This window comes from Suncus etruscus, chromosome 4, assembly GCF_024139225.1.
Source record: "Suncus etruscus isolate mSunEtr1 chromosome 4, mSunEtr1.pri.cur, whole genome shotgun sequence".
NCBI classification, from domain to species: domain Eukaryota; kingdom Metazoa; phylum Chordata; class Mammalia; order Eulipotyphla; family Soricidae; genus Suncus; species Suncus etruscus.
The window spans coordinates 65,062,996-65,351,353 of NC_064851.1; the positions used below are offsets into that span (position 1 = coordinate 65,062,996).

The following is a 288,358-nucleotide window of genomic DNA, read 5'->3' on the forward strand; positions in this document are numbered from 1 at the left end:
CTGGGCTCCAGGCGTACCATTCTGTCCAATTCATGTCATTCTCCATGGTCCAGGTGAAACTTTTGCACACTTTAGCTGTTGTTGATATCAGGTTCCTATATTTTAAGATTCTGGATTCTATGCATTTCTTTCATCGAAGTCAGGCTGATGTGGAGCATCCTCTAGTTTCAGTATACCATTAGATGTGGAGCTATGTGTCCTGCAAGCAGGTTGTAACTGAGTTGTCTGGGTGTTGAGAACAGTCTTTGGAGTAAGACAACGCCAGAGCAGTGGTTGGTCTTCCCTGGTAGAGGTTTGGATCCTGGTAATGTTATAGACAATTGTGGGTTTTTTATCCATTGTTCAGGGGTGTATGGACATTGCCCATTCTTCTGAGGTGTAAGCTAAATCATTGTGCCAATGTTCAGGGTATAAGGCCTAACTGAATTACCAAATTTGTGTTCCCATATCTATTAGATAAGAACTTGTTTGCATATGTATTATTTTCCCATTTTAATGTGCCTTTGCAAAAGAGAAACATTGCCATAAGATATTGTTGGTGCATCTGGGGGCTGACAAATAAAGTTCAACATTCCCCGTAACTTGGTTCAAACATGAATCTATACAGAGATACTCTTCTATTATTTTTGCTTATAAAACAGATCTCAATGGGGGAAAACAAACAAACAATCAAATAAAAAACAGTGGACAAAATTGTCACTATTTAAAAGGATATTCAAAAAGAGTTATAGATGTTAAGGGAATATATCTGAGTTACACAAAGGAGATACATGTGTCCCTTTTGTGTTTTAGAAATAGTCAAGAGGGAGGCTATTGTTTCCAAGACACCACTTTGGTCTGTGATTTGGCCAAGCGAAAACCGCATGGAGCCATGTCATCCCCGTGTTGCCTGCTGAAGCTTCCGACTCCCCAAGAGGTGTTTGCTTCCTAATTGCTGAAAGCAAAAAATTCACCAGTTCCCTCCCCGACTCCTGCAGGAACGGGGAAGCCTGGGGTCTCCTTTAAACTGCTCCTCCCAGGAATCTCCACTTGCTGGGACCCTGAGCAGGCGGCCAAGGGTAGCCCTGGGGACCAAGAGGAAGGAGAGAGAAGGCTATTGGGGGCAGCTGAGACTGCATCTTCCCCTCAGTTTGGCCAGAAAGCCTACTGCCTGTAGCCATGTTTGTCCAGTGTTGCCTGCTGACGCTTCAGACTCCCCCCAAAACATTACTGTGAAAGATATGCAATCCACCTTGGTCAAAATAAAAATCATTAGTACAAAAATATGGTTAATTGTGTGGTAATAGGAGGTTGGAGTGAGGGAGTAAAGGAATAAAATGAGATTCTGGGCGGCGTTCTGAATATAACAGGTTTAGCACAATGATATCCAAATATTTGTCTATTATGTCTAGCACTCTCACGTGGTTTCACAATGGACAGGGTTAGTAAAGAAACAAGCCTGGGACTTCTTGAAGTCAGAACCTATTGTGCTGCCATTCCCCATGCTGGCAGAAACTCCTGGCTCCCAGGAAGGAAAGAGATCCTTCAAGAGCTGGAAGGCCGGAAGTTCAGGCTCCCACTAAAACCCTGCCTCCGGAGCTGGGTGGGAAATGGGGAAAGCCTAGGGTAACCCTTAAGCTCCTCATCGGGACCCACCTCAATGGCTTGCCCGGGCATGTGGCCAGGGGAGCCCTGGTGTTTCGAAGGAAGGAGGTAGAGGGGTGCTGGGGTGACCCAAATCTCGCACCCCTCCAACATAACACATTTTAAGTAGAGTAGCTATAGAGTTTTGAGGGTGTGGCAATAGTAGAAATTATATAGTTGTAATTACCAAGTATTGAGAAATTAGAATAACATTCACTTAAACATTAAATTATATCATTTTGGTCCAGTGATATGGCTCAGGGTAAAACATATGACTGGCAAGTGTGGAAGCATGGGTTATATACTTACCAACTAAGAAAGATCACATCCACTCAAAGATTCTTAGTTGAACTGGAGTTGAATTTCAAGGCTTAAAATATAATAGGAATACATATATATATATATATATATATATATACATTTATATAGAAACAAGTTGATCTGGAATACCTGATCAAATCTATTGCTATCATGGAAATTAAAATGGTAATCAAAATCTTCCCAAAAGTAAAAGTTCAAGCATAGATGTATTCACTAGAGAATTATTTCAAACCTTTAAAGAGGTCCTACTGTAAAACTTTAAAGGCTCTTCCAGCTTTAAACAAAAACCTGGCTGAAATGTTGCTTTGATGCTAACATCACCCTGACATCAAGAATTTATCAAGTATGTCATATATCATGACAAAGTAGGTTTTATTCCAGAGATGCAGGGATGGTTTAACATGTGGAGGTTAATCAATATAATATAGCACATCATATCAATAAAAGAAAAAATATCCTCAGAGAAATTGAAGGGAAAGTATTTGACAAGGTTTAGCATACATTTATTATAAAATCTTTCAACAAGACAGAAATTGAAGAAACCTTCCTCAATATAGACTAAGCCATTTACCATAAACTCATGTAAACATATACAATGGAGAAAATCTCAAAACCTTTCCTTTAAGATATTGCACAAGACAAGGTTGACCCTCTCACCACTCTATTCAATATAATAATGGAAGTAATTCTCATACTAATTAGGCAAGGAAAAATTATCAAAAAAAATTAAATAGAAAAGAAAGAGCTTAAGCTCTCATTGTTTGCAGATAACATGACACTATATTTAGAAAAATCCTAAAACCACAAAAAAAGCTTCTAGAAACAATGGATTTGTATAGTAAAGAGCCAGGCTACAAAATTAATTTGCAAACATTCATGGCTTTTCTTTATACTAATAAAGAGGAGACAAATTAAAAAACAATTCTACACAATTGTGTCTCCAAAAACGAAGTACTGTGGAGTCGACCTAACTAAAAAGGGGAAATTCCTACATACAAAGAAAATTAAAAATCACTGCATCTAGGGGCCGGAGCAGTGGCACAACAGTAGGGCGTTTGCCTTGCAAGTGGCTGACCTAGAACAGACTGCAGTTCAATCCCCTGGAGTCCCATATCGTCCCCAAGCCTGGAGCGATTTCTGAGTGCATAGCCAGGAGTAACCCCTGAGCATCAATGGGTGTGACCCAAAAACAAAACAAAACAATTATTGCATCTAGAAATAAAATAGGCCACAAGGAAATAGAAATCTGTTCATGGAATGGAGGATTAGCATAATTAAAATGGCAATACTTCCCCAAAATTGTACAGATTTAATGCAATTCCCGTAAGACCCTTGAGATTTTTCAAAGAAATGGATCAAATGGTCCTGAAAATTAATCGGTATGATGTCAATAATTAATAATTTTAATAATTATTATTAAATTAATTAATAATCATGAGTTAATATTATTTATAATATTAATGATTTAATATTTAATAAATACCTATGAATATTTAAAGCAATCCTTTGGGAAAAGAAGCTGGAAGGAATCACTTTCCCCCAACATTTTTGAGGGGGGTTTGGTTTTTGGGTCACACCTGGGAGCACTCAAGGGTTACTACTGGCTCTAAGCTCAGAAATCACTCTGGCAGGCTCAGGGACCACATGAGATGCCAGGATTTGAGCCAACATACTTCTGCATGCAAGTTAAACACCTACCTCCATGCTATCTCTCCAGCCCCACCCCCAAATTTATTTTTATTAATTAATTCATTAATTAATTTGGTTTTTAGGACACACCTGGCTGCACTCAGAGGTTACTCCTGACTCTGCTCTCAAAAATTGCCTTGGCAGATTCAAGGTACCATATGGGATGCCAGGAATCAAACAGAGGTCCGTCTCAGGTTGGACGCATGCAAGGCAAATATCCTACTGCTGTGCTTTAGCTTTGGTCCCACTTTTCCCAATTTTAAACTGTACTCTAGAGCAGTAGTCATTAAAACAGCATGGTGGGGCTGGAGAGAGAGCACAGTGGGAGGGCAATTGCCTTGCATGTGGCTGACCCAGGAGGGACCAGGTTCATCCCCAACATCTCATATGGGCCCTCAGCCAGCCAGGGAATATTTCTGAGTGCAGAGACAGGAGTAACCCCTGAGCACTTCTGGGTGTGGCCCCAAAACCAATCAACATATAAATAAAGTTTAAAATAAAAAAAAGTTAAAAAAAGTTTAAAAATAAAGAATCATTGAAAAATGAAACCAGCATGGTACTGGAATAAAGAGACCCAAATATATAAAGAGATTCCAAATTTATAGGAATATATTTAAAAATATTTGAATATTCGGGGACTGACCCCCAGGTATATAATAATTAATCTTGATAAAGGGGCAAGAAATAAAAAGTGGAGCAAGGATAGCCTCTTCAACAAGTGGTGTTCGGAAAACTGGTCAAAATACATGGAAAAAAATGAGCTTAGAACTCTCTGTAGCACCATGCACAAAGGTCAAATCAAAAATGATTAAATGATTTGATATCAGACCTGAGACCATAAGTTATGTAGAGGAAAATATACACAGAACACTCCATAACATTTAAACTAAAGCATTTTCAAGGAAAAAACACATTGGCCAAGCAAATGGAAGCAAAGATAAACAAATGAGACTACATTAAACTGAGAAGCTTTTGCACTTCAAATAAAGTAGTGACTAAGAAACAAAGAATACCCACAAAATGGGGTGTTATTTTATGTTGCAACATATGATGTTGTTATGATGTTGCAACATAAACTATATGCAAAATATAATATTTTACTTAATATTATAATGCGAATATGTCCTTATTTTCATAAATGCAACTCTAAAGTATCCTATAGAAAATAAATTATTTAAGATGTTTCAGAAACATCAAATTATTTTTACTCATTTATAATAATATTCAGTGAGATAAGTCCAGTGAGTGAGAAACTCATACCTACAACTTATATGAATATCACATTAAATTCTAATCACATAATTCTTTTATGCATCATTGGAAATTGACTAAATACATTTTATTGCAAGAAAATGGGTCACATGAAATATTTATTATTTTTAAAATCTTCAGAGGCAGCAGTTAAATTCTTGCAATTATTTTTTAAATTCAAACAGACCATAACTACAAAGCAATGCCAGAAAAAAATCACTTTTAGCACCAGGAGAAGTATAGCATTTGTAATATCATGAATACTTATTATTGGTGTTGTATGACTTCTAGAAGAAAAGCCTGTTAGGAAAACTTAAAGATACTGTGACTGCAACCCAAGGTGGTAGAAGAAGAAGGACTTTATTCACTAGGACCAAGAGTTTAGGTAACCCTGCCAAAACTCTGCACTGAACAAAGGGTTCACTTTGTTTTTATGTCTTTAAGCGTGAAAGCAAGCAAGCAAGTGGGTTCACACAAGCAAAATTGCAGTAAAGGTTGATATGGTTCTGAAAAACAAAGAATTTTGTACAGAAATAACTGTTTTCCTTCAGTTTCTACAAACTTGCAGCTCAAAATGCTTTGCTCTCAAAATTCTTCATCACCTTCCTTTACTCATCCTTATTTACCCATAAATCTATGTCAATTTCCTTGTAATCCCAGATTTTCATCAATTTTTCTCACACGTTCAAAGATACATATAGCTGGTAAATCTATTTCCTTAGGAAAGTGTCTTCCTTTTTTTTTAAGACATGGAGAATGAAATGAAGTGGCAGAGGGAGAATGAGGCTCCTTTAAATTATGAGTTTGTTGCCTTTGGGAGTCACTATCCTTATTTCAATAATTAGTAATTCAAATAAATATGACTAATATTGGTTAGAAATGTGTTGATTGTAATGTAATAAGAATCTAACATATTAGTGAAATCAAAGGCCTGAAGACAATGGTGAGATATAGTGAAAACATTCAATGAAATAAATGTCTCACATATAATATTTTACCCAGCCAAATTCTCTTTGAGAATTTAAGAAATGGTATACATCTTCATGGACAAACAACAGCTTAGAAAGTATAGACTGAAAAAATCAACATCTAAAAAAGAAATGAAGAGCAGGAGTGATAGCACAGTGGTAGGAGGTTTGCCTTCAAGCAGCCCATCTGAGATGAACCCGGGTTTGATCCCTAACATCCCATACGGTCCCCCAAGCCTGCAGGGTGCGATTTCTGAACATAAAATCAGGAGTATATCCTGAGCTCCACAGGGTGTGTCCCCTCCAAAAAAATAATTAGAGGGTACTTTAAGACAAGTCCCACAAACAACATAATTCTATAAAAAGATGGAATAAAAATCAATGAAAATAATCTTTCTCAATATTTCAATGGACAGGCTTACACAGATTCAGAGACAGAGTAGCAAAGATGTATTAGAAAATAGAATCAAATATTCTACTGCCTGAATGAAATATATTTTCTTCTTTGGTTTCTGGGATTACAATGATTCTTATGTTGTTTATATTGAGTTTATCGGACTTAAATTTTCATCTGTTCACATTCTTAGCGGACTTTTTTCAATTGTCTGATCATTTGCTTAAGGGAAATCTCTTCTGTTATATGGAACTGTTATGCATCTCATCTTCTAGCTCAGTCATTCAGTCCTCAGCTGCTGTCATTCTGTTGGAGAGGCTTACCAGTGAGGTTTTCATTTTGTCTACCAAGTTTTTCAGTCCCGTTTTTCCAGTTTGGAATTTTCTCATTTCTCTTTTCATATCCTCTTAAATCTTATTTGTGTTTTGTTCAACTTGAACCAGGGATTCTTTAATTTTTATATGGATACTCATGTTTATGCTCTAAAATTCTATTTTTTTTTCTTTTTGGACCACGCCCGATGACGCTCAGGGGTTACTCCTGGCTATATGCTCAGAAATGGCTCCTGGCTTGGGGGACCATATGGGACACGGGGGAGGTGGGCATTGAACCGTGATCCATCCTAGGTTAGCTCGTGCAAGGCAAACGCCACCTCTCTGGCCCCTATTCTCTAAATAGGTGGTTGGCACTCTTTGGGTCATCAGAGCTCCCATCTTCATTCTCCATTCATGGTGTTGGTCTGCATTTTTTTTCCCATTGTCACGCTTGTAAGGTGATGTTTTCTGTGTGTTGTGCTGAGGTTCATTGACTAGGAGATGTGCACAACTGCAGAGCAAAGCAGAGTGGCCAGGCTTCTCTGGCTTCACCCTTTGTGGGCAAGGACAGCTCACCTATGTTGGTGTAGTTTCCTCAGGCTCTTCTGTTTGGGGTTGGTCCCAGCACCGGCAACTGCGGGTCTTGGACAGCAGCCATGTTGAAAAGCGTACAGCCGGAATCAGCATCTAGTTTTCCATTTGTGTATAGAAATAAAACAGCTTTCTACATTTGTTTTGTAGCATGATATTTTGGTCTTTTGGTGTACAATGTTTACAGGTATTTTTAGAGCAATTAACAGGGTCTTTTATAAGTATTGCCATGCCATCTGCAGATAGTAAATGTTGACTTCTTTATATGTTTGAATCCATTAGTATTTATTTCTTGCATAATTTCTGTGGTACAGTCTCTCAGTAGTATATTTAATAGTAGTGGTAGAATTGGATCCATTAATATTTATTTCTTGCGTAATTTCTGTGTACAGTCTCTCAGTAGTATATTTAATAGTAGTGGTAGAATTAAACATCTTTGCCTCATATTTAATTACTAGGAGAAAGACTTTCAGTTTTTGCCACTGTGTGTGATGTTGTCTTTCGGTTTGTTGTAAATGGATACTACTATCTTGAGGACTAGTGCATCCATTTGTAGATGTTGCTTATGATAAATGATTATTTTCCTTTTATTCAAAGCTTTATCAATATTCACATATATAATAATAAGGTCTACATTTCTACTGTGAATTTGGTGCCTTACATTAATTTATTTGTATTATGGAGCCACCTTTGCATTCCTTGTATAAATCCAACTTGCTCATGATATAATATCATTTTGGTGGATTTTTTTCACTAAATCTTTGTTAGGATTTTCACATTAATTGAACATTTTAAATATATTATTTCTTATTTGTCCATTTTTTGTGTAAAATGTTTTTCTCAATTGCCCATTTTCCCTTTTAACTATTTATTCATAAAAACACCTGAAAATTATGGTTAATACTCTTATTTCATCTAAACTTAAAATGAATCTTTCTTTCTGCACTTGACTTTAACTTTGCTTACACTATATAACAAGACCTTATATTTTATGTGGTGTATTTTTCATATTTTCTTTATATATTGTGGATCTCATATTTTATTTAAGTGTTTTTATATATTATTTCTGAAAATATTAATTACTTTTACTCCTATATTCTAAATTCTTTAGATTTTAATTTGTTATTTTTCTATAGCCAGAGATCAAGGGCTCATTTTCTCTTAAGTTTGTTCCCTGGCTTTGTTGTTGTTTATGCTTACTTTATTTTTTGAATTTTGAACTATATATGAATTGTAAAGCTCTTGGCTTATTTTTGGTTCTGATCTCAGGGTTCACTCCTGGCAGTGCTCAGGAACCATATGCAGCATTGAACTGAAATTCACCACAGACAATATGATCACCATATACTTATACTATAGACTGTGGCCAAAATATCACAGATATGTGAGATTATTTATTATTAATTTTTATTTGTCTAACTCATTTCACTTAGTGTTTGCTCTAACTTCATGTCTTGTTTTTGCATTAAAACAAAGATTGTGGGGACAAGAGTGATAGCAAGCAGGGATGACTTTTGCTTTGCATGTTGCCTACCAGGGTTCAATTTCTGGCATCCATATGGTTCCCTGAGCCTGCCAGGAGCGATTTCTGAGTGCAGAGCTAGAAGTAACCCCTGAGCACTACCACCGCTGTAGCCCCCAAACCAACTAACAAACAAAACAAAAAACAAAGATTGCACCCCTTCTTATAGCTAAGTTGAATTTTATTTGTGTATATATTCAAAGTTTTGCTATTTAGTCATTTTTCTTATACTCTTGGATTATTTGTATATCTCAGCTACTGTTAATAGCATTACAATTAGTATAATTATGTGAATCTCTTTATAAAATATTCGTGTTTTTATTTTATGTTTAATGGGGGAGATTTGGATTATGCTTGGCTGTGTTCTGAGCTTACTCCAAGCTCTCTGCTCAGAGATCACTTCTAGTGGTGTCTGGAAAGATATTATGCCATGCTGGTATTTAAACTGGGTTCTGTTACACACAAGACTATATGCAAGACAATATGCAGTATTGGGATTCAAACTGGATTTTGCTGCATGGAACATCATCTTAACCTTTGTGCTATCTCTCCAGCTCTAGTTTCTCTGTGTTCAGATAGTATGAAAGCTGCCTAACAGTGTACTATTTTATTCATATTCCTATTACCATCTTTGTTCAAATCTTTTGCTATAATATTTACACTAGCTTTTATTTGCTTTTCTCTCCAATAATGTTGATTTGAGAATTTATGTTACTAAAGCCTTTGGTGAGTTTCCATGGTCTTATACTATTATATTTTGGACTAGATTATGATTTATGGATTCTAAAACAATATTAATTAATTTTTATATTTATATAAAATTATCTTTACTATATTTAATCTTTTTTTTTTATTTTGGGCCAGACCTGCCAGTCCTCAGGGGTTACTCCTGGCTCTGATCTTAGAAGTTGCTCCTGGCTCAGGAGATCATATGGGTTGCCAGGGATCAAACCCCTGTTCATCTCAGATTGGCAGTATGCAAGGCAAACGTCCTACCACTGTGCTACTACTCCAGCCCTTTTAATTATACTTAATGTAAAAACAATTCTAGAAATAGGAAAGAAAGTTATAAAGTTGTTGAAAATTGGGGAAACATATATAGAGATACATAAGAAGATTCAAGTTGTTTTAGGTAATAAGTTTTATTATTTAACTTTTCTGTAAATGCACAAGTATTTCCTCCTTATTATTCAGGCTATATAATAAGGGATTTATGTTTCATGTGATTTTTGTAACATTATAGTAAATGTTAAACCATTTTAGATGGTATTTTATAATTAAAGTTAGATGGAGAATTAAATTCCCACCAGATCTATGATTTTACCTTGTACTTGGTTTATTTATATATATGTAGTTACTTACTAAGTAAAATTATACATTAACATGATTTATGTGACCTATAAATTAATCCTGAGTTACATGGTTAAAATTAATAACAAATAATTGAATGGTCCCTCAATACTGTGGGTAAAGGTAGCTAATTAGTATATTTAAAGTCAGTAAAAAGTATCCACTTAACACAGATATATGTGAAAAGTCTAATTTTTCTATTTGCTATTTGCTACCAGTTTGCCTTTTTGTGCAGGTATCTTCAGATATCTTCCTCATTTTTGATGGACATGTTTGCATTCTTCTTAAATTTTGTTAATCTCTGCTTCTATTGGATATTTGTCATTTGTCAAAATTATAACATTTAAGTACTTTCTCAATTTAGTATATTTCTTCACCTTTATTATACCTTATGTTGTTAATTAGAAAACTTATGGAGAGAAAATTTAAAGTGAATTCCATTTCTAATACCATTTAGTGTTAAGATTTCATAAGAAATCTAAGCTAATACAAATTTTCATCCACTTAACACAAATATATAATCCAATTTGGAACTTTGAGTGAATCCTTATTGGTTTCTTGAGATGTAAACAGAATAATATTCAATTTCACCACCCTAATCTACATCAATAAATAAAAATCTAATTTTTCATGTTTCTGGAAAATATGAGTTTGGTCCTAAGGAAATAAAACAAAATTCAATATTAATAAGCATATACTGATAAATAATTTTAGACTGAATGTGCATCATTTGGAATAGTACTTCTAGCTTGATAGTTGGAAATTACAGATAAACATAATAAGGATGCAGACAAGTTGATTAGTAATTACAATGATGAACTAAAGTGTAAGATGTTGACACAGTCTGTGTGTTAAATGCCACAGAAAGTTTTCATTATAAGTTTTTTCCAATAATAACCCTTGGTAATGTTTATGTTTCTAATTCTCTACTTAAAGCAAATCTCTCCTGAAAGGGTTTTATACAACATAAAACTGAAATACAGACTCTAACTGTTCAAAAGGTTTCTGAATTTACACCTTACTGATTAATAGCTGTGTTAATTTGGACAAGTTACTTTTTTATTTATGCAATATCCTTACATGTTATATTATTTGGTTGCATATGTGAGGATTAAATAAGTGTATGAGATATTTTTCTCAGATATTTGTCACATATTTTATCTTTTAAATAGAGTGGTGTGAAAATGTGAAGCCCTTTTAATTATAAATCAAATTTTTTCACAGAAGAAAAGCACATGATTTTGAGATAAAATATAGTTCAAAAGAGTTTGGGGAGAGACTTTAATAAATTGAGAGATATATTAATTTTGAAATATTTAATAGCCATAATTATATTCCTTGTCATAGCTAAAAGCATCATAATCTACTTAGTTTCACATAATAGAAATTTGAAAATAAATTTTATCTCCTATATTGTAATAATATATGTGTATGAGATAATAGTTTATAGGCTACTGGCTTGATCTACATATTTAATATTCTAGTTTTCAATTAAATTCTCAGTCTCTGATTTGAACAATAACTATTTCCCATTTCTCTCAAATGTCTTTCCACAATCATAATTTTTCCATAAATTGTATCAAATTTTATCTACTACTTCTTATCCTACATTATCACATCCAAATATTATCATGTTACTTCTGTTATTAAATTAGAAGTTTTTACTATAAAGTTCAAATTTCTCACCTCTTTATTTCTGTACTTTTTGTTGTTTTGTTTTGGGGTCACATTCTGCAGTGCTCAGGGGTTACTCCTGGTTCTGTGCACAGGAACCACTCCTGGCAGGCTCAGGAAAATTTATCATATGCCAGGAATCCAACCTAGGTGTAAAGAAAAATGCCCTACCTGCTGTGCTATTACTCCATCCACCAAACTTATCACCTCTTTATAAATGTTAGTATAAGCGATTATATGAGAGATAATTAGTGATCACTAAGTCTGTTTTGAATTTTTATACCACAGTGCTCAGCATTATTTTTTATCTATTTCTTGTAGTATTTTTGTGCCTTATCTATTTAATTATGACCTTTTCTCCGCTACTTTGTATAAATGGCTCATTTCAAAGCACAATAATTCTTTAATAAAAAAAAGACACATAACAACAGCTCACATCAAAATACATTATGTGTCAGACACTATTGAAACACAGCTATTATCTCATTTATCCCTGATAGCAATAGAGTCTTTGTTACTAACCTCAGTTAATAGGTTAAATATTTGTTCAAGACCATTTGTGTGAAAGATATAGATTATGTTTTAAATATAATCAGAATCTGAGAACTGAAAGTATTAAAATTTGAATTGTAATACTTGTGTATGGAACATTGGATTAACATACAATCTACATAGCTCTCCTAAATTTTTTTCTCATTGAAATTAAAAATGTTATGTTTATTTTTTTAAAAATAGGGTTTTATATATCCTATTTTCAAACATTACACCACCACCTGAGTATTTGTTTCCTTCCTCCACTCTCATTGAACCACACCCCACTACCTTAGGAAGCTCAGTTCTCTAGACAAGTTATTACATTGTATTAATTTTATCCATTTGCTATTTTCTTATTATTGCCGTAGATAGGATTTTTAGTAAGTGCTATATTAAATAAAATTGGAGGGGGCTGGCGAGGTGGTGCTAGAGATAAGGTGTCTGCCTTGCAAGCGCTAGCCAAGGAAGGACTGGTTCTATCCCCCGGCGTCCCATATGGTCCCCCAAGCCAGGGGCAATTTCTGAGCGCTTAGCCAGGAATAACCCCTGAGCACCAAATAGGTGAGGCCCCAAAAAACAAAAATAAAAAAAAATAAAAAATAAATAAAATTGGAGACAGTGGGCATCCCTGAATTGTGCTTTAACTCAGAGGATATGGTTTCCTTTTTATCACCTTTAAGAATACTATGGATTTTTTTATAGGTGGCACTTAAAGTCTTGAGAAATGTTCTCTCTACTCCTATTTTATTGAGGGATATTTTTTGAATCATAAATTTATGTTGGGACTTGTCAAAAACTCTCTACATAAATTGATACGATCATATGGTTCTTATCTTTTATTTTATTAATGTGCTATATTATGTTAATTGATTTGCATATGTGAACCATCCCTGGGATGCATCCCACTTGACTGGAGTATATGATTTTTTTTTTTGAGGTGTTGTTGGATTCAGTTAGCTAATATTTTGTTAAAGATTTTGGCATCAATGTTAATCAGGGATATTGGTCTGAAATTTTCTTTTCTGGAAATGTCTCTGCTTTGGATATCTATTGCATTATATATATTTGCATATTATATATGTAATATAGTATATTAATATTTGTTATATTATCTACATAGTGGATGTTAGTCTTGTGTCTCCAATATTTTGGAAGAGCTTAACAAGTAAATGTAGCAAACCTTTTCTGAAGCTTTGATAAAATTATCAAAGACCAGTAAACCCATCTGGCTTGAACTTTTGTCTTGGGAAATTTCTTTTTTTGCTATTTTGATTTTTGGATCACACCTGGCAGCGCTCAGGGGTTATTCCTAGCTCTACACTCAGAAGTCTCTTCTGGCAGGCTCGGGGGACCATCTGGGATGCCGGGATTAGAACCACTGTCCTTCTGTATGCAAGACAAACGCCTTACCTCCATTCTATCTCTCTGGCCCCCAGGAAATTTCTTGATTATTGTTTTGATTTCCTTACTTGCAATTGGTCTGTTTAAGCTAATTACTTCTCCTTCAGCTTTGAGAGATTAAGGATCTATCTATTTCTTCTAGGTTCCAAAGCTTAAGGTCATAAAGTTGTTCATAATAACCTCTCATCACATTTTAAATTACTTAAGGGTCCATTGTAATTTTTTCTCATTCATCTCTGATCTGTTTTATTTAAACATTTTCTCTTTTTTTTTCTTGTGAGTCTAGCTAAAGGTTTATCTCTATTTTTTATTCTTTCAAAAAAACAACTCTGCTTCATTGACTCTTTAAATTGCTTTCTTAATTTCTATGTTGTTTAATTCTGCTCTTGTTTTTACTAGTTTTCTCTTCATACCTTTTGGATTGCTTTACTGTTCTTTATATTATCAAGATTTTTTAGATGTGTGTTTAGGTTGGTAATTTGAACTTTTTCTTCTTTTGTAATCTAGGACTGCAATGCTTTGAATTTCCAAAGTAGCACAGCTTTTACTAATTTTAACAGCTTGTATCTTCATTGTCATTAATCTTAAGAAATTTTTATTTCTTCCTTGTTTATCTATTCAATTTAATTTATTTTGAGCAGTTATTTGGTCAGTTTCCACTTGTTGGAAGTTTTCTCCATCTTTTTTCTTGGTTAATTACATATTTGATGGCATTATAGTCTGAGTAGTTAGTTACTTTGCAAATTCCTGTATTTGTAAATTAATATATTTTTGAGATTTGCCCTAAAATATCTTAGAGTATGTCCCATGTGCACTAAAGAAAAGTGTGTATTTTGTTTGGAAGAAGGTGAACCCTGAAAATGTCCTACAGTTCTATTTTTCTTTCACTTTCTTATTTAGGGCTTTTGTCTCTACTAATATTCCATCTGGTTGATGTACCTTGTGTGAAAGTGAAGTATTGAAGTCTCCCACTACTATTGTGTTTCCTTTAATGTATGTCTTTGTTTTGTTTGCAGAAGCTTTATGAACTTGGCTGCACCTTCATTCAGTGCTATAATAAATGTTTATGATAGTATTTCTTAATATTATGTAACTTTATTTATAGGTGATACCCATCACTATCTTTAATTACCTTCTTTCTATTGAATGCTATTTGGTCTGACATAAGTATGACTGCTCCATTTTTTTTCTGTTGACTTTTATGATTGTTTTTCATACTTTTAAACAGAATTTGGATTTATCCTTTAGGTTTAGGTGTTTTCTATAAATAACAGATGGATAGATTTACTTTACTGATCTATCGATCTACTTTGTGCCTTTTTACAGGTATTTAGGTCACTGACTTTGAGAGAGATTAATGATATATGGTGTGATGCCATCTTTGTGTGTGAAGAATCTAGCTGTTTTTGCAAGAGTGTGATTTAATAGGTTACTTTTCAGTAATTCTTGGAGTATTTGTTTAGTTGCTGCAAATGTTGGCTGTTCTTGTTTGTCCAAAAGGTTTCTTATCCCTCCCTCAATAGCTCAGCAGTGTAGTGAACTCTAAGCTGGAAAAAAATTATTATCACTTTGAATATTGCCTTTCACTGTTTCCTGGCTTGTAAGATATATGCAAAGACTGTTGATATTCTTACATTGTGTCCTTTCTTTTTGAGGGTTTTTTCAGCTCTTGATGCTTTAAGTAGTCTTTTGATTTTTATTATTTTAATTACTATGCATCATAATATTATTTTAGTTTAGTTTAGTTTAGTTTGTTACTCTTTGGGCATCTTGAATCTGTGCAGGAGCCTCTCTCCAGAGGTCAACAGAGTTCTCAGTTATTGTTTCTTTTCCTAGTTATCCATTTTTCCTCTTTTCCTTTTTCATCTCATATTGGTATTCATATGATTCAAAGATTATTCCTCTTGTTATTATCAATAATAAATAATATATTCTTTGACATTTGCTTATATATTTTTATCACTTAATTCTTATTGATGGTCAGTACTTTTTTTCAGTATCAATGATATGGTTCTACACATGTTGAATCCTGTTGTTATGGGTGGCTAATGTAATTCTTAACCTCTAAAATTATATTTGCATGGACTTTTGGGTTCTCTAAATCATTTTATCTTCAGTAGTTGAATTGTTCTTCCAATGATTATCTTATTCTCGTCTTCACTATATGGAGCATTGCTTTAAATTTCTTATTGATGTGGGTTGAGGTGTGGCTTGAGCTTGACTATTTGGCATGTTTAGTGCCCTAACCTACTAGAGCATTTTTTTGTTTCTTCATTGTTCATTGCTTTTTAAATTTGTGTGCTCTGTGGTTTGAAGTTTAGATTCTCAGTTGTCTGAGATCTGAGCTGTTTCTTTATAGTTCATCAAATGCTAAAGCTATATGAGCGTTATAAGCTTATAAGATGTTAATATAATGATGTTAGTGCCCTAACATGCTATTTCAGTATCATACGGGGAAAATAACTTGTGATCCTATTTGCCTAAAGGGCAGTTGTGGAAGAATTTGAAGAAAGATGTTAACCCAGAAATACTTGCAATTAGTGGTGTACTAGGACTGAAGCTATCGCATGGTCACTAATATAACATTCTGAATTGGGGTTCAAGAGGTGGGCAACAGAGCTGAAGCTTCCTAATGTAGGGAAATCAGGGAGAAGTAGCACACTGTGCATGAACTCTCGGGCAGATGGGGATTGGAGCCCTAGAAGTATCTAGATGATAAAAACAGCTGGCATCTGTATTATGGGTCTTCCTGGTATTTCCAGTGTTTATAGGTGAGGCAGCAGGACAAATAGCTTTTAAACTTTGTTTCCCATCAGAAGAATTCTGTAAAAACATTCCAAAGTATGTGACATTTGTGTGACCTATATATTATATGATTCTGCAATCATTCGTTAAAAACTCTTTAATATTTCTTATAATCTTTTACAATATTTTATGAGTGATGTTTTAATCAAGAGTGAATAATTATTTCTTCCCATAGTTTTCTGACATTTCCAACTAAATATAACTTCTAAAATACTTGACATTTTTATATATTGACATGTTCTCCATATTTTTACAATATCCATATTCATCTCTACTAACGGTACCATTTGAATAAATAAGATAGAAAAGAAAATTTTTAATTTATAATACAACCTAAAATAGACAAGATACTTATTTTAGATGGTAAAAAAGAGTGAAAACTATCTCCACCAAAATTCAAATTCATCAAAAGTAAATTGAGAAGATGGTATAGTGTTACAGCATGAGACAGCAAGTTTCACGTGATAATATACTACTTTCAATAGTGTGTTTTAGAGTAAATGGGTCAATATTGATGCATTATTATTAATTAAAGATAATAGTGTATTCATAATTTCATTTTATAGCTAATATCCTTTTCTGATGCATGGCTGTTCTCTGTGATACTAAATTATATTTAGTTGTCTAGATCCTTAGATTCTCTTTGGATATGGCAGTTTATCAGACTTTTGCTTTTGGTGATTTGAAGTACTTTGAAGAATGTGGAATGGGCATTCTGAAAGATGAATTTCTATTGGAATTTGTCTTATGATTAGACATGAAGTATAGGTTTGGTATAGAAAGGTCGCAAAGATAAAGTGCTGTTTTCATCACTCAAATAAAGAGTACAAGCAATCAATTTGAGTGATTGTTCTTGCATTGACCTTGGTCATCTGAAGGTAGTGATTGTCATTCTTTTTTCTACTGGAAAGTTTTTTTATTTTTTTTTAAATCTGTGCTCTTTGGAAAGAGGTTAAAACCTCAGCCTACACTAAACAGAAAAGTTTTTCCACTCTATATGTAAAGGCAGACTATATAAATTATTTGACATTTTTCTGAAGAGAAGATTGCTATTTTTTCCTATATATCAAGTTAGTAAATGATTTTGCCAGAATGCAATAAGTTATTTTATGTCGCATTTATTTTGTTGTTCAAATTGTTAGAAATTTTAACTTTAGAGTGAGTTTCATTTTGTTCCTGTGTACTTTTGATCACTGTGCACCTTTATAGATATAGGTTTTTTTAAATTTATTAACTAATTTATTACTTTCTGGTATTTCAAGATAACCTATGTTTTCTTACATATTTCTATTCCCAATCAAGGGTGCAGGTCTTTTTCCCTAGAAAGACTTAGTTGGCCATAGATGACATTAAAAATTCAAGTAATTAGGCATTCTAGTTACAGTGAAAGTGTCTTTGTATGTCAATTGACACAGCAGAGAAGTAATATGTGTACATCAGGTATGTAATGTAAATATGGAGTAGATCCTTATTATATGTTGCTTCTGCATCTCTGAGTTTTTAAACTTACTAACATTTATTTGTAGCTCTATATCAAGACATAGCATAATTGTTTATTATTATAAACATACTATTCCTGTCTTTTCAGATTGATGTTGTATGTTATTGGATTAGATGTCCAGGAGTGGAATGGCAGGTTGAAAAAACTCTACTTTTACTTATTTGAGAAATCTCCAAACTATGAAGCATTTTAAAAATAATATGTACATTCCCCAAAAGTAAGTTTATAGAGATGGAGATAAGACACACTCTAAGGCATTTGCTGGCCAATGGCTCTACAAAAGATCCCCAAGCACTGCCAGGTGTTATTACTGATAACATAAGCAGGAATATGACCCAAACTTAACTGATTGTGGCTAGAAAAGATATGTGATAATATTCCTTGCATATGATTCAGCAACTCCACTTGTTATCAACACTATGATAAAATTATTCATTCATAAAGAAATGTGCTCACCATTTATTGCAGAAATTAGTCCAATATATAGGATTCCTAATTAATCCAATGTCTAAAAGAAGATGAATGGATAATGGTGTATATATATACCAAATATATATATATATATATATATAATTAACAAATATGTGGTATGCAACAACAGAGGTAATATTCATATATACACAGCCATAAGGAATAATTAATTTGCACTATTTTGTGTATCTTGGATGCAACTGCAGAATATAATATTAAGTGATGTCAGAAAGACAAATACTGGATAGTCACACTTATATGTGATATATAATAACAGCAAGGGAATGGAAGGTATCAATGATGAGAAAAACCTTGGTTCTTGATTATTAATATGGAAGGATCAGCAAAGGAGAGAAATGAAGGAGAAAGTAAGAAGTATAGGGATAGCATAAAAAAGTCATTGATCTTGAACATGTTAGTGGTGTAGAGATGAAGTATCTGTGTATATCTAAAGCACTAAAGCCAATACTATTGTGAGCATGGGTTCCAAACTGTAATAATTGAACAAAAGAAATGTTGTGCTTCCTAGGTTACTAATTGGGGGAGTTGATGCTGGAAGAAACTCAAAGACATTGGTAAAGAAATGCTGATCCTGATGGTCTGAATGAAGTTGGCACATTACGTGGCTTAAATTCTATGATTATCAGCTTTGAATATCACAGTTCAAATATATATTTTAAAATAAAAGGTATAGTAAGAGGGCATCAGAATTCATTTTCTGGTGAGTGCTTGACTATTTCCCTTAGTACTTTATTCCTACACAGCCCACCAAAAAAGAGAACAATTTTAGGGGATAATGTTTTTTATTATGTTGTCTTGAACACTATAAATTTTTTCTTATTTCAACAACTCCAGGTAACATATACAGTTGTTTTTGTCTAACAGCTTTTATATAGATAAGTATGTCATAACTATACAATATAGTTTACTGTTACTAATGAGATTTCATAGAATCCAAGTTTTCATCAGCAATACAGTCGCTAATTATATTTTTCAATACTAATGTTTTTTGTTTTGGTTTTTGGTCTTTGGGCCACAAGTACAGTGTTCAGAATTTACTGCTGGCTGTAATTAATTCTTTTATTACTCAGAGGACTATACAAAGTAACAAAGTTTTAATTATTGTCAAATAATTAGATCAATTAGGCCAACAAAGGCCTTGATCTTTACTACCTCTCTAGTTCCAGAAACATAATTCTAAGAATTAATGTTCTCAAATTATTATTAATTCTAATGTCATGCAATTTTGAAAGGGACAATGCCTTAACATGTATAAAGGAAGAAAACGATTAATGATCTTTTTATCTTAGCTTTACTGTAACATAAAAATTAAGGACAAAAACGACGTGAGATAAGAAATACTAAATTTTTCAATGAAAACAATAGCTTAATGGTTTGTATCAGATAGTTATATATGTTGAGCTACATAATTATAATATATTGTCTAAAAGTCTAAAGTCAGGGGCCGGAGAGATAGCATGGAGGTAGAGCATTTGCCTTTCATGCAGAAGGTCATTGGTTCGATTCCCGGCATCCCATATGGTCTCCCAAGCCTGCCAGGAGCGATTTCTGAGGATTGCTAGATGTGAACCAAAACAATCAAACAAAAAAATAAAGTCTAATATCTTTTTCATTTACTATAGTCCAAATATTTTGAAAATTAAATGTACAGGCATTTCTTATTTCTTCTTTTTAAAATATGATTTCAAACTTTTCAAATCTTTCCAAATTTCTCAAATATTTACTTTCCACATTAGCACATGTGGAAAGAATTGTAAATTGTCTCTGATGATCAGATTATCTCAATTTTCATAAGTAGATTCAGTGGCTTTCTTCTTGTAAATAGAGGATAAGAATTAGAATGTCATTTTGAATAACAATCGACAAAAAAAAAATGTCTCTCACACATAAAAGAACTTTATGAAGAGTAGAGAAAGTTCAATGAATGGAAGATATGCTTTACATGAAAGAGGCTCTGTGCTTCATCCTCAAACATTATGTAAAGCTCCAGAGATCTCTAATACAGGCCTGGATATAGTACTGAGCACCATCGCTTCTGACAAAAAAAAAAAAAACTAAACAAAACTAAACAAAAACGATAGTTTCAGTTTTGCTGCTCATCTTGCTCACTGAAGATTTATTTGATCAGCAGCTAAAGTGTTTTCAGTAATATTGTAGAGATCATCAGCTAAAATATGAGAATTTTAGTAATATCTAGAAAAAATTTGAAATATTTGACAATTATGTTTCAGCGCAATAAACAACTGTTCCCAATAAGAATTTTGAATTTATGGGATCCAGAGAGATATTACAACAGGAAATACTTAGCCTTGCTGTGCTTCTTACTGATTTTCAATCCTTGAAAATCCACTATGGTCCCAGAGCCCTGCCAGAAGTGATCCCTGAGAGCAGAGCCAGGAATCAGCCCTACGCTGAGCTAGTATGACCTCAAAACAAAATAGAACAAAACAAGGACTTTGAATTAACTATAAACTATCCAATAATTTTATTAAGCTTATTGTGTTTGTTTGTTTGCTTTTGGGTTACTCCTGGCTCTGTGCTCAGAAATTGCTTCTGATAGGCATGGGGGGCTATTTGGGATGCAGGGATTCTAAACACCTTTCATCTGGATCGGCTGCATGCAAGGCAAACTTCCTACCACTCACAGTGCTATCTCTCCATCCCTTATAGGAAACTTTTTTTTGGTTTGTGGACCACACCTGGTGATGCTTAGAGGTTACTCCTGGCTCTGAGCTCGGAATCACCCCTGGCTTGGGGGAACATATGGGACGCCGAGGACAGAACCACAATTCATCCTAGGTTAGTGCGTGCAAGGCAAATGCCCTACCATTTGTGCCACCACTTTGGCCCCATAGGGAACTTTTTTAACAGGAAATGAATTACTCTCAGAACTATGAAATAAAATATTTAACAACTCCAAAAGTTTTGGAAATAATTTAAGTACCCATAGGTAGAAGATACAAGTAATAACCCCACATTATTTTTTGATATGAGTCTAAAAAAATTAAAAAAAAATTTTCACTTTATTTTAACAACCTGGTTTATAAACCTATTCAAAATATACCATATTTTTTGTTCTATAAGACTCCCCTAACCATAAGACTCACATAGTTTTGGATGAGGAAAACAGAAAGAAATATTCTAAAGCAAATGGTGCAACTTAGACATTATCAGGAGATGGCAGCTGGGAACAACCAGTCTGCAAGGCTGAAGTATATTTACAATATATTGGTCCACAACTGGTTGAACACATTTACAGAACTTTTTTTTTACATTATAAAATTAAATTTTTTTTATTTTTTTATTTTTTTTTATTTAAACACCTTGATTACATACATGATTGTGTTTGGGTTTCAGTCATGTAAAGAACACCACCCATCACCAAGTGCAACATTCCCATCACCAATGTCCCAAGTCTTCCTCCTCCCCACCCAACCCCCGCCTGTACTCTAAACAGGCTCTCCATTTCCCTCATACATTCTCATTATTAGGACAGTTCAAAATGTAGTTATTTCTCTAACTAAACTCATCACTCTTTGTGGTGAGCTTCCTGAGGTGAGCTGGAACCCCACATTTTGTAGGGAGCCCCTTAAGAACAGGCAGAAAATGCAGGGCTGAAATGCGGGGCCTTGTGACCGGCACAGAATTTTTGCTAAAAGCAGGCAGCTTTGAGAATAAATGTAAACTTTTAAGATTTAAGGCTTAAGGCACAGAACGACAACAAGCAGAGAGCTATGCTAAAAACAGGCAGTCTTAAGGAATAAATAAACATTTAAGATTTAAGGTTTATACAGAAACAAAGAAAACACAGAATTTTGGTCCTGGAAAACTGAGTCTAAATTATGAGTTCTGTCATCTGTACATTCTGACCTGCCTGAGATGGGTTCCATTATCAATATATCCCTGACCTGATGGAGACAGGTCCCATTAGCTGTACATTCCATCCTAATTGCTGATGGGTCCTGTTATCTGGACATTATTGTCTGTTCTATGTACATTTCCTATTTATAAGCAGAACTGTGCCCACACAAAAATGTATATAAGCCAGGCCTTGAGTTTCAATAAACGGAATTGGATTCGGATTTGGCTGGAATACTTTTCCCACTTTTGTCTGTCTTTGTCTGTCTGTCTTTGTCTTTGTGTTTGTGTGATCTCCCTCCAAGAAAGAATAACCACATCTTAATCAGTGTCCTTGTAGGAAGGGGCACCCACAATATTTTAATTTTTAAAGTGCAATAAACCACCGATTTTTTGAGACAAATTGACCTCCTGTGCTTATTCTACATATTGCAAGGAAGAGGCATGTCTCAATCATATCGAAATTTGAGCTTGCCACATTCGAGATATATATATATATATATATATATATATATTTGGTTTATATATTCCTTTATAACCTGAAATATTCAATGACCTACAATGGTATCTTTAACATTAAATTAATCAATATTTAAAAAATATAATGGCCAACTGGGATTAATTCAGAAATGCAACATGTGAAAAATAATTAATGCAAAGCACACAGTAACAAAGTGGGAAGATAAAAATGGCAGCATAATCTCAATAAATAGGTTTTACAAGATTCAATATATTTCTTGATATAAGCTCTCAAATAATAGGGGTCAAAATAACATAATTAAAAAAAATAAAAAATGAGGGACCGTAGTGATAGTGCAGCAGTAGAGCATTTGCCTGACAAGCAGCTGACCCAGGAAGGATCTAGGTCCAATCCCCAGCGTCCCATATGTTCCCCCAAGCAAGGAGTGATTTCTGAGTGAATAGCCAGAAATAACCGCTGAGCATCACTAGGTGTGCCCCCCCCAGATAAAATAAAAATGAATATAACAAACTTAACCTAGTATATTCAATGATGAAAATGAGCATCTCCTTTAAGTGCAGTCACAGAATAAATGTAATTATTCAACATAGTATATGATGGGAAAATCACAAAAATAAAAATTGGAAAAGAAATTAAGTTATAACTATCTGCAGATAACTTGATAATATGCACAGAAAAATATTGCACTAAATATTCATAGACACAATAAATCAGCATCAGAAATAGAAAGGTATAAATTTCTATTGCAAATCTAATGACAAACTATGAACCAAAAAGAAAGAAAACTAGACCAGTTTTAATTGCTTCAGAAAAAAGCAAGTAATAGGGAATCAACAAAGAACGTTAATGACTTACACAAAAAAACTGGAAATCACTTTAAGGAGACATTGAGGAAGAAACAAGAAGTGCAAAAGTAGTGGTATGTCCATGAATTGAAAGAATAAACCTGATTGACTAACCAATCTACTCAGAAGTATTCTACAGATTTGTTGCAATACCAAACAAAAGCAATTCATTCTTTTAGGACATATAAAAATTAATAAAATATATTATTTTGTGGGGGAAATAACACTCCCTAACAAAAACAGTAAAGTTGGTTTAGTCTATTGGGCGAACAGTTGAGGTCTTTTAAGTTATATTACATTTGTTGTTTTAGTATAAAATATAAAGTCTAATGTCCTAGTGTTGGGTGAGGCATTCCTCAGCATGGTGCCTCTAGGCTCTATTTCTGCAGGTCTGAAGATGCAGAATAATGGCAAAGAAATAATCACAAGCAATCAATTAGAGTTTCATTAGAGACACCTCAGTTTATTCTATGACCCTATTCACCATGTGCATTTCATCACTTGGATTCTATGCTAGGCCTTTTCCAAGCAGCTTCATCTTGCTGCTTCATCTCTGGCTCTCTGCCTCTTTCTTCCTTCCATTCCCCTAGCCAAACTCTATTATTTTTTATTCAAGATCCCCAGCCCATCACAGGTGTAGGTGGGTATGATCATAAACAGAAAACGTACGGCATTAGAAAAGGGATACCTACAAATATTGACACGTCTTTAACTTCTGTATTTCTATATTATATAGTATGTATTGATTTGTGCCCAGTCTTTTTCTATAACTTCTCATTAAATGAATTAACTGTTCTCACCTAGATTAGATAAGGAAAATGGTTTTGTGAATAAGCTTACAAATAATTCACAAAATCATTCACAAAGGTTTTTTTTTCTGTGCTGTTAATGTTATAAATTGCTTTCATAAACATGACTACTGTTTGAACTTCGACTAATTCTCCAATACTTCCTTTTTATATAAATAAATGCCTTGATAGACATCAATTTTTTCCTTTTATTAAATAATTTTTATTGAAACCATTGTGAACTACAAGTTTTTCATAGTTGGATTTCAGGCATACAGTGACAGTGAATTAGGGCCATTTCCACCACCAGTGTTGACCTTCCTCCACCAAAATTCCCTGCTTGCATTCTATACCACCACCCTTACCCCTTGGCCTGTCAGTTTAACAGGTCCACTTAAAGTATAGATTGTTATAGTTTGGGTCTCTTGCTTCTATTGTTGTTGACTTTGGCTTGGATATTTAGCTCTGTCCTTTTTTATTTTTACTAATGCACCTGAGACCACTTAGCCCTTGGTACCCATCCACTTTTTTTTCTCAATTTTGTAGAAAAATACATAAATATGGAGTAAGACAAAGTAATTCATTGCCCAGCATTCTGTGAGGAAGGCTGGAGCTCCTAACTAGAAAAATACGAATTAAATTTAAGAAAAAAAAAAAAAAAGAAAGGAAACTGATAGGGTTTTATGTTGGGTAATTTTTTTTTTGGTTAGTTGGTTTTTTGTTTGTTGGTTTATTTATTTGTTTTGCATAAATGCAGCAAACATTGAGAAAATTAGAAAGAAAATACCCTTGGCATAAAAAAAACAGGTGTTTTTTATGACATGAAGCATCCTGTCATAAGACTAATTACAGCTCAGGGCATACTGAGCATAATAGTCCACCCCCAAGGTCTTACTTCATGGTCCCACTCATAGTTTCCTCAATCATAGTTGTCTCAGTCAGGCTTCTGTAATTACAGATCTTGGTTTTTGCACAAATTCTATGTCAAAGCTGGGGTGTCACAATACATTTTCTTCTTTCATCTCACCATTAGGGAAACCTGTCCTGAAAGCAAGTTGTTGCTTTTTTCTAGTCTTCGGGGTATCAAATGAATTCAGCTGGAGCAAGTCAGTGGAGGTGGAAGTTTGATTCCTGGTGCTGGTGAAGAAATCTGTGCCAGTTCCTAGAATAGGATCCAAGGTTTGGGGTTGGGTGGTCAATATTTAACCAACTGAGGCCTAAGTCAAAACTCTGTGACAAGTGTTCAGGGTGAAATGTGCAACTGTACTATAAAATTTGAGTTCCTATACCCATTAGATAAGAACTTTTTTCTATATATAGATTTCCCCATTTTAATGTGCCTATGCAAAAAAAGAACAATGCCACATGATACTACTATTCTTCCTAGAGGTTATATACCAAGAAGGCTTTTATTATCAGCTCATATTCACTCCAGTTCTCATACTGATTGCTGCAAACATGATAGGATGCAACCATGATGTTCAATGAGAATCAAAAACCTATTTTTTTTTTTAGGTTTTGCTAGGTTAGACAAAACTGAGTCCTTCATTTATTTATTATGCATCTTCCTTTCCTCTCAGCAGCTATGACCATTTCAGTTAATGAACCCTTCTCATAACCAAGAACGACTTTTGCTTTCCAGAGTAAAACTTTCACTTTTAGAAATTATGTTTCTATAAATCTTTTTAGCTCTGTGGGGCTTATTATCTTTCTTTCTCCATATACTCGTTTTGTATTTCTGTCCAATCTTGAGTATTTTGTAATTTTGAATATGTACATGGATTTTTGGACATAAACATGGTTAATTTCCAGATTTTATAAAATAGATAAAAATTTTTTTTGATTCTTCATTATATTTGTTAGGTGGAGAACGTGAAATTTGATTATTTCTACCATCTTTCATACTTCATATTTTATACTTACATGCAGTACTAGTTGTATGTACTACATAGCATATACACATTCTTTAAGAATGATCTATAACCACAAAGACATTTGTTTTTTTTTGTATCTCTAATAACTCATACTATCAGATGTTTGTTTGTTTTTTTTGGTTTTTGCGCCATACCCAGTGATGCTCAGATATTACTCCTGACTATACATGTTCAGAAATTGCTCCTGGCTCCGGGGATCACATGAGACCACCAGGGATTAAACGCAGGTTCTTCCTGGGTCAGCTGAGTGCAAGGCAAATGCCCTACTGCTGCACTATTGCTCCAGCCCCAAGAGCTTTTTTGTTTTGTTTTGTTTTGTTTTCCTTTAAAAGATAAATGGCTCCTCGGGGGACCATATGGAATGCTGGGATTCGAACCACCATCCATCCTGGGTCGGCTGCTTACAAGGCAAATGCCCTACCACTGTGCTATCTCTTTCAAAAATAACTGTTATCTTTTTTTCCTACAGCATATGTTCTTGTAGCAATGAAGATATCCTTCTTTAGCTTATATTTTTCCTCTTTTCTTCAACGGATTGTATATGAACTGGTTAATAGGCTGGTGACAGTTCAGTGGTCAGAGCATATGACTTGTATGTTGGAGGTTCGAATTATCATTATCACCACTATTATTACCATCATATCTGCATAATCCCGTTGTCTGTCTCTTGAGCACTGCTTGAGTCACCGTAAGAAGTGAGTAATACTGAAAAACTATCATAACAATGTGAATGAATGAGGGAAAAAGAAAGCCTGTCTCGAGTACAGGTGTGGGTGGGGTGGGGAGTAGGTAGATCTGGGAAATTTGTGGTGGGAATCCTGCATTGGTGAAGGGGGGTGTTCTTTACATGACTGTAATCATACAACTACAATTATATTTGTAATCACTGTGTTTAAATAAAGATAATTAAAAAAGATAAAAAAAAAGATAGTATAGTAATAATATCCAGAGACAATAGAGATGAGGGCCAGGAGGACCAGTCCATTGAAGCTTCCCACAAATAGTGGGGGAGAGCAGTTAGAACAGAGGAGGGACCGCTATAACAATGATAGTTGGAAATAATCATTCTAGAAAAGAATTGGGTGCTGAAAGGAGGTAAATTGATAGGCATGATACCCCTCAACAAGAATATTGCAAACCACAGTGTCTAAAAGGGAGGGGGAAGAAAGGAAGAGAGAAAGAGAGACAGAAAGATGTCTGCCACAGAGGCTGTTGGGGAAGGGAAGGAGGGAAACTGGAGACATTAAGGGAAATGTGCAGGAATGGAGGGTGTTGTATATCATATGATGAAAACTCAACCATGATAACTTTTATCTGTAAAAAATAAACTGTATTATAAACAAAACAAAACGAAAAAGAAGTGAGTAATGAGTAAGAAATAGACCCTGAACAAAATATAAATAAATAAAAGTAAAAAGAAACAGGGGCCGGGAAGGTGGCGCTAGAGGTAAGGTGTCTGCCTTGCAAGTGCTAGCATAGGATGGACCATGGTTTGATCCCCCTGCGTCCCATATGATCCCCCCAAGCCAGGGGCGATTTCTGAGCGCATAGCCAGGAGTAACTCCTGAGCGTCAAACCGGTGTGGCCCAAAAACCAAAAATAAAAAAAAAAGAAAGAAAAGAAACAAAGAGAGGGAAGTGGTAGTAGAAGGTAAGAGGAAAAGGAGGGAACGAGTGGGTGGAGAGGGGAGGGGAGGTATAGAGAGAAATATGGGTCAAAAATCTGAAGCCATACTTCATCATCTCCTGCAGTTCTAAGTTTGGTCCTTGATAACACATTTTCCCATACATCATTGGGAGTGATCCCAGTATACCTCACTGGGAGTAGCTTTAAACAACACTACAAAATAAACAGTGAAAAAAAAAAAAAGAAAAGAAAACATGGTAGTAGTTACACCTAATATTATGTATTCCTCTGGTACTATTTGTAGGAATGGCTATAATTTAATCAGTATATCTTAGATTTAAGATTTGTCATATCACCACTATTATTTCTATCATATCATTTACCTTAGTAATAGACTACTTTGTTATGCTATTAGTCTCTTTTCAAGCTTCTATAGGGCATAATTATCAATTTGCTTCATGGTAGTTCCCCTTATGGAATGTGTTGAATAATTAAAAAAATAACCTGTGCATTACATATATTTTCAGTTAAGACTTCTTAAGTTTCTGATTCAAAAAAAAATTCAATGTAAAAATTTATTATCAGCTAAGTAAATCCAAAATTTCAGTATTTAAATAAATTTATTTGGCTCCAGACATTGTAATAATTTATAGTAATTTTAGTATTTTATAATAATACAATTATTTAATAATTAATAATACAATTTACAATAATTTATAGTAATGATTTATAGTACAACACTAATGGCTCTTAAAAGACAAAAAAATAGAAAGAGAAGAAAATGTTTTACTACCAGGGTTTGGAAGTTTTCATACACCAATTTCTGAGAATCTGGATATTTAAATTCAATTCTTCATAAAGAAAAAATGGAAGATCTTTCCATCTTTAATCACCCTATTTGTGTTTAATTTTTTGTATTCCAAGTGGTTGGACAGTACGTGCTTCAAAATTTGTTTTCCTCTAAATTTCTTAGTGTGTGTGGTTCTTTTTATTTTATTTCATTTTTTTTTTGGTTGGTTCTAAGTCATTTAAATTTACACTTTCCTTATCTTTTTTATTTTTTATTTTTATTTCGGGGGCCACACCCCCTGAAGCTCAGGGGCTATGCTCTCAGAAATAGCTTTTGGTTTGGGGGACCATATGGGACACCAGGGGATTGAACCGTGGCCTGTTCTGGATCAGCTACATGCAAAGCAAATGCCCTACCACATAGCCATAGCCCTGGCCTTTCCTTATCTTCTGTAACAAGGATGTGAAGATATGATATTGATGTTATAGTCCAAAATTAAAGTAGGAAGAAAATACTAAAAATTCTCAAAAAACTTTTTTTTTTTTTTTTTAGGAAGGGATAATAAGGGCTATGGAAAACAGGAATGGGAAGTGTAAATTTCAGTTATCTGTAACCACTTCCAGACTAAGTAGTCATTATTATTCGAAAACTTTACTGTTACCTTTAAAAAATAAATCAGCTGTATAATATAGACCATTAAGAAGACATTTCCAAATATGCAGTAGGTCTTTATAGTCACTGTCTTCTTAGGATCCTCTTTAGGTAAATAGGATATTGAGGATTTGCAGTGTTGAGTGCTAAAGTGATCTGTAGAAAGTAGTAATGCATGTATTTTCAAGAAGAGTTCAGTAATGCTCCTTTAATCAGGGTGTGTTTCTTTGACCCATATTACCAGGCCAATGTGAAATCAAGTATTTTCATTAGCTGATACATTCCATAAAAGGATTCTAGCAGTTGAGATGCCTACACCACTTAGTAATACTTAATTGCCAACTTTTTTTTCCCAGAAGAAGATACAAATGCAGAATTTGTCATTATTATTTAGTCATGCCTTTTGTATTTAAAATGTTTCCACAAACTGCATTTACAATTGAGAAGGCGCCTTATTTAATCTGGCAACTTTGTTACATAATACGTGAAATACAGCACACAACATCAAATGTCTAATTTATTTGGTTTAAAATGATCCCCCTGATTTCCAAAAAAAATTAGTCGTTAAGTACCAAAAATGAGTCTTAAGTGATAAAATTAGAGCAAACATTCCAAAGCCAAAAAAGAAATCAGAAACTCTTTTCCTCCAGGATTTTAATAAGGAGCAATTTCATCACATTATATGTCATATTTTTCAAGTGAAGTTTTTATTAGACTTGCGGGGAGCACGCGGAGAGAATCATATCTGCCGTGGTACAGCAGGCCTGAAGTTGTGATACCAGGAGGTTAATTAAGATGTAAGAGAGACATGCATGGGGAAAGGGCTCACAGCCTTCTGGACTGAGAGCTTTGACTATCCACCTAGGTCGGGTTATTGTTTTGGAATAATCAATCATAGGAAGGGCAGATGACAAACAAATTCCTAACTAAAGCTAACTAATCCTAAGGGGGGGGGGGCTAAATCTCCATAGGAGATGTGAGGAAAGAGGAAGCTAAGATTAAAAACAAAACAAAACAAAACAAAAAAAAACTCTGAAGATTGTCCTTCTGGAGAGGTGATAAGTAAAAGACTGAATACAGGACTCCTGCCCACAGGGCATTATTCCCTGCGGGGGCACAGGGAGAGTTCTAGTTCAGTTAATTTACATTAAGAGCCCTCAGATCTTTATCTGTACCTCCCTCAGACTATCAGACCTCTAAGTAAACTTGTTTATTTCTTGGATGTCTCCACAACCGACAAAATCTATTACATTATCTACTCGCTCCCTGCCTATCCTGAACTGCCTCGTAGAGATTTTGAAAGATTGTGGTTCAAGGAAATTCATCAATAAAGTTCCAATTGTATTAATATTTACTACATTGTGTATTCACACCATCCGCCCTAGATTTATTTTATGACTGGAGAGGAGATAAATGTGGTGTTTTTTTTTAAAGCCAGTTTTTGTAGTTTTTGATAAATTAAGCTGATGTGTGTGTGTTTGTGTGTTCTCCTGTGAGCGTGCGCGCGCATGCTTGGGGAGGGAGTTCACAATAGGTAAAGCAGAGCAACCCTGAGAACTGGGGTAAAGGGACAGCTCTGCAATAAAAACTGTACTGTTTCTCATAAACCTGTCAAGCCCTTCTTTTTTTTTTTAATTTAAATTTTCTTTTATTATTTTTACTAAATTGGGGGAAAGGGAGAAATAATACAAGACGGATCGACCCTGTGCCCTTCACGCACACAACCTTCCAATGGAAGGGACAAGGTCCCCCTACTCCCCCCGCAATGGATTGAAATACATCTCCCTTCCTCCAGCCTCTTAGCTGTTAAACACCAAAAGGCAAACCTTCACCAAGTCACCCCAGTCCAGGCAATTGGGGCCAAGAGACACATTCAGCCCTCTGCTGGAACCTTCTGGCCGATCTCCCTGTGCCAATGAGAACCCTGAGGACCCGGGAAAGCAGACAGCAAGAGAGGGAAGACATAGATGTCATGGATGCACATGCATGATCAGAATCTGACCAGAAAGGGGAGATAGATAAATAGGGGGAGAGAACGCTTGGGATCCGGGCCGGGAGCAGCCGCAATGGAGCAGGCGGTGTTGTGTGCGCGCACAGGTGCCTCGAGCCAGAAAGCTGGGGTCGCCCGGCCTCTCCCCAGCACCCGACTACGGGTCTGGGCAGCCTCCAGCTGGGGTCTGGGGTAGAGCCCAGAGGAAGGGCGCTAAGCGGGGAAAGGAGGCAGGCGGCGGGGGTGGGGGGGAGACGCGAAGACACCCCATCCCTCCCTTCCCTTTGAACGTCTCCTCCTCCATCTCTGGCGGTGGGAATCTTTGCCAGGCTGGGGAGCGCCTCCCTCCTCCTTTCGGGGGAGACCGTCGGCTCTTTCCCCCTCCCGGATCCTCCCCCAGCCTCCTCCCCCATCCCCACCGCGTGCCTCCTCCCCTCTCCGGCCTCCCGCCTCTCCGCCGCTGCGGCCGCAGCCCCCGCCGCTCGTAGCGGAGACCGCGATGGGCTTGGAGCGCGTGGCGCGCAGCAGCTCCCCATCCCGCGCCCACCCTCCTCGCCGCTCCCCGCGCTCCCGCCGCTTCGCTCTCGTTCTCGGGGTCCCTCGGCACTAGTCCCGCTCCTTGGACCGCGCAGCCTCCGCCACCGCCGCCCGGCCCAGCCGCCGTCAGCCCCGAGGCTAGCCCGGATGGCGCTCCCGGCTCGGATTTGGTGAGTACAGGGCGAGCGCGGGCAGACTCCGGCGCCCGGGCGCTGCATCCAGGGCACCCCTTCTCCTAGAGGAGGTCGCCGAATAAGCTGATGTGATTTCCAATCAATCCTCCAGGTAGTGGGAGGCTTTGAGGGGTGGACACGGGGTCCCCCGTGGGCTGGAGAATTGATTTCAACTCCACCTGCTGGCACTCTACCAGCCCTTGCTCTCAGTTAGCCAAGGCTGGTGCGCCCGCGTTTTTACCCTTCAGCCTTTGAGCTCCTACTCTAGCTACAGCGATCAGTGACCCCGTTTGTCACCCCAACAACCATCAGCTCTGTCCTCACCTTCCCTGCATTTTCTTCTGCTGATGTACCTCTTCTGCCAGCTCGCAAACAACTCCCTATATCTAGTGACACCAACCAAGTGTGCCGGGACCTTCCATCCCCAGCCAGGATCCCTGAGCCCCTGTCCCGTCTTATCTCTTCACCCCAGGAATGGTCCACTCAGGGAATTTGACCTCATTCCCTAGATGCGATGCTGACACCCTGGCTTCTTTTGACTATCTAGACAGGACATTGGCACAGACTTGCTGGGATCTGGCTTCTGCAGTTACTTAGTGTTTCTCTGCATCTGGGTTCTTCAGAATTTGATGAAGCTTTTGTGTGTGTGTGTGTGTGTGTGTGTGTGTGTGTGTGTGTGTGTGTGTGTGTGTGTGTGTGTGTGTGTGACAAAAATATCTTTTTCAACTAAAGTTTTTGTTTCTGTTCTTTGAAAGAGCTTAGCTGTTTTTTAGGGCTCAGATTCCTTCTATTCATTTGGAGGTGTCTCAACTGAGTACCTGGAACGCCCCTCTGTGACTTGTTCCCTTGAATCTGAGTCAATCTTAGCTCTAGGACCTTGCACATCGCTGGGTAAATCTCCTCCTGTAACAGGAATATACTGTGAAAAACTCAACAACTCTTCAAGATTAAAAAAAGAGAAAAAGCTTTATTCTGAAGGAAAGGATAGTAGCTCCAAACTCACCGACTAAAATCTTCTTGGTAGTTTTAATAATCTGGTGTCTTTATCTCTCTTTAGGTGGCTAAGAAAAAGGATAGAGAAGGATCAGAGAACGTTGTACCAAAAAGCTCCTGCACTAGCTATGGAGACTTAGATGTTGTGTAGTATCTTACCATACAGTCAATTTTTTTTTTTTTGTAGAAGTTTCCTTAGGTTAACAGCTTTCTCTGATGAAATTATGCTTGATATTTTAGTTATTTTTTGAGTTGCCTTGAGAGGGGATTTGCGTTCAATGATTATGGAAGGGAAAATATAAATGAGTGAGCACTATCAGTAACACTAAACATATTGAAATGTAGGCTCTCGAATTCCCTTGGTTTAGAAATAAATTAATTCCGGCTTAACTTATTCGATAGAACCCACGGCCACAATGCTGTGTCCTAAGCAATGCAGATAAAGAGTATTCAGAAATATAATGATGACCAGCTTTTAGGTACGAAGTGTGTAAATATAAATTTCCTGAACCTATTATTGTTTGAAATAGTTCTGAGGAAATAAGAAATCCACTGGCATTCTTGCTCTCATGTTGAGAGAGGAGACATGTTCTCTCACTTCACAGAACAAGTCTGCTAACACAGAAACAAAAGGGGAAAGTTGAACAATTGTTCAGAGAATTTGTATAGTCATGGTTTCTAAATTTTTGCTTTTTCAAATGGAAAGATTTTAAACTAATTTTTATTCCTTTTATAAAGTGAAACCTTAGCAGAAATTCAGTGAACAAGTCATTGGCTATTGATGGTTTTAAGAAAAAGTGAAGGGTTGCAATTAAAGTCAAGAGTGACAATAAAAAAAGTGTCAATGAAATTTAGTTGATTAAATTGTTTAAAAGTAGTCAAAATTATTCTTTAAAATTGAGTTAAAATAAGATTGAGTTTAAAGGAAATAAAATATTTGCAATCATATAAGATCTTATCAGGATAAGTAGTAGATATTTCAATTGCTGAATCAAAAATCTTTTCTTCTATAAATACTTATACTTTTTCATAGCTGTATGTATAATAATGAACTTTTGTTCTAAAATGTATCAACTGAACAAAAAGGGAATGTCAGGAGTAATGCTGGCTTTGATCAGTTATTTCTCATAATTTTACTAATGGTACATTCAGGACCATTATGTTAACATAATTCTCATTAATATAAAATTTTGACCTGCTAGAAATTTATACTCTTTGTGGGATGTATGCATAATTGCAATACATGTACTATTGAAATCTCATAATTGTTTCAAAGAATGCAGATAATTTGTGTCACAAGAAAAAATAGAACACATTTTTGTTTAAAACTCAGTGATCTGGAACTCCAGAAGAGATGCTTAAGTTTCACATCACTGACTATATTAAGGCTATAAAAACACTGTTAAATATAACACATAGGCAAGATATAAACTATGACTGACAGCTCTTTGGATATCATCAAGACTTATCTTATAATGTTCATAATTATGCCACCTAGAGGATAAGATGAATCTACATTAAATGTTTACAAGGGCAAGGAGAAATTAAAACCATCAAAATAATATGGATCATTTCACCAATAAAAGTCTATTGAATTTTCCAAACCATTTTTGACTTTGTAGGTAGGAGAATGATAGAGGAATTGAGTGAGGCAGGAGAAGCAGGTAAGATAGTGAAAGAAAATAAACCCAAGGATACTTACTTAAATTATTTATTTAAGGAAGCGTAACTATATACATTTTTGATTATTTTGGTATTTGGATTAGCAGTTGCTTTCTTATTTGTATTTTAAGAAAGGTTTCTTTAATTACAGCAATAAAATCACATTTTTAAGAAGAAATGGCTCATTTATTGTATTCAGTAAAACCCTAGGGATTATAGGCAAACCATTGTGCATAAGTAATTTGCATAATTATACATTTAGACATTCAAAAACAAGTTTTGAAAGAAAGAAAGAAAGCACTTACCTAAAGCTAAAGTCTTAAAGAATCAAGTAATCTATTGATTCATCAAGATAAAAATACGGTTAAGGGATAAATAAAATATACATTTATAGATATAGTAGTACATTTAAATGAATATATTTATTTACAAAATCATAGGGATTTTTATATTATAAAAGGTAGCTGTGTATATTTTTAAAAGAACACAAAAATTGTACTTTTAAGTATCAAGTATTGCATGTCTGCTTATAAATAGTTTTTTTGAAAATGCTTTTATATAAAGAAAAGATATCAAGAAGAAAGTAATCAGAGTGATACTTGAAAACTGGCAGGATGTTTGGGCTAAGGTTTTGCAAAAATATAGAAATTATACTCTCATAACATCAAGTATAATGCCAAGTTACAATTTCTACAGAAAAGAAGCATTTAGAATCTGTGGTTTTGCAAGTAAGATTATGTGAAATTAACTTTTATTTTTTTTGTTGCAAGTGTAATACTGGTACTGTTCGAAGAAGCACTCAAAGAATTTTGATAGGGATTAGAAGCTATAGTGGGAATTCCATTCTCATCATTTTATTAACAAGTTTCTTAAGTAGTTAATAAAAACAGAATTAACATTTTAGTCTCTTGCTATCTTATTTCTATAACATGATTTTAATTTTCTCCTTCTTTTAGGAAAGCAATAAGGGAGAAATCAGTTTTGATACTGAAGAAAACGGAAATAAAATAGTTTCCTTTGGGAAATGAAATGAATGTGTTTGCTCAGTGTATGACTGTTCCCATATCATTATAGTTCAAAGTAATGTATTGTCTTTTTTTTTTTTTTCTATTTCTTCTGATCGCTTTTCCCAAACTTCATCATGGGCATGCCCATTTTAACATTCAATAAAACTTTTTAATCTTTTACAACTTTCATTGAAAATTATTTCTAAATAAGAGATTTTGGTTTCCGTAAACCAAAACAATGGAAATAAAGTAAAACAATGGAAATAAAGTGAGTTTGTTATTGTTTCATCTCTTTGAATATACATTCTTGATTGTCATATTCATTCTTTTTATAAAATTAATTTAATGAATCACTGTGAATAGCAAAGGTACAAAGTTATTCATGATTGAGTTTTTAGGGGTAAAGTCTGACATCATTTCTTTACCAGAGTCCACTACCTTTCATCAATGCCCTCAATTTTCATCCAGCAACCCAGTTTCCTCCTGGACAAGCACTTTATTTTCTTTTATATCCCTTTTGGGTTTTATGGTTTACAGATTTTTTTCATTCTTTTCTTTATTTAAGCACCATGATTACATACATGATTGTAGTTGGGTTTCAGTCATAAAAAGAACACCTTCCTTCACAAGTGTAACATTCCCACCACCAATGCCCCCTATCTCCTTCCTTCCCTACCCCCTGCCTGTATTTGAGACAGACACTCTACTTCTCTCACTCTCATCTCCATACAATTTGTGACATCTTTCCACCCCCTTTTGTCATCATAACTTAGTAGCTCAGGTTATCATGAAAGATAAATTTGCATCACAAAATTCCTAGTTTACACAAGAAAATCTTGCAATTTTATATTTCTTTTCAGTGATAGCCAGAGATCAGTTAAAGAAAATGACCAAATTATAGGAAACCCTCATCATTATTAGCTAAAAGAATACATTTTTGTATGTATGCTTGGTAATTGTGGCTCATCGATGAAGGAGTAAACTCTTACTACAACTGATAGTTCATTAAATTATTTGAAATAATGTTGCATTTTCTAGAAGTATACCTGATTGTCAGAAAGTAGGGGCATGGATCTATAATTTCACACTTATGGGTAACTGGATGAAAATCCTAGGAAGAAACATTTTCTTAAAAAGTGGGCTTTTTTAAACTAATTAAGATGCAGCATTAACTGAAAGGCTAATTACATCTCTAAGGTTCCCATGACCTAATTACTTTAGAAATTCAGCCTCCTCTTTTCTGTTCCTGACAAGAATTGAAATGATGCTTATGGTTCTGAGCATGAATATGACAAAGTTTCAGATTACAAGCAGCTTACCATATTATTGAAAGACAGATACGAGTAAACAGTAAGGAGCAATGAAATAGCAGCCACTTTAACCTAGAGAGCTACCTTAACCAGCATGTTATTTAACAAGAGTATTTCAAGAAAATAAAGACTACAATTGGGTCACAGTGTGCCTTGTCAAATGAATTAAAGCTGAATCTTGGAAGCAAAAGAAACTTAAAATAAAAGATTTTATTGTTACCATTCTAATTCTAATTATAACAAAGTTGTTTGCATTTTTTTGGCCATGTAAGAAACAAATTATTATGAAAGTACCATGCTAAAGTACCCAGATGTTCATTCTACTTTTATATTAACTTTTAATAGAAAGTATATCTGATTGGTGAGGGTTTATTTTGACTTTTTAAATAAAATATTTAGTTGAATCACCGCGAGATATAGTTGCAAAGTTGTTCCTGTTTGAGTTTGTTACACAATGTCTAACACAAATCCCTTCAGAAAATTGCAACTCGGTATGGTATTTCAGTAGAGAGTAAAATTTAATACCCTTGTAACAGGCCAGATCTTTTTTTTTAATGATGTAAAACTGTATCTAAAGCTGAATGATGTCTAACAGTAGAATCAGATGAGCTGAGAGTTGAATATACCCTTTAATTCTGAGAAGATAGGCCTAAAGGACCTTTCTCCCATTGCTAGTCATTGAGTCTGAGTTGACCCACTCCAAAATGAAAATAGAAAGTTAAACAGTCACATCTTTATGGGCTAGAAGGTAATGGACAGGTGCTCAGCAATAACCAAATAAGTATTTTTCAAAAGAGATGTACCTGGTAGGTGTGAACTCTACATGATACGTAGATGAGGAGTGCAACCCCCTCCCCAAGGAAATTTTCAAGCAATAGCTGTATTTTCCATAGACACTAATGAAAAAGTTGTGATTCACAGAAATTTGTATCTAATATATTTAGTATGAATATGGGAATCTTCTTAGCCCTTATACTTTTATAAAGATTATGCCAGAACCTCTTGAACAGCTTCCAAAGAGCTCATTCACTCATCAGCTTTTCTAAAAACGTAAGTAAAGTAAACTTTTTTTTATAAAGTAAGCAGAACGGTCAAAAACAGGAATGGCTCAATATTTTCATCTAGCTGTTTACTCAGGGATTATGACTGACTGCATTTATGGACTATATGGGGTGCCAGGGACTGAAACTTGATCAAGAAGGTGTAAGGTGAATGCTTTAACTGCAGGACACTTCCTATTTTCCAGCCGAAGGGCATTTGCCTTGCAAGTGATTGACCCAGACAGCCCGGATTCAATACCAGGTATCTCATATGGTCCCCTGAGCCTGCCAAGGACCAATTTCTGAGCGCAGAACCAGAAATAACTCCTGAGTGCCACAGGAGTAGCCCAAAAACAAAGACAAAAAAAAATAACATATCCCTAATTCCATGTTGTATTCAAGCCTGTAATTAAGGCTGTGACTTTCTTTTCTCCTTCTGGGATTTTATCCTGCTTCTCTTGGACCATATATGAGGAAGATTGTAAGTGATTTACATATTCTATTAGCACTTCTCTACATGGAGCCTTTACCAAGTATAATAATCTTCTCGGGCATTTAATAAGTAGATGAAATTAATTCCTACTACAATTTAAGATATAATAACAACAAAAAATAAATGGGTCCAAAGACATTCATAGCAGCTCCCTTTCTTACTGTGAACTTGCTTAAAATTTCTTGGTTAGATGACACTTCAGGGGTCTCAAACTCTTGGCCCGCGCACCGCAAACTGCCCTCCATACAAAATTTTGTGGCCCTGTCCTAGAGGAATCTTTTTTTTGTTTTGTTTTATTTTAGTTGTTTGGGTCACACACCCCCAATGTTCAAGGCTTACTACTGACTTTGCAATCAAGGATCACCCCGACTTTGCCTCCTGTGGCCCCCAGGTAAATTGAGTTTGAGACCCCTAATTTAGATTTTAATCCTTTTTTCTTTTTACAATAAAAAATCAATTATGGGGGGCCAGAGTGACAATGCTGCTTAATGGAACCCAGTTTCAATTACCCGTAGCCCTTGTGACTGACTAGGAAGATCCCTGAGCAAAGAACCAGGAATAAGCATTGAGCACTACCAAATGTGGCTACAAAACAAGCAAAACATTAAAAAGACAGAAAGGAAATAAGAAACAAGATATAATTTCTCAGGGCTTAATCAAGGAACTTAGAATTTTGAGGATCCAGCCGCCCAATGGGATGGTCCCTGGCATCTCAGTGCAGAAGGGAAATGTATCATCCCGGTTTGGGGGGGTATGATATTGTTTTATAATATTATAGCATTTCCCTACGAAACATGAATTTATACTTTGAAAAAAAATTATTCCAACAGGAGATAAAATTTCTCAGAGTTTATATTCTATATTTCTGCCTTGGCAATACCTGGACTCAGAAATTACGTTTTGTCTTGCTAAAGCTATGGGGCTTATGACCTCTGACTGACTTAGTTACATAGAGGTGACCATCCTCAAGAAAAGAAAATCTTAATTTGGAGCAGTTCCTTCACATACATTCAACATCCAGGGTAAGGAAATTCTTAGGCAGCAGTTGTGATCTCAAAAATTTATATAGATTTACTTAGATCTCATCATCTAGATTCAACTTCATCACAATGCTCAATTCAATCATGGATTATCAAGCTTCCATGCTAGTTTATGTGAAAAACTATCAGAATTTCTGTTTTAGGAAAATCTCTACAAGAGAGTTAAAGCTCCTCAATAGCCGCCAGAACAAACTAAAAAAAGAAGCCTTCGATAGTTCACTGTCATTGTCAAGTGTATCTAAATTTGGAACTAGAGAATGAAGGAGAAATTTAATCATAGATAATCTACCACCTGACATTATTTCTTAATAAGCAGTATGTGTCTTCCTTTCCAGAGTGAGTAAAAAGTGTAATAATTCACCAGGTTTCTGATGACAGAGTTCCATTTTCACACTCCATATAAAATGTAGATCACCCCATAGTCTAAAATACTGTGTATTTTGAGTGTTATGTTCAAATCTGACTTGTAACTAGTGCTGCAAATCACAAGCTGGCCAGAAGCTTAAAAAATACACTTTGAAAGCAATCAGTAGATCTGAGACTCTCCTCCTTTTACAAAGAGAAAGTCACTTCTCTGGTTGAGCATCCCAACCGCATCACTAACAGTGTTAAAAACATTTAATTTGAAAAGTATGATATATGATATGTTTTTGAGCTGAGAAAAGAGTCAATTATGGGTTTAGGTAGAAGATATGGGTGCAGGTAGACTTCTAAAATAGAGATGGAGTATACTTTATTTTTCACGTAAGTAGCAATAACCCGAATATCCACAGTTCTTCACATTTGTTTCTACAAGGTACAAAACAGACAACAAAATATTACACAAATGAGACTCTGAACTTCAGAAATACAAATCTTTACATTAAATGGTAAACACTTCCTTTTGCCCGAGAATTATATACAATTTCAATTTTCACATTTTCTTTACAAACGTGAGTTGAAATAGTTCAGACAAAAAACTGCTAGTGCTTTAAAAAGGTGTGCAGAAGTTTGAAATATCAACCTGAAATTATCTCTCTACAATGACAAAATACTCAATAAGCTCTGTGTTTCTTAGGCTCCTTATCTCTATAGGATATATTTTCATCCTCATTTCATAATAATGGGGTACTTTAGGTTTGGGACAAACAAAAATGATAATATTCCCTCTCAGAGCAGAAAAAGCTTTGAAGAAAATATAATATATCTAAAGGATTATATTGGATTCTTAATGAGGCATTGATGACTACATACATTATAGGTTATCGCATATGAAGAAATTTAGAATTTCTGTGTCAGGAGTGAGAAATCTATATACTTATTTATATATTAGTTTGATTAGAGCTAATCCTGGTTCTTTTGTTTAGATTCACCTCTGGTTATCCTCTGGAATTATAAGTGGTTTTGTTATCTAACTGGTGATGGCCATGTGCAAGGTCAATGATAAGTTCCTTATTGTTTATACTATCTCTCTCCTCAGGAAAATAGAGAATTCAACCTAAGCTTATGTACTTCATAAAATAGTAAATAAAAACGTTAAATAAAAATTAGGGCTAGACAACCCCCCATCTTTTCAAAAGCCTGATATCAAAGTTGTTGATGACTGGGTTTCAGTGTTACAATGTACTCTCTCTCTTCTTTTCCCTCCCTCCCTCCATCCCTCCCTCCGTCCCTCTCTCTCTCTGTCTGTCTCCTCATTCTCTTTCCTTTTTAACACAGTGGTTTGCTCTGTTGTTAATGAAAGTGTACCATGCTTCCATGCTTATCACTTTATCCCTTTTCAGCTCCAATTCTTGTCCAGAGTGATCAGTTCCATAGTGGACCCTTTTCTACCTGAACTGCACTCACTGATTTATGTGGCAAGCTTCCTACCATGAACTGGTCCTCTGGCCTTTATCTCTATTGTCACTGGGTATAATTACCATACTATATTTTTTGTATTACAAAGATGAGTGAGATTATTCTGTCTATCCCTTTCCTTCTGACTCATTTCACTCAGCATAATACACTTCATATTCATTCATGCTTAATCAAATTTCATGACTTAATTTTACTAAATGGCTGCATAGTATTACATTTTATAGATGTACCACTGTTTCTTTAGTTACTCCTCAGTTATAGGGACTTGAGATGTTTTCATTTTATGGCTATTATAAATAGTGCTGTGATGAACGTAAGATTGCAGAGGCTTTTCTATATTGTATTTATGCTTCCTAACGTATATCCCTAAAAATGCTCTTGCTGGATTATTAGAAAGTTTAATTTCTAGTTCTTTAATAATCATAGTGTTTACCAAAAAGGCTAGAGCAATTCAGATTTCCACCAGCAGTGAATAGGGTTCCTTTCTCCATACATCCATGCAAGCACTGGATGTTCTTATTCTTTGCGATGTGTGCCAGTATCTGGTGTGAAATGATATCATAATGTTGTTATGATTTGATCTCCCTGAAGACTAATGATGTGGAGCATTTTTATGTGCCTTTTGGCCATTTGGATTTATTCTTTGCGGAAATATCTGTTCATTTCTTTTCCCCCTTTTTGGGTGGGGTTAGATTTTTTTTTATCTTTTTGGGTTCTACCAGTGCTTGTATATCTTAGATATTAATTCATTATAAGTTGGGTATTGGGGTGAATAGTTTCTCCCATTCGGCAAGTAATTTATTTTTCCTAGTCATCATTGATGTGCAGAAGTTTCTCAGTTCAATATATTCCCATTTGTTTATTTTTGCTTACACTTGTTTTATCCTTAAAGAGGCCTTTAGCTTCACAGTAATGGAATATTCTGTTTATGTTTTATTCTATGTACATGACAGTTTTAGATATGATATCAAGGTCATTAATTCATGTTGATATTTTAATATTTTGTGCATTAAATAGAGTTATGAATTCACTTTTTGCATGTACTTTAACCAATTTTTTCCAATACCACTTGTTGAAGAGGCTTTCTTTGTTGAACTTGTATTTCTTGCCCTTATATAAAAGATAAATTGCTCTTTTAACTGTGGTTTCGTCACAGAATATTCAAGTCTATTACATTGATCTGAGAGTACAGTACCATGTTGTTTTGAGAACTACTGCTAAATAATACAGTTTAAAGTTGGGGAATGTGATTCTAACATTTTCTTTTTCCCAAGGGTTGTATAGCCTATTCATGGATGTTCATTGTTTCATATGAATTTTAGGATTTTGGGATCAATTTCTTTGAAAACTGTCATAGATATTCCTATAGGGATTGCATTAAATCTGTACAATGTTTTAGGAAATATCGTCATTTTAATGATGTCAATTCTAATCTAATAGCAGGTATGTTTCCATTTTCTGTGCTCTCATTTATTTATTGAAGCAATGCTTTGTAGTTTCTCTGTATAAGTCTTTTAATTCTTTAGTAAAGTTGACTCCAAGGTACTTGATTTTCTGAGGAATAATTGTGAGTTTATTACTTTTAATATCTCATTCTTTTACTAATTGTACGCTTTGATTTTTAGTCATTAATTTTGTAGCCTGCGACTTTTCTCTTCAAATTTCTTGTTTCCAGAACTTATTGATAGAGTCTTTAGGAGTTTTTAGATATATTATCATGCCATCTGTAAACAGTAAAATATTGAATTTTTCCATTCTTATCTGAATGCCCTGGATATCTTTTTATTGCCTAATTGCTTTGACCAGTACTTCCAGTACTATATTGAATAGAAGTGGCAAGAAGAGACAAATTTTGTTTGGGCCAGACTTTTAGTTTCTCCCCATTGAATATATTTGCAAATGTTTGTGCTAAATGGCCTTGAATATATTGAGGAAAATTCCTTCAATTCTCATTTCATTGAGAATTTTTATCATTAAGCATTTCTCAAATTAGTCAAAAACTTTCTCTGCATCTATTGATATGACTATATAATATTTGGGTTTTTTATTGATATAATGTATTATATTGATTGACTTGCATATGTTAAACCATACATGCATTCCTGGGATGGATACTACTTGGTCATAGAGTATAACATTCTTGATGACATGTTAGATTCTATTTGCTAGCATTTTTTGTGAGTTTCTTTGCATTTTGTTTAGCAAAGATTTGGGCCTATGATTCTCTCCTTTTGTGGTGTCCCTGTCTGCTTTGGTTATGAAGGGATATTAGCTTCATATCCCTTCAGAACACTTTTTGGAGTGTTTATGAATCTTCAGTTTCCTGGAAGAGCCTGAAAAGGATAGGCAGTAGGTCCTTTTAAAGGTTAGAAAGAATTCACTAGTGAATCCATCTATGCCTAAGCTTTTGTTTTTGAGAAGCCTTTTTGTTAGCATTTCAATGTGTTTGTTTGTAATGTTGGTTTAGGTATTCCAGATCATCTGTGTTCAAACTTGGGTGGTTTTAAGAGTCCAAAAATTTACCCTTGTCTTCCAGGTTCTCTTGTTTTGTGGCATGAAGTGAAAGTGTTCTGGAGTACTGGGAATGCCACTCAAAGATACCATGACTTGAGACTCATGCAAAAGCAAGGGTTTTATTGTTCAAGCATATATGCAGGGGCAATCAGCATGGCCATAGGTAGAGGCTGAGAGCCCCGATCCTAAATTCAGCGAACCTTTTATAGCACGCTGGGTACAGTGGAAATTTACAGTCCATAGCATGACAGTTAATTCCTGGAAGTTTAGCGACATTTTCATTTATGGGAACATTAACCATAAACCAGTTTGAGCAACAGGATGTGCATTGAAGGGAAGCTCAGTCCTGGGTTATCTTTAATTTGGGTTATCTTTAACCTAGGGGGCATTTCCAAAGCTTCCAGATGTCTTTGAACATTTAACTCTTTCAAAAGACTCTCAGTGTAATCTCTGATTATCTTTGAATTTCTATAGTATCTGTAATGACTCTCCCTTTTCAATTAGAATTCTTATGATTCTTATTATTAATTTGCTCTCTCCATTTCTTTGTGAGTCTTGTTAATCCTTTATTGATCTTGTTTTTTTTTTTTTTTGTTAAAGTACCAACATTTTCTTCATTGATCTTTTGGTTTATTTTTTGGTTTCTAGTTCATAATTTCTGCTCTAAGCTTTTATTATTTCTTTCTGTCTGCCTGATTAGAGCTGATTTTGTTAGTCATTTTCAATTTTTTTTATATAGTGCAACTGCTTTATTTATGCAGGCCTTTCTTTCTTGCTGATGAATACCTGCAAAGCTATACATTTTCCTTTTAATACAGCTTTTGCTGTGTCCCACAAATTCTGATAATTCATGTCTTTATTCTCATTTGTTTTTAAGAATATTTTTGATTTACTCATAAATGTTCTCTGACCCCAGTGGTTGGTCATCAGTGAGCTGTTTAATTTCCAGGTGTTATAGTTGTTTCTTTATATCTGTTTGTAATTCACATTCATTTTAGTGCATCATGGTCTGAGAAGCTAATTGATACAACTTCTATCCTCTTGATTTTTTTGGAGGTATGTTTTATGAATCAGCATGTTATCTATCTTAAAGAATTTCCCATGAGCATTAGAGAAGAATTTGTATTCAGCTTCATGGGGATGAAAAATTCTATCATGGGGCCAGTGAGGTGGCGCTAGAGGTAAGGTGTCTGCCTTGCAAGCACTAGCCAAGGAAGGACCGAAGTTTGATCCCCCAGCGTCCCATATGGTCCCCCCTAGCCAGGGGCAATTTCTGAGTGCTTAGCCAGGAGTAACCCCTAGCATCAAATGGATGTGGCCTGAAAAACCAAAAAAAAAAAAAAAAAAAGAAAAGAAAAATTTTATCAATGTCTCCCTAGCTATTCTTTTTCATTTCTTCCTCCAGAACCAGTATAAACTTGTTAAGTATTAGCCTTGTTGATCTATTCAGAAGTGACAGGTCTAGAAGTCTCCAACCAGTATCATGTTTCTATTTATGTCTTTCTTTAGGTTTATTAGCAATTGTTTTAAGTATTTTTCTGGTTAGTCATTAGGTACATATATATTTAGAAGTGTGATTTTTTTTCTGGATGTACAATAAAGAAATTCTCACCTCTGTCTCATAACCTATATAAGCCTAAAATCTGTGTATTCTGATATTAACCTAAAAATCCTAGCCTTTTAAGGTTTATTTTTTTCACTTGAAATATTGTCTTCCAACCTTTTACTTTGAACCTATGTTTACTATGACTATTTTAATGTATTTCTTGTAGTCAGCAAAATGTTGGATTCAATTTTCTGTTTCATTTGTCACTGTATGCCTATTAATTTAGTGCATTTAGTCTATTGACAATGGGAGAGATGATTGTCATGGGAATTTGTGCCATAGTTTTGTAGTAGTTAGGTGTGTTTGTGGAGTCTTATTGCCTTAAAAGAGACACTTCAATTATTTATGGTTGGTTTTGAGTCTGTAATGTTCTTGAGCTGCTGTTTATCCATGCTGTGTATCCTTCCTTCACACCTGAATGAAAGTTCGGCTACAAATGAAAGTTTCTTTACTAGATGTCACTACTGCCTTTGTGCCTGAGGTTTGCTTTTGGTGAATTTGATGTAAATCTCAAGAAGAATTCTTTGTATGTAATTTTCCCTTTTGATCTTGCTGCTTTCAGTATTCTATCTCTATCTGTGGTTTTCAACATTGTGACTAGGATGTGCCTTGGAATTCTTTGATTTGTGTTTCTTTTAGCTCGTATTCTTCTGTTTCCCAGGCTATTGTGCAAGTACTCTTCAGTTTGGGAACTTCTCAACAATGATGTCTTTAATTGTTGCTTCTTCACAGTGGTTTTCTTCCTGTCTCCCTGTAACTCCTATGATTCTCCCCCCCCCCACACACTCCCTCCTATGATTCTTCTGGTATTCATGTTGAATTTATCACAGAATTCTATTTTATCTGGTCTTTTTTTTTTTTTTTTTTTTGAGAATTACTCTCATATTCTTTTAGTTTATTTTAAATTTCTTTTCCAGCTTCTGTTATATGGAGATTATGCTAATACCTTCCATCTCAATAATTTTGTCCTCAGCAGATGTTGAGTTTTTATTTCTAACACGTTTTTCATTTCTGTTTGAAGTTTTCTCATTTTTCTCTCCTATATCCTCCTTTTTTTTTTTTTCTAGTTTTTGGGTCACACACAGTGGTGCTCAGGGGTTACTCCTGGCTCTAAGGTCAGAAATCGCTCCTGGCAGGCAAGGGGGACCATATGGGATGCCAAGATTCAAACCACCATCCATCCTGGATTGGCCTCATCCCAGGAAAACTCCCAACCACTGTGCTCTCTCTCGGGCCCCTATCCTCTCAAATTGTATTGGCTGTTTTTTGGCTTCCTTGAGTTTTATGAACATTGTCCACATTTCCTCTATAAAGTCTTTATAAGAGAGGTTATATGGATAGCTAATTTTATTTGATTCCATAGATCTTCATTCAGTACATGTGGTGGGTTTTGCCTTCCTTTTCCATTGTGACCTTTGCAGTTTGGTGGTGTTTCTTATGCATTGTGTTGGGGGCTCCTGAGCTAGAAGAAATGTGCAGCCATGAAGTGAGACAAAGGTCGTACTTTTTTTCTTGGTGACTAGCCTCAGTTTAAAATAATTCTTTTGATTCCAAAAACTGTTTATTTCATTTCTTTCCTGTCTCAACACTAAGTTGTTGTTTTTGTCTGGGTACAGGAACCTTAGTTCAAAATGCAGGCTTGTCACAAAGCCGTGCCTGGGTAGCCAAAGATATTGGTCCTGGCTGGGTGAAATGAATCAGGCAAAGTGGCTCCTAGGCCTCACTGCCACTGCTGGCCATCTGTAGCCAGTCTCACTGCAATACTGCTGATGCCAGTAAGGTCAGATCATGGTGCCCCTTGCTTAAATGCAATCCCTCAAGTCCTTAATGCATTTCCATGTCTAGTGAGCTCAACCAGGTCAGGATATACAGACTCATTGCACCACCATTGTTTTTCTCCAGCAATCTCCTTAGGAGCTTGATTTTCTGTATGGTAATGGCTGCTATTTTGTCTGTCATCTTGTCACTGGGCTCAGAGATTTGGGGATTTTACAATCAGAAGCTCATAGGAATGGGCTACTCTTTGTGTCTCCAAATTCCCTTGTTGTGCTGCTGCTGCTGCTGTAACAACTGCTGCTGACTTTCTGCAATTTTTCCCCAAGTTGATAGACATGTTTTATATGTTACTAATATTTCTCCAAATTTTCCATTTTATAAGATGCCTAAATGTTCCTATATAATCAACGGAAAATGTTCCATTGCTGTTTTTATTACTTAATTTTAGACTGTTTCTTCAAGGTAAAATACATGGTCAACTTCTCTTACAGTAATCTGTTGTAACCCAGGCTGGGATATATGTCTTACCAAGTATTAACATGTTTGTATTAGTTTCAGTCTCAGACATATCTTTACCTATATTATGGCCTAATCATATTGGTTAGATGCATTTATATGTTTTTTTACACTGACTATTCTGAAACTGGAATTTTATTAATCTTTCAACTCCTCATGCTTAGCTTCACAACTGATTCCAAGTGTATATTCAAAAAGTGTTCATGGATGTGAAATTAAGAAAACTATTCCATTAGCACAGAATTTTCCTTCAACTACCTGAGAAAATTATGCTTACAAAATAATTGCATGAAAGATGCATTTTATTCTCTATATAATAATATTTATATTATAGAAATATAGCATACTTATGGCAACTAGGTGGATTGCAAAATTGGAAGAAAAAAGATATTTGATAATTAAAATATAAAAAAAATCACTGAGTGTTAGGATTAATGTTTTATTTCTTCTTTAACCTCATTAACTCCTTAGAAATTTCAAGGCATATGAGTTCTCTATATCCCCCCCTAAAAAAGGAGTAAGATTAGCACATTATTTACTTATCTACACAGATGATATTTTCTCACATATGTGTCTTTGTTTTTCCTTTCAGTTTGAAACATTTGCATCTTCTGAGAATCTGCCTTTGCAGTTTCTGTCACCATCCTACTACATCATTGCTGAAATAATCAGTTTTGCCAAACTGGAATTCTTTTTTCCCTGACTATCCAATTTCTTGTCTTTGCCATTTCTTACTACAAACATAAACTGAACAACTTTCTGGGAGGGGCAGCTTCCTTCTTTCACAATATTAAAGAGCTAGTTATACTATGAAGCTCTTTATTTCTTTATATGTTTTTGATTGTTCATTGGCTGATGCATATTTAACATAATGCCAATGACTAAGCTTTCTGGATTTATGTTGACTCATTTTAGCTGATTAAAAAATTCAGGATACTTAAATTTTAATTCATACTTTACTTTGTTTCTTTGGAATATACACAATCAGTTCTTAGCTCTTCAAGAATGTTCATAAAATAAATACTTTAAAATGGATGGGACATGTGTCATTCAGAACAATTAAAATGTTTAATTGAAAAAAGAAAAAAGTTTAACTGAATTCGCGTAAACCAGGTTAACTAGAAAGACTGAAAGTAAAGAAATGTACTTAACTTGTCTGAAGCTTGAAAGCAAACATTCACAATTATATAAAAAGAAGGTATTAGATAATAGGTAAGCATTAAACAGTATGAAAATAGGAGAGTGCATAGAAATGTATTATGCTTATAAAGACAAGTGATTACTTAAATTATCTTGGGTTCCATACAAAGATGTATTGTATAAAAGTATACATCTATGAAATCAGACATAATGTAACTTGTTTTCATCCTATTATATAGTAGTAAAAGTGCCAAAAACCATTATTTCTACCTCTAAAATTCTTGTTTCTGCACTATATTAAATGTTGTATGGCGGCTGGAGAGATAGCATGGAGGTAAGGCATTTGCCTTGCATGCAGAAGGACAGTGTTTCAATCCTGGCATCCCATTTGGTCCCCTTAGCCTGCCAGGAGCTATTTCTGAGTGAAGAGCCAGGAGTAACCACTGAGCACTGCTGGGTGTGACCCAAAAATCAAAAAAAAAAGTTTTATCATTCGTGTGAATATAAATCTAGATGATAGACAAATATCTATGACACGCACTAAGCAAAATGATAACTCAAAATGTTTTATTCATATTTGATACTTTGAAAGATGTAATTATTTTAAGCTATAAAATAGTTTAGTTGCTATTTAAATAAACAACAGGTAATATTTACTCTTTTAGACACTAACAAAATTTTGTGAAATTGTTTTGATAGAGAATATAGAAAGTAAAAGTCATTTCATATGATAAAACTAAGTCAATTTAAAATAAAAGTTTTTCTTAATTATTATTAGGTCTATGTGGTTTAAAAATTTCCTTCCTTATTAAACAGTCATAAAATCAGTGATTCATTTCCAATGCAAAATAAACAAAGCTTTTTCTAAAGAATATAAATGTCATCCTGTACATTTTAAGCAGTTTGGTAAACTACAAGTCCTAACTTTTCTTTAACCTATTGCATACTTGAAAGTCCTAGGGTAAACAAAAAATTATAAAATTAAATTTATGTGTAAATACCTATATAGAGAAATAAATCTTGAAGAGGGTAGTTATTACATATAGCATATATAAAAATTTTGCCTGTATACCATACATGCTATTATATTATTAAACTAAGCTCTTAATAAATAACATTTTGTCATGAAAAGGCAAGTCCCCCACATCGAGGTGTTTCAGCTTACTGATTCCTAGATGTTCATGAAATATATAGGAAGTTGGCATGCAGGTACAATGTACAGGATTGTCCCTTATATTAGGTAAATTACAAAATCTCACCCTTTCCACACTTAGTCCATATCCTTAACACAAGAAAACTCCAGGGGAAATAAGTTTTGGTACACTTTTGTGTCAACTCTTTTCTAAATTAGCTTATTATTTGTACTAATAATCCAATTAGTTGAAGATCCTATACTTGAGAAGATAAATCTTATTATTAGCATAAATAACTTTTATCATTCTTACCTATTCAGTGAATGGAGCACATACTTTACATGCAGGATACTTAGATTTGTTCCTCAGTATCACATGGTATTATAGAACCACTAGGAGCAACCACTGAGTTGACTAACTAGTGCTGAGTATCCTCTAAGTACTACCAAGTGTGATCCCCTGAATATATTTACATATTATATACATATTATATACTTATGTATAATATGCACTATGATATATTATAGTGCACATTATAGATACATAAGATATATTTTTAATGTATTATGTAATAAATACACTGTAAAAATGCAAAGAGATGGAAGGAGTTATAGTTCAGCAAATAGACTTATTACTATACATGGCTCACCTGGATTGATTCCCTGATACCGTATGGTCCCCTAAGCCAGGAGTATTTCTGGAGTGCAATGTTAGGAGTAACCCCTGTGCATCTACTCACCCATGAACACTACCAGGTGTGGCTTCCTTGGAATTTTAAATATGCAAAGAAAAAAAAAAAAGGAAGTGAGTAAAGGGAGGAGGAAGCTCGGACAGTCTTTGCCCCTATGTTTATAGCAGCAATACTATATTAAGTCAAATGAAACTCCAAGACCATAACAAAAATGAAATAACATTAACAAATAAATAAGAACAATACTGTCCATTTTTATAGTTAAGGAGTTTTATATGATTTTTCAGGGAGGGACTACAGAGCATGAAAACCGGCTAAGCTTTGCAAAAGCCGGCTCCCTGTGTGTGACACCAGGTGGGGAAAATCCGCGAAAGTACACCGGCCCAGTGGGGCCCAACTGTGAAAAACTGTGAGTGTGACCTGTCTATGTCTGTCTACTGTCCTCTTGCGTGAAACTCTTGCGAGTGGGGCAAAAAGAGGCTCCAGAAACCTCGCTCGCCCAGACGCCATTTTCAGGGAGGGACTACAGAGCATGAAAACCAGCTAAGCTTTGCAAAAGCCGGCTCCTTGTGTGTGACACCAGGCGGGGAAAATCCGCGAAAGTACACCGGCCCAGTGGGGCCCAACTGTGAAAAACTGTGAGTGTGACCTGTCTATGTCTGTCTACTGTCCTCTTGCGTGAAAATCTTGTGAGTGGGGCAAAAAGAGGCTCCAGAAACCTCGCTCGCCCAGACGCCATTTTCAGGGAGGGACTACAGAGCATGAAAACCGGCTAAGCTTTGCAAAAGCCAGCTCCCTGTGTGTGACACCAGGCGGGGAAAATCCACGAAAGTACACCGGCCCAGTGGGGCCCAACTGTGAAAAACTGTGAGTGTGACCTGTCTATGTCTGTCTACTGGCCTCTTGCGTGAAACTCTTGTGAGTGGGGCAAAAAGAGGCTCCAGAGGAGCACGGCCCTGGAGCACTCTTTCTAAGGAAAGAACTCCATTGAAACAAGAAGGAAAAATCACACTAAGAACGGCGCTATATCACAGAAGCAAACATTTCTCTCTGGACTGTCTTCTCTGTTGCATGCTCGGGCCTAAGATTTGACCCAGTGTGAGGCTTCATCCACAAGGACTCCCGTCCCTTAGAGGCAAGTCAGCCCATCCAGAAAGGGAGGAGCCAGAGGAGTGTGCTGCCTACATCATATAGACAATGAATACCACCACAACACGTAGAAAAACCCACAATACAAGTGTGACAATGGGGAAACAACGCAGGCCAGCATCAGACATAGAGAATGAAGATGACAATTCTGAGGACCAGATAATGACTGACCAACTAATCAACCTCTCAGATAAGGACTTTAGACTAGCAATATGGAAGATGCTCAACAGACTCCAAGAAACCATGGATCGAGTTGAACAGAACACTAATAAGAACCAAGAAAATATGAAGGCAGAAATCACAAAACTCCAAACTGAAATAACATGTCAACTAACAGGACTGAAAAAGTCAGTAAACGAAGTGAATGACAAAATGGATAAGCTATGGGACAGGGTATCAGAAGCTGAGAATAGACTTGGTGCTGTGGAAGATGAGATACATAACAATTCCATACAGCAGGAGAGATTGGACAAAAAACTTAAAGCAAATGAGCAGACAATGGAAAAATTAGTCAAAGAATGGGAACAGACGAAAATAGAAGTCTATGATAAGATCAACAGAAACAACTTAAGAATCATTGGAGTCCCAGAGACCCAGGAAGAAAATTTCCAGGAAGAATCAATGGTCAAGAACATCATTAAAGAGAAACTTCCAGAGCTAAAGAATATATGTGATCAAATCCTGCATGCCCGAAGAGTACCAACCAAAAGAGACCCCAGAAAAACCACCCCAAGACACATCCTAGTCACAATGACAAATCCCACAGATAGAGACAGAATTCTGAAAACAGCAAGATCAAAAGGGGAAATCACGTTCAAGCAAGCTTCCCTGAGATTTACAGCAGACCTGTCACCAGAAAAACTCAATGCCAGAAAGCAGTGGTGGGATATTGTGACAAGACTGAATGAAATGAATGCCTCACCCAGAATACTATACCCAGCAAAACTCACTTTCCGGTTTGATGGAAGAATACATGGTTTCACAGACAAAAAACAGCTCAGAAACTTCACAGACACAAAACCAGTCTTAAGAGAAAAACTGAAAGACCTAATCTAAGACAAGACTACCCAAAAGACACACCAAATTTTGAAATAAAGATGGCGTTAAATCCCAGGACAATTCTTTCTCTCAACGTCAATGGACTAAATGCACCAGTCAAGAGACACAGAGTGGCTAAATGGATCAAAAAACTCAATCCAACCTTCTGCTGCCTACAAGAAACGCACCTGAATAGTCAGAACAAACATAGACTCAAAATAAAAGGCTGGAGAAAAATTATCCAAGCAAACAACACCCATAAAAAAGCTGGAGTGGCCATACTAATATCAGATAATGCAAACTTTATACTCAGGAAGGTTGTAAGGGACAAAGATGGACATTTTATATTAATCAAGGGGTACGTAGAGCAGGATGAATTCACTCTCCTAAACATATATGCACCGAATGAGGGGCCAGCAAAATATTTAATACAACTGTTGACAAATCTGAAAAATAATATCAACAGCAACACAATAATTGTGGGGGACCTTAACACGGCTTTGTCAACACTGGATAGGTCAACCAGACTGAAACCCAACAAGAATATACTAGACCTGAGGAGAGAAATGGAAGAAAGAGGCCTAGTGGATATATATAGGACACTCCATCCCCAGAAACCTGGATACACATTCTTCTCCAATGTACATGGGACATTCTCCAGGATAGACTACATGCTGGCACATAAAGCATACCTCCATAAGATCAAGAGGATAGAAATTTTGCAGACTACCTTCGCTGACCACAAGGCTCTGAAATTATTTGTGAACTCCAAAGGGACTCAGAAGAAACACTTTAACACCTGGAAGTTAAACAGCCTCATGCTCAATAACCAGTGGGTCCGAGATGAAATCAAGGAGGAAATAAAAAGGTTCCTGTAAACAAATAACAATCAAGACACAAACTATCAGAACTTATGGGACACAGCAAAAGCAGTACTGAGAGGAAAATTTATAGCTTTGCAAGCACACATCAGGAAGGAAGAAGGAGCTTACCTGAGTAGCTTAATGACACAGCTAATAGAACTAGAAAATGCTCAACAAAAGGACCCAAGAATAGGAAGACAGAAGGAAATAACAAAGCTGAGAGCAGAAATCAACGAAGTGGAAACCCAAAAAACAGTCCGAAAGATCAACAAAAGCAGAAGTTGGTTCTTTGAAAAAATAAACAAGATTGATAGACCACTGGCAAACCTAACAAAGAAAGAGAGAGAGAGAAACTTGATAACTCGTATCAGGAATGAAAAAGGAGAGATCACTACTGATATGACAGAGATTCAAAGGGTAATCAGAAACTACTTTGAAAAACTCTACGCCACTAAAAATGAGAACCTGGAAGAAATGGATAAATTCTTGGACTCTTATAATCTTCCACGGTTGAAGGAAGAGGATGTAGCATATCTAAACACCCCCATCAGCATTGATGAAATTAAAACAGTAATCAAATGTCTGCCGAAAAACAAAAGCCCAGGTCCAGATGGATTCTCTAATGAATTCTATCAAACTTTCCAAGAGGAACTACTGCCAATCTTGGCAAGACTCTTTCATGAAATTGAACAAACAGAAACACTTCAAATTGCTTTTATGAAGCCAACATCACCTTGATACCTAAACCAGACAGAGACGCTACCAAAAAAGAAAATTACAGACCAATATCACTGATGAATGCAGATGCAAAGATCCTCAACAAAATCCTGGCAAATAGGATTCAATGCCTCGTTAAAAAGATCATCCACTACGATCAAGTAGGTTTCATCCCAGGAATGCAAGGCTGGTTTAACATCCGTAAATCTATCAACATAATACACAACATCAATAACAAGAAAAATAAAAACCACATAATCATATCAATAGATGCAGAGAAAGCATTTGATAAGGTCCAACACCCATTCTTGATCAAAACTCTCAGCAAGATGGGAATGGAGGGAACCTTTCTCAATATAGTGAAGGCCATCTACCACAAGCCAGTGGCAAATATTATCCTCAATGAAGAAAAACTGAAAGCCTTCCCTCTAAATTCTGGCACAAGACAAGGCTGTCCTCTCTCACCACTCCTATTCAACATAGCACTGGAAGTACTTGCTATAGCGATTAGGCAAGAAAAAGATATCAAGGGAATCCAGATAGGAAAGGAAGAAGTCAAGCTCTCACTGTTTGCAGATGACATGATACTCTACTTAGAAAACCCTAAAGACTCTACCAAAAAGCTTCTAGAAACAATAGACTCATATAGCAAGGTGGCAGGCTACAAAATTAACACACAAAAATCAATGGCCTTTCTATACACCAATAGTAATAAGGATGAAATGGACATTAAGAACACAACCCCATTCACAATAGTGCCACACAAACTCAAATATCTTGGAATCAACTTGACTAAATATGTGAAGGACCTATACAAGGAAAACTATAAAACTCTGCTCCAAGAAATAAGAGAGGACACACGGAAATGGAAACGCATACCCTGCTCATGGATTGGCAGGATTAACATCATCAAAATGGCAATACTCCCCAAGGCATTATACAGATTTAATGCCATCCCTCTAAATATACCCATAACATTCTTCAAAGAAGTGGATCAGACACTTTTGAAATTCATTTGGAACAAGAAACACCCTCGAATAGCTAAAGCAATCATTGGGAAAAAGAATATGGGAGGAATTACTTTCCCCAACTTTAAACTGTACTACAAAGCAACAGTTATCAAAACAGCATGGTATTGGAATAAGGATAGGTCCTCAGATCAGTGTAATAGGCTTGAATACTCAGAAAATGTTCCCCAGACATACAACCACCTGATTTTTGATAAAGGAGAAGGAAATCCTAAATGGAGCAGGGAAAGCGTCTTCAACAAGTGGTGTTGGCACAATTGGATAGCCACTTGCAAAAAATTGAACTTAGACCCCCAGCTAACATCATGTACGAAGGTAAAATCCAAATGGATTAAAGACCTCGATATCAGCCCCAAAACCATAAGATACATAGAACAACACATAGGCAAAACACTCCAGGACATTACAGGCATCTTCAAGGAGGAAACTGCACTCTCCAAGCAAGTGAAAGCAGAGATTAACTGATGGGAATATATTAAGCTGAGAAGCTTCTGCACCTCAAAGGAAATAGTGCCCAGGATACAAGAGCCACCCACTGAGTGGGAGAAACTATTCACCCAATACCCATCAGATAAGGGGCTAATCTTCAAAATATACAAGGCACTGACAGAACTTTACAAGAAAAAAACATCTAACCCCATCAAAAAATGGGGAGAAGAAATGAACAGACACTTTGACAAAGAAGAAATACACATGGCCAAAAGACACATGAAAAAATGTTCCACATCACTAATCATCAGGGAGATGCAAATCAAAACAACGATGAGATACCATCTCACACCCCAGAGAATGGCACACATCACAAAGAATGAGAATAAACAGTGTTGGTGGGGATGTGGAGAGAAAGGAACTCTTATCCACTGCTGGTGGGAATGCCATCTAGTTCAACCTTTATGGAAAGCCATATGGAGATTCCTCCAAAAACTGGAAATCGAGCTCCCATACGATCCAGCTATACCACTCCTAGGAATATACCCTAGGAACACAAAAATACAATACAAAAACCCCTTCCTTACACCTATATTCATTGCAGCACTATTTACCATAGCAAGACTCTGGAAACAACCAAGATGCCCTTCAACAGACGAATGGCTAAAGAAACGGTGGTACATATACACAATGGAATATTATGCAGCTGTCAGGAGAGATGAAGTCATGAAATTTTCCTATACATGGATGTACACGGAATCTATTATGCTGAGTGAATTAAGTCAGAGAGAGAGAAACGCAGAATGGTCTCACTCATCTGTGGGTTTTAAGAAAAATGAAAGACAGCCTTGTAATAATAATTTTCAGACACAAAAGAGAAAAGAGCTGGAAGTTCCAGCTCACCTTAGGAAGCTCACCACAAAGAGTGATGAGTTTAGTTAGGGAAATAACTACATTTTGAACTGTCCTAATAATGAGAATGTATGAGGAAAATGGAGAGCCTGTCTAGAGTACAGGCGGGGGTCAGGTGGGGCGAAGGGAGACTTGGGACATTGGTGATGGGAATGTTGCACTGGTGATGGGTGGTGTTCTTTACATGACTGAAACCCAAACACAATCATGTATGTAATTAAGGTGTTTAAATAAATTTTAAAAAAAGGATTTTTATACACACAATTTTATTTAAAGACTTCCGATTTCTGAAAATAAGTAGCAAAATAAGTTTAAACCAGTGAAGACTTAAGATACTTGGAAAACATTTTTAACAAATATTATAATCATAGAATATTTTACTTCCAGATAGTACAATATGAAAAAAAAAACTTGCAAAGCATCCATGATAATTCAGTGGTCAAAATTTAAATAACCTGTTGTTATTTTAAAAAAGCTGGAAAAAGTGTTCAGGCAGTGCAACACTTCAAATATGCATTGGTTCAAATATGCAGCATTCAAATATGCAACCATGATTGGAAGAAAATGCATGCTAAAATGATTATTTGGGTTAGAATGATATTCATAGTTAGATTGATGCAAATTAAAATCACAGTGAGAAACACTATGTATCTGTTAAAAAGGAAATCAGTAAGCAAGCCAAGAAACATGTACTGGTTATATTTCCAAATAATTTCTCTATATAATTAGACAATGCAAAATATAATAGCTATGAAAATAATGGAAGAGGTGGAGAGAATACAGAGAATAGGATACTTGCTTTGAATACATTTGACCTAAATTTATTGCCAGACATCACATAGTCCCTGAGACTACTAGAAGTGATCCTTGAGCATAGATGAGTATGGTTCAAAAACCAAAACCTAAGCAAAACAAACCAAATAATAGAAACTGGATAGTTCCCTATAAAGTTAAAAATTATATTATCATATAACCTAGCAACATAATTTATAAAAAGTAAAATAAGCATGTGTCTAAATAAAAATCTATTAACTCACATGTAGATTCACAATCACACCAAACGGGAAACATTGTGTAATAAGCAGTTAGTACTTTCACACAGTTATTTTATCTAACAATAATTAAGAGATATGCATATGAACCAATGTGAAATAATTATAGTTTTACATGTCCAATTAAAATAGGCATACTGGGCCGAAGTGGTGGCGCAAACAGTAAGGCCTCTTTCTTGCCCATGCTAGCATAGGACGGACCACGCTTTGATCCTCTAGCATCCCATATGGTCCACCAAGTCAGGATCGATTTCTGAGCACATAGCCAGGACCCCTGCGCATCACCACTGTGGCCAAAAAACCCAAAAAGAAATAAAAAAAAATAGGCATACTAATAAAGTTAAGCATCAGTTTGGGAAGATAGGATAGTTGTTCTGGCACTCATGTGTTAGACTGGGTTTCTAAAACCACATCAAATGTTTTCCAAAGCATCAATGGGTATGGTTTGTTTGTTTGTTTGTTTGTTTGTTTGTTTGTTTTGGGGCCATACCCGGTGACCCACAGGGATTACTCTTGGCTATGTGCTCAGAAATCGCACCTGGCTTGGGGAACCATATGGGACACTGAGGGATGGAACTGCGATCAATCCTAGGTCAGCTCTGTGCAAGGCAAATGCCTTACTGCTGCGCCACCTTTCCGACTCGACCCGTGGGTATGCTTTTTTTTTTTTTTTTTTTTTTGGTTTTTGGTTTTTGGTTTTTGGGCCACACCCGGCAGTGCTCAGGGGTTACTTCTGGCTATCTGCTCAGAAATAGCTCCAGGCAGGCACGGGGGACCATATGGGATACCGGGATTCGAATCAACCACCTTTGGTCCAGGATCGGCTGCTTGCAAGGCAAATGCCTCTGTGCTATCTCTCCGGGCCCGTGGGTATGCTTTTTTAAAGCCCCTGTTCACTACCACAATGATGACCTTGGTGGCTGCCAGCTTGCAGTCCCCTGGTAGTAGCACAGTTACATAACAACATTACATTCTTGGACCCTAGCAATAAAGGTGGCCTGTTTGTATTACTTTTACCATCAATGGCCCTTGAGCACAAATTAGAAGCACCTTGGGGAGAAAAAACCCAAAACATTTATATAGAGTCAGCACTATACATTTAAATGATATTTAAAAAATAATCAGTATTTAGTTTCAGAAAAAAGTTTCTATGCTTAGAATTTAAAAATTTGAAAATGTCCCTTAAGTGATTAAGTGAGTTTGGAAAGGATCTGTGCTTTATCTTATATATAATGATGAAAATGCAGAAAAGCCCTCTGCATTCTTACTTTCATCACAGCATTAGTCACCATAGCCAGAGTCTGTAAACAACCCAAGTGTTCAAGAACAAATACGTGACAAAAGAAACTAGTGCATATATACAATGGAATTTTACTTAGCTGTTAGGAAAAATGAAGTCACGAAATTTTCTTTTACATGGATGAATATGGGAGTATTAGGCTGGATAAATGGAGTTAGGGAGAGAGGGATAGACATAGAGTAATCACTCATTTATGGGATATTTAAAAATTATATGTAACCCTTTGTCCAACTTCCTTTTTACCTATTACTGAAGTTAAAGGATGTCATGATGAATACATTTTATCACTTTTTGTGTGTGTGTGTGTGTGGTTTTTGGGTCACACCCAGCAGTGCTCAGGGGTTATTCCTGGCTCCAGGCTCAGAAATTGCTCCTGGCAGGCACGGGGGACCATATGGGGTGCCGGGATTCGAACCATTGACCTCCTGCATGAAAGGCAAATGCCTTACCTCCATGCTATCTCTCCGGCCCCATTTTATCACTTTTTAACAGTGTTCTTTTATAATGATGATTAGTATGAATAATTCTTATATTCATTATTTTAGTGAAGCAAGGAAGTTTTCATTTGATGAAACAGAAAAGAAAATACATGCTCAAGAGAAAAAGTGAACTCCAGTATGGAAGAAGTTCCGAGAAAAGAGATATAAATATAAGCAAGCAAGATATGTGCTCAAAAAGATATCACAGCCTTTAAGGATCTCTTATATTAAATACTTTTAGAGAAATTAGGCTAATTTTGTCATTGATTATATTAAACTAGCAGCTCTTTTTAACATAATCTTCATTTTTATATAATTGAATTAATAGAAAGATACATTTATTATAAATTTTTATACGGTCAACTCAGTTTGATTGATTTTGCTCAATTGAATGTGACTACTTAATTTGGACATAGAAACAATCAGAAAGAAAGGCCATAGTGGAATGGAAGGAAATAAAATTAAATCAGTCAAATATGTTTGCAAATTGTATGTTAAATATTCATACATATCTGGTTTCTTTATTAAGTTGTATGTATATATATGTTTATATATATTTTTATATTTTGTGATATTGTACAAATAGATGGCATATTCAATATTAAAAATAAGTGTCAGAGGAGTGATTTGCTTTAATTGCCTGCATAAATTTGACAGCAAAATTTACCCTTTTCTGTGTGTTGAGGTTCTGTTTTTAATCTGATTCTGAAATCTGGGAGTCACGTTTCATCATTATCTTCATGTCTGTATGGCCTTACATTTTAGCTTCCTGATTTAAGCTGGGCCTTCTTTGCAGGCAGACTGTGTAACTAGAGAGATAACAGCATCCTACTGAGATAATACACTTTTATCCCTAATGGCAACCTGAGGAGTAGATGAACAGTTTATATTATTACAGCAATTGTAAGAAAACTTCAGGACAGATTTGCATCTTGTTCAATGTGCTGTGACAATTCCCAGAGAGAATTTTCTAGGCTGCTAACCAGGAAAAGAATCCAACTTATTAAGAACAATTACACATGTTTTTCACTTCTCTAAAGTGTGAATTGAAATTCTTCATAATTAATTTTTCACCTTAAGAAGGTAAAAAGAGGGCCGGAGAGATAGCATGGAGGTAAAGCGCTTGCCTTTCATGCAAAAGGTCATCAGTTCGAATCCCGGAGTCCCATATGGTCCCCGGTGCCTGCCAGGAGCAATTTCTGAGCATGGAGCCAGGAATAACCCCTGAGCACTGCTGGGTGTGACCCAAAAACCACAAAAAAAAAAAAAAGAAGGTAAAAAGAATAATTCCATAATCATTCTTGAGCTCTTTTCTAAGAATTTGAATATTTGAATGTTAAGAAAGTAAAAGTACTTGTAAAATTTTTATATTTGTTGACCTCAACTCTAAATGCAGAGGATTTTGATCATTGATTAAAGCTACTAAACTGTAGCAAACTTATATGAAATCAGTCATTTTCTTGGTTTGTGAAACATATCCACCACTAAATGGCATATGGTAAACTATAGATCATATAAAAAAATTTTTAAAGGGAGCTGGATACAGTGAGTAGGGTGTTTGCTGTGTACATGGACAGCTTGAGTTTGATCTCAGGCATTCCAGATGGTACCCCGAGACCGCCAGGAGTGATTCCCGAACAGAAACATAAATGCTTATAAAGTAAAATAACACCTCATTCAATTGAAATAACTGCCTAATGAAAACATATATTGGAGCCAGAGTGATAACACAGTGGTAGGACATTTGCTTTGTGTGCAGCTGATCCGGAAGTGAGCCTGGTTCAATCCCCAGCATCCCATATGGTCCCCCGAGCCAGCCATGAGCTATTTCTGAGCACAGCCAGGAGTAACCCCTGAACACTGGAAGGTGTGGCCCAAAAAACCATAGAAAAAAATGAAAAGAAAGGAAAATATAAACAATTGATTACCCACCCTTGACATAAGCTAACTCTCTGGAAAACTAAAGTCAACTTCATTCTTGAAAGTAATGTAAGCACACAAAATATGTATTGATACAGACTTGATATAAATTGTCAGAGATATATAGGAAAGTTCAGCTTTCAGTCAAATAATATGTAAGAAGCTCTGACTTTCTCTGTTCTTCTGACATACCAAAAGATACATAAATATATACTCAAATATATATAGGCCCTAAAAACATATATGTTTATATATTATGTGATGTGCGCAGAACACAAAACTCCAGGATATACACCTACAGATCTACTCATGCAAATGCAGTGATCCCTTTCTCTGCATAGTTCCACACAACTATAATATATAGAAACATATATACATTATCCTAAATTCAGGAAGTGTCATTTCATAATTTTCTTGAATGTGAAGGAAGATATTTATTATTGAAAGACATTTATTATACTTATCTGGCAGGGGAGATACCATGATCACGAAGGTGGTTTCCCCAGGGTGAGGCTCACCCATTGCACTCCGGGGTGTGCTGACCCCTAAGATTTTCCTAAATGGGGGAAACTCGACTGTATAATTTGTGGTAGTGGGGAACTTTAATTAAATAAATAAAAAAAGAAACAGATTTATTTTGAAAGAGTGATTAGAAAGAAAGGAATACATGTCCAAATAAAACTCAGTTTTCTTTAGTGTGGATCAATCAAGTTTTGGCGAGAAATAAAAAAATATGTGTTGATGAGAGAACATGGGCCTGAAAGAGCAAGAAAGTCCCTAAATTTTTATTCAAGAAACCAACATTTAACATAGGAGGAAATACCATAAAACAAAAAATGGCAGAAAGTTAGTCCCCCATAGATGTAAATGAGCAAAGTAAATCTGATTTTCATTTGTAATAATATTCTAGTTTTTTTCTCATTTCAACTTTAGGTCTTAAATTTTTTTTGGAGTTTTTCTGCCATTTAGCCCCCTTTTCTACATATCAGTTTGGCAGTCAAAACACGACAGGTTTAACAGAGGATCTTGCCTCTTTTTTTTTGGGGGGGGGGAGAGCACACCCGTTTGATGCTCAGGATTATTCCTGGCTATGCACTCAGAAATCGCCCCTGGCTTGGGGGGACCATATGGGACACCAGGGGATCGAACCGTGGTCCCTCTTATGATAGCACTTGCAAGGCAGACACCTTACCTCTAGCACCACCTTCCCGGCCCCTAGGATCTTTTGATCCTCTCCCGAGTAGATAGGTATAAATCACCATTATAACCCTTAGTAGAAAAATATATTATCATTGTAAATATTATTAAAAGGTTATTAAATGTGACATTAGAAATAGATACTATAAAGTCTTATTTACATTTATAATTCCAAAGTTGCTTAAAACATGATATCTAAAATGAAATATAATCTGCAGTGCCAACAAGCTAGGAAAAACAAATAATGAGTCAATATCTAAATGGTTGCAAAGTATGATTCAAGCAGATTAAGGAATCAGATGTTTTCTCATATTTACTTAAATTGCTGTATTTAATCAGCAAACATTATTAAAATAGTGGGTGAAAGTTTAATAGATGCAAGATAAAAATACTTTAAATTATCAAATGAAATGTAACATGAATAACTTGAAAACCAGTAGAACAAACCAGCTTGTTATGTATCACCTCTCACAGGAGTAATTTTATTCTCTGATAGAAAACCATCATCTTTTTTTACTTTGCTTTCCTGGATGCAAATCTTGTCATTTTGCACCTAGAAGGTTTATATAATTAAATGAAAAGAAAATTACCAAAACTCGTAGTTGATGATGAAAGAATAATTGGATCCTTTTCATAGTTATTCAACTTTCAAGTTTGTAAGAACAATTTTGAAAGCAATTGCATTATTATTCTCATAAAGAAGTATGAATAAAGTACTAGAAACTGGTACTAAGGAAGATAAGATTAGATCAAAGGAACAGTTATGAAGATGGGGCAAAAGAGCAGTTTCCTTTGTTGTTGTTTTTTTATATTAATAATTTTTATTTTGACCAAAGTGGATTACAAATCATTCACAGTAGTATTTCAGGTACATAGTGACATTGAATCAGGGGCATTTCCACCACTAATGTTGTCCTCCCTCCACCCCTGTTCCCAGCCTGCATTCCACATTGCCCCTCTTTTACCACCCCCCCCCCCCGGGCTAAGAGCAGTTTTCTTAAAGCTCTGATCACAGAACTACAATTAACTATCAACTTACTTAATTTATATAAGGTCATATAAAACTTTATTAAAAATAACTGATGCAATTAACTTCTGAAATATAAAATAGTCTTTGCCATTATAGGTAGTGGTATGAGTAAGGAGAACGAAAAAAGAAGGCAAAGAGAAAATATATTATAGAAAATGATTATTGAGTGGTTTCAACATGCAAGAACACTTTCCTCTATTTCTATTCTTGGTTATGTTAATGTCTGCATTTCTGCATGAATATTCATACAATAATTTGCCTTTTATCTTAAAACCTTTAAATTTAAATAAATAAAAATTTACTTTTTTCTTGGTTTCTTTAACTCAATACCTAAACTCTATCATAACTGGAATATATAAGAAGACTTTAATAACTGAAATACATTTAATATCTTAAATAAGATTTCATAGCTTTGCAGACTAATGTGATATATATACAAGAGAAATTAAAAGAAAAATTTACCTTAATTTTTAAAAGAAAAAATACCTTGGTTAAAGCTTATTTACAGACAATATTAAAGGCTTTAAATTTATATTTTAAATTTATTTATACTATTAAAACAATTTATATAAAACATTTTGAACTAATATTAACCCTAAATGGAAAAGGTTCTGATCAGATTTTTATTCTCTAAGAAAATCAAAATAATATAAATGAATCAATGAAATGCTATGATTTAAAAAAATCTACAGAAATCTTAATTTGAATATTGTTTATAAATTGCTCAATCACTTTTGAACTTCATAGCTATTAGGCATAAATGCTGCATGGCATAAATGACTATATTTAGAAATATATTTATATGGCCAAGTTAACTTTTTGAATTTTCCATTTTATTAGTGGTCTCGAATCATTGGTGGTGATAGCTTCTGGATAAAGCCAGTGTACTTAATCACAACCATTATCAGCACAAGCATAACAGAATGCAAAGAAATAAATATGGTAAGTTTCTTTCTGAACAGAAAATAGTGAACTGAAACTACCTTAGTTCACTCAGGAACCTAAATCCTAGATTAAAATGCTCTTTCTCTACTTTTGTCTAACTTGGAGAAAAAAATGAACCCAAAGAAAGAAAAACACTTAGAATGCATCAAATAATCAAATTATCAGCCTTTTAATAAAAGCTAAAAGTTTAGCTCTCAGATTTTAATGAACATAGCAATTATCTAAAATTAGAGTTAAAATAAAAATTTGAAGATTAGAAATCGAAGAATTGTTCTTCAAAGAGTAAAACTCTACAAAATGTAAGGCAAATACTTCAAAGAGTAAAACTCTACAAAATGTAAAGGCAAATACTGTCTAGTATTTTGCTCCTATCTATAAATTTAGGAAACTTCAAGCATCCACTTGCAGGTGTTAGTATTTCATTATTCTCAAGAAAGAATATGCCAAATGACCTGAGTATGCAGATAGAAGTGCCCCTAAGAGGGAATTTATAGTTATCAAGGTCTATAAGGAATCTATACCTAATTTAAGTGGCTACAATTCAAGAACATATAATTAAGCATCTTAAAATCTAAATTACATAAATTTGTATTACTAAATTACAAGTCTGGTTCACATAATTTGTTAAAGCTATACTTGTCACAATTTTGTTGCTAACTCGGGATTTAATGATATTAACTTGTTTTTATACTTTGATTAGAGAGATAAGGTTTATTAAATCAGTACATTAATGAAATAGTGAAGGAACAAAAAAACATGAATGTGAGCATATTCATGCAAGTAAGATGGAGTAGATATTCTAAGTGTTTTCTCATCTAAATTAGTATATTAAGGAAAAGCATATTAATCAAAATTGTAGGAGAAACTGCTAATACAAATTATGTTTAATAACATGATATATATAAGGGAAAAGGAGAGCAGATTCAGCAGACAGAATTTAAGGATGAGCACTTCAACTTTCTTTTATCTGGATAAAACTAAGCAAGCAATAAATCAGAGATGTGTAAACTTAATAAATTATTATATTAAGTATAATCCAAGATTGTAATATTCTTTCCAAAAATGTCACAAGGCATACTATATGTGTGTATATATGTATATATAAATATAATTACATGTACCTAATGGTAACTACAAAATGACAGAAGTACAGGTTATTTTTTTGTTCTTTTTTATGGTTTATGAGCTACACTGACAGTGTTCAAGTATTATTCTTGGCTTGTGCTCAAAGATCACCCCCTGGTGGTAACAGAGAACACATGTGATGCCAGGGATCAAACTTGGATTGGCTACATGTAAGGCAAGTGCCCTACTTGCTGTTGTCACTCTGGTCTCAGAAATATAATCTAATAATTATTCTCTCTGAAGTTGTGGGAGATATTATAGTGATATGTCACTTTCCTTGCATGCAGTCAATGTTGGTTTAATTCACTGTACTGCATGATCCCCTGAACACCACCAGAAGAACTTCCAAGCATATGACTGGAGTAGTTCCTGGCACCATTGTATGTGGCCCATCCCAAGATCCCCAAATAGAAGAATTATTCTCAGAGTGGGTGAAGTGATTATGACAACAGATTATATGATATTATTAGTGTAAACTGCCTGTCAAAATTAGACAATATTTTGTTACAATATGATTGGAGTATTAGAAACTTCCAGATAGGATTAAGTTTATACAGACTTTTGAAATATCCAACCTGCCCTGAAACTTCACTATGAATTTTGCTACTCTGAGCAGGAAGAGTAATCTGGCTTTTTCCACATGACCTGGGTTGAAAGTAAAATATTTAATATAACCATGGACATCCTCCTAGAAGATAAATCTATACATATACTCATAAAAGTCTTTCAGAAGGAGTGGGTTTCTATTTAATTTCTTAGTAACAAATCAGGTCAGAAGAGGAATAAATATTTTCAGAGTAAAGGTTGCAGAAGAGTTTCTCTATTGCCTTGAGTCAGATGAATTCACTGCTATCTTGATATCTAAGACATGAGTAATATTAGGAAACTGAGTGCATTTTAGCCTTCTGCTTCTAGAATTTCTGGTTTGGGAGGCTTAGTGCAAACTGAGTTCTCTTTCCTTGTTAATAAGCAACTAACATATAAGGTTAATATGAAAAAAAAATAATTTTAAAAACTATAAGGAATGGATGACTCTATAACTGTTTTGACTAAAAGGTATTCAAATACATTAAAAATAGGTTTTGTATTTATAGGATATTGTTTTTTTCCAGAATAGTAGCTTGAGAGAAAATATATCCATCCAGGAGTGATTTCTGAGTGCAGAGCCAGGAGTAAACATTGAGCACAGCCAGATGCCCCCCCCACCAAAGAAAAAAAATATGTTCAATCTGTTTCCATCAGCTGCCAGTGATCTATTTAAAAGGCATTAAAAAACAATAGGGCAAAGTATTCTCTCTTACTCCTATTTTACTATTATCCTATGGAGAATATGTGATTTGTAAGCTATGTGTAAGCTGTATAGGTCTTGTTTAAATTCAAAATAGAATGTAATCTTATTTGTAGTTTCTCAGTAGATAAATATATATGTATATATATGAGCCTATTTATATAAAATGGTTTTCCATATAGATTTTATCTATTGTCCTGTTCTAGATAAAAAATTAATGACAAGCTTATTATTGGCAAAGTTGAGATAGTTCATATTTAATGTGTCCATCTGATGTAAAACCATTTAGATTTTAAAAAAAGATATTTCCCAAATCTATTTGTCTTAAAAATATCAATCATGTCTGAAAAATGAAATAAAAATAGAGAAATAGGACTGGAGCAGTGGCATAAGCGGGTAGGGTGTCTGTTTTGCACATGCTAACGTGGGACAGACCATGGTTCCATCTTTCAGTGTCCCATATGGTTCTCCCAAGCCAGTAACGATTTCTGAGTGCTTAGCCAGGAGTAACCCCTGAGCATCACCGGGTGTAGCCTAAAAAAAAAACAAAAAATAGAGAAATAATAACAAGGTGAACAAATCTTATTTTCTTTTTTTTTTTTTTTTTGGTTTTTGGGTCACACCCGGCAGTGCTCAGGGGTTACTTTTTCTGCTCAGAAAAAGCTCCTGGCAGGCACTGAGGACCATATGGGACACCGGGATTCGAACCAACCACCTTTGGTCCTGGATCGGCTGCTTGCAAGGCAAACACCTCTGTGCTGTCTCTCCGGGCCCAATCTTATTTTCAAACTGTGTTTTGGATCAAACTTAACATAGTCATATTGCTTAACATTTGGATTGTCACAGGATGTCTATTTAAATGTATTAATGATAATATATATTAATAAAAGAAAACTTGGCTTATGTAACTAGACAATTGATCAGTTATTTCATTTTTTTATTTTTTATTTTTTAAAATATTTTAACAAATTAAAATTGATATTTAACAAATTTGTTTCCTTTTCCTAATGTAAGCTGAGCTAGAATCTCATTTTTTAGCACCAAAATTTATTTTTTATTTTTTTATATTTTATTTAAACACCTTGATTAAACATGATTGTGTTTGGGTTTCAGTCATGTAAAGAACACCACCCATCACCAGTGCAACATTCCCATCACCAGTGTCCCAAATCTCCCTCCTCCCCACCCGACCCCTGCCTGTACTCTAAACAGGCTTTCCATTTCCCTCATACATTCTCATTATTAGGACAGTTCAAAATGTAGTTATTTCTCTAACTAAACTCATCACTCTTTGTGGTGAGCTTCCTGAGGTGAGCTGGAACTTCCAGCTCTTTTCTCTTTTCTGTCTGAAAATTATTATTGCAAGAATGTCTTTCATTTTTCTTAAAACCCATAGATGAGTGAGACCATTCTGCGTTTTTCTTTCTCTCTCTCTCTGACTTATTTCACTCAGCATAATAGATTCCATGTACATTCATGTATAGGAAAAATTTCATGACTTCATCTCTCCTGACAGCTGCATAATATTCCATTGTGTATATGTACCACCGTTTCTTTAGCCATTCGTCTGTTGAAGGGCATCTTGGTTGTTTCCAGAGTCTTGCTATGGTAAATAGTGCTGCAATGAATATAGGTGTAAGGAAGGGGTTTTTGTATTGTATTTTTGTGTTCCTAGGGTATATTCCTAGGAGTGGTATAGCTGGATCGTATGGGAGCTCGATTTCCAGTTTTTGGAGGAATCTCCATATCACTTTCCATAAAGGTTGAACTAGATGGCATTCCCACCAGCAGTGGATAAGAGTTCCTTTCTCTCCACATCCCCGCCAACACTGTTTATTCTCATTCTTTGTGATGTGTGCCATTCTCTGTGGTGTGAGGTGGTATCTCATCATTGTTTTGATTTTCATCTCCCTGATGATTAGTGATGTGGAGCATTTTTTCATGTGTCTTTTGGCCATTTGTATTTCTTCTTTGTCAAAGTGTCTGTTCATTTTTCTCCCCATTTTTTGATGGGATTAGATGTTTTTTTCTTGTAAAGTTCTGTCAGTGCCTTGTATATTTTGGAGATTAGCCCCTTATCTGATGGGTATTGGGTGAATAGTTTCTCCCACTCAGAGGGTGGCTCTTGTAAGCACCAAAATTTATATTGTCTCCACTGGCGAAGGAAGACAGTTTGAATTGCATGGCATAAAAAGAGTGCATGAAAGGGTTGTGATGTGTCAGAATCTGGAGAATGAAGATCAGGACTTAAGGAGTTAGGTTTTATCTGTCAGCTGAGTAAGATTAGTCCAAATTGTTGACTGGCCATCCTAACCACGGAAGCAAAACTGTATAAAGGTCAATCTTGCTGCAACAATGTAAATGGAAGAATTATCAGCAGAGACTCAGTAACTAGAAGCAGTTAAGCATGTAATAAAGAAAATAGGCTTTGAGAGAAGTGATATCAAAATAAAAATAATAATAATAATAATAATAATACAGCAAAGCTATTAAGTGTTGTGCCAGTTTTGCATTAATTTTTTTACTCTATATGCAGACTGTATTCTTGTTTCTGAAACAGTTTTTGAATATGTACAACCATCCAATTCTTTTGATTCTTTACTTCATATTTTATATTATACTAGACACTATTAGGAACTGGATTTACCTAAGAGCCTCAATAACTGAGATATACACAATTACCATGAAACTAACAAATATTTTTAGATTTAGGTGAGACTTGAGGCAGAAAAGATTTAGGGATGGCAGGCATCAGACATATAGTTGTAATGTTCCTGCAGGTAGGGAAATGAATATTCAGTTATGACTAGTCAAGGACTGGGACATAGTGTGAAATCTTCCTCTCACTCTGATTAGGCCTCTCCTCTCACTGTCTACCTCACTCCGTCTCACTGTCACAAGGGATACCTCTTGTAGTTTGCTTCAGGTAGTTTAATAGAGACTAAGTTCCTTTAGAAGAATTGTCTATTTCTTATACATATATGTATATTAAATAGTCATCACCAGTGGTACTCATTTAACAGGGTGCCTTTCCTGATGATACTAGGCCAAGTGATCTGGGAATCCCATGAAGAGACAAGTAAGAATGGACGGAACTGCACCAGAAGGCATCTGAGGTTCATGTCTCTTCATTAACTCCAATCCACTTCTATCCTAGTTTTGTATATGATAAAACATTTTGTCTTTAAGGATGGTCACCAATTCTTTGTGATTATATCTTTAGGTCTCTAGCTACTACTGAAATTCTTCGTATGTGATACTATGAGATTTTAGGACTTAAGATTTTAAAATTTAATATTTTAAGATAAAAGATAAGGAAACATGTAATTAACAGTGATATATTAGACAATCAGAAGAACATAGAAGAAAAAAGTTTTTCTTCCCTACAACATATAACCCAGAAAGTAAATGCACCCTATCCATTTCTACTTGTTCAATACAATTCCCCTTAATGTTACACTGTTAGAATAAAAATTATTAAGAAATAATTTATTATTTAAAACACTAGCTATCAGGGCCAGAGCTATAGCACTACAAGTTGGGCATTTGCCTTTCACACGGTTCTATGTACGGCATCCCATATTGTTCCCTGAGCTTGCCAGGAGTAAACCCTGACTGCTGCTTTGTGACCCCCAAAACCAAAAAAAAAATAGCAGAACAAAACAAAAACACTAACTATAATTCAATCCTTAATAAGAAAAGTAAAATACAATATTTTTCTTCCTTTATAATTGTTTCATACACTTAAAAATTGTAGCTGCATTTGACACATTTACAAGGGTCATACTTTTAGAAGTCTTCTGAAGTCTTGAGACCTCACTGATATAACATAAAAATAAAATTTGAAATAACTGCTAAAGCTATTTATATATTCTAGACAATTTTCACAAGCTGCATTCTTTTTGTCTCTCAGTTTCTCACTAGAGTTCCATCTTCAAGTTTTAATTCACACATGTGGATAAGCTTCCAACTTCTACAAACATTCTTAAAATCTGTGAATTAAAGACATTTAAAATGAATTCACCAGAACCGCTGCTTCATCTGGTTTGATATTCTTCAGTGTTCTTGTCATTATGGGACTGTAACAGGGGCTGTAACTCATCTCTTGGTTTGAGCACTGCCAATGTGTCAAAAGCATCAGTCTCAGTTCTATCCTATCATGTCCCTCCTATTTGTCAGTAGGTAAAAACTTTTCCCATTCCCCAGAAGGCAGGACCTTTTGTGAATAGTTTCTTTAGACAAACATTCATTGTCTAGTGGGCTTGAGTCCTCACACAGCAAAAGCTATGGCATTATAAAGATTCCAGTTTCATTAATTTTTTTTTTTGAGCTTGAATTTTTCTAAAGCTAGAAAGGAATCCTCACTGTTGAGGCTGTCATGAAAGAAAAACTCCTTTCAGAGCCTCAGAAACAAGTGGATGAAGAGAGAGTAAAAGTGCAAAGACAGGGAACCTGGCCTTTGTCCAAGAAGTAGAAAAGGCCATGGTTAGAAGAAGTAATTGAACACTTTGAAAATCTCTTTGAAGACATAATGCACAAAACTTTTTAAATGAATAAAAGAAAAGTGTATAATTATTCCATGTATAAAAATAAAAGTCAATATTTGAAGTACAAATGAATTTATAAATGCTTAATATGGTGAGACCATGCAGTAGCACCCATTGGCACTGTGTGTTTAGTGTTTAGCTTCACAATATTGTTACTTAAGAGAAAAATAAATAAACTGAATTTATTTTATCCTTGTTATTCTGTTTTGAATGCTTTGTCAGGATCATGGTGATAATATTTTTGTCTTTAATAGTTTTTATTTAGTAGAATTTTATATACATGCAAATTAACTTTGAACACAAAACAACTAGTAAAATCGATTATAAAAATTCTCTCTAGCATATTGAGTAATCATATCTAAATAAATTTTATAAGTGAAATATTATAACTGTAGGAATAGATGGATTCCTGAAAAATAGATGTATGTATTTTATCACTTTGAGAGAAAAACACAGTATTATATTTTATTATCTTGCTACTTGTCTTGGGATAGACTCAAGGAACATTGGTGGGGGAGGCTGATACTGGTGTTGTGACTGATGCTGAAACGTTGTCTAAACTTAACTATGGGGCCAGAGAGATAGCACAGTGAAGAGCATTTCCCCGAACATGGCTGACCTGGGACAGACCCGAGATCGATTCCCAGAATTCCATATGGCCCCCTGAGCCTGCCAGGGAGCGATGTCTGAGCTCAGAGCCAGGAATAATCTCCTAGGATTGCTGAATATGGCCCTTAAACTAAAAACAAACAAACAACAACCACAACAACAAAAAAAAATCTACCAAGAAACTTAACTATGAATACCTTTGTAAATCACAGTGCTTTAAATAAAGGCTTAGAAATCATTGCTATTTGAGAAGTTTTTACATAAAACAATTATCAACAGAAATAATAGAAGTAGAACTAAAGTGCAAAAATGTAGAAAGAACATTTATCTAACTGAAGGGGATTTTGAATGTGTTTTCTGCTGAATATATAATATAATATATATTTAATAGGATCATATTCTGGTAATTTACTCGAAATATCTCAATAGTTTCTCCGGCAGATTTTTCTAACCTGAGCTGGTGATCATCTACTGGATGTCAGAAAATGTTAGGTCTGCATTTGCAAATACTAGCAGGCAAATGTCCTTACGTTCAGGAGGAAATTTCACTTTGATTGTGTAGAGATGGAAAGGAGTAATAAGCCCAATATAGAGGAGCATTATATAACAGAAAACAAGACAAGACAAGAAATCAAAACAATATTTAGAGTTGGAATTTATATTTAACACTATTTAAATCAAGTTTCGCTTTACACTTATCACTTTAAGGTTTATTTCTGACCAATATTCATAAGACCATTAATTTCCAATTCTTTCTTTGATTTTAGTTTGTATATTTGCTTTTCTTGTCTCACAATATCTTCTGTCCTGGAAAAAAATGTTACTATGTTTTTTTTTTTTGATTGTGTGTCATATGCACTATCTAAAAATAGTTCTTAAAGTTGCCAAGGTAGATTATGTGTAAACAATTTATGACTAGGGGCCAGTGACAGGTAGTACAGAGATTAGTACCCAGTATCCCATATTTCCCCTGAGTACCCTAAGAACCCCGGAGCTGTGAGAAGTATGTCTTGTACACTGCAAGATGTGCCTCAAATGACTTCCCTTTTCCCCAAAATCCCCTCAAACACAGTGCATCTGTTGTTCACTTGTAACAATAGTCTAATTTCTTTATATAAGATTTAATTTTGTGAAAGCAGAGTCTAGCATAATTTCATCTTTCTTCCACTCAATTATCTAAACACAACTAATGGCTCTGATCTGAATAAAATCTCTATTTAGCGTCAAGTTGAATAGATGAAAACTTACTTAAGGAGAGCTTTCCCTAGGAAATAAACTCTTTAATTCAATGACTGTCAAATCCCAGAATAAATCACACGATAAAAACACCTAGTTAAATTAATTTCAAGTACCAAGCAATATTCCAATAATAATAATAATGATATTATGACTTACATTTAATTAAACATAAAACATGTAAAGCCATTAAATACATAAAGGTTATATTGAATCTACTGTCTTAATATAATTAACATTATTATTTTAAATTATGAGACATATAAACTCTTATCCTATTTCTATGAGTAGTTATTCAGTATGTTCAAGACCCTCAGCATCTTAAGGTATTTTAGTAAGAAAACATTTCTTGCACCTAAACACCTAAATTTTAATATTAAATTAAAATCAAGCACTATTGATGAATTTAGAATGGAGAGTTTAAGGTAAATAGTGGTTATTGCTGCTTTTTTAGATTTGTCATTGCAAAAGTATTATAAAATGTTATAAGCATAGCATTTTGAGTATAAATTATGGTTAATTATCATGAACATTAAACAATGTTTTCTCATAATCTCACTTTATCATTGAGTTAAAAGGATGGGAGAAGATATCAGTTTTCATGTCTCCTTTTAAAATGAATTATAATAAATGTGTATTTAGAGTTATGATACTGAAACAGATTCTACACATTTCAATAAATTATTCTATTATTTAAACATATTTGCTATTAGGAGTGAAAATATATCATCTATTGTTATTCAATCATCTCATGAAAAATTTTGATTTTGAGTTTATCTCTAGAAATTATTAAATTTAATAATCATGTCATATATCATCCTCTTAAAAATCATTAAATCTTTTCTAAATATATTTATCATTCCAAGTTGATTGTAGATCTAGTTTTACAAATTCTTACACATTCTGGATTCCTTTTCATCTGGCTTTACCAGAGAAGTATCTAATTCTTAGAGTCATTTTCACATAACCATAGAATTTTGCATTGTCTTGTCAACCTTTGTTTTCTTCCTGTCTTTACTTTTTCTACTTTTGATTTGCTAAAGTGTCTTATTCTTATTCAGATATATTTTTATTTAAATAATAGAGCTATGTCTCTGGATCATGTGATCTGCATTCTAAAGGTGTTTAATATTGATATGGTCAATTAGGTGGATAATATTAATACTAGATTTAATATTTTTACATTATGTTTTATGTTCGGATGCAGACGATCAAATTATGTTAAAAAGTTAGGAAATCAAAATGTTTTAGTGTCCCTTTTAATTAGAAACATTTCTCTGAGAAAATTCTTTTTTGGCAAACTTTTAAAAAGAAACAATGAAATCATATTGCTATAGCCTTTTGGTGAACAGAAATTTACTTAAGATTATTTGGTAGCTAAAAAAAAGATTATTTGGTAGCTAGAAATTTTATTCTGCTTTAATAACTCCATATATAGAAGTTAATTGATCTTAATCATTGATAAAAATGAGTGAATCAATTTAATAAATTCACTTATAACTGTGGTCATTATAATAGATATTGTTCAAAGTGCCATCAGTTAAAGAATCTTTTGTGTCCAGAATGGATATTTCCTGGCATGCTGCTGACCCCTGTTCTATCCCAGGCATTACATATAATTTTTGAGTCTACCAGTAATGACTCTCTGAGTAACAGAGTCAAAAGTAAGCCCTGGGGCCAGAGAGATAGCAGCACTGTATGGCATTTGCCTTGTAAGCAGCTGATACAGGACAGAAGTTGGTTCAGATTCCATAGTCTGACTTGCCTGCCAGGAGCGATTTCTGAGCGCAGAGGCAGGAGTAACTCCTGAGTGCCACTGGTGTGACCCTCCAAAAAAAAAAAAAAAAAGGAAATCCTGGATACAACTGGGTGTAGCCCCCTAAAGCAAAACAAAAACTAAGCATCTTTTTTTTTAATGCTGTGGATGAGATTGATTTAAATCAGTTGGCCTTATATGATTCACCATTAACTTCTGTTTTGAGGAAGTTTTATTAATAATCCATTCACTCCAAAAAAAAAAAAAAGAAAGAAAGAAAATTGAGAAGTGCTCTGGGGAAATTCAAGGGTAATTCAAATGCTAGGCAATTCAGCCTGATCTCCTTGAAAAAATGCTGACAGTAGGATTCTTGGAAAGAGACCATACCTAAGGAATGCTCCTAGAGGGATGTTATTGCTTTAAGGTTGCTTAAGGCAAATAAATGCCAAATCTGTAGTCTTGTGGTGCATTAAAAGTATGATTGCTATTTAGAGTTTAAAATATAAATAGTTTCCAGCGTAAACAGATTTCTGCTGTTCAGGACAAGTAAAAGCAATGCTTTATTGTAGGTTACACATGGACAATGGTATGAATTTAGAAGATATACAAATTAGAGAGAAATAAGTTTACTTTTAGCCAGCCAATGCTACACTTAATGCACAAGGAAAATGTACTAAGTGCTCAGAATATTTCATTGAGATATAATAAAAGGTGAATGCACATTCATGCAGGCAAATAATTTGTGTGAAAAATTCCACAGAGATAAATAAAAATGTAAATGATCATTCTTTCACCTAAGCACACTGTAGAAGCCTCAGAATGGAACAACAGTATTATTTGAATGTATACATTTGTAAACTTCACGACATCTTCAGGATTACCTTTGTTTTTAAATAATGGCAAATTACTGCCGAAGTACACATAATGTTTGAGGTAAAAATACTGGTATCAAAGATGAAAATGCAAAGTAAGCATTTGTATTTACCAGTGAATCAAAAAGAAGGAAGGTAGTGCTTGCATTTTTGTATTTACTTTCATAAGAATTAATATTTTTATACTTCACAATTAATATCATCATTGTGGCCAGGGCATTTGTATAGATTTATAGCTTCGTGGGAAACAAGATATAAGCTTCATATTGCAGCAGAGACAGTCTTCTGGGAATGTGTACTGAGTGAAGGTTACAGAGAACACAAGACAGGTTCATTTGGAAAGTGAGGTATATTTCATTTTAACATTGATCATACCATATTAGCAACATTGAGCAAAGGTGTGACAAAAACAGCAATAAAAAAAATGAGAAGTCTAACCCATCTTTAGAAAAAGGAGCTCTTGATAGAGGCATTTACTTCTTCTGGGTGAAGTTGTCTAAGGACAACTACTTTAAATAAATTTCTTTGATATCAGCATGCATTTCTGTACAATTAAAATGCATATTAATTTAAAAATCTGGGTCTTGAATCAATTTGAATTACTTTTTATGGTATTCTTGGCTTGTGTCTGAGTAAGGTATTCCCAGAACAGCCTCATCTTTTTCGTATATGCATATGTATAGTTATATAATTCTTCCTCTTAAAAATATACTAGATATATTTATAGTTTTACCATTTTTTAATTATTGTTGTTTGGATGGTAGATCATACCCAGCAGAGATTTGGGGATATTTTTGATTCATTGCTCAGGGATGGTTTCTGGTAATGTTCAGGAGACCTTATGGAATATAGACATAGGAATTGGAAAAAAAGAAATCATATGGTGGGTATAACTGGAGTCAATTTCATGCAACAGCAGAGAGCCATCTTCTATATTATTTCTGTGGTCCCTAGATTTTTCTAAAATTTAATTATTAGGATTATTTTTGATTGAATTAAAATATAAAAATTAAATATTAATAATTATCTAATATTTAGTTATTACGAATTGCCTCTCTTGGGGCCAGAGTTGTAGCACAGCAGTGGGGCATTTTCCTTGAATGTGGCTGACCCAGGACAAACCTGAGTTCAATCCCTGGTGTCCCATATGGTCCCCCAAGCCAGGAGAGCTTTCTGAGCATCTAGCCAAAAGTAACCTCTGAGTGGCACCAGGTGTTCCTCCCCCCCAAAAAAAGAAGAAAAAAGAAAATGCCACTATTGAGAAAGATTATACTTATGAAGATATGAGATAAAGAATGAAATTTTTAAAACTACATTCTTAGATAAGTTACCTTTGATTTTCTTTTTTTTTTTTGGTTTTTGGGCCACACCCGGTGACGCTCAGGGGTTACTCCTGGCTATGCGCTCAGAAGTCGCTCCTGGCTTGGGGGACCATATGGGATGCCGGGGGATCGAACCGCGGTCCGTCTCCTAGGCTAGCGCAGGTAAGGCAGGCACCTTACCTCGAGCGCCACCGCCCGGCCCCCACCTTTGATTTTCTACGTAATAGAAACTTTCTAGTATTGAAATATGGAGTTCTGTAGACTTACCCAAGATCTGCAGTAGGGAATCTATAAATTTATGTTTAAGCAAGTGATATTTAATGATTAGTAAAAAATATGGAGTTAGGTGTTTCTGGAAGATTTATTACTGTCACATGAATACTTTCTCCTCCTTTTTATATCTATAACCTTGGGCAAGTTGTAAAAATGTTCAGAGTTTTAGTTTCCTTATCTAAAAAATAGGGAAATTCAATTGGATGGTCATGGATCACTAGTCCAGACATTATTGGTACAATTCATTGTCTAGTTCTTCAGTTTAATTGTTTCAAGATGAGCTATATGAACAAGCAGTTTTCTCCTAGATTATTGTCTCTTCAATTTTGCTGGTTCTAATGTACTCTGAGAGTCTGCTCTAGTTACAACAAAAATGCTTGGGGATGGTGAAATGTTTACTGAGGGGATTGCCACTTATAATGAATTTCTAGCAACTTTCTCAGTTCTCTAGAAATTAGCAGTATAGCTATTCCACCTTATACACTAAAATATGTTCAGCATACTAATGTGAAAACATTATCTCTGAATTAGACAATGAGTTCTCTTTGGAATTTAATAGTATTTAAGTTTTTGTAAGAGAACATGTCTAAAGTATTTGATTTGAAAGTTTTCCCTATATGCCACAAATTTTAAAATATTCAGCCTCTATAGTGAGGTGACAATAATTATGAGCTGAGAAATAAGAAAAGAATTAGATTGTTCCTATAAGATAATGGGTACTAGCTGTGAGATAAATGTCAAGGCAAAGTCATGGCAAAGCTGACCGTTCATCAAAAGTAAGCATTGAGGAAAAATAGGATAGATTTATCAAGTAACTGTTCTAGCCTAAAGTTTTATTTTTCCCATTCTAGCTGATATGTGATTTAGGTGCTGTCATTTCACTTGCCAGATGTTTGTGGAGCCAAATGACCGGGTCACCGCTACATTATTTAAAGCTAACACAACCTTGATTTTTGAGTGATGACTTTATTTAGTTCAGGAAGAAAATAATTAAGTTCATTGATTTTATTTTGTTTTAGTTACCTTTCTGTTTAGATTTTTTTTTTGGTGGGGGAGGGCAAAAGTAAAAATTTCCTTGATTTTTTTATGGTTTTGCACTTTAGAAATTTTAAGAAAATTTAGAAATTTTAAGTCCTTTACTTAGTTCTAAAAGAGGAAGGTTAAAAAAAATAAAAGGGGAAGGTTCACATTAGGATATATGCTAAGTAAACATAGGGTGATGATTTAAATTAAAAAGCTACAGAGAAGGAAGATTATAATAATAGTTTAAAATAGGATAATGGATCTGTCAGATATTGTGATTACTTCTACATTTTGCTCTTTACTATGTATGAATCATTCTAAAATAAATCACTCATAAATCATTACAAAACAGGCTACCATTCTAGTGTAGCATCTATATTACAATTATAATGGTGACTATGGACTTATTTTAACACATCCAAGCAGAAGTCATAAAACAATAAGCAACTATACAAATGGAGAGAAAGATATTACCAATTTATAATTTAGAGGAGTATGGTGAACTTCTTGTTATAACTTATATCAGTTATTTATTTAATAAACATATAAATATATATAAATAAATATATATAAAGAGAAATGATGGAAATCAGAAAAGAGTCTTTAAAATACTTTATGCCTGTATTGTTCTTGGAGGATGTCTAGAAAGAGGAAAAGTGATAATCCTATTGAATTTAGTAAATTCTTAATGGTATAAGTAGGTGATATTTAAACAGAAGTGAAATGTAAATCTATAAATCAAGAACAAATTTAGGTCACAAAAAATGAATTGATGATGATAAATAGTTGTGAATTATTATCTTGTGTACCAATGACAGCCAGAAAAGCTAGAGTTGGAAAGAACAGTGCAACTGGGGCTGGCGAGGTGGTGCTAGAGGTGAGGTGTCTGCCTTGCAAGCGCTAGCCAAGAAAGGACCACAGTTTGATCCCCGGTGTCCCATATGTTCCCCTCAAGCCAGGGGCAATTTCTGAGCGCTTAGCCAGGAGTAACCCCTTAGCATCAAACAGGTGTGGCCCGAAAAAAAACAAAACAAAAAACAACAACAACAAAACAAACAAAAAGAACAGTGCAAATATTAATTTTTAAAAATAGCTTATTTTTTTAATATTCTTTATTTGAAATGCATCACATAATTGAAATAGTTGATCACAAAACATTTGTTTCAGATAAAGGAAAGCAAAGTTATTGAGAAAATAGAATAAATTAAAAATGAAATGGAAGGGAATAAAAAAGAAATAAAACTAAAAAAGTAAAGTAGCAAGCACATTTGTAAAAAAATTACTGTATCAATGACATTTTTGTCATTTTTGATACAAAAATATCATTGATACAATGATAGACAGAAGGCTTAATAAGCTCTTGTTTTTAGCTATTCATTCTGTTAAATTGGGGTGTTCCTTTAGGGATGGTAGCTTCAAACATATAAAGTTGTCCAGAAATTCAAAGCACTGTTACTGATACTACAACTTTTAGGGTCACACAATCATCAAATTTAATGGGGACATGCCACAGAAGTACTCATGAATATGATTTCACAAATTGATTTATTGTTATGACAACAGAACAAGCATATAGTCACTTATGTTAAGTTCATATCAGCAAACCGAAACTAAATATTTAATTTACCTAATTCATAGTTTCTTCTAGTATTGGAATCTTTTTTGTTGTTGTTCTTGGGTCACACCCGGCAGCACTCAGGGGTTACTCCTGGCTCTATGCTGAGAAATCGCTCCTGGCAGTCTGGGGAACCATATGGGATGCCGGCATTTGAACCATCGTCCTTCTGCATGCAAGGCAAATGCCTGCTTCTAAGCTATCTCTCCAGCTCTAGGAAGAGAACAGTTTTCACAACAAAATATGCATTTATGCAAGTAAAATATGTTACAATATAAAATAAAAAAATTTTTTTTTGTTTTTTTTTTTTTGGGGGGGCCACACCCGGCGGTGCTCAGGGGTTACTCCTGGCTGTCTGCTCAGAAATAGCTCCTGGCAGGCACGGGGGACCATATGAGACACCGGGATTCGAACCAACCACCTTTGGTCCTGGATCGGCTGCTTGCAAGGCAAACGCCACTGTGCTATCTCTCCGGGCCCATAATTTTATTTTTTGATGACACATTTTCTATTACTAACAGAAATACATAAAATGTAATTATGTTTTGATGCACTTTCTCTGCTTTTAATGTAGTTTATTCTCTTTTTGTCTTACTGAAAAGGTATCTACTAGGAGTTATATAAATCATATAATTTACAGCTGATCACAGAGTGATCACATAACTCATCCAGATACAATCTATGGCACCACATATATGGTTTTCTGAGCAAATACAGAACAAAAATTAAGTCCTGATAATGGTTGGGTGTGCCCCCCAACCTCCCCCCAAAAGAAAAAAGGCAGATGTCAGCAGAAAGCTTCTGCAGTACATAAATTAGAAATTTAAGAAAGATGTTGATTGTTTTGGAGCTAGATTGAACATGGTAATGAAAAATTTAAAAATACAAAGATTATTTCATGTTCTCTTTAACTAGAGTCATTAACAACAGTTTCTGTTGTCAAGAAAAATTGAGAGATCATTAAATCTCTGAATTTTACTTTTTAGAATTTTGTAATTTGCTTCATAAGAAACTTATGGTAAATGATGGTAAAATTTTTTAGCATAAAATTGCATTTTTCTGTCATTTAAATATACCAGTTTTCTGATTTTCTCAAGTTTTGTATGATTTTTTTTGGTATTTAGTAATTCCTTTATGTTACTATATTTTGGAATAATAATGAATGGATACATTTATAATACCAGGATAATTTTGTAAAGTATCACAGTGTCTAAATACATCTAATGTAAATTAATTTACATTTTAAATCTTTGGACTTTAAAAATCTTTAATCTTAATCAATCTATTGTTTTATCAACTGATTTCAATAATATTCAAAGTTAATTAATTCTTTGAATTTTTATTGCAAAAAATTTGAATTTGAATTTGATGGTAGATCACTGAAAAAATTTCTGAGTTTTCAGAAGTTTTATATGTGCTTAAATTAAATAAGTGAATGATATTTCTTTTCTTTCCTAAATGTTTTGCAATAGATTTTAATATATGTTTATAGACCCAAAAAAGCCTGTTGTTGGTATAGCCCTTTTTAAATCAACCTCCTAAAGCATACCCGAAAAGGATACTAATACAAGCTTTGCTAGTCACACTATGTCTCAGGCCTATTATTTGCCAAAAATAAAAAAATTACTGAGCTTGTGGTCTGAAGAGAGCTGTGACTCAGGGTAGTCAGTTCCTTGGATAATACTTCTATGGACTTAAGAAATAACCTCACAGGACCTTTCATTAGGAGTTCAAATAAAAGTTTCATAAGCATTCTTTATTAAATGATTACTAACATTTTAGTAAAGGTATGAAGATATTTTCTCTTGATGAACTTGTTTAAGTAAAAAATGTTAATAAAAGTTATTAAGATATGCTTGGCAACTATCAAGAAGGCATGTTTACTTTAGTGTATACTTACCAGTAATCTGGAAATTATTTGCAGACGTTCAAGAAACTGTTGTGTTAATTTATTCTGTGATATGAATTTAAAGTAGTTTTCTTTTATTTAAAAAGACAAATACCAACAATTCAAAATATTTTCACCTTTACTTTTTAGGTGTTAAAATGATGTATTTATTGTTCTTATTGATTTCTCTTTGGATGCAGATGGCATCTACTTTTTAAATTAATTAATTAGTGAATTTTAAATTAAACTGCTTGAGACTAGATATATACTTAGCATTTGCTTTATAAGTATAAAATAAATGAAAAATTGTGATTTTTGTGTGTAAAATATACATAATTATGCATTGTTGACATTGTTTTTTTGTTTTTTTGTTTTGTTTTGTTTTGTTTTGTTTTGACATTGTTTTTTGTATGGAGGTTTTATTTCCGTGAAGGCAGCTGAAGTGCTTCTAATAGTAGTTATTTACTCTACTATTTACCACATGAAGGGCTCAGCAGCAAATATAGATGACCTTGGTGCATAAATTAGAACGCTTTTTGCCTGCTTTATGTTCATTAAAGTTAAAAGGCTACAATAAGAGGCACTTGATTATCATTTTACTGGCAGCTATCATATTTTTTTATTTTGATAATTTGTAAAAATTTTCTTTGCAATATACTAACAGTTTATAAAGATTAAATTGTTCAACAATTTTAATACAAAAATTATTTCCATATCTCATTTGCCTTTAGATTAGGTCCTTTAATACAAACACACTATCCTGAGCATAGTTCTGGCTGCAATGAATTACCTATATATTCAAGAGAGCCCACCGGAGTATAAACTGACCCCCCTGATTTTACTGTAAAAGTTGAGAAAACTTAGTGACTCAAGTTTAAGCTGAGGTGAAAATGTAGCAGCCACTGGTAAATTTCAAAAATAAAAATATATACCCAAAACAATTACAATAATTGAGGAATCAGTAGGTTGAAAGTTTTTCAATATTTATTGCTAAAGAAAAACTGTAAACTAGCAACAATAACTTGAAAATTTAAAGTGCAGAAAACCGTAGCTTCACAGGTAATCAAGCTAAATCACAAAGGTTAAAATCCCTCAAAACTGAATTCCTCTTCCTCCTCATCTGTATGTCCAAACAGAGCTTTAGCTGTATCTGATGTGAGGATATCAGCATAGACATTGTAATCATAACTGAGTTCACAGAAATCATAATCATTGCTGTCGGTCTCATACAAAGCGCAGAATATTGTGGATTAAATAGTTCAGTGGCATAGAGGTTCAGTTCAGCCGCCTAACTCTTCAGCTCAGCCAGGTTTGTGGACTGAGCTGAAGCACGGCCTGAAGCATGCACCAAATCAAATAACCTGTATGACCCAAGTATAAGCCGAGTTCGGGATTTTCAGCAAACATTTTGTGCCAGAAAAATTCAGCTTATACTTGAGTATATAGGTAAGTTATTCATGGTAGCATTTAGGAGTGGCTTGTTGTAAATGATATCAGGATTCCTTCTGGAGCCAGAGTATGGGCAGAACAGTATGGCGTTTGTCATGCTTGTGTTCCAATCTGATACCTAGCCTGGTTCGACCCCAGCATCCCATATGGTTCTTTGAATCTGCCAGGATTCTTTCAATCTGCATGCATGCAGACACACAAATCTACACCTCTTTTATCTCAACCTCCTAAACTAGTAACATTACTTGTTTTATGAAGATATTAATTACTAATCAAAATTTCTATTTTTCTTTTTTGTATATTTTAATGATTCTTGAGTTAATTGATTTATGTTAATTTGTACTTTTCCTAAGGAATGATTCCTAATTTTTTTTTAATTTAGCAAACTAAACATAAGACTATTACTTATTTTACAGTTTGGAGGCCAATCTCATTGATACGCAAAACTTATTCTGGCTCTGTGCTCAGAAATCACCCGGGTTTTGTTGGGAAACCATATGTGGAGCTGAGAGTCCAAATTTCATTTATTGTGCACAAAGCAAACTTCATACCCACTGTATTATCCCTCTGATTCAGAAAATCCTTTTAATATAATTATTTAAGATTAGAAATGATCAAGTTAGTGTCCAGGATATAAGAGCCACCCACCGAGTGGGAGAAACTATTCACCCAACACCCATCAGATAAGGGGCTAATATCCAAAATATACAGGGCACTGACAGAACTTTACAAAAAAAAATCTAATCTCATCAAAAAATGGGGAGAAGAAATGAACAGATGCTTTGAAAAAAAAAAAAAAGAAATACAAATGGCCAAAAGGCACATGAAAAAATGTTCCACATTACTAATCATCAGGGAGATGCAAATCAAAACAACCATGAGATACCATCTCACACCACAGAGATTGTCATACACCACAAAGAATGAGAACAATCAGTGCTGGCGGGGATGTGGAGAGAAAGGAACTCTTATCCACTGTTGGTGGGAATGCGGTCTAGTCCAACCTCTATGGAAAGCGATATGCAGATTCCTCCAAAAACTGGAAATTGAGCTCCCATTCGACCCAACTATTCCACTCCTAGGGATATACCCTAAGAACACAAGAATACAACACAAAAACCCCTTTCTCACACCTATATTTATTGCAGCACTATTCACAGCAGCCAGGCTCTGGAAACAACCAAGATGCCCTTCAACAGACGAATGGCTAAAGAAACTGTGGTACATATACACAATGGAATATTATGCAGCCATCAGAAGAGATGAAATCATGAAATTTTCTTATACATGGATATACATGGAATCTATCATGCTGAGTGAAATAAGTCAGAGGGAGAGAGAGATGCAGAATAGTCTCACTCATCTATGGGTTTTAAGAAAAATAAAAGTCATTTTTGCAACAATGCTCAGAGACAATGAGAGGAGGTCTGGAACTTCCAGCTCACTTCATGAAGCTCACCACAAAGAGTGGGTGAGTACAGCAATAGAAATAACTACACAGAGAACTACCATAATCATGTGAATGAGTGAGGGAACTGGAAAGCCTGTCTGGAGTACAGGTGGGGGTGGGGTGGAATGGAGGGAGATTTGGGACATTGGTGGTGGGAATGTTGCACTGGTGAAGGGGGATGTTCTTTCCATGACTGAAACCTAATCACAATCATATTTGTGATCAAGATATTTAAATAAAGAAAAAGAAAGAAAAGAGAAGAGAAAAGAAGAGAAAAGAAAAAAGAATGGGGAGGGGAGTGGGTGGAGTAAGGGAAAGGAAAGGAGAAAGAAGAAAGGAAGGAAGGAAGGAAGGAAGGAAGGAAGGAAGGAAGGAAGGAAGGAAGGAAGGAAGGAAGGAAGGAAGGAAGGAAGGAAGGAAGGAAGGAAGGAAGGAAGGAAGAGGAAGAAGAGATAGCCACAGAATAGTTTCACTCATCAAAAAAAAAAGAAACGATCAAGTTACCTATTCATTTAGGGGGGGTCTTTATTTTCTTCACATTCATTTATTAAATTGTATAAATCCTAGTAGTCAATATATTTTGAGAAGTTGACAATTGTACATTTTCCTCTGTCCTCTTTTATATGAGTTATAATCACAAAATACAACACTATATTTCTGTATTTATTCTCTGGAACTCAAAAATTTCAACTGGTGCACATTGTTGTTAATTATTTATTTATTTATTTATTTATTTATTTCAAACTTGCCAATGTATCCTTAATTATTTTATTGTTATTAAAAAGCCTTACAATTTAAAATGTAAAAAAATTAATTTAAAAAAGCTTAAAAGTAATTTCATTTTTTTCTATTCCTAAAATATTTTTGAATCAGATTTTAGCCCTTCAAAGTTTACTTTAAAAATATATGTCCCAATTTCATTTTTGTACATTATTATGAGTTTCCCACTGTTTGCTTTTAATCACTCTTTGGACAAAATAAAAATTCAAGAATTAACTAATGAAATAAATCAATAATCTTTGCAAATTTTTTATTGTTTATGGAATTTGTTGATATGATTATCACTTATTTATATCATTGACATGGGTTTACATAATTTTGTTTTATAAATAGTTTACTAAATTTGAGTTATTTGCTAACTTCAATTTCTCCTATATTACTTTAATATTAGAGGAAAACCAAATGCCTCATGATCTTCAGTTATGCATTTATATTTGCAGGTAAAGGCACCAAATATATTTGAATTTCTTAGTGTATGGAAATAATTTGCTTAGATCAAGGAACAACTGCTAAATTTAAAATGAACTATTAATGATATAATAGTCATGTGCCATTATAAAATTTCTAGATTTTATATTAAAATTATGACATACATACACTTTAATGACTCAGAACCAGCCTAAAGCCTTGATTTCTAAAAGCAAAAATAGATATATCTCTTGTATGTCAGAGAGACAATATAGTTGGCAAGATGCTTTCCTTGCACACTACTGACCCAGGTTTTATCAATGACATTACATACAGTTCTCAGCACTGCCAGAATTGATCCCTGAGTAAAAATATAAGTGCAAGCTCTGAGCACAGCCAGGTATGTTTCAAACTCTCTCCCAGGATAAAAAATATAACCAAAAGGCTGATGGTGATATTTTTAATCCTATAGTTATTTTAGTAAAGGGTCTATTTTCTCCTCCAAATTTAGGCTGCCATGTTAACGGCAGAAATAATGTGTCCTGACTTTCTAGTCTAGGTAATGATAGGCTACACAAATGCTGCTTAGTTCTATTGCCATCTTAGTGTGATCCATGTCATCATGTTTAGAGTTCCATTTTGAAGGCCCCATTGAGAAGCTCATAGAGAAAGAAAGCTAAGAACTGGCTGAGCACCGTGTTCATATCATTGCTTGTTATCAATGGAAGATCTAGCTTTGAGGAAGATTCACTTGAGCCAGTACTGCTGTAAGTGCTGCTCCTCTGTGAATGGAGCAAAGAGATCTTCCCTTCGAGACTGGCCCAAGTTGCAGACCAATAAGTCATTAATATCATGGGTAATTGCTATTCAGAATTAAAAAATCCAGAGCTCTGAATAAATAGTATATACTATTTTTTTATTATTCTTATAGCTTCTAACAGGGTTAAAAATATCAAAAAGAAAAAACAATAATAATTTGCATGCTGTGCTGGATTTAAAGTGGTTAATTTGAAGTTGTTTTTGATCTGTTTTGCTTTATTCTATTTTGGTGTTATATTAGGTTTACTCCTAAAAATCTACTCATGTAGGGCTCCTTACCTACAACAATATCTCTCTAGCACTAGAAATTGGCATTTTTATGAAATACATCAGTATATCTTCTAAAGACTTATCAATCTTCTTCCAGGAGATATTGTCACAGTGACCTTCCTTCCTGGGATCAAAAGATCCAGTATTATTCAAACTCTCAATTTTCTCTATATTTAGACCAAATTATAATTTTAACCCAGTATTTAGGACATTATGGTTCAAACTCTACAAACAAATATATGCTGATTTTTTCCCAATTAGCATTTTTATCACTTTATAAAAACTGGGACAATAGAATATAATAGATAACCCCCCATTCTTTCAGTTACATGTCAATTTATTAATTAATTTATTTATTTACTTGGGTTTGTTTTGTTTATTTTGGGGCCAAGCCTAGGTTCTGCATTCAGGAGTTACTCCTAGTGGGGTTACCACCATATTAATTGAATAATTATGATTGAATAACATCTGAGATCCAAAACCTGTTTCTTAAATAATGTGTCCCCAGTACCTAAGATAGTTTTTGCATGGTAAAAGGTCTTACCCAAAAATATAAAAATCATAAGTTAATTGAAAGTCACTTTCTGTAATTGTAACCATTAAAGTAATATGTACTTTATTTCTGTGAATTATTCTCTACTTATACTATTTTTTTCTGTATACTTTTTCTACTTTTATTTATGTTTTCTGTATGATTAGTGCAGTTGGCAGTGGTTTGGATTTTCTCTCTGAATAATATCGGTTGGATGCTTTAGTATTGTGGGTATTGAATGAAGCATTTCCCAGAAAAGTAAAATATATTTGATAATAACTAGTAGATTTAAATATAAGTTAAAAATACACTAAAGTGGCCAAATCAATAGCTTGCCTTGCACGCAGCTAATCCAGGCTCAATCCCCAACACCATATATAATCCCATAAAATCCTCCAGTAAAGATTCTTGAGAAAAGAGCCAAGAATAAGCCTTGAACATTGCCAGGTGTATCCTCATCAATGAACATTAGAAAACTAACTATATAAGTTGCATTGTATAATGCTATATGCAATATCATAAAGTTCTTATCAATAAACCCCAAGACTGAAATATGCCCTTTCATGTCTTTTATTTATGGACATATATTATTTCTTGATCAAACTGTAAAAATAACTTAAAAGATAATATGAGAAGTTTAACTCATAGAAATGAAAATTTCAAATCTTATTTTGCTACTTAAGTTTTATATAGTAGTTGGGGCCGGGCGGTGGCGCTGGAGGTAAGGTGCCTGCCTTGCCTGCGCTAGCCTAGGACGGACCGCGGTTCGATCCCCCGGCGTCCCATATGGTCCCCCAAGAAGCCAGGAGCAACTTCTGAGCGCATAGCCAGGAGTAACCCCTGAGCATCACAGGGTGTGGCCCAAAAAAAAAAAGTTTTATATAGTAGTTAAAGTCTGTGTAATAGTTCTTCAGAGAAAAATATCCATTAGTATGCCAGTGTTTACAAATAAATAAATTTGTATTTATTTAGGACAGAAGAGTTGTTAAAGAGTTTTGGAGCTAGTATGCTGTATAGCAGTTAGGGCACTTGCTTTGAATTGGTTGACCTAGATTCAGAGTTTGTCATACCTTATGTCCTCCTGAACTCAACATGAGTGATTACTGAATGCAGAGGCAGGGTAATCCCTGAACATCACCAGGTGTGACCAAAACAACAAAAAATTATATGTAGGTATATGGTGCCAGAATTAAAACTCAGATTTGTATGGCTTAAATCCCTATTTCAGTGCTCTACAATCCAGGTTATATAAAAGACTTGGTGCAGTTGAAACAGTATGTGTCTTTCTACTCTATGTGTTTGTCTTCTCAGCTGAATGCTGTGAAAGATTCCAGGGTCAAGCAAATTTTGGAAATTCTCCTTGCCATATTCTGAAAAGATTCTGAGAAAGTTGTAATTTCTTTTTCCCTGCCTAACTCAGCACTTCACAAAGGTACTCAAAAATGATTTAAAAATATTAAAGAAAAAAATGTTAGTGTAACATTCTGGGGAAACTATGCCAGGTAAGAAAGAATTCTGATGTTGTGTGTGTGTGCGTGTGTGCTTTTTATCCATGCAATTATGTAATTCAGGAAAGAACTTTTTGTGATTGATTTGGGGCCACACCAGGTGGTGCTATCAGCTTATTTTTGCCTCTGGTCAAGGATCACTCATGGCAGGAGTCAGGAGACTATATGAATTGCTGAAGATCGATCAAAGTTTGGCTTTGTGCAAGGCGAGAGCAAGACTAGCATTTTTGCTGGTATATATTATTGATGCTATTGTTTCAGCCTCCAGGAAAGAACTTTTAATAGTTACCTGGCCCTTCTCTCATCCTACTTTTTTTTCCACTGCTTAGTATATTGTGTCATTTTTGTGATATATTTTTACTTAAACATTACTTTAAAATGTACATTCCTTGATAGCCTTTCTTTCATGCCTCAAACATACAAAACACATAGAATAAGTACTAAGATTACATTTTAATTGATACTAAATATTAATTTTTGATTATTATAATTATATCTAATTTAACGCATCACACATTTAATTTAATGCTTAAAATGATTGGATTATTTATGCTTTCCTTCCCTTAAACTAACTTCCTTCCTTCCTTCTCTCTCTTTCTTTCTTTCTTTCTTTCTTTCTTTCTTTCTTTCTTTCTTTCTTTCTTTCTTTCTTTCTTTCTTTCTTTCTTTCTTTCTTTCTTTCTTTCTTCTTTCTTTCTCTCTCCTGCCTTCCTTCCTTCCTTCCTTCCTTCCTTCCTTCCTTCCTTCCTTCCTTTCTTTCTTTCTTTCTTTCTTTCTTTCTTTCTTTCTTTCTTTCTTTCTTTCTTTCTTTCTTTCTTTCTTTCTTTCTTTCTTTCTTTCTCCCTCCTTCCTTCCTTTCTTCCTTCCTTCCTTCTTACTATTTATTTTTTATTTTTTATTAATATTCTTATTTAAACACCTCAATTACAAATCTGATTGTACTTGGGTTACAGTCAGGTAAAGAACAACCCCTTCACCAGTGCAACATTCCCTCCACCCCACCCCATCCTCGCCTGTACTCTAAACAGGCTTTCTACTTCCCTCATTCATTCACTTTGTTATGATAGTTCTCAATGTAGTTATTTCTCTAACTGAACTCATCACTCTGTGATGAGCTTCATGCCATAAGCTGGACCTTCCAGACCTCCTCCCTTTGTCTCTGAGAATTATTGCAAAAATGTCTTTTATTTTTCCTAAAACCCATAGATGAGTGAGACTGTTCTGTGTCTATCTCTCCCTCTGACTTATTTCACTCAGCATAATAGATTCCATGTCCATCCATGTATAGGAAAATTTCATGACTTTGTCTCTCCTAACAGCTGCATAATATTCCATTATGTATATGTACAACAGTTTCTTTAGCTATTCATCTGTTGAAAGGCATCTTGGTTGTTTCCAGAGTCTGGCTATTGTAAATAGTGCTGCAATAAATATAGGTGTGAGGAAGGGGTTTTTGTATTGTATTTTTGTGTTCCTAGGGTATATTCCTAGGGGTGGTATAGCTGTATCGTATGGGAGCTCAATGTTCCAGTTTTTGGAGGAATCTCCATATCGCTTTCCATAAAGGTTGGACTAGACAGCATTCCCACCAGCAGTTAATGAGAGTTTCTTTCTCTCACATCCTCGCCAGCACTGCTTGTTCTCATTCTTGATGTGCGCCAATCTCTGTGGTGTGAGATGGTACCTCATAGTTGTTTTGATTTGCATCTCCCTGATGATTAGTAATGTGGAGCATTTTTTCATGTGCCTTTTGGCCATTTGTATTTCTTTTTTTATCAAAGTGTCTGTTCATTTCTTCTCCCCATTTTTAGATGAGATTAGATTTTTCTTCTTTGTAAAGTTCCATCAGTGTCTTATATATTTTGGATTAGCCACTTATCTGGGTGAATAGTTTCTCCTACTCAGTATCTTGTATCTTGTATCCTGGGCACTATTTCCTTTGAGGTGCAGAAGCTTCTCAGCTTAATATATTCTCATCTGTTTATCTCTGCTACAATATATTTTCTCACTTTTTTTACTTTAAACAAAATTGCATTGTACTTAATTCATGCCTCTTTTGTCAAATTGTTCTTCGTGAAATTTAGTATTGCATGGTCTTTTCAGGTTTTACTCATTTTTTAAATTGTTCATCTCCTAATTTATCAGCTCATCAAAGAGAGACATTTTTATTTATCCACTGTACTTTATCAAATGCCTGCAGAGTATATATTACACATGAAACTTTTTGCCAATAATTATAAAACAAATGGCTCCCCCCTTCCTATGATAGTGGAAGAAAATAAAACTCAAAAAAACATTATATAGTTAGATCATCTAAGTTTCATTGAAACCCTTTAAGGTTCAGCAACTGTATTAAAATGAGAAAATCACATCTAGAGAGAAGCTTGTAGCTAAGACAGTGCACCTGAGCAGGCGCAGGTCCCAAGAAAGCAGAGAATGTTGAGTAGCTCTGCATGCAACTCCTGGCTGCATAGAGAAGGAACTCTGCCATTGAACCCAGGTGAAGGCCCACACAAGGGTAAAGTCTTAAGCTAGTAGGGGGACCTGCACAGCTCTGCAGCTGCTGATTTCTCTAAAGAAGGAAGTCCTTCCTTGCACACAACTGAAGCCAAACCCAGTGGATCCTTTAGTCTGAATGGAAGGCCAATGACACAGCCAGTATCATCTTTGACTCAAATAAATACCCCTGATGTCCCCGGTAGTGGGAGGTCTGACAGTGACATGGGAAAGTAGCACCATGAGAATACAAAAGGAACCAGGGTAAAAGAGCACAAGCCTTCAAAATACGTGGTGTGTGAAGATGGAAATCCTGCAGCTCCAATTAAAACTGATACAATGTGTGAACTTTTTGAAATGGAGTTTATAAAGTGAAAATGCCTAGGATATTCAATGAGCTCAAAGGAACAATGGAACTGACAGCCAATAAAGCACAAGAGGATATGAGCAGAAATGAGAAAAACACAAACAAAATTCAGAATTGAAAAACTTGGTAAGAAAAATGAAAAACTTATTGGAAGGCCTGACCAGCAGTGTAAAAGCAATTTAGAACCAAATCAATGAGCTCAAAATTTGAAGTGAAGATAACAGAATATGAGGAAAATGTCAAAAAATAAAAATAAAAATTTAGGATAAAACCAACAACAACAAAAACTTAAGAATCATTGGGATCCAGGAGAACCATGAAAAATACTATAATATGGAATCAAATGTCAAAGACACCAGTGCTGAGAAGTTCAGAGCTAAAGAGTGTATGCATCCAAATCCTAGATGACAAAAAAGTACCAGGTAAAAGAGACCCAAAGAAAGACACTGCAAGGCACATCCTAGTCATAATGATGAGAAACATAGATCAAGATTGAATACAGAAAGCAGGAAGATCAAAATAGTTAATTATATACAAAGAAGCATCATTCATCATTAAGATTTAAAAGAGATTTTATCACAATCTACTATTCCCAAAGCTAACTGTGTGATATAGTGAAGACACTCAAGAAAATGAAAGACTCATCAAGAATATTTGACCCATCCAGATTCTAATTTTGGTTAGAAGAAAATATTCACTCCTGCATGAATAAACAACAACCGAGAAACTACAGAATAAAAACAACTTTAAAAGAATTAAAGGGGCTATTTAGGACAAGACAAATCCTACATACACACCACATTTCTATCGAAAGATGGCAAGAAAACCCTCTGTAGCAATCATCTTTCTCAATGTATGTAGAATAAACACAATGAGTAATAGATGTGGCAAAAACGAGTCAGAAAACTGAATCCAATGTTGTGCTGCCTACAAAAAACACACTTGAATGTCAGAAGAAACACAAACTCAAAGTCAAAGATTGGATGATAGTACTTCAAGCAAACCCTAGAAAGACTCTGGTGGATACATTATCACATGGCATAGACTTCAGCTTAAAATTCTTATAAGAGACAGAGGATGATTTCTTAATCTTCAAGGGGTATGTACATCAGGAAGAAGTAACACTACTAAACACCCAAGAAGGGGCAGAAAAATACTTAAACATTAGCTACTAAAGAAATTCAATAGCAACACAGTAGTAGTGAGTGACTTCAAGAGCTTTCTGTCATTTTATCGATCAACCAGGATAAAACTCAATAAGTCTTTTAAGGAAAAAAGACTATACACATAATATTTAATATTATAGGTAAGAAATTAGACTTTAAGATATTTTTAATATTTTGGCAATGTTTTATTAATATCTTTATTTAAACACCTTGATTGCAAATATAATAGTACTTGGGTTTCAGTCATATAAAAACACCCCCTCACCAGTGCAACATTCCCATGATCAACGTCCCGAATCTCCCTCCTCCCCACCCCATCCTCATCTGTACTCTAGACAGAAGAGAAGAGAAACACACAAAGCTGACAGGTCCCCTCAGTCTCTCCCAGTTGCCAATCTCACAGCAGTGCCAGACCCTTTCTGCCTGCCTTCACAGACAAAGGAGTGACCTCTCTGCCTGGCACCTTTGGTAGTCGGTTTTCACTCACTCAGTCTTTCTTGGCCTTTCGGCCTGACTGGTGCCAGGAGACAGTTATTGCTGAGAGCCTTCCTGGCCCTCTCAGGAGAACTTCAGGAGAGGAAAGAAGTGAAGAGAAACATGCAAAGCTGACAGGTCTCCTTGGTCTCTCCCTGTCGCCAATCTCACAGCAGGGCCAGACCCCTCTGGCCTGCTTTCACAGACAATGGAATCTATTTTGGCAATGTTGAGGTGAAAATAGTTATTAATAAACTTTATAAAACAATTTTTAAATAAAATTTTATTTAATTCTTTCACCAGTATACATTTCCATACGTAAATCTCCTTAATTCTCCTACCCTCTCTCATGCTGCCTTTATCAGACATTTTCACACTATCTCTTTTTTTTTATATCCCACAAAGGAGTGTAACCATTTATTGTCTATTCTATCTTTCTGATCCATTTTGTTCACCATAATACTCTCCATATTTATTCATGTAAAAGAAAAGTTTGTTTTTATTTTTTAACAACTGCATAATATTCCATTTTGTAGATGTACTACATTTTATTTTTGTTTAATAATATATTTACTTAAGCATCATTATTACAAACATGTTTGTATTTGGGTTTCAGTCATTAAAATGTACACTCCCCTTCACCAGTGCTACCTTCCTGCCAACACTAGCTCCCTCCTTTTCCTCAACCCCTTACCTATCTTTGGTACAGGCATTCTTTCACTCACTACTATTGTCATGATACTTGTTAGTGTAGTTTTCTAACTGCGCTCACCACTCTTTGTGTTAAACTTCATATTGTGGGCCAGTTTTTCCAATCCTCATCCCTATTGTCTCTGGTTATTAATACCATACTGTCTTTTATTTTGCTTAAATCTCACAGATGAGTAAAACTATTCTGTCTTTCTCTGACTTATTCTCTCTAACTTATTTCACTCAGAATAATAGTTTCCATGTACATCATGTATAGAAAAATTTCAGGATTACATTTTCTTGACAGCTGTATAGTATTCCATTCTATATACATACAACAGTTTCTTTAGGCACTCATCTGTTGTTAGGCCTCTGCATAGTTATCAAATTCTGGCTATTGTAAATAGCATTGCAATGAATAAAGGCATGCAGAGGGCATTTTTGTATTGTGTTTTTGTGTTCTGGGATATGTTCCTAGGAGTGGTATAGCTGGATCATATAGGAGCTCAATTTCCAGTTTTTTGTGTAATCTCAGAATTGTTTTTCAGAAAGGCAGGACTAGAACAATTTCCCACCACCAGTGAATGAGAGTTCCTTTCTCCCAACATTCTCATCAGAACTGATTGTTTTTATTTTCTGATTTTTGTTTTTTTGTGATGTGTGCCAATCTCTGTGGTGTGAAATTGTACCACATTATTGTTTCAATTTGAATCTCTCTGATCAGTGATGAGAAGTTTTTTTTTTATTTGACTTTTGGCCATTTGTAATTCTTCATTGAGAAAGTGTTTGTTCATTTTCCCCCTTTTTATCAGATATTTTCTTTTTCTTGTTTAGTTCTGTCTTTAACTTCTTTATTTTAGATATTAAACCTTTACCTGATAGTTATTGGATGAATAGTTTCTCCCATTCTGTGGTTGGTCTTTGTGTCATAGTCACTATTTCATTGATGTGCAAAAGCTTCTCAGTATAAGGTAGTCCCACTTTTTATCTCTGCTTCTACTTGCTTGAACAGTAGTGTTTCCTCCCTGAAGATGTCTTTGATCTCAATGACATGGAGTGCATCACCTAGATTTTCTTCAATATATCTTACATTTCTCGGTCTGATATCAAGGTCTTTAATCCATTTTTATTTGAATTTTGTGCATGGTGTTAGATGGAGGTTTGAGTTTGCTATTTTGCATGGTGCTGACCACTTGTCCCAATGCCATTTGTTGAGGAGTCTTTCCTTGCTTCATTTTGTGTATTGCCTTTATGAAAGATTAATTGAATGTCTGGAGAACTTTCTGTGAATACTCATGTATTTGATCAAGCTTTGATCTGAGTGTCTGTCTTTCTTACAATTCCAGACTCTTTTAATGACTATTGCTTTGTAATACAATTTCAAGTTGGGGAAAGTTATGCCTCCCATACACTTTTTCCTAAGGGTTGCTTTAGCAATTCATGGGCATGTATTGTTTCAAATAAATTTTAGAAGTATTTGATCTACTTTTTGAAGAATGTCATGGGTATCCTTAGAGGGATTGAATTAAATCTGTTCAATGCTTTGGGGATTATTGCCATTTTAATTATGTAATTCCTCCCAATCCATGAACAAGATATTTGTCTTCATTTTACTTGTAACCTGTTTTATTTCTTGAATCAGTGTTTTGAAATTTTCTTTGTATAGGACCTTTACCACTTTAGTTTAGCTGACTCCAAGGTATTTGAGTTTTTTTGCACTAATGTCAATGCAATTGTTTTTAATGTCCATTTAATTCTATCATTGTTTGTGTATAAAAAGGCCATGGATTTTTGCTTGTTGATTTTATAGCCTGCCAATTTGCTATACAAATCTGTTTCTAGAAACTTCTTGGTAGAGATTTTTGGGTTTTCTAAATATAGTACCATGTCATCTGCAAACAAATAGTGCTCTACTTTTAATTTCCCTTTTTTGATGCCTTTTCTATTTTTTTTTTTTTTTTGGCCTAATTGCTATGGTAAATACTTCAGGCACTATGTTTAATAGGAGTGGCTAGAGAAGGCAGCTTTTTCTTCTGCCACATTTTAGAAAAAAGGCTTTTAGTTTATCTCAATTCTATGTAACATTTGCATCAGTGGGTGGGGTAAATGCCTTAATTATATTGAGAAAAGTTCCTTCCATTCCCATCTTGAGAGGGTTTTTTTTTTTCTATCACAAATGGGTTTTTGGACCTTATCAATTGAATTCCTGCATCTATTTATATGATCAGACTATATGATATATTTGATATCTATGTTATATATACATATATAGTTACTATTTTACAGTTAAATATAAAAGCCTGACTGTTGTTTCTTCAGAGGATTTCCTTTCTGAGTCTCTGAAATTACAATGATTCTTATATTGTTTTTATTAAATTTATCTTAAAATTCTATTGCTGTATGTTCATTTATATTGAGGATTTTTTCCATATTTTCTTCATTTATCTTGAGGCCATTTTCCATTTTTTCTTGTTGTCTGAAGGTTTCATTTTTGATGTCACTGATTTGATCCTCAGCAGATATTCTTTGTTGGTGAGGGTACTTGTGAACTTTTTAATTTTTCTTATAAAATTTTTCAGTGTAATACATATCTGCTTATATATTTGTATTTCTACTCTCTTAGTCTCTTGCATTTTATGGGGCTAAGTTCCATTGTTCCTTTGAGCTCAATGAACATCCTTAATATTTCTACTCAAATAACATTTCAGAACACTAAAATAGGGGATTACTACTCATTGGGTCTGCTGGATTGCAGTCTTCTCCAGTAGCGCTTGGCCAAGTTTAGCATTGCTATATAATGGTTCCTTATGTAGTCTATAAGGCATTTCTTTTCTAAGTCATTCTCAAATTTCATATTACCTGGTAAGGCTCAGGAGAGTTTGTGTGGGTGAGAGATTATCTTGAGGTCATGGTAGTGAAAACCTGCTTTGGAGGCCACATCATGGGTTGGGGTCTCTATTTGTGTGTGAGTTGGGCAAAGTAAAACATTCCAGGGATATCAGTATAGCTACCACCACTAGCACTGATTTTGTGACAAAAGCAACACTTTTAAAATTAAAATGCTTGAGAAGTAACAAGAGTTCTATTTTCCACATAATGACAAAATTTATCTTAAGAACAGTATATTCAGCAACTATCTGAGCTGTCAGGGAGGAAAAACAGAGGACTTCCATTCTAAAGAGGGGAATCTAAGGACAGCCATTCATGTTAATTATAACACAAATAACTATGAAATAAATATTTCAATATAAATAAATGTGCTGATATTTAAAGATCTAAAGTTTAGTAGCTCTGTAGTTTTTCCCAATTATGTTATGTTACAAAATATATTCAGTTTGGGGATTTTACCTTTAAATATATGTGTGTGTGTGTGTGTGTGTGTGTGTGTGTGTGTGTGTGTGTGTGTGTGTGTATATGTATATGTTCTGTATAGATAAACATTTTCTAATTTTTATGTGTTACTGCAATAGTTCAGTCGACAGGGCATGTGGCCAATCTGAAAATTTTTTCTTTATTTTTTTCTGTTTATGTTTATTTTCATTTTTATTAGTTTATTGGCCAATGTGGCCTTTATCCCTTGTACCCCTATTGTTCTGAGCCTTATACGAAGTGATCTCTGAGCAGAGATCCACAAATAAGCCCTGAACATCACCCAAACAACAAGAATAATGACAATAATTCTTATTATAATTTATTTTTTCTGTAATCACCTCACTATAGATTTTCTTAAATAAAAAATCTTATAATTACCTTTTCACAGGACAGATTAAAAACTAAGGATGTGTAATTTAATTGGAGAATCTCAGGAATTGTTTTTTGTTTCTAAAATATTTCTTTTTTTTCAGGCATTTATTTGTCACATTGACACTTAAAATGAGAAGATTAAAAATAAATAACACTTGCAAATTGAACAAATGGGTGAAATAAATATTTTACATGCTTATTTTTATTTGCCAAACACATTTTAGGATTTTAGAGACATTTAAAGGTTGCTTGTTTGCAACCAACCTAGGTTTATCGTAGGCACTGCACATGACTTCCAAGTACTGCTATGAGTAATCCCTGAGCACAGACCCAGGAGTAAGCCCTGAACACTGCCAGATATAACTCAAAACAAATCAAAAATCAAAACATCTGTTTTGTCAAGTCTTTGCTTATAAAAAGCATGACTACCAAACCATAATTTTCAGTTCACAAGCATTTATAATATTAAATTCAATATTTTATTATAGTAAGTGAAATGAAGTGATCATAGTGTTTTCCTTGACATATATGCATATATATATATATATATATATATATATATATATATTTCTTCTTATATCCCATCAATGTTTCAAAGAAATTCACTATTACCTGTGGTCCACGATATTATTTCACTCAACTAAAACTTCAGGATTTTATATTTAACTGTAAAATTCTAAAATGTTTTACTCTATTTACTTATGCCTTTATTAGACAATTCTTTTAGAGGGGGAGGTAAGGAGTTAATTATACCAGGCTCTGTTGAGGTATAATTCCTGAACAAGGAGTGATCCCTGAGTTTAGAGTCAAGAGATACACCTAAAAAAGAGCCAGTGGTAAAACCTGTGCACAAGGATCAAATCCACCACAACCACCCCCACGAAAACAGTTTCTGATAGCTTAGGAAGGAGGAGAGTTCTGTATAAAGTTTAGAGTTTTATCTGGATTTGTTTTAGAATGAAAATGGTTAAAAATAACTCAATGTATAGGCGTAGACAAGACAGTATTCTCTTTGTTCATCATTTAAATTTCTTACTATTTTAAGTTTATGAACATATGGAGTATGTATCTTTGTTTTATACCAGAAGGTAATTTTATCTTTTGAAGCTAAAATTGTACACGCTATTGAAGTTATTTCTCATTTTTTCCTTTTACATTCCACCTTTTGTATTTTTGAGTAAATGTCAGAAACAGAATCTCATTAACACTATTCGGAGAATAGTTGCCAATGTTTCCATTCATAGACCTAATACTTGGAGTGCTTCTTTCAAAATCATATTAAAAAAAAACATAAAATTTAACATTACAGTGTCCTCTTTTATAAAATTTACATTGAGCTTTCTGTCTTCTACCTGAGCTTAATAGTTTTCTCATGTATTTGGAGGATAAAATAACATCTTCTGCCTGATTGTTATCTATGTGAGATATTCATTTCCAAAACTAATTAATAAAAGCAGATATTCATTTACAAAATATTATCTTCAGGGGTTGAGTAAATAGTATCTCCTATAGACTGTAAAACTCAATAGAAGTAAAAAAAAACTTGTTTTGTACATACAATTTTTATTAATTAAATTCTAAACTAGACTCAGATTTTTGCAGAGTCTGTACCAGAAAAGTAAGTGAAATACTGATATATCTTTTTGGATTTTCTTTTAGTTTCTTTAATGCTATAGTCGAGTGAAAAATTGGTTCAATTTATTTGTAATACAAAAACAAAAGACAAAAAGTAATTTTTTTACTTATCCATTTCATTTACATGGAAAACATTTCCAGGGAAAAACCAGGAAAGTTGGTTTTTTTTTTTTTGTTTTTGTTTTTTTTTTTTTTTTTGGGTCACACCCGGCAGCACTCAGGAATTACTCTTGGCTCTATGCTCAGAAATCGCTCCTGGCAGGCTCGGGGCACCATATGGGATGCCAGGATTTGACCTTATGCATGCAAGGCAAATGCCTTACCTCCATGCTATCTCTCCAGCCCCAGGAAAGTATTTTTATAGATAAAGTGCACAAAAGAAGTTAAACATCATTTCATATTCATCAAACATCATATTTTAATGATATAATTTTTCACAAACTTTGAGTTAGAAATAATAAAAATATCTATGTTAGGTAAATGCTATTAGTGTTTAAAGCAGTTTTCTTAACCCACAGTATGATACAGATAAAATACTAATCAACATTCTTTATCCTTTATACACCCATAGATTGGCATCTATACTGTATATTGATCCATGGCCTGACACTTAAAATGAAAGTGATTGATTAGTTGGTAGGCTGTTTGCAAGGCATATGCCCTATTCACTATGCTGACTTTCCAGTCTGATTATATTTTGTATGCAAACAAATAAGTAAAAGACAAATAAATATTTTAAAAATGCCATTTTCATTCATATCTGAAATGATTAAATTGTAGAATAGAATAGTGGTGGGCAAATATTTTTCCATTCTGTGGCATATACTTTTTATTTCGGCATTTAGTTCGGCATTTCTTGTGATGCAAAAGCTTCTTAATTTTGTGGTTATTTAATAATTAACATAACAAACAAACGGGTTTATATTTGCATCCATTTGTTTGGCTAATGACATTAAGTAACTAAGTTACCTCTACACTCTATCATAAAACTTTATGCATCATTTTACCCTCAGTATAATTTTTGAATTCATGCCTACTTTTTAGTTTTTTAATCCATCTTAAATAAACATTTTTGTATGCTTATTACGTGTGACTTACTAGATTCTAAATTTTATCAGGTTAAGAGACTTTCCTAAATTCTATTACATTATTTTAACTCCTTTGTAGAATATTAACTGTCCACATACTTGATGATGATCTGTCTCTGAGCTTTTATTTCTACCCCATTCATCTAAAAGTAGATTCTATTGTAGTTATTATAGTAAATACCATGCTCTCTTGCTTATTTATAGTTTCATAGTATAATTTTTAAGTTTGGATAAAGCCTCCCATATTCTATTTGCTAGTATTTCTTTGCTGGTTCTGGGAGGGAGATGAAGGAGATATACTATCTTGTATAAATTTCAAAGGATTTAGACTATTTCTTTAGAAATGCTATGGGTATTTTATAGTGACTTTATATATATCTACATATATATGTCATTCTTTGGAAAGGATTGTCATTCTGACAATATTAATTCTTCCAAAGCATAACATCAAAATTGTTATATCTTCTATCCCTTTCAGTAGTGATTTATAGCTTATTTTTGTGTAGCCAGCAATCTTTTATTAAACTCTACAGTAAAACAATTTGCAAAAGTGTAAAAATATAGGCATGAAATGTCATAAAATGTTATTTATATTGACATGGTTTTATTGTTATTGGTATCTTATATTATTTCAAGATAAATGATGATTGAAAATGCTTATCATCACCAATAAGGACTCTGGCCATCTCAGGTTGTATATGGCAATGTCAACAAATATTGTCAGTTCAAAATTTGTAATTTATTACTCAATACAGTGCAGTTACATATATCCAGATGAGGATTAGAAGTACTAGTACATAGTAGGTAGCATGCCACAAAGAGAAATGAATGCATTTAGGGTAGAAAAGGTTCCTTTGTGACAATAATGGAACTGATCATTCTGGAAAAACCCTAGGTACTGAAAAGAAATAATGTGATATGCATTTTACCTTTTCATTAATAATAGTGCAAACAATAATGGAGAGAGAGAAGTAAAATGCCTTCAAAGACTCTGGTGGGTAGGAAGAAAACTGGGGATATTGGTGGTTAGGAAGTGTATACTGAACTCAATCATGAACAATTTTGTAATTACTATGCTTACGTACAGTAATTATAACATTGAAATAGAAATCCACAGAAAAGATAGTTATCATATCCACTATAGAATGTACATGTATAGTCTATTCTATTTGCCACATGCCCTTATAAATGGTGCATGCCAATAACAGAGAATCATGGGTCTAAGTATTCTAAACACAAGAATATGAATTTTTGATTTGCTTTATCTTGAGAGCCTTCCATCAATTTAGTTCAAGGTCTTATACACCAATAAATACAGTAAATAGGTGTTAAACAAGAGAGACAGACATGACCAGAAAGCAAATGGATGGATGATAAACAAGGTGAAAAGGAACGGGCCAGAGCCAAAGTAGAGCACATAGGGAGTTTGCCTTGCATGTGACAAACCCAGTTTCAAATCCAGCATCTCCAATGGTGCCCAGAGCTGTCAGAAGTAAAGCCTGAGAACCAGGAATTAAATTTATATGAAGTAAATCCTGAGTATAACCAAGTAAGGTCCAAAAACTAAAATGAAGTGATGGAAGATAATGAATGTAGTAAAGTTTATAAATGTATCAAGATATTCAATTAGTCCAATCAAAAATTATGTCAAAAACAAGGAATACCAATAGTCATGCATCACTTATCATCAAGGATATCCAAATCCAAGCAACAATAAGCAATTGTTTCACACTTTTGAGACATTTCAGGAAGAACAGAAGCATTTGGTTGGCATGTCTGAATGTAAAAAGCCCTTATCAACTTGTACAAATATCAATTGGTTTAACCTTTTCAGAAAACAATCTGTATATTTACCAAAAATTAAGAATTTAAATTTTCTATTTTTTTAAGAATTTAAATTTTCTATGATTCAGCAATTTTGTGGCATGAACTTCAAAGGTCCCAAAATTATATTCCACCAAAAATATTTATATTCTGACATTATGTGCACTACTGTTCACAATAACCCAAATACAGACACAGCTGAAGTACTTAAGAGCAAATGATAGGATAAACAAACTATGGTGCATGTATACAGTGGAATATTACTCAGTAAAGATGAAATCATGCACTTTGCTGGTAGATAAATGGATCTAGAGATAATCTTGTTGAATAGGTAGGCAGAAGGAGTAGGACAGAAAAATTATAATTCTTTCTCATATATTCATTTTGAAGAGACTTTGCAATATAATAATATCAAACAGCATAAGGCAATCTATCCTGAGAATTGATCTAAGGAACTGAGATTATTGTAGAGGACTTCATGGGAAAATGCTAAGAAAATAGTGGAGGAAAAAAAATGCAGACACTCTGTTAGAGGGTTGTGGTTATGAAATATTGTATAAATACAATTCTATCATTATAAGTATTACAAATCACAGTACCTAAAATTAAAAAGGCACTAAAATGTTGGCTCAGAAGCAATAGTACAGCTTGTAGAGCACCACTTCGCACATGGCCAACCCAGATTTTATCCCTAGCATAAAATATGGTCTCCTATAGCCTCATTCTGAGTGATCCCTAAGTATAAATACAGGAGTAAGCCCTAAATACTTCCAAGTGTTACTTAAAAATTAAAAACTGCTTCTTTTTCATATATATATATATTTTTTGTTTGTTTTGTTTTGTTTTGTTTTTTGTTTTTTGGGTCACACCCGGCGGTGCTTAGGTGTTACTCCTGGCTGTCTGCTCAGAAATAGCTCCTGGCAGGCATGGGGGACCATATGGGACACCGGGATTCGAACCAACCACCTTTGGTCCTGGATCGGCTGCTTGCAAGGCAAACACCTCTGTGCTATCTCTCCGGGCCCCTTTTTCATATTTTTTAAAAGTGATTTTTATGGCCATATATTCTTTTACAATAAAAATACATAACTAAAATTTTAATTTGCTAATAAGCAGGAAAGATGAAAGCATTTTACACCAAATACTATGTCATTGTATATGTATTAGTAGAATAGTCAAGGAGAAGGGCCTATATTTCAATCTCATGGATTAAAAGGATTGACAAAATTAAAATATTCTCAAAAATAGACTTGATTAATAAATATTAATTAATAAATAAAATGAATAAATACCATTTAATATAATATATTATTAAAGATAAAATAGAATTAATATTAATATGAAAATACAAAAGAACATGAAAATCAGAGTAATAAAGGAGGAATATTACCACTCATTTTCAAACTGAATTGTGAATATGGTTATGAACAGTACGGCATTAGAATCAGAATATACATGTATGTTAATGGAGTGGAACTGAGTGCTTTTAATTAAATGTCACATATATAGTTAATTTATAACAAAAGAACCATTAGCATAAATATATAGTAAATTTATAACTAAAGAACTCTGAACTTAAAATGAAATAATGCTGCTGTGAAAGAATGATGAAAAAACTGGTACATGGAAAAGAATTAAACTGCTTTATTATCTCACATACTGTGTATAAAAGTCAAAGTAGATTAAATCTAAGGTATGGGATCCATTCATAAAATAAATTGAAGATAACAAAAAATCACTGCATAATATTTTTTCTTGGCACATAGGAATTCTTTCAAATGTTACTTAAAAACTAAAGAAAAATGTGATTATATAAACCTAAAAGGATATTATCAGCAAAGATAACTTACATTAACATGAAAAGAATACACTGAGAGGAGAAATATTTATATTTCATAAATCTGATAAGAAGGTAATCAAGCTATATAAAAACTCAGAAAACTCAACAAAAAAATAACAACCCTATCAATGAATGTGTAGACCTGAATAAACAGTTTATAGAAGATAGATGGATGACCATCAGGCCCATGAAAAAATATTTGTTGCCTTTACCCACAAAGATTTCTAAAAGTATTAAAGTAAATATGTCATATAATGTGGTGAATTCCTTTCTTGGAACCATTCAAAAAATACAGAAACACTACTTTTTAAAGACATATAAACACCTATTCATTGTAATACTATTTATAATAGTGAACCTCTGGAAACAAGTTAAGTTCTTGTATGCAATCAACTAAATAAGGTTTCATCCCAGGTACTGTATATGGTCACCCCTGCAATCAAGTATGATTCCTAAGCACAAAACTAGTAGTAATCTCTGAATATAGTTGGATTCTGTCCAAACTTCCTACCCCAAATGTAATATAATATATACTATTGAATGTACTTAGCTATAAGAAAAGATGAAGTCCATTGTGTCAACTTGAACAGAAATGGTAGAAATTAAGCTAAGTAAAATTATTTAGATGGAAAACGAATATCAATTTCCTCATATGCTAGAAAAAGACATACAAAAGGAGAGAACAGACAAAAGAAACCAAAAACTAATCATTAGGTTTGAACTCAGATCTGAGTTTGCTAGAGTGGGAGAAAAGTAGAGACTGAAATATGGAGGGATTCAATGAATTATACTGTGTCAGTATTTTGGTGGTTGGTGTATTATATATTTCATATTTATGATGTTGGACCCCCATATCATTTCCACTTTTGTAATAAACATAACCTTAGAAAACTTAAAAATATATAATACCTAAAATGTTACATATTGCATTAATATTTAACATGATCCATATATTATATTTGTTTTTTTAAATCCCCCTTTGCTAAGTTTCCTTATTGTTATTTAAGAATTCATAGCTGGCTGCTTCCCTGGTCTTATGCCATGGCTCCTTATTTCTACAATTTCCTGTTTTCTTCTTGGGAGATCTAGGAAGCTACAGGGAGCTATTTTACCGCAAGTTAAAAAAATGCAAAAATCCATAATGATATGTAGTTATAACACAAGTTATATTTCTGATTTTCTTTCCCTTTGCTAATATATTTACTATTATGGTCAATGTTTGATATTTTTGTTAAAGCTCCATAAATAATATAATTAGGCTTAATTTTTAATTCATAATGCAATTTATGTCTGTGTTGATAAGACATAGCTGTATATTACTTATATATATCTATAAATAAAAACATACAGTACAAACTTGTTCATACACGATAGTTTAATTGCTCCAAGAATTCCTTAAGTTGTATTAGTGAAGGAAAAAAGTATAAACTCTATTGATACAATAAAATAACTCAAAGTATTTTAGAAACTTCAGCATTTTTTAAAAGGTTTATTATGGTATAAATAATTCGGTAAAAGAAACTATGGTTTGGGGCCAGAGCGGTGGCGCTTACCTTAGACGACTGCCTTGTGCGCGATAGCCTAGGATGGATCTCATGGTCCCATATGGTCCCCCAAGCCAGGAGTGATTTCTGAGCAAATAGCCAGGAGTAATCCCTGAGCATCACCAGGTGTGGCCCAAAAATAAAAACAAACAAAAACTCTATGATTCATGGTTAATTCTGGGCTGTTATTTACTTCGCATTTAATTTTTGTGAATAGAGAATGTGACCTTTTCTTCATATATTGTTTATTTTCACATTGCTTTAGCATTTTTCAATAGTTGTAACTGAAACTCGTTAATGGATAAGTACAGGGGATAAATGATAATGAATAAGAGAGAATATTCTTGGCATTGTCTCTGGAGTACAAATGTTTAAAATATTTATCATCAAACTCTTCCATATATCAGTTTGATAAATCTGAATAAAGCATTACTAGTTTATTTTTAAAACTATTCAAACTATATTTTATAAAATTAATCCTCATGTACTTGTTAGATTATTTTCTGACACAAGTGCTCTTTGGGTTTATGTGTCTCTGCTGCACACATGTGTTGACTGAGTATATATTGCCCACATCTCTCCTGAGATAGATACTTTATACTTTAATGCTGACGAGTGTACTGACTCTAATCACTTTTGGAGAAACCCACATTCTCTCATGAATCTCTTCTTCTCTCTCTCCCTCCCCTTCCTAAGAATTTCTAAATAAAACCTGATTTACATAAAAAAGATCATGTTCTTCAAAGTACCAAGCATAAGATCTTTGAAGAAATCATATTTGGAAAAAAATGTCTTAATCAGTATAAGCACCTATCAGATACAAATCCAATAAGTGATGAGTGATGAGTGCCAGGAGAATCAGCCCATGGTATGAGGCTTGCCACAAAGAGCAGTGAGGAGTGTAGTTAGGACACTCACTCCGCTCGCAACTTTCATGACAATGAGAGAGAAAGAGAAAGAGAATGCCTGTACAGAAACAGGAAGTGGGTGAGAGGGAGGGAAGTGAGGACATTCGTGGTAGGAAAGTTGTACTGGTGAATGGCACATTTTATAACCGAAACTAGACAATGAATATTTCTGTAACAAAGCGTGCTTATATATATATATATATATATATATATATATATATATATATATATATATATATATAAGAGTTTACATATGTCAGGGCTGGCTCTATTTATATGATTTTACACTTTCCTCATGTTCAAAAAATTTATGTTCATTCATTTTAGAAACCTAGGTTAGAAAAATAAGATTAGTTCAAGTTGAATGCATAAATAAGAGGAAAGATAACCACATGGAAGAACTCAGATGATTAAAGAGATGTGACTCATCTAGCTCTGCTACAGGCAATTTCATTACAATTTTTGTTAAGATATGGACCAACTGAAATGACTTTTGTACCACAGTCCAGAATTTTTCACTCAATCAATGCTCAAAAATATAATTCTATGTATAATTGCATAAATTTGTGTTTTTAAGTATATGAGCTCTTCTTTTTTTGAGTACAGATACAGACAAACATTTAAAATTTTGGAAATAAGTTTTCACATATAATCTAAGTAAAATTTATAGCAAGATTACTTTTCTCACATTTGTGTGTTCCAGTGTGGAGATCTAGGATCAGTCTATCTGGATTACAGTCCAGCTGAGCCTTTTGTTCTCTGGTTGACCATACACTAATAGCTGAATCTTTTATTCTTCATAATCTTTTTTTTGAAAGTAGAATCAGATCCGATAGACTTGTTCATAGGATTGAATAAGGATACAAAGCTAAAACCCACAAAGTTGTTCTTGCTATTACTAGCAGTATTCTTAGTATCATTGAGTTGTAAATTTTCAGCATGACAAAAGGGCCCTTCAAAAACCCAGTCATACTTTCCCAACCTCCTGCACAGACTTTATTTCATTGACAATCTTCTGCTGCAGTGAAGTCAAATTGTAGTTCCGTTCTAAAATGTGCTAACTCAGTCTCCCTTATCTCTACTAGGGCTCTATAGCTTAGTTGGCATTTGTCATTCTCTTTAAACACAGCATCTTTTCTATTAAATGGAATGCTTTTACAGCTGTGCCTCTAAGCCATATCTTGTTCAAACTTAATTTCTCTTTCTTTACTTATTCTCCTAGATCTATTTTTCCCTGACTTTGGTCCTCTTCTAATTTTTGTTTCTTTTGTTTTGTTTTGTTTTGTTTTGTTTTGTTTTGTGGCCCCTTTGTCCTGAATTGAATTTCTAATCTTGGACCAGTGATTAACAGGTGAAAAAGATGTGTGTCTACTGATTCTGTCAGAGTTTGCACCTGAGATCTGGATTATCTCAGAGCCTCCTGAGTGGCATAATATTTCTCAGTGGAGAAGCATTGTTCAAAATTACAGACCTTCAAGGCATTAGAGTGTTTTAGTGACCTTTTTCAATCCATACATATGACAGTTGTTAACATAGAAAACATTAAAAATGTCACCTGAATTAAAGAATACTTAAAGACCCAATTGCATCATGCTGAAGTCATAACATTATTTTTGAAGCATAGCTACAGAATTGGCTCAGTGACCTCTTCTGGAAGCAAATCACATTTGTTACCACAAATTAAGTGTTTGTCTTTATTTGTTCAAAATTCAATGTTCTTTAATTACATCTAATGAACTGAATTATGAAACTTACTATTATTAGTGAAATTTAATTATAAAAATATCTGAGATGTTTCTAACATCACTCAGAATTCTCTTAAATTTTACGTACATGACCTGCTGTATTACCTGCTGTATTAAGCTACTTTGTCTTTTTCTATTTGTAAAAGTCCTATTGTATTGTTCTTATATTTATGATCTTTACTCAATAAGATGACCAATAATTTAAAATCATGATATTAAACAAGAATGCCTCTATAGTTCTCTTTTAATACAACATACTCTGTTGTATCAAAATATCTCATAAACAAACATCTACTTTTTCTTTCAAAGTGAAATTTTACTAGGAAAAACAAAAACTTCACTAAGATCACGATTCACAAATACATTAGAGCTTTCTTAGTACCCTGTGACCCTGCCAGGCTACCTCATATTGAGATTATTCAGTTCAATAATTGCTTAGTTCATAGAGAAAAATGCCCTAGAATTTCCTCAACTTAAGAAGGCCTTCAAAAATTGTTGCCCCTGGAGTATTGACCTCAAAAGGCTTGGAGGAGAACAAAGTCTCTCCACGACTTCTGGCACATTTTATCTCAGGAATAAACAAAGGCATCATTCTTTTCCTTGCTCTTTCTACATGTTTTGAATCTCCTTATTTCTTGTCACTCATATTTGCTGTCAAACAAGATGAAAAGTAAAAAAAAATATGTTAATGAAACATTCCTTGCTTCACTATTAAAGAGAAAGAGCTGGATCTTGACAGACTATCTAAAATCTACAAATAATAGATGAATCCACCATTCCTGGTTTTTCTCTACATCAAGAGACTGAATTTTTTTCTTAGCTAATACTGATTGAATTTAAATTTATTAGAAATATTAGGTAAATAATAGACATTGAATTCTCACCACATTTCTGCCTTATATTCAGCAAGTGTTTTGCTTGTCATAGGAGGAAGAGAATCATGTATCAAAGTATTAGAGAAAAATCTATTATAATCTGATCCACTCAATTCTAGACAATGAAAGAGAAAATTACTGTCCAACACACAATTGAAAAGGGAGGCTGTGGGTAAAAAACTATTTGAGAAACATTCATGATAAAATATGAGTAACTCAGTAACTAATGTTATTTATTCACTGTAGTAAATTATGATTTGAGAAACATGTACATGTACATACACATATGTATCAACACATTTGAGTTTCCAGTAGATGAAGAACTAGGGCACTTGCTATCCCTCATTAATTTCTCATTCTAGACAGAATTTTCAATGGTTCATTTTTCTGAGTTTCTAAAAATGTTCCTTCTAAATTTGTCAAATTAGATGCTGAGTAATTTAAAGAGTAAAAAAGATATTTTAAGCATTCAATATAAATATTCAAGCATTAATATTAAATTTAATGTTTAATATCAAATATTAAAAATTGGCAGGTGTTCAAAATCTTATTGATTGAAACCATTAGATGTAGGTGCTACTGAAGTATCTTTCTTTTACTTATTTTAAAAGGTTTTATGCCAAATCTTTTATGCCCATATATTGACATATAATTATATTACATTAATATTTTGTGGTTATATTTTAATAAACCTAAACACAAGATGTATATTCTCTTTTAACAAAAAACTCTATATTAGGAAATGTCTCTGTCATTCTTGATTATTTTTTGGTGGCCACACCTATCAGTGTTCAGGATAATTTCTAGCAGGGCTCAAGGGGGTCATATACTTGTCTTATTATTCCAGCCACATTATCTTTTTGATACATTAAAAATTAAAATAGAATCTAAAGTAAATTCCTAGTCTAACGATGTCTAGGGGACTCATAACTCATATATAAGGGAAGACTTTCAAATATTCACTTGGAAATTAAGGCTATATTTCACAACCACCCCATCCAACTTACATAAAAAAAATTTAACTTCTTTTGGGACTGGCAAACCTGTTAATACTCAGGGGTTGGTTCGGGTTCGGCATTCATGAACTCTAGAGACCATGTTGAATGCCAGGGACTGAATCCAAGTCTGCCATGTGCACGGCAAGACCCCTACCTTCCTTACTATCTCTTCAGCCTCATGAATTTCCAGCTTTGAATGATCAGAGCCTTGAAAAATTAGGATAGTAAAACTGATATTGAAGCATTGCTGTGATGATCAAATGAAAGAGAAGATTGTTTTCCAGTACACAATTGAAAGGGGAAGCTCTTTCTCCTATTTAACACATTTAACTACAACTATACAAAAAATATTTATCTACAATTTTCTACACTTCTGAGAAAAAATAATTAGGTAGGACTCTATTTTAAAGACAGACAAGTCACATATATTTTCCTCATTTTAATCGCCTTTAAATATGCTCAATTCAATGTTAATATAAGTGAGAAAAGGTAATAAATTAGGAAAAATCACTTTTTCCATTAAAAATACCAAAATATGCATAAATCTAGAAATAAATACAACTAAATTTTGCTATAAAATTTTTTGCTCTTAAAAGGGAGTGAGAGATATGAGTTTGAATATTTCATATGTGTGTGCATGTATAAAAATACATGTTTTGCATTATATACTCCCAACTCCTGGCTTTAATAATATCTAAATATGAGAAGTTTTTGATTTTGCTATTCAGCAAAAAGACAACTTTGGTAGAAAACAAATTCACATAGCACAGTTTGGGGAATCACTATATTTTTCTTTTTTGTTTTTTTTGGCCAAACCAGTGGTGCTCAGGGACCACTCCTGGTAGTTGTCAGAGGTACCATATAAGATTCAAGGTATAGCACCTGTGTTGTCCTCATGCAAGGCAAGTACACTATGCATTGTATTATGCTCCTGTCTACATGGGGCATATCTTAGGAAAAAATAATAAATCTGCCTGTTATATTATTTAAAGTTATTTCAAACTTCGAAAATACTTGCTCTTTGTTTGTTTGTTTGTTTTTGAGGGACCACACCCATTTGATGCTCAGGGGTTACTCCTGGCTAAGCACTCAGAAATTGCCCCTGGCTTGGGAGGACCATATGGGACGCCGGGGGATTTAACCGTGGTCCTTCCTTGGCTAGCGCCACCTCACCAGCTCCGAAAATATTTGCTCTTGATTAGAGTAATGAACATCAGTTGGTTAGTTCCTTATTGTGTATTATAGGTGATATTAATTTACTATAGAATATATGATTTGTTAAAGTTTGAACTCAATTACATGGATTTATTCACAGACATATTTTTGGGCAAGTGTCTGAGTCTGTTGTAGCTACTAAAATAAAATACCAAAAACTCTCAACAGAAATTTATTTTTCGTAGTTTTAGAATTTAAGTGTAAAATCCTGTGTCTGAAAGGTTATGTGTTTGTTGAGAGCATGTGTTTAATATATTTCTTTACACTTTACAGAAAAATAGTGAAAGAGGCTCAGGATACTTTTTATAAAAACATTAAAATCCATGCATGAAAATCTTTAATGCATGTCTTAGTCACATCTAATACCACTCACTTTTTCATTAGGAAATACATAATCTGGACATGTGTAGCACCAACATTTAGTCCACAGCAGCTGGTACACATAAGTACTAAAATTGAAGAAATTTGTACAGATCATAAATGCATTTTATTGTCATTTGTTATGCATCCAAATAATTATACACATTCAGAATAATTATAATTATGTGCATGTGAACAATATATATGTATAATTTATTCTGAAGCTTAAAACATAAGAGACATGATATATATTTTTAAACAATATACTTTCTTTTCTTAAAAATTTATTTTTGATTTTTTAAAATAATATTTCTTTGATCAAGATAAGTAGCACTGGGCCTGGAGAGATAGCACAGCGGTGTTTGCCTTGCAAGCAGCCGATCCAGGACCAAAGGTGGTTGGTTCGAATCCCGGTGTCCCACATGGTCCCCAGTGCCTGTCAGGAGCTATTTCTGAGCAGACAGCCAGGAGTAACCCCTGAGCACCGCCGGCTGGGACCCAAAAACCAAAAAAAAAAAAAAAAAAAAAAAAAGATAAGTTGCATAGTGGGTAGCGTGTTTGCCTTGTACATAGCTTGCTAGGGTTCCATCTCCAGCACCTGAGCCATACCAGTAACTGAACCTGAAAAGTAAAAGCTTGGAATAAGCTCTGAATACCTCTTGGCATTCTCTTCCATCTGTTTTTAATCTAAAATTGGCAAAATGTACTTCACTAGAACTTTTAGAAAAAATTTAAATAAATTGTGAATGTATCCAGGGAGACAATTCAAATAATTCCTACTTCTTAAAAAGAATCATGAATTGCTTGATTTATGAAAATATATTATAAAAATATATGTTTTATGTGACATTTTTTGGCAATCTCACTGCACATATAACACTTTCACCTAATTTACAATAATACTATTTTCTCTTTTCCCAACAGGTTTAGAATGCAGTAACTCAATGAGTTCAACAACTGTCTATAAGCATCCTATGATATGTTCTCTATATTGTAAGTATATATTTAACTAAATATATTTAATTTCTCAAATAAGCTTAATTGTAAAAAATATTTTCAAGATAGAATTTATAAATCATATAAATTTAATATAGTATAAGCTAATACTCACCCAAAATATAGATGTTTAAAATATTTTGTATGAATACACGCTATGCAAATTTAGATATTTGGCATCAAAAATGTCTATTGTGATGGAATAATGAACTCATAATTTTGTATACATTTATTATGCTGAATATCTTAGTAAGCGTATATCTCAGGTAGTTACCAGGGTACTATATACACTGCAGTGATTCCTAATCAGCTGGAAAGCATTTCATTGTAAGGGCTGGAGATTGAGATGATTCCCTGTGCCTGTGAGACTGGAGACCACCTGGATCATCCCAACAGTACTAGGTCTCAGATCTCCCAGAAATGCTCAGTACAATACTGTTAGAGGGGTGGGCCACACCTGGTGACACTCAGAGGTTACTCCTGTCTATGCACTCAGAAATTTTTCCTGGCTTCAGGAATCATATGAATGCCAGGTATCGAACCGAGGTCTGTCCTGGGTCAGCTGCATGTAAGGCAAATGCCCTACTGCTGTGCTATCACTCTAGCCCTACCTAAAAAAAATATGTAATGCACTTTCAACTGCAAGTCAGTTTTTTTATTCACTAATCAGTGTTATGGAATAATATTCTTTTGAAAAATATATTTCTCATTACCAGCATGACTCAATCACTCGTAGAGACACACACACACACATACAACACACAAAGTTATGTGAATTCTTTATTCAGTAAGGGACTCTTTTACCTGCAGATTTAAATTGTTAAAATGTAAGAGACATTGAAATGATGTAATTCTCTGCTTTATTTTGGGCTAAAAAGTACTAAGCTTGAGGGTCCAGAGATATAGTACAGTGGATAAGACACTTGCTCTCATGCAGCTAACCCAGGTTCTTTCCTGGATTAGCTATATGTGATCCATTGAGCACTTCTAGGATTGAACCTTGAGCACAGAAGTAGGAGGAAGTCTTGAGAACAATAGGATGTGGAATCAAAGCAAATAAATCGGTGTTAAATTTAAGTTCCAATCCCTTATTATGGGATATAAAAAACTCCATGAATTTCAAACATTGAATAATCAGACATCTGCTTATAAATTATGTCATATTTAGGGCATCAGTAAATAAAATTTCTTAACAAGCTGTCAGTAATTTTAGACCTTTGATAACCATTCCAAGCTTCATTCTCAGAAAAGATGTTTTGCTACTTTTGGTTTGAGTTGGGTTTGGTTTGAGATTGTAGGGTTTTTGGCTTTGTTTGTTTGTCTGTCTGCCTAGTCTTTGGGGAATACATCTTTAAAAAAAAAAAGTCTAAGTGTACCCATTGAACTTCTGCCTTACTTCCTGTTACTATTCTTTTCCATCTCCTTATTATAAAAGAGCTACTTTAATACTTAGGTATTGAATTTCTAAATAAAATACAGATTTTATTACTAAATTTAAGAGGCTTGAGTAGTTTTAGAAACAATTGGGGCAGCATGGGCTGGGTCATAATAATAAGAGGCTTTATGTGTATTTAAATGTAAGAGTTTTGTGATTATCATTCCACCTAATAGCAGATAGTGATTTTTAGTGACCCTTCTCAAGAAAATGTGTGTGGTATTTAGATGGACAATCAAATATGCAGGTGGATAAACAGGTGAAAGATAAAAAAATAAATAAACTTCTAATATGAATCCATGATTCTTTCCATGTCATTAACAATATTTTATTTAAGCATAGAGATCTTGTTTAGTTATGGTGATTAACAAAAAAACCAATGGAAAATTGGATAATTTTCAACAAAAAAATGAGGATACAATGCTTTTATGAGCTGTTTCCAGTAATACTATTTTATTTGAGTTATAAAAATAAGTTAATATTTACCTTGATAGAAAAGTCATAAGTACAAGCATGAAGAGCAAACTTAATACAAGCTACTTTTATGCTTTATTATTCTTATCCTTAAAAGAAATACATTTTTATTTTGAATATATAACATAAGCAGCACTGAGACTATCACTCCAATTATATGTTCTTTGTTAAGAATTAGTTGAGATGTCTTGGAAATGTGAATTTACTTTATTTAAATTGGTCTTAAATTTTTTATTTTTAGAGACTATGATTTCCTTGTAGCTACATTATAAAGAGACTAAAAAATACTTCACAGTGAATCAGTTCCTCTAGGAAAAACACTGGTTGGAAAGCACTTCAAAAAAAGTAAAAGCAGATAAAAATACCCTAAAATTTTCTTTAACCATGCACTACTGCCTGGTGGAGTTATAGCTATTTTTGTAAAACAGATGATTATTCCATGTATATTTAAATTTGCTTACTTTTAACTCAGTTCTTGAGTTTATTTTGTTTTTTAATTAACAAAGAAAGTCCCCCCCCCTTTTTTTTTGATGTCCCACTACTCCTTTTAAATTGAGATTATCGGTATGTTCAATTATAGATTGATGTTTGGGTCAGGGAGATAAGCTCAGGAAATAATAAGCTGGCCCTATTTAAGCCTTAGTTTAAGTACTGAATTCCTCCCCTCAGAATCACAGGAGGTAGCCCTAAAAGGCTCTGAGTTCTGCCATATATATATAATGTATATATATAAATACATTATATATGTGTAATATATACCATAATATATACATATGTGTGGAAGATGTCAGTTTAAAATTTTGCCTCTATATTAGTGCTATTGTAAACTAGAAATAAATACAATCCTTTATCTTTGTGGTTGGAATTGCATAATTTGTTTAAAAATAAACCTGTTATTAATGTGTAAAATCTGCTGTAAACCCCTTGATTTTATGAATACATTATATTCAGTCTTATTAAAGCTCAGACCAGAAGATGAATATGGAATGTTATCTTGTGTGACTAAGAGAGGATTCAGCAGTACAACTTCAAGATAGAAAAGATGTCTGATTGACAAAGTTTTGACAAAAAAATACTTTGCTATTGTAAATTTTTGAAATATATTTTAAAAAATATCTAACTCTATGCATACTTTTAAAAAGAAATTGAGGTTAAGTTCTAGGTCAGATCAGGTAAAAAATAAGTTGTATTTATGGCAAATAAGATTAATAGACTGAAAATCTTCAAGACAAAGATTCAAATCACTTATTATTAGGCTTTCATAAGATCTGTGGCATTCTCAAAAATACTCTGGAACATTGGAATTCCATGTACATTGCTATCAACTCAAGTCTAGGGATCACAATTTACATACAGGTTATTTATATTATTACACAATGTAAAAACCTATAACATATCATGAAAAATCAAAATACTCCATAAATTCACCTACAGTACATATTTCATTTTATCTTCAAAACACATATATATTGCTATATGTAATAGACATATAACTTTAACAATTAAATTGTATTCAATTTCAAATAATTAACTTTCATATATTCCCCTTCTATAAGTGCCCTTATTGTATTTATTGATTTACCTATTCTTTACTTGAATTTTTTCTTAACTTATAAAACTGTTGTTTTCATTTCTATAATTAACTCTTTAAAGGTGTGTCAAGGGCTGGGGATGTAACTAAACAGTAAACTCTGCATGGTTGAATGCCTGGATTTGAAATATAATAGCAATAAAAATGAAGAAAGATATTTTGTTTTTATTTTGGAACATTTTCTTTAATAAGTAGTATAGAGTAGCATCAAAAGCTCACTTCAGTCCAAGTCTGTGTCTAAATAGTCAGTGTATACTAATTATGTGTCTATGAAAAGTATTTATGCTTTTCCAAACTTTGTTTTCTTTAGTTTAAATATAGAAATAAATTTTAAAATATGTAGAATATAGAAATAAATAAACAAATTATAAAAGATTAAAGAAAATACATAGTAAAAATTTGTAAGAGGGACAAAATTCCAGAAAATAAGCTGCAAAAAAAAAAAAAAGATATAACTACATACTTCTTCAAAAACTGAAAAATCTGACTGTATTTTTAACTTAAGAAAGAAAGAACTATATAACTCAGGTAAAATTTTCCAAGCAGAGAAGACTGCAGCCATTATAAAGAGTTTGGGGAAAAGTAAAAATTCTACTTTCAGCAGAATAAGTGTATTATTGATCTGTTGTAAGTCAATTGACCTTGAAAAGTTTTGCTTATTGTAATTGATTTTCTTGAAAATTGGTGTTAATTAAGATATGCTAACATGATAAAAATTGTAAAAAAATTTTTTTGTAAAAAACTGTTGAAAATCATATTTGATGATTTTTAGAACTATAGAAGATTAAGTATCCAGGATTAAAACCAATTCTCATGATAATGAACTACCAGAGCTAACAGTAAAATCAACAGTTTTTCTAAGATTATAGAAAACTTTTTGAGTGGTATTTTGTAGAAACACAGGAGAAAAATGTAGAAGATATCAAATAAAAGCTTAATTTTACTACGATCTATCAAAAATGATATGTCAGAATAAAATAGGGACATAAACTTAGAAAGTTTAATAATGACTGAAAGAGGGGAGCAATTATAATTCAAAGTACATTTTAGGTTAATAAGAATAAAGTAAGCTTATTTGTTACTCAAAATATTGACTTTTATAGTTTGATGGAGAAATGAATAAATTTAATGCTTTTACTGAATATTAAGTTCATAGTGAAATGCACTCAGAATGTATTCTTATTTAAACTATAAAAATTTCTTTTTTTTGGATGACAATATGGGATGCCAATGATCAAAAATGAGTCAGCCTTATGCGAGAAATATATTTTAAACTCCATACTATCTCTTATCTATTTTTGAGTTTTTGTATAATTTTTCTTTCCTTCACTTTAGCTAGCCCATATTTTTTCTTGGAAAGACTTTCAAACTTCTCCCAAATCAGTGCTATTTCAAAATCTTCTCAGCTTATCATTACTCCTAAATTTCTCCTTTTTCATAATGAATAGTCATGAACATATCCTCATTTTTAATAGAAATCAATCCAAGAAATATGCGCTTCTTTTACTTTTAAGCCTATGACTTCTATTTCATAAGCAAAACTAATTCTTTGTCTTTTGTCTACTGTCTTTTGCCCAGATTATTTTTACTTCTTCAATATTCTCTTTTTATCACCATCCTCTAAATCTTTCCAAAAATTTTTTAAAGAAAGGTGTAGATTACCTATTTGCAGATGATGCACATTTCTTCATTTTTGTCACTTTATTATGATCCATGTCTGCACCATCAATAGCGACACATTTCTACCTGAAATCATGAAAAAGTATGTATTCAAAGAATACAAAAATCAGTAGTGAATCCCATTTCTTTAATTTACTGATTGGAATGATCTCATGTGACTAATTTATGCTTTATGTGATTTCTGTATCTGAAAATGTGATCATGATACACAAAATGACTATTATGATTCTTTGATATTATCTGTGGGCAACACATAGCATATTCTTTATAAAAATGATGAACTATCAATGAAATACCATCCTTTTGCATATTTTTATTCCTTTTCCTGATAACCTTTCCTCAGAATGTCATAACAAAGACATCCCTAAGATGTGATGTGAAAGGCTCAGTGTCTTGTTTAACTGAATGTTAGACAAGTGGACTAATTTAATATTTATGTGAGGAAATAACAGTTAATATGATGAGGCAATTGGACTAGGCAAAAAACTAGGAGAGGACTCAAGTTCAAGTGAGGTTTTATGAATATAAGCTACAATACTTAGGCACATGCCATGTGTTATCTTTTGCAAAAAATCTAACCCTTTGTCATTCCTTGAATCATGCTGCCACCTGCTAATTCTTCTAAGAATTAATTCTTCTATATTCTTCTATATATTTAGAAGCTAACTTCTTTTGTTTACTTGAAATTTCAACTATTTTTTCCAATATCATTATTTCATACTTTTTATTTCATGCTAAATTTTTTTTTTTTGGTTTTTCGGGCCACACCCATTTGATGCTCAGAGGTTACTCCTGGCTAAACGCTCAGAAATTGCCCCTGGCTTGGGGGGACCAGATGGAACGCCAGGGGATTGAACCGAAGTCCTTCCTTTGCTAGCGCTTGCAAAGCAGACACCTTACATCTAGCGCCACCTTGCAGGCCCCAATACTAAATGTTTTAAAGAATTTTAAAAGTTCAAGTAAAATACTTTGAGAGCAGTGCTGCTTTCCAGGAATGTGGAGGTTTTTAAAAGAGAAAGGTACACTGGTAACCTCTTTTCTCTTCCACTCTAAACTGCTGTCAAGAAGATGCGACTCCTTCTTTCCTGATTAGTGCCTGAACTTTTTTCATTTCTCTTCCAAGCATAGTATGAAACTGCTCAGCAGTTTTTTAACATTATTTGCTGCTGTCTAAACTGAGCTTAAATAGTGCCTAAAATACTTTATGTCTGCCACCCTTATGTTAATCTGTAGATCTAGGATATGTTGAAAATTATCAATTATATACAATTAGTATTTTGTGCATTTCAAAGCAAAGCATTCTATGCTTCTGCTTCATACTAGAATATTTATGTCTCTATATACATATCTTTCTAACTTAATTTTGCATTTATATTCATACTATTTGTTATGATCATATTTACTTTACTTTAGTAAATTCCATGCAATCAGAGGCAAAGTCAACTATACTTTCTTTTTCTTTATTACAGAGTTTAGAACATAACCTGAAAGTAAAAGAGAAAAATGAATTGAATACTAAAGGAAAAGATAAACAACTATTTTGTAGTAATAAAAAGAATTTAATTTATATTTAAAAACTAAAATATTTGCCCTAAATAACAGTGTATATATATTTTTATGAAAAATTTCAGATTATTAGGCCTAAACAGTAATAATTTCTCTTGTGAAAAACTATCTTTTCTTTAAACAATTGTAAATAACATTTAAGGTCAGTGTAGTATGAGGCCAATACTGACAATGCTCAGGCATTATTCCTGGGTCTAGAATCAAGAGTTACTCCTGATGGTTTTCTGGGGGACCATATTGGATGTTAAGATTAAACCCAGGTCAACTGAATGCAAGGCAAGTAGCCTACCTGCTGTACTATACCTCCATTATTTAAATATATTTTAAATTAATAGATTCAATTATATAATTATAAAACAGTTAAAGAACAGGTTTAAACAAAATTGTTTTAAGTTTGGAATATTCTATATATAATCATTTTAGAGAAAGGTTTCATTTTCTTTTTGTTTGGGGCCCACAATGTCAGCTCAAGAATTAATCCTAGCTCTAAAATTAAGAATCAAGGCTAAACTCAAGACAAGGATATAGGGATACTAAGGCATTAAAACTGGACAGTAAACCTGGATTAGCTGCAAGCAAGGCAAATACTCTACTCTTTCAGTACCAAAAATTTAATGTTTAGTATACATAACTTCTACATAGTACTTTAAATATATAATATAATAATATTATAATATAATATGTATATGTTATGATATAATAAATATAATATAATATAATATAATATAATATATATTATTTGGGTTTGGGGCCACAACTGGTGGCGCTCAGGGGTTATTTCTGATTCTGCACTCAGAAATCACTCCTGGCAGGCCCAGGGGACCATATGGGAAGTTGGGGATTGAACTCGGGTCCATCCTAGGTCGGCCAAATGCAAGTTTGATCCCTGTCACCATATATCCTGAGTATACCAGGATTGATTCCTGACTTTAGAGCAGAAACTAAGCCCTGAGCACATCTAAAATAAACAAAAAAGCAAACAAAAATATTATGACACAAGGGCAATTATGACAATCTCAGTCTAAATGTTTACTGGCAGATTAATATTCAATTTTTACCTGAAAATAGTTTTACATATAAAAACATGAAAAAATAGTATTTTCTGCTATGAGAAAGTTCTGTTACATAATTTTATAAACACTGAAAGAGTTTTTTTAGCCTGAATCCATGTATTTAAGGCACTTGTATTAAGATAAAAGAGCAATTAAATATGGTGTGAACACAATTGTTTTACTAGTGAAGCCTGGAACCCATTATGAATTACATGTATTCTATACTATCCACATTGAATGGCCCAGTAAACAAGTTCCTAGGATCCATTTTTGGTTTGTAAAACTTAGTAGACCTATACATTTTTTTGCAGCTACTCACAAAACAGCAGCGAGTTTGCCTTATTTTTGGACATTAAATAATTCAAGATGTTCTCTGCTATTACCTAGATTAAATGCACATTTCTGACATACTGATTGTAATTAGTACTAGTGATAACAATCCTTCCATTTACATATATTTATTTTAACAAGAAATAGAACATTTCTCCCACACAGTAGTATACAGTATCATTTTTTTCTTATACATATTTTTGGAAAAAGGTTTTATTCAGCCTTCTCTTTTAATTAATTCAATTAAACACCATGGATTCAAGATTGTTCATAATATAATTGATTTTTTTTCTTTATTTTTTCTCCCCCCTATAATTGATTTTTTTACATATACAAATTACTCATGATAAATTTCAGTCATGCACTGTATTTGTATTGATTAATAAACATTTGCCATCATATATCTTAGTGTCTGATTGACTGGCACTTTGAATTACTTGTCTATTTTTGCACTCAGGGCTTACTTGTGTCTCTGAGCTCAGGACTAACTGTTGGTAAGGTTTTGATGATCATATGTAGTATTGGGAAAAGTGCACATTTTCACCACCAATTTGCCCAGCTACCCTTTTCTCTCCTGTGCTTCCCTTTTCCTCCTGTCTATTTATGAGGGATACAGTTCTCTCTTTCTCACTCTCTTTTGCTCTCTCTTCTCTCACACATATTCCCTTTCCCCCTATTAAACACTGCTTTGCACTATTGTTAGTGAGAGGTGTAATTTCTATTATGTTACCTGCTTTCAGCACACAATTTTTGTCCACAGTGATCATTTCTAAAGTCCATTCTCATAGTAGTCCCTTCTCTGCCTTAAATGCACTATCCTGCTATTTGTGACAAGTTTTGTAACATGACTGGTCTTCCTGGCCCTTATATCTTTTCTGTGATATTACTATGTTATTTTCTTTACCTTTTAACCCTCAAATGAATGAGATCATTCTATGTCTATACTTCTTCCTCTGACTCATTTTGCTCAACATAATACTCTCTTTATCACAATATAATCAAATATTTTATTATTTTATTTTTTAATTCACAGATGAATAGTATTCCATTGTGTAGATGTACCAGGGTTTCTTTATCTGCTCACCTGTTCTCAGATTCTTGGGATATTTCCATATTCTAGTTATTGAGAATAGTGCTGTAGTGAACATAAGGATGTAGAGGTTTTTTCTAAATTTTGATTGTGGGGCTCTTATGTTTCTAGAAGTAGAATTGCTATATAATGTGGGAACTAAATTTCTAGATTTTTGAAAAAAAAAAAAGTACTGCTAATTGTTTTTCCAAAAGGTTGGACCAGTTGGCATTTCCACCAGCAGTGAACGAGAATCCCTATCTTCCCATATCTATGCCAGTACTGTACTTGTCCTTTGTGATGTGTGCCAGTCTCTGTGGTGTTCAATGATATCTCATTGTTGGTTTGATTTATATCTCCCTGATGATTAAAGGTGTGGACCATTTTTTCATGTGTGTTTGGTCACCTGAATTTCTTCTTTGAAGAAATATTTGTTCACTTCTCCCTACATTTAGATGGACTTAGATCTTTTATTTATGCTAAGTTTACCAGTGCCATATATATTTTGGATACTAATTCATTATCGGATGTGTAATGGGCAATAGTTTTTCCCATTCCATATGTAGTCTTTGTATTCTAGACACTATTTTCTTTGAGGTGCAGAAGGTTCTTAGTTTAATGTTGTCTCATTTGTTTCTTTTTGCTTCCACTTGCTTGGTGAATGGTGCTTCATCTTTGAAGATATCTTTAGATCCAATATAATTGACTGTTTTGCCTACATTTGCCTCTTTGAATCTTACGGTTTTAGATGTGATATCAAGGTCTTTAAATCTTTTTGATTTGACTATTCTATATGCCTCTAAAGAGAAGTACGATTTTACTTTTCACATGTAGTTTCCTTGCTCCACTTTGTATTTCTTTTCTCTTTATTAATTGATTATATACCCGCAGGTCAATCTCAGAACATTCAAATCTATTCCATTATCTGAGGCTCTTTATTCCAATATCATGCCATTTTAATGACTTTAGTACAATTTAATTTGGGGAAAGTGATGCCATCATCTTCACTTTCCCAAGGATTGCTTTAACTGTTCATAAGGTTTATTATTGCATATGAATTTCAAGTGTGTTTGATCTATTATTTTGAAAATTTTCATGGGTATTCTTATAGGAGTTGCATTACATATGTACAGAGTTTTGGGAAATATTGCCATTTTAATAATGCTAATAATTACCAATCCATGAGCAGGGTATGTTTCCATTTTATGTTTCCTCTTTTTTTCCTTGAAGTAATGTGGTGCCGTATTTTTGCACTGGTTTTTCACCTCTTTAATTAAATTAATTCCTACTTACTTGCTTTTGGAGGACACAATGTTGATTGCATTTTAATGTCTCCTCTTTCAATATTTTACATAGAAAAGTCATTAATTTTCATGTATTAATCCTGTAGCCTGACACTACTGTACAAATCTATTGTTCTTAGTTTCTTTTTTGTAGAGCTTTAGGGTGTTCTAAATCTAGTCATCTGCAGTGAGAGCGTGATTTCTTCCTTTACTATCTGGATGCCCTTGATGTCTTATTTCTGGTCTAAGTTCTATAGCAAGTACTTCTATTAATATATTAAATAGAGTTGGTGAAAGGGGGCAACCTTCTCTTGTGCCAGATCTTAGTGGAAAGTCTTTAGTTGTTATGTATTGAGTATGATTTATGAGTGGGTTTGTAGTAAATGATTTCGGCTATATTGAAGAAAGTTTTTTCAGTTCTCATTTTGTGGAGCTATTTTTATCATTAACAGTGCTGGATTTTTCAACTTTTTTTCCTGCATCTAATATCTATGATTGTTTGACTTTTATATTTGCTTTTCTTGTTTGGGTGCATTATGTTGATGAAATTGCATATATTAAATTATCTTTGTCTCCAGAATACATTCTACTTGGTCATGGTGTATGACCTTTATGTTGTTGTTGTTCATGTTAAGCTCTACCTTGTTGATGAGCTGTTGGACTCTATTTCTGAGTATTTTGTCATAGATCTTTGCATCTATGTTCATCAAGGATATCAGCTCCTGTGGTTGTTGTGTTTGTATCTGCTGTGAGTAGGAAGTCAGTGTCTTTATAGAAACTGTTTGTGAAAGTTTCTTTTTAATCAATTTCCTGGAAGAACCTGAAAAGGATGGACATTTGATTTTCTTTAACGGGTTGAAAATATTTCCTAGTGAAATCATCGTGACCTGTATAAAAGTGAAATAACTTTTATTTACAATCTTTATAGGACATAAATACTTTCTTTAGAACAAGAAAATTTATAAATGACAGATACTGCTTTTCTTTTCATCAAAGACTCTTTAAGCAAGATAGAAATACATGATCACTTCTAGTTCAAATAACATCGTGATAAACAGTAGATATTCATATTTTTATTTGTGCCTCAATAATTTACCAAAATTAGGCTTTTTAAATCATCAAGTTGCTCACTTACTAAGACATAGTATTCAAAAAGAAGTCGAGAAAAATAAAGAACTATAATATCAATTTAATATTTAGAAAATACAAATTTTTGCAAAATCGTTTTTACATAAATTTACATGAGTTCTTCAGATGAGTCTTACCACTTTTACAAAGTAAATATTGTAGGGAAATAACTACACTATCAACGATCATGACTATCTTAATGAGTGAGAGAAGTAGAAAACCTGTCTCAAATACAAGCAAGAATTTGGGAAGGAGTGGGGTAGCATTGGTGATGGAAATGTTGTACTTGTGAAGGTGGGTGTTTTGTTTATGACTGAAACCCAATTGCAATCATGCTTGTAATCATGGTACTTAAGTAAGATTTTATATATTAAAAAATAAATAAAATTCTGAAGTTAGAAAGTCATGTTTTTTGGGAGCATTTTGATGCCATAGTTGTCACTCAGCTCAATGTAGATGGAAGGATGCTTCCTGTTATTTCTCTTCACTACCCCCCCCCTCAGGTCTAGGAAGTCAATTATTTCCACTTGCAGAAACACATGTCATCAGAGAAGCTAACCTTCTTATAATGCTTCTATAAATATCTTCTAATAAAGACAGTAGAATGATTGGAGAATCTTTTCTTGGAATTAGAGACAAGGTTAGGGGACAGAGCAATAGCACTGTGGGGAGGCCACTTGCCTTGCATACAGTTGCCCTGGGTTTACTCCCAGGCATCCCATATCCCCAGAGAACTGCCAAGAGTATTTCCTCATCATCAGTTTATATTCCTAAGTAGGACTTGTCAAGGGATGGTTTCAGAGGAAAAGATACAAATATTATGTATAATCTTTATTGTATATAATGTATTCTATCATTTGTATAATTAAAATATATGTAATATTTAAGAAAATAAAAAACAAGAAAAAATAAATATATATATAACATATAGTGTGGCAATATATATTTGCTAATAGACAACTATATACTGATTAATTGGAATTACATATAAAACAAAAAAATTAACATCTTCCTTGCACTGGTAAAAAATAGCAATAACCTATATACTAGACTATAAGCCAAGTTTTTCTGGCACAAAATTGGTGCCAAAAAACCCGAACTCAACTTATACTTGGGTCATACAGGATATTTGTTTCAGTGCATGTGCACTGAATCAAATGCTCATAGTCTTCAGTCGTCTCCTGCCATCTGCTGGAGGGGTCAGTGCTTCAGCTCAGTCCACATGTCTTGGCTGAGCTGAAGATGTAGGTGGCTGAACTGAACTCTATGCCACTGAACTATTTAATTCACAATATTCTGTGCTTTATATGAGACCAACAGCAGTGATGATATCTGCAAACTAGTGATGATGACAATGTCTATGCTGGTACCCTCACATTAGATACAGCTGAAGCTCTGTTTGAACATACAGATGATAAGGAGAAAGAATCCAGTTTTGAAGGATTTTAACCTTTGTTAAATTACCTGTTAAACTACAGTTTTCTGCACCTTATTTAAAGTTTTAAAGTTATTGTTGCTAGCTTACAGTTTTTCTTTAGCAATAAATATTGAAAAACATTTAACCTACTGATTCCTCAATTATTGTAATTATTTGAGGTATATATTTTTATTTTTAAATTTACCGATGGCAACTGCATTTTCCACTTTGGTGTATACTTGAGTCACCAAGTTTTCCCAGCGTTTAGGGTAAAATTAAAGGGTTGGCTTATACTCAGGTCGACTTATACTTGAGTATATACAGTGCATTAATTTTCTTTTTTTCAAGATTAATTTTTAAAGATTTAACTGTAGAATAATTTGTCAAACTGGTGTGATACTTTAATACAATTAATTTCCCAAATAAAGTTATTCTTTATATAGAAAATTATGTATTTCATAAAATTAATTCCTTATAGATTAATGAGACATATGTATACAAAGCATAGAACAATAAATATTACACAATGGGTGAGAAAAATACTGGTATTTCTGTGTTACACTTGTATCCAAACTATTATTAAGATAAATACATCTTTTTAAAATTCTTTATATTAATTTCAAAAGTAAAGTATTAAAATAGAAATGTGATCTATTACCATGATTTTTCTGACAAAATAAGAAATAAATGCATACCTAGAGACAAGTTTCATTCGGATTTATAGGTCCATCTTTATGACTTTAAAGTTAAACTAAATTTTACCATTAGGAATAAGAAATATTCTGTCAACTATTTTAATATATTATGAACACTGCTATACTTGCTGAGTCAATGCTATTCTATAAATGAATTTGGAAAATGATCTATCTATCTTTATCTAGATTGGGTTGGGTGTTGGGTCACACTCAGTAAACCTCATGGGTTACTCCTGGCTGGCTCTGTGCTCATTCCTGGCAGGCCTCTGGGGAATATAGATGCTGGGTTCAAACTTGGGTTAGCCACATTGTAAGGCAAATGCCCTACTTGCTGTGCTAAGGATCCAGCCCCAATTATCTAAATTTTAAAACATCTTCCCAATTGTGACACTGATCAAATCTTTCATAATGCACTCAACAGTTAATTTTTAGGTACAACTTAATTTCAAATTTCAATTATATGTACTCAAAAATACTAGAATCTTACTGTAAGGAAACTATGGTTTAATATGAGGGTCAAACTAAAGATCCAATATAGTCACATTCATCATTTAAAAAGTACTGTGGCTATTTCATATTGAAATAAATAGCAGAGAGGTGGATTTGCCACATAGAGCAATCTGGCCCATAAATTCAAAAATACCTTGTGTAAAACTTTTCTGATTCCCAGTCTGTTGTGAATACATCATATCATAGACTAGCACCACTGGTAAGAAGCAGTTCCAAAAGGCTATGCCAAATCTGAATCTGATATTTTGATTTTTGGAAGCCTTTTGATTACCATTTCTATTTTCTTAGTACCGATATGTCTAATCAGGTATTTCCCATCATTTTGGTTCAACCTTAGGAGGTTAAAAGAGTCTAAGAATTTATCCACTTCTAAGTCTTCTCGTTGTGTGGCATAAAGATTCTCAAAATAATCTCTGATTACCATTCAAGTTTTAGTATCTCTGGTAAATCCCTATTTTTATTTCTGATTTGATTTATTATTTTCACTCTTTCTTTGTGAATCTTGCTAATGCTTTATCAATCTTGTTTATTTTTTACAAGAACAAACTCTTGCTTTCATTGATCTTTAGAATTTTTTTTGAGTCACCCACAGAATGGGAGAAACTATTCATTCAATACCCTTCAGATAAAAGACATATCTAAAATTTATAAGGTAGTGATAAAAGTTAACAAGAAAAAAAAATCTAACCCCATCAAAAATGGGGAAAAGAAGTGAACAGACATTTCCTCAAAGAAGAAGTACAATGGCCAAAAGGCACATGATAAAAATGCTCCACAACACTAATCATCAGGTGCTGCAAATCAAAACAACAATGCAATGAGGTACCATCTCACGCCACAGAGACTGGCACCCAGCACAAAGTACAAGAACAATCAGTGCTTCCGGGATGTGGGGAGAAAACTCTTACTCACTGCTGGTCGAAATGCCATCTAGTCCCACCTTTCTGTAAACAATATGGAGATTCTTTGGGGCCGGTGAGGTGGCGCTAGAGGTAAGGTGTCTGCCTTGCAAGCGCTAGCAAAGGAAGGACCACAGTTCTATCCCCTGTCGTCCCATATGGTTCCCCCACGCCAGGGGCAATTTCTGAGCGCTTAGCCAGGAGTAACCCCTGAGCATCAAAACGGGTGTGGCCCAAACACACACACACACACACACACACACACACACACAATTTCTGAGTGCTTAGCCAGGAGTAACCCCTGAGCTTCAAAACGAGTGTGGCCCAAACACACACACACACACACACACACACACACACACACACACACACACACACAATATGGAGATTCCACAAAAAACTGTAAATTGAGTTCTCATATGATCCAGCAAAACACTGCAAATTATTCAATAGTTTGCTTCAATAAAGTTACCATGTCTTTAGAAACATGGAAAGTTTGGGGAAATTATCCAAGCAAAGAATTGTTATGTATGCATAATGAGTATTTAAATTAATGTGTCCTAGATATATTAAAACATAAAAGGTACATACAACAAGAAAGAGGTAAATAATTTGCATAAGATATGATTGTGAGTGACTTGTAAATTATCAACATTGGTTCAACTATTGTTCTGAACTAATTGGTATTGTTTTAAGTAAACCAGATAAGAAGATATTTGAGCTTAAGTTTGTTTCTATACTAAAATATTTTTGTAAATATATATAAAACTACCCTAAAATCAAACTTTTGCTATAGTTAGCCTTCTGAAGCAATAATCAGAGACTTTACAAAATAACTAGAAGGAGTATAATATGCCTTAATGTGCTCATAGTTATGAGACTTCTACTGATTATTCTGATTATTATTCTTCTGATTATTCTCAGTTTATTAATTTTACGGCTATTTCACTTACTTATCTTGCCATACATGTCATCCAATTTGTATTAGCTCTGCTTTATCTTGATTTAAAAATAGAAGAATAAAAATTTCCCAGTTTAAAACTAACTTTGCAGAAAATAATTTTGTAAAGAAGGGAAGATGTATTTACAATCTTCATGAAAGTGGCAGGTAAGATTAACCAAAAGTAAAATTATACACGATATTTATTTTTTATCTTTACATTTTCTACTTGTATTTCCCTTTGTTTCATTACAAAAACAGATATGAATGCTACAGTGATAAATGGTAGTTTCCAAAGAACAATATATGAAGGAATGTACTTGTGTAGCAATGCCCAAGAAAATGTGTCCTTAAAAAAGCACTTTAAATTTATAATAAAAAAAAAAAGAGGGGGGAAAAGAATGACACCAGGACCAGTCATATGAACATGTAGTGTAAATAAAAAATGATAAGACTGGATGGAACACCAAACAGAATAGATACCCAACCTGTAACAAGATGTAAGATGGAGACCAGTTGCACTAAGATTCTGGGGGTAAAGGAGGGATATGTGAGAGACACGCTGTGAACAGGAGTAGAGGGAGGACAACATTGGTGGTGGGAATGCCCTTCATTCATTGTCACTATGTACTGTAAATAAGTCTGTAATGAACTTCAGTCACAATAAAAAAGAAAAGGTAAAAAATAAATAAATAAAGGGGTGTAGCCCCAAACACCAAAAAAAAAAAAAAAAGAAAAAATACTGCAGTAATAGAGTTAAAAAAATCAAAATTTCAAATAGCAGTCTCAGCGTAAAAAAAGAGCAAAAACTGTTGACACAGATGGTGAGCAACAAGGTTGAAGACACAATTAACAGGCTGCAATTATATCAGTTTATAGTCTGTCAGCAATACAGAGCTGTGGCAGAGCAATCAGTACTGAGACTGCTTCATTAATAAGGCATCATTTCATTTTCTTTCTGTCTAACTCTTCTATTACTTGTCACTAAAATAAAGACTTTTCTTCAGTGTCTAAAAATGAATTCTACCAATCAAGAAATATAATCTTTCTACTTCATGTGCAATGTTTTCTAAAGTAGTAATTTTTCTTTCATGAATTTGATCAGTCATAATTTTGATTAGATAACTTAAATATTTCCAATGGCTTTCAGAAAGTGTCACAATAATTAAGTTCAGTAGCAAAAGTTATCTTTTAAAAAAATCTACCAGTTATTCATTGCTGAAAATGCAAATCTCAACTGAATCTTTAGTGATAAGGTTAACCTCTAATGTACTAAATGAAAGGAATTTGCTTTCTACACTATTTTCACCATTAAAAATGTTTGTTTTTATTTATTCATAGTGTATCTAATTTGTGTTGTATATAGTTATATGTGAAAAATCTTAAAACTCGTGTTACATTTGAATAATAAAATATTTATATTCACATTTGAATAAATGATAAAATAAAATGTTATATATTTTGTAAAAAAATGTACAGTGCTTTGGTAAAATTTAAGCAAATATAAGTTAATTGTTATGCCCTTGATTAGAAGTAAAGAAATATTTCAATTTTTGGTTTGTTGTATTGGGGCAAAATTTAACTATTCTTAGGGCTTACTCATAGTTCTTTTATAGGAGGTTTCATGGGACCCATGGCACATCAGCATGGCTAGTGTGCTGGAAATCAGATTAGGGACCTAATTGAATTATCAAGACAATCACCCTATCTGCTATACTATCTCTGATACCTACAAAAAATGTTTTAAATGATCCAAAGATAATAGATGTGTGACAGGTTATCTACTTCTTTTTTTTTTTTTTTTTGGTTTTTCAGCCCACACCTGTTTGATGCTCAGGGGTTACTCCTGGCTAAGTGCTCAGAAATTGCCCCTGGCTTGGGGGGACCATATGGGATGCCGGGGGATCGAACCGCAGTCCTTCCTTGGCTAGTGCTTGCAAGGCAGACACCTTACCTCTAGCGCCACCTCACCGGCCCCAGGTTATCTACTTCTAATACAATATAAAAGTTGTGCTTTATCAAAAATGTACTATTATTGTTTTTAATATGGTAACAATATTTAATCTAATAATACAAAATATGTAGAATCTCTTAATCAATCTCACCAAAATTTTCAATTTTAAATGAATTTCTTTTTTCTAAACTCATCTGGTATACCTTCCTTTTCTTTACTAACAAGTAACACTGAATGTGTTACTGCATTATAAAACAGAGACTACATGCCGTTCCCTTACAACTTTGGGGGGTGAGGGAGGGTTGAGTTTTTTGGGCCACACCTGGTGATGATCAGGGATTACTCCTGACTATGTGCTCAGAAATAGCTCCTGGCTATATGGGATGCCTGGAATTGAACCCATGTCCGTCCTGGGTGAGCCACATGCAAGGCAAAGGCCCTACCGCTGTACTATTGCTCCAGCCCCTCCCTTACATCATTATAAGAATGAAATGACACCACTGTAAAAAGTTCTATCCCAAAAGTTATTTGTGCTACTCTTTTACAAAAATGAATAGCAGGGGCCGGAGAGATAGCATAGAGGTAAAATATTTGCCTGCATGCAGAAGGTTGAGGGTTCGAATCCCAGCATCCCATATGGTCCCTGGAACCTGCCAGGAGCAATTTTTGAGCATAGAGCCAGGAGTAACCCCTGAACTGGATTACCTGGATGTGACCCAGAAACCAACCCCCCCCCCAAAAAAAAAGAATAGCGAATTTTAGGGAAGTCAAAGATTCTATTTCCTATATTAATTTAATAGTATCAATTAGATTCATGTCCAGTCATTATATTAGTACTGGAAAAATAAGAATATGGATATATATCTCCTTACCTTTATCAGATTTCTTGCTCTAGGTGAGAAATATATTTGCAAACTAATGTTTTCTGAATGTATAAAAATCAACAAAATTAAAACACAGAAGGGGGAGCATGGAAGTATTAAGCAGATTGGTCAGGAAAGAGTTGGAGGTTTAGGGAATATTTTTTAAAATGTGGCATATCAGGTAAAAAGAAGAAAGTAAATGGATGTAACAATATAGAAACAATTAGGAAAATATGCTTAGCAAATGAGTATAATTTCTATATCTAGTATAAAGTTAGATGTCAAGATAATTTTTAATTATTACTTTTCTTTCCTTCTTGATTTTAGAACTGCCTATCCTTATCTTTTCACATCTGACCTTTCAAACATAAATATATCATACAATATATTCAAAATAATATGTTATATCCTTACTATATATTAGTACTGAACATAGGTACATTAGTAGCTGATTATTTTTAAACTCAGATTACTTTTCAGAATAAAGATATAAACCAGGTAACTAGATTGATATTTTATATTAAATGGTAAAGTAATTTGTCTACATAATAAATATGGGAACCATACTGCACTATTAGGAGCTAGCAAGGGGTCACAAGACAAAGAGAAATAGATTATTTAAATAATTTCAACAGAGTTTGCTTCCTCAATCTTCCCCATTCTAGATTGTTTTGCTATTTGCCACTTGAAAATTACTGAAACTGGTTGTTTACTTGCCACAAAAATTCCAATTTTAACAAGTGAAGAGGTAATACTTTACAGATAAACCATGAATGTATTCCTTTAAGAGTGTGTTCTACCATTTAATACTATGGGTTTCTTTTTTGGCACTCTCCTATCCAATACTCTCATGTAAGTATGCTTTTATAATTTGGAAACTCCAACAACACTGTGTCTATGTACAGGCACACATAAAGAAATGGAAAATACTTTATTATAGCATTAATAATTGTGTATGAAAATTTTTTTATCTAAGCCCATTTTTCTTTAGTGATATTTTCCCCAATTACTTGAACAAATAATATTTTTTGCAGCGTCTAGTGCTTCTTATTAAAAAACACCAGTTATTAATTTAGGGAAATTGCTTGATCAATACAAAGTAGGGCTATTGTATCTTTTCTTCTGCTGAAAAGAGAAAATAGTGATATGCCAGACTGAAACAACTGGAAAAACAGATTGCTGAATTAGAAGTGAAGAGATAATTAGATGCACCCTTCAATAATTAGTTAGATTTGGAAGCATTCAAGTTTCTATCTAATCAAATTTTGCCTGGAAATGTTACACCATCCTTATTTTATGCTAAATAGATTTTTATGGAATGGCAATAAAGTGGGAAATCTGGTAACTAATTTGATTTAACAAAATGAATCACTGTTATTTTAGCTATTAAAACTTGAAGTAGAAGGTAGCTGATTAGATAAGAAAAATAGAAATCAGTTTTATTATTCAAATCCATTAGGAAGCATTGTATATTAAAAAGTAGAATTATTCACAAAAACTAAAGATGCATTACATAATTACACTCAAAAAATAATTGGTAAACTCCTGTCTTTTTTATGTTTGAAAAATAATGTAAGCAAAAAATATCACTATTTCATCAGTATCTGTGAGAGGTTATTTATTTTAACTTTCTTTTTTTTTTATTTAACCAACTTTATTACATACATGATTGTGTTTGGGTTTCAGTCATGTTTAACTTTCTATTTTCTTTAAAAACCATGGTTACAAGGTTGTTCATACGACAGTTTTTTCACAGATAGAGTTGTTCATGATTGAGTTACAGTCATACAATGTACAACAATATTTACCAGTCATAGTTTCTGCCACCAATATTTTCAATTTCCCTACCACCTTCCCTGTTGTTCTCTTCCCTTCCAACAACTCTCCCCTCTCTCTTTTTCTCTCTCTTTCATTCTCTCTTTCTATTGTGTTTTGCACTACTGCTAATAAAGGGGTGCCATGAACGTACCTTTCTATTAGACCCTTCTCTACTCTAACTGCCCTCTCTGCTCTTTGTGACAAGCTTCCTACAATGGCTTCAACTCTGTTGTCTCTGGATATCATCCCCACATTGTCTTTTATTTTCCTTATATCCCACAGATGAGTAAGATTGTTTAATATTTATCCCTCTCCTTTATACTCATTTTATTCAGCATGACACTCTTCGTGTTCATTCATGTATAAGCAAATGTCATGTCTTCATTTTTCCTAACAACTGCATACTATTCCTTTATGTGTAGCTATTCTACAGTTTTTATTTTGTAAAACTGGGTTCCTTCCAGATTCTGTCTATTGTAAATAGTTCTGCAAAAACATAGCAGTTTAAGAGCAATTTTGTATTGTGTTTTTGTGTTTGTAGGGTATATCTCAAGAAGTATTATTGCTGGATAAAAAGGAAGCTCAATTTCCAGTTAATATCCATGTTGTTTGACAAAAAAGCTAGACTAGAGGCATTCACACCAACAGTGAATCAATCCCCTTCTGGTTTCAGTAGTAAGCCCCTACTACCACACCAGCACTGGTTGTTCTTGTTCTTTGTGAAGTGTACCATTTTTTGTGGTGTGAGATACCTCATTGTTGTTTTGATTTACATCTCCCTGATTATTAGTGTTGTGGAGCATTTTTTTCATGTGTCTTTTGGCCATCTGGCAATCAGATTTTCCAGTGGTAATCAAAAGGCTTTAAAAAAAAAAGCTCAAGCCCAGATGGATTAATTAGTGAATTCTTTCAAGTGTTTAATGAGGACCTACTGCCAATACTTTTCAGGCTCTTCCAGGAAATTGAAGAAACAGAAACACTTCCAAATAGTTTCTGGGAAGCTAACATCACCCTGATACCAAAAGCAGAGATTCCACAAAATAAGAGAACTACAGGCCAATATCCTTGATGAACACAGATAGATGCAAACATCCTCAACAAAATCCTAACATACAGGATCCAACATCTCAAAAAGGTATTCCAATTAGGATTGATATATACAAGGATGGTTCAACATATACAAGTCAATCATCATAACAAAACATATCAACACAGCATAATAGACTTCATGTATATCCATGTATAGGAAAACTTCATGACTTCATCTCTCCTGACAGCTGCATAATATTCCATTGTGTATATGTACCACAGTTTCTTTAGCCATTCATCTGTTGAAGGGTATCTTGGCTGTTTCCAGAGTCTTGCTATGGTAAATGAATATAGCTGTAAGGAAGGGATTTTTGTATTGTATTTTTGTGTTCCTAGGGTATATTCCTAGGAGTGGTATAGCTGGATCGTATGGGAACTCGATTTCCAGTTTTTGGAAAAATCTCCATATTGCTTTCCATAAAGGTTGAACTAGATGGCATTCCCACCAGCAGTGGATAAGAGTTCCTTTCTCTCCACATCCCTGCTAACACTGCTTGTTCTCATTCTTTATGATGTGTGCCAATGTCTGGGGTGTGAGGTGGTACCTCATAGTTGTTTTGATTTGCATCTCCCTGATGATTAGTAATGTGGAGCATTTTTTTATGTGTCTTTTGGCCATTTGTATTTCTTATTTGTCAAAGTGTCTGTCCATTTCTTCTCCCCATTTTTTGATGGGATTAGAGGTTTTTTTTTTTTTTTTTTTTTTTTGTAAAGTTCTGTCAATGCCTTGTATATTTTGGAGATTAGCCCCTTATCTGATGGATATTGGGTGAATAGTTTCTCCCACTCAGTGGGGTGCTCTTGTATTCTGGGCACTATTTCCTTTGAGGTGCAGAAGCTTCTCAGCTTAATATATTCCCATCTGTTAATCTCTGCTTTCACTTGCTTGGAGAGTGCATTTTCCTCCTTGAAGATGTCTGTAGTATAAGTCAGAGAGAGAAAGACACAGAATGGTCTCACTCATTTATGGGTTTTAAGAAAAAATGAAAGACATTCTTGCAATAATAATTTTCAGACACAAAACATGCAAAAATTTATAGCATTTTATAAATAAATAATTAAAGAGTATAAAGAGACATTACAAAAATCGATAAACAATTGTGCCTCAGAATAAAATAATGAAAACTCATTAATATTTATTTTAAAACGAAGGGTAAGCAAGCCATGAAGACATATGAAAATACTAAAAATATTGTGTATGTTTTGTGAGAAAAACAAAGTCTTGGGAAGCATATAATTATAGATCTTAGTCTGAACATCTGTCACCCAGAGTGAAGAATTCTTTTTTCTTCAACTTTCCTATCCTAATTAAAATGATGAAGACACTAAGGATCAGTCAAAAAAATCTTATGCAAAAAAAAAAATAAAAAGCGTTACTTGATAATGGCTAACTATGAAGGATTCCGGCTTATATAGCTCAAATGATACTGCAAGAGTTCTTTGAAGAACTGCCATTTAGATAAAAGGTATTCAAGAATTAAGATATAATTAATATTTCAAGGAGAAAGAACATAGATATAGTTCCATATCATAAAGCTAAAAAACACAGCATATGATATAAAGCTTACTGAAGGAAATATTAACTTTAAAGAAAGCTACAAAAAAGGAAAGTAAAAAAAGAAACATGACCTTAGTGGCAAGGCAGAGTGTTGAAGCCAGACAGCACCTGTGTAACTAACTCAAAGCCAGTCAGTCACTAAATCAGTTTAACCCCTACATACTTCTCAAAAGTAATGATAAATAAGACTCAGTCTAGTTCTAGCACCAAAACATTCACAAATCTAGATAGGTGAAAATCTAGGTTCTTCATAGAGTAAATTACTAAATGATATCTTGCAATTTAACTTTAAGATTTCCATCTTTTAGAAAACTAAGAATTAGAGCTAGAGATCATTATTTGCCTCTCTTCATAATTATTTGAGTTTTAAGTATCTGTAGAATTTTGTGAAATTTGGAGAATAGGTACAAGTCAGCAACCACCATGAAATAATCACCAAAACATGAACAGATATAAAACAAGTTACATCAGTGAATTGGATGAATTTGGATGCTTTTTAATGCATACAGAATAGACTATGCAGGGAAGGGTGGGGAGAGCAAGCAAGCACAGCAAGTAAGGCAATTGCTTTGCAAGCAACTAACAGGGTTTGATCCAGGCATCCCATACAGCCCCCTAATTCTGTTGGGAGTTATTTCTGAGAGCAGAGTTGGGAGTATCCCCTCAAAAAATAACAAAAACATATCAAAACAAAAATAGACTTCTAACTTTCAGTTTTATTATACATTTTACTAAAATATAATTATGGAAGTGTGCTATGAAGTTGATTCAGGCCTGGGTTCTTGATAAATTTACTTATCCTATGAGCATAATGAAATATTTCAAGACATGAAGTAGCCATGGGGGAGCTCAAACTGTAAAAATGTTTTATTGGCATGTACATATACATATATCTGCAAATATCTGTATGTATATATATTGTGATAGAGTTAAAAGCTATTACAATGAAACAAACATAAATAACTGCCCATATAGTAGTAATTAATGTCTTTATTCTGAATGCATATGGGAACAAAGATTCCAACATAAAGCTCTCTTGCTGTTTATGTGACTGTAAATTTTAAAACTTGGGCTGCTATATTTTTAACTACTTGACAGAATAGACTGCTTTTATCATATAATCCTTAACATGATTTTACATAGTTTAAAGCATCATGTTATCTCTGTTAAATTGAATTTAAATTTTCAACCAGTAATAGAGTGTTCATTTTTTAATGAGGAACATGAATATAAATTTAGATGATATGCAACTTAATTTAAGACACACAAAAAGTCTTTGTTGGAAACCACAATGATATGCTTAAAGGATTAAAGAAAAAAACTAACTTAAAATTCATCTCTATAATTCAAATGGGCAAAAACTTCATACTTAAAACAAATTATTTTCTTTATAAGCCTTCAAAAATACTTCCATTTTACATATTCTCAGAAAGAAACTTGATCATTTTAAATAAGGTGTATATTATTAACATTTACCAGAATTCAATCCTTCACAATTATCAACAAAGCAAAGAATAAACCTTGCTGAAATAAGCATATTACTATAAAAAATTGACATCTCTAAGTTCCATCAAAAACAAACTATTCTTTGCCTCAATGTTTTTTCACCATGAAATTCAGAGTTAAAAATGGAATTGATGGTTGAATTTCAGTTATACAATGTTTCAACATCCATCTCTTTGCCAATGACTATTTCCCACTAACAGTGTCCCTTTTTTCACCCTTCCCTGGTATACTTTTAAAGGCAGACACTATCTTTTCTTCTTCTTTGTCTTTTAGGCACTGTGGTTTTCAATACTATTACTGAAATTATATCTTTCAATTCAGTAGTTGTCCCTTCTATTTATTAACCTCACTTCCCCACCCCTTTTATTGCAAGTCTCCTACCATAAACCAGTCTTCTGGCCCACATTTCTGTCATTGAGTATTATTCTTATACTACATTGGTATTTTTTTATATCCTACAAATGGGTGCAAGTATTCTATGCCCTTCTCCCTCTGATTCATTTCACTCAGCATGATACTCTATTCTATCCATGTATAAGCAAATTTCTGGATTTCATTTTTCTTAATAGCCGTGTAATATTACATTATATAGATGTACCACAGATTCTTTATCCACTCATTTGTTCTTGGGAATTTGGGATGTTTCCGGATTGTTATTTTGAACAGTGCTGTGATGAACATTGGAGTGCAGATGCATTTTCTATATAATGTATATTCCCAGGAGTGGTATTCCTGGGTAATATAGAAGCTTAATATCTAGTTTATTGAGAAATATCCGGTTTTTTTTTCCAAAAAGAATGAACTTGCCTACATTTGGACTAGTGTAGAACAACTGTGCCATCACCAGTTGTTTTTATTCTTTGTGTGTTAGTCTCTGTGGTATGAAATAATCTCATTGTTTTGATTTGCTCTCTGATCATTAATGCTAATGAACATTCTTTCATATGCTATCTGTATTTCTTCTTTGAGAGAGTTTCTGTTTATCTCTTCTCCCAATTTCTTGATGGGGTTGGATATTTTTTCTTGATAAACTTCATCAATGCCTTATATATCTTGTATATTAATCTTTATTAGATGGGTATTGGGTAAATAACTTTCTTTTTGTGGTAGTCTCAGTCTCAGGACCATCATTTTCTTTGTCTTTTATTTTTCATCTTTATTCAACTTGAGAAAAGGGTAATTTTTACCCAACTAAACACTGATTATTTTAGCAAGGATGAGACATATGTAATAATAGCCATAATGAGAGACAAAGAGGTGTCAGAAATTTTCAAATAAGGCTATGAGAAATAAGGTGTAGAGATGTAATTAGGAGACCACTATAAAGTAAGGGATATTTTTGAGAGACCTGGATTTTAGAGTATGAGATTTGAGTAATGTGGGGGGAGGAGAGAGAGAGAGAAAGACAGGAGAGAGAGAGAGAGAGAGAGAGAGAGAGAGAGAGTAGAGCAAGTGCAGTTAATGTCTGTATTCCAAACAGAGAATAATGTGATAAAGTAATTAGAGAGATACAGAACAGGTAATTAAAAATATGTGTTTAGTTTTCCAGAGCTTCCATAAGTGTGTAAAGTAGAACTTTGGGGGAAAAATGCAGTAGCTAGTGGAGTCTTCAGGGACTGGATGTGGACTATAAACTTGGTGATTATTAAGCTTGAGATGAAAAATAACAGAAAAAGAGCAGAGCTTTAGAAAATTTCTTCTGGCAGCTGTGTGTAGAATGTACGTTCTATAAGACAGAATGCCAGTGCAACAGCTCTGCAATAACACCTAATTCATGTGTCACTGAAAATTGGCCTGTGTCCAGCAGGAAAGCAGTCTACTTCTTTCTAGAATATCCTAAATCAATGTTTCCATCAATATGTCAATCTCTTGAGCAATGTAGAGATGGCCTGGTAATAAGAATGATAATAAGAAATAGATGTAGATCCCTGGCCTAGAATATATAGTAGATATCACTTATTCCCACTCTATTTTAATATTTAGTTAAATATCGAAGTTACTTAATTCATGTGAGCTGATTCATATGACTTTTATGCTACTAAAATCAACTTTCTCATTATCTAATTATATATGTATATATGTCTATATCTATCTCAGTGTGGCAACATACAGGAATTTATTTCATAATCTAAATTTTAGTATAGCAAATAAAGCATGAACTGATATTTTGATTCTATAATTTCTAAAATTAGCACATTTTGTGACAGCAAGGAAATATTTAAAACTAAGTCATTTGAAGTCTAAAATGGATGTTAAATTTATACTCTAAAGTGAGGAGAGACCTGCTTCCCAGAGGTTTAAATGTTTTTTATGAGCTTGCTAAGGAGTTATCCTCGGGGCAGTTCCACTTTCTGATGAGCCTCATTCTATTGCTCAGGCTATTACACATTACATATAATGAAACTCCCCAAAATATATTGCAATGTTTGGAGGATATGATCTTATTTTAACCGAGGAATAGGAATATCAATCAGAGAGAATGGAAGAGATTTTACTTTCCTTTCTTTGTTGCCTAGGGGGAAATGAAATTGTTTGTCTGTTATCAGATCAAGTGCTATGTACTTTAAAAGCATCAGCCTTCCTTAAAGATTTTATCAAGGACTAAGGTACGTGCCTTGTGTGCAGTTGATCTGCTTTGGTTCTCTACACCATAAGATTCTCTAAGACTGCTGGGTATATAGCCACTGAGGCTCAGAGCACGATGTGCATGGTCCAGACAATCCCAGTTTTCCAGCAGCACCATATCTTCAAGCTTTAGTATTGAGCTGTTTCCAGATCTGCTGGCCCTCCAGAGCACTGCTTGATCCTTCATCTAGACCCCAGTAGGGGCAAAAAGATTTGATCAGGTAATAACTTCACTGTTACTTTACTGCTTACTTTAGGACACTGCAAATGTCAGAGCATAAAAATATGTCATTTCCCCAAATCTCTCAAGAGTGTGTTGCCCAAAATCTTTAGTTATTTTTGTTATATACTAGTTCACTATACTCATCTCTGTTATCTTTGTTACTCAGTAGCGTATTTTGGTGACTCTGGTGACAGTGGTAGAATGAATCACAGAGAGTTGAGGGCTAGTAAAGTCGCACAAGCTCTTTTATCAGCACTGAGCCAGCCTCACCAAGGCAACTGCAACACTGCACCTGAGACCTACTTAATCTGCTTAACATAGAAGGGGCAGGGGATTTAGTCCCAACTACCTGAACGTGGAAGAAAAGGAATTGCAGGCAGAGATTGAGTTGACACTTTTCACAGGAAAAAGAAAAGTCTATGTAGGCTTCCTGGTGAACTTTCTAAGTTTATATTGTCCATTGCACAGACAGGAATTCCAAGAGAAGACAAATAATAAAGTCATTTTAATAGGGGAAATATGAGCAAGGAGAGACGAAGAGAGAATTTCATAAAATAAAAGAAAAACACATTCTCATATGGAACATTTGGACAACTACAAAATAAATGTCCCAAAATGAGGAGAAATTAGGATGTACCTCTGGGATCAGATAGATAATACTGTGGGCAGGACACTTGTCTTTCAGGAGGCCAACCCACGTTCAATCCCTGGCAACTTATAAAGTTCCTAGAACACTGCCAGGTAGAGTTGAGTGTAGAGCCAGGAGTAATCCTTTAATACAGTTGGGTGTACCCCCTCCAAAATAATTCATGCACTTCAATTTGAAATGAGGGCAGCTATAAGAAGTTCTTAAGGATGGAGAGAACTTCAGAATGGAGCAAACCAAGAATATGAAAGTGATTGTACAGGATTTTCCATGTGGTCTTAACCTGGGCTCTCAATGCAGATTTCTTTTGAAAAGTATTGTCAAAGGACTGAGCTAGAGTGATCTTCATCCAGAATCTTGTTCAGTGCCTTTGCTCCTGCTAACCTGTTGTTGGCTGAAAGGTTCAACTTTAAAAATTGGTTCATAAAAATTGAACCTAGAGTCAGTGACCCGTTTTCAGACTGTATAATATTTTATAGCTTCCTGATTCATTGCCAACACCACTTTATCATATACAGGCCATGCACACATTCCTGACAGCTGACTTCACAAGGAATAAGTTATCCTTAGTATTTTTCCAGTTATGTAATTGAAACCTAACTGTGAGCTTTGAAACTATTTTTATTCACCACAGCCTCCCTCTTATCATAAAAGAATATCTAAGATCCATCATTTGAAGTAGAAAACAATGAAGGACTAAAAGCATGGAATTAAAAATGTGACATTGAGAAGGGCTCACAAAAGGATTTCAGGGCACTTATTCACAGATCCACTTTATGTCATACCTATTGAAAAACTAGAGATTTACTACATGATACTTATTGTTATTTATGAAGAAATATCAGTTTTAATCTCTGAAAAGTTGTTTTGTTGTTATTGTTTAAATCTCCTCCTGCTCAGGATTCTTGCCTTGGATGTTGGCCTTTTATTCCTCTCCTCTGTCTTGATTTTAAGTATTAGTCTTTGAATAACACCCATTTTTTATATAAATCTTTATTTAAACACCATGATTACAAGCATGTTCATAGTTGGGTTTCAGTCATAAACAGAATACCGCCCCCCTTCACCAGTGTAACATTCCCACCACCAATTTTCCCCCACTTCTCCCGCCCCGCCTATATTGCAAAAGGCATTCTACCTCTCTCATTCTTTAACATTGCCATGCTAGTTGATAGTGTATTTATTTCCCTAACAGTGTTCACCACTTTTTGTGGTGAGCTTCAAATTGTGAGCCGGTCTTTCTGACCCTCCTAGCCCTTAACTCTATTATAGTCTCTGGGCCTTCTTACAGTAATGTCTTTAATTTTTTTATTATAATTTTTATATTGACCAAGTGACTTACATATATTTCACAGTAATATTTTAGGTACATATTAACATTGAATCAGGGGAATTCCCATCACCAGAGTAACACCCGTTTTTATGAATTAAGTCCATATCCCAACTTTGAAGTAGAAACTCACAAATGATAGTTTTCACCCAGGATTCTGGGAAACATTTGATCTTTGAAAGCCTTCTCTCAATTTTCCTGACTCTCCTTACATTGGATTCTTTGTGCTTATTTTTCTCCCTATTACTCTCACTGGATCAAAACACTGGTAGTCCTGGAATTTATCAGTTATTGTATTTGAAGAACTCATTCAAGATTTCTTAAAATTGCCCACTGAGTATTTCTTGAATAAATGATTCAGTGGAAGGAGATAAAAAAATCTGAATTATACTTTCTTAGAGTATCTGAAGCATGCTTTCTTTTCTCTAGTCACTATCTTTTAAGATGGAATATATCAGAACTACTTCCAGTCACAGCACCCTTGGTCACTGTGTACATGCTTTTACCTTATGATATACTGTGTGACTTTGCATATAATGATACTGAAAAGTATAATTTAAACTATTATCCCTTTAGTTAATAGAATTAGAAATGGAGAACAATTTTTATAAAATGTTGCTAAATATACATTCAAAGTAATGCTCAAAGAGTTAATATAAAATGCTTTTATTCCCATGTGCTTAGGTCAGCAAAAAGCTGAGCTTTGTCCCTTAAAGCTCTAGCAAACTCTTGTGTAAAAACTTCAGAAATTTAGATGAAACAACATTAAAATGCCCCACTTATCTAAGGTATTATAAATATATTGTAATTTTTATTTGGAATGAATATAGACTATCCAAAATATATGCATAATTTTCTTCATCAAGTTGATATTAAATAAGTGTAACAAATATAGCTTTTTTTCTGCCCCTCCCCCACCTACAAATATAGCTTTTAAGCTCCTTTTACAGTTTAAAAATAATTGCAAATTGGAAGCGGAAATACATAGATGGGAGAAGCTTCTGCACTTTAAAGGAAATAGTGAGTATGATACAAAAGCCACCCCAAAAATGGGAGAAACTATTTACTCAATACCCATCAAATAAGAAATACAAGGTACTGACAGAACTGAACAAGAAAAAATAGCTAACCCCATCAAAAAATGGGGAGAAGAAATGAACACAGTTTTTCAAAGAAAAAATACAGCTGACAAAATGGCATATGAAAAATGTTCCACATCGCTAATCATCGGGGAGATACAAATCAAAACAACAACATCTTACACCATAGATACTACAAACAACACAAAGAACAAGAACAATCAGTACTGGCAAGGATGTGAGGAGAAAGGAACTCGCATTCGCTGCTGGTGGGAATGCTATCTAGTCCAGCTCTTATGGAAAACAATGTGGAGATTCTTCAAAAAACTGGAAATTGAGTTGCCATATAATCCAACTATACCACTCCTAGGAATATATACCCTAAGAACACAAAAACATAATGCAAAAATGGAAACAACCAAGATGCCCTTCAATATGAAAAGCTAAAGAATCTGAGGTACAAATACACAATGGAATATTATGGAGCCATCAAGAGAGATGAAGTATGAAATTTTCCTATATATGAACGCACATGGAAACTATTATACTGAATGAAATAAGTCAGAGGGAGAGAGATAGATACAGAGTAGTCTCACTCATCAAAGGGTTTTAAGAAAATAAATGACAGTATTATAATAAAGCCTAGAAACAATAGAGCTGAGGGCTGGAAGGAACTGCTCAAGATATGAAGATCACTGCAAAGAGTAGTGAGTTTAGTTAGATAAATAACTACACTTAACAACTATCATGACAATGGTAGTGAGCAAGAGAAATAGAACTTCTGTCCTGAATACAGGATGGGGATGGGGGAAGAGAGAGTTGGGGGCATTGGTGGTAGGAATGTTGCAATGTTGCACTGGTGAAGGGGGGTGTTCTTTATATGACTGAAATCCAACTACAAATATGGTGCTTAAATAATCAAAGATTTAAAAAATAAAATAAAAAATAAAAATGTGAACTGAGACCTAAACAAAAAAATCAAGAAAGGCTTGTAAAATATTGAGCTAAGGGCATAAACCCAGGGACATGGACCCATTTAAAAAACACTGAGATTTGATTTTAAGATTAAAAACCATTTCCCACCACCTACATTTAGTAACCATGCCAACATTATAAAAACTTCATGCCTACGGTAAAAGCACAGTGGAATATAGTGAAAAAAAAATAGCAGCAAGCAGGCTTCAGCTTAAAAAAAGATAGTTCTAAGGGAATTCTAAGAGAAAATGGAGCATGAAAACAACTGTTGGGTTAAAACAAGGACACTAGCAGAAGGTGGAGTTTCTGTCACATAGACTGCTACATGAACATCATTAAATATAGCCCAACTCCATGCCAGGTTATCATGGATCTCATACTAAATTCTGTTCCTTTTGATTTGCTGCAGACAACAAAATCATTGTGAAGAAAAAACAAATATGAGAAATGGAATCCAGACACTCATTTTGAAATTATCAGACATGATTTAAAATTACTGCTATGATAAGGGCTCTAGAAACATTAGACAAGAAAGAATACATAAATCATTTTTTAGAAAAAGTAAACTCCAAGAGAATCACCGATTTAAAAAAGCCTGCACATTTTTTGTTAAAGAAGCATGACCTTTCTATGCATTCACTATAAGACTGAGGATGATGAGGAAAAAAACCAGTGACTTTAAAATTTATCAATATTTCTCAGGAGGTAGAATTCTAGTATGATGTGAAGTTGTTTTTGTTTGACTAGCCAGTAGTGCTCTGAGTTTGCTACTGTCTCTGAACTTGGGATTTACTCTTGGCAGGATCTAGAGGACCAGATGTGGTGCCTGACATTGAACCCTGGTCAGCTATATACAAAAAACACATTACCTGCTATACTATCTTTCTAGCTCATTAGTGTTTTTTTCCTTAAAATATGAAATATTTTACTGCACTTTCTTCATGCATGATACCTAATTTAAAAAGTGCTCTAGGGCCCGGAGAGATAGCACAGCGGCGTTTGCCTTGCAAGCAGCCGATCCAGGACCAAAGGTGGTTGGTTCGAATCCCGGTGTCCCATATGGTTCCCCGTGCCTGCCAGGAGCTATTTCTGAGCAGACAGCCAGGAGTAACCCCTGAGCACTGCGGGGTGTGGCCCAAAAACCAATAAATAAATAAATAAATAAATAAATAAATAAATAAATAAATAAATAAATAAAAAGTGCTCTAAATTATTGTTTATTGTTGACTTATATAAGCAAGGGACTTGTAATCTCTGGTAGCTTCTTTTTAAAACTACAGTTTGTAATTTATATATTTTATTCATTTATATTTGTTTAGGGTCTATACTTAGCAGTGCTCAGAGGTTACTCCTGACATGGATCAGGAGACCATATGGAATGCTTGGGTAGAGTGAGGGTTGGTGGTGGCATGTAGAGCAAGTACCATACTTGTTTTACTTTCTTTCTAGATTCTTCTGTTACTTAAAGCATTTTTTCCCACCCACTAACTTAAAGTATTTTAAAGTAAATGTATAGGGATACTTTCAGGTATTCTAAATATTTCTAGGATTGTGCTTTGATTCTTATAATTAATTTTGGAAATTTTGACCATTTTCTCAAGTATTGTTTTATGTTTTCTCTTTTTGTTTTATTTCATCCCCTAATGGTGTATGTGCCACTTTTGGGACTGTTTTATAGTATTTTTTTAGTTTAGTGTTTTTTGTTTTTATTATTATTATTATCTTTGTATTCCAATTTGAGAACTATCTAATGGTCAGTACTACTTAGGAAACATACATTTTTATAAGTTACTTTTGTCATAGATTATGAAAAAGAAGTGTTCAACGTTCTAAAAATTCTAAAAATGTGTTTAAAGATTTTTCTGAGTTTCTTATATAAAATACTACTCAACATAATGCATTTTAAAACATAAAATATAAAATAAAACATAAAATGCATGCCTTTTTTTGATTTCTATGAGGATCCTCCATATTTCTTCTCTAAACTCCTTATCTGAGAGGTTAAATAGGTATTTGCCCAAAAGGCACAAGAAAAAAGGCCACATTTTTTCAATCATCTCCACATCAGTGATCTGGGAGATGCAAATCAAAACACCTATGAGGTACCATCTCCTGCCACAGAGACTGACACACATCACAAAGAACAGTAACAATCAGTACTGGCAGGATTATGGAGAGAAAGGAACTCTCATTCACTGTTGGTGGGTGAAAATGCTGTCTTTTTCAGCCTTTATGGAAAACAATATGGATATTCCTCAAAACACTTGAAATTGAGCTCTCATATGATTCAGCTATATCACTCCTAGGGATATACCCTAGGGAAACAAAAACACAATACAAAAATGCCTTCTGCACAGCAATATTCATTGCAGTGCTATTAACAATAGTCAGAATTTGGAAACAACCCAGATGCTCAACAACAAATGAGTGGCCAAAGAAACTGTGGTACATGTACACATTGGAATACTATGCAGCTATTAGGAAAGATGAAGTAATGAAATTTACCTATACGTGGATGACAATGGAGACTATTACGTTGAGTGAAATAAGTCAGAGGGAGAGATACACACAGAATAGTCTCACTTATCTGTGAGATTTAAGGAAAAAAGGATTTAAGTATTTAAGAAATTTAAGAATTTAAAGAAAAGGATTTAAGAAAAAAATGCATGTTAATAATACCAAGTCAAAATAAATTAGGGCTGAATGGACTGGCCCACAATCTGAAGCTTACCACAAAAAGTGGTAAATTTAGTTAGATAAATAACTACACTAACAACTATCTTTACAATGGTAATGAGTGAGAGAAATTGAATGCCTGTCTCTAATACAGGCAAAGGGCGGGGGAGGAGGGAGATTGGGGCATTGGTGGTGGGAAGGTTGCACTGGTGAATGGGGTGGTGTTCTTTTTGATAACTGAAACCCAACCACAAACATGTTTGTAATCATTGGAGTTAAATAAAAATACTATTAAAAATAAATAAAAAATTGGGGCGGGCATGCTGGTGCTAGAAGTAAGGTGTCTGCCTTGCCAGCGCTAGACTAGGATGAACCACGGTTCGATTCCCTGGCGTCCCATATGGTCCCCAAGCCAGGAGCTACTACTGAGCGCATAGCCAGCAGTAACCCCTGAGCATCACCGGGTGTGGCCCAAAAACCAAAAATAAATAAATAAATAAATAAATAAATAAATAAATAAATAAATAAATAAATAAAATGAATTAAAAAACCCACATCAAATGGTTTTTTAATTTTGGACTTACATACTTTTTTCCATAATAGTTTCCTTAGATATTTTATGCTTAATAATTAAAATTCTCTTATACAGTTTGGCTTTTATTCATAAGAGACCAATCTTCCTCATATAGAAGAATGTTAAATATGATCTACAACTGGAGAGAGTGAAGTGGATATATATTTGCTTGTATCCTATCTTGGTTTTAAACTTTGACACCACCAGAAATTACTCTGAGCACAGAATCAGAAGTAAATCCTAAGTAATCAGGTATAACCCAAAAACACAACAACAAAATAAATTATGTAGAAGAAATATTTTTTGTTTATTTGTTTTTCTTTTGTTTTTGGGTCACACCCGGCGGTGTTCAGGGGTTACTCCTGGCTGTTTGCTCAGAAATAGCTCCTGGCAGGCACGGGGGACCATATGAGACACCAGGATTCGAACCAACCACCTTTTGGTCCTGGATCAGCTGCTTGCAAGGCAAACACCGCTGTGGTATCTCTCCGGGCCCAGAAGAAATATTTTAAGATTATACTTTTAATGTTCTAAAATTTGAGTTATAAATAAACAATTGGATCTTGTTTGAATAAAATCATATACTTATTACTGAGGGTCTTTAGAACTATAATTATATACTGTTAGTCGATAGACATGGTCAGTAATGAAATTTTAAAATGGGATTTTTAATTTTATTTTATTGGTGAGCAGGAATGCTGGCAGTTCTTAGAACTGTTACCAAACAATAAGTATAAAACATTTACTCAAACATTGTGCTTCTTTTGTGATGCAGAACATGTGTTTTAATATAAAAAAGTACTGCTTGCTAAATAATACAAGTGCTCTTTCTCAGGTGAGAATATTAGTTTCATCAGTGAAAGATTAGGCTTGTCACATTGAAATAAAAACATTCAATTGATAGAATCTTTTTTAAACTAAAAATATTGTTAATACTTGCTTTTTTAAATGATCCTTTTCTTTCAAAATATTTGTATCTGACACATTTCAGATGAAATGCCAAAAATTCAGAATTATGAAATGTCTTCAGTTAACAAATAGTCTCTGAAGAAAGAGAAAGCCATAATAAAGACTTCATAGTTACAAAAGAATACATAGAAAATGGATACATACAAATGTATATATGGTTTATCATTAAACCATTATCTTTCATATGAATTAAGAATACAAAAATGGTTTTATTTCCCCTCATTATTACCTCTTCAACTCTTCCTTGTGGTTGTTGGTCTTATGCTAATAACTGCTCTTATAGTGTTAAAAAATTTAATGAATCTAGAGTTTCTTTCACTGAAATATACCTCTGAAATTATACTAGAGAAATTAGGTAAAAGTTATGCATTATTAAAATTTGCCATTCCATAATCATAATTTAGATTATGGAATGTAAATTAAAATCTCCCTCATCATTCCTTCCCATTCCTCCTTCCTTCCTTCCTTCCTTCCTTCCTTCCTTCCTTCCTTCCTTCCTTCCTTCCTTCCTTCCTTCCTTCCTTCCTTCCTTCCTTCCTTCCGCTCACAAAATTATGATTAAAATCACACATTCATTGTTATTGTTATCACATTGCATAAATAATGTTTAATAGTAAAAAAAAAAGCCAAGTAGAGGAAAAATGTAAAGGAATGCTATTATCTGTGTGAATATCTTTTGTGGGAATGGGCCCAAACAGTGGTCAGGGAGTTAAGTGCCCACTACCAGCAATATTCTGCTAACCCACAATGATGGTTCAGTGCTTGAACTCAGCTGTGGGCCTTCATATTCATCCAAACTAGGGTCACAAATTGCAGTTATATATGGGGAATAGCATTTCCAGGAATATGTCTGATATGACCAGCTGACTCATGAGGTGCCAGGGGTTAAATTTTAGTGTCTTGAGACTTATTTATTTCCTAAGTTTAGCTAACATGAATTTTTTAATCAATAGATTTGCATTTTTATTTTCTCACCTTCTTACACATTTATATAGAAAATAAGAACTACTTTTGAGATGAAAATATTAAAGAAAACATTACTATATTTTTTGAAGATGCATTTGCACACTTTTAAAATAATTTAAACAAATTAATGTGAGATAATTCAGGAGATCAACAAAAATATTTATCATATATAAACAATAAAAATACTTTAAAAGTTTCTATATTATAGTATCATAAATGTTCATTCTATATTGTATATTATTTTGACTGCCTTGACTAGTTGCTTTATTATATTGATACCAATGACTGTGACTCATATAGAAAAATCAAGACTTTCTTTTTTAACTAGAAGCAGAAGAAAATTAAAATTATTTATAATACAAAACCAAAAGGCACAACTGCATCTATCTCATTAGCACAAATGAGAAAATTCAGAGACCACAGGCAACCTAGGACTTTATTAAAATTTTACTTGTTCCAAGATTTCTTAGAACCAAAATTGTTCAACTGCACAGTTTATAAAACCCAAACTTTAATTAAATGTGTCCAAATTAAATTAGGTGTGTACACTCCATTTTAACTCTTGAGGCATCTTTTAAATTGGAAATATAGAACATGATGGTAGTTCTTAAAAGATCAATAAAAGACTATATTAACAAAAGTTAAATAGCTATTTTTCTGTATGTAATTAAGAAGCATTTTAATGAGTTTTTTACCTTTCTCTACTTTAATATATTTAGTCTAATTTGTCTTTTCTTATATAAAATAACAACCACTGATGGGGTAGAAATTAATACAGTTAGTAGGGCACTTGCTTTGAATGTGTTCGACCTGGATTTAATCTCATATCTATCCCATATAGACTTTAGAGAACACTAGCAGGGATTCTTGAGTACAATGTCTAACAAAATCTGAGTATCACTGGCCTAAACAAAAAGAAACATACAACAAAATAAACCAGTGAAAAATCTATCCAATGAGTTTATGATAGAACAATACAAATAACATAAAAGATGTATGTTTTTAAGATTTTAAGCTAAACTTTTAAAGAAGTCTACTCATCTTGTTTTGAAATACAATTGCATCATACCCAGTATTCCAGGGGTTATTTCTGGCTCTGCATACAAAAATCTACCCTGGTGGGATCCTGGAACAGTTAGAGTGCTAGGGGTTGAAACTGGGTCAGCTGCTTGCAAAACAAGTAACTTAACTTATGTACTAACTCTCCAGTCCCTTATTTAATATTTTGTATTTGGGGCCACATCTGACATTGGTGCTTAGTACTTACTCCCATCTCTGCACTCAGGGATCACTCTTGGTAGACTTGGGGGTATTGAAGATTGAACCTTGGTCAGCTGCATGCAAGGAAAGAACCTGTATTCTGTATTCAGTGAATATTGTAACCTGTTTTCACTATTTTTCTGAGTTAACTTTTTGGGGGGTCACACCTGGCAATGCTCAGGTGTTACTCTTGGCTGTAGACTCAGAAAACTCTTCTGGCAGGCTTGGGGGACCATATGCTATGCTGGGGATCTATCCCAGGACTGCCACAAGCAAGGCAAACAACCTACCACTGTGCTATCACTCCAGCTCCATCTCTGGGTTAAGTTTTAAAGCTCTATTGTCCACAGTAAATTTTACACTGGAAATTTGTTTATAACTAGCACAAACACTCCTGAATCTAGAATGGTACTTCACTGATTCAGTGAATATACTCCAAGTAGTTTTGCTAGGTGATGCTTTCAAGACAATAACAGAGAAAGTATTTCAGAATAATATTAGATTATGGCATATTAAAATTCCTTTGCTTTTATTAAGTATAGTATTTATTAAGAAAATTTATTTTAAAGCTTTATAGGATACTTTCAGCTATTTTCCAAACAATTCTGAGGTGCCGTAAAGAGTTGAGTCCTCAAACTTGTATAATAAGGAAAAAAACCCTGACAATAGTACTTGCTTTATGTAAGAAATAACTATGTTTCTTTTCAAATTCTTAGCTACTTGAATTTCTTAATGCTGTTCTTTCTACCTAGGACTCGATGTAATTAATCATGTCCCTTTGGGGACAAGAGATGCTTTGCTTCTATTTCTTTTTTATCCAGCAACAAACCAACCTATATTTAATAGGAAGTGAGGGAAAGAATATTTAAAACCTGAACCATTGTCTGACCATTATTTTATGTTAAGGGTAGTGTGCTCCAATTCTTTAAATATTGGTAGTCATAATTCTGACATTCTATATTATAATAAAAAAAGATATTTCATTTATATTTTGTAAGAACTGGGACTTCACTATGAAAATAATACTTCACTATGAAAAGGAGTCACTTCCCACAATCTCATTTACTATGTGGTTAGTAAAAACAAATTAGAAAGCAAGGTGTGCTTTTTCCTTTAGTTGTTTCCCCAAATTATGCTTAGTTTGAAAGGAATACGAGTAGTCTAATAAAAATATGAGTATTTTTTTTGTTTTTGGTAAAACTGCTTATTCAATGAGTTAAGTGAAGCCCTCCAAAGGATCAACTATGAAGTCTATTATTAACCTATTTTGATTTTCTATATATTACAAATGAGTAAGGTCATATGGTATTTGTCCTTCCTTCTCCCACTGACCTATTTTACAGAACATGATATCTTCCAATTCCTTCCATATATCAATATTGTGCAATTTTCATCTTTTATTATAGCTGTTTATTACTCTCATATGCAATATATACTATAAATGTCTAATGAGATTTATTAGAAGTTTGTCAGATAAAATGGTGCCTGTGGGACCTTAGGGATTGTATGGTACATAGTGAGTTTGGTTTCTATGCCACTGACCCAGATTAAATCCCTGGCACAGCTTTAAATCCTGAGTACAGCCAGGAGTGATCTTTAAGTTCAGAACCAAAAATAAGCCCTGTGTACCTCTTGGTGTAGCCCTAATATAAAAATAAGTAAATTAATTAAATAAATCATAAAGTCCTTTAAAATAATGCCCGTGATTTTGACTTGTGTATATCTAGATTATAATAGGGGAATTGTGGAATCCAGTGCCCTGTGGCTGACATAGTACCATAACCAGTTGATCTGGATTTTGGCCCTAGGATCACATTGTTTATGCCTGACAACTGATTTGACAGCATAGTACAATCTTGTGCAGTGTCCGGAGACAAATTTTTGTAGCCCCAATGATAGCTATTCAGTATGATGATCTTAACAGCTATAGAGATAAAGAGTTTTGTATTTTCCACTTCCGGTTAGGAGTTTGCTGCTCTGACTCACTTATGGGGTTTAGGTGCAACTTTGGTATGTGTGCTCCCTGCTGTGACATGTGAAATTGAAGCTTTCCATTTCATAAGTGGTCACTCCTTACTATATTCAGGGAATATCTACACAAGGTTTAAAAAGTAAACCTCCACTGCCCAGTTTCTTTCTAACACAATACATGAAGGCACATTCTGAACCTCTCTAGACCTTTTGTACTTTGGGTCCTCTTTAGGTTGGATATTCAGTCTTTTACACCCATGTTGGGAATCTTCCTTTAATTCTGTATGGTGCGGCTACATCGTTCTGTTAAGTTCCACAGCTGTGAATTTGTGTAAGGTGAGGTCCCAAATTCCACACTGCCATCGTAGAGCTGAGACTACAACTGTATTCTGTAAGTCTCATCCCAGGAATGGTTGTTTCCAGGAGTAGCTCTGTTCATTGTGTTGAATTTAACAATACCTTGGTATAGTTTTCACTGGTCAACAAAACCTGAGCATGGGGGCTGGGCGGTGGCGCTGAAGGTAAGGTGCCTGCCTTGCCTGCACTAGCCTTGGACGGACCGCAGTTCGATCCCCCGGTGTCCCATATGGTCCCCCAAACCAGGAGCAACTTCTGAGCACATAGCCAGGAGTAACCCCTGAGCGTTACCGGGTGTGGCCCAAAAACCCAAAAAAAAAAAAAAAACAAAAAAAAAAAACCTGAGCATGGTTTTCACTGTCAGTGAATGCCAGTATAAATGTAAAGTTGTTTTTATTTCTTTTTGGTTTGTGGGCAACATGCAGCAGCATTCAGGGCTTACTCCTCCTGGCTCTGATCTTAGAAATCATTCCTGGCAGGCTTGGGGAGACTAAATGGGATGCTGGGATCAATCCTTGGACAGCCACGTGCAAGGCAAAAGCCCTACCCATCGTGCTATCGCTCCAGTCCATAAATCTAAAGTTGATAAAAATCTTTATGTATAATATTTAGAAACCATAAGTTGGTGTTTTATATCCAGTAATAGACTGCTGTTACTAATTTTTTCTTTCAGACTCTGCTTCTTCCCTCATGCTACCCAGAGGAAATTCTCCTTAGCAAAGATTTTAATTTATGTGAGATGATATCTGTAATTGCCACTAATATTATTTTCTCAGTGAGATCACACATGGGATGCTGCATTTACTTTTGTTTCTATGTATTCTTTGTATTGGTGCAATGCACAGAAATGCTCACTGAAAGATTTCATTTTCATCATCTTGATCCAATCTCTATAATCAGATATTTAATAGCAGAGAAAGCAGACACATTTTTGTACGATTTTCCTCAGGCTTCAGGAACAAGATGACTTTAAAAAATGAAAATATATTTTCACATTGTGTAGAGGATAGAACTGTTACAAAGTCTATGATTTGGGGGGGGGGGCTGGCCACACCCGGTGATGCTCAGGGGTCGCTCCTGGCCATGAACTCAGAAATCGCTCCTGGCTTGGGAGACCATATGGAACGCCGGGGGATAGAGCCTAGGCATATCCTAGGTCAGCCTTGTGCAAGGCAAATGCTCTACTGCTGCGCCACCGCTTCAGGCCCTTAATTTTTTTTGGGGGGGGGGGTCAAACTACTTATATTCTTATACAAAGCTTTTCACATATAAGCTAGTTTTTATGGAGAGTGAAAACAAGGTGGAGTACTGAAATATAAATTCACCATCTTCCAACGTAATATTACTGAGTTTTTAAAAATCATTGACTTTTACTCAAGAAAAAACATATATTTTTTAAAATAAACAACTCAGATAATTCTGACTTATAGACAATCAAGGAAACTAAAATTGGAAATTCAGGATTAATAGTGAATCATTATTAGGCAAAAATAGCATTTCAGGACTCTCTGACCTTGTATGTCTCTTCTGTTTTGCAAAAATAGATTTCCAAGAAGCATAATGTATATATTAAATTAGTATATTCAATAAAATATTTTAAGTTTCAACTTACAGGGTAAAATAAAACACTACTATTTCTATGTGACGCAAATATTGTGGCAAGTGAGGTTAGCCTTTTGAATGATTTATTCCATATAGCCATTACTCACATTTGTCTCTAAATCAGGTCAATGTAACATATAGTTTGATAACGAAGTCCAGAAATCAAAGCTTCCTTTTTAGGAAAATTAAGAATCGAGTAATTTCTACTAAAAATTTAGATTGATGGCTGATCATTGTTAGCAAAATAAGTGCATTTAAAATGAATATGTTTTTAATTATATTGCATATATAAATGGTATTATGTATATTTAATAATAATTATTTTAATATTTACAAATAAAAACAATAAATAAACTGAAAACATGAGGTTTATGATAGAGATAGAAAAGGGATTTCAGAAAGCAGACAGTTTATATTTTCAATTAGCAAGTTACTATTTCACCCTGAATGAGTGAAGACCTTTAAAGAGATCTGAGATACAATGGTCATTATCCAAAAACAAACAACATTCTAGTGAGAGTAATCTGTCTTTCTATTTCTCAGCTTAATTTAGTCTGACAAGTCTTGTTTTACATACTTTTAAAATCAATTTAAAAGTTAACATAGTTTAGGGACCAGACCGGTGGCACAAGTGGTAGGGCATCTGCCTTGCATGCACTAACCTAGGATGGACCTCGGTTCAATCCTCTGACATCCATATGGTCCCCCAACCCTGGAACGATTTCTGAGCACATAGCCAGAAGTAACACCTGAAAATCACCTGCCCTGGCCCAAAAACCAAAACCAAAGAAACAAACCCCCCAAAAAAACAATCTTAAGACCTTAAGGTAGTTTAAAGATAACACTTTGTCATATTTTTTTCTCAGAGGAAACCTTATAGGTATAAAAATTAGTATTTTTCTATAATTCCTTAAATATAGATAAGTGTCAGATCAGCCATATTTAAGTTCCATTTATTATACCAAGGAGAGTGGGGGAGAAATAAAAATATTATGGTGTGGGTAGGCACAAAGAATCTTCTGAGTGAATTGAGAAATCAATTATCAACTGTTTTGAACATATTATTATACAACTTTTATATTCTTGTAAATTTATCCTACAAAACTATTTTTAGTTTTTGTGCATATGTTTGTGTATACTGTCAATTTACATTTATTTATCAATTAAGCTACTAGCATAATATTAATGCATTCATTATTTAATATATGTGCTAAGAATTTTTAGGACCTGTGTATGTTAAAGAGTTTTCTGGGGACCATCTCGTAGTGCAAGCTGGGTATGGTATCTCATGTGACTGAGCCCCCGGCTGGGCCTAGGCAAATTCTCTAAACAGATTCATGAGGTAAATAGAATCCCCAAACAAAATGAACTAATATAAAATAACTTTCATTTATAAAGTTGTAAATATTTTACTTACATTTACCTTGAATAATTACTAAATGACAGAAAAATTTTATTTAAGAAGACAACTCAAGGCCAGAGAAGTGGCACAAGCAGTTGGGCATTTGCCTTGCACACACTAACCTAGGACGGACTGGTTCAGGGGTCCTCAAACTTTTTAAACAGGGGCCAGTTCACTGTCCCTCAGACCATTGGAGGGTCTGACTATAGTAAAAACAGAACTTATGAACGAATTCTTATGCACACTGCATATATCTTATTTTGCAATGAAGAAACAAAACAGATACAAATACAATATGTGGCTCGTGGGCCATAGTTTGAGGACCACTGGTAGATCCTCAGGCATCCTATATGGTCCTCCAAGCAAGGAGCGATTTCTGAATACAAAGCCAGGAGTAACACCTGAGGGTCGCTAAGTGTGGCCTTAAAAATGAAAAAAAAAAAAAAAGACAACTAAAGAGTTTGCTAATAGTCTGTAGTAATCAAGGTAAGGAGTTACCTCTACTTGAAAGTAGCCAAAATAGAACAAGATAAAAAATCAGAGCAAAAACCAAAGTCAACCACAATTCATAATGAAATCCACTCATCCAAAATGTGTTTGTTTTTCTATCATGTATTTACCCCTGAATTTGAATTTTCTGGAAGTTATGGCCACATGGGAATTACAAACTGTACATTATTTGATACATTTTATCAGTCTAAATTTTAGTTAGGTACTATCATGTTATATTTAGATTATGATTTTGCTTATAAAAATGTAGTTCAAGAATGCATTCTTCTTAGCTTAAAACATATAATTAAAAATAAAAAACAGAAAATGCATACGATTTATTTTCTTCAGAAACACTAAAAAATGAAAACAAGATTTTTCACATTTCTATTTTACAGAATGTAATAGAAGTGATGAGTTAAATGATCAAATATTTGAAGAAATCATTTTATAATGAGTTAAATATAATATAACATGAGTTTGGGCTAGCACAGCAGTATAAGCTTATTCTGTACATTGTTAAAAATAAATTTAATTTTTTTTGTTTGTTTGTTTTTTTGGGCTCTCCCATTGGTGTTCAGGGTTACTTCTTGCTCCTCACCTAGGACTCATGCCAGCAGGGCCCCTATGTTAGGAATTGAATCTGGATTAGTCATGAGCAGGGGAACTGCCATATCCACTGCATGACCTAAAAGTATATTTTTTAAACACTGCATTAAATATCTTAAAAATTCTAATATGCCATTTTGAGTTCTTTCTTATATACATAAATGTTTTCTAACAATCTACAAAATAAGGAAGGTTAAAGTTAAGTTATGCCTAAATTTTATATTTGATCAATAAATAATTGCTAACCCTTTAAAGCAACTGGATATAGATTTTATTTAAATATGCTATTTGAGGGCCTGAGCGATGGCATAGCAATAAGGTCTTTGTCTTGCACTCGGCTGACCTAGGATTGACAGCAATTCAATCCCCAGTGTCCCATATGGTCCCCACAGCCAGGAGCAAATTCTGAGAGCATAGCCAGGAGTAAGCCCTGGGTATCACTGGGTGTGGCCCCCCAAAAAATATGATATTTGAATTAATAACATATGTAGTGCTTAGTAAATATATATTTACTATGTAATTATTTTGCTTTATTTTAAATGATTTTGTATGTCAACTAAAAAATTCCCAAAGTCCTAATGTGATTATATTTTGGTGAAAGCAAAATATAACTATAAATTTAAAGACTACTTTTAGAAACTACTGAATAGAATCTCTAATGTCTATTAACAATTAGGTATCTTTAATTTTGAACATTGCAATACCAAAAGTTCTGAAAATTTCTTAATTCAACTGCCTAAAGCAATATGTACTAAATATATATAGAAGACATAAACATGGCAATGGGCAGGGTTGTATAATCCAAAACAAGATTATAAAATTTTGTGTAATCTCATAGAATTACAAGTCTGTAGGAAAATTTAAAGTACTCCTTTGTGTTTCTCCTAATTCCCTTTATTCTTACACTACTATCACATTAATAGAAAGTTAGATAAAATATATTTAAAGATATATAGGAGGTTTTTTTTAACACATCATATAATTCTAGTCATGCATTATCCAATAATTTCCCATCACCAAAGTCCCTAGTTTACTTCCAACCCTCCCTTATGCCTGCTCTATTGCTCTAGGGAAGCCTCATTGCTTCTCTCTCTCTCTCTCTCTCTCTCTCTCTCTCTCTCTCTCTCTCTCTCTCTCTCTCTCTCTCTCTTACTCATCGTTTGTCTTGTTTTTTTTTTGTCCCCCAATTTACAATACAGACCAGGCAAAGGGCCTGGGTTGAGGTGTATATGGGGTGCATTTATTGTACCTCCCCTTTCTATACAGTCAGTATAAAGAACACAGCCTATGGTAAGAATTGGCCTATTTTTCTTGTTTTGTTTTGTTTTGTTTTGGGGCCACACCCAGTGACACCCAGGGCTTACTCCTGACTATGCGCTCAGAAATCGTTCCTGACTAGGTTGACCATATGGGATGCGCCAGAGGATCTAACCGTGGTCCCTCCTAGGCTAATGTCACTACTCCGGCTCCCCTTTTCTTTTTTAAACACTGGTTTGCAATGTCGTTACTGACAGGTAAAACACACAGCACTTTATCTACTTTCCGCACCCATTTCTTGTCCAGAGTAATCATTTCCAGCTATTATTGTCATAGTGATCTTTTCTCTGCCAAAACTGCATATCTTTCACTATTTGTGGCAAGCTTTCTTACTTGGACCAGTACTCAAGACCTAACTTCTATCATGTCTTTGGATATTATTTATTAACATATTACAAATGAGTGAGATCATTCTATATCTATCCCCTTACCTGAGTCATTTCACTCAGATAATACATTTCATAGCCATTCAGATATAAGAAAATTTCATGACTTAAATATTTTTAACAGCTGGATAAGAATGCATTGTGTCATTGTACTTTAGTGTCTTTATCTACTGATTTGTTCTTTGACACTGGGTTATTTCCAGATATTAGCTCTTGTGATTAATGTTACATTGAATAGAAGAGGAGAGTAGGTGTCTTTTCTGCATTGTGATTTTTGGATCCCCAAGGTATATTCTCAGAAGCAGTAGAGCTCAATTTCTAGTTTTGTCAGCATGTTGTTTGCCAAAAAAGTTGGACCAGACTACATTTCCACCAGCTGTGAATCAAAGACCCATTCTGTCCACATCTGTGACAGAACTGACTGTACTTGTTCTTCTTGATGTGTGTCAATCTCTGTGGTGGAGTTTAGTTCTTGATTCACATGTACCCAATGATTAATTAAGCAGAGAATTTTTTCATTTGAATTTTGACCATCTGTATTCTTCTTAGAGGAAATATATGTTCATTCTTCCCGTTTTTGTATGGGGTTAGAATTATTTCTTGTTATGTTCAATCAGTTCCTTGTATATCTTATATAATCTTCCCTTATCTCATGTGTTTTGGATGAATACTTTTTCCATTCCATGTGTAGCCTTTGTATCCTAGTGACTATTTCTTTTGAGGTACAGAAGCTTCTGAGTTTCATAAAGTCCCATTTGTTTATCTTTGCTTCCACTTGGTTGGGTTTAGATTTTTTTTTCTTGTTAAGCTCTACTAGTAACATACATATATTCAATTTTAGCCCTTATCAGAGGGACATTGGATTAATAGTTTCTCCCAGTTCATGGTCACCATTTATTTTGAGGTGCAGAAGCTTAAAAGTATCTTGTAGTCACATTTGTAAATTTTTGCTTCTACTTCTATGGCCAGTATTTTTTCATCTTTTAAGATGCCTTTAGCTTCAGTGTCAAGGAATGTTTTTTAACTTTTTTCTCTGTGTACCTATGTTTTCAGACCTGCTATCAAAGTCTCTTTTCCTTTTTTATTTGACTTTTGTGAATGACATTAAAGAGAGTCTTAAGTTCAGTTAAGATCAGTTTTACCAACAGCATTTGAAGAGGCTCTCCTTGCTTCACTTTGTATTTCTTGCCCCTGTATAAAAGATAAATTGAACATATACCTAAAGATCAGTCTCAAAATATTCAAATGTATTCATTGATTTGAGTGTCTGTTCTTATCCTAATAAAATGCTGTTTTTATAACTGCTGATTTATAGTCCATTTTTAAGTTGGGGAAATTGATTTAATGCCATCTTCATTTTCTCAAGGATTCCTTTAGCTATTCATAAAGGTTTATTTCTCCTTATAAATTTCAGAAATTTTTTATCTATTTATTTAAAAAATGCCATGGTTATCCTGATAGGAATTGTGTTAAAACTATGCCATTTTTAGGTATATATTCCCATTTTAAATATATTAATTTCCCCAATTCATAAGCAGAGGTTGTGTTTCCATTTCCTTGTGTTCTCTATTATTTCTTGAAGTAGTGTTCTATAAATTATGTATGTCTTTCACATCTTTCTTTTCTTTTTTTACTTTTTTGGGCCATACCCAGTGATGCTCAGGGGTTACTCCTGGCTATGAGCTCAGAAATTGCTCCTGGCTTGGGGGAACCATGATCTGTCCTAGGCTAGTTAGGTCAAGGCAAACGCCCTACCGCGCCACTGCTCCAGCCCCATCTTTTACATCTTTAATTAAGTTGATTCCAAGATACTTTATTTTCTGAAGCACAATTGTGAATGGGACTTTTTAAAAAAAATTTTTCTTTTCTTCCATGACTTGTATATAGAAAAGCCATGAATTTTGTGTATTTTGTAGCTTGTCAATTTACTATATGAATCTATTTCTAGAAGTTTCATCGTAGTCTTTTTTATTTTCTAAATATAGAATCATGTCATTCACAAATAGTGAGAGCTTTGTTTCTTTCCTATATGGATGACTATAATTTATTTTTCTTGCCTAATTGTTATGCCAATTAGTACTTATTGTACTAAATTTAAAAGTGGTGAAAGTAAGAAGATGTATCTTGTGCCAGATATTAGAAAAATGTATTTTAGTTTTTCCTCATTGAATATGTTTGTCATGGGCTAGGATAAAGACATTAGCTATATTGAGGAAAGTTCCTTTAATTTACATCTTGTTGAGGGTTTTTTATCATGAATGTTGCTATATCTTGGAAAATGCTTTCTCTGCATCTATTACTATGATCAGATGATTTATATTTGTTCTTTTATTGGTATACAGTATTATATTGATTAATTTCCTTTGTTAAACCATCTTTGCACCTTTGGTATGAATTCTACTTGCTAATACTATATGATCTTTATGATAAATTGTTGAACCTATTTGCTGTTATTTTGTTGAGGATCTTAACATCTGTGTTCATTGAGGACATATGCCTATAATTCTCTTTATTTGGTGCTCTCACCTTTTTGTATCAGGGTGATGATGTTAGCTTAATAGAAAGAATTATAGTATTGGAGTGTTTCTGTTTCCTAAATTTCCTTGCTATGCTAAAAACTTTCTTCTTAATACTGCTTTTGTTGTGTCCCACAAATTCTTATAGTTTGTTTTTTCATTCTCCTTTGTTTCCAGGAATTATTTATTTATTTATTTATTTATTTATTTATTTATTATTTGGGGGACACACTCGGTGGCGCTCAGGCATTACTTCTGGCTCTGTGCTCAGTAAACACTCCTGGAAGACTCAGGCTCAGGGGGAACAAATGAGATGCCAGGAATTGAAGCTGGCTCAACCAAATGCAAGGTAAATGTCCTACTCACTGTGTTATCACTTAGGCCCTTTCAGGAATCTTTTGATTTCTTCTCTGACCTACTGGTTGTTTAGTAGTGTGATGTTTATTTACCAGGTGTTAAGAATTAGTTCTTCATTTCTGTTTTTAATTCAGTTCTATTCTAAGTGCATTAGTGTCTGAGACATTAATTAATACCATTTTCATTATCTGAATTTATGGAGGTATGTTTTGTGCAGAATGTGGATTTGTCTGTGGGGGAATTAAATATGCCGGTGTATATCTATTAATCCTCTACTCTTCCATTTCTTCAAAGAAATAAAACACTGGTTTCCTGCAAAGCCAGTATAGCTCTGTTTAGTTTTAGGCTGGTTGGTCTGTCAAGAGATTACAGCAGTAAAATATCTCCAATATTACTGAGTTGCTTCTGTTCTTTCTTCCAGTCTATTATTTATAGATTTGAGTATTTTTCTGGCCCCTCACTGGGGGCATATATGTTTAGGAGAGTGATCTCTTCCTGCTGTACATATCCTTTTATTATTAAGAAATAACCCTCTCTCTTATAATCTTTTGTTTCTTTATTATTTGGCCACACTATTTATACTCAGGTATTACTTCTGACTGCACTCAGATGATCACTTCTGGCATGCTTGGGGACCATATGGGATACCTGGGAGAGAAACCAGGTCAGCCACATGCAAGACAAGCATCCTAGCAGTTGTGCCATTGCTCCAGCCCCCTTCTCTTTAAATCTTATTTTAAGACTAAAGTCTATGTCATTTGATATGAATATATCCACCTTAGACATTTTAAGAAGTTATTTGCTTGAAGGATTGTTCTCCAACCTTCGGAATTGATTTTGTGTTAATTCTTACTATGCTAATGTGTTTCTTGTAGGCAGCAGACTGTTGGATTTGTTTTCTGACCCATTTTATCACTTGTACTTTTTTGATTGGCACATTTAGTCCTATACATTAAAAAAGATCATCTTTTTGTAGAGTTTAGTTTCATATGGAGTTTTCTTTATCTTAAAGTACCACCTTCAGTTCTTTTTTAAAGTTGGTTTTGAGTCTATAAATTTCCTAAGCTAGTTTTTATCCATGAAGCTATTTATTGTTCATTTAAATGTGAATGAGATTCTGGTTTGGTCAGGTATTCTTGGTGAGTCTTTAATTTCTTTGAGTTTTTTTACTATGTCCCACCGTTGCCTTCAAGATTGGGACATTGTTTGTGACAAGATTGTTCTTTTATATATAATTTTCTTTTATGATTTCCTGCTTCCGTGTTCTATCTCTATGGTTTTCTTTATTTTGATGAAGATATGCCATGGGGAGTTTTTCTTTGGGTCTCTTTTAGCTAGTACTCGGTGGGCATCAATATGAATGCAAGCACTCTTCAACTCTCGGAACTTCTCAGCAATGATGTCTTTGACTATTGCTTCTATATAGTGGTTTTCTTTCTGGTTCTCTGGGACTCTGATGATTCTTTTGTTATATCTGCTGAATTTATCCTAAAGTTTTATTGTCATCTGCTCACTAATTTTGAAGGCTTTTTTCAATTTTCTGTTCAATTATTTTGAGGGCTTTTTTTCTATCTTCTGCTGTTATCTGGAGGTGTTCAGCACGTTATCTTTGAGCTCACTGATTCAGTCCTCAACCGCCTTTATTCTACTAATGAGGCATTCCAATGAATTTTTCATTTTACTTAACCAAGTTTTTCAGTTCTGATATTTCTTTTTGTAATTTTCTCATCTCTGTTTTTATATCCTTACGTGTTTTATTGGCAGTATATTTTACTGTTTCTTTGAGCTCATTTTACCTCCAAAGCATTTCTATTATGATGTACAATTCATAATATTAATAGATATTAGTAATGATTGAGTCTGTAGAATGACAATTTTCATCCTCTCAGTGTTTATTTTTTGTTTTTTGGGGTGGGAGCTGCATTTTTATTATCTTTTTTGTACTTTCAAGGTGTTTTCTTCCTAAGTCGTGGTCCTTCTTCCCCTCTGCCAGAGCAGCCTCAGTGGAATTTAAGTTGGTGATGTAATCTTAGGCCATGTCACTGTCCAATGCTAGGTGATTGTTCTTAGTTCTTTACTCTGTGTTTATTCAGGAGCCACTCTGCTTCGTTGCCACATTGGTGTTGCCTCAAAACTAGGCTTTTGGTCTGTTGCCTTTTCTTGAGTCCCTACCTGGTTCATTCATCAGATATTTTTAAACCAAGGAAAAAGTTCAGAAGCAGCACCAGATGGGTACATCAAAACTGTATGATGAGGAGTATGGAAGACATAACTTAAAAAATGTTGTGGAAATGAAAAGCAAAAATTATTCTTAATGTCTCACCATTTATAAAATATGAGGATTTCAGTAACCAGAATAATAGACAAATATATCATTTTAAAGTAAGAAACTTTTTTGTATTGTGATGGAAATAATCGAGACAGTAAAAATATATTGATCATATAAATAAAATTTTTGATATTTTATTTGCATTATTTTTTAGGGCTGTATTATGCTTAGAGATTACTCCTGACTTTATGCAATCAGGGATTACTGTCAGGGACTAGTAGAAATAATTGAGTTGATTATTATTGGTTATAAAAGGCAAAAACTTAAAATAAAAATGTTAGTCAGATGTTAGTGGAAATAGATATGGCAGGAAGCATATTACTAATGTGGATATTGATTATTACAAAAAGGAACTAAATTATATATTTAAATTATAGGAACTAAATATAGATTTTATGCTAAAAAACAAACTAAAAAGAAAAATGTTAGTCAAGATGTTAGAATAGATATGGCAGGGAAGCATGTTACTGATGTGGATGCTGCTATAGTCTGAGTAGGGGTAGAAGTCTACTAACTTTTCATTCTTTACACATGACACTTCATTTTATTTTACAGAAATGCTTTGAGGTGACTGCTATTGTTTTCACATTTTACTAATGTAAGAGCCAACACTTAAAAGGGCCTAAGTTACATGTGCAAAATCTTACTATTCATAAGTGACAGAGCTGTGTGATATGATGTAGTTTTTCTGACCACATGTTTCTGTAGCTTTAGAGGTTTTTTGGATAGACTATTTTGATCAGAGTGATTGTTAAATTCTAAAGATGAATTCATGTATTCTTTGTTGAATAAATGGAGATGCTGAAATAAGAAATTTTGACCTGTAATATTTAAAATTTTAAAGAACAATCTAAACAATTTTCAAATGCAAAAATCCAAAAAATGATTTTATATATTAGTTTTTTGGGGAGATTGAGGGGTTACACCAAGTGACGATCAGAGATTACACCTGGCTATGCGCTCAGAAATCACTCCTGGCTTGGTGGACCATATGGGATGCCAGAAGATCAAACCGCGATTCGTCCTAGGCTAACATGCACAAGGCAGACACCTTACTGCTTGCTCCACCACTCCGGCCCCTATTGGTGTTTTTTAAAAGAATATCACATATAGTAGTTTGTTCTTTAAAAATATCAATGATTAAAAATCATTGTCATTATATGACTGAAACTTAATCATGAACAACTTCGTTACTGTGCATCTCAGAGTAATTAAATTAAAGAATTTAGTTATAAATAAAAACAAGTCATTGAATTACAAAACGCAAATACTGGGGATACATAAGAAACAAATGCTTTATTAACAAAATTCACATTTTTACAGGACATAATAAAGTAAAAAATTGATAAGCTGGCAATAATTTGCATAAATTATTAAAGGTAAAATAATTAAATAGTATCCTTCTTCCCACAAGTATACGAGGACACCATTGTAGCCTGTATCAATATAGCCCTCTCTCTAAAATAGCACCTAAAAATAAAAATCAAACCCTCTCAAAGACAAGATCTTTTAAAAATATAAGACATCAAGAAGGACAAGAATTTGACATGTTCATAAACAATTAGTAGACAAGGGTGAAAGAAACACAGATTGAAAGAGAAATTGTTAGAAAATAAAATTAAGTAAAGAACCAATATTTAAAAATTTAGGCAGAAGTTTGAATTTTAAAAAATATTGCTATATTTTCTATCCATTGTAACATTTTAAGATATATACCATGACCTGATCTATGTGTCCAATAGAGCCCTTTATCTTAAAAATAATAGACTTTTACTTTGGCTTTTATACCAAGGTTGTATACTTTCACATACACTGTGAAGAACAAGGTAAATGACATTCCTGAAAGAACCAATATTTCTTTCATGAAGGGCTGAAATATCTCCATGTAAGTAGTTATTACTTGAGGCAGTTGGAAGTGGAAGGATTAAATTAGTTTGTTTGTTTGTTTGTTTGTTTTGGTTTTTCGTTTTTGGGCCACACCCAGCGGTGCTCAGGGGTGACTCCTGGCTGTCTGCTCAGAAATAGCTCCTGGCAGGCATGGGGGACCATATGAAACACCGGGATTAGAACCAACCACCTTTGGTCCTGGATCAGCTACTTGCAAGGCAAACGCCACTGTGCTATCTCTCTGGGCCCTAAATTAGTATTTTTTTTTAAGTAATAATGGGATTGCACTCAAGTTGTCTTGTACCACAAAAACACATTCCTCATTACAATGAGGTTTCAGTGCATTTTGATGGTGAAATATTTATACTTTGGCATTGGTTTTAGTGTTAACACACATTTTAAAAACATGTGAAACTATATCCCTAAAACACATATTTCTATAAAGCATTGTCTTACTTAACTATAAATAAAATAGATTATTGAGAAACAAAAATGTTCTCCTGCATTCAGTAAAGTTAAATGCTTGAACCTAAAAATTTACTAAATAGGCATATTTTATTCATATGACAAAGAAAAATATATACTTATAAAGTAACTGCTCTCCAGAGTAAATGTGACACCTAAAATATATACTATTTCTTTGCAAGATTTCCAGAAACAAACACCACTAAGAAGGAAACTCTTGAATGTTATGTATTGTGAAATTTTTGGAGTAATATCTACCTGGAAATAGGAAAGCAAGAATGGATAGAGAGAATAAGAGAATATATGTAACACCCTAGGATGGCATATAATCATGAGGAGTTCTGAGATAAACTTACCCATCAGTACCAGGCTTAAATACCCTAAGTTTTGTTTTTCCACCTTGACAAAACAAATGATTTAGAAGCATACTTGTGAGAAGCACTTGGCCGTAGAGGAACTCAGCTATGAGCTGTCAGAGCTGATATGTCAAGAAAATACAAAATAAGAGAGTTCTAAGTAAAGAACTGAGAGATGCCTACAGTGTCCAATATAGTGACCCAACAAGTGGTGATGCTGATTGCCACCTAAATTTCCCGCAGATTTTAGTAAAGTGAATGTAGAGTGAATGATTCACTAATCAGTAATGATTTACACAATATTAGAGTTAGACTTTAATTGTTCAGAAAAGTCACTTTTCAAAAAGTGAACTCTCATTATAAATTTAAACAAATTATTTCTCTTTTGTTTTGTAAATTGACAAACTATTTAAAATTAATAGAACATATATACTTTTTTCCATTTCCATGTTTTAAATTTTTATTAATGTTAAATGTTTAACAATTATTTTCCTTTTCATTTTAAAATATTTTTGTTTTTGAATTATCTCAGTAAATTGTTTTTATTGTGATGTGAAAAGTAATTCATTTTTTGTACAGTAAATATAATAGATGGATTATTTTATTTTTTGCCAGCCTAATACATTTGGCATAAAATTGAGTGAATTATTTTACTAATTAGCCTGTAAAGGGATATTTATTTCCACTGGTAAATATAAAACAAGTGATTTTGACTTAATGGAATAAAACTAAAATGGAAAACAGATAGGATTCGTTTGCTGTTCCAACTGAATCAGATACTGAAAAAATACAGCATTCAAATGTGCTTTGAAATGCTTGGTGGAATTAAAATATGATATTTCAAAGAAATAGGATAAAAGCTTTGTTATAGAAAGAAATATGTCTTTAGGCAGTATCTGAAGACACACAAAATCACTTGCCATTTTAAGTTTTCTCTTACTGACATGATAAACAGGAATATTGAGATTCCACCAAATCTCATGGACATGTTATTCATAGGAATTAATTAAAAGTAGTTTACATTGTTTATTGTAATCCATGTGAATAATATGCTTTCTTTAATAAATGTGGATATCTAAGATATTCCCACTGACAAGAATTTAAAGTAGATCATAAATAAGATTTAAATGTTGACAACAGGAATTTATATCAAACATAAAATAAAAATATTCCAAATTAATGTTGTGATTATGAACTATATTATATAAAATCTAATTGTTCTCTTTTTTAAAAGAAATTATAGTATCACATGAAATAGTCAGCTAAACCATAACAAATTATCTTTCTTTCAGATACACACAGATGTGCTGCTGAATAAGAATAAAAACATAAAATATTATTACTGTCACTTAGAATCATTGTATTCTTGTCTGAATATAATGGTTTTTCTATGGCTCTGTTGTAAGTTAATAAGAACCCATAAAGTATGCAATAATGACATAAAGCTGCTTCTCTAGTATTAGAAGGAAAAGAATTTTTCCAGGCTCTCCTTTCAGACAACATATTTAGAACCATGTAACTAGGGGATTTAGGGATTGTGTTCTGAGTCATGTAAAATCTTAAAGAAATTTTGGTGAACTATAAAACTTTTACTTTTCTAAATAACATATAACTTTGATTTGTCTGCAATCAAATAACTGTGTTCTGTTTGGGACAATGTGAAGCTTAATCTTACTTTTCCTTTTCTTCTTTCTTTTTTAAAATAATATTTATTGTGACCAATGTGAATTACAAATCTTTTAGAATTATATTTAAGGTACATAGTGACAGTGAATTAGGGCCATTCCCACAATCAGTGTTGTCCTCCCTCCACCCCTGTTCCCAGTATGCAATATACAAAGGAGATCTGTTACACTAGCAGTCCAGGAGGCAAGAGGGCTAACTGCAGAAGACTGACTTTAACAACCATGACTGGGCAGAACTTATCCTGGGACCAATAAGAAAAAACCTATTCTAGGCTTTAGCCTAGGACTTGTACAAAAATCAAGTTCTCTACTTACAGAGGTCTAACTTTGACAATGGAGACTGAGCAGAACTTATGGAACCATAATGAAGACTCTATCCTAGGCTTTGGCCTAAGACTTCAGAAAAATTAAAAATATTTATTACTAAACACTGTTTACAACTGTAATGGAACAGAAATTTTAGAACCAGAAAGAAAAGTTCTGTCTTAGCCTTTGCCCTATGACCTACACAAATAACAAGAGCTCCAGTTACAGAGGCAGGATGTCATCACCCACATCTGAGCAGAAATTTTTTGGCACCACAAAAAAGACCTTGGCGTTTGTAAATGAATGAGTATAGAGCCAGTAGCTATTCCCATGGCAGTATGCTTCAAGGGTGGCAAATCATTGAATCTCTTAAGCCATGGGAATTCCTTTTTTTTACTTCCCCAATATTTACTGTGCCTGGGCACAGTAAAAACAAAAACAAAAAAAAACAAACAAAAACCTTGCCACACCAGTATTTTTTTGTTTGTTTTCTTTTAACTTTTTCTCATTTTTCTTCTTTTTTTTTTCTTTTCTTTCTTTTCCATTCTTATGGTTATTATTTGGTGATTTTTTTTTGACAGATACTGTCTTTTTTTTTAACTGTTGGAGTTTTTTGTTATTGTTGTTGATATGTTTTTGTTTTTGATTTTGTTTTTATTTTTCATTTTTGTCTTCTTTCAGCAGAATCACACAACTTGAATTATCTTGTTCTGCTCATGAATTGAGGGGGAACAATAAAAATGAATGGTACCAGGACTAAACTGCTGTATGAACATTGAGTAGAATTAAAAAATGACCAGAATTAAATATCAAATCCAAAATCAACAACAGAATCAATACCCTGATACAACAAGCTATACACAGAGGGGAACAGTTACACTAGCTCTCTGGAGTAGGGGCCAAAGGAGGGAGATATGGAATACATGCTGGGAAAGGGGAGAGAGGGAGGACAATCCTGATGGTGGGAATGGCCCTGAATCATTGTCACTATGTACCTTCAATATTACTGTGAAATATTTGTCACTCACTTTTTGGTCACAATAAAAATTATTATTAAAAAACACTAGGCAATCATTGAAAATTAAAGTATTTCTGTTAACTATCATCTAAGTAGGCTAAATCTTATCCCAAAAACTGAAGTTTTAGGATTCATTTGATCAATATGAGCTGCTAATTTTGTTATATATGCTTTGTCACTTTCACTATTTCATAAGGTTATGAAGTTATTATTCCAAAATACATTCTCTATTTATATAAAAAGCTTTTTATAGAGTAAGAAAATCTAATAAGTCAGAAGTCCAGGGAAAGGTCTTTCACAAACAAAAAGAGTATTAATTTATAAATAATATTTTCCCTAAATAATTATTAGTATAACAAAATAAAGAACAATGTATTATTATTATTTAAGAAATAACTTTCTAATTGAAGACATAAGAAGCTTTGAAAGCCAGAAACAAATATTTACAGAATATTTAATTATGTGTAAAGTTCCTCAGAAACAGAGAAATATATTAAAATATTTTAATGGAAAAAAACACAGTCAAGGGATGGAGTCAAATAGATCCTCTATTGGAGTGAAGAGGATTTGCAGAAAATGAAAGTGTGCGTTTTTACTGGTCGGGAAGGTCTAGAAATACTTCTTTTTGAGAAATATATGAACAGGTCATAAGACAGATCATTTTGTGCAGTCTCTAGGGCATTTTTCTATTTTGTTTCAGTGCCTTATTCCTTTTTCCCCCATAGCATAGGCTGATTTTTATATTCAGAAATATTTCCAAAAATTTAATACATTCAAGTAGAGAGAATACAGGAGTTATTATTTGGGGTTGTTTATTTGCATTCACTACATTATCTAACAGCAATCTACTAAGCCCTTTTTCATGAACTAATTCAAACTACTCATATACATACATTTAGTTTGAACATGTAAATGTGAATGCTACTCTGAAGCTACAGGTGGAGTAAAGCTCATACAAACAATTTGAACAAGATACAAAACACAGGAGAGAAAAACCCAGAAAATCAGCTATAAGGAATGAAAAATAAGGGCTGGCTACAGACATCTAAAGGTCAAGGACCTCCTAGAAAGACATCGGTGCCCAGGTAGTGTTTGTTTGAAATGTGCCGTTCTATTTTTTTATTTATTTTTTTTTTTTTTTTTTTTTTTGGTTTTTGGGCCACACCCTGTGACGCTCAGGGGTTACTCCTGGCTATTCGCTCAGAAGTTGCTCCTGGCTTCTTGGGGGACCATATGGGACGCCGGGGGATCGAACCTCGGTCCGTCCTAGGCTAGCGCAGGCAAGGCAGGCACCTTACCTCCAGCGCCACCGCCCGGCCCCTGTTCTATTTTTTTAAAATGTTTCCCTCATGTTAAATATCCCTTAAATATTCCTGTAGCAATTTATTTATGTAAGCACCATGACTTTAGTAATATATTCTACTTTCTACAAACTAGCATCATTTATATTGTTTTGTTTTCTTTTTATTAAAGCAGTTTATTTATTTATTTATTAATTTATTTATTTATTTATTTATTGGTTTTTGAGCCAAACCCAGTGAGGCTCTTCTAGAGTCACCTCTGGCTCTGTGCTCAGAAATTGCTCCTGGCAAGCTCAGGGGACCATATGGGATGGCAGGAATCAAACCGGGTCCATCCAGGGTTAGTTGCATGCAAAGCAAATGCATTACCACTATGCTATCTCTCTGGCCCATTTTCTTAGCTTTATTGTGTTGTCTATAATCCTTTAACTAAAATATAAACTAAATGAAAATAATAAGTTGAATGTGATTTTTACCTTATATTTCAACAATAACTTAAATATTGCTCAGCATAAAATTAGGAATGAATTTATTGAATGATCAATGAACCATATGAATTTATTTGTCTTTATGAGAGTATAAATTTGATATTCTTCTTTTAAAGACTGCCATTAATTTCTCTTATCTAAGATTTGTTCTTTAAAAAAAAATAATGAGGGGTTGGAGCAATAGCTCAGCAGTAGGGCATTTGCCTTGCACACAGCTGACCCAGGACAAACTATAGTTTCATCCTCTGGCGTCCCATGCAGTCCCCTCGAGCCAGGAGGGATTTCTGAGTGCATAACCAGGAGTAAACCTGAGCGTCATCAGGTTTGGCCCCAAAACAAAACAACAACAACAAAAAGATTGTTTTATCAAGTAAAATATTCTTGGTTCTGTACTGAAAATAGATGAATTGGTGAGATAAAATATCTCTCATTTTATAATTATAATATGGTAATTTAACATACATTATGAACACTTAGAGCATCTCACAGATGTTCTATTTTTGATAATATTTTCTCTGAGGTTTAGTATTCTCATAGCATTTTAAGAACTCTTGGTTTTTATTTTTATTGATTGATTTTTTTAATGTGGGGGCCACACCTGGTTGTTCTCAGGGCTTATACCTAATTTCTTACTGTCACTCCTGGACCATGTGGGATATCAGATATCAAACAGAGGTTGACCGTATGTATAACATGTGCAAAGCAAATATAGTGTACTGCCCACTATAATTTATTTTGTCCTTAAAAATTCTTATAAATGTGACTGCAGATTGCTATAATTAATATTAAACAATTTGCATAGAAAAAATTTTACCTATTACTAAAATGAGAAAGGGAAGAATTATTCATTAGGACTTTTTTTTTTCCATTAGGACTTCTAAAATAAACAACTTCCTCCACTGATTAATATGGGAAATGTCGAATCCTATGAAATAGTAAACCTATTGATATGTTTTTAAAATTTCTCACTTAACTATTCCATATCTTTGACTAAGATTTGAAAAAAACACATTAATATCAGTGTTAAAGAAAATTGATTGTATAAGTGAAACTTACCATTCCCTGAAACAACTTAATATTTAATGTTCTAACAATCACACCTTTGTATTTATAAAGTAACACATAATTTTGAAGAAATTTTATTTTATTTTATTTTATTTTATTTATTTATTTTGGCTTTTGGCCACACCCGGTGACACTCAGGGAATACTCCTGGCTATGCGCTCAGAAATTACTCCTGGCTTAAAGAACCATATGGAGTGCTGAGGGATTGAACCATGGTCAGTCCTAGGACAGCCACATACAAGGCAAATGCCCTACCACTGCACCATCGCTCCAGTCCCTTTGAAGAGATTTTAAAGAAACTTGGATTTAGTCTAAAAAAAGTTTAGCTGAGGATTGTTAATGACAAAAATACCATATACTATGAGAAGATTGACTAGTTGTTTTGCATATGCTTAAAGAGAAAATTAAATTAAAATTTAATTTATACCCTAAAAAAGATGATTCACTAGAAAAGTGGTTGTAATGAAAGAGATATCTCTTACTAGTTAAATTTAGAATGTAATTTCAGGCAGAGGATATGTATGATAGTATCTATCACTGTTTCATTTTGTGTAAAGCAATAGAATTAAGTCATAAAAATAAGAGGCTGACCACTACCACAATTAAAAGGTACACCTATTATAATTTTATTTTACTTATTTTTCCTTATGCTTTCAATTTTAACCAAGGATAAAGTAACACCAGAAAGCATGGCTTGGTTAGAAATGTTGAAGAACATAGAAATAAATGAGGAAAGATAAATAGAAGTTACAGAAAGTGATCTGTGAAATATAGAAAACAAACCTAAGGACTTTTTTATGCATCACTTCTAAAAGCACAGAAAATTATTTAGAAAGTTTCCCAAACAAAGCATGAGCAATAAGAACTTGGGGAGAAAAAGTGTCTCCACACCACTAATCAGGGAGATGCAAATCAGAATGCAGATCAAAATCAAAATGCAAATCAATGAGATATCATCTCAAATCAGAGAGTCTGGCACACACCACAAGAGCAATTAATGTTGGCAGTGATGCAGGAAGAAAAGGACTCTCTCATTTATTACTGGTGCAAATGTCGACTGATCTAGTCTTTTTTGGAAAACAAAGTGGATATACCTCAAAAAACTAGAAATTGAACTTCCTAATGATCCAGCAATACCACTCAAAGGAATATACTCTAAAGGCCCAAAAACACTACTCAGATAGCTCTGTATATTTATTGCAACTATTTGCAATAGCCAGAATCTGGAAGCAATCTAACAGATGAGTGGATAAATAAACCATGGTACAACTTCACAATGGTATACGAGGCAGGCAGCTGTTAGGGAAAAAAAAAATAAATTCATGAAATTTGCTTATACAGTGATTTATATGAGATTATTAAGCTGAGCAAAATGAATCAAAGGAAGAGGCCTAGACATAGAATGATAAGTCATGTGTGCAATATTTAAAAAGAGGCTAGTATGGTAATAATATTCAGAGATAATAGAGATGAAGGCCAAGAGGACCATTCCATGGTAGGAAGCTCACCACAAATACATTGCAGTTAGGGCAGCGAAGGAACCACTATGACAATCATAGTTGAAAATTATCTTTCTGGACAATACTCTGGTGCTGAACAGAGATAAAGTGATATGCATGATACCCCTTCAGTAACAATATTGCAAATCGCAGTGTCTAAAAAAAAGATAAGAGAGAGAGAACATTCAATATAAAAATAAAGGGTCAGAATTCCACAATGGCAGACAGTGGAGAGGACAGGTGCAAAGGAGGGGTAAAACTGGGAGCATTGGTGGTGGGAAATTTGCATGTAGACATGTATGATAGAAACTGAGTCATAAATAACTCTGTAACTATCTCATATATAGTAACTATAATAACTTTATTATAAAAATAAAGTAAAATAATGAATGCTTTATGACTAGGTATTAGCTAAACAGTAAGAATTCTTTTTGAAGATTGACCCACCCCCAAAAAAATGTATAAAGAAGGAACCAAGATTCTTTCAGAGATTAATTTAATTTGAAAGAATGCTTCGTTAACCTCCACTTCCTTGATGCTACAGTTCAGAAAGTAAATCTTGAAACTCACCAAATAGAAGAAATGCCTCTTTGAGGCCATGGCCTCATGACATTCCCAGAAAACATATTCTGTTTTCTTTATTGAGTAAAAGCAAGGAATTTTGTTTCTATACTATTTCCCATATCAACACAACAGTCTGTTTACACAAAGTAGTTCTCCAATACACCACTATCTAAAAATGTGGCCTCATTGAATGTAGCTGATATAAAATTTGTCACCAAATTTAGGTAGTATTGAAGCTTTCTTATACAAAGAAGTCATGGAAAACCTAGGGAAATTTAGATATGAGTAACATAAAGTGAAATATAAAGTTGTTGCCATAAGTCTGTTTGCTTAATTGGTGTGGGTAAGCTAAGATGGTCTAACCTTATTTCTTAAATGAGCAAAGTCCAAAATTTGACCTCTGGCACACCATAGGTAATACTGTCTGTGTATTGCTGGGAGCAGCCTGAAGATATTTTTGAAAAGTATTACTCTGTGGTACTACTTTATAGTTTATTACAACCACTCTTCTATATAGGTTTATATTTATATTTTTATGGTTTATAGATGACAAACCTAAGTCACAGAGACAGCTGATCATTGTCCAGCTGATATTTGAGAGTAGGACATTCACCTAAGTCTCTGATTTAACTAGGAGTTCTTATTTAACATTTTCTGAAAAACAAAAAAATAAAAGCAAAACAAAAACTCTATGTAAAGAGTTCAATTCCTCTCCCAAAACTACCAAATTGAAGAAATGACCACATGTCTAAATGAATAAATTCATTTTTTGTTTGTTTCTTGGGTCACACCCAGAGGATCTTAGGGGTTACTCTTGCTCTACACTCAGAAATCGCTCTACTCAGGCTGGGGGCACCATATGGGATGCCAGGAATCTAGCTTTGCTATTTCTCTGGCCCCAAAATTCTTAATATTTACACTGGTAAATTTTGAATTGGAACAGCATGCTAGGCAGATTCAAAAGCATTTTGATTTGTTGTCTCATTTAATACTCAAAACAATGTGGTACATGAAAAGTTAAAATTATCACCATCTTGGGCCGAGAGGTTGCAGGGAGGTAAGGCATTTGCTTTGCATGCAGAAAGATGGTGGTTCAAATTCTGGCATCCTATATGGTCCCCCAAGCCAACCAGGAGCAATTTCTGAGCATAGAGCCAGGAGTAACTGTTGAACACTGCAGAGTGTGACCCCCAAAACCAAAAAAAAATTATTACCATCTTATAGACAATATATGGTAAAGTCTTTAATATAGCAACTTCCACTTAATGGATATCTAATAACATGTTCTTTTTTTTTTTTGAGTTATTTCCCTTTGATTGAAATGATACTGCCAAGAATATTTACAGCAGACCTTTCCTTCTCCAGAGCAGACATGTGTTCATTCTTGAAAGACAGCCTTTGTTTGCTTTCAGCACTGAGGTGAAAGATTCCCATTTTTTAAATAATATCTTTATTTAAGCACCATAATTACAAATATGTTTATAGTTGGATTTCAGACATAAAAAAAACACCCCCCAAAAAAAGAAAGCAAGAGAGTGTCAGACTTAGAATGAAATTTTGCTTGCTCCTAAACTGTATATCTGCCTGGTTTCTATTGCTCTTGATTCCTATGTATAAGGGCTGTGATGCCACTGCAATGCCATGAAAAAAGAGGAGAAAATGGAAAATTATATACTGTGGTGGCCAAAAACGTTACTAGTTTGATTTAATCTATAGGCAAGACCTCTCTTTTGATAAATCATTGTTTTTTTGTTTATTTTAGTACTAATTTGCCAGTTGAATTGTGTTGGATCATTTATCATTTTTAATTCTAAATGTCACTACTATATTTTTCTACTTTATAAAAATAAATTGTATTATATTAACAGTATTTAACCAGAAGTCAAAATAAATTATTTAAATTTCCTATTATATCACTAAACATATATTAGGAACTTAACTGATATATTTAATAGCTCTAACAACTTATAAAATAAGATAATCACAAAGATATCTCCCGTTTATAAACTATTCCTTAATTACTTTTTGTTGCCAGAAACACAAATGCTCACAATGTGTTCATTCTTTAGTAGATGTAAGACATGAAAACATTTTCATTGTCACCCATCTGACAATATTAATTAAGGAAAATCTAAGACTAGAAGTTGAGCAATACCATCACTTCTAGAAAAATTTATTTGTGATTCTAAAGTTTTCATTTTGATTTACACTTGCACCAAAATATAAATTTAATGGATATGAGCCATAATATCTATGTGTACTCTAGCCTTATTAGTGAAATAATTATTTAATATAATTAAAACAGTGAAAATTAATATGTTTCTATCTCCATAATAACTTGGTTTGGGGGGTTGGTTTTTTTTTGTTTTTTGTTTGTTTTGGGTTTTTTTGGGGTCATACCCGGCAGCGCTCAGAGGATACACCTGGCTCTCAGCTCAGAAATCCCTCCTGGCAGGTTCGGGGGACCATATGGGATGCCGGGATTCGAACCATCATCCTTCTTCATGTAAGGCAAACACCCTACCTCCATGCTAGCTCTCTGGCCCCTCTACTTCTACTTTGGTTTTTGTTATGTTTTATACCAATAGCTATTGTTAGCAATGATTAGATCTTGCAACGAAAACAATACTGTATTCCTTTTATTCAAAGATCTTGTTTTGAATATATCAGCTATATGAGGGAAATAGCCTAAAGTTCTGAAACCCATATTTTGCCTGCCCGAATCATGAGTTGGATTTCAGCACAAATATTATCTTCGGAGCATTTAACTAGTGGAGAAATCACTGCATACCACTGAGTTTGGTCCGAAAAGAAACAAAAACAAAAACATTAATTCAGGAAGAAAAGGACTCATTCATTGCTGGTGCAAATGCTGACTGATTCAACCTTTTTGCAAAACATTATGGATATTGCTCAAAAAACTAGAAATTGAACTCCCATGTGATCCAGCAATTCCCAAGGTTATATGCTAGGAACAGAAAAACACAATAGAGAAAAGCTCTTTGCACCCCTATATTCTTTGCAGCACTATCAGCAATAGTCAGAATCTGGAAACAATCTAAGGACCAGACAACAGATGAGTGGTTAAAAAATTGTTGTACATCTATTCAAAGGAATATTATGCTTCTGTTAGGAAAAATGAAGTTATGAAATATGCTTATACACAGATGGATATGGAGGCTATTATGCCGAGTGAAATAAGTCAGAGGAAGAGACATAGAATAATCTCACTCATTTATGAGATATAAGAAAAATAAAAGATATTAAGGTAAGAATATCCAGAGACAATAGAGATGAGGGTAAGGAGAACCAGTAAATGGTAGGAAGATTGCCACAAAGAGTGGTCCTCAAACTGCAGCCCACTGGCCACATATTATATTTGTTCTCATTTTGTTTCTTCACTTCAAACCAGATATATTCAGTGTGCATAGGAATTTGTTCATGGTTTTTTGTTTTTAATATAGCCTGGCCCTCCTATGGTCTGAGGAACAGTGAACTGGCCCCCCTGTTTAAAAAGTTTGAGGACCACTGAAAGAGACCACTATGACTATGAAAGATGTAAATGATCACTCGATTATAACTGGGTGTTGAATGGGAGATATTCACAGTACCCCTTTATTAATAATAGTGAAATCCATAGTGCCTAAAGGGGAAAATGAGTATGAGAGAGATAGAAAGGAGTGAAATGCCTACTACAGAGGCAGGCGGGGTGGGGAGGGAGATTTGAGAGAAATCATGACACTGGTGGTGAGAAATGTTCACAAGTGAAGGTGGTATACATTGTATACACTTCACTCCAAGAAAAAAAAAAGAGAGAAAAGATTAGAATATTTGATTGAAATTGAATTATTTATTTAACAACTTATATTATAGATACATACACCTCATATGTATAAGAAACTATGCTAGATAGAATTAACTGTCAATTGAATTTTGCTTATGCCTCCATGGCACTTAGCATCAGATAAGTGAAGCACAAAGGCAAAACAACTAAGAATTTATAATGCATTTGCCATGTCTAAGAGAAAACTATAGAAAACCAAAATAGTATTTAGATAAACATAGCTTAAGCTATGTTAAAAAGATTGTTTCTTGACAAATGGAAGGGTTCTATAAAGTATAACCACCATAACCATACATAGCCACCATAATGCCCATCTATAAAACCATATCTCAAAATCATAGGCACTCAAATCTACTTAAAGAGTGCTCAGGCAGTATTTCTGGGTCTGCTCTCTGGGATCACTCCTGCCAAGACTCAGAGGGGCATATGGGATACTGGAGATTGAGCCCAAGTCAGCTGCCTACAAGGCAAGTGCCTACCCTCTAGTTTACTCCTCTAGTCCTTTAATGAGTATTTTTATATGCAAAGTTTTGCATGAGAGACTTTTTTTAACCTAACATGGCATTTCAGACACCAGAAAATAATAATTCATATAATTAAAATGAGTTAAATGTACTAACTCCCAGAGAGAACACCTAAAAAATATGTTTTTGGATATTGAAGGTCAAAAAGAAGCAAAGCACATCAGAGGAAATTGGTTTTTTAATCTCATGGAGACAGATTTGTCTATTGAGCATACAGCTTATGACAAAATAATTGTTCAGTAATTACTCTAAATTATGGTACAAAATCAAATTAAAATAGAGTGAATTATATTTTGCATTGTGGTCAATGACAAGTAATGACACGTTCACACTGGAAAAAAATAAAAGCCAACTTTCTTTTTTATGAAAAGTGGCCAATCACCAGCAGTTAGTTGAATATATTACCCAGTAAAATTTCCTGCTAAACTGTCTCTTAAAGAAAATGCAATATTATTATTGCTACTTATCTAAGTGTCAATTTAATATTTCAAGTAAAAATTTATATATTTTATGTTTGTATGTATACCAGATATTACATACAGTTAATCTTTACTGAATGTCAGTTACATGTCAAGGACTATTCCAATAAAGTATAAGTATCAATTCAGTTTCCGTACAGAAACCTGGCAGGTAGTGTGTGTATTGTCTTTTTATTTTTTAGATGAATAACTAAAACACAAATATGTGTCCTAAAAGTTTCACAAAGATCTAGGAATAAATGCAGGAAAATAAGCCAGGCATGCTGTATTCAAATCAATGTACTTAGAAAAGGATCATTGAATTCTTGCCCCAATCTTACTGAAAAAACAGGCTGATCTTTCTTTTCATATTTTAATATACAATCTAGTACTTATTCAAATAGCATAAAAGTAATTAGCTTGAGTCATATGCAAACATCTTTAAAAATCAGTTACTTTTGAGTCTATATTTAGACTAATGCTTTATAAAGAATGTATTCAAAGAAAGTAATTTAAAATGATATTGATATGCTTATAGCATTTCAACACAGCCCATATCAATAGACTATTCTCTTTTCTCCTCTGTGTCCAAAGATCCTTTCACGTCTACCACTACCCACACACCCCTTGATGGTAAATTCAGTAGATTTCTAATTTATTTATTTATTTGGTTTTTGGGTCACACCCGGCAGTGCTCAGGCGTTACTCTGGCTCTACACTCAGAAATTGCTCCTGGCAGGCTCAGGAGACCATATGGGATGCTGGGATTCGAACCACCGTCCTTCTGCATGCTAGGCAAACACTTTATCTCCATGCAATCTTTCTGTCCCCAGATTACTAATTTTTCATTTAATTTATATTTTTGGTTTTTGATTCATACCTAGCATTATTCAGGGCTTACTCCTTGCTTTGCATTCATGTAACTCTCCTGGCAGTGTTTGGGATGCCATGGATCAAACCCAGGTCAGCTGTATACAAGCACCATACCTGCTATACTACTGATCTATCTCCAAACTATTACTTTTAAATTATTTTAAACTAGTACTTTTTGTTTGTTTGTTTGTTTGTTTGTTTTTGTGCCATGCCCGGTGGCGCTCAGGGGTTACTCCTGGCTCTGGGCTCAGAAGTCACTCCTGTCAGGCACGGGGATGCCTGGATTCCAAACAAGGCTGGTCCTGGGTCAGCCACTTGCAAGACAAAAACCCTATGCTGTGCTATCACTCCTGCCTTAAACTATTACTTTTAAAGAAAACTAGATGCTTCTAGGGCAAGACTTACTGGAAGTTGAGACACCAAATAAGACAAATTGCAGCAATGCAATGCAATTCAGAGTTTTTCCCCCCAGCTTTTTAAGCTCAGAGAAAGAAAAATGTCCTTGTAATTTAAGCTAATCAACTACATTGACATGTGTGTGTGTACAAGAAATGAAATAATAAAAAAATTTAATAAAAGTAAGAAATATTTTAAGGTACACAAAAGAAGGAAGTACTATGACAAGTAATTGCAATACAGGTGAGAATATATAAAATATATCATTAAGGAGTTGTATTAGTCTGGTAAGTCTGACATTAAGAACACTACAAACTGAGTTTTGTAAACAATATAAATCCATTTTTCATAGTAGCAGAGACTGAAAGTTTTATGTTTGGAAAGTTTGTAGCTTTTAACAGCTTTCCCAGGCTTGAATAAGATCAACCTCAAGTTCCATACTGTCATGATCTTCTCTTAGTGACTTTGTAGGGGCAGTTAGGACACAAACATTATCATTATCATCACTGTCATTATTGATTCTAATATTCTCATTAATGTAATTTTTTCTTGTAAAGAGTCTATCTATCTCTGAATACAGCCACCCTGGGAGATTGAGGCTTCATATAAATTTGGGAAAAGATAAACATTCAGTCTGTAATAGGATGTATTACTGTATCAATTCTTTTAAAAACATTTTTTAAAACTTAGATCCAGATATGTTCATATAAGAAATCAAAGGTTGGGCCCGGAGAGATAGCACAGTGGCGTTTGCCTTGCAAACGGCCGATCCAGGACCAAAGGTGGTTGGTTCGAATCCCGGTGTCCCGTATGGTCCCCCGTGCCTGCCAGGAGCTATTTCTGAGCAGACAGCCAGGAGTAACCCCTGAGCAATGCCGGGTGTGACCCCCCCCCAAAAAAAAAAGAAAGAAATCAAAGGTTATTTATTGTTCTTGTTGCTGTCTTAATTTTTTTAACTATGTGGTAAATAGTAGACAGTATATTCTGGGTATAATGGTGGATAATTAAAATAGTAAAATTAACTCATTTTGAAAAATATGAACTATATCTAAGAATTTGAAAATATTATCAAATAACTAAAAAGAGTATCGGTCAACTTTTTTGACACTCTCAGGGAATTATACTAAATACACTCATTATGACATAAAATTTCTTGGTGGTTCTACTTGGTATCATTAGTAATAATTTATAAAGTTTATTTTGTACTCATAATTATACATCATCTATTATTATTTCATCAAACTCTTTATATATATAACCTAGCCTTATTATAGAAAAAATAATTTAAAAGTGTCCACATCACAGATTGAATAGTCACTTCTGAGTGTTTGCATAAAATATCTAGTAAATGTAAGCACTAATTTACACAGAAAATTTTAAGGAAAATACTCAGAGAACTAGTACCATAGGTAGGGCATTTGCCTTATATGTGACCAACCTGGGTTCATTTCTCAGCATTCATATAGTTCCATATAGAACAAGCATTGTTCAGAGTAATTTCTGAATAAGAACTGAAGTAATTCCTGTATTGGTGTGTCCTAAAACAACATATTATTTTGAGGAAATTTGATACTTATATAATATACCAAAGACCTAATAAGAAATAAGCATAGATTACTCTTAGAGAAGTTAAAATATTTAATTAAGAGGCCGAAACTATAGAGCAGCAGTAGGGTATTTGCCTTGTATGTGGCTGACACAGGACAAACCTTGGTATCCCATCTGGTCCCCCAAACCAGAAACAATTTCTGAGTGCATAGCCAGGAATAAGCCCTGAGTGTCACCAGGTGTGGCCCAAAAACCAAAAAAATAAATGAAAAATAAATAAAAATAAAAATTAGTTAAAACAACTTAACAAAGGAAGAAACCTAATAAAATAATAAGAAACCTAAATAAAATTAGGTGAGAAAAGAACTTCCTTAACTTTCAAATTATGTTTTCATATTATACAATGACCATTAGTGACTTAATTCACATAAATTGAAATGTGTCAAAGATGCCAATTATTTATATAAGTGTTGCAAAAATTTTAAGACATAAAAAATATGTATAATTCATTAATAGTCGCAAAGAAAAATTGTTACATATATATGCAAGCTCTTGTAATGAGTAATATATATTAAATATTACCTACTTTTTAGGTAAACCAAAATTAATACTTTTATAAAGTGTTTCAATAAATATTAAAATGCTAAATCAGTTTTGCTTTATTTCAGAAACAATCAGGAGAAATACCACTTTGTTCACTTAAATCTAGAGTATTAAGAAAGGATCTGTGCTCTTTTCTACTCTGATGGGAGAGAAGGAAACACAGGTATATGTATTCTTATTTTATTCTCTTTCATGACCTCCACTTTCTCTATGATATTCACTAAACAAACTTCTTTATTATGAGCCATTACCACTGAATATTCTGAATATCTGAAAAATTATTCAAAAGAAATTAAACTAGAATAAGGAGATCAGCTCACCGTTATGAAGTTCATTTTAATCTACACAGAAAGTCAGTGAGGCCATTTATATTGCCTGGTAGAAGAAAAGTCGTTTTTTTTTTTTTTTTACTTTGAGGACTAGAAAAATTGCATTGTAATATTAAATATATGTTTATTTGGAAAGACTAGAGCAATAGTACAGAGGTAGAACACTTGCTTGCATGTAATTAACTTGGGTTTGATCCCCATTATCCTATATAGTTCCATAAATGTTCCAGGAGTGATCCTTAGTAAAGAGCTAAGCTAGTCTAAGCACTGCCAGGTGTTAACCACACACCCTCCTCTTGCTACCCCAAATACAATTTTTTAAGAAATGTTCATTTTAATCATATTTGCTTTTAGGTTGTTAATTTTTTGTGCCTCATACCTCTATTTCAGTTCTTATTTGACTTGTTCTGCTTGTGTAGTTTAACTTGAAAATCTTGAAGTTTCTCATAGAGATGTTTTTATGTGATCTCAGTAATGCAAGTACTAATTAGATATACATGAGTTCAAAAGATGATAACCTGGAGAGATAGTGCAACCAATAGAGCACCAGCATTGCATATAGTTATTTGAGCTTTGATTCTATCTGAAGAAATAGTAGTGTAGGTAGGGTTCTTCCCTGGGCACATAGCTGACCAGTAGTAATTCCCCAAGTACAGAGACAGAAGTCCTGAGAAGTGCTATCTTTGGAACGCCAAAACCAAAAACCAAAAACAATAACAGCAACAACAAAGCAGAAAGATAGGTAACAAAATTTACCCTAAATCAAAAACTGTGTCATACCAGTACTCTAATATAATATTTATCTCTAAAGATCCATATTGCTTTTTTTCTTTTTTTTTCTTTTCTTTTTTTTTTTTTAGTTTTTGGGTCACCCCTGACAGCGCTCAGGGGTTCCTCCTGGCTCTATGCTCAGAAATCGCTCCTAGCAGGCTCAGGGGGTGGGGGGTGGGGGACCATATGGGATGCTAGAATTCAAACCCAGAACTTCTGCAAGCAAGGCAAATGCCCTACCGCTATGCTATCTCTTCAGCCTCCCCATATTGCTTTTTTATTTCTGTACCTTACTCTTAGTATTTGTTAAAATTATATTAATGATGATGATTTTTTTATAACTTAAAGTATATGTATTTTATATTGAGGAAAGATAGAGGAAAATGTGAAGGAAGATAAAACAGATTATTTTTCTATAGATTAGTTCCTATGTCATGTAAATGAAGCTTAGTCCTCTATTGTTTGCAAATGCAGGAGAAATAGTTGCCTAAGTCAGTGAGAAAGTGCCTATGTGAGGCAGCCACTTTTCAACTTCAATGCAAATCTTGAAACCCTGGCTTTTATAGAACCAGGAATAACAGGTTATCAAGTGGATTCTAAGGCTAGTAATAGACAAATATTACATAAGAATTAACTATTATTGCCATACAAGATTGGTCTACAATTACAGAGTATTTTATGAAATGACTTTGGGTTACCTTGAAGAAAAGTTCTTGCTCATAAAACTAAAATCAAGCTACCATTAAGTAAAAGGTAATTAAGACCATGATTTTATAGTAGTCTAATGGGATCCCAGGGATTTAGAATATAAAGTCACTAGAGAAGAACTATTTCTTTTTAAGACAGGGTTAAGATAATTGCTTACAATTCCTTTAAAAATTTAATCTGGATATAGAGATTATTATGCTGAGTAAAATGAGTCAGAGGGTAAAATGAGAGAGAGGGATAGACTGAATAATACCTTATTTGTGGTATATAAAATATAGCATGGTAATAATATTCAGAAACAATATATCTGAGAGCCAAAAGAACCAGTCAATAGTAGGAAGCTTGCCATAAATAACGGAGCAGTGTAGAGAAGGACAGAGAAGGGACCACTATGAGAATGGTAGTTGGAACTGATAACTCTGGACAAGAACTGGTGTTGAATGGAAATAAAGTGATATGCATGATACATATACCTTCTTTAACAATAGTTCAAACCAATTGTTATAAAGGAAAAAAATAGGAGCGAGAGAGAAGTAAAATATCTTCTGAGACAGGCAATGAGAGGATGGGAGAGGGTGGGAGGAAAACTGGGGCATTGGTGGCAAGAAATATGCACTGGAGAAGGTTGATGTACATTCTATGACCAAATCTCAATCAGATGTTTCCTGGCAAAAAATCTGATCTTTGCTGGTTTGAAGGTTCACCTGCTTAGATCTGACCTTTGACATTCTTAATGTTGTTACTGTACTCCCCGACCAGGCTAATTTCTTGGCTGTCAAGAACGTCACAAATTGTTATATACTGTTTCTTATATGTTAATTAATTTATTTCCCTCAATCTTATTTTTAATTGTGATTTTGGGGTCATATTTGTCATCACTCAGGGGTTACTCCTGGTTCTGAACTCAGAAATTACTCCAGGAAGGTTCTAGGAAGCCTATGAGATATAAAGGATCAAACTCAGATCAATTGCTTGCAAGGCAAATATTCTACCAACTGTGCTATCTCTTTGACCCTAGTTAATTTCTAACATGATGCACAAAGCATATAAAGGATTTTTCTGAAACAGACTGTCACTGCTGGGAAAACTCACTGTCAGAAAAATCTTCCTTAGCAATTGCAAAGGTACCAATAACATTTATAGTGCTTGAATTGTCTTAAAAACACAAATAAAGCAAATCTCTGTGATTTTTTCTATTTTGAACAACCATTTTACATCTTCTTAAATAGACATGCCAAGTATCTATGTCTAGTATTTGAGATCTACTGCTTCTTGTCATTGACTTTGAGATTAAAAGCAAGCAGGAGATTACTAATAAATATAGCTTGTTATAGAACAATGGTTCCAGAGAAATATTGGTCATAGAGTAAAATTTTATTGCTGTAATTTATAACATTCTTTGTCATTGTAAAGGTAATTGTAAATATCATACCTGAAAGTGCTCAGTGTACTATATGCAGCTCTGGGTACTGAACAGGGTCAGCTATGTAACTGGGTCATAAAACAAGTGCCTTGGGTCACAAATCAAATTCCTTATCCCTGTTTTATCTCTCCAGCTCTCTCAACATGTGTGTATCTATATCATTGTATCTATATCATTGTTATTGTTTGGGGCCATACGCTGTAGTGCTCAGAGGTTGCTCCAGGCTCTGTACTCAGAAATTGCTCCTGGCAGGCTAGGGATGCCAGGATCTAACCTGTGTTCTTCCCAGGTTGGCTACATGCAAAGCAAATGCCCTACCACTAGGCCATTGCTCCAGTCCCTCAGATTATATTTTTACATACCTTATGTTGGACTCAAGTTCAAATGTATGATGTAAGACTAATATATTTTTGTTTTCTATGAAATTATTAAAAATTTATTTCATATTTCAAATATATTTCTTGTCTACTTTAAGAAATTGACTCTATTAAATGCAGAGTAAACCATGTCTGGTACATAGAAAATGACACATTATCTGTTCAAAGAACAGAATAATAGTGCAGTGAATGCAGGAGGGAAGTTGGCATACATTGAGACCAGGTGATAAACTGAGGCATCTTCTTATTATTCACAGTTATAAAACTTACATTAACACTTATTCATTTTATCTTAAAGATGACTTGTAGTCATCAAAGGACCTTAATAAATGGTCACACTTGATCTTCAGTTTGGAAATATAACTTTACAGCAAGAGCTACCAAGCTTCAGTCTAAGTCTGAACCACTTGAGCTGAATTTTAAAAATGATTTCTGGGACTCTCCCAGAGTTCTCAATATTGGATGGGAAATTGGCATTTCTGTATGATCCCAAGTGATTCTAAATTCATGCTGCTGATCTGGAAACCATACTTGGAGAATCATTAGTCTACTGAATTGTTCATAAATTGAACAAACCATAAGTGAGCAGCAGATGGACCATTAAATCAATGTCAGTAGTCCTTACATGAGAAAAGAGATGTTTGACCTTGAGATATAGAGAGAAATTAACTAATCTAAAGATCAGTTAAGTGGCATGAAATAGACAGGATTTTGTTCCTGAAAATGGATTTAAAGGATAGGGAAATATTATGGAAAATAAATTGGGTTCACAGCTCTTTTTTTACCAACTGGAAGGTAGGAAATCTGATCTTTGAATTCTTGGAGAGATAGTCATAATATATGTCTAAATGAGTATTTATTTTTAAAATATTCATCTGACCTTCATTGCCTGACTACTCTGTACTGAAAACTGACATTAATCATAAAATCTCAGGTTCTGGCAGGTAAATTATGAAACATGATTGGTAGTAGGGGAAACCAGAAATCAAGCCATGGAAGAATGCCAGAAATGCACACTCCTGCCCTCCCCTGTCTTCTCTATTGGCAGGTGACTCCTGGGCTCAGTTACAGTTAGTCTCTGACAAATCTTTTTGCTTTCACTACAGCTGAAGCTGTAGTAATGGATCTTCTAAAGTAAATAATGATAGCAATAGCGAATTAGTTACTATAAGTAGAAGGAAACAAAGCAGATAAACGATCAAACTTAGAAAGCTAATCCTTGAATTGGAAATAAAGTTCCACCCCAAAAAGTGAGTTGAAAACTTTTCAAAATAAAGTTTGCAGTGTAAAAAAAAAAAATAGGAGTAGGTTTCTCTTTCAAGTCTGTGTTCTTCTTAGAATATGTAATGTCTCTCTGTCTGAGTCTTCTACTCTGGAGAAATACATGTACTCTCCTGAACACGTATTCCTTTTCTTCTCTCTCCTTATAGCTGAGTAAATTTTGTTCAATAAAACCTGACTTGCTTCACTAAAAGAAAAAGAAAAAAAAAAAGGAAAATGGGAGTATGTATGCCCAAGGAAACAAGTATCTAAAATTAAGTGAGAGCTAGAAAAGAAAAAAATAATCTCCAAAGAAAACTGCTGAAAATAAAAGTGACAGAATTGCCTTAGTGTATTCTGTGTCGTATTCAAAAAAAAAAAAAAACATTTATGAACAAAACGCCTATTTCAATGGCAATTTCTATAAAGTTTAGAGAAAATAAAACAGAGGTTTGACCATGGAAATAGCAGAGATTCTATTCAAAAACATTTGAAGAAAGTTCATAGACACAAATAAGATGACATCACACATATCAAGAAAAATCTACTTGCTAAACAGCAAATCACATCTCTCCCACAAGCAGGTGGTACTTGTTCCTAGATCTAACTGGGAGATTTGTGGGAACTCAAATAGGAAGACTCATGAGAAATGTTTAGGGGAAATTGAATATTCAGGAGAATCTTTGGGGTTTTATGTTTGTTTCAGTTATTGGCCATGCCAGGTGCTGCTCAGGTATGATTCCTGGCTTTACATTCAGGAATCAGTCTAGGCATTGCTCAGGGGACTATATTGTATTTTGAGGGTCAAAAGTTTGTGTAAAGCAAACACACTACTATGTACTAGTACTATGTACTATACTATGTACTATGGCTCAGCTTCTTAAGAAAATCATTGAAGGTAAAGTGATGAGTATATCAACTTTCACTATAATTGGAGGCAGAGTGTAAAAAGTATATAATGGAATTATAAAAATTTTAATGTTTTATAAAGAAACTTAACATAAAAATTAGAAGTTAAAATAAATCTGAAAATGATTTAATTACCTCAAATTACATTGAAAATGAATAATGTAAATTTATGAATTTTTATTGTATTCAAAAGACTTTTAGAACACATATATTATTAGATACCACAGTGACTATATGGGGAAAAATTATTCTCTGAGCCTACCTAGAGATTACTGGTAATTCAATTAAACACTATTTGACCTCAAAAGACCTATATTCTGGGTAGTTTATAATTTAAAAAGTGATATATGCTTGTTGCTTGAGAATGAAGGTAGAATTATATAGCATTTGTATTTTTTTATTTAATCAACTAATCTATTTATTGGGTGATATGAGCTGGGCCCCAGCTAGTTGTGTTTAGTGGCTATTGCTAATTCTTTGCTCAGGATTCACTCTTATCAGTGACAAGGTAAGTATGTGCACAGCTGGAGTCAGTTGCATAAAAGTCAAACAACCTTTCTGTTCTCTTTCCAGACCAATACATAGATGTTTTGTTGTTGTGGGTTTTTTTTTAATAAATTTCAATCCGAACATATTAAGAATATACAATCTGATATATTCTGATTGTCTCATTTTTCTTGGAAAATAGAGTAGAAGAGAGATAATCAAGTGTCTTTTTTTTCCTTCATTGATTTGTCTACTTTGATTTGTTATTTGTTTGCTTGTTTGGTTGATTGTGTGTATATCTGTTTGACTGTTTGCTTTTTTGAACAGTAAAATATATATAATAAACCAAAGAGAAAGGAAAAGCTATTATAAATTGCTGGAGTAGTTCAGCTAGCTAAAGAACAATCCCAGAAATTGCCATATAAAAAGCATATAGTTAGTATTAATAAAGGATGCTGTAAACTAATAGTCGATATATTTTTATCTCTTCAGGATGAGATTGTTTTCATGTTTAGAAATGGAAATAATTTGTATATAAAGAAATTAAGAAAAATTTATTCAAAATAAAATTTAGCTCTGACTATTTACTGTTAAAAAATAAAATAACAGTATAACAAGCACACTTCTTATTGTACAGGCACTGTAGAAACACTTTTCAAATATATTTATTTATTTATTTAGGAATCTGACTGCCTGAGCAATCTTCTTTTATAAACTATGTTTAATTTTATTATCCCATAAGTCTGTCAGAGTCCTTAATTCTTCTTGAATTTGGTTGGACCTAGTCTGCAGATTCTTAAGTGTATAAATTTCTGTTCAAATAATTTATGACTTTTATACTTTTATTTTCATTTTTACTCAAGATAAAAAGTCATCTACAGTGGTTTGACTGTGTATCCATACAAAAAAGAAACAAAACCACACAAAATGCAGAAGAGTAGCTCAGAATGCTTCAAACTTGTTGATCCCAGATTCTTAATTTTGTAAAGGAATACACTACTATTCCTACATCCTCTTTATTATAAATTTGAAGATAAATAGATATACATAGCTGTTACAATTTAGGGGGGAAAAGTCTCAAGATCCAAGGCTAATTATAAGGCCAACACTCTTGTTCTATCTTAAAGTTTCAAGCAAATATTGAACTGTTTATTAGAGCATTTCTGTTTCTAACATTAGGCAGACATACATACGCACATACACACATTTACACTTCATGTGGAAGAAGCAGCATTTATTTCTTCTTTCACATTTCTCTCTAATGACTGAAATTCTTTCAGAATCACAATTCAAAACTTTGTAGTCAAAGATCCTTTTATTCTTTTTGCATTGAGTAGAATATCCTCAAGTTTTTAATGAAGTCATTTCATGGTGTGAATCTGAATCACATGCATTTCAAATCTGAATCAAATAATACTTTTGCCAGATATTCAATTATTTTAAATAGTATCTACTAGAAGTTATTAAAATTATTGTTGTTTTGTTTGTGAGAGCTACAATATTTCAGTGGGTTCCTTTGAAATGTATTATGTTAGGTGTGGTTCAAGACAAGTTGAGTCTTGAACTAAATTTTAGTAATAAATAGAAGACATTTTTAAAGGGATATTAATATGACTATGAAGGATAAACAATTTTTACAGTTTCTGAATAAAACAAAGGTTACTAAATAACTACCTCGGTAGTTTTGTAGCTGACTACAATAGAACTGAAAAGTAAGGGAGAAAAAATTTGAAGTCTGGAAAGTTATTAAGAATCTAAAATTATATAAAATGTCCAGGAAGCAAAGAAACATTTTTGTCTGCCTAGTGACAAATTATTTTCATGGGTCAAAAATAAAATAATCATGAAATTTAAAAGTACTAGATGAGTGCTAATTTTGATATGTATCAGAGGAGCTGGAGAGACAGTAAATCAGGTCGGACATTTTCACTATCATCTCATATGGCCCCCTGAGCTCCACAAGGAGTGATTCCTGAGCACAGAGGCAGTAGTAAACCCTGACCACATCTGGGTATATCCCCAAAACAAAAATATAAACCATGTCACAGAGACAAGACAGGAATATTTATCCAGTGATAGAAATAACTATGTTAATTTTAATAATATCATTCGATAGAAAAGTACATGTTAAAAGCAGAGGCAAAATAATTGAATATGTTCATTTATTCACACTTGGTTCATTTTATAGTATCTAATTAGCTAGCTTTTACCTTGCATTTAATTAGAATTTTCTACCAATTCTTTCATATGTCATATACAGCATTCAATAAATGAATTTCCTCTATTCTGCTAAAGAAGAAATAATAGAGTCAAGAAGGAAGGCCCCTTATGGAATATAAAATCTGACATCACCAGAATGATTGCATTCTCTGACTGCAATCTAAGGAATTATTCATCTTAAAAGGTAATCAACCAAGAATTTGATGATAGATAATCAGAGTTTAAAACCAACTTTAGTTATTAGTATATAACTTTAGTTATTTACTGTGTGACCTTCGATGAGTTTCTTAAACATTTGCAGTTTCAATTCCTTCATCAATAAATAGAAAACTAGAGATGTCAAATATGCACCTACAGAAAAAAGATAATATACTTCTGTGTTTTCTGCTGTGTATATTTATTTAAATTGATGTTTGACACTAATAAAAAAATAATTATTGTTTGTGTTAGGAGGCATTATGCTACATTTTACTCATGAGTAAAGTGTCCTGAATTTTAGATTAAAAGAACTAGAAACCAAAGAAATCAAGACAATTACTTTGAGGTCCCAGATTTAATTCTGTTAATTATTGATTTTTATTTAATTATTTGCAGGAGATCACATAAATCTTGAAAAAGACACAGGCATTGGTTGCATCTCTGATCCTCAGTTTTCATATGTCTGAAGAAGCAATTAAAACAATTATCCCCTGGGCTGGAGCAGTAGCACAGAGGTAGGGCTCTTGCTTGCATGCAGATGACCCAGGGCATACCTCGGTTCAATCCCCAGTGTCCCATATGGTCCCCCATGCCAGGAGCAATTTCTAAGCGCATAGTCAGGAGTAACCTCTGAGCATCATTGGGTGTGGCATCCAAAACAAAACAAAACAAAAATATTATCCCTCTACAATAAGGGATCTTTGAGAAATAAAGAAAATGATAAATGTTTTGGAAGAATGGTCTGTTTATCTCAAATTATATTTATAATTAATATAGTCCTTACATCTATCTACTCCTCTATTTTTATCTACTTCACAGAAAAAATTATGACATCAGCATCCAAAGGAATTCTCCGCCCATTTTTAATCGTGTGCATTATCCTGGGCTGTTTCATGGCATGTCTGCTTATTTATATCAAGCCCACCAACAGTTGGATCTTCAGTCCCATGGAGTCAGCAAGCTCAGTGCTGAAACTAAAAAAATTATTCTCCACCAAAACTTATTATTTTAATGAAACTGTTATTCTGATTTGGTTGTGGCCATTTGGACAAACCTTTGACCTGACATCCTGCCAAGAAATGTTCAACATCCAAGGATGTCATCTCACCACAGACCGTTCTCTGTACAACAGAGCTCATGCAGTTCTGATTCATCACCGAGACATCAGTTGGGATCTTACTAATTTACCTCAGCAGGCTAGGCCACCCTTCCAGAAGTGGATTTGGATGAATTTGGAATCACCAACTCACACGCCTCAAAAGAGCGGCATTGAGCACCTGTTCAACCTCACTCTGACTTACCGTCGTGATTCAGACATCCAAGTGCCTTATGGGTTCTTGATGGTGAACACAAACCCCTTTGTGTTTGAAGTGCCAAGCAAAGAGAAGTTAGTCTGCTGGGTTGTAAGTAACTGGAACCCTGAGCATGCTAGGGTCAAGTATTACAATGAGCTAAGCAAAAACATTGAAATCCATACCTATGGGCAAGCATTTGGAGAGTATGTGAATAATAAAAATTTGATTCCCACCATATCTACTTGCAAATTTTATCTTTCCTTTGAAAACTCCATCCACAAAGATTACATTACAGAGAAGCTCTACAATGCTTTTCGGGCTGGCTCTGTACCTGTTGTTCTGGGGCCATCTAGGGAAAACTATGAGAATTATATTCCAGCAGATTCTTTCATTCACGTGGAAGATTATAGCTCTCCCAGTGAGCTAGCAAATTATCTGAAGGAAGTTGACAAAGACAATAAGTTATATCTTAGTTACTTTAATTGGAGAAAAGATTTTACAGTGACTCTTCCACGATTTTGGGAATCACATGCATGCTTGGCTTGTGATCATGTAAAAAGGCATCAAGAATATAAATCTGTGGGTAATTTAGAGAAATGGTTTTGGAATTAGGGTTTTAAATCATGTACACACTTGGAAAATTATTTTTAAGGGACATCATCCAAATTTTGAGGATGAAAAGAGAGACAAAAGTCTGCTTTTGTGACACAATTTATTTTTAATCACTCTCTTGGGTAACATATATTTTGAGGAAGATTTTTTTAAGGGTTTGTCATTAGTAATCAATCATGTGTTTAATTTTAAATTATCCTGTATATACCTAATTATGTATTTATTCTTCAAATTTATTTGAAAACCTTTTTATTTCACATTTTATAGTTGTTCATAATATAAGTTTGTGATATTATTGTTGTTTCCACTGATCTACTGTTAATCTATTGAGAACAATAATGTATAACTAAAAAGATGAAATATTTTCATTAAACATCATCTCTGGCAGTGTTTATATAGTGCAACAAAAGAAAGTGTGTGTAATTGAAATCTAATCTCTGACTTCTGAATTTAACAAAGTGTATGACTGTATATTTTATCTGTTTTTACCTATATTACATATGCAAAGACAATTATTTACATAATGAATAAGACAGATAGGAAGCAGAACTCTTTATCTTGGGATTCAGTTAGGCTTTCCATTTCATTTCTAACTTGCAAATGCAGTGACTAGTTCCTCTAATCTGAGTTAAGTTATTCAAGTATTTAAATACCCAATTTATTTTCATTTTTAAGGGGGAAACAATATTAATAACATTTAAGAAACATGGCTCTTTGTGTTATGATACTATTTAATAAAGCAAATGATTTTCTCAAATAGCAAAAAATGAGAAAAGGATATATACAAATATGTCAAATACAACTTTAACAGCATATGAATTAAAAATGCTTTTTCAGAAGTCCCAGTAGTTTTGCTGTTTTGTTTTAGGTCCACAACTGGCAATGCTCAGGGATTACTCCTGGCTCCACACTCAAATTTCTCTTGGTAGTGCTCAGGGGACCAAATGGGATGCCTGGGGGTGAGAGTGCGGTTAAATACTGGTAGGGGATATGCAAGGAAATTGCCCCACCTGCTGTGCTATGTCTCTGGCACTAAGGTTTCAATAGTTATAAAAAATCTCATTTATGGAAAAATAAATAGGCCTTGTTCTATCATTTCAAGAACTTAGGTAAAGTTATCATCAAGGCATTAAATATAAGATGTTAAAGCTATTAAAGTGGAAAATTAAAGGAAGAAATAAACTAGTTATAGAGAGTAAAGTCTTAATGCATATTTGTTATGAGATAAATTAATTACATTGTATTTCTGGGAAATTTTTTTTCAATAAAGGGACAGTTTCAGCCTAAAGAAAATAATGATTTATAAAATTTTTCTAAAAAATTCATTTTAGTAAGTACGCATGTATAACACATATAATCATAGCTTTTAGAACCTTGTAGAACCAAAATAAACTAGCTTTTATTCCTTTTTGGAATAGTTTATCCATGAACTTGTTCTACATCAATTTTCTTAAGATAAAGAACTGGATTTAAGTGAAAATTAGTAGGTAAGAAAAGATGAGACTTTAAACATACTTCAAGGAAAGTATCACCATAAAAAGTTCTCACAACTTTATTCAATTCTTGCTATAAATCATAAAATAAATTAGATTTTTTTATGGAACTCAATAAGACATGTTAATGAGTCATTATAGTCTTTTTAACTTATTTTGAAACCAGTAGAACTTACATGATAGCTATCAATAATAAATAGAATTTAAAGTGAGGCAAATTTCATTCAGTAAGAATGATATATGTTTAACAATAAAGACACTATATGAGAAAATAATCCTTCTGAGGCACTTGAAGTATTTGAGCAAAGGAAGATTACCATATTGTATGATTGATCCTGAATTTCATTTCTTTACCCAGTTTAACTGGAAGCAAACAAAAGATAGCAAGTTTAATCAATTACTGCCTTTAAGGTTATTATAATTAAGAGAGATACACAAAAGTTTCCCGTAGTGTCAATGTTAATGTACATAATAATGCCACTGGAGTTTATATGATTGACCACTGATTTTATTAAAATAAAGGCAAATTTTTCTCAATCAGAATTGTTAACTTTATTTGCTGATTAAACCTAATGTAAATACCCCATATTATCTCTTTTTTTCAAAATACATCAGAAAATAGTATGTATACATGTATTTTCTCATCAATAGAAAAGACCTCTAAAGACATGAATTTATCATGCTAAAATAATTACCCTCATACAAGTCTAGACCTAAACATTTCATCTATAAAGTTATAGAATCTAAAGATGATGTATATCTTTCAAATTTAAACAATAATTGCATTATACACAAATAGAAAATTAATGTCTTGACTATCTGCCTTACAATGGATAGTCTAGTAATGTAAAGTTCATGTGACCAATTTTAGTTCTTTTACTCTCTTTTAGACCTTTTTTGGGGGGCCCACATCCAGTGATGCCCAGGGGTCATTCCTGTCTATATGCTCAGCAATCACTCCTGGCTTGGGGGACCATATGGGACACCAGGGGATCAAACCATGGTCCATCCTAGGCTAGCGCCAGCAAAGCAAATGCCTTACTGCTCCATGCCACCACTCTGGCCCCTCTTTTTTTAGACTCTGATCATAGCCACATGTTAATAATATGGGTCAGTGAAAGTAATAATACTAAATGACTAATTAGTGTATATGACCTATGACTAAGTACCAGAAGTATAAATATTCATAATTTGGAGTGAAAAAAGTTATCAACTAAACCGTTCATTCTAGACTCATTAATCTGTAGTTTTAGGGCCAGAATTTTTCAAATTCAGCTAATTTTACACTAAAATGACTATCATGATAGTTGGTTTATGACAGATGTAAATTTGAGCAATAAGGTAGAATTTTTATTCAAAACTAGTTGGCAACTGATTATCTACTTTAAATTTTTTTTATCTACTATGTATTTATAATTCTCTACAACATTAAAGTAATTTAGGGGTTGAAGCAATATACAGCTGATAAGGTGTTTGCCTTGCATGGCCTACCTGGAACAGTTTTCATCCCCATTATCCCATATGGTTCCCCAAACCTGCCAGGAATGATTTCTGAATGCAAAGCCAGAAGTAACCCCTGAGCAATGCTGATGTGGCCCAAACTCCCTGCCCCCAAGAAAGGCAATACGTGTTGTTGAAAAGATTTGAAAAATAAAAAAAAAAAAACTTTAGTATAAAGTGTGAGAGTATTTAGGGTTTTTTTTTTTTTTTTTGGTTTGGTTGTTGTTGTTGTTGTTGTTGTTGTTGTTTGTTTTGTTTTGGGCCCACATCTGGTGACGCTCAGGGGTTACTCCATGCGCTCAGAAATCGCTCCTGGCTTGGGGGACCTTATGGGACACCGGGGAATCGAACCGCGGTTTGTCCTAGGTTAGCACTTTCAAGGCAGATGCCTTACCACTAGCACCACCACACCATCTCCGAGAGTATTTAGGGATTATTGAGGCTTTTGTTTTTTTCCTAGGCTAGAGAGATAATACAGGTAGTAAGGTACTAGTTTTCCATGTAAGTCCAGGTCAGATCCCCAGTACTCCCTACTTTCCCGAGTCTTCCAAGAATGATCCCACTTAAAAACAAGACAAACAAAAGTAAATCCTGGAGCTGGAGTGATAGCACAATGGTAAGGCGTTTGCCTTGCAAGTTGCATCCCATATGGTCCCCGAGCATGCCAGGAGCAATTTCTGAGAGCAGAGCCAGGAGTAAACTCTGAGCACTGCAGGCTGTGGCCCCAAAACAAAGTAAATCCTTCCTTCCAATTGAAAGTTAAATATATAAATTAAATACATTAGTACATAAAGGTACAATTTTATACTGCTGATACATTTCTATCTGCATTTGCAAACTAGTTTCTATAAGTCTTAAGTAATTGCCTAGATCAAAATTTTTATGAAATAGCATTCAAATAATTCTTACATTATTATCTTGTACTGGACCATATTTTGAGTTCTCTTTTTCCTCTTTCCCCATCTCTGTCTCTCTGTCTCTCAAAGTCTCTGTCTCTCAAAGTCTATTTCTCACTTCTGGGTCACACTTGGCACTGCTCAAAGGCTGGCATGTTTGTTACTCTGGAGACAAGTTGACCAAGTGGTGTCAAAGATCAAATCTGGGTAGGCCACAAGCAACACATGTGCTCTATTCATTTGAGCTATCACCACTGTTCCTTGATTAACTTCTTTTGTTTATTTGTTTGTTTGTTTGTTTTAGGGGCACACCCAGCTGCACTCAGCGGTTACTCCTAGCTCTTCACTTAAAAATACTCCTGGCAATAAATAAATAAATAAATAAATAAATAAATAAATAAATAAAATATTACAAAAATAAGGCCAGCAAGGTGGCGCTAGAGGTAAGGTGTCTGCCTTGCAAGTACTAGCCAAGGAAGGGCCGAGGTTCGATCCCCCGGTGTCCCATATGGTCCCTCAAGCCAGGGGCAATTTCTGAGAGCTTAGCCAGGAGTAACCACTGAGCACCAAATGGGTGTGGCCCGAAAAAGCAAATAAAATGAAATAAAATTACAAAAATACTCCTAGCAGGCTTGAGGGACGATATGGGATGCTGGGGATAGAATTTGTGTTAACTGCGTGAAAGGCAAATGGCCCCCTTGAATAACTTGAATAACTTCTTAAGAAATATATCATAATAAAATCACACAATGTCAGCTAAAAGATAAACACACTATCAATTTAACAAGATAATCTTAATAAATATTTCTCAAGAAAATATAACAGACTATTAAATGTCTAATAGTCCAACTACTTGGCCCAAAAACCAATTATTTTTTGGCTGTGCTTAGGGCTTACACCTGGCTTTGTATTCAGGGATAACTCTTGGTTTGCTTAGAGGGCCTTCTCGGGTGAAAGAAATTAAACCCAAATCTGTCACTCTAGTCTAGACCCTAGGTAAAATGTTTTCAACAAAAAGCAGAATTCAGTTCTAGGTTATTGCTTCCAGTTAGATATGCAATATTTTTTTGTCATTGCTTCTAAGATGCAGAATAAAGATATTTTTATCTGTTTCTAGATTCATTGCAAGTAAAACCTATGATAAATATGTTGCAATAAATATTAAAAGTTATTGTGGTACATGTTAATATTCTATGCAAATATTAATATGGCAACTGTTTCTAATAGGAAAGACCAAGTATTTAAGGAGATTATAAAGTGCAAGGATTGTAAAGAGCGCTATTTGCTAGCAAACTGTGCATGGAGAGAAATACTGTTTCTTTCTCCACTAACAGCATTCTTTTGTACTACAAACATAAGTCAACTAACATATTTTTCTGGATGTCTCACATCTAGAGTTTGTAGCATTTTGCAAATGAGTAAGTTCCACTACTACCCAAGTGTTTTCCTTCTCAGTAATTCATATTGAATGTACCCATAGCCAAAAGAATCATATGGAGCAGTTAACAAAACATAAAAGAGAGACAGTCTACTAAGCCAGATATATAAATAGTACTAGGTTTGGATATTGGTTTAACATGCTATAACCTTGAGAGAAAGCTTTTCTTGGGAGGTTTTGTCTGCAAGGATCCTTGTCGTTATTTTACTCTTTCATCTTAGATTAAACTTATTATATAAATCTATTACAAAAATTTTTCAATTATTTTAGACTCCAGTGAAATAATAACTTTCTGAAAAAAATATTTAAATATTTGTTTAATATCTCACATTTAAATACCTGAGTAGAAAAATATGAAATATAATTTAAATACTGTTAAAAGGATATAATTTAATGTTTGTAATATTGAAATGTTTAACTTTTTTGAACTTCTTCCTTCATTTTCTATTAATGCGCATTGTTTTGGTTCATTCACATATCATTGGTGAAAATATTTATTGCCTGGAGACTTTGACCATATTGAAAAGCATTTTAAAATAATTTATATTTAATGGTATTACCCTAACTGCAGCAATCTATTTTTATAACAAAAAAATTTTCAATGAGGCACTTGTCCAATCCCCGTATAGCAATAAGTTATGGAACAAAATTAGATTGTTTCTGATTTATAATTATAAAATTACAGTAGTCCTATACACCTAGATAATTCTGCTATTTTAAATAGGTACTAAACAATTTGCTTTGAGTTATTGAAAAATTTTTCTTCAATATTTGGCCACCTCTTGGTAGTATTGAAAGCAAAATATTGAAAAACTGGTTCTTGTTTCTCTTGAATAAGAATCACTACGAATGTTTGTAAGAGTACTGACTCCTGGGCTATAATCATGAAATTAAACTATGTTTAAAAGAATCTGGAAAAAAATCAATACATTTCCTAAGTTACTTCATTCCATGCATTTTAAATTATCAGCAGTTTCAACCACAAATATATATTTGAATACTTCAGTTTCAGATACAGAAGAAATAATTACTTATTCTCTGGTTGAAAAGTTTTGCTTCAAAAATCTTCCCAACTAATGCTGTAATATATAAGACCTGTTCTTAGTTATCCTATTGAGTAGAAACTAAGACTCTCTCCATTGGTACAAGTTATTATCATTTTTTAGTTTGTGTAGAATCTCTTAAGTTGGTGAGATATTTCCCAGCTTCAAGATCTAAGGCATTCTTTGTGCTTACCTAGTTTGTATATGAGCATATTACTGATTAACATATCTTCATTTGGGGCTCTAGAACACATTTCAAGTTCTCAGTAACATTTGTTATGCCCAGATGCATATAAGAATCTCTTAAGATTAAAACATTTATTCAAACACCACTTTAATACTGCCCATATGTAGACGATAAGAGGCAAATAGTTGAAAAGGCTCCATCAGTAGAATTATTTTTTTCCTCTCTAAAAGTTACCATTATACACAACACAATGTACAATTTTAATTTAATCCAGTAAATACATCTATTTTTTGTTTGGTTTTCTTTGGTTTTTGGTTTTGGGACCCACCAGTGGTGCTCAGGGCTTGCTTCTGGCTCTGCACTCAAAAATCACTCCTAACAGGCTAAGGGAACTATGGGATGCTGAAGATCGAACCCAGGTAGTCCTTTTGCAAGGCAAACATCCTATCGCTGTGCTAGAGCATCAATCCCAAGGAATCTACTTTTTAGTGGTGCTAAAATAAATTCTTAGCCGGACTGTGATTAAAATGACTGTTATGTTTACAGAATGCTGACATGAATAATCAGACATTCCTACTTGCATAATTTAGAATTAGATTATGATAAAACCAAGAAAATAAAGGAAAGGAAAATTATTTTAAGTGTGAAATCATATTATTTAGTTTCTAATCCATAAAATATGTGGTTACTAATACTACCACTTTTAAGGACATTAGAAATGTTTGTCCTTTCATAAAAAGCATGAGAAACATTCAAATTCTGAATTATTTTAAGTACTTTGGCATACAAATTGTTAATTTAGTAACATATATAAAATATATTCAATGATAGCACATCATTGCATATATATATATGTATATATATTTTTTCTAAAAATATTACGACTCCATGGTAGGTAATATCTACATATGACTGCAGTCCATTTTGAACAACGAAGATGCTAGAGAAAGTAAGTCAGGCCATGCAGAAATATTTTATCTCTAGAGGTCTGAGCAATAGCGCATCGGTAGGGCATTTGCCTTGCACGCACTAACCCAGGAAGGACCTCGGTTGAGTGATCGTCACTGGGTGTGGCCCAAAAAACAAACAAAACAAATTTACCTAAACTAAATAACAATCGAGCACTACTCATTATTGAAGAAATATGGCCAGAATTACAACAATGAATCCTCAATATCATTAGTCTGGTTCATTAGTCACCTTTAATCCCTTGGATGAGAGAATCCTGAGGATGAGATTTTTGGGTAAGATTGATGGAGAGTCACTTCTCTAGGGTGAGATTTTGTTTCCAGTGACTATAATGAGACCTACTATATTACATACTGGTTCTCCTCTTTGAGATTCCATAAGCAAATCAGGACCATCTCGTTGGTTGTACAAAATTGTGAGTTTACTTTTTTTTTTTTTGCTTAACAGATAATATATTCTGAATATTGTATACATTATTTTAAAATAACAAATCAAATAAAAAGGCAATCATATTGTGACCAGAAATTTATTTACATATTAAAAAATAAAATTTTAGAAAATTAAATAAAAATTTCAGCAAATGTCATACATTCATATTTAGTAAAATTTCTAGACTCAGAAGATGAATAGGCTGTGTGGCATTGGAAATAGAGTTATGAAAAGTTGTGAAGGCAATCACATCTTTTGTCATCAGAAGTGTAATTTTCTGTACCATGATAGCAGCTTTCAAAAGAAAACATTTATTATGTGCTTTCTCCTCTTTTCTTTTGAATATTTTTCAGCTTTGCTTTTGGTATAATCAGGGTTAATTAAGTTATTTAAATAGCATAATAATATTATTTATATATAATAAAGATGTCAGTAGAAAGTAATGCCTGACAGAGGTAATGGAACAAACTAGTAAATTATCTTAATGAATTATTGATATTTGTCATATCTATTGAATCATATCACTTGTTCTGAATTCAAAACAACATGTGCTTAAAAGGTTTTTACAAAAAAAGTGAAGAATTAACATAAACAGGATGTTGGTTCAAATTTATAAAGTTTTATAAAGGATACAAGTGGCAAAGAGAAACAGGAAAGTTGCAGGATACTAATACTGAAAACCTAAGCTCTTGCTTGACCTCTCTATTATGTAAGTCAAGAACTTCTCTGGGCTGCAGATGTCTCATGTATTAACCTAATGTTGGAATTTAAACTAGAATCACCTGAGAAGTTTAATTGCTCATGAGACTTTCTGTTTTAATTAGCCTGGCCCAGAACTTGCACTGCTATGTCTTTTAGAGTTATCCTTTAAGTTCTTCCTTCTATTCTGCCAAGGAACTGTCCTGGGAAGCATAAGGTAAGGGTTGAATAAGCTATTGGGGAGGGGAGAGTGGAAGGATGAAGTCACATCAGAAATGTGTGAGGTTACTAAAGAAGAAAGCTATTCAGGAGTCTATGAAGGAAAAGTGGGAACTTTACTTGCCTCACATCATTTCCTCAAGGACACACACACACACACACACACACACACACACACACACACACATTTACTCATGCCATGCTTGTACCCTTTTGTATAATTTGAGTATATATAATTAAACAAAATGACATTTACTCAAGTAAAGATCAAAATTATCTTGCTGAAAGAGAATGTGCTGTTTTTTGAATTGTTAGGGCCAGAAATATATATATATGTATAAATGTGCATATACACATATATACTTTGAAAAAATAATTGTATATTTTGATAATGTAATGTGAATTTTGCACTAATATTGTCATAATTAAGCAAACTCATAAAACCATTCTGAAACTTAAATGCCAAATGTACAGTTTTAAGTTCATGTTATTTCTGATTTGATATTTAATTGCATTGTGCTAATCGTTGTTTAATACTATTAACTTTCTGTATGTGTACTATAGTGATGCAGACATGGATGGTTGTTGTAAGCACACTAGTCATAAAATTTTATAGAAAAAAATCATACTTGATCAGAAATCACTTTTCTACTTATTTTTTGTAGAATATTTTTTCATACTTGAAAATGATTATTTTATATCAAACATCAACTTTTCTTTAAACCCTTATTTTAATATTCAGTCCATGTTTCAAATAGATGTTAGAAATTATGTAAAGATATAAGAATGTGTGTTAAATTATGTGAAAAAAATGCATGCTATTAGTGAATCATGCAACTTTGGGGGAGATTTACAATACCACCAACTTAAGAAAAAAATAGCCTCTGTCTAAAATCTGTGTGCATGATTTATGTCCTTTCAAGAGTTCTTTTAAAATTTAGTACAATTAAAATGTTTTTACTAGTGCTAATAAGCCAATAGACAATGCACTTTTGTTAGAGTTTCTAATCTTGCAGCATTCTGTGGTCTACTTCTCCCGAATTTTCTTCTTGGATTTTATTATTGGAAATAAAATTTAACAAATAAAACAATCTATCGGTAAAAATTTAATTTACTGTAAAGCATTTACTATGATAAAGCATGATAATATGAAAGGAATACCTTGATCCATTCCATACTGTAAACATAATACTTTGAAAGCTCTTTCTACAAAAAAAAAAATGGCTTATGAAGTTTTACACTGCCAAAATAAACTACTATTGAGAGGAAAAGGAAATAACAGTTGAGGCTAACTGTTGCCTTTCGGCAAAGTGTTGTAGGTAATAATTGAGAACATACGAACACAATGAGAACAGTCAGTGTAATTAAAAGAGAATAAAGGTTAACTAATGTTTTTTAGGAACTTGAATAATTATGAAAAAATATTATACGGAAAACAAAATGACTGCAGAGACCAAATCTTTATGTACTACTAACTTTCAGTCATTTATGAAAACAGAAATTATTTTGTTTATTTATATCTATGTGTATGTATGTTCATTTATTAGGCAATATACCTGTACTTTTGAAAGGGCTTAAGTAGAAACAGAAAATATGTATAGATAGTACCCACACCCTATTACATTAGTCTTTATAATATAATAAGGCTAGAACATATTATTAGGTGACTTAAAAACACCAATAAGAACTTACATTATTGAAAGACAATTTTACTGCTATGCTATTAAAGTGAAAATCCTATTTATATGATTATTTATAGATGTTTTGGCTCATTCAAATTTAATTTTAATAGCTTCAGTAAACTTAGTATCATGGTAAGAAACATTGTCTCTAGCTACCATTCCAAGTGAAAAGCATGCAACTGAGTCTTTCTGCATCCCAGAAAAAAATATGGATCCAAACAATGAAGAACAAGCAAGTCCTAGCAATGTAGAAGTCAACTTCACCAACAAGAATGCTTGGAAACAACAAACAGCGAACAACATTCTCTTAGTATGCTCTTAGTTTACTACCATATTGTAACATCAACTGACTCAACATGTAAATATCATTACTTGTTTATGCAGCTAAGCAAATAAGCCATGAAAGACAAACTGCCATTGGAAATTTTTACAGTTACTTTGAGAACTAGAGTTTTCCAAAAATTAAACCAGAGATGCCATTTGAAACGTACTTTTCTTAAAAATACCATCACAACATGGATCCCTGCCCCTTGTTTTTCTGGGCTTATAAGTATAGTGTGACTAATAATGGTTTACTTTTGTTAAACAACAATGACTACCGCTATTTGTGTTAAAATTCCACAGTAAAAATAAATGTATAAATCTTTGGGCCTATATCTTTAAGAAGAAATATTTTCTTGGACCTTAGTTCCTGTGTTCAGTGTAATTGTTCCACTGATTTGTCTCTGGAATTATTCCTTGGATGTATGAATAATAATGTGCTATTCAAGTCTAATGAATTTCTGTACTGTGAATATTTAAAATAAAATAATTCAATTTAAAGTTCAATAGTGTTGGCTATTTATAAGTTTTAAATATTCAGAGTAATCATCTCGAGAAGACATTTTCTTTTATAAACAATTCTATATTTCAGTAACTGCTTAATTAAAATTAAACTAAATAAATATATCAAGTGTATAGATTTTACTTACTTTACAAATGCAAAACTTCAAAATGAATCAGTGTACCTAGGTAAACTGTTCTAGAGTATTTTGTTTCTTAAAGTTTGCAGATTACTCTAAATTTCATTTGGTTTCTGAGAGTTCCCATTCAGTGCTTAGGGATACAGAAAGCCATTCAGATCAATACAATTCAATACTCTGGCCCAGAGACATCACTGCTCACATCACTGGGTGGTAAGGACTACCAGACCTACGCTCAGCATTGCTTAGGAAGATCACACTGCTTATTCATCTACCCAGCTCAATCCCACACTGTTTAAACAAAGTAGTAGCTACGATACTGTCCATTATTTAGATATAACCTGGGGAGATGGAATTTTGTGGTGACAGGATAATTTTTTGAACTTTATTTTTTGTTTTGTTTCAAAGGATTTCAAAACCTAATTTCTCCCTAATTTTTTATCCTTAGTGAAACTATTTAAAAATTATATTTTGGAGCCAGGGAGATAATTAACTTCACTATTAAGTGTTCCCTGAGTACAGAGTCCACAGTGAATACAGAGAAAACAATGGTCCCTGAGCATTGATGGCTGTGGCCAATCCCACCCAAAAGAAAAACAACAACAAAATCATGCTGCCAACATCACACACTTAAAATCATTCTTGGTAGTATGGCATGAGCATGAACTCATTGAAAATTTAGATGCTGATGTGAAGTATGACCAGCATTATAAAGTAAATTTTACTAAAAGTTTAAATCATCCAAAATTAGAAACAATATCTTGCCATTCTCATGGATAATTTTACATCTTAAAAAATTTCTACTTTCCTTAGCTTAAGATAGGCAAGGTAGTACGATATGGTAGTTCTGTGGCAGAAATGTGAAGCAGTGATGTTCACCTTCATTTCACAACTCTCAATGATAAATGTTTGTCCCTGGAAAAATTATTTCACCTAGTGACGCTTGGGGTTTACTCCTGGCTATGCGCTCAGAAATCGCTCCTTTCTTGGGGGACTATATGAGATATGGTGGGATCAACCACAGTCTTTCCTGAGCATCACCAGGTGTTTTTTTTGCCCAAAATAAATAAATAAATAAATAAATAAATAAATAAATCACAAGCATTGCATGCTTGTAATGTTTATTGGACACTGAACTGGCTAGGAAAATTATTTAAATTATTTTCTGAACGACTATTACATTTTTCCTCATTGTTTTTACTCTATCTGATAAAAGGGGAATCTGTTTATTTTAAATAGATCTTTGAGGTGGCAGAGATAGGCACTTACCTTGCAAGTCTAGAGCAGGTTTGGATTTAATCCCTAACACAAAGTATTACCAGTAGTTATCCCTAAGTACAGAAACAGGAAAAGTCCTGAGTATAACAGGGTGTGGCCCAAAATATACTTAAAAGGATTTTTTTTAATTTCTTCAGTACTTCAAATAATAAACATGTTGTCATAAGGTAACAGAAAAAGGAGCTCAATTTTCAGAAATTAAAAGGGGCATGAATTTCCTAAAACACACAGTTTTTAATACAAGAGTAGATAATTCTTAAAAGTTCATATTGCCTCGGTATTTTGAAAATTCTCTCTTAATGCTGAATATTAAGGCCAAAATGATTGTCTGAACTAAAACTCAGGATTTTCTTATGTAGATATAATTACTTCAATTATATTATAGAAAATTAATAGTTCATCTTATCCTAAGATATGCTCAGATATCCTAAGATATGAGAAAATAATATCTTGAATTCTGTATAAATTACATTAGCAACAATAACTTCTACTATGAAATGTTACTGACTCTTTTTTTGATCCTCACCCTAATCATCTCCAGCCAACAATGTTTTTCATATATGGTGATTATAGTTATAGTTTGAAATATGGAAGAATCTGAGAACTAAAAATAGATATATCAAGTGATGCCAAGCAAATACTAGATTGTTAGATCCAAGCTATATTCTATGATATTATATTACATTATATAGTCTCTCATATAAATATTATATTCTCATATCAAGCTTTATATGATTTTCATATTAGAAATAAAATAAAATAAATAAAATTAAAATAGTTAATGAGCAGGCAAGTGACTAATATGGCAGAAGGTAAGAATAGATGTATGAAAGAACAAGGTGATGGAGAGATAACTAGGATCCCACTCACTTTTAGAATCTTTATAATGAGTGGCTTTAAATTCTATTACACTTATAATTTACATGGTCTCCCAAATAGCTTTTATGAATCTAACATCATCCTGATACAAAAAGCAGACAGAGTGCTACAAATATATATATATATGTATATATATATACATATATATACCATACAAAACAATATCTCTGATGAACACAGATACAAAGATTCTCAATAAAATCCTAGCAAATGGAATCCAAAGCCTCATCAAGGTCATACACCATGACCATATTTTCATTCCAGAGAAGCAAGATTTTATTTGACATACATAAATCAATCAACATAATATACCATATAAACAAAAGATAAAATAAAAACCTTATGATCATATCAATAAATGCAGAGAAAACATTTAATGAGATTCAACACCCATTCATGATAAAAAACTCTCAACAAGTTAAAAATAAAGGAACTTTTCTCAATATAGTTAGGGACTTTGCCACAAGCCAATGACAAATATTATACTTGATAGAGAAAAACTAAAAGCTTTTCCTCTAAAATATATTACAAGAAAAGCCTGCCCCCTCTCACCACTCCTATTTAACATAGTATTGGAAGTACTTGCTATAGTAATTAGGCAAGAAAGAGAAATCTAAGGCATCCAGATAGGAGAGATAGAAGTCAACCTGTCACTATTTACAGATGACATGATACTATATTTAGAAAACCCCAAAGACTCTCTCAAAAAGCTTCTGAAAACAATAGATTGTAGCTAAGAGGCAGGCTACAAAATTAACATGCAAAAATTAATGACTTTCTTATCCACAAATAATGATAAAGAAGAAATGAACATTTAAAAAACAATCCTATTCACAATAGTGGCATAGAAACCCAAATACCTTGGAGTCAAAACTAAAGAGGTGAAGGACCAATACAAACAAAACTACAAAACACTGCTTCAAGAAATAAAATAGGACACAAGAAAATAGAAACTCTTAACCTGTTCATGGATTGGGAGTATTAACATCATTAAAATGGCTATACTCCCCAAAGCATTATAAAGATTTAATGCAATCCCTCTAAGGATACACACAACATTCTTCAAAGAAGTGGATTAAACATTTCTGAAATTCATTTGGAACAGTAAATAACATAATTTAAGCAAAACTTAGGAAAAAGAAGATGAGATGCATCACTTTCCCCAACATAAATTATATTACAAAGCAATAGTCTTTAAAACAGCATGGTATTGGAATAAAGACAGACACTCAGATCAGTGGAATAGACTTGAGTATTCAGAGAATGTTCCCCAGACATACAATAAAGTAGTCTTTGATAAAGGGACAAGAAAGACAAAATGTAATAAGGAGAGCCTCTTCAACAAATGTTGTTTGGACAACTGGTCAGCCACATGCAAAAAAGTGAACCCAGACCTTTATATAACAACATGCACAAATGTCAAATCAAAATGAATTAAAAACCTTGATATCACACCCAGAACTATAAGTATATAGAAGAACACATAGGTATAACATTTCATGACATTATGACTTTGAGACATTGAGACACTGAGGCATCTTTAAGGAGGAAACACCACTGTCCAAGCAGTGGAAGAGGAACTATGTCACCACCATGGTCTGAAGTTCCATCAGAAGACCCTCCCAGTGCCTTTCCTCAGTATGAATGACCAAGAGTTCTCTGATAGAGAGGATGATGTTTCTCATGCTTAGTTACAAACATTTATTTGGCCTAAATATGAATCTCCCTTTGGTTGTATTAAGTAGCTATATATTTAAGCATTTACTTCCAAATATAAGGATTAATACAGGCAAATATAGCCCTGATTAAATTTCTCTTTACCTGGAAAGCTTAGCGCCAAAAGATACTTAAAAACAACTTTATAATCCTCAGTCTTTTAAAAGGCCCTGTAGCTTTAAACAGACTGATATGCCAGATGAAAGGAGTGTTTCTTTGGGACAATTCTAAAGGACTCTGAGTGATTTGCTAACTAAATTTAACATCAGAGTTAACATCCAAAGTTTGGCTTAGAAGTACCAATGGGTTGTTAAGAAAACTTTTATCAGGTATATATTTGCATCTTTTTCATATAAGTTTGTCTATTTTATTGCCCCTTCTTAAAACTGTTTTCCTAGTCAAACCTAGGAAATTAGTTGTCTGTGATAAGCCCCTAAAGCAAAACTCTATTCCCTCAAGTAAAATGGAAATTTGATAGGAAAACCTAGCTTCTTGCAAAAATCCTTTACTCTACATCAGAATTGACACCTAGGGCCTGACCAAAAAGGAACTACTTTGAGATCCGTTATTTCAGTTTGGATTTTTCTGATTTCTGTCTTTGCGGTCTGTTCAGATCTATCTACACTTTTGTTGAGTTCTACAAACATCCTCTATATTTCTATTCTAAACTCCTTATCTGAGAGGTTAATCAGATGGTTGGAATTTTTTGGGTCACCAGAGCTATCATCTTCATTTTCTGTGCACTGTGGTGGGGTTCATTGGGTTCATCTGCGGCCTCTAAAGGTGACAGGTTTTTTGTTTTTTTTTTTTTTTGGGTGCCCTTCCTAGCCTTCTGAGGAGAGCTTCAGGGATTCAGAAAAGATACAAGCAAAGCCAACAGGTCCCTTCAAGATCTCAGAGTCATCAAGGGCACAGCAGGGAGGATCCTCATCAGACAAAGGTATCAGCTCTCTGCCTGCAGACCCCCACAGCCAGTCCTTACAGGGTTTTTCTTGGCCTCTTGGCCTATGCTGCTCCAGGAGGCAGTGTTTTGTGGGGTGGTTCCTAGCTCTCTGGAACTACTTTGAGATGTTAAAATTTACCCTCTTTTTATCCTCTAGGTTCTTAACTAAAATATATCTATTTATAAGGTCTGCAAACCACATAGAGCTATGTGAATTGTTTTGAAGATCAACCATCAAATATTGATGAAGCTTCTGTTAACAAGAGAGATATGTTTTACTTTACAAAGAAACAAATGTGAGCATTTTTTTCATACCATTAACAAACTGGCAAATATCTCCAATATTTGAACAATAAATCAGAATGCGGTTTCCCTCTCACAACTGCTCCTCATATTTCATGTGTCATAATTCACCATTTGTGAACCCACTTTCCTTGAGAGAATTACGAGAAGTTCTCTAATGTTTGGATCAAGCTAGCTGTGGCAGATATAAACAAATGGTACTACATTAAACTTCTGCACCTCAAATGAAACAGTAATTAGATACAAAGCCACCCATGGAATGGGAGAAACCATTCGCCAAACACCCATCAGATAATGAGCAAATAAATCTTCTCCCATCAAAAAAATAATAGAAAGAAGAAATCAACAGACACTTTCTCAAAAAATAAGTACAGATAGCAGTAAGGCACATGAAAAAAAATTGCTCCACATCACTAATCATCAGGGATATACAAATGAAAGCAACAAAGAAGTACCATTTCACAACATAGAAACTAGCACATAGCACAAAGAACAAGAACAATCAGTGCTGTCAGGGATGTGAGGAGAAAGAAACTCAGTCACTGCTAATTCAAGATTGCCATCTAGACCAGCCTCTCTAAAACACAATATGGATATTTCTCAAAAACTGGAAATTGAGCTCCCATATGATCCAGCAATACCTGACTGGGGATATGCCCTAGGAACACAAAAATACAATACAAAACTGCACTCTGCACAACTATGTTCATTGTAGTGCTATTTATGATAGCCAGAATGTGGAAACAATCCAGACACCCAACAGTAGAAGAGTGGCTAAAGAAACTGTGGTACATCTACACAATGGAGTTCTACAAAGTTGTCAGGAAAAATGAAGTTCTAAAATTTTCCTATACATGGATGAACATGAAACTATTATGATGAGTGAAATGAGTCAGATGATGAGATACAGACACAGGATAGTCTCACTAGTCTGTTGGATTCAAGAAAAATAAAAGACAGTATGGTAATAATACCCAGAGCCAATAGAGAAGAAAGCCACCAAAAGAACCAGCCCATGTTATGAAGCTTATAAGAAAGAGTGGTGATCACAGTTAGATAAAAAAAAAACTACAGTAACAACTATCATGACAATGGTAATGAGTAAAAGAAATTGAATGGCTGTCTCAAATAGAGGCAGGTTCTAGGAGATGAGGGAGATAGGGGGCATTGATCTGCAAAAGTTGAACTGGTAAAAAGAGGTGTATTTTTTTATGACTGAAGCCCAACTACAAACATCTTTGAAACCATGGTACTTATATAAAGATATTATAAAAAATAAAATCAAGGTAAAAAATAAAATAAAGTTGACATTGAGATATCACCTCACACCAGAGAAATAATGATAAATGTCAAAAGTAATAGCATATTAACATTGAATCAGGGGAATTCCCACCACCGAATTGTCCTCCTTCCATCTCCACTCCTGTCCTGCCTCCCATAGACTCCACCCTCACCCCCTGGGCTGCTAGAATGAGTGTTTCCCTCTGTGCCTAGCTTACTACTTAGTGTTCTTTCAATTGTTTGGTCATGGTACCTCCATTACATCCCCCTCTAATTGGGAGGCAGAACTAGATAGTTAAGGTTATGTGGTTTTGTTTGAAGAAGAAAAATGTAGTAAAATGGGGTAAAAATCAAATATGCCATAAATGGGTGGAGTCCTTCAATCTAGAGGCTCTCATCTCAGAACAAAAAATAATTTTTTCTGCTAACTTTAACCTTTTAAGCCATATAGGCTAGATTACACATATTCTAACAGAAGAAATTTTTAAAATTTCCTCAATTCTTTATTTATTTACTTTTTAGGACACATGTTAAACAGTAGACAATTGTTTTCAAAGATGCCCAGTATTTAGTATTAACTTTGAAAATATGTATTAAGTATTTTTGCAAATCACAAGTCTCTCAATAAAAATATAAGTAAATATTATAGCAGAATTTTTGTCTTCACAGATTTTGAAAATTAAAGAATTAAATATATACAGTCAAATATGTGGTGAGACAAAAAATTAAATTTAAAAAATTTAGTAGACATAACTACTTTCATAAATATGTATGGTAAACGTGAAACCTTTAACTAAAAATATTCATAATCTTGGACAATATTCAAGTTAGCAGCAAGACAAATTAAAATCATTTTTGAGTTATTTAGCAAAAATGACTCAGTGATTATTGGCTTTACAAGAAAGTTAGACTTCTGCTGCAGATTACATTGCAGAATTTAGGGATATTGGAACATAGCACTAGATATATGAGAGAAATTATCTAGCAATGTTTGAAGTTTAGGGATCCTATCTAGCAGTCTCTGAAAAGAGTGGAGCCACCTCAGCATAGCTTGATTTGAGCTCCAGACGCATATCCAGCAGTATTAGGGGAGGTAATGTGATGCCAAGGATCTAACTCAGTGCCTTGCACTGTTGTGATCTACCAGTTAAGTTTATTGTATGGTTCAAACTATATGGTTAGATTATGGAACAGATAGATAGTGATCATCATAGGCAAAAAAGAGATTTGGGGTGAGTAAATCAGGTAAAATGGGTCAGTTGGATAATGGTGAAACATTAAAGATGAATCATTTACTAAGGATCATAATGTGCTGTGCAGAAACTGTTCAATTACAAAATAAAATTATTATAATTTATTACATTTTATTTCACAGAAAATCAACTTAATTCTATAAAACAACATTTCTTGATTTTTAAACTTGGGGTGAGTGTTCTCCAAAAAGTGATCAGAAAATCCAGAGTTCCCTGATGCAATTTTTGGCACCAAGCCCCTAGTTCAATATGCTAGACCAAGGTTGCATGGTTACTCAAGGCTCTAAGGTGCTGAAATTATCTGAGTCACCCACCTCCCATAGAGCTCAGGGGTCCTTAGAGCACATCTGGTGTTTTTTTTTTTTAAGGTTAACTGGTATCAGAGATTAATTTGTGATTGGCTATATGTAAAACCCTTATACTATCTCTCCAAAAATAATATATGTACATATGTATACATATTTTCTTGACTATACAATAATAAACAAATCTTATTAAATAGCCTGAATTGCTTAAAAAGTGGCAGGTTTTCTTTCACTTTATATTTGAGAACTTTAATATTTTATACCACTACTACCTGGAAATCACATGACTAATTTATATCCACAAATTTAATTTGACTGTGGCAATTTGCCTGATAAATATATTACTGAGCAATCAAATTAATGTATACAATAAATTCTAAAGTGGAACCTCTGCTATTGGAATAATGTAAGGAATACAGCATAGTTGGGCCAGAGTGATAGCACAGTGGTAGGGCATTTTCCTAACACGTGGCCAACCCAGGAGGGACCCAAGTTTGATCCCTGGCATCCCATATGGTCCCTTGAGCATGCTAGAAGAAATTTCTGAGCACAGAGCCAGAAGAAATTTCTGAGCACAGAGCCAGGAATAACATTTGAGAGTTAATGGGTATGATCCAAAACTGAGAGAGAGAGAGAGAGAGAGAGAGAGAGAGAGAGAGAGAGAAATACAGAGAGAGAGAGAAAGAGAGAGAGAGAAAGAAATAGAGAGAGAGAAATACAGCATACCAAGTAGTATTAAATGATCTCAAAGTGCCTACAGATATTCTGGGATAAGTATCTTTTTATTAGATTTAATCACTAACTCAAGTTACATGCACATTCTCTCTCTTGAGGAAATCTAAAATCACAGCATGGCTAAAGATTTCCCATGTAGGTTTTGAGTTGTCTTTTGCTAATATCATCATGTCTAGTCAGCAAGCATTTTTATTATTAAAAAATTCTCTTTAGCTTCTTAATAAGCTGTCTCAAAGGACTTCTTTGTAAGCCGTATCAGTCTACTTGACAGAGCTGATGACAGAAGTTGGCAGAATGAGAAAATTGATCAATGGCTCCTTCTTATCTAAGAGACTCCAATATAGAGACAAAGCATCGAGTAGATTAATCCTTTGTAAGCACACAATGTTTCATAAAACTGTAAAGAATAAGCCCATGAGAAAGTCTGTCTTCAGTTCTAAGATGTATTTACAATCTGCCTTTACATTTATCTAAAATATCTTTAGAAAAACAAAGCTAATGCGTGTCTTTCACCATAAACTACTAACTGTGCTTTGTTTTCCAAATATTCTTTGCTCCAAAATGTTGACAATATAAAATTTATGTTAATTATAGAAGCATGATTTTTGTTAGTTCAACTGGTGACTTTCTTCAAAGCACACCATGATTTTATTAAATAATTCCAGTAAAAGCATCACTACCCTTTATTAAATTTTATAAAGTTTGACATATTTTATTATCTAACATGAAGAGCTTTGACATTCATTATATAATATTAAGGTGGGTATTATCTATACCATTACTATGTTATAGTTATCTATATTTAAATGAATCACATGATGTGTGCTCTAATACATGATAAACAATACCATATGTTTATGAAGAATTATGTATATGTATATATGTATATGTGTATGTATTGGTATTGGGGACAAACCCTGATGCTTTTAGTGCATATGTCTGATTCTGTGTTCAAGGATCATTCTTGACAGAGCTCAGAGAATAATGTGGTCAGATGCAAAGTCTGAGTAAGTCACCATACTATTTCTTCAGTCACCTCTAATTAATATTAAAAATAAAGCTTATGGAAAAAATAAAGCTTATGGAAAACATTTATACCCCATTTCAAATGTAGAAATTGAACTTTAAAGAGGTGATGTATTCACAAGTTCACTTGCACAGTAGAGCTCAGCATTTTAAAACTCTAATATTCCATTAATTCAGCAATATGAATCTTATCTGTAAAAAATTAAAAAAAAAACTTCTACTAGAAATGAACTACACTTTCAACCTCATCAACTACTCCTACAATACAGTTTTTATCATCACATGAACCACCAAAAACTGCCAATTATGAAAAGTTCTGTAAAGATATAGTCGTATTTTAGAATATAGGTATTTGTAAGATGTCTGAGAACAGGGAACTGTGTAAAAGATATTTTAAAGAACAAAGAGTTTGAGTATCAAGGCTACCCTGGGGCAAGGTGAGACTACCTAAAAATTACCCTTGAAGCCCATCTGAGAGCTTGTCCTTTTAAAAGCTAGGAATTCTGTTAGATTGGAACATTCTCCTGCACAATTAACTCTCACTGAAGTGTAGGAGAATGAATTATTATCCTCAGTTTACCCAGTAGATATGGAAATTAAATGACTACCCAAGTAATCTGGGCCCTGAGCTAGAAAGCAGAGGGCTGGGAATTGAATGCCAGTGAGCCTCCAAAGAGCAAATTTACAATGCTTCCCTATGTTGCTTGGGGATAGCCTACAACAGATGACCACTATTGTGATGGAAATCAGGTTCCAAAACTCTGCAGGTCCTTGTGAGATGTAGATCTGGAAGCAAATGGTGATGCAGAAAATAATCCACACAATGAAAGCAGACAAGGACTGGAATTCCAACACACAAGCCATTCACTGCTGAGAAGGAAGGCAACTTACTGGCGGAAGCCTGGAGAATGAATGCACTGCCTTCCTGAGGCCTGGACTTTTTATTAGCAAGAACCAGACCACACCCAGGATGAAGAATGAATACTGAGTTGGTAATCTAATCACCAGGTCACACCCTAACGTAGAAAAATGAATGCTGAGTATTTCTTACTTAAGTCAGCAGAGACTGTGGTTGCAGCTTCTTGCTATGATGAAAGATGGAGGGCTGTCCTTTTGCTTTGGGAGCCGGGTGACAGTTTACTGGGGCAAGGGATCAGTCTCAATTCCTGTGGAGTTAAGAACTGAGTGTAGGGGCCAGAGACATAGTACAATAGTAGGGCCTTTGCCTTATACAAGGCAGACCCAGGACTGAGGGCATCCCATATGGTCCTCGAGCCTGTCAGGAGTGATTTCTGAGCGCAGAGCCAGGAGTAACCCCTGAGCGCTACCGTGTGTGACCGAAAAACAGACAAACAAAACAAAAAATACGAATTGAGTGTAAAGAAAGTTAAATAGGGAAAGATAACTACCAGGATTGAAGGGATGAGAATATAGAAGTTTTGTAAGGTGGTGAACTGGGTGGGAGAGAAAGAATGCTATATAACAGGGGATATATACAAGATAGACATGGCTTATTTACAATACCGATTAGACAAACATAGAGAAGTTCTCTATATACACATTCACACACACTTATAGACAGACTTTAGAGATCTAGTCATAGGTTGTAGTTGGAAGCCTGACCCTTATAGGATGGGTCAAAGCGCTTAAGAAATGAATAAATACAAAAATAAAATATAAAAATATAAATATAAATAAATAATAAAATAAATAAAAATTTTAAAAATGGGGCCAGCACATCGGAGGGAAAAGGTGTTTGAATTTCTAGGCACATCATCCATGGTCTGAGTGAACTTTGCTAAATGAAGCTTTCGGGGTTATATTGTATATGTAACATTTTAAGATAAATATAATTTTCACATCTAGAGAACTAAGCAATATGGTAGTGAGCACTATAAGAGGAGTCTACCCCATATAATTTCACCCACTGTGTCTTATGCATTGAGGCTCCTTTCCTGAAAGGAAACTGACAGTGTGGTTATTATAATATAACAGTAATGTAGCTTGAATTGAGAAAGAAGAAAGAAAAAATATAATAGTAATTTGCAAAAACATACTCAATAAAAAGGACTTGTAACAAAAGTCTATGGAGTGCAGTTGTCTATTTCAGTGGTCTCTATAATAGTAAGCTTTAGGTCATAGTAGCAGATGTGATCCAAAGGAAATGGTTAAATTGGAGTATTTTTGTCAATACATTGAGTACTGTATTTGGAGTCTAATGTAATAGAGCACTAAATTGCAAAATTAGGGTGAGGAGTGATTTTTGAGCACAGAGCCAGGAATAACCCATGAGTGCCTCTGGGTGTCATGAATAACCCCTGAGCACCAATGGGTGTGGCCCCAAAACCAAAAATTAAAGAAAGACCTTTTGTAATTTAAAGAAATAACAGTCAAAATATTAAAAAGGGATAGTTATATAATACAGGTGGTATGGCAATAACCTTGGATGTAATTAAGTTTACTAAGAGCTGGATTCAAATTCTTGGCACCTTATGTGTTTCTCTGAGAATGACCAAGGAGAATTTATGGGCACAGACTTAGGAATAACTCCTGAGTATTAATATTTGTGGTCCTTAATACCCAAAATAAAGGGAAAAGAAACTATTACACAGAATAAGATATTCATTCTCCACACACTTGATACAAATTTAAATCTAAGCTATATAATGTATTCACAAAACTGAGAAACAAAATCAATACCCCTGTATAAAAGAAAGAGATAAAAAACCTTCCTCCTAAAGCAGATATATAGATGAACAACAAGCATATAAAATTGTTCAGCATTAGTCATTACTAGAAAATAAAAATAAGACTATATTAAGCTGAGAAGCTTCTGCACCTCAATGGAAATAATGCCTAGGATAAAAATCCATCAACGGAATGGGATGGCTATTCACCCAATACCCATCATATAAGGGGCTAATATCCAAGATATACAAGGTGTGACAGAACAGAACAAGAAAACATCTAACCTCATCAAAAAATGGAGAGAAGTAATGAACAATTTCTCAAAGAAATACAAATGTCCAAAAGGCACATGAAAAATGCTCCACATCACTAATCATCAGGGATATGCAAATTAAAACAATAATTAGGTACCTCCACACACCACAGAGACTGGTACACATCACAAAGAACAAGAAAAATATGTGCTGGTGGGGATGTGGGAGAAAGAAACTCTCATTCACTACTGGTGGAAATGCCATTTAGTTCAGCCCCTATGGAAAACAATATGGAGATTCCTAGATATCCTTGAAATTGAACTCCCATTTGACCCAGCTATACCACTCCTATGGATATTACCCTAGGAACTCAAAAAAGCAATACAAAATCCATTTCTCACACCTACCATATTTTCCATGGTATAAGGCGACTGGGCATATAAGACGACCCCTACTGTTACTGTTAAAATATAGGGTTTGGGCTATATTCACCATATAAGACTGCCTCTCTTTTAATGCACACCAAATGGAAATTAGAAATCACAAGAGAAAAAAAGTAGAACCCTTAAAGGTTAACAGTATATGTTTAATAAAGCTAGATTTTGGAGTGCCAACACTCATTTTACGTCTGTCATTTGTAGTGAATGACTGTGATTTTTTAATTTTGATCTACATTTAGAGCAGGGAGAGGGGGCTCCTTCAAGAGCAGCTGGCTAGTGCGCAGTGGTTAATAGGACAGCTAGGGGGAAACAGAGCACCTGCTTTGTGTCCCATAAAAGCTGAACAGAGGACTGAGTACTGCAGAGCAGCATACCCGGTGGTTGAATGAGGTGTGCTGCTCAGTAACTCAGCTCTTTTGTGTGCCCTAAAAGATTAATCAGGACAAGCAGAGGACCGAGTGCTGTTGCCTAACCCCTGAATGGGATGCGGCTGTAAGAGGGGAGTGGATCACTCATCCCTGAAGCTGTAGTAAGTCTCAGCGTGCCTTATACTGGTGTATAAGATGCCTCCAGACTTTTAAGAAGTTTTTCATGGGTTAAAAAGTCGTCGTACACTACATGATTCCGTAATGCTGCAAATCATATCTCAAACTCAAGACTAAGGTCTGTGATACAAAAAGTGCTTTGGCTTTCACTCCCCACAAGAATATCTCAAAAGACCTAATTGGGAGGCCTATATTGCCCATGTAAGCTTAATACCTTTATAATAATGCATCTTAAGATGTGTATTCCTAAACATACAGGTAGCCTCTTCCATCACTTGTTTTCTTCAAATATCTTTTTTTTTCCTTTTTTTTAACTCAGTTTTATTTATTTGTTCCATTTTTATATATATAAATGTTTTCTCTATCTTTACCAGTTTTGGTGCTGCTTGGTATAAAAACCAAGAAAACATCTTTCCTGGGATAAAAGCTCAGATCAAAACCAGACCACAGTATCTGTGGTCTGTCATCCTTACCCAGAATAGCACTAGCAATACAATATGACACCATACATGTTTTGTATAGGCACAGTAAGAAAGGGGAAATCATAGACACAGAAACAAGATTTTATCTTCTAAGGATAAGAACTCACACTTTTTATAACACAAGGGTGCCTCCATCCTGGACATATGTCATGTGGATACAACTTAGTATCCATGAGATTGGACAGTGTTAATTCAGTCTCAAACCTCAGATCCCAGACGTAGAACTGATACAACTCCCTGCAACTACACCAGGAACTAAGCTCCATTGGGAGATTTATAACATCGCTCTGGCACCAATTTGTGCCAGTGTTAATATGACAACAAGGACAGCGTGGAAATGACAACTTGACCTAAGACCAGGTGATCCTATCACTTCACCTAACACTAAGTGGAAATCAGAAGATGTCTCATCCTTTGAACTGTGAAAAATAAGAGTATAACTACAGAAAACTGACTTTGACAACCATGATTGGGCAAAACTTACCTTGGGACCAATAAGGAAATCCCTACCCTAGGCTGTAGCCCAGGACTCTTACAAAAATCAAGATTTCTTAGTACAAAGGCCCAACTTTGACAACAGAGACTGAGCAGAACCTTTGGAACCATAATATTCTAGGCTTTGGCTTAGGGACTGAGCAAAACAGGGAGCACATGATACAGAAGACTGAACACAACAACAATGATGGAACAGAACCCCTAGAACCATAGACTCTATCCTAGACGATATCCTATGACCTGCACAATTACCAAGATTGCTAGTTACAGTGGCCTGATTTTCTCATCCACAACTGAGAGAAAAGTTTCCTGGCACCACAAAAAAGCCCTTGGGATATAGTAATGAGTATATATGGAGCCAGCGATTGTTCCCATATAAGTATGCTTCAAGAAGGGAGAAACCCTGAATCTCTTAGGCCACAGGAATTCCCTTTATTCCCCAATACTTACTTGTGCCTATGCAAAAAAAAAAAAAAAATGTGGGGAGAACATCAAACCCTGCTACTCCAGCACTCGTTTTTCTTGTTTTGTTTTGTTTTGTTTTGTTTGTTTCTGATATTATTTTCCTTCTCTTTTTTCTTCCACTTTTTTTCTTTCTTTTTCACTTGTGTGGATATTATTTGGTGATTTTTTTTTTTTTGCTGGATATATTTTTTCTTTTCTTTTTTCTTTTTTTGGTAGTTGCTACCAATTTTTTCTTCTCTTTTCCTTATCCTTTTTTTTAATTTAATTTTTTTATAATAGCTTATTTTTATTGAAGATCAGAAGTTAATATACGGTTAACATTATTTCTGCACACATCTTTCCAACAGTACCCCCATGGCCTGAGCGCTTCTAACCTTCACAGTAGCCCAAGGGCCCCTTTCATAATAGCTCAATCCAGGGCCTATTTTAGTAACATAGGATTGAAACATAAACCAATCAGATTTGTACAAGTACAACAATTTTAACCAATGGGAGCATAAACACATTTTGATGGCGGGAAGGATAAAAAGGAACCTGGCAGGATGGGGGGAGGGGAAGCAAATTCTTAAACAAATAGCTAAATGATATTTATGCAAATACAATTATTTGTTTAGCCTATTTTCCATTTAGATCTATCTTTTGTGCAAGCAATAAGGATCATAATATAAACTTTACAAAAACATATCAATAACTACATGCTTGAGAGCAGTTACAAAAACAGGTTCCATGGAAAGGTTAAGGCATCTGGATAAGCCAGATTCTTTGTGCTGAGCTAAATTTATTTGCAGAGTTTTCTGTTGGTTCGGGGCTATGCAAACTTTTGTGGCTTGAATCAGACAGGCGGTGGAAAATTCATTCAGAGTTCCTTTGATATGTGGGGTGCTCGATCTCCCACATCTCCCCCTGTTTAGTATACAATATAGAAGGGACAGACGTGCCTCGGTGGACTGGCCACACTGGGTGAAGAGGTGTGGGGCTTCCAGTCACCGCATCTGCTACCCTTGATTCAGTCGTTTCCAAAGCTTGGCAAGGCACAGATTGAGGTCTATGCGCCAGCTCCTCGATAACTTCAAACTTAAGTGGTGGAGAGTTGGCAGGAGGGGAGATGTCAGGTGTCAGCTGGTCTTCTGAGGTGCATAGTTGTTGGTACAGAACCTTTGAGTCCTTTCTGGTTGCTTCATCCACTTGATTCTTTACGAAGGTGGTGAGTTTGCGAAAAGCCCAAGGACCAAAGGAAACTAGCAAAATAAAGCCAATGAAGGGCCCCAAAAAGGCTGGGAGCACTGTTGTTATCCATGGAGTGGTAGAAAACCAATTTTTGTACCAGCTCTCACTCTGCTCTATATCTTTTTGTCTATTTACTAAATTATCCTCTATGTGTTGAATGCTATCTCTAGCTAAGCCAAATTTATTTTAAAAAGCAACATTTTACTCTAAGGATGACACAAATTCCCCCCTCCCTCAAAAAAAATGTTAATTTTGAACCACGGCGGTTATTCTGCACTCTTTGCTAGGGAAATCAACAGTAGTGTAAACTTCTTTAAGTTTGTAAACATTTTTAGCCACAGTTATAAGGCATTAGCAGATTCTAGGGTATGAACCAATGAATAAATATTTGTGCTTACACCAATAACACCTAGGCCTTTTAATAAGGCTTGGGTGATGGCAGTGTTTGATTTTTGTACTGCAGCGGGGAGAGACACAAGATTATATTTAAGAGGTAATAAGGCAATTTTTGATCTAACAATCAATTTAGGCATTAAAACAACCAAAACACAGTGGTACTAGGACTAAAGAAACAAATGTAAAACAATGGGGGAGATAAACTAGTGAAACAGGCAAAAAAAACGTTAAATTGGGGCAATCATGAACTGAAAGGAGAAATCAACGACAAGAATTTGATTACAATTTTTTCAGATTATTAAAATTTGCGGCAGGGAGGTCTTGGAAGAGTTCTTGCAATGGGGATACTTTTGGAGCTAGGCCCAGTTTCAAGGAACAGTCCGCGTTAGGGAGAGTTAGTAGGGAGGGCCTCGCAGCATGAGTCCACAGGGGAGTTGGCTGTCTTTTTTTTTCAGGAGACGAGGTGTGGGTTTATCTGGGTGTCCCCTCGCCTGGGTGCAGGGTACTGGTTCGTTGAGTAGTCCTAGCAATAGCAATCCGACAAGAGAAGGGAATCAAAGGAATTCAAGTAGGAAAAGAGGAACACAAGCTAGCTCTATTTGCTGACGATATGATGATATACATCAAAAACCCTAAAGAGTCCACAGAAAAACTTCTAGAAACAATCAACCATTACAGCAAAGTGGCTGGATACAAAGTCAATACACAAAAGACAGTAGCGTTTTTATATACAAACAATGAAGTTGAGGAGAGAGAGATTAAAAATACAATCTCATTTAAGATAGTATCAAAAAATATCAAATATCTAGGAATCAACCTTACAAGAGAAGTGAAAGACCTATACCAGGGAAACTTCAAAACACTTCAGAAAGAAATTGAAGACGATCTAAAGAAATGGAAGAACATCCCATCCTCATGGATAGGTAGAATTAACATAGTAAAAATGACTATCTTACCCAAACTGCTATATAGATTTAATGCAATCCCTATCCAAATCCAGGCACAATTCTTTAAAGAATTCTTTAAAGAAGGACTCCTGTTTTTTCTATGGTTTGGAAAAGCCTATGGAACAGTGGTAATAAGTCTTCTTGAAATGTTTGATAGAATTCACCTGTAAATCCATCTGGACCTGGGCATTTGTTCTTAGGAAGGTTTTTAATTACATCTTCAATTTCCTCTGAAGTGATTGGACTGTTTAAACTTTCTAGATCTTCCTTTTCCAGTCTTGGAAGAGGGTGTTTGTCCAAGAATCTATCGATTTCTAGTGGGTTCTCTAGCCTAGTTGAATAAAGTTGTTCATAATATGATCTCATGATATGTTGTATTTCTTGGGGTTCTGTTGTAATCTCTCCCCTTTCATTCGTGATCCTAGTGATTTGGGTGTTTTCCCTCTTTTTTTTTGGTGAGTTTTGCCAATGGTTTATCTATCTTGTTTATTTTTTCGAAAAACCAACTCCTGGTCTCATTGATTTTTTGTATTGTTTTCTTATTTTCTATGTTGTTCATTTCTGCTCTGGTTTTTATTATTTCTTGCCTTCTGGTTGTGGTAGGATTTCTCTGTTGCTGTTGTTCCAATTCTTTGAGGTGATCTTTTAAACTGTTGGTTTTGTTATTTTCCTGTTTCTTGACATAGGCCTGTATTGCTATGAGTTTCCCCCTAATTACTGCTTTTGCTGTGTCCCATAAATTTTGACATGCTGTCTCTTCATTGTCATTCGTCTCAAGGAATCTTTTTATTTCTTCCTTGAGTTGTTCTTTGATCCCGCTGTTGTTAAGCAGCATGTTGTTTAATCTCCAGGTATTAGTTTTCCTCCATTGCTTCTTCTTGACATCAATTATAAGCTCTGTTGCATAGTGATCTGAAAGGGTACTTCTAATGATCCTTACCTTTGTGGTCTTATGTAAGTTGGCTTTGTATCCTAAGACATGGTCTATTCTGGAGAAGGTTCCATGTGGGTTTGAGAAAAATGTATATTCTACTTTCTGGGGATGGAGTGCTCTATATAAGTCTATTAACCCTAAATCTTCTAATTTTTCATTTAGAGCTCTTATTTCTTTGCTATTTTTCTGTTTGGAGGATCTGTCCAGTGGTGATAATGGAGTATTGAGGTCCCCTACTATTATCACAATTCCCTTCATATGTTTCTCCAGGTTTGCCAGTAGTTGCCTCACATATTTTGGTGACTCTACATTAGATGCATAGATATTGACCAGGGTTAGTGTATCTTGATCTAATGTTCCCCTGATCAGTAAGTAGTGACCCTCTTTGTCTCTGATCACTTTCTTGAGGTTGAATACAATTTGGTCTGATATAAGAATGGCTGTCCCTGCTCTTTTTTGTTTTCCATTGGCTTGAATAATTACTTTCCATCCTTTTATTCTAAGCCTGTGCTTATCCTGTAACTGTAGGTGTGTTTCTTGCAGACAGCAGAAGTCCGGTTTATTTTTCCTTACCCAGTTCTCTACTATGTGTCTTTTAATTGGAGAGTTTAGTCCGTTAACATTTAGGGAAATTATTGATAGAGAGGACTGTTGTGCAGTTGTATTGTGTGGAGTGGTTGTTGTTACAATCGGGGGTTTGGATTGTGTAATTCGTCTCTGAGTAAGTCGCTTAGGATCAGCTTAGTTTGCACAAATAGTTCAAGTTTGTTCATGTTTGAGATAGGTAGAATTAACATAGTCAAAATGACTATCTTACCCAAACTGCTATATAGATTTAATGCAATCCCTATCCAAATCCAGGCACAATTCTTTAAAGAAATAGAACAATCAATTACAAAATTCATCTGGAACCACAAAAGACCCAGGATAGCCAAACACATACTGAAAAATGAGAAGTTGGGAGGCATCTCCTTACCTAACTTGAAACTATACTATAATGCCATAGTAATTAAAACAGCATGGTACTGGAACAGAGACAGGACCTCAGACCAGTGGATCAGAACAGAATTCCCAGACGTAAACCCTCAGATATACAGCCAACTAATATTTGATAAAAGAGGCAAGAATATGAAATGGAACAAAGAAAGCCTATTCAACAAATGGTGTTGGTACAACTGGAAACTCACATGTACGAAAGTGAAAATCGACCCATATCTCACTCCTTATACAAAAGTCAACTCAAAATGGATCAAAGACCTGGAAATTAGACCTGAATCTATAAAGTTTATCGAGAATAAAATAGGCAGAACACTCGAAGACCTTTATATCAAAAGGGTCTTTGAGAATGGAGCACCAATGGCAAGAACGTTAGCATCAAATATAAACAAATGGGACTACATCAAACTAAAAAGCTTCTGCATGGCAAAAGAAACCCTACTTAACGCAAGAAGACAGCTAACAGAATGGGAAAAAAATCTTTTCACTTGATATATCAGATAAAGGGCTGATATCTAGAACATACAAAGCGCTCAGAAAGCTGAGCCCCTCAAAACCAAATAAAGCCATAAAAAAATGGGGAGATGAAATGAATAGACACTTCTCTGAGGAAGACAGAAGGATGTCCAACAAACACATGAAAACATGCTCACCTTCACTCATCATCAGGGAGATCCAAATCAAGACAACAATGAGATACCACCTCACACCAGTGAGGTTGGCTCACATCAAAAATAATGGAAACAACTTTTGTTGGCGAGGATGTGGTATGAAAGGAACTCTCATCCACTGCTGGTGGGAATGCCCCCTAGTCCAACATCTATGGAGAAAAGTCTGGAGAGTGCTCAAAGAACTCAGAATTGAGCTGCCATTTGACCCAGCAATTGCTCTCCTAGGCATATACCCCCAAGATGGAAGGACATTTATTCCAAAATACGTATGCACCCCACTATTTATTGCAGCAATCAGTATAATAGCCAAATCTTGGAACCAACCTCGATGTCCAACAACAGATGAATGGATCATTAAGATGTGGTATATATATATATATACAATGGAATATTACATGGCAGTTAGAAATGATACAATCACAGACTTTGCAGCAACGTGGATGGACCTAGATCATGTTATGTTAAACGAAGTAAGTCAGAAGACAAAAGAAAAATACAGAATGGTAGCACTGTTCTGAAACACCTAGAACACATATTTTATACACAACTAATACTTAACAATCAAATAACAGGGTTTAACATGGTAGAAACTCCGAACACTGTAATAGTCAACATATACGTGGGAGCAGTGTCCAAATTACATGAAAAAGGAATATTGCAAAATTTTGATTACACAATATACCATAAAGAAAACAATAACAACAGAAACGGCAGCATAGAGAGAACAGGTAGGTAATCAGACTTCTACAACAAAGGCCCACAATAATCCCTTGGAGTTCGTATACAGGAACACAAGTATAGAACACCAAGGGAAATCATGGACTGCAATGGCAACATACCATAACACTACCTTTTAATGCCTTTATCTTACTATATTTTAAATAACCTCTCAGCTTTTCTGTCCACAGGCGCCCTTGGATACAAAGGGCGGACAAACTAAGGTGGCAATTCGGGATACCACACGGGATACCATACCTTGCATGCACTACGAGATGGCCACGAGAAAACTCTTTAACATACACTTTATCTCTAGGTAATACCTCCATTTAGGAATAGAAGCACGTGATCATTCAGATCATCGAAGCAGTACCTGAGACGTACAGACTTAAACCACAGGCTCGATTCTCCTAACACTTTTAATTACACCAGCATTCCCTTGCTAGTCTCTCCTCTCTTCTTACTACTTTTCTTTTCTTTTTTTTTCTCTCTATTCTGCTTATTACTTTTTTCTCTTTCTCTTCCCTTTTCTCTCTAAGGTATTTTCTTTTTTCTCTTCCTTCATACCCTTCCCATATACCTTCCCCTTTCTCCCCTCCGGAAATTCAACTATCCCTTTATCCCTCAATCCCATCCAGATCTTCCACCATATTAAAATTTTTCACCCTCAGTCCTTATTCTATTAGGCATCAAGATCGACCTCCTTATCCTTTTTATCTCCAACAGAATCACATAACTTGAATCATTCAGCCTCAAAAATTAAGGGGGGAAATGATGATACCAGGACCAGTCATATGAACATGTAGTGAAAATAAAAAATGATCAGTCTTGAATACCAAACCCAAAATCAATGACAACAGAATAGATACCCAATCTACAACAAGCTGTAAAGTGGAGACCAGTTACACTAGTATTCTGGGGGGTAAAGGAGAAAGATATGTGATACATGCTAGGAACAGAGGTGGAGGGAGGACAACACTGGTGGTGGGAATGCCCTTCATTCATTGTCACTATGTACCATAAATAATTCTGTGAAAGACTTGTGATGCACTTAGGTCACAATAAAAATTTATTTTAAAAAAGTCATCTTATATGCTGGAAAATACAGTATTTTTATTGAAGTGCTATTTACAATACCCAGGCTCTAGAAACAACCAGTTGAATGGGTAAAGAAACTGTGGTATATATACACGATGGAATGTTATGCAGCCATCGGGAAAGATAAAGTCATGAAATTCTCCTATACATGGAATCTATTATGTTGAGTGAAATAACTGAGAAGGAGAGAGATAGACACAGAATAGTTTCGCTCATCTCTGGGTTTTAAGAAAAATAAAAGACATTGAAATAATTCCCAGAGATGAGGGCCAGAAGGACCAACTCAAGACATGAAATTCACCACAAAGAGTAGTGAGTGCAGTTAGAGAAATAACTATGCTGAAAACTATCATAACAATATCAGTGAGTGAGAGATGTAGAAAGCCTGTCTTGAATATAGGCAGGGGGGAGAGGGAGAGAGGCGATGGGGCATTGGTGATGGGAAGGTTGCACTGGTGAAGAAAGATTGTTATTGTTTGTGACTAAAACCCAACTACAATCATGTTTGCAATCACAATGTTTAAATAAAGATATTATTTAAAAAAATGAAAATGAAAATAAAATGGCTATGATACAACCCTTCACACTAGTAGAACTACCTACTTCAAATGCCCAAAACACATAAAATAAATGGAAATGTAGTGAAAAATGAAAATTTTTCATGGTTAGTGAGACAATTGTCTGGTTATATAGAAAGCTGCAAGGAAAATTCTCAAAATTGAAAATAGAGCTTTCATACAAGCTAATGATTCTGGTTTTTAATCATTTATGCAATGAACACAAAAACACTAATTTGAAAAATATTTACACAGCTAAATTTATTGTTTTGCTATTTACAATAGCCAAGTTAGCCAAATATCAATTAATAAACCAAGTGCCCAATAAGAGGTATAAAAAAATTAAGATGCTTTGTATGCACAGTAAAACAGCTGTAAGAAAAGATGAGATCTTGCCGTTAGCTGTAATATTGATGGAATTGGATGTTTTTGTACTGAGTGAATTGAGACAGAGGTAGAATGAAAAATAGAAATTATTATCATTCATGTGAAGCAAAAAGACACACATCACAGGATTATATTAGAGCCAAAGTAAAGATCCTGATATTCTACGATTGGAACTAAATTTGATAATGAGCCCTAGGAAGATGACGGAGGCACATAAGCACTCCTGTGGTAGATACAGATATGGTGCAATTTTGTAAAACTGTTTAAATTATGGTGTTTCCAATCATGCTTGTATTTAATAGGAAATAATAACAATTTCTGAATAAGAACCCATAAAATAGACCATTTGATCCTTATGGACCAGGAAAATACAAAAAAATTAGAAACAAAGTAAACAAAATCCAAAATTTTATAAAGAAAATTAGTAAAATGTATTTGAATTTTTTTGATATTTTGTTGTTGTTTCTATTGTTTTATGGGGCCACACACTGCAGTGCTCAGGGGTTACTCTTGGTTCTGCACTTAGAAATCGCTCCTGGCTAGATGAGTCATATGAAATACTAGGGATTGAACATGTGTCCATCCTTGGTAAGCAACATGCAAAGTAAATGCCTTAGTGCTCTGCTACCACTAAGGCCCCTGTATTCAAATTTTTAATCTATAAGAACAATATACAATTACAGGCATTGAATGCCATTTTATCAAAAATCAAATTGATATTTTAAAGTCCATGAGAAACTGAATTGAGCTTAGCCCAATCCTTATGGACCCCAAAGATAGTCCAGAGGAAACATAAAAATAATCACAAATTGGGACAGGCCTCAACGTAAGACTAGAAATGCAACCAGTCAGACAAGAGTTGTGAAGGGGGCTATTGTTTGAAAGCAATTGAAAATTATAGCCCTAAAGAAAAGAAGGGAATTGCTCAGCCCTCCTGCAGGATAACTATCATGAAATATATGGACTTGGGGCCAGCGAGGTGGCACTACAGGTAAGGTGTCTGCCTTGCAAGCGCTAGCCAAGGAAAGGACCACGGTTCGATCCCCCGGCATCCCATATGGTCCTCCCAAGCCAGGGGCGATTTCTGAGCGCGTAGCCAGGAGTAACCCCTGAGCATCTAACGGGTGTGGCCCGAAAAACCAAAAAAAAAAAAAAAAAAAAAAAAGAAATATATGGACTGGCCCAATAGACACATATACTTCACTTTAGTTGACTGAGACCTGTGTGCCTGCATTTTATGGCCCACAAGTCATGTTACAAATATCCAGAAGGAAGAACTGCAATAGGTAGCAGTCCTTCTGCATGGAAGGCAGAGCCTTACTTCCATGCTATTTTGCCGGGCCCCAAAAAGATTCAAGTTTTCTAAAACTGATTTTAATGTATAACAACCAAGATAAATTGTTATTGTCCCCAAAGACAAATGAAGCTAAAAAATAAGATTGATCTACAATTAAATATGTGTGTACTTCTAAATTTGCTAAATAGCAGATGAAATAAATTAGTGGTAAAAGGGAAAAATAATCTAGAAATGGTATGTTGAAGATTCATTTTCATGATATTCATAGATATTTGACTTAGAGGTACTATCATAAATACATAAAATTGATAATGATATTAATGAAAGTAATATTTTAATCTATATAGATTGATATGGTTTATACAAATGTATATAAATAAATGTGCAAAGTCTTTTTGTCATTTTCTTAGAGAGGACTAAGAAAGACCAGTTGTTTGACTAACTTATTGGTTATTGGTAATAACTAATAGGGAATAAAGCACAGCATGATTTTGTATATATAGGTTCAATTTTAGATAAAAATTGTAAATGCCTTGATGTTGGAACTAAGGATATATTACATTTGTTAAGACACTTAATTTGTAACTAGAAAGCACAGGTGTGACTGTCATGTTATTTTTCGTTATTGTTGTTTTTTGGTCAAACACAGTTGTGTTCCAAGTTTATTCCAGGCTCTGCAGTCTAGGAGTCACTTCTGGCAGGCTCAGGACACCATATGTGATGCTAGGGATTATTTTTGTGCTCCTCAATCTTGCTCTAGCCTGTTGGCCGATCCAAAGCCATTAGTTCCATTATAAATTTAACCTTCCTGTTTCAGCATATGTTCTCTCCTGAGAATGTACTAAATTTCTTGGTGCCAAAGCTGTGACTCAAATGATAGGGCACCTGCTTTGCATGCGGCTAACCGAAGATAGACAGAAGTTTGATCCCCTGGTGTCCCATATGGTCCCCCAAACTAGGAGCTATTTCTGAGCCCATAGTCAGGTGTAACCCCTGAGCATCACGGGGTGTGGACCAAAAAGCTAAAAAATAAAATAAAATAAAATAAATTTCCTTACCTTAGTCTATGCAAGGTTAATAAACTAGCATGGATTACTCTTTCTGAATACTTCTAAACTTTAGTGGCCTCACATTTGAGAAATTGATACAGTAAGTGTAATTTTAAACTTATGTTCTGGTAATAATGCTTTATATATTTACTTATAAAGACAGAATACCTTGCATTATTGCTGCAGAAGTAAGGAGAATAAAGAGAAAGTTCTTTATTATTCTTCTGTTTTTATTTAAAGAAAATGCATAACATAGTTGACATGGTTGATCATAATAAAATTTGTTTAAAGATAAGTGAAACAGTTATTGAGAATAAAAAAAGTGAAAAATGAAGAAGAAGAAGAAGGGGAGAGAGAGAAAGAAAGAGAGAGAAAGGAATAAAGAAGAGAAGAAAGAAAGAAAAGAAAGAAAGAGAAGAAAGAAAGAAAGAAAGAAAGAAAAAGAAGAGAAAGAAAAGAAAGAAAGGAGAAGAAAGAAAGAAAGAAAGAAAGAAAGAAAGAAAGAAGAGAAAGAAAGAGGGGGGAGGGGGTGAGAAATTCCTCCCTAGGCATCCAAAAACTTACAGAGGCTCGGCTGGCTCAGAACACTCCACATGCCAGATTTTCGTGGGCCTTTTGACCGGTATGATGGGTGCTCTGGGCTTGACAGCTAGCCATAGGACCCCTGGGCTGACCACTTGGTCCAGTGAACAAGAGTTCCCCCCACACCAGGCGGGTCTTCAGGGCCACGCCTGGTTAATCGGCGCCCTGGGGGGGGAGGGGTGAGAAAATTCCCTCCCTAGGCATCCAAAAACTACAGAGGCTCGGCTGGGCTCAGAACACTCCGGCATGCCAGGATTTCTTGTGTGTTTGCCTGGTATGTTGGGGGCTCTGGGCAGGACAGCTAGCCATAGGCCCCCTGGGCTGACCACTTAGTCCAGGGGAAAAAGATTCCCCCCCACACACCAGGTGGGTCCCTTCTAGGGCCACGCTCTGGTTTAATCGGGGCCCTGGGGGGAGGGGTGAGAAATTCCTCCCTAGGCATCCGAAAACTAAGAGGCTCGGCTGGCTCAGAACACTCCACATGCCAGGATTTCGTGGGCCCTTTGACTGGTATGATGGGGGCTCTGGGCAGGACAGCTAGCCATAGGACCCCTGGGGCTGACCACTTGGTCCAGGTGAACAAGATTCCCCCCACACACCAGGCGGGTCTTCAGGGCCACGCCTGGTTAATCGGGCCCTGGGGGGAGGGGGTGAGAAATCCTTCCTAGGCATCCAAAAACTACAGAACCGCGCGGGGGGCTCCACGTCCCCACGCGTATTTCATGTACTTCATGTACTTCATGTATTCAGAATATTCCTTATTCTTATGTTATGTTTTGCATATACGAATGTTCATTTTGTATTCTGCCCTTTTCCACACCCCTACAAAGCTCTTTTTTACTCCTTAACTCTCTAACCCCCTCTCAAACATCACTAACCTACATTACTCTTTTTAACTTCAGTAGTGTACAATCCAGTCCAAAGCTGTGTATTGTGTGTGACAACCCCAAACTGTTTCAAGATACATAAAATGGACATGTATTTCTTTAGAATATTTTGTGGTTTTTTCTCTGACAGCTATAATTCTTACTAAATGTTGTCTTATACAGTGATGATTCTAACCACTTTTTTATCTTCTCTTTTTGAGCTGTTTAACAAGGAATTTTGGTGGAAGAGTCCTCCAGTTTAATGCTTATGATTGAACCATGTCATAAGAATCATTGGAATTGTTCTTATGGCCCCCATATGCGCCAATAACACCACGTGGCATTGCTTCTTATTTGCATAGGCACATTAAAATGGGAAAATACTATACATACAAATAAGATCCTGTCTAATAGAGATTGGAACACACAAATCTTGTAGTGCAAAGGGACCTTACACCCTGAACATTGACATAACGACCTGGCACAGACCTCAGAAGAAAGGGCATAATCCATTCTCCCTGAACCAGGAAAGCCATCCACGAAACATCCAGGCTGGTCTATACATACCTGGAAGCAATCCTCTACCACGGAAGACCTACACTGCTCAGACTATCGACCTGCTCAAAAGAGACTTCCCTTAACACTGAGAAGACTTAAACAACAACAACGACCTGCTTACAGGACAGGGCTCCCTGCATTGCCCTTTGATTGTGAGGTGAAAGGAGAGGATGCTCCCACATCCTGACTTCAATGTAGTAGTATATGCAGATCCAGGATCTTTAATACAGAAACATGATACCAACAACAGAGACTGTGTGAAAATAAAAAGTGTGTTGGCACTACAGACAATGTATTGGATTGGACGATCCTAGCTTGCCTGGAGCCATAGCTTGGTCTTGTGCATGGAAACTTCAGGGGGTTCTGATCTCTTTGTACTTAGGCCAAGGTTATTTCTTTCCATGTCCAACTCCATATTTTGGTGGGGCCTATGCAAAACACTATTGCCACTCTAACACCATTTTTACTGTGCTCCTTTGACTCTAATCCTTAAAAAGAATTCACTTAAAATTTGAGGTTAACTTAAGCTAATATGCATGAGATATGGAAATGTAAGAAAATACTATGCCTGTAATGTTTAAGGAGTACGTAAGTTTTATGGCTTTAGATTTGCCTTGGTGTACTGTTAAGAAATATTATAATGTGTTACAATCTGGGGACTTGAGGGACAAAGTAATTGTACATGGAGTCATTTATCTTAATGCTCTTTGGCTCCAAATTTCAAAGTTAAGATATCGCAAGGGGACTTCAGAGAATTATGTTATGGGTGATTGTCCTTCCACTGTAACTTTACCTTGTCCTCTTTCTTTGCACCCTTGTTCTCATAATTAAAAATAAAAATTAAAAAAAATAAAAAAAAAAATATCGATGATCTAAAAAGATAAAAAATTATAGTGCATTTTGATTTTGCAAAGAAGATTACTTAGAGTATTGAATGACCAGTTTCTGTAGGAAAAGTATAGGACAAATACATGACTGATAATAAAAAAAAGTCTTCAAAAGAGACTAGTGCCCAGGAGGACAAGTTCATGGTAGAAGGTTTCCACAAATAGTCTGGCAGTGCAATTTTAGGGCACAGAAGGGACCACTATGACAAATATAGTTGAAAATGATCACTCTGGACACTTATTGATACTGAAAGGAGATAAATTGATAGGTATAGTACCTGCAAAACCAGTGTCTAAAGAGAAAAAAGAGAAAGTGAGAGAGAAACACAAGAGATAGTGAGTGAGTGAAAGAGGAGAAAGAGAGAAAACAATTCACCAAGGCAGGAAGTGGGGAGGGCAGGAGGGAAACTGAGAGCATGGGGATATTGATAATGGAATTTGTACTGGTGAAAAGTATTGTATATTGGTTTAAATTTAATCATGAACAACTTTGTAGTTATATTAAAAAACCACATTTTATTATTAAAAGAAAGAAAGAAAGAAAGAAAGAGAAAAAAGAAAGAAAAGAAAGAAGAAAAGAAAGAAAGAAAGAAGAGATTGAAAGAAAGAAAGAAAAAAAAAGGAAAGAAGGAAAGAAAGAAAGAAAGAAAGAAAAAGAAAGAAAGAAAGAGAAAGAAAGAAAGAAAAGAAAGAAAAAGAAGAAAGAAAGAAAGAAGAAAGAAAGAAAGAAAGAAGAAAGAAAGAAGAAAGAAAGAAAGAAAGAAAGAAAGAAAGAAAGAAAGAAAGAAAGAAAGAAGAAAGAAAAGAAAAGAAAGAAAGAAAGAAGAAAGAAAGAAAGAAAGAAAGAAAGAAAGAAAGAAAGAAAGAAAAAAAAAAAAGAAAGAAAGAAAGAAAGAAGAAAGAAAGAGAAAAGAGAAAGAAAGAAAGAAAAGAAAGAAAGAAAGAAGAAAGAAAGAAAAAGAAAGAAAGAAAGAAAGAAAGAAGAGAAGAAAGAAGAGAAGAAGAGAGAAGAAAGAAAGAAGAAAGAAAGAAGAAAGAAAGAAAGAAAGAGAGAGAGAAAGAAAAAGAAAGAGAGAGAGAAAGAAAGAGAGAGAGAGAAAGAGAGAGAGAGAGAAAGAAGAAGAAAGAAGAAAGAAAGAAAGAAGAAAGAAAGAAAGAAAGAAAGAAAGAAAGAAAGAAAGAAAGAAAGAAAGAAAGAAAGAAAGAAAGAAAGAAAGAGAAGAAGAAAATAAAGAGGAAGAGGAAGGAAGGAAGGAAGGAAGGAAGGAAGGAAGGAAGGAAGGAAGGAAGGAAGGAAGGAAGGAAGGAAGGAAGGGAGGAAGGAAGGAAGGAAGGGAGGAAGGAAGGAAGGAAGGAAGGAAATTCAAGTAGCACATGAAGTCATTAATACGATGGCAGAAGATTTAGTAAGCGATTGTTAGCTGTCCGTTCTACTAAACTGAGGTGTTCCTTTTGGGATGACTGCATTAAGCAAATGAAGTTGCTTAGAAATTCAGAGCACTATTACTGATATTTCTATTATATTATATCATATATTATATTGTTATATTTTATATTATGTTATATATACATGTCAATATAATATATATTTATATTATATAGTTAGACATTTATTACATTGGCAAGACTCCTCAAAGAAGAAAAATACATGGGGAATGTGCCCACATTGAAGCAAATAGTCCTTGTGATATCAGGCCAAAAACTAGCATACTTGAAGGGTGGTCAAATTGGTGTCCCTGAAGGAACTTGTAGAAGGTCAGTGATGAGGAAGAGCCATTGGAGAAATGGTGATTCTGGGTGATGGAGGCAGCAAGCATTCTTCAGCAGGGCAGGGCTAGGTCCACCCCCTCCTCCCTAGATGGCCAGCTTTCTTCTCCAAGAACCAATGTATTCCTAATATATCATGGCTTACGTCTCATTCAGGAATAAAGTGAGTCTATAGAGCTGCCCTAGTTTCAACATGGCAACTGCATATGTGGGCATGATTGCAGCTGCCTGGCTTCCTTGAAGAAGGAAGAAATGGAAGTAGGGTGCCTGAACTTGCTCCAAAAAGCCCTGGTGTATCAGCCACAAAATATTGAACCTGAAGTGTAGTTAGATTGGTGTCCCTCAAGGAAATTTTAGAGGGTCAATGATAAGGCAGGGCCAGCAGGAAAATGGTGATTTTGGGTGATGAAGTCTACAAACTTGACTTCAGTAGGGTGGGGGATTGGTCTATCTTCTCTCCCAAGATGGCTAGTTTTCTGTTGTGTGGGGCAGTCTACCCATTATCTTTCATGACTCAGTTTACATCTTGCTTGAGAAAAGAGTGAGTCTATGGAGCTGGCCCAGTTTGGACCATTTGGGACACCTGGGGATCGAACCGTGGTCTGTCCTAGGTCATCTGCATGCAAGGCAAACAACCTACAGCTGCACCACCTCTCCAGCCCCCAAAAATTGATCTTTAAGGATAAAATATAACTTGAATATAAAACTGAGAATTGTGTTTGTGGACATGGTTAGAGCTGTAACCATGTATATATGTGTAATGTTATACACAATTGTGTATTTTACAACTGTCTTTAAATTTATGGTGCACATCTTTGTATCAAAAACAAAATTTTTTTACAATGAATCATGTGAGGGCAACAAGGAGAATAATAAATAGATGTTTATTTTCACTAGAACTCGGATTTTGTTACTCCCTTTATTGGCAAGGGATCCATAAAAGTCAGGGAGAAAAATCAGTTCAAAATCTAAAGATGCTTCCAATGATCAATCTAATTTCTGAGTATATGTTATGGTCACTCTAGATATCTCGGAATGTAAAACAAGAGCTTTAATTTAAATTAAATAGTTTAATCCTAAACTGTAGAGAAGAGTCATATACTCCTGCAATTATAATTTTCTAAACTTCTATGTAATCTTTGAATACTTGAAACCTTAAAGATAAAATGGTTTGAAAGCAAGCCTGCTGGGAGACCTTGCAGACATCTTCATTTTCTTCTTTTAGAAATGACTCCTTAAGTAATAAATTCTTAAGAAGTAAGAATTGTTATAATTAAGAATACTGATGAGGTCTATGTAATTCCTAGTATGTACTATTATCAGTGTGTACATTAAAGTACTCTAGAATTAATTTTTTCCACCAACAAAACAGTTCAATACTTATTTTTGCAAAGTATATCAGATTATCTGCTGAACAGAACATAATTTATGTCCATAATGCCAATCTTTTAAGCAATTTTTTTTAAATACAATACTATTTGACTTTAAGTTGCAGTGAGATAGTACAGATTTGTACATAGCTGACTCTGGTTTTATTAGGCACTATATATGGTCCCAGAAAATTGCTAGTTTCTTTCCTGAGCAGAGAGTTAAAAACAGTCACTTAATATCAGGTATGGCCCATAATGCCGCATACAAATCTGACTATGATATTATTCATCAAAATATTTATTAAATATCCAATAAATATAATATAATTCAAATATATTTTTTTCATCTAATATTTTATTTTTATTTTTGATTTGGGAGTCATACTCAGCAGTACTCAAGGCTTCTTTTTGGTTCAATGTTCAGAGATCATTTTGGGCATAAGAGTAATATGAATCCAGGGATTGAACTCATGTCAGAGACATACATGGCAAGCACCCTTGTCCTATCTCTCTGACCTAAATATGGCTTTCTTTATACAAAAATTTTAACAATTACACAATGAGTAATGTGCAAACACAAAGCAGGAATTTTAATTATTGCTTTAGTCAACAGGTGAGTCCAAAGTTCCTATAAAGGAAGCCAAAGTACAATACCAACACAAACCTAAGTGTAATTAAAGAGTATATCTAATTTTAAGATATTTTTATAGATTAGTGTTTCTGTAATAACTTCAAAATATGTTAGGTCTACCATGTGAAAATTTATTTTTATTTTTATTTTGCTTTGGGGCCATGTTCAATGGTGTTTTAGACTTACCTCTGCCACTGTGCTCAGGGATTACACCTGGTTGTACATTATACCATATGTAGTGCTGATGTAGCGCCATGTAAAGCTACTTTCTAATCTGTTATAGCTGCTAAAAGTCAAGTCCAAAAAGCATTGCGCTTAACTGCCTTATAACTAAGTTCTCATTAAATTATTTTTTTCATCAACAGCTACAGTAGGCAGAAATACCAAAATATACATACAGAATAAAATGTTGCTTGATAAGCATAACTACTCAATAAGAGTGTGCTTCTATGAAGGGTAGAATGAATAATACACAAACCATTTTTATGATGTCATGACTAAAAAACAAATAAACAAAGGAGCTAAAGGTTGGCTTCTGGCACATGCTATATCAAATTTACCTATATTGTAGGGAATTAGCATCAGAAATATCTTATCCACTGCCTGCAGAGGTATATAGATATAGGTCTCATTTTTAGAAAATTAAGAATGCTATGAAACTATTTCCAAAGAAAGTCTTTTGAAATATTTCTCGTAGAATAAGGTCTTTACGATAAAATGGGAGAAAATTGATACTTATATATAAAAACTCTAATTCCAAAGTGGTAGTTTAGCCACAGTTATCTTTGAAAAGGCACTGAAACAAAATTTCAGAGTTAGGATATAGTAAATTGAAACTTAAATGTGAGTGAATTTGGTATAAATATATGGAATTATTCTAAAAGAGGAAATACTTCATTTCACTTTTTAAAATATCACCACCATTGGTTGGCTATAGAAAGCAGTCATTTGGGTATGCACAAGCTACGATTTAATGGGTTCATCATCAAACATGTTCCAAACGTCTACAGTCTCCTCAATTATAAATTTAAGAAGACATAATTCTCTAAACGGGCTACAGAAGGCTGATAGAAAAGAATTAACCTTTACCAAAAGGTTACATTTACCATATAGCATAAATTTCATATTTAAAACACAAATCAGGTAAACTAATAATTCAACTTTGAAAAACAGTAAATGCTTCTAAGGTAAAATAGAAATTAAGAAAAGCCTCAGATTAGGGGTGTGACTTTTTTTGGGGGGAGGGGCCATACAAGGTAACCCTCAGGGGTTACTCCTGGCTATGCGCTCAGAAGTCACTCCTGGCTTGGGGAACCATATGGGACGCCGGGGGATCCAACTGCAGTCCTTCCTAGGCTAGCGCTGGCAAGGCAGACACCTTACCTCTAGTGCCACCGCCCGGCCCCAAAAGTGTGATTTCTTTTTTTTTTTTTTTCAAAAGTGTGATTTCTAATTGAAGAAACATGTTTTAATATGAAAAGGTGGATGGAAGGTAAAGTTGATTTTGATGCTGTTTGAAACTGGCATTATTTATTCATTTTTTTCCTTCCTTCCTTCCTTGCTTCCTTCCCTTTTTCTTTTCTGTCTTTCTTTATCTCTTTCTTTCTTTCTTTTTTAATTTTCCTTTCTTTCTCTCTCTCTTTTTTTACTCCCTCTCTTTCTCTTTTCTTTCTTTCTCAGTAAAGGAGATGCCAAACAGCCATTTATTTTGCTCTACTTCCCATTGTGAAACATACTAAGAGTGTTAAAAAGTTAATGAAAGTGAAAGACTGAAATTGACAACACAAGAAGGGTGTTTGTGAGCTGTTTTTAATTTACTTCTATTGTTTAGTTTGCATTTATCATAGAGATGGTACAACTCCTATTATGAGCTCTCAATGAAGGATTCATTGTCTTTAATAAAGTGAGATAACAAGAAATGTATCCTTCTTGTATATGTGTATATTTTTTAATAATTTTTACTGTGACCAAAAGTGAATAACAAATCTTTCACAGTAAGATTTAAGATACATAGTGACAATGATAGAGCCATTCCCACTAGCAGGGTTGTCCTCCCTCACCCCTTTTCCCAGCATGTGTCCCATATCTCCCTTCTTTGCCCCCCCCCCTGCTAGTGTAACTGTTCCCCTCCTTGTACAGCTTGTTGCAGATAGGTTATAGATTCTGTTGTTTACTTTGGGTTTTGTGTTTAAGTCTGCTCATTTTTTATTTCCACTCTAATGTTCATAGGGCTGTTTGGTCCTGGTACTGTTCATTTTTATTTTCCCCCTCAATTCATGAGGCAGAAGATGATTAAAATTGTGTGGTTCTGCTAGAAGAAGACAAGAAAAAAGGAAGAAGAAAAGCATAACAAAAAAACAACAAACAACAGTAAAAAAAAAAAAAGACAGTAACTACCAAAAAATAAAAGGACCCAGAAACAACAATAACAAAAAAAAATCACCAAATAATAATCATGAGAGTGAAAAAGAAAAAAGAAAAATAATGAAGGAGTACTGGTGTGGAAAGATTTTGTGTTCCTTCCTTCCCTGGATTTGGTTTATTTTTTGTTTGTTTTTTTGTATGTTTGTTTGTTTGTTTTTGCATAGGCACAGTAAGTATTGGGGAACTAAGAAAGGGAATTTCCTTGGCCTAAGAGATACATGGTTTTTCCATCCTTGAAGCATACTGCCATGGGAACAACTACTGGCTCCATACATGCTCATTACCACACCCCAAGGTCTTTTTGTGGTGCCAGAAAACTTTCCATTCAGTTGTAGATGATTAAAATCAGGTCTCTGTGGCTAGAGATCACAGTGTTTGCACAGGTCACAGAACAAAGTCTAGGATAGAGTCTTTTTTGACGGTTCTAGAAGTTCTGTTTCATCATTGTTGTTGTAATCAGGTTTTTGTAATAAGTGATCTTGGTTTTTGCTCAGATCCTAGGCCTAAGCCTAGGATAGAGTCTTTATTATGATTCCAGAAGTTCTCCTCAGTCTCAGTTGTCAAAGTCAGACCTCTGTAGTTAGAGATCTTGATTTTTGTACAAGTCCTCATCTGAAGCCTAGGATAGGGTCTTTCTTAATTGGTCCCAGGATAAGTTCTGCCCAGTCATGGTTGTCAAAGTCAGTCTTCTGTAGTAAGTGCTCTTGGTTTTTGCACAGATCAAAGGATGGCATGTCTTCTGATTTCATCTCACTGTTAGGTGATGAGATAGGACAACCTGCTCTTAGATCAAGTTGTTGCCGTTTCCTCGTTGTCAGGATGTCATATCAAAACTGGTGCAAGTTGGTGCTAGAGCGGTATTAGGAATTTCCCAGGGGGGGGTTGGCTCCTGGTGTTGTTGCAAGGAACTATATGGGTTCTACATCTGGGATCTGGGGTTTGGGATTGGACGATCACTGTCCAATCTCATGGAATCTAAGTTGGGTCCACATGACACATGTTCAGGGTGGGATGTGCCCCTGTATTGTAAAAAGTATGAGTTCTTATCCCTAGAAGATAAAATCTTGTTACTGTGCATAAGGTTTCCCCTTTTTTACTGTGCGTATACAAAAGTATATGGTGTCATTTTATATTACTGAAGCATTTGGGGGTAAGAATGACAGGTTACATAATCTCTATGTCCTAGTTTTGACCTGAATTTTTATCCCAGGCAAGAGTTTTTCTTCTTGGTTTTCGTACCAAGCAGAACCAAAACAGGTGATGTTAAAGAAAAAATATATCTATATAAAATAGAAGAAATAAAAAAAATGAATTAAAAAAGTAACTAAAAAAGTGATGGAGGAGGCTGCCTTTATGTTTGGGAATAAACACCCTAAGAGGCATTATTATAGAGATATTAAACATACAAACAAAATATATGCATCCATATTAAGTCTTTTGAGATATTCTTGTGAGGAGGGGGTGAAATTCAAGGCACTTTTTTATCACACACCTTGGTCTTGTTGATTTTGAGAAATGATTTGCAGTATTAAGGGATCAGGTAGTGTCCTTGAGCTGGGGTTCTTCTGAAGCTGAATTCTGTACCATGCAACAGTCCACATTTTGGGGGGTGAGAAGGGCCACATAGTATGAGTCAGCAGGTGTGTTGGTTGCTGGGGCACGGTATGTGGAACTAATAAGGTTTCTTTTCATTTTGGGAGCTGGATAGTAGTTTGTTGGGGCAGGAGGTCGGTCTCGGTGCCTAATGATTAAGAACTGAGGGTAAAGAGGGCTAAATAAGGAGGATGTAAGGGTGTGAGGATAGAATGGTTTATGAAGGGGGGAGGAGGGATAATATATAAGAGGGGCTATATACACTATAGGCATGGATTGTTTACAGTTTAGGTTTGGCAATCTGAGAGAAGACCACAGTATACAAACTCATGCCCACATATAGACAGATTATAGAGATCTATTCAATTTGTTGTTGGAGACCTGACCCTCATAGGTTGGATCTGAGCTAAGATATAGATAGGAGAGAAAGAAATGTATATGTATATTTAATAGATTCTTCTTGCTGAGGGAAAATCTGATTTATGAAACTAAGGTTTCCTGAAACAAACAGAAGAGAATGTATTATATTTTTATTGTAAAATTAGAAATAGGCTTACTCTATTTTGTCTCTGAGAATCATTACATAAATGTTTTTCATTTTTATTAAAACCCATAGATGAGTGAGACTTCTCTCTCCCTCTGACTTATTTCACTCAGCATAATATATTCCATATACATCTATGTATAGGAAAATGTCATGACTTCATCTCTTCTGATGGCTGCATAATATTCCATTGTGTATGTGTGTGTGTATATATATGTATAAATATACCATAGTTTCTTTAGTCATTCATCTATTGAGGGGCATCTCAATTACACAAAAAATATTTGTGTAATTATTCTCAGAGACAAAATAGAGGAGGACTGGAGAGTCCAGCTCCCAATATGAAGCTCAGCACAGAGATTATTGGGTGCAATCACAGAAATAATTACACTGAGAACTATAATAACAAAATGTGACCGAATAAGGGAAGTAGAAAGCCTGTCTAGAGTACACGCCGGTGTGGAGTGTGGAGGAGGGACACTTGGGATATTGGTGATGGGAATGTTGCACTGGTGAAGGTATTTTTTTAATATATAAAAAAATCAAGAGAAAAAAATAGTTTCCAAAAAAAAGTGATTCATGAACACAGATATTTGAAAAAATAAATAAATAAATAAATAAATAAATAAATAAAAGAAAAGAAAAGAAAAGAAAAGAAAAGAAAAGAAAAGAAAAGAAAAGAAAAGAAAAGAAATAGGCTTACTGAGCAAATTTCCCAATAGAGCCAGCCACAAGAGGGCACCCAAGCTGATTGCCAGTGCCAATGTCGGACAGCTTACATGATGCCCTAAAAAATAGAACAGGAAAATGATCCAAAAATGAAGGCAAGGTAAATAAACATTTTTCATAAAGTCATGATTAGGTGGCTACATTTCTACATTTCAGTCATTAAAGGAGAATTTTGATTCCAAAAAATATAGGTAAAGAAAAAAGATGCAATGCCATTGTTGATGAAATAGAGCCATGAAATTTCAGAATCTGTCATTCATATCAGAGACAATTGTAAGATTAAAGAAGTTACAGCTCACCTCGTGAAGCTCACCACAAACAGGGATGAGTTTAGTTAGAGAAATAACTACGTTTTGAACTATCCTAATAATGATAATGTATGAGGGAAATAGAAAGCCTGTCTAGAGTACAGGCAGGGGTTGGGTGGGAGGAGGGAGTTTTGGGACATTGGTGATGGGAATGTTGCACTGGTGATGGGTGGTGTTCTTTACATGACTGAAACCCAAACACAATCATGTATGTAATAAAGTTGTTTAAATAAAAAATTAAAAAAAAAGATTAAGGAATAAGTGTGGTATAATTGTGGGCTTCAAACAGTAAAGCTAGGTTATATCTTAGAGTAAATTGTTAATTAAAAATATATATAAATAGACCCCGGTGCTTAGAGACTTCTGATTTTGTGCTCAGGAGTGAGTGCTGGTCACCATAAATGGTAGCAGGGATTGAACCGGAATCAGCTACATGAATGCCTGCGAAGCAAGCACTTAATATTTGTACTGTAACTCTTGAACTCATATTGTAATTTTTAAAGTGTAGAAAACTGCTATTTATATGTATTAAAGGGAAAAGTCAAGAATTAATATAACATAAAATAATCTCATATAGAAGTCCTTTATGGTAAGCTACAGAAGGGCTTTATAATAGTACTGTGTCATGTATCATAGAGATTCAATTTAGTGACATAATGAAGCAGGTGGCACGAATAGAGTGCAGAGGTATATGGATCATATTTATACTGAACTAAAATGAAACAAAAGTTTAAAGGCTTGCAACAACATAGAATATTTTGAAATTATTTCATTAGTACTAGATCAAACTATAATATACTTACTCATCATATCTATTTTAAAATTCAATTGATTTTTTTTTTTTTTTTGGTTTTTGGGCCACACCCGGTAACGCTCAGGGGTTACTCCTGGCTATGTGCTCAGAAGTTGCTCCTGGCTTGGGGGACCATATGGGACACCGGGGGATCGAACCGCGGTCAGGCAAGGCAAGGCACCTTACCTTTAGCGCCACCGCCCGGCCCCCAATTGATTTTTATAATTCGTTGTGATACAAATATATGAGAAGATTCTCTATAAAAACAGACATCATTTTACCATTTAATTTCAAGAAAGTATACTCTATGTCTTCTAACTTATAAATCAGAATGGATAATAATAAAATTGCACCAGCGAATTTTATTTTTCCTAAGGTTGGTAAAGTCTTACAAAGAATTAATATCGTATTTAAAATATAGATATAGAATTTACACAGCTATCATTGTGAGATAATAAGATTTATTAAATTATTCTCAGATATGCAGACTTTAAAGTTTATAAATATCATTCTTATATTTGTTTGTTTCCAGCAAAGATACATAATGATGATAATATTTCCAAGCATCAATTTCAAATTTTTCTTATAAAAATATTTTAAAGGGCCCGGAGAGATAGCACAGTGGTGTTTGCCTTGCAAACAGCCGATCCAGGACCAAAGGTGGTTGGTTCGAATCCCGGTGTCCCATATGGTCCCCCATGCCTGCCAGGAGCTATTTCTGAGCAGACAGCCAGGAGTAACCTCTGAACACCACCGAGTGTGGCCCAAAAACCAAAAAAAAAAAAAAAAAATCTTTTAAAAACATTCACTCCTCTCCCCTTCCGAAATCCTTCTGTCCTCTCATTCCCCAATCCTGATCCATTGTCCTTTCTTAATCCTCTTTAACCTCAGTTCTTAACCATTAGGTACTGATACCAACCTCCTGCCCCAATAAACCACCATCAAGCTCCCAAACCAAAAGGATACCCTTTCAGTCCCACATTTCATGCCTCTGAAAGAAACTACAACCAAGACTCCTATTAACTCATGCTTTGTGGCCCTCACCCTCCTAATTGTGGACTGCTGCATGCTACCGATTTAGCCCAAGGAAACAACCTGATACCTTTTGGCTGCAAATCATTTCTCAAACGCAAAAAGACACTATATGTGATGAAAAATTGCCCAGAATTTCACCCCCAAGCAAGAATATCTCAAAAGACTTAATGAGGAAGCCTATATTTTCTTTATATGTTTAATACCTCTATAATAATACCTCTTAGTCTGTTTATTCCCAAATGTAAGTTAGCCTCCTAAACAGCATTTTTTATCCCTTTTTTATTTATTTTATTTTTTTATTTATTTATTTTTGGTTATTGGGCCACACCCAGTGATGCTCAAGGGATTACTCGTGGCTATGTGAGCAGAAACCGCTTCTGGCTTAGGAGACCGTATGTGATGCCAGGGAACGAACCTGGGCTGGCACAGACAAGGCAGATGCCTTGCCTCTTGTGCCACCACTCTGTCCCATAATTTCTTTTTTAAAACATTTCTATTTATTTCTTCTAATATATGCATAATATAATACATCATCATCTTTTTCTCTTCAACTTCACCTGTTTTGGCTCTGCTTGGTACTAAAACCTACAAGAAAAAAGGCTTGCCTGGGATAAAAGCTCAGGTCAAAACCAGGGTACAGATATTATGTAGACTGTCATTCTTACCTCCAAATCCACCAGCAATATAATGTGGCACCATACCCTTTTGCATAGGCACCCTAAATAAGGGGAAAATCTTGTGCACAGAAACAAGCTCTTATCTACTAGGGATAAGAACCCACACTTTTTATAATACAGGGACGCCTGTGTCATGTGGACCCAACTTAGACTCCATGCGATGGGACAGTGACCGTCCAATCCAGAACCCCAGATCCAAGAAGTGGAAATGACAGGTCCTAGTAATAGAACCAGGAACCAAACTTCTATGGGGAAATTCCTAGTACCACTCTGGCACCAACTTGTACCAGCTTAGATATGACATCCTGACATGAGGAAATGGCAACAACTTGATTTCAGAGAGGATTGCCTTATCTCATCATCTAAAGGTATGATGCATTCAGGAGACATGTCATCCTTTTTCTATGCAAAAACCAAAATCGCTAACTACAGAAGACTGACTTTGACAAACATGGACTAGACAAAACCTATCGAGGGACCAATGAGAAAGTTCTTAGCTTAGGTCTCAGCCTAGGATTCATACAAAAACCAAGATCTTTAACTACAGAGGTCTGACTTTGACAACTGCAACTGAGCAGAACCTCTGGAACCATAGTAAAAGACTCTATCCTAGACCTTGTCCTAGAATCTGAACAAAAACCAAGACAACCAATTACATAAGATTGATTACAACAACAGTGATGGAACAGAAATCTAGACCTGTAAAGGAAAACTCTCTCATAGCCTTTGTCCTATGACCTACACAAATAATAAGATTTCTAGCTACAGAGGCATGATGGCACCATCCACAACTGAGCAGAAAGTTTCCCCCTCATTACTGCTTTTGCTGTGTCCCACAGATTTTGACAGTTTGTCTTCTCATTATCATTCATCTTAAGAAATCTGTTTACTTGTTCCTTGATTTTCTTTTTGATCCAGCTGTTGTTGAGCAGTATGTTGTTTAATCTCTAGGTGTTGGATTTTCTCCACAGCTTCTTTTTACAGTCAATCTTGATCTCTGTTGCATAGTGATCTGATAGGGTGCTTCTAATAATCCTTATATTTGTGACTTTGTGCATGTGAGATTTATATCCTAAGGCATGGTCTATTTTAGAGATGGTTCCATGTGCACTTGAGAAGAATGTGTATTCTGCTTTCTGGGGGTGGAGGACCCTATATAAATCCATTAGTCCTAGTTCTTCTAGTTTCTCATTTAGGGCTTGAATAATTGATTTCCATCCTCTTATTCTAAACCTGTGTCTATCCTCTACTTTTAGATGTGTTTCATGCAGGCAGCAGAAATCTGGTTTTTGTTTTCTAATCCAACTTTCTAATGTGTGCTTTTTAAAGGGGGAGTTTAGTCCATTGACATTTAAGGAGATTATTGACAGAGAGGGTTGTTGTACTCATTGTATTAAGTAGGGTTGTTGTTGTTACAATTGGGTGTTTGGATTGTATAATTTATCACTGAGTCATTCATTTAGAGATGGTTTGGTTAGTGAAAATAGTGTGAGTTCTTTTTAGTCTGAGAATGTTTTTAGTCTTCCCTCCCATATGAATGAGAGTTTTGCTGGGTAGTGGTCTCTAGGTTGGAAGTTTCATTCTACTGTCTTCTTGCTTGAATAGTTTCAAATGGAGATCTGTTTTGATTCTTATGTTCCTTTTTTTTGTACTTGAGGTCTTTTTTCTCCCTTATTGCTTTTAAAATATTCGCCTTTCTCTTTGTTTATAACCATTGGGATTACTTGGTGTTGGTCTATTAGGATCTATTTTATTGGGAACTCTTTTTGCCTCCTGGATTTCTACAGCTATCTCTTTCCAGAGAGTTAGAAAATTGTCTGCTATTATTTCCCTCACTATTTGTTCTTCCCCTTTCCCTTTTTTTCTCCCCTTCTGGTATTACTACAATTTGTAAGTTATTTCTTTTGTCTTTGTTTATTAAGAACCTTTTTTTCCCCAATGTTTTGTCTCTCATTTCTTTGTTGACTTCTTTGTTGTTGCTGCTTGTATTTTGTCCTCAAGTTCATCAATGTGATTCTCTATGTGTGTATTTCTGCTATTGTGGCCCATTAGCATGTATTTTAGTTCCTTCAGTTCCCTTTGTACATACTCTCTCATTTTCTGATAGTTCTTCTTTGATATGGATGAACTGTTCACTATGTATTTCCTAATTTTTTATTTAGTGATTATTTAAATATCATTACTAGGACATTAAATGCTGATTTTATGTCCTTATCTATAGAGTTTGTACTTTTTGGAAGACTTGGGAATCTCAGGATTTCTCTCTATATCCCCAGTTGCTGGTGACTTCCTTAGCTTACCCATTGATATTTTCATATGGTGAGTTAGGGTATGGGTTTTCTGGCTTGTTTTTGTTTTTTAATGGTCTGTTTGGTTTGTGAAGGAGGTGGTTGGAGGTAGGTCTACTTTGGGTTTAATTTCTCAGGGCACATATGTTTATCCAAATATGGCAGAGGTGTTACAGTCTAATTAGTTAGGTTTGGGGGGGTATATATTTTCAAAGGAGAAAAAAGTTAGGTCTGCTACACCTAGGATTGTCTGGTGTAGTCTTAAGTGTCAGCAAGTTTTGTATGGCAGACAAGTTATGACCAGATTGTGTACAGCCCAGGTGGTGGAGGCACAGAAATGGTGTTGTCCAGTATTCCTTCTTATGCCTGTCCTGGCTAGGTCATATCTTTTCTGTCTGTTCCCTGGTTCCCACACTCACCGTGTCCCCAGAGCTACCAGGAAAGAGGCACCCAGATGGAGTCTCCCGCGCACTTCCTCCCTGCCTTTCCGGGCAAGTTTGGAACCGGTCTGTTCCCTGGTTTCACACTCATCCCCTCCCCAGAGCTGAGAGACTGAGGCATCGAGATGACATCTCTTGCTCGCTTCTCTCCTGCTTTCCCGGGCAAGTTTGGTTCCTATCTGTTCTCCGATTCCCACACTCACTGTGTCCCCAGAGGTGCAAGGACCAGGCACGGAGATTACTTGGGTATTTTTAAATCCTAAAATTTTGATGCTTTAGAAAAATGAGATGGAGTCTTTTCAAGTCCACACTTGTAATTATTGTCTTTATTGCATCTACTTAAACAATATATTTAATTAAAAATTAAAATATGATGAGTTTTTATTAAAAATGTACTGGGAAATGGAATATTCAAAGCTAGAACATGGACATCTTTAATTATTATTAGATGCTAACAAAATAATTTTAACATTTTGATTTCATTTATACTTTCCTCAAGTTAAAATTTTTTCTCTCTTTTAAAATATCACATAGAGATATTTTCAAGTATTCCTAGAGGAACTGCTATAAAACAGTGTTTGATCTTCAATGAGCTGCCTCACCAAAGTCCATAGACAATCTTTTATCTTTAAAAAGAATAATTTGAGGGCAAAGTGAATTCTTTTTTTATGTCTACTTCCATAAATCCAAGGAGGTTAAAAATCAGATTTCATAGGTGGTCTTCCCTTGTTTGGAAATAGGATAGAACATTCCATTAAAATGGAACATTATAGTTTTAAATAGGAAGTCTTCCTTCCTTTCTGATCTACATTCACAGCAATATTACTTCTCAAGGAGTAAGAACTTGAGGATGAACTACTAAAGTGATAGAAAGTTCTAAGCATGACATATATCAAAATCATTTAAGCTATTGTCTGCTTTGGTTCATTGTTAAATTCTAAAAGGACAAGTAACCTAATATCCTGGTGCTTATTAAATTGTTCACTTATGTTAGTGTTGCACTTTTTTTGTTTGTTTGTTTTTTTGGTTTGGGTCACACCCAGCTCTGTTCAGAGGGTACTCTGGGCTCTGCTCTCAGAAATCACTCCTGGCAGGCTTGGTAGGCTTGGGAACCATATGGAAAGCTGGAGATGGAACCCTGGTCTGCTGCATACAAGACAAAAGCCCTACCCACTGTGCTGTCACTTTGCCCTCTCTGTGATGCACATTTTTATTTTGGTGGAAACATCATGCTTATTTTTGTTATTTTCCATATTTTGTTTAAAACCTCTCTGCTTTTTATTAATTTTTATTTTTTAGTGATGAAAAGTAGTTTTTATTTAATGAAACAGACTTAGATGTGGGGGGAGAAAAACGTGTTTAATAGTGTTCAATAGTGTTCTCACTGGCTTGAGAGATAAGCCTAAAATAGTATGAGGCTTTTAGGGGAAAAATAAGTCATAAAATTTGCTTATAAATGAATAGACATTGATTTGATTTACAATTCTTTTTATGAATATATAGCATCATTTTTTATTTTACCATCACCTAAGTCCCTATTGGTATATAACTTAAATAAATATCTTAGCTTACATGCATATTTCTCCTTTTTCTTTGGTGAGCAGCACAGCCAGATTCTGAGGGATTACTCCTCGCTTTGCACTCAGGAAATCTTGGCAGTGCTTGAAGAACTCTATGGGATTCTAGAGCTCATACCAGTTTGGCTGCATGCAAAGCAAGGGTTGTGTCTACCTACAATACTATCTCTTTGGCCCCTTCTTCCTCTTTTTATTATTTTTGTTGAAATGCAGTTTCTTGCATGAGGCTATTTAAAATTCTTGTTTGAACACATTGAAATATTCTACTCCTTTTGCCCCTGCTTATTTTACTTTTAACTCTAGCTTTTTCCATGCTCTGTTAATAATATGGCTTAAACTACTCATTTAAAAATGTATTAAGACACTATGATTTCAAAATTATTCATAATTGAGTATGAGACATATAACATTCTTTCTAGCTTGTATGTTCAAAATTTTCTCTTCCAATATTCCCATATTTCCTTTTATTTTTCCCCTCCCAGCTTCCTAGACTACCTAAAAAAAGAATGAAAGAAAGAGAAAGAAAGAAAGAAAGAAAGAAAGAAAGAAAAGAAAGAAAAGAAAGAAAGAAGAAAGAAAGAAAGAAAGAAGAAAGAAGAAAGAAAGAAAGAAAGAAAGAAAGAAAGAAAGAAGAAAGAAAGAAAGAAAGAAAGAAAGAAAGAGAAAGAAAGAGAAAGAAAGAAAGAAAGAAAAACAAGAAAGAAAGAGGGAGGAAGAGAGAAAGAAAAACAAGAAAGAAAGAGGGAGGAAGGAAGGAAGGAAGGAAGGAAGGAAGGAAGGAAGGAAGGAAGGAAGGAAGGAAGGAAGGAAGGAAGGAAGGAAGGAAGGGAAAGTGAGAAAGGAAAGAGGTGAAAAGTAACAGGGGATAGGAAACAAGGGGTTCAGGCACCTGGTGATGTTAAGGAAGGACAGAACTAAATATTCAAACCACAATGTTAACGGCACTAAAATAATGAACCAAGCTTTAACAATCAAATTAAATCTATTTTTGTTTGTTTCAAATACCCCGGAGTTTGAAACATCTAAAGTATTTTGACTATTTTTTACCTACTGTATTACTACACCTGCAAACAAAGCTGAAACTTAGAAATTATTCCATAAATATTTGTTCAATAAATCAATTAACAGTTCCATATCATTTTAAATGTGTATCTCAAATAGTACCATTATATATTTAAATGTTTGTTCATAGTCCCTGTTAGATATTGAAATAGATTGGGAGTTTGAAAATAAAATTTGCCACTGTTTCTTGCTAACTAGTTTCCTGTAATATTTTGCTAATGGGTGTCCTGATAGTGATTTGTAAGGTAGAGGTAGGGTTAAGCTTTATCCTGCTTTTTCTTTCTGACAGTCTTCATTTTCCGGCATTAGCATCAGAAACAATGCAGAGCAAAGTTCCTACAACACAGCCACAAACAGCAGCATTGCAATAGGCACATGTCAGGCCAAGGTTCCAGTCTCAGCCAATGGCTCTTAGTGTGATTCAGAACAAAATTATAATATCTCCTGATTTAACCAGCATCTATGACTACTATGGACTACATATAGTTTCAAAAATTTCTGCACTTTGGGTATTCTTGCATTTTCCTTTTCACTTCTATTGATTATCTGAATTTTGTTCCTTCAGCATCTGTATAAAATTTTGTCTGTACTAACTATGCTACAAACCTTTTGATTTGTTCTTTTATAGTTTTAAACCAACTTATTGATTTTTACTACTTTATAGGAAATTGACTAATAAAATCTGAAAAAATCTTATTCTAAACCCAAATTTCCCCTTTAGAAATTTTAAATACTTATTGAAATTACTAATAACAGGATTTTTTCTGCATATTTCTTAGTGCTTTATATAACCATATAGTCTTTATTTTTTCTCCTTAAAATTGGAAAGATTGAGGGGCCGGAGCTGTGCCACAGCAGTAAAATGTCTGCGTTGCAGGCACTAGCCTAGGACAGACCGCAGTTCGATCTCTGAGAGTCCATTATGGTCCCCCAAGCCAGGAGCAATTTCTGAGTGCATAGCCAGGAGGAACCCCTGAGCATCAACGGGTGTGGCCCAAAACCAAAAAAAAAAATTTGGAAAGATTGAGTATTTAAACAGAATGAAAGTTACAATTCATGGCTTCTAAATTATATTTATTTATTATTATGTATTTTGAAAATTAGTGTTGATGTGAAGGCTATCGTGTCTTAAGTCCTTTGTCTAGATCTGCTATCCATGCAATAGTTGTAACAAATTTCTTGTTTCTTGAGGATGCAGGAATATAAAAAGTTCCAACTCAAAACTGAAAGAAACTCATATTTACAATATGCTATTGAAAATATAGTGGTTAACAGATTATTTACTCAGTGACAAATAAAAGGGTTGGACTAAACATAATTGGTAATATTGCTTGGTAAAAGTATAAAAACTTTGCTAAAAATCTTTATTGTCTGCTCTATGCATGAGCATTTTTTAAAATTAACATATGTTTCTTATTTTGTTTCACTTGTTTCTGCATATACAGCAGTGCTTAGAGTTTTCTACTGGCTCAGAAATCACTCCTTACCAGACTCTTTCTAGGTTGCTAGTTTTCCTTAAGCTTCAAGGTAGGTTATTGTCCCATGTAAATGTATTCCTCTACAATACCATGTTTGACAAAGTTATTGTGATAATCCAAGCATGCAACACTTGAGATTGTCACAAATTTAGTCTTCCTTTACTGTCACAAGATCAGGTAAGGACTAACTTTGTGTTTAGACCCCTTGCTTTATTACTACCAGCCATGTATCAGTTAGTCCAAAAACCCCATGCATTTTCTAATTGTTTGGTGAAGTTAAAGAGTTTCTTTCCTCTTCTCTTTAAGTTTTTTATAAAATCTTTCTAGTTCTGTACATTAAAACATTGTCACTAGTCTTAAATGTCAGTTATTCATACTTGGATGTAGCTTCATACAAACTGTAGCACCCGAATCAAAATATTCTTAAAGATTCTAGTAACCTTGATTTGCATGACAATTTTTAATAAGATTGTCTACCCTTCCATATGTACACATATGAACGCTTTCAGGACAGCCATTCTTTTTTTTTTTTAAACCAGGACATTTATTCACAAGACTAGTTGTTGAATTCATTAAGATGAACTGGATGCTGCAACAGCTGCTCTCTTAGGTTTAGGCGTTGTTCCCTCAGGGAATCCATGTCTGAATCTGCGGTACACAGTTTTCAGGTGCCTCATGTGTCCGGTCCTGGTGGTGTTCCTCCTCTTGGCCTTGACACTCCAGTTTTACTTTCTCTTGTGCTTGGCGGGGTAGCCACACTTGCCACAGGTGGACTTCTGCAGGTGGTAGGCCTTGGAGCCGCAGCAGGGGCACAGCGTGTGAGTCTTGTTGCGACGTTTCCCGAACGATGACGTCCCCTTCGTCATCTTGCTTCTATGGCCGGGACCAAAGAGACAGGATGGCCATTCTTTAACCACCCAATGTTTGCAGATATTTTGTGCATAAGGGCTCTTTGTATTTTTAGATCTATACTCTTCTAAATTAAAATACAAGGCCGTTCCAGAGAACACATTTCTAAGATATTTACACACAGGTTTTAATTTCTGTTCACTTGTACTTTTGTTTTTGCATGACTTGTATAATTTTCTTTCTGTTTCTCATACTTTGTCTTCTAGTTGCCATCAAACCATCTATTCCAGGGGTGGCGAACAAGTTCAACACAAAGAGCCAAAATTTTAAACTGTGAGAGTCAGAGAGCCACACCACGCAGTGACCTTTGAGTCAGAGAGCCACACCACGCAGTGACCTGCCAAAACAGACAAACACTCACACAAAAGCATCTAATTTTAACAATAATCAATTAAACACATATTTCACTTTGCCATTTTGGGTGATGGTCAAAATCCTGTGTGGTCTTCCAAAGACCCCGACCAGCGGGTAAAGCTGAGGACCATGTCAGTAATTCGCAATTCTCGAAGAATCCGGCCTGAAATAGAAGAGGGACTGGGAAATGAGACTCGAGTCGAGGGTTTCCGATCAGGAGTCCATTTAATAAAGGAAAAATTAGACCTTTTATAGACAATGCAAAACAGAGAGAGTAGGGGCGGGGCACAGTAGGAATTGCTGTAATTTTCCACGGGAACATCTTGATTTTCCAAGGTTAATAAAATTATCATCAGTCAAGAGATTTCCATTATTTTTGAGCAACAAAGTACAAAATCTAATCTCAGCTTGGGCCTTTTGACCCCTGTCTTTACAAGGACATCTTGGAGCCTAGTAACTCCCTAGCTCTAGGCTATTTCTATTTCTTTGGGTCCAAAGGCAAGGAAGGCCACATGCAGCTTGTAAGCACTTTGGCTAAGACTTTCAGAAACTTCATTTTGATCAGTGAGAGGGCTTTTTAATTATTCCAAACAGTCTCCAACAATCCTGCAGTGATGGTGAGGGTTTGCTGCGTCCTCCACACTAAGAACTAACGGCTAGATATGACCCAACATGTGACACACGGGTCCCCTGCTTGCTGGCCCATGCAGTTGTTCCCAAGGGATGGGAGACGGGATGTCGCAGCCTGGGAGTGGGACTAGCGCTCGGAGATCTCTCCTCAGACGTCCCTCCTCAGAAACAGCAGAACAAGATCCAAACTTGGCAAAGATCTGCAGTATACGAAATAATGATAAGAGGCAAAGAGCCGCATTCATTTTGGCTGGGAGTCGCATGAGACTCAAGAGCTGCATGTTCGCCACCCCTGATCTATTCTTATCCAGAAATACAACCTTGAATTTTGTTTTATAAATTATCTTTACAAGTTTAATAAATAGCATAATTTATTATAAAATACTTATGGAATTTAACTGTATAATTATGCATTTTAATATCCAGTTATGTAGTATCATATGTCTAATAAGTAATCAAAAATATTGTGATTTTATATTTTCTATATTTTCTTTTTTCATTATGTAGGCTTTATGAGTTTCCGTATAATTACTGCTTTTGCTGTGTCCCAAAGAATTTGGTAACTTATTTCATCATTATCATTAGTGTCAAGGAATCTTTCTATTTCTTCTTTGACTTACTCTTTGGACCAGCTGTTAAAAGCAGCATATTGGTCAATCTCTTGATGTTAGAGTTTCTTTCTCTACACCTGTTTATAATAATTTTCTTTTTTCATTTTTTGGGGTTTTTTTTTTGGGCCACACCTGTTTGTTGCTCAGAGGTTACTCCTGGCTAAGCACTCAGAAATTGCCCCTTGCTTGGAGGGACCATATGGGACGGGCGTGGGATCGACGCGGTCCTTCCTTGGCTAGCGCTTGCAAGGCAGACACCTTACCTCTAGTGCCACCTCTCCGGCTCCTATAATCATTTTCTTTTTCTGTGTAATTGTAGTTTGATAAGATGTTCGGTATGATTCTTATGTTTATGAATTTATGTAAGTTAAGCTTATGTCTCAAAATATAATGTATCCTGAAAAAAGTTCTCTGTGCACTAGAAAAGAATTATTTTTTGGAGGATGGAAGGCCCTGTATAAATCCATGAATTTCAGCTCTACTAGTTTCTCATTAAGGACTCCTATACCTTTAATGTTATTATGGCTAGTGGATCTATCTAGTATGAGTGTTATGTGTTGAAATCTCTCACTGCTATCAAGTTTCTGTCCATGTGTTTCTCTTTGTGAGCAAAACCCTTGAAAATATTGCTGACCTAATATTTGGAGCATATGTGTTTATTAGAGTTAGTTCTTCTTTACCTATTGTTCTTTGATCAATAAGTAGTATCCATCCTTATTTGTAATTACTTTCTTTAGGTTGTATGCAATGGGTCTGATATAAGTATTGATGTCCAAGGATTTTTCTGTTGGTTTTCATTTGGTTTTCAGGGGCTTGTATAATTATTTTCCATCCTTTAACCTTAATCTGTCTACCAGAGATTTTAGATATTTAAGTAAAATATGGTTGGTTTTATTTCTGATCCATCCCTCCACTCTCTGCCTTTTGAAGTAAGAGTTTAGTTCATTGACATGTTCAAGATCCTGTTGAGATAAAAGGCTGCTGTGTTATTTTACTGTGTAGAATTTTTGCTTCTACAATTGGTATCTTGGTTTATATGAGTGGTCTTTAAATAATTTATTTGGAGCAGGTTTGGTTATTGAGGAATGCTGCCAGTTCTTTCTCTGGGAACATTTCTATCCCTCTCTAACAGCTAAATGGGAGTTTTGCTGGATAGTGGACTTGGCTAAAAACTTTTTCATTAAGTCATTTGAATGTGTCATTCTATTCTGTTCTTGCCTGGACCATTTCCTATGAGAAAAATTTGTAATTATTATATTCTTTTCTTTATATTTAATGTTTTACTTCTCTCTTACTGCTTTAAGAAGTTCATCTCTGATTTTTGCCATTTGATTACTCTATGTCTTGTGTTGTTCTGTTTGTGTCTATATTATTTACTTTTGATCTCTTGAATTTGTGCAGCTTCCTCCTTCCAGAGAGTGGGAATTTCTCTTCAACTATGTATCCCATCACTTGTTCTTTCCCCTTTTTGTTCTTCTCCATCCGAAATTCCTATAATTCAGAGATTATTTCTCTTATCTTTGTTCATTTTATAATTTACACTTTCTTCCACTATTTTATCTATTTTGACTTCCTTATCAATGCTAGTTTGTAAGATATCTTCAAGTTCTTCATACTATCTCTCTTCTAATATTCTGCTACTATGGCTTGCTACTATGTTTTTTTAGCTCTTTCAATTCATTTTTACACATTGACTCATTATTTGAAAAAAATTCTTCAAGTTGGTTAAATTTTTTGTCTATTGATTGTTTAATTTTACTGGCTAGTGCCTCTGTAATTTCTGTTGCCAATGCATTGAGTATTGTTTTTAGGTCCTCAACAACCAGGCTTACATATTTTGATGGGATTATAGACTTGCCAAGACTTCTCTCCCTATCTGCAACTACACTTAAGCTACTTAGTTTCCCCATTATTTTTGCATTTTGTGGGTATAAATAGTGGAGCTTTAGAATTCATGTTTCTTGAGAAATTATATGTTTAATTGTTTCTATCAAGTAGTGACTAATAATAATCTTCTTTTCAGATTATTTTTCTTACCATGCAAAGTCATTAGAGTATGTTGAAAAAATTATAATCTAGTTACTCTGTTGGGTTAACTGAATTTGGGATTCGGAAATAGACACATACCACATGCCCACAAATAGGAATTTATGAATGTATTCATGCAAATTTACTACATGTGAGGTTTTATGTTAAATACAGAGATATAGTGTGAACCAGTAATATAAGCACAAAAATTAACTAAAATGCACTATTACAAGATATAAAGATAAAATCCATAACAGTAAAAGATGCCACACAATTTAATCAGTAAGTACAGCTGTATATAAACCTGATAATTTGGCATCATGTAAGAAAAATATTGTTTTTCCCTTTCAGAATTTAAAAAAAAAATGAGAAAGGCTAAAAGTAACAATATAGTACCTTATTAATACTAATAATTACTGGTACTATTATTACTAATAGGATATTTGGTAATAATATTAATTAATATGTATTCTTTTATATTTTTAAATTTTAGGCATCTTATTGAACAAAACTACTACTCATATAGCTTCATGTATAAAACGTTCAAGAGTGACACCCTCCAATCGTGTGTTTGCTTTCCTAAACTATTCATTCACAGCTTTCTTCCCTCTTTATCCCTTACAATGGTAAACTTCTTACTAAGGACTAGTTCTCAGTTTCTTTGTCGTTGAGCGTTTGTTATTCCCCTACTATGATTCCCAATAAAGCTATCTTTTCAAAGTATCCACATTACCACTACGACACTTAATGGTTCATCCTCTACTTAAATAATACTGTCCTAAATCTGTCAATATTTTTTCTCATATAAACTTTTTTTTGTAATACAGTCATTAATTTAACTGATCTTAAAGTCATGGTTTTTGAATTATAATGATTTATGTTGATAAGTACAATAGTTATCTCATAAAGTTTGACCACATTATAGATAAATAACTTTTTCGTAGTAATATAAATATTTACTACATTATTTTTATATTCATAATTCATAGTAAGAATCATGTTACATGTGCTGTAAGCAAAAATATTATACTTCTGTAAATGATTTAATTTACAAGTCTTTATAAATACTCAGTTCCTTTTGTTTCATTCATTCAATTGAGTATTTGACTGTTTTGCATTATTAATTGATTAAAAATTAACTGCTCAAGAGAAATGAAAGATAATTTCCTCTTTTAATTTTCATCTAAAAAGCCACAATTATTCTCAAAACAATAAATTATAGATATAAGATATTTTAAAGAATTGTATGCCAAACATTCCAATTTCAGAAATCATCAGGGAACAAAAGAGAAAGACTCTCTTAAGACAGAATTCTCATGCAGCATGGTTAGCAAATTATTATTTTTGAATTGTACATCAACTCAAATTTCCTAAGTCTTTTATTTGTACCAGCTGCTAAAAGATTAATAATGTTACACTGATAATTTTTACAAAATTATGAATATGAGAACACTGTGTCAAAGAAAATCAGTTTGATGCTCAGGGAAACAAAACAATTTTTTATAGTTTAAAAAGAAACACAGAATTGAGTTTTATTAACTATCAGTTTCATATAGTAAATGATCTTGTGCCAATTCTGTTATTATTTTCCTTTCTGAATGTATTATATATATTATAATCTACATATATGTTATATATGTATATATGATTACTTCTGAATATATTATATTTTATAATCTAATATGAATATATTATATATCTGAATGTATATAAAGATTTTAATCAGGTTAACTCTGATTATAACTCTAACATAATATAATTTTTGGCTTTTACATTTAATAATACATATATAATATATACTAATATAGCATTTCATAAAGGAGAAAACAATAACTTTAAATTTATTTAAATTTATTTTATTTAAATAAAAATATTTTAGGTATCACATTGCTGAGAAAATGGTATTGGCCATATTTTATTAATTAAATATCAACAGAGGGTATGGTGATACCATTTAACAGAATATTAACTTCCATCCACTATTTTCCTAGTGTCCCCATCCCATGCCATTACTTCCTGTGGTGTACTCCTATGGTAAACTATTTCTTAGTTTCTGTTGCCCTTTGCATTTGTCATTCCTCTTCTGTGTTTCTTTAACTTCCACACATGAAAGAGATTATTATGTAACTGTCTCTCTCCTTCTGTGACATGTCACTTAGCATGATCTACATAGCAGAAAATTGCATTGTTTTGTTTATTTTTAAAGATGAGTGGTAGTGCATCATGCATATGTACAAAAGTTTATCTAGTATCTGCTTATCAACACTTGTTTCTGTACTTTGGCTATTGTGAACAATGCTGAAATAAGCATAGAAATGCAAAAGTCAGAATATATATGGTTTGGGGGGATATTCTGAGGTAGATACTAAGAAGTGGAAGTTCTAGATCATATGGAAGCAAATTTCATTTTTTATTTTTATTTTATTTTTATTAAAACCATTGTGATTTACAAATTCCTTCATAGTTGAATTTCAGATATACAGTGAATCAGGGCCATTCCCACCACTTGTGTTGACCTCCCTCCACCAATGATCCTAGAGGGCATCAATACCACCACCCTTTTCTTCCTGGCCTGCTAGTATCATAGGCCTATTTAAGTTTATATTGTTAAAGTTTAGATCTCTTGAATCTATTGTTATTGACTTTGTCAGGGATATTTAGTTTTGTCCTTATTCAAAGCACCTGAGACCACTTGGCCTCTTTATCCCAGCCATTCTTTTTTTATTTCTTCCTATCTTCTTAGTTTCATAGAAAAAAGCAGAAATATGTGGTAAAACAAAGTATTTCGTATACCAAGTTTCTACGAAAAAGGCAGAAGCTCTTATTTAATAGATAAAAAGGGAAAAAAAGAAAAGGAATGGGAAAAAAAGGTGTGGGGGGAGAAGTTTATTGTTTGTTTTGGGGGGTTGTTTGTTTGTTTTGCATAGGCACAGCAAAAGATGGGGAAAATAGAAAAGATAAACCTTTGGCCTAAAGAAAGGAAGACTCTACCCATGAAGTATCCTGTCGTAAGACCAAAAACAGATTTTGAGCATACTAAGTTGTCTAACCCCAAAGTCTTTCTTTGTGGCTTCAGTAAAAGTTCTTCTCAATCACAATGTCACAGTCAGGTTTCTGTAGTTAGAAATCCTGATTTTTACAGAGATTCTATATTGAAGTCAGTGTCATGGAATGTCTTCCGTTTTCATCTCAGTGTTAGGTGGCAATACAATGAACCCTTCCCTGAAAACAAGTTGTTGCTTCCAAGTCGTCAGGATGTCATATTAACCCACTCTGGGTAAGTCATACAAGGGCAACATTAAAGCCTTCCAGGTAGAAGTACGATTCTTAGTGCTCATACAGAAAATTGTGCTATTTACATAGAGGGAGTGAGTGAGTGAGTGAGGGAGGGAGGGAGGGAGGGAGGGAGGGAGGAAGGAAGGAAGGAAGGAAGGAAGGAAGGAAGGAAAAAAAGAAAGGACGGAAAGAAGGAAGGAAGAAGAAAGAAAGAAAGAAAGAAAGAAAGAAAGAAAGAAAGAAAGAAAGAAAGAAAAAAGAAAGAAAAAGAAAGAAAGAAATAAAGAAAGAAAGAAAGAAAGAAAAAAGAAAGAAAGAAAGAAAGAAAAGGAAGAAAGAAGAAGAAAGAAAGGAAGGAAGGAAGGAAGGAAGGAAGGAAGGAAGGAAGGAAGGAAGGAAGGAAGGAAGGAAGGAAGGAAGGAAGGAAGGAAGAAAGAAGAAAGAAAGAGAGAGAAGAAAGAAAGAGAAAGAAAGAAGAAAGAAAGAAAGAAAGAAAGAAAGAAGAGAAGAAAGAAAAAGAAAAGAAAGAAGAAAAAGAAAAGAAAGAAAGAAAGAAAAGAAAGAAAGAAAAAGAAAGAAAGAAAGAAAGAAAGAAAGAAAGAAAGAAAGAAAGAAAGAAAGAAAGAGAAAAGAAAGAAAGAAAGAAAGAAAGAAAGAAAGAAAGAAAGAAAGAAAGAAAGAAAGAAAGAAAGAAAGAAAGAAAGAAAGAAAGAAAGAAAGAAAGAAAGAAAGAAAGAAAGAAAGAAAGAAAGAAAGAAAGAAAGAAAGAAAGAAAACTGCAAACCAATATCCCTGATGAACACGGATGCAAAAAATTCCGGTAAATATGATTCAGCATCTCATCAAGAAGTCATACACCATGACCAAGTAGGTTTCATTCTAGTAATGCAAGGATGGTTTAACATACATAAATCAATAAACAATACACCATCTCAACAAAGGAAAAAATAAAAACCATATGATCATAACAATAGATACAGAGAAAGAATTTGATAAGGTCCAGCTCTTCATGGTAAACACTCTCAACAAAATAGAAATGGAAGTAACTTTACTTAATATAGTCATGACCATCTGCCACAGTCAATGGCAATTATTCTCAATGGGGATAAATTAAAAGCCTTTCCTCTAAAATGTGGTGCAAGACAAGACTGTAAAAAGATAAGTTCAGTTGGAGTAATAACTACATTAAAAACTATCATGACAATGCTAGTAAGTGAGAGAAATAGAAGACCTTTATCAAATACAGGCAGGGGAGAGGGAGGAGGAAAATGATGGGCATTGGTGGTGGGAATATTGCACTGGTAAAGGGGAGTGGGCTTTATTATAACTGATACCCATCTACAAAAATGTTTGTAATCATGGTGCTTAAATAAAGATTTTAATTAAAAAAAGAAAAGGGAATATTTCTAGGATTCTTTACTAATGACCAGAATCCATACCTAAAATTTAAACTTCAATATATTTAAGTAATCTTCAGAGTGGACATGATTAATTTGGTTTATTGGGCTACATTGTGCTATTGTGCTACTGTATGTGTCTCCTGTCTTAAAGAGCTAAAATTAGAACACCATATTATTTAGCTACTAAATTTAGGTACTAAATTCTACTTACAAAAATTATATGTGCATGCAAATAAATTGTATAAATTTATAATCTTGAATGATAGATATTGGGGAGTTGGGTCAGACCTGGCAGTGCTCAGGGTTTACTCCTGGCTCTATGCTCAGAAATTGCTCCTGGCAGGCGTGGGGAACCGTAATGGATGCTGGGATTCGAACCACCATCCTTCTGCATGTAAGGCAAAAGTCCTGCCTCTATGCGATCTCTTCGACCCCTGAAAGAATTTAAACAGGAGCCATACTTTTGCTCATCCTTTTGAAGTTCAACAATACTATAAAAAGAGAAGGGCCAAAAGGAAGGAAGTTTGTGGCAGACATACATACTCAGAATTCCAGAGTCCAGTCTTCAGTTTTACTGATTCTGAAACAAAGTTGAGAACACAATGACATAGGAACTTTCTAGTCCTTTGCAGTTTGTATTGAAAGTCAATCACTTCCACCAAATATGAGACTCTAGAAGAAATGGATAAATTCATGGATTCTTTAACCTTCCACAGTTTAATAAGGAAGGTGTAGCATATCTAAACTCCCCCATCACCATTGAAGAAATTAAAACGGTAATCAACTGTCTCCCCCAAAAGAAAAGCCCAAGCCCAGCTGGATTCACTAATGAAGTCTTTCAAACCTTTCAAGAGGAACTACTACCAATCCTGGCCAGGCTTTTTCATGAAATTGAAAAATAGGAACACTTACAAATAGCTTTTATGAAGCCAACATCACCTTGATACCAAAACCAGACAGAGATAATGCCAAAAAAATTACAGACCAATATCCCTGATGAACACAGAGCAAAGATTCTCAACAAAATCCTGGAAAATAGGATCCAATGCCTCATCAAGAGGCATTCATTATGATCAAGTAGGTTTCATCCCAGGAATGCAAGGATGGTTTAACATCCATAAATCTATCAACATAATACACAACATCAACAACAAGAAAAATAAAACATAATCATATCAATAGATGCAGAGAAAGCATTTGATAAGGTCCAACACTGATTCTTGATAAAACTCTCAGCAAGATGGGAATGAAAAAACTTTTCTCAATCTAGTTAAGGTCATCTACCACAAGCTAATGGTAAAAATCATCCTCAATGAAGAAAAACTAAGTGTTTCCTCTAAATTTTGGTACAAGACAGGGCTGTCCTCTCTCACCACTCCTATTCAACATAGTACTGGAAGTACTTGCTATAGTGATTAGGCAAGAAAAAGATATCAAGGGAATTTAGATAGTAAAGAAGAGGTCAAGCTTTCACTATTTGCAGATGGCATGATACTCTACTTAGAAAACCATAAAGACTCTACCAAAAATCTTCTATAAATAATAGATTCATAAAGCAATGTGGCAGGCTACAAAATTAACACACAGAAATTAATGGCCTTTTTATACACCAATAATGACAGGGAAGAGATGGACATTAAGAAAACAACCCCATTCACATTGGTGCCATGCAAACTCAAATATCTTGAAGTCAACTTGACCAAAGACGTGAAGGACCTATACAAAGAAAACTATAAAACCCTGCTTCAAGAAATAAGAGAGGACACATGGAAGTTGAAGCACATACCCTGCTCATAAATTGGTAGGATTAACAGCATTAAAATGGAAATACTGGGGCTGGAGAGATAGCATGGAGGTAAGGTGTTTGCCTTTCATGCAAGAGGTCATCGGTTCGAATCCCAGCGTCCCATATGGTCCCCCGTGCCTGCCAGGAGCAATTTCTGAGCATGGAGCCAGGAGTAACCCCTGAGCACTGCCGGGTGTGACCCAAAAACCACAAAAAAAAAAAATGGAAATACTCCCCAAAGCATTGTACAGACTTAATGCTATTTCTCTAAGGATATCCTGAGATTCTTCAAAATAGTGGATCAAACATTCCTGAAATTTATTTGGAACAATGAACACCCACAAATTCCTAAAGAAACCCTTTGGGGGAAAAATGGGACCCTTCACTTTCCCCAACTTTAAATTGCATTACAAGGCAATAATTATTAAAACAGCATGGTATTGGAATAAAGAAAGATCCTCTGATCAGTGGAATAGAATTGAATATTTAGAGAATGTTCCCAAGACATACAATCACCTAATTTTTGATAAAGGATCAAGAAATCCTAAATGGAGCAAGGAAAACCTCTTCAGCAGATGGTGTTGGCACAACCAGTTAGCCACTTGCAAAAAAGCGAACTCAAAGCCCCAGGTAACACCATGTACGAAGGTAATATTCAAATGGATTTAAGACCTTGATGTCAAACCTGAAACCATAAGGTATATATAATAACATGTAGGTAAAACACCATTGCATTGAGACTATGGGCATCTTTAAGGAGAAAACAGCTGTCTCCAAACAAGTGGAAGCAGAGATAAACAGATGGGAGTGTATTAAGCTGAGAAGGAAATAGTGCCCCAAATATAAGAGCCATCCACTGAGTGGGAGAAACTATTCACCCAATACCCATCAGATAAGGGGCTAATATCTAAAATATACAATGCATTGACAGAACTTTACAAAAAAAAATAATCTATTCCCATCAAAAAATGGGGAGAAGAAATGAACAGACACTTTGATAAAAAAGAAATACAAATGGAAAAAAGGCACATGAAAAAATGCTCCACATCACTAATCATCAGAAAGATGCATATCAAGGGGCTGGCGATGTGGCGCTAGAGGTAAGGTGTCTGCCTTGCAAGCGCTAGCCAAGGAAGGACCACAGTTCGATCCCCCGCCATCCCGTATGGTGCCCCCAAGTCAGAGGCAATTTCTGAGCACTTAGCCAGGAGTAACCCCTGAGCATCAAACGGGTATGGCCTGAAAAACCAAAAAAAAAAAATTTAAGATGCATATCAAAACAACTATGAAGTACCATCTCATGCCACAGAGATTGGATCACATTACAAAGAATGAGAACAAGCAGTGCTGGTGGGGATGTGGAGAGAAAGGAACTCTTACCCACTGCTGGTGGGAATGCTGTCTAGTCCAACCTTTAAGAAAAGCAATATGGATATTCCTCCAATACCTGGAAATTTAGCTCCCATATGATCCACCTATACCACTCCTAGGGATATACTCTAGGAAGACAAAAATACAATACAAAATACCTTACTCACGCCTATATTCATTGCTGCGCTATTTACAATAGACTCTGAAAACAACCAAGATGCCCTTCAAGAGATGAATGGCTAAAGAAACTGTGGTACATATACACAGTGGAATCTTATGCAGCTGTCAAAAGAGATGAAGTCATAAAATTCTCCTATACATGGATGTACATGGAATCTATTATGCTGAGTGAAATAAGTCAGAGGGAGAGAGATAGACACAGTATAGTCTCACTCATTTTTGGGTTTTAAGAAAAATAAAAGACATTTTTGCAATAATTCTCAGAGATAAAGAGAGGAGGACTGGAAGGTCCAACTTACAACATGAAGCTCATCACAAAGAGTGGTGAGTGCAGTTAGAGAAATAACTACACTGAGAACTATCATAACAATGTGAATGAATGAGGGATGTGGAAAGCCTGTCTAGAGTACAGTTGAGGGTAGGGTGGTGAGGAGGGAGATTTGGGACATTGGTGGTGGGAATGTTGCACCAGTGAAGACGGTGTTCTTTACATGACTGAAACCCAACTACAATCATATTTGTAATCTAGGTGTTTAAATAAAGATATTAATATAAAAAATTTAAAAAAGGAAAATTGATGATTTTTTCTTTTTTAAAATTTATTATCTTTATTTAAACACTGTGATTACAAATATGATTGTAGTTGAGTTTCAGTCTTGCAAATAACACTCCCCCCTTCACCAGTGCAACATTTCCATCACCAATGTCCCAAATCTTCCTCCTTCCCATCCCTCCCCGACCTGTACTTGAGACAGGCTTTCTACTTCCCTCATTCATTCACATTGTTAGAAAAGTTCTCAATGTAGTTATTTCTCTAACAGCACTCATCACTCTTTTTAGTGAGCTTCATGTCATGAGCTAGACCTTCCATCCCTCCTCTCCTTTATCTCTGAGAATTATTACAAGAATGTCTTTCATTTTTCTTAAAATCCATAGATGAGTGAGACTATTTTGCGTCTATCTCTCTCCCTCTGGTTAGTCAACCATTTCAACAAGTCCCAGTTTTATAGCACTTTCACAAATATTCTCTATATTCAATATGTTTATGAGTAAAATAACCAGAGTAGATTCTATACTGACTACTTAGAGTTAACCTTTTAAAAAATAACCTTTAATATAATCTAGTTTTTATACTTTAGGTTATTAATGTAAAATATATAATTTACAAATTATAAAAATATGACTTATTTAATGCTTTTATATACTTAAATGTAGTCTTTTGTTTTAATGACCAATATTATAGAGCCTATTATCTATCTTTCACTCAATATATACTTAACATATTCTTTACTTAATGTTATCTGTAAATTTTAATTAATATTGATTAATTAATATTTAATTGATAATTAATTTAATCTATAACATTTAAGATTTTTGTATGACAGAATATTAAAATTAACTATTTAAATTGTATTAAACAATAATATTTAGTCTGATGTAAATATACTACTTAAATATTAACAGAAAACAAAAATTAGCATTCATTTAGGCAAAAAGTAAAAAAAAAAGGATATAAAAGCTAACTTAAAAAGTTGTCTTTATGGGGCCAGAGAGACAGCATGAAGGTAAGGCGTTTGCCTTTCATGCAGAAGGTCATTGATTCAAATCCCGGCCTCCCATATGGTCCCCTGAGCCTGCCAGGTCCCCTGAGCTCTGCCGGGTGTGACCCAAAATCTAAAAAAAAAAAAGTTGGTTTTAAATGTCAACATAGGCACCAAAGAGATAGGTGGAAGTTTAAATTGCCTTACATGCAGTTGATTCAAGTTAGGTCCCAACAACACATAAGGTTTAGCACCCATCAATAGGATAGTTTTCCTAAACACAGGGCCAGTAATAATTCATTAGTACTGCTGTTTGTAATTAATTCAACTTCTAAATCAAATGATTAAGATAATTTTTTTTGAGGTTACAACCAGTGGTATTCAGGGTTTACTCTTGTCTTTGTGCTTTGAGATCACTATTGGCAGACTTGATGGACCAAATGAGGTGTCAGGAATTGAACTCAAGTTGACTGTATGCAAGCAAATCCTCTCCCTGCTGTATTATTGCTTTGTGCCCAAAATAATAAATTTTAACCCATTCACCTTTTTCTTTTCCTTTGTTTTTTGGGCCATACCCGATGATGCTCAGGAATTACTCCTGGCTATGTGCTCTGTAATTGCTCCTGGCTTGGACCATATGGGATGTAGGGGGATCAAACTAAGGTCCGTCCTAAGTTAGCACATACATGGCAGATGTCTTATGGCTTTCACCAGTGCTCTGACCCCCCATTCATCTTTTTATGACAGGTACTACATATCAAAACTATAGCTTGTATCTTGAATTTAAGAGAGAATGTAAAGAGACATATGACCACAGAGAGCACTGATTATGATTACAAGACATTTCACGATTATAGGAAATATTCCAGATGACTTTAAAAAACATGTATAAAATAGGAGGAAAATAATATAAACATAAGATGAAATATAATGGTATATGCTATGTTAGTCATGTAAACTCATCTAACAATCACACAGTCCAGCTTAATTTATGTGTCTTGTCTATGCTAGCACTGACCATTGAGACACCACATGCTACATAACCTTTAGAAATTAAAAATAGAGGGGCCTGGCCGTGGCGCTAGAGGTAAGGTGCCTGCCTTGCCTGCGCTAGCCTTCAAAGGACCTCAGTTTGATCCCCTGGCGTCCCATATGGTCCCCCAAGCCAGGAGCGATTTCTGAGCGCATAGCCAGGAGTAACCCCTGAGCGTCACTGGGTGTGGCCCAAAAACAAAAACAAAAACAAAAACAAACAAGAAATTAAAAATAGATAAATAATTCTGGATTAAAAGTAAGACAGATGATCTAAATCAATGTAAAGTAACAAAATCAAATTGGAGTTTAGAAGAATAAATTGAGATATTGTCTTTGTCAGACAAATGAGTGTAGATTGGAAATTTTTAAGCAGTAATGTAGAAGTCAACAAGAAATAATGGTTTTATTTCAGATATTTTGTAATAAAAATTTGGGAGCTGGAATAGTAGGACATTGGGTAGGACATTTGCTTTTCATGTGACTGACCTGACTTTATCCCAGCATCTCACACGTTCCCCATACAGGCCAAAAGTAATTTCTGAATATAGAACCAGGAGTAACCTCTAAGAACTGCCAAGTGTGGCCCAAAAACTAAAAAAATTCAAAAAGAAAGTAAAGTATAAATATATATATATTACATATACATGTGCATTTTTTATTTTTCAAAAATCATGTGATAGGAAATTTGATGCTCTGTTCAATGCCTACCATAAATAGTCCAAACAGCAATTAAAAAAATTGAGAATTTGAGTCAGACAGCTAATATTTCTATTATAATTGAGTCAAAAATAGTGATTATTATACTGAATTACAGATAAAATTGTTACCACATTCAAATCTGAAATGATAATAATCCTAAAAACTACCTCTATGATTTATATTACTAAGAAGGGGGCCCTTCTTTAAAGACAACTGAAGAACCACATAGGATGAAGTTGAAACCTGAGTCTCAACTAGACCATGCTAAAGATGATCATTTCCCAACTGGGCCATTTTTTTGGTCTCCTAAGTATTCCAAGGGGCCTTAGGTAAAAAGCACATAAGAGTAGTGGGCACAAAATGAGACTAGGAGGCAACTAGTTGGATAGAGGAAACAAAGGAAGAAATCAAGTTCAGAAAAGAGGCCACAATCAAAAAAAAAAAGGTGGAGAAACTTTGACTTGGGATAAAACAAAGTCAAGAGGAGGAGAGAAATTGTTAAAGCAGAATAAAATGATGAATTGAGGAAAGGAGAAAATATTGTGACAGTCAAATCACCCTCCATTATTAAAATCCAGACTTTTAAAATAAAAATTAATTTTATTTTGAAATTATTTATATTGTTTTTATATCCTTTCATCTTTCCAAATAGTTGCCAAATGTTTTTATACAAATACAAATATCACCTTATGAGTATTTTATTTTGCACAATTTAGGAAAATAATAAACTTTGTATTCAGATCAAAATATACCCAAGCAAAGGGGCTACAAATCTGAGACCTAAGACATCTAAAAATAATCCCCTTAACCTTTAAAAATAACAAAGGCAGTATCCTAAACTTAAATAGAAAAAAAAGACATAGACCCCTAAGTTAAAAATATTTTGATCAAAAATATCTATTGTGTCCTTCAATAATAGCTAAATTTGAATATTAGAAATATACTTAAGGTAGTACAAGAAACTTAGGGAAATTAATTTAGTTGATGTCCTTGTAAAAGATTAGGAACACCAGGCTTTGGGTCATTCTCATGGATAAAATTATAATCACTTTAAGGGTCCAAAATTCTTCCTTCCCCTACAATCTAAGCAATAGAATGCCAGGTTAACATTCTTTTTCTTTTTTACATTAATGGAAAAATTTTTAGTAATTCACAAAATAGAAAAGTTGTAGCTGTGATCCTTCATAATCAGTAACATATATGGTGTTTCATTACAGAGTTCTCACAAAAATGGGTGAACAATAAACAACAAATTTATATAACTAATTATAAACAAAAATAAGAGAAAGATAACTCTTAAAAGTCACACAGCTGTTCATAGAGCTAACTATAAAATCTTAGGTTATCCATAGTAACAAAAAATAATATTAAAGTGAAAAATATTCTTAACCATCAGTTTTAATTTTCCCAACTACAAACATTACTTTAGTTCCAGAAATATTTTTGAGTATTTCTAATTACAAAGGACAGGTTAACATTCTTAATATTGTCTGTGACTGATATCACTCCTGAGCATATTTCAGGGTTGCCTAGATATAAGCAAAAGAAGCATGTTCCTTGTGTAATCTACATTTCAAATTGAATACCACTTTAAATAGCAAAGTTTTTCTATAGCTAGAAATGTTGCCATAAAAATGTATAGTTTAAAAATGTGCTATCTGACAGTAATGAAACTTGCTGCTTTTTATTTTAATGTGTTCTGATATGAAAGTAACAAAATGCCTTTCAAATGATTGTTTTAAACCTTTCATCTCTTCCTTTCCAGCTATGGCACACCTTTGGAGTTATTAAAACTTTAGCATTACTTGTCAAATCTAGACAGTATAATACCCTCTTAAAAGGGAATTGAAGCATCATGTAAAGACAGCAACGCCAGGAGAGATCTGGTATTTGAAAGTGAACCTGTCATGAATTGTGAGTGTGGCTCAAATAAAATTGTTCGCTGCTTATGTCAAACCCAGGTTTAGCTGGCAAGAGTACTTAACTGTGTTCAATGAGGCTTAATGTTTTGTCAGTCATTTATCTTCACATTGAAAATATACTGTCAAACAGAAGTAAACTTTGACTAAAGTGAATTACAAATCTCCAGAGGCAGATTCCCTTTACTCGACCATAAAATGTCCATAGAGATCATAGATACTATTTGTTTTATTCTTTGTTTAAGGTAATGGAAACAGTACTATATAGAAATACTCTTTAGTATGAGTAAATATCTAATATATTTGTTTATCCTGTGTCAATTTTCAATGAAGTATTTATAACTGTGCAGTGTTTAATAATCAAAAGCACGAGGTATAATACACTCACAGAAGAGGCAGGTTGAGACTCAGGAAATTATATTTGAAAGCAACTTTTAATTGCCTGGGGATAAAGTTATTTCAGGAATTTACAATAGAATTGCTCTATAATTTTAAGTAAAAATTGAAATATATCTGATTATAGAAGAAAATTTACCAGATTATAAAAATTAACTTGTATTGATACCACAAGTAAAAATGATGACAGATGGGTCACTGAGGAATAGAAGAGTATGCAACAAGATAAGAAATAAGTTTCATTCCTATATGCAAATATAATGAGAAAGAGAGTGAGCAAATGATTTATCCCATTTAAAATAGTGCCCTAAAGCATGAATACTTAAGGACTAACTTAACAAAAGCAGCAAGAAGCCAATAAATACCATGAAAATTTGAAAACACTTAAGAAAATTTAAGGCTTTGGGAAATGGAAAAGCAATCCATGCCCATGGATTGGAAGAATCAATATTGTCAAAATGATTGACTACCTAAACTTTTATGTATATTCATGCAATCCTTATTCAAATTCAAAAAAACATTCTTCAAATTTAGATAATTCAATTATAAAGTTTGTGTGGAATAATAATTTAAAAAAAACCCAAATAGTGAAATTGGGAGAAATTGCATTACTTAACTTGAAACTATATACAGAACCGTACTGATCAAAACAGAATGTTTTGACTAGAACAAAGACATATTCTCTCACCAATGGTTGAAAATAAAATGTTAGGAAATGAAGTAAGCTTCTTCAACAAATGGTGTTGGGGGATGTTGGGAGAGTTGGATAACTAACCACTTGTAAGGAATTAAAGCTGGACTTGGAACTCACACACACAAGTCTACTCAAAAGACATTGAAATCAGAACTGCATCTATAAAATATATGAGGAAAATAGAACACTTCAAGATGTAGATCTCAAAGTAGAAATTGATCAAATGGATTTCTGGGGGCAAGCTTTGGGTCAATAGGCCTGGCACTGGGTTGCCACAAAGATTAATGAAACAAGACAGAAATAAGAGAAAAGTCATGGGGTGAGGGGGCTTTCAACCTCTTGGACTGAGAGCCCTGAGTGTCCTCCATATATAATATTTATTGTTCAAAGACAATAAACATGAGAGGAAGGGCAGATAACAAGCAAATACCTATCTAATGCTAATTAAGCCCAAGTGGGTCTTTACTATTCAAAAGCAAGTTGTGAAGGGAAGTGGAAGCTAATGAAAAGTCTCCTTAGATTGTTTTTCTCCAAGAAAGTTAACAAGACGAAACATTGAATACAGCCCCACCCCACCCGAAATCTTCAGGGCATTCTCATTGGGTGCTGGCATTTCAGTAATTTAGAAATTAAAAGCCCTTAGATCACCTTTTCTCTACCTTTCTCCGAAGACTACTATCTAGCTGAACTTTTTTATTTCTTAGATATCTTCATATCTGATGTGGAACTACATCAAACTAAAATTTTTATATGGCAAAAGAAACCTGGGCTAAAATTAAAACATACATAATTAGTGAGAAAAAATATTTGCACTCGGATTATCAGATAAAGGGTTGATTTTCAGGATATATAAAATACTCACAATGATCAAAAAAATTGGAGAGAGAAAATAATCAGATAATTATTTGAGGAAGACCAACAGATGGCCAACAGGCACATAAAAATGTGCTCAGCACATGGTGCCTAAGAGACGTCACCTGTATTTCCCCTTGTGGTATGTAGATTTTTCTACTTTCATACTGATTGTGTACCAGGTTTCTCTCCACCTTTGGAGAAGCCCATGCTATCTCTTAAGCATGTTACTTGGTACTGTCTCTCTCTCCCTCTCTTCCTCTCTCCTTTTCTCTCTTTCTTTCTCTCTTTTCCCCCACCCCCTTTCTTTTTCATCCTCTGCCTTCCCTTCCTCAGTACCTCTAAATAAAACCTGTTTTTTACTTCAGATAAATGTCTATAATCACTTATTATTAGGGAAATCCAAATCAAAACAATAATGAGATATCATCCTACCCAGGTGACAATGGTACATATCAAAAATGCTTGGAATGAACGGTGTTGGTATGATGTGGTGAAAAAGAACTCTCATCCACTACTGTTGGAAATGTCTGGTCCAATTCTATGAAAATTAATATGGAGGATTCTCAGTAAACTTATAATTGAACTGTCATATGACCCAGAAATCTCATTTTGGGTATTTATCTCAAGATATAAAAACATTTATTCAAAAGGATATATGCACATGCATACTTATTGCAGCACTCAGCACAATAGCTAAAATTTCGAATGAATCTACATGTCTGTAGACTTATACAGCCCTTATGATGGGCTTGGATGGTGGATGGAGGTCTTTGTTCTTAGGGCCCAGCCATGTGGCTCCATTCCCCATTAACCAGCGGGTCTGGGTCCAGGAAAGCAACGGGTATTGAATTCACTCACAGGCAGGCTTCCAGAGAGATAACATCTTTATTGCCCTGGCCAACAGATGTGGCTGCTAACCATTTACTCATGCCTTTCTTAGCTAGCCCTGCATCTTACTTCTTTCATCCATGTCTCCTCCAACCTCCATCCTGGCAAAATACCAAAAGGCAAAAGACCCTAATCCTCTCTGGTCAAAGCCTCCCAGGAATGGGCAGGGTCTTGCAGGTAAGATCAAGTTACCTGGGAAGAATGGGGGTGATGAGGCCACACATGTCTAACAGATAAGTGAATAATGAAGACGTGGTATGTATACAAAATTGAATAATAGACAGCTGTAAGGAATTATGAAATTACTTAATTAGCAGCAACATGGATGTAACTGGATAAAATGTTAAATAGAGTATAATATTACTTGGATGTGATGTTTAGAATAACTGGATGAAAGAATGTAATGGTTTAGATGAGAGATAGCTAGAAAATTCTTATTCCCACAGTATAAGAAAAAGGAAAGAAATAGAGTAGATGGATGGGGAGACATACAGATAAGAAATGATGGGGATTAAGGCTAAAGGGGGATAGGTATACTAAAGGTATTAAGGAATGATAGACCTAAATATCCAAAGCAGAGTCAGAACTGAAATCATGAGACCCGAACTTTAACATCTGAACTTAAAAATGTGCCTGCCAAGATGGAAGGCAATGAGTTTGATGTAAGAAATGGGGGAGAATTTGGGAATCTTGATTCATAAGGAAATAGACATTGGAGGTTGGGAAAGGCACTGGAACCATTGTATATCTGTAACTCAACTATGAATAACTTTGTAAACTATGGCTCTTTAATAAAATAAATTTTTAAAAAGATAAAAGGGTGAACAAATTTGCTCTTTAATGCATATATAATTATTTCAGGCAGCGTAAATACTAAGAAAAGGAACTAACTCAGAAACAATGTATATAATTAAGTAAACCTAAAACTTTGAGGGTATCCAAACAAGTGTAAGAAGTACCAAAGATAATGACATTACTATATCTGTATCTCAAAATTTCTTTGGAGCAAATTAAATGCATTCTTGTATAATAATGAAGCCATGGTAAATGTTTGTTTTATTGAATAATTAAGTTTTGAATTTTATATAAAGCTGATACTGGGTAACTGCAGTTTATCCAGACATAAATATTAATAAAATATTGGATGATACAATTTTTGGTCCTTGAGAGATATTTTTAAACTATTGTTCTTAATTTTTTGAATTATGAGAATTCTGTACCTTTTACGCAAATGCATGATTTAATTAACTAACCTTAATTTCCATCAGTGTAAAATGATGGTAATAACAGAATGGGTTTTAAAAGGCTGATGAGAAAATTAAATAGATTATTGCGAAAAATACCCAGCCAATTAATTTATAAATAGATCACACACCTCATTTTCCTCTTATTTTCTTTCTTATTTTTATTTCTTATCTTTTAAATAGGGGCTTCCACCTTTTTCGTAGAATGTTGGCACATGGATTACTTTGTTTTACCACATATTTCTGCATTTTTATATAAAACAAAGAAGAAAGGAATAGAAAGTCTGGGGCCAGGACCAAAGTGGTTTCACGTGCATTGGTGGGGGAAACAAATAAAGAAAGAACTAAATATTCACATAAAAGTCAAGGACAATAGAATGAAGAGACCTAAACTTTAACAATATGACTTAAATAGGCCTTTTATCTAGGTAGGCCAGGGGACTGTAGGTGGTATAGGTCTGGATGACACTCTGGGTTCATTTGTGGAGTAAGGTTGACACTAGTGATGGGAATGGCCCTGACCCATTGTATATCTGAAATTCACCTATGAAGGACTCTGTAGATCACAATTGTTTCAATAAAATAAAAATAGTAAGATTTCAATCAATGCTTGCTAGAAATACACTAATTATTTAAATAAAATTATTTGTAAGTTCTTATAAGCAGGCAAGACAAATTTGTGGGGCCATTCTGGTCCAAAAATGATCAGTGGAGAAAGACAATTTCTCTTCTCACTCTCTCTCTCTCTCTCTCTCTCTCTCTCTCTCTCTCTCTCTCTCTCTCTCTCTCACACACACACACACACACACACATGCACACACACACACACACACACACACACACACACACACCACTCCTATTTCCTTTCCTTCTAAGAACTTCCTAACACTGTCCCCATGGCTTACCATTTTTTCTTCCCTACCGCAAATCTAGAATCATCAACATCCACATGAGCCTTGTTTTTGTTTTGTTTTTACTAAAAAACATGTAGAGAGCCAAACATGAGATGTGTTTCTTGCTATTCTAAGCCCATTCAAAGAATAGAGCAAGAAAAAAAATTGGAGGGTTTTGGGACATATTTAGCAGTACTTCAGAGGTTACTCCTGACTGCACTCAGATATGATTCGTGGCAAGCTCAGGTTTCCATAGAGGATGCTGGATCAAGACTGAATGAACTGCATGCAAGGCTAATGCTATATGAGAGAGAGAGAGAGAGAGAGAGAGAGAGAGATAAAAATTATCTAATAAAAGGCAAGACTCCCAACTAAATTTAAATTTTAAATTAACATTGACTTTTTTTAATTATCTTTATTTAAACACCGTGATTACAAATATAATTGTAGTTGTATAATTACAGAACACCCCCCTTCACCAGTGCAAGATTCCCACCACCATTTTCCCAGATCTTCCTACTCCCCACCCCACCCACACCTGTACTCGAGACAGGCTTTCTTTTTCCCTCATTCATTCACATTGTTATGATAGTTTTCAGTGTAGTAATTTCTCTACCTGCACTCATCACTCTATGTGGTGAGCTTCATATCATGAGCTGCACCTACATGGGAAGATGGGGGGAAATAAGGGTTGGGACTGAGGCAGTAAAAGATTAGAAATGAGCTTTGTAGGGCAGTATCAAGGTCACATTACAAGATGGATATTATGGATATATAAAATATGTGCATACGATACTATCAATAGGAAACCAAGGAGAAAAAATTTCCAGTGACTGTCCCAACATAAACCAATGCTAGAATGCCCACCCTCCTCCCAAGTGCATTTCCATTAGTATAGGGAGAGGTAGGGGGAAAGCCTGATGACCCCTATATAGTCCACCTAGACTGGCGCCCAAGGAAGACCTGTTGTTCAGGGGAGAAAAAGGGGAATGGCTGGGGACCTGCCAAGCATCCCAGCACTCTCCAGGCTAGGGAGAAGGCCTCCAGCATGGGGACTCCCCAAACCCCATACCTGGCAAGAGCTGGCTTCCAGAATCAAAGGGGAAACCGGATGCCAGATATCTGCCCACCCTCCTCCCCCTGGAGTTCGGAGGGAGGGGGGAAGCCTGAGGACCCTAAGAGTCCACCTGAACCCACTTCTGGCCATCTGAGCTGGCACCCAGAGAAGGCCTTGAGTCAGGGGGAAAAGACAAGGATGGCTGGGGGCCTGCCAAGCCTCCCAGCACTCCCCAGACTAGGGAGAAGGGCTCCAGTATGGGGCCTCCCCAAACCCTATACCTGGCAAGAGCTGGCCTCCAGAATCAAAGGGGAAACTGGAAGACAGATATCTGCCCACCCTCCTCCCCATGTACCTCCCCCTGGAGTATGGAGGGAGGGGGGAAGCCTGAGGACCCCTAAGAGTCCACCTGAACTCACTTCTGACCATCTAAGCCGGCACTCAGGGAAGGCCTGGAGAACAATGACTTTTTCTAAAGGACCTTCTTCCATCCTGATGAGTGCTTGCAAAGCTCTAAATTTTTTATCTTTGTGCCACTTTTACCGTGTCCCACAAATTCTCATAATTTATGACTTCATTTCATTTGTTTAGAAGAATCTTTTGATTTCCTTTTTCATTTCATCTCTGACCCACTGGTTGTTCAGAAGTGAGCTATTTAATTTCCAGATCTTAAAGCTTTTCCTCTGTCTATTTGTAATTCGCTTCTAATTTCATTGCATTATGATCTGAGAAGGCAGTTTGTACAATTTCTATCTTCTTGATTTTATGGAAGTATGTTTTCTGGGCCAGCATGTGCTCTATCCTAGAGAATGACCCATGTGCATTTGAGAAGAATATTTATTTAGTTTTCTGGGGATTTATATGTGTGTGTGTGTGTGTGTGTGTGTGTGTGTGTGTGTGTGTGTGTGTGTGTGTCATACCTGATTCTCATTCATAATCTCTGGCAACCACTGATATATTTTCTATTTTCCTAGTTTTTCAGGATGTCAAATAAATGAGATCATAAACTATGCAGACTTTTGAATCTGAATTCATTTATTTAGAAAAGTACATTTAAGATGTATTCATGCTTATTTAGTCATCTATGGAGAGATATGTATAATGTTTATAATGTAGAAAGATTATAGACATTCACATACAAACATTGGGTGAACATGGTATTTAGTTTTCTGTGCATAATGTCAATGTATTCTATGATTACTAGTTTTCAGTTTTACATAAAACTAGGAAAAATTTCCAAATGAATGTCATTTTGTGTTTCTACCTACTGCTTTGTATACTTGTCAACAATTTGATATTTTTTTGTTCGCCTTGTGTTAACAAATATGACATTGCATTGTAGTTTTGCTTTTTACTAATCATGCTGCTGGGTAAATTTCTCTGTCATCTTATGCCTTCAGTTTGAATTTATTACTCACTTCATTTTCCTTTTTCATTTCTCAGATATTTAAGTTCTGCAAATAGTCTAGAAACACATACTTTGTTTGATATATCACTTGAAAATATTTTCTTTCCCAGTCTGTGGTTCATTTTAAAAATTCATTACCATTGCTTTTTGCAAAATAAAATTTTAATTTAAAAGGTACTTAACCCCAAGGTTTAATTTAATGGTATTAAAATCCAGAATCAAAATTAAATAAAATATAATAACTTTTAAAATAATAGTTACAATTTTTCTCTTATGAATCATGTGTTATATGTCAGATATAAAATGCATTTCTAGACACAACTTGATTCATTTGTCTTATATATTCTTCAGAAGTTTTGTAACTTTGCATTTAGTTCGATATAATTAATTGTAATTACTCTTATATTATGCTGAAGGTGAATATTGAAGAGTACTTTGTTTCTTGTATATGGTTTTCTAAATGTTCCATATAATTAATAAAGAATTCTAACTTTATTGGCTGCTTTCCCATCTTTTAAAATGAAATGAAAAACACAGTGGTCTATATAAGTATATTTCTATACTCAATTAAATTACATCATTCTATATTTATTTTCTTCTACTAAATACTCCATTATTATGTAGCTTTATTGTAAGTTCTGAAATCAAATAGTATCTCTTACTTTATTCATTTTATTCAAAAATGGTTTGACTTACTAATAGTCTGCTTTTCCATTTGTTATTCCTGATGCTTTAAAAATATTTTTGAGACTATGGTTGTTGTTTTTATGTCTGTTTTTTACATTTTAGTCAAATACTTTTTTTAATATAATTTTTATTTTGATCGTAGTGGTTTACATATTGTTGATAATAATATTATAGGTTCACATTTACATAAAATCAGGGGGGTTCTCATCACCGATTTGTCCTCCCTACACCTCTGTGTTCGTCCTACCTCCCATATCCTCCTCCCTCACCCCCGGGGCTGCGAGAACATGTGGTCCCCTCTGTACCTAGCTTACTACTTAGTAGTCTTGGTCTTGGTGCCTCCCTTATTTCCCCCTCTAACTGGGAGGAAGGTTCAGTCTAATACTTTTTATTATTATCTTTATTTAAGCACCATGATTACAAACATGTTTGTAGTTGGGTCTCAGTTATAAAAAGAACACCCCCTTTACAAGTGCAACATTCCCACCACCAATGTTCCCATTTCCCTCCTCCCCCATTCCTTGCCTGTATTCAAGACTGACATTTTACTTCTCTCACTCCCTCATAGTCATGATAGCTGTTTCTGTAGTTATATCTCCAACTGCACTCGCCACTCTTTGTGATAAGCTTCATGTGGTGGGCCAGTCCTTCCAACCCTCATCTCTATTGTCTCTGGATATTATTACAATAATGTCTTTTATTTTTCTTAAATACCATAGATGAGGGAGACTATTCTGTGTCTATTTCTTTCCCTCTGACTTATTTCACTCAGCATAATAATTTTCATGTCCATCCATATATAGGAATGTAGCATCCCTGCCCTGTGGGGACTCCACAAATGTGGGTTACTTTCTCAGAGAGTGTGTGGGTTTAAAACATAAAGACAAAGAACACACAAGACACAGAGACGAAGAAAATGGTAAACCAATAAGAGCCAGTTACTTTCCGTTTATTGTAAAGGGGGCAAATCATTATATACCATACATGGCGGGAAAGCAAACAAAGAAATTGCAAAGTAAGCACTTCTTCTGAGCAACTTTTCAAGGCCTTTTGTTACACAGATAATAGCATAAGTTTTTTTCCCCAAGACTCCCCAAGTCATCTAGCTACATAATTAATAATGGTCCCCTAATATAACTCCCCCTAGCACCTGGCCATATAGACAACAAAATTTGCTTCTCCCAACCCACGGGATGTGTCCAAAATATGTCCGTTCAAGTTAATATGTTTTATCCCAAGGTTACTGGCGTCATGTTCCCTTTGGTTGTCACAATGCCTCACTTATTGATGTGAGACATAACCTTTTAGATTGACTTTAATAAAGGCAGGCTGCATCCTTGTTCAGGCCTCTTGAGAGACTGCTAGAGACTGTTAGGCCTCAGCTCCCCACATAGGAAAATTTTATGACTTCATTTTTCCTGATGACTGCATAGTATCCTTTGTGTTTTTGTACCACAGTTTCTTTAGCCACTCATATGAGTTGTTTTCAGATTCTGGATATTATAAGTAGCTATTCTAGCTATTATAAACTGCAATGAATATAGGTGTTCAGAAGGCATTTTTGCATTGTGTTTTAGTGTTTTCCTAGGATATATTCCTGGGAGTGGTATATAGCTGGATCAGATGGGAGTTCAATTTCCAGTTTTTTAGGAAATTTTCATATTGTTTTTCAGAAAGGCTGAACTAGATGGCAATTTCACCAGCAGTGAATGAAAATTAGTTTCTCTGCACATGCCTGCCAGCACTGATTGTTTTTGTTCTTTATCAAGTGTATATATCAAATTGAGGAAAAAGAGATGTCTTCCAGTTGACACATAAAGTAAATTATTTTTTAATTTAAGATATTTATTTATCTGATTTTTGTAGCTTAAGTATTCAGAATGTAAACACTTTTGCTTGATTTATTTCTATTTTGATGGCAAGAGTGATGCTATAACAGATAGAGCACTTGCCTTCCATGCATTACCCCATATGGTACCCCAATCTCAGTCAGGAGTGATATCCAAATGGAGAGCTAAGAGTAGGTCCTGAACACAGTTGGATGTGACCCTCTAAATGACAGAATATATATATATACCTATTTTCAAATAATTGCCAATCATATACATATATAAATACAATTTCATAACATGCATGGTTAGCTTTTGAATATTGACTATCATCTACTGGTTTTCTGAACTTACCTCTTTACTCTTTATTGTAGACACCATAGTATTCTTTGGTAGACAATATTGTTATCTGAAAATATAGATAATCAACTTTTACTGTCTAATTCAGTCTTTCTCAACATGGTGATATCCCTCCCAGGACAGGTTGCCGGAATGTTTTAGAAAAGTAGGTATTGGGTAATATCGTGGGCCACTTTCAGTATATTTCTGGGAGATGGAGAGCTGGTGGGGCTGAATAATATTTTTAAAAAGGTATAGAGGCCAAATAAATTTGGTAGCTTACCCTCAAATCCACAATCCTTTTACTTCTAATTTTTTTTTTTGAGGTGGGGCAAACCCGGTAGCACTCAGGGCTTGCTCTTATATCTGCACTCATAAATCACTCCAGACAGGATCAGGGGACCTTATGTGATGCTGGAATCAAACCACCATCTGTCCTGGAATGGCAAGAGCTCTACCATTGTGCTATCTCTCCAGCCCCTACTTCTAATTCTTATCTAATTATATGGACTAGCACTTCCTGTACATTTTTTTTTTTTTTTGGTTTTTGGGCCACACCAGGTGGTGCTCAGGGGTTACTCCTGGCTGTCTGCTCAGAAATAGCTCCTGGCAGGCACGGGGGACCATATGGGACACCGGGATTCGAACCAACCACCTTTGGTCCTGGATCGGCTGCTTGCAAGGCAAACGCTGCTGTGCTATCTCTCCGGGCCCTCCTGTACATTTTTAAATATGATTCATGAGAAACGATGTTCATGACATGTATACACCTTAAGAGAAAAACATTTTGCCAATGTAGACTTTTTTTTTTTTTTTTTTTGGTTTTTGGGTCACACCTGGCAGTGCTCAGGGGTTATTCCTGGCTCCAGGCTCAGAAATTGCTCCTGGCAGGCACAGGGGACCATATGGGGCGCCGGGATTCGAACCGATGACCTCCTGCATGAAAGGCAAACGCCTTACCTCCATGCTATCTCTCCGGCCCCTCCAATGTAGACTTTAAAGTTTGTTGTATATAGAAGTGCTTTTTCAATATTGGTTTTAGGCTTTTTCTTTACAATGGTCTCTACAGAGACTTTTTTCTAATATATCCCCTACCTTTGTGGGGGATTGCATTCTAGGCGGTGCTCAGTGTTTACTCCAAGCTCTTTGTTCAGGGATCAATCATGGTAGTCCTGGCAGACATTTTAGGGTGCCACAAGTTGAATTTGTGTCAGCCATGTGCAAGGAAAGTACCCTACTCAGGCACTTTTTATTGTAATGTTGTGAATTGACCTATATATAACTGAGATACAAACAACTACTGGGATCACCTCGTAAACATAAGTACATCCATATTTTCTGTGAAAGTTACAATTAAACTGAAATTATTCTCTGGCTGAGGCCCCATGTCTTTAAAATATCTGTGCTTGCTAGCTTACAAATTTGGTACAGAGGGTTGGTTCATGGACAGGCCTTCTCAAGTTCTGGTTGCACATTATTCTTTTAAAAGCACTGTGAAGCTATACCAAATATTTTGTGTTTCATGACAGTTCTTGCTCCTCTTCCAGCTATACTTCAGTGCCAGGCATATGTACCTGTCCTTTTCCAGGTAAAATTTTGTTTAATCCTTTCTCAAAACAGCAAAACATTCCCATAAATTCTCCTATTCAATCGTTTTTGTTACTTTCCCTTACTTCAGTGCATGAAAAAGAACCTGAATCTGCTTTTTATTTTGCCAGTGACTATTTTCTTGCTTACGTAGCCTGAACCACAAAAAACATTTGCCACAATTCACCATAATTTTGTACCAGGAAAAGGTTCAGAAAAAACGCCTACCTTTGGCAAAAGTTCAATCTTCAATATCATCAATATCCAATGTCATCAGCAATATGCAGAGTTCTCCTCACAGCTCTGATATTTGTGATCCTTGACTGCAAATGATTTCTGGCTGCACTACAGCCAGATATGTGAAAACACTGAACGTTTTTTAAACAGGAACAAGTGGGGAGATTCTTTATAATTGCCATTGTGAGTTCTTGTTTGTTTGCAGGGAGGACAACCTACATGGATTTATAAAAACTTTTTGTGTTTGTTAAAAACGTCACACTTTCACGCCATGCTCTGGTAATCACTGGATAATATTGCAAATATATTACAAAACTTTTTGAGTAAAAGTGTATATGTATGTGTGTACAAGGTATACACACATATAAATATATATATAAATATATATAAATATATAAAATATAGTATATAAATATATCATAAATATATATTATATTTATATAAAAATAAATCATATAAATACATTCATATTAATATATAAAATATAATAAATTCTTTATCAATTTATTTTAAAATATTTACTTTTATCTTATTGGTTTATATTGTTTGAAGTACATAGCTACACAAATAATTAAGTTTCAGAGTAAAATTTTTTCTTTTTTTACCTATCTCTTATTAAAAAAAGAAAAAAATCATTTTAATTATCAGTTTTCAGTGTTTTATTTCATTTTAAGGATGGACATAATGTACTTTTTAGATCTTTACAGATTTGAGCTCTTAGCTGAAAATTTTAAAGATCTTTTAAATATACTCAAGGATATTGTTTAGACTGTCTTTATGTGCTCACAAAGCATCTTGTTTTACCATGTGTTGATGAAAATAGGTGAGTCCTATGTAACCAATATATACATTGGCAACAACTATAACATCAGTGCAGAAGATGATAAAAATATCAAACCAAATCTAACTACAAATGCTATAGCATATGTTTTGCAAATGTTAATAGCTTAGCTGCTCTAGTGTTAAAATGTGCAATTTTAAAATAAAGGTCAACAACACAAAGAATGAATTTTATTAGACATATATCTCTAGAAGAACTATAGCTTATAATATGACATTTACAAATAGTGTCATTATACAAGTTGATAAGAAGAAAATTCCAGAATGTGGTCATGGCTAATGAGGAAAAATGGATAAGAAATCTCAACAGAATGTGAAATGAATTTCCATAACACCCTCCAAACCACCGAACAGAGCTCAGCCAGAGAAAATTTTCAGTTTAATTGTAAACTGAAAATGTGGATGCACTTATTTTTACAAGGTAATCCCAATAGTTTTTGTATCTCAGATATATAAATATAAGTCAATTCACAATATTACAAAAATGTTTATAGAGGGAAATGCTACATAGGTGTAACATAGATTTAATTATTATATTTAAATACAAACATCTTCAAAGGAGCAATTACTTGCTAATGTACAGACTATATGTTTCACGATGCTTAAATGCACTAAATGCATTTCCAGTGCAACTGGAAACTAGAAATAAAAATTTACTGTGTGCTAGAGTGATAGCACAGTAGGTAAGGAATTTGCCTTGCAAGCAGCTGACCTGAGTTAGATCCTCGATATCCCATATCTGCTAGGAGTGATTTCTGAGAATAGAGCCAGGAGTGAACCCTGAACACTGCTGGGTGTGGTCCAAAAACAAACAAAAATTTACTATTATACTCTACAGAACAGTAAAAGGATAGTAAAAAGATTATATAGGAAGGTCAACAAAAGAGCAAAGATGTTTGCAATATTGCAGTCCCACCTGTGTAGAACTAATCACATGTTCTCTAAGTTAGCTTGTGTGATTTTAAGTTATTTTGAGATAAGAAGGCTGAGTTGAGCAAAGCTTTAATAATAAAACTACTTCATGTAATTGCTTTAATATGTGCTTCTGTGGAGTTCTATAATCACATAATGGAAGCTGTTCCCACATTTTGATCACCCCCCAAAACAGAGATAAAGGAATTTGTCTAGAAGCAAAAACCAGACAAAAGGGATTTAAAAATTAAAGTCTCTTTACAAATTTTCATCCCTTCTCTATGCCATAGAATATTAACAAGACTTAAAAGGACATTAAGAGTTTCACAGTTGCTGAATTCCAATAATCTCTAGGTCTCCTGTGTTTTCCAGCAGTCATCTACCTATGTGCCTAATATTTTGTAATGCTGGCTTTCATCACATATTTATTCAAAATATAAATTGCTATTTTAGAACATCAGAAGAATGTAGCTGGTATTTGTGTTTTATGATAATCATAACGCATGATAAATCAAACAGAACAGAACTTGTTTTCATTTATGCCCATATACTAGAACCATATACTCCTAAAACAAGCATAACTACCCATATCAACCAACTATTTCACAAAAATTATCTAAGTTTTGCCCTTAAACTGCCATGAGTTACAGCACCTTGGAGTTTAAATATATCTCACCTTTTTTCTAAACATATCCTGTGAAATGAAATGTATTTAGAAAAATAATACATCCCCCCCACCAGGGAACTCATATCTTCTACTGCAAGCCCCAAATGCTACCTGCAAATCAAGATTGTTTTCTGATTACTTTCCCTCATCTCCCAAGCCATTTTGAAAGTCATACAAATTATCAGTCATATTATTAGCATATGTTCAACATTCTAAATAGTCTAATAGAAAAAATTTAAAGGATAGCTTGAAATTAATTTAATTAATTAATTAATTAATTAAGCTTGAAATTTCTTATTGGCTAACACAACCAAATTTAAGGATTTCTAGCAATGTCATTTCATATTTAAGATATTTATGCATATTAAAAGAACACTTATGTATTATATGTTCTAATTTTAAACACAGTAGATGTTAACAATACACCTCAAATATTTTTCAAAAAATATCTGTAATAAAACCATAAGCAATAGTTCAATGTCATTTCTTTGTAGTGGTATCTGAAGTATTTTATCTCACACATTTTGCAGCTTCCAATCTATATTAAATTATGAAAAAATAGTTATGTGACAACTAGGAATTGGTGGTAGTTATTGATTTTCTTTAGTAATAAAGATTTCTTCCTCCCACACAGTTTCTTTTATTATTTAAAAAATTAGATTTGGGGGCCGGAGAGATAGCATGGAATTAAAGCATTTGCCTTGCATGCAGAAGGTTGGTGGTTCGAATTCCAGCATCCCAAATCCCAGTCCACTGAGCCTGCCAAGAGTGATTTCTGAGCATAGAGCCAGGAGTAACCCCTGAGTGCTGCCGGGTGACCCAAAAACCAAAAAAGAAAATCATATTTGGGGAAGGCACACCTAGTAGTGCTTAGGAATTACTCCTGGCTCTTCACTTAAAGTATTCCTGGCATGCTCAGGGTGGGCATGTGGGACGCTGGGGATCAAACTCTGATTGACCGCAAGCAAGGCAAATGCCCTGCCCACCCTGCTATTACTCTGATCCTGAAAATTACATTTCTTCAAACAGACAACAAGTATTGAATATGAAGCAGACACACTATCTTAGTTAACCAAAAGGTGTTAGCAACATTAGTGACACATTGATGAGTATAACTGCTTTCCCAAAAGGTCACAAGCTTGAAAGCTGAGTCAACAGAGTTTAGTTTAGTTTTGTTTTGCTGTTTTTATTAAATTTCTTTCTGTTAGATACTGTGGTTTTCAGAATTCATAATACAATTATTTGTGACATTTAATATCCCCAAACAATTCCACCACCAATGTAACACTACCTATATGCTTGCCATAAGTTTCACAACCTCCCCAGAAGTATGTACTTTGGCAGGTATGAATAATTTACTTAATATTGTTTTGGTACAACTAAATGGTCATGGAATAATTACAGAAAATTTTTCATAAAAGAAAATTTGTGAAAATTGTATCTTGCAATGTGGTCTGTTGAGATTATGTGGCTTCTTATGATAATTTCACATCTCATTTTATGTATTCATATGGGAAAACATAGTAATAATATGAATGTGTTGTGTGACTACTTATACAGTCCAAGACTTTGAAGATCTGTGGAACTGGGCTGATGATCTCATACATCAACAGCTGTAGTTTATGGGAGCCCTCTGATGGGCCCCAGTCGGATGAGCTGGGAGATCCATGTGTCCATGATCTTTTCCTGCTAATTGTGCCTCTATTTCAAGGTCTATTCTCATTTTAAGAAGTTATCATTTATAAATAAGTAAATATCATCCCTTTATAAAAAGATCAAAAATCAAAAATTTTATTTTGGAAGTAAGAAAACGACATTAGAGGGACATTGAATTTTCTCAGAATCACAAAAAATAGTGAGATGTTCATAAACAGAACTTAATTCTCTTCTTTAGCTTGGCTCTTATTTTTTTTGTCTGACCATGGAAATTCAAACAACTGCCTACAAAGTAACTTGTGATGTTTTATAATGCTAATCTTGTCTCCATTTGCTCATTTTATCAAATGTCAGGTATAGAGTATAAAATAATAAACTTTAGGAGCTGGAGATATAATACAGGAAGTAGCGTGCTTGCCTCGCATGTAGCTAAACTATACAGTATGTCTGGCACCCTATATTGTCCCCCTAGCACTTATAGGAGAAATTCCTGAATTCAAAGAAAAGAGTAAACCCTGAGCATCACCTGATGTTCCCTCATCCCATTGCAATAAACTTACAAGGTTGAAATCCTGACCATCCAACACAAATTCATTTTAAATACCATAACTAAATGGGGAATAAAGAGAAAAATGTCATCATAGATAGTTCATCAAGGAGGTAACTTTTATTAAAAAATTTAATGAAAAATAAATGTCTATTTTAACTACTAATTTCAGATCTGGAGAAAATGCCTTTCTGAGAGAAATTGGAATAGAAGAAACAGCCATGCTTAAGAGTATGTTCTTTACAAAAATAAGTTAAAAACAAAGCAAAGCACCTAAACTTTGTGTAGCCATTTAAAAGAAATTTGTTATTCTGGAATGATCCATGTAAAGGGGGAAATATGAGACCAAAAAAAAAATCTATCATGAAAATGAGTAATTAGAATAAAACTAATAATGTTTGTTATTGTTATTCTTGGGTCATACCAATGGCCCAATATACTTCAAGGGTGGAGAAACCCTGTATCTCTTAGGCAAAGGAAATTCCTTTTCAAATGACCCCAATATTTACTGTGCATCTGCAGGAGGGAAAAAAAAAGCACAAAACAATTTTTTTATTATTATTTGCTATTCTATTTTTTTGTTGTTGTTGATTGCATTGTTGTGGTTTGGCTATTGAAGTGGATGTCTCCATTTATATTTATTTATTTATTTTCTTCTTTTCTTTTCTTATGTGCTCTGCCACATTTTTTTTTATCTCAATACCATGGCTTTTATATGGTGCTTACCCTTTTGTTTTGTTTTGTTTGTTTGTT

The 288,358-nt window shown here is 34.3% G+C and overlaps 1 protein-coding gene, 1 non-coding gene and 2 pseudogenes across 3 annotated transcripts; 2 read left to right on the forward strand and 2 right to left on the reverse strand.

Annotated features, from left to right (window-relative positions):
- Window positions 1-31,947: 31,947 nt before the first annotated feature.
- On the forward strand, window positions 31,948-194,668 carry FUT9 (fucosyltransferase 9). 2 transcript variants are annotated; one of them, XM_049771337.1, is made up of 4 exons: window positions 31,948-32,100; window positions 113,586-113,654; window positions 184,118-184,215; window positions 193,553-194,668. In XM_049771337.1, exon 4 carries the CDS (start codon window positions 193,561-193,563, stop codon window positions 194,638-194,640), a length of 1,080 nt encoding a protein of 359 aa, XP_049627294.1. In that variant the 5' UTR covers window positions 31,948-32,100; window positions 113,586-113,654; window positions 184,118-184,215; window positions 193,553-193,560; the 3' UTR covers window positions 194,641-194,668. The 2 variants fall into 2 exon arrangements, with proteins under 2 accessions (XP_049627294.1, XP_049627295.1); XM_049771338.1 differs by lacking the exon at window positions 184,118-184,215.
- On the forward strand, window positions 62,207-62,354 carry LOC126007976 (uncharacterized; annotated as a pseudogene).
- On the reverse strand, window positions 159,442-159,570 carry LOC126007934 (small nucleolar RNA SNORA51). The gene has a single exon (XR_007495403.1). It is a non-coding gene; the product is annotated as a small nucleolar RNA SNORA51 (small nucleolar RNA).
- A 58,979-nt stretch (window positions 194,669-253,647) lies between the features above and the next one.
- LOC126006016 (60S ribosomal protein L37-like) lies at window positions 253,648-254,004 on the reverse strand (annotated as a pseudogene).
- Window positions 254,005-288,358: the final 34,354 nt, after the last annotated feature.

Excerpts from the sequence above, each read along its gene's own strand:
- FUT9 (XM_049771337.1), top strand. The coding sequence starts at position 193,561 with ATGACATCAGCATCCAAAGGAATTCTCCGCCCATTTTTAATCGTGTGC.